This window comes from Mya arenaria, chromosome 16, assembly GCF_026914265.1.
Source record: "Mya arenaria isolate MELC-2E11 chromosome 16, ASM2691426v1".
NCBI classification, from domain to species: Eukaryota; Metazoa; Mollusca; class Bivalvia; order Myida; family Myidae; genus Mya; species Mya arenaria.
The window spans coordinates 50,557,657-50,846,014 of NC_069137.1; the positions used below are offsets into that span (position 1 = coordinate 50,557,657).

The following is a 288,358-nucleotide window of genomic DNA, read 5'->3' on the forward strand; positions in this document are numbered from 1 at the left end:
TCAAACCGCTGTCAATTTGATTGTCTACATCACCGGCTTTGCCAGTTACAAAATAAAATCACTGAATTAACTCAGGTGAGCGATATCAGTATAATTGTGATAGGTGATTGTCCGTAATCATTATGCAATTTTAGTGCATTATATATCTAAGGTTTATTTTATACTTTTCTAAATGTTTGAAGTCATATATAAAGCAATGTATTACTTAAAAGGTTATATGAGAAACAATTTTGCGTTAGAGGCAATTATTAACAAATGATATACAAGGGAAGTAATTAGAGTAATATCGGTGTTGGAGTATACCATTAATGAGAAAAAAGTTAACTTATTTAAAAGCTCAATTTGAGTATGTACAAAGTAATTAATACAGACGGATATTTTGTCCCTGGTCAATATCAGCTAATGTGGATGTGTTTGGCATACCTATACATGTTGCGGCGGGGTATCTTATTTCTTCTGGGCAAGAATATAGTGCGAAGCCTTTATGAATACATTGACATTGCTTGCGTCAAAGGGTCACACAGGGACAAAATTATTTGTGGTGACTTTCACGGACAGTAAGGTTTTTTGGAACAACTTAATGAAGAGAAGAACATATATCGACAGAAGTCTTTCAATATACCGTGCCATAGTAACTGACACTGATTTGATTTGAATTGAATTGTCGTGTACACTGCCTTCCAAATCCCATGGTTTATCAAGTGATTAAGTAGGATTTTACGAATAATAGAAATATATAATGTCTATTCCTGGTGACACTTTGAAATCTTTACACTAGTAGTTAGTCTTTTAAGACATCAAGACTATGCCATTATATGCAAGGTTTAAAATACTAGCTATTACATACCGACGGGTGAATGCGAAAAGGTTCTAAGTGACATTAAATAAAGAAGCAGATAGAACCTTTTCGCTTTCACCATTCGAAATTTATTATTATTACAGGGTGTGGAATTAATGTCAATAAAGTAAAGCTTACTGCTACAAGTTTAGCTTTAAATGAACAGTAACGTTCGTATAACTACAGCGTCGATTTGAGCTTTCAACATCGAAACGCATGGGTGTAATTGTTGACACCACTCGCCAATCGAATGTTGTATTCAAAGGTATTAACAGGCAATCTTCATATCAGTTTAAGGGACGGTCACAATGCAAACTTCGTTTGCAGGACCAAAATTTAAACTGTTTAAACAATTTTTATCTAGTTTTGAGGTTCAATATTAAGCAAGCAAAATTCATATATATCCATTGCAACATGTAAAGCTGTAATTAATTAGGAGTTGTGCATTTTTTACGAAAGAAGATTATATCAAGTTTCCAATCAAAAGCGTTAACGTTTTCCCGGAAATGTCTTAATTCAAAATGAATATGTTTTTGAGTCAAATTTATCCGAACTACCCAATCAACAATGACTTGAGGACTTGTGGTGATTGCAGCTATTACTTTTTTTTAAAGATCACGGTTTGCATTTTTTAAACCAGGAAATGAATTTCATCCCCTATTTTTCATTACTTTTTGAATGACTTTTTTATTTGAAAAAATATCATCAAAAACTCTCAAGACAATGTTGTTTAGGTAGTTTGGGCATTTTGACACAAAAACAAAATACTAATGTTGATAGACTTTTCCGAAAGAATGTGAATGTCTTTTATCCCAAATCTGATAAAATCTTCTTTAAAATTTGTTCAACTCCTTACTACCCCAAAACATGTCAACAAGAATGCATGTTTTACTCCCCCAAAAAATCTTTTCTCAAAACTAAATAAAACGTGAACTTAATTTTGAAACGTTTTAATTTTTTTACCTTCCCCACCCACTTTGGCACTGTGGAAGGCCCTTAAACTGTATTTTCTAGCCCAACAACGCAAACGTGGGTATTACCCCTGTATAACCTTAACAAAACTGTGAATATGCGCAATAATGGCACTTATAAATCTTTTTAATCAATTAGCTCTTTTATCATCTTTTTGAACCGATTGGTCAATTTGAACGTCAATCTCTCAGATCAAATAAGTATAAATACTTTTTTGGTAATCATTCCGTAACGAAACGTGTAGAGGGGGGGGGGGCATCATATTTACAAATTGAAACACTTCATGCTTAACCGGGTTTCACGCGCCCATTTCTAAAATGAATTCACTGAATACTTAACCGTTTCTACCATTAACAAATGAATTCAATGAATACTTAAAACCGGTTTTGCCATTTACACATGACTACACTGAACGGCTTTACGGGTTTTGCCATTTACAAATGAATAAACTGAATGGCTTTACCGATTTTGCCATTTACAGATGAATAAACTGAATGGCTTTGCCGGTTTTGCCATTTACAGATGAATACACTGAATGGCTTTGTCAGTTTTGCCATTTACAAATGAATACACTGAATGGCTTTGCCGGTTTTGACATTTAAAAATGAATACACTGATTGCTTTACCGATTTTGCCATTTACATATAAATACACTGAATGGCTTTGCCGGTTTTGCCATTTACAGATGAAAACACTGAATGGCTTTGCTGGTTTTGCCATTTACAGATGAATACACTGAATGGCTTTGTCGGTTTGCCATTGACAGATGAATACACTGAATGGCTTTGCCGGTTTGCCATTTACAGATGAAAACACTGAATGGCTTTGCCGGTTTTGCCATTTACAGATGAATGCACTGAATGGCTTTGCCGGTTTTGCCATTTACAGATGAATACACTGAATGGCTTTGCCGGTTTGCCTTTTACAGATGATTACACTGAATGGCTTTGCCAGTTTGCCATTTACAGATGAATACACTGAATGGCTTTGCCAGTTTGCCATTTACAGATGAATACACTGAATGGCTGTGCCAGTTTGCCATTTACAGATGAATAAACTGAATGACTTTGCCGGTTTTGCCATTTACAGATGAATACACTGAATGGCATTGCCACTTTGCCATTCACAGATGAATACACTGAATGGCTTTGCCAGTTTTGTCATTTAAAAATGAATACACTGAATGCTTTACCGATTTTGCCATTGACATATGAATACACTGAATGGCTTTACCGGTTTTGCCATTTACAAATGAATACACTGAATGCTTTAGCGATTTTGCCATTTACATATGAATACACTGAATGGCTTTGCCGGTTTTGCCATTTACAAATGAATACACAGAATGCGTTACCAGTTTTGCCATTTACATACGAATACACTGAATGCTTTAAATACCGGTTTTGCCATTTACATATGATTCCATTGAATGCTTAACCGGTTTTCCATTTACAAATAAATACACTGTATACTTAACCGGTTTTGCCATTTACTTTTACATTTCTTGTACACCTGGGCGATGTTGCTGTCCGTTAAACATATACTGTACGTTTTCAATATCAGACCCCTTGTCTTTAAGAATGTCTACATGTATTACCGGCTTTGCCAGTTACAAAATAAAATCACTGAATAAACTCAGATGAGCGATATCAGTTTAATTAGAATCGATGAATGTCCGTAATTGTTGTGTAATTTTAGTGCATTATACATCCTAATTTTATTTCAACTTTTTTAAATGTTTGAAATCAAATTTGAAAAAAGGTATTCGTTTAAAGTTTATATGAGGAATGAGTTTGCGTTAGAGGCAACTATTAACAAATGACATACAAGGGAAGTAATTGGAGTATATCGGTGTTGAAGTATATCATTACTGAGAAAAAAAGTTTACTTATTTAAAAGCTCAATTTGAGTTCGAGTAAATAATCTATATATCTTCCTATCTTTCATTAATGTCAAACCCCTACTGGGGACCTAGACATTTGCGTGTCAAGCTGCATGAATGTTAGTAAAAGTTGTGAAAGAAACAGTACTTTTTAAAAACAAAGTAAAAATAAGGAGGTACAGATAAGGTTTAAAAATTAAAAAGAGTTTTGCAAGTTCTATGGCGAGACATGCTCAATGTGGTAGACAGCCTGATTGAACTGCTCCAGGGTAGGGCAGGCCACTATGTTGGGTGACAGCTCTTGGGAAGAATGAGAATTTGTAGAAGTCCGTGGTGGCAGATATTAATCTGTAACATGAGCTGTGATAATGTCGAGATGGTCTTGTCAGTGGGATAAGGTAACCAGAGATAGGGATTGCTATTAGGTTATGTGTTAATTTGTACACAAGTGTTTTAGTGTATCAAGATCTTTTTGGAGAATTTTTGATTATGTTGCTGTTGAAAGAATTAAATAATTGGCAATATCACCAGCAAATAACCTGACTTTGGATTGAACAATTCTGAGGAGGTCATTAATGTAGACTAAGAAGAGAATTGGCCCCAGTACAGATCCCTGGGGGACTCCAGATGAGACAGGTATGGGTTCTGATGAGGACCCATTCACAACAACAGTCTGACGTCTGTTATCCATGAACCCCTAGCTTAATCCAGTTTAGAGCAGAGCCATAACCATGATGTTTTAGAGCAAGTATCTCGTGACTAACTTTGTCGAAAGACTTGCTGAAGTCAAGCAAAATTAGATCAGTTTGCTTTTTGTTATGGAGGGATTTGACAAGATCATCTACCAGCATAAGGAGCTTGGATTCGCAAGAGCGCTTTTCCCTGAAGCCATGTTGGAGTTCATAAAAGGCATTGAGCTTAGTAAGGTGTTTTTGAAAAAAGATTATGTAGACAGGAGCCAAATTTGCATCTTTCCAAATTCGGGGTATAATTCCTAAGTCAAAAGACTTTTGGAAGAGATGTTTCAGAATTGGTGACAATGAAGTCGAAAGGTTTTTTCAGGATGACAGGCTTAATCAAATCTGGGCCTGATGCTTTGTGGGCATTCAAGTTTGATATAAGTTTCTCTGAATCCCCTTTGCTGTGACTGTTATGTCTGGCATTGTTTTTTGAAGTTTGCCAGGGTAAGGGATGTCTTGGAGTTTCATGTTACAAAGGGACCTGAGACTATTGGGAGATTTTGGGCTAAAAACTGACTGGAATTGCTCATTTAGGATAGTTGCTTTTGCTGTGTCGTCCTGGTGGTCCGAATCTTGTTTTGAATGCTTGAAAAGCGTAAATAGCTTTTTCGTGTTAGGTTTGGAGGTTTAATCCTTGCATGCAATGTCGAGAATGTCTTCAAGATAACTTTGGTAGGATACTTTGATGGATTTTCTGAGTAGATGTTTTAAACCAAGGAATCAATTTATGCGGGCGGATATTTGGTCCCTGGTGAATATAAGCTAATGTGCATGTGTTTTGCGTAAAAGAAGTATATAACATACAGGTATAACGTCACCATTGCGTCATATGTATCTCGGCTGTGTGGAAAATTCTCAATAAAAAATAATGTTTTTATGACTGATACATGTTTTCACATTCTCAATACACTGTAAATAAAAAAATATATCATTATTCCTGAAACTTCTATACCTTGAGTATCTATTATTGCTCGATTTATCATTTATAATAGTGATTTAAGCATAAACTGCTGCCCTATAGTTGAAAGGTCATTTTGGAAGAACTGTCATGGCGGACTGTGCAATTTTTAGAGTTTATTTTTCAAGTGGAGAGATTTTTCTTAGGAATAACTTGACCCCCCGTTTTATGGGCTTAAACGGTAATTTAAAGCTTGTACTTTAAGAATATATATGTTTATCATAGTCTGCATTCGCTCGAAATGTCTTTAAATGTTGTCTAAAAATAATCATTTCACATTGAATTGTAGAGGAAATGACAATGGTGGTGTGTAACCTATACATGCAGTCTGCTTGCAACTTAATTTTCAAACTCCGCGCAGTGTTACTTCCCTTGCAGTACAGTAATCACTGCCACCACAAGATTTTCATCCAAAATTGGATGAAAACTTTTAATGGCATTTTTTTTAATCATATATATTTATTCTTATATCCTTTCTTAAATAATTACTTTACGCCAGTTGATAGGCATAATATGTTTTATAAAAAAATAACAATTAAAAAAAACATTCGGAAATGTTCGGTCTTTTTTCAAATTGAAAGTAGGATTTACAAATTACAATATCAACATGGATGTGTTGTTAGCTATTCAGACATGTATCGAACGTTTTGCATTTTTTCCTTTTATTGAATAAAATCGTTTATTTTCTAAACAAATGAAACATGTTGCTGGAATTTCTTTTAAAGGTGTTCCGTCCATTTTGTAAATTGCAATCACGTGCCGTTTCTATCATCACGTGATATTTGTGAAGGCAGTGATTACTGTACTGCAAGGGAAGTAACACTGCGCGGAGTTTGCTTAATTTTTCATACCCTAAATTAGTTCATCGTAACCAACATACGCCGTTTCCACGGATCAATAGTTTAATAGTCACCGATTGAAATATTAGCGCATGCGCAATGCGTCAAAAACACCCAAATTCTGTTAGAACTATTCTCAATTTTAGCTCATATTTTAGGCTTAATTTTGAACTGATTTGTCAGCCGAGCTTATCAATGTAAAGCCAAAATGCCAAATTTACTTCCAGTTTTGAAGAACTTACGTCATTTATAAAATGGATGCCTCAACCGACTTGGATGTGTCAGGTGACTTTTTTTCTTGTCAATTTTGTTGTTTTCTTTATTTATTTTCCTTCTTAATTATAAGCAAATAACTGTTCGCGTTTATATCACCGATTCCACTCTTTGAAATATCCATCTTGCCTGAAGTATGTGGGAATTAAAAATCATGGTGGACATGTGAGAAATATGACCTGTCTGTCTGGCAATTAATAAGATAAAAATAAACAAAATCGGAAATCTTAATAAAAAAAAGGTTGAGGATGGTGTGTTTTTTATGATGCTGTCTGTCTCAAAAGTAAGCCTATTATGAAATATATATATTTTTTTAATCTAATGTCAGTTTTTCAAGCACACTAGGTTTTGCTTTGTAGAAGCAGAATTTGTTTCCTTACATAACAGACTTCACCCCTCCGCTTACCCCCGAGAAGGCATGTTTTGTTAGAACAATTTTCTCACAAAAACAGAAGGCTGGCAAATTACGATGTTGACAAATGTTCGAATCTTACTACAAAATAAAAGTATGAAACCTTTTTATCGAATAATTCAGCGCTTGATAATAAGTTTAATTGATTAAGCACTTTTTAAAGACATCCTTCTCAGACCACTTTCAAACGTTACAAACATGTCTCAAAATAAGAAATTTATTATCAAAAATTGAAAAAAGATCAGAAACAAGCCAACATAAAATTATTCTTTCGCAGCCCAAAAAGTTACCGCTGACACTCCTATGACACAAATAGCTCCGAATATGTAAGTCTCTCTGAAGATATCATTGAAAATCAAATAGACTCTGTTGATGTTGATAAAACTGCAGACCAGTGTGCATGTTTGTTGGCTTCTGACAAAACTGCTGCTTCTTCAGAAACAGTATCAACCACTGATCAACCTTTGTTATCAGTGAGAGATGTGTGGAGATGTTAAATTTAGTAGTTTTTTACATAGACTGATAGTGATGTACTTATACCATATTAAATATATCAAGTGAATGTCCTCTTTTTGGAAACAATCACGCTCTTCCCCCCTAAATTGATAAACAATGTGTGGTTTTTACCCCTCCTAAAAGCCTAGGGCCACTTCCCCTACATGCAAAAAAAACATGAGTAGGGACGAAGCTGTTTGAATTTTGCATGAACTTGAAAAAAGGACAAAGTAGCTTATATATAAGCCTATATGTCTTATTTATATATATATATTAAAGGAAGCGACATTAAGATTTTATTGATTTTCTTTTATAGGCGATCTGTTTTATTTTTTGTTAACTAGACATGAAATGTTACTTTTTTGTTCTAAAACTTGCTTGATTGCCCAGTTTGGTAAGTTTTACCAGCCTTTATTTATTTGTGTCATTTTAAGGCCTGCTGGTCAGGTTCAAGTGGCAATTGGATTGAAGTTAGACAAGGAAGCAAAAACGTAGCTGATCAAAATATTTCATTTTCTTGCGTCTTTCATGTCAAATGTGAGTCAAAAACATGTTTTTGGAAAACATCCTGAAACTTTCCTTCTATTTTACTTTCAGCTCTGAGACAGATAAAAACTCAAATGTCTGAGGTAAGTCGATTTAATTATCAATAAATAACGAAGTTCAATCAGACACTGTAAATCTGATATAACTTCATTAGTGTGTTATGATATCTGAAACAATATACATTCAAGTAGTATGATTTAATTTGATTAAAATTCCTGTGGTATAATTTATTATGATTCTTAGAATCAAGCAAGTACACTATCGTAATATTTGTTGAAAATGTAATAATGCGTACTGTTGTATTTATGCAATAATGGACTACTATCAATTGGCCTAAAGATAACCTATGGACACCTTATCAGTTTTATACAATTGGCTGTTGAACAGTCAAACTATTTATATATTCACAGAACAGTCAATCCAATGCAGGCTGCTCTTAAATTATTTATTCTGTTCACAGAGCGGTCAATCCAATGCAGGCAGTAGCCATGATAAAGGTGTCCGAGGCTGCTCTTAAACTGTTTATTCTGTTCACAGAGCGGTCAATCCAATGCAGGCAGTAGCCATGATAAAGGTGTCCGAGGCTGCTCTTAAACTATTTATTCTGTTCACAGAGCGGTCAATCCAATGCATGCAGTAGCCATGATAAAGGTGTCCGAGGCTGCTCTTAAACTGTTTATTCTGTTTACAGAACAGCCAATACAATGCAGGCAGTAGCCATGGTAAAGGGTCCCATGCTGCTCTTAAACTATTTATTCTGTTCACTGAGCGGTCAATACAATGCAGGCAGTAGCCATGATAAAGGTGTCCGAGGCTGCTCTTAAACTATTTATTCTGTTCACAGAGCGGTCAATCCAATGCAGGCAGTAGCCATGATAAAGGTGTCCGAGGCTGCTCTTAAACTGTTTATTCTGTTCACAGAGCGGTCAATCCAATGCAGGCAGTAGCCATGATAAAGGTGTCCGAGGCTGCCCTTAAACTGTTTATTCTGTTCACAGAGCGGTCAATCCAATGCAGGCAGTAGCCATGATAAAGGTGTCCGAGGCTGGTCTTAAACTATTTATTCTGTTCACCGAGCGGTCAATCCAATGCAGGCAGTAGCCATGGTAAAGGTGTCCGAGGCTGCTCTAAAACTGTTTATTCTGTTCACAGAGCGGTCAATCCAATGCAGGCAGTAGCCATGATAAATGTGTCCGAGGCTGGTCTTAAACTATTTATTCTGTTCACAGAGCGGTCAATCCAATGCAGGCAGTAGCCATGATAAAGGTGTCTGAGGCTGGTCTTAAACTGTTTATTCTGTTCACAGAGCGGTCAATCCAATGCAGGCAGTAGCCATGATAAAGGTGTCCGAGGCTGGTCTTAAACTGTTTATTCTGTTCACAGAGCGGTCAATCCAATGCAGGCAGTAGCCATGGTAAAGGTTTCCGAGGCTGCTCTGAAATTGTTTATTCTGTTCACAGAACAGCCAATACAATGCAGGCAGTAGCCATGGTAAAGGTGTCTGAGGCTGGTCTTAAACTATTTATTCTGTTCACCGAGCGGTCAATACAATGCAGGCAGTAGCCATGATAAATGTGTCCGAGGCTGCCCTTAAACTATTTATTCTGTTCACAGAGCGGTCAATCCAATGCAGGCAGTAGCCATGATAAAGGTGTCCGAGGCTGCTTTTAAACTGTTTATTCTGTTCACAGAGCGGTCAATCCAATGCAGGCAGTAGCCATGATAAAAATGTCCGAGGCTGCTCTAAAACTGTTTATTCTGTTCATAGAGCGGTCAATCCAATGCAGGCAGTAGCCATGATAAAGGTGTCCGAGGCTGGTCTTAAACTATTTATTCTGTTCACCGAGCGGTCAATCCAATGCAGCCAGTAGCCATGATAAAGGTGTCTGAGGCTGGTCTTAAACTGTTTATTCTGTTCACAGAGCGGTCAATCCAATGCAGGCAGTAGCCATTGTAAAGGTTTCCGAGGCTGCTCTGAAACTGTTTATTCTGTTCACAGAACAGCCAATACAATGCAGGCAGTAGCCATGGTAAAGGTGTCTGAGGCTGGTCTTAAACTATTTATTCTGTTCACAGAGCGGTCAATACAATGCAGGCAGTAGCCATGATAAATGTGTCCGCGGCTGCTCTTAAACTATTTATTCTGTTCACAGAGCGGTCAATCCAATGCAGGCAGTAGCCATGATAAAGGTGTCCGAAGCTGCTCTTAAACTGTTTATTCTGTTCACAGAGCGGTCAATCCAATGCAGGCAGTAGCCATGATAAATGTGTCCGAGGCTGCTCTTAAACTATTTATTCTGTTCACAGAGCGGTCAATCCAATGCAGGCAGTAGCCATGATAAAGGTGTCCGAGGCTGGTAATAAATTGTTTATTCTGTTCACAGAGCGGTCAATCCAATGCAGGCAGTAGCCATGATAAAGGTGTCCGAGGCTGGTCTTAAACTATTTATTCTGTTCACAGAGCGGTCAATCCAATGCAGGCAGTAGCCATGGTAAAGGTGTCCGAGGCTGCTCTAAAACTGTTTATTCTGTTCACAGAGCGGTCAATCCAATGCAGGCAGTAGCCATGATAAATGTGTCCGAGGCTGGTCTTAAACTATTTATTCTGTTCACAGAGCGGTCAATCCAATGCAGGCAGTAGCCATGATAAAGGTGTCCGAGGCTGGTCTTAAACTGTTTATTCTGTTCACAGAGCGGTCAATCCAATGCAGGCAGTAGCCATGATAAAGGTGTCCGAGGCTGGTCTTAAACTGTTTATTCTGTTCACAGAGCGGTCAATCCAATGCAGGCAGTAGCCATGGTAAAGGTTTCCGAGGCTGCTCTGAAACTGTTTATTCTGTTCACAGAACAGCCAATACAATGCAGGCAGTAGCCATGGTAAAGGTGTCTGAGGCTGGTCTTAAACTGTTTATTCTGTTCACCGAGCGGTCAATACAATGCAGGCAGTAGCCATGATAAATGTGTCCGAGGCTGCCCTTAAACTATTTATTCTGTTCACAGAGCGGTCAATCCAATGCAGGCAGTAGCCATGATAAAGGTGTCCGAGGCTGCTTTTAAACTGTTTATTCTGTTCACAGAGCGGTCAATCCAATGCAGGCAGTAGCCATGATAAAAGTGTCCGAGGCTGCTCTAAAACTGTTTATTCTGTTCATAGAGCGGTCAATCCAATGCAGGCAGTAGCCATGATAAAGGTGTCCGAGGCTGGTCTTAAACTATTTATTCTGTTCACCGAGCGGTCAATCCAATGCAGGCAGTAGCCATGATAAAGGTGTCCGAGGCTGGTCTTAAACTATTTATTCTGTTCACCGAGCGGTCAATCCAATGCAGGCAGTAGCCATGATAATGGTGTCTGAGGCTGGTCTTAAACTGTTTATTCTGTTCACAGAGCGGTCAATCCAATGCAGGCAGTAGCCATGGTAAAGGTGTCCGAGGCTGCTCTGAAACTGTTTATTCTGTTCACAGAACAGCCAATACAATGCAGGCAGTAGCCATGGTAAAGGTGTCTGAGGCTGGTCTTAAACTATTTATTCTGTTCACAGAGCGGTCAATCCAATGCAGGCAGTAGCCATGATAAAGGTGTCCGAGGCTGCTCTTAAACTATTTATTCTGTTCACAGAGCGGTCAATCCAATGCAGGCAGTAGCCATGATAAAGGTGTCTGAGGCTGCTCTTAAACTGTTTATTCTGTTCACAGAGCAGTCAATCCAATGCAGGCAGTAGCCATGATAAATGTGTCCGAGGCTGCTCTTAAACTATTTATTCTGTTCACAGAGCGGTCAATCCAATGCAGGCAGTAGCCATGATAAAGGTGTCCGAGGCTGCTCTTAAACTATTTATTCTGTTCACAGAGCGGTCAATCCAATGCATGCAGTAGCCATGGTAAAGGTGTCCGAGGCTGCTCTAAAACTGTTTATTCTGTTCACAGAGCGGTCAGTCAGATGCCTATGGGTTATGGTAAAGGTTCAGGGGCTGCTCTTAAACTTTTTATTCTATTCACAGAGCGGTCAATCAGATGCAGGCAGTAGCCATGGTAAAGGGTCCGGGGCTGTTCCTAAGGACCGAGAACGCAAGATTGGACATCGCAGATACAATGAAAAGACAGGACTTGTTACATATAAAAAGGTACTGTGATCATGTCGGTTTATTGATTACCTTAAAACTTTTTATTGGGATTTTTGAGAATGTGTTCAGGACAAACAAGGTTTGTGTATATAACATTCTTTACTGGCTTTTTGGACCGAAATTGTATATTGTTTTAGTCATTTTCTATAACTGAAACCAGTTTGATCAAAAATGGTCAAAACCCACAGATTGTCATATCTTAGTAACCCAGCTGTGATGGCTGCAAGGTGAACATGTATGACGAGTTTTACCTGTACATTTCCAGCTGAGGGTCCTTTTACTCTTATTGTTGACAACATTTGGGGCTTGGTCCCGAACTTTTTTCCTTCTATTTTCATATAAAATATACCCACGCTGCATCAAAACCTAATTATGTCGAGCAGTCGAGCAATATCCTCGGTCCCAAGTACACAAATCGTGCACAAAACCTTATGGCTCCCTCGAGGACATAATTTCACACTTTTTCCCGGACGCGTGTTCCAAAATAAACAAACAATTGCTAGGTGTTAAAATTTTCGCAAGTAGTAAAAATTGCAATGACAGTTGAAAGGCAATTTGATAAGAGGTGATAAACCGTTTTTGCACTGTTAACGCATAATCGATATGAGTTGATATGGGCATTTGAGATGATAATTATGAGAAGTTAATGACGAGAAGATAACGCTTTAGATGTGGTCAAAAGGTCTTTTGAATTCACTGCCGATGCTGACCGTGATCTTCAGACGCTCTGTACGCTGTCACGTCACATTACGATTGAACAGTTTCGCGATTGAACAGTTTCGCGAAACCGACAAGATGCGCCAATCAACAATCTTTGATTTTGCGAAACTTTAATCTGACTAATGCCACAATATGTTCTGTCATTTAAATGTTGCTTGTTACGAAAATGTGCTTTTTTGTTAAAATAAACATTTCTATTTATTCATTTATTGTTTTTTCTTTTGCGTTTTACATTTAGTTTACGTCAACATATTAGCGATTTCCACAACGCAACACATAATCGGTGTATTTAAACAGTCTGTTTGACGACTTCAAACTTAAAATACACTGAAAGATATTTCATATCAAACTGGAAAATTGAAAATCGGGTCGTTCGAAACATCGGTTCCCTCGAGGTTTTGGCTCGGTCCCTGGCGACCTCGAGCGATCGCAGTTTTACTGTATGTTTATTTCAGAGTTTCAGAGACATACATTTTTCACCCGGTACGAGATCGCAAGCATTAAAAAATCACGGGGGCAAATATTAATTTCGTTGGAATCCCACATCGTATTCTAAAAATAGAAATAACAAATACTATCTAGCCCCAGTGACTTCATTACAATGTAAACAGGTTATAAGTTTTTGCGTCTGGCAAAATGAATGATAAGCAGCAAAACATTGTAACCAATCTACATGCGGGAATTCCATCTGCATTTGTGCCTTGTGAAAGGGGATTTTCATCGCAGAATAGACACATTAGCAATTCACAAGCAGGCGTCTGGTCAAAAATTTGAGAACAGGATGACAATTGACTATTACATGAAATAACATGGGACAGACGTGGATGAAGTCATCCAAAGGGCAGTTCAGAAATGTAACTTGTAGACAATAGAGTTTGATTGACAGGAATTTAAATAGTTGTTAAGGTGTAACTTCAATACAAAACCAACAATTTTTTATAATGTAACTTTTCAATAAAAATAAATAATATATTGATTTATTTCATAACCCCCAAAATTGCATTTTACCCCCAATTTTTGTTCCCAGGCGGTAAGTTTACCCTTGAAAAAAATAGTAAGTGGGAACTCTGTATTTATACCAGGTCTTGTAATATAATAAAATTGACTGTATAGGAAATGAGCATCAAGATTTTACTTTTGATGACTGAAAACAATTTCTTTGAACCGATGTTGTTTTTAAATAAGATGCAGTAAACACTTGATCAAGTCTAAATCTTGTATTCTATTTCTACAGAAACCTACGAGTGAGCTGCAGGCTGCCATACAGTTAGGGATTGGGCAGAGTGTGGGAGGTTTGTCTGCGAAAGCTGAGAGGGATTTGCTCATGCAGGATTTCGGAGTTGTTCAGAGTGTTTTCTTTCCTGGGTAAGTTAGAGCTATTTCTTAAAAACATACATTCCAACCCAAGCATAGAGCTATTTCTTAAAAACATACATTCCAACCCAAGCATAGAGCTATTTCTTAAAAACATACATTCCAACCCAAGCATGCGCTTTCAGATTGTACTGTCCCCCTTTAGAAGTTTATTTTAAAGAGAAGCAAAAAACAAAGTTAAACCCCCACCAGGGCTTCCATTAAGAATTTGAAACTGGTAGTATGAACTTCCTGTTCATCAATATCGGAAGTTTTTCACCAAAATTCGGAAGTTTAAGCCTACAATACAATATCTTAATTTTTTTTTCACTATTTTTTTTCAACTAAAATGTTAAAAATAAAATAATTTGCAACTATAACTTGACAAATTCACAGATTTATATTATTTTAATTAATTTTACTTGAAGACTGATTGAAATTGTGACCATAAAAGTAATATTGACACCAGGTTTTGATGTTTTGAACTTACAAGCTTTCAACTTTGAAAGTTTTCTTCAACATTGTGGAAGTTTTTGTACTTCCAGGAAATCCAGTTTTAACCCATTTCTAGGGAGAAATATACTTCCAAACTTCCTTAAACAGAAACCCTCTCCCACTATACAATTTTTATATTTTGCCGACTTTAAATCGCTTGTTTGTTTTTTCAGAGATAAAATTTTAGGTATTGTGAGGTATACACTTGGTGTCATTATCAGCCTGCTAAAACTGCAACTGTGGCCATTCTCTAAAATTGTTTTAAGATATATTCAAATGGAACTTGGTATAAATGTTGCCAGAGACAATATTGGATTCTCATTGTAACGCGAGGCCTATACGCCTGGCCCTAATAAGTTCTTCCCCTTATTCCACTCAGAAAAAAACCCACAACAGACAAGCGTAGCATTTGCTCTACAGAACTCTTGTTGGAAATTGAATTAGGGCTTCCATTAAGAATTTGAAACAGGAAGTATTAACTTTCTGTCAATCCATTTTGGAAGTTTTACACTGAAATGTGGAGGTTCTAATTCTCCGGAATACAATATCTTTTTTAGCTATTTTTCAACAAGTATATCAAAAATCAAATAACTTGCAAAATTCTTTAACTTGCCTAATTCACAGACTTATAATATTATAATAATTCATTTCACTTAAAAACAGTTAAACTGATTGAAATTGTGACCATAAAAGTAATATTGACAAAAAGTTTTGATATTTTGAACTTCCAAGCTTTCAACTCTGGATGTTTTCTTCAAAAATATGGAAGTTATTGTACTTCCAAAGAATCGATTTTCCAAGTTTTAAAGCTGCACTCTCACAGATATACCATTTTATAACTTATTTATTTTTTGTCTTGGAAAGGGCATTTTTTTGCGTGAAGATTTGCAAGCAAAATGTAAAAGATTGCTGACAAAAGAACAGATCGAAGATTTTCATATTTCCTCTTTCGAAAATTGATGTTTTATGGCTAACAGTTTAAGAAAAATGCAAGAAATATCAATTTTTTTATTATAGATATAAAAATCTGTGATATAATAATATTTTATCGGTGCTCAGTCTTATAACTGGTTTCTATGCATGGAATTTTGCAAAAATGGCTCGTTCCAAGACAAAAAATAAAAAGTTGTCAAAACATTCAATCTGTGAGAGTGCAGCTTTAATCCATTTCTAGGGAGTAATTTACTTCCAAACTTCCTTTAACGGAAGCCCTGTTGACTTAAGATTCTTATGTCAATTAGGCATATGTATAATTTCCTGGTATTCAATGACCCTTCAGTGAAGTGTTTTAAATATGCACCATGTTAGAGATTGTTTTCTTTGTTTACGTTCATACGTTATCTCCCATAACAGAGTAGTATCAAGAAGGCGGAGCTTATTCATTCTTCACTATTGTGTGGATAAAAGGCAATGCTATTCACTCACTTATTTTCACACTAGTTATTGAACATTGTACTTGTGGTTCAAAACAGTAACTCACACACTGCCCTTGTGATTGAACTTGTACACTGCAGGACCATTTTACCCTTCTTTGCCATAGCTAACACCCAGTCAGACTCTATTTTTTTCCTAAAATCTTCTGAAATTTCCCCTTTTTCAAAAATAAATCATAATTATATAGCGAGTATCTTATGATTCATTAAATGATGTTTTTGTGTGATATATATACTGCTTTTATTGATTTTACTCCATTTGGTCCCAAAATGTTTGAAAAGGTACTCAAATATTTTTTTCACAAAACTGAAAAAAACATGGGTTTTTTTCCCACAAAAAGGGCGAGAATGTCTTCCCTATTACTTTTAAAAAGGCTCTGCACTAAAGCATTTATGTGAAAACCTGGTTATTAGAATGACGAATGTCATTGTTCGGCTGGGTGGCGTCAAATTCACCTATAAAACTGAATAACTTTACTAAGGGTTGACATGTCTTGACCAAACTTGGTTTATAGAAAAGAGTTTATGGATACCTTTCATGGGATTGCGTTTGGGGTCCCTAGATTCAAGGTCAAGGTCACTGTTACTAAAAATAGAAAAAATGGTGTAGAATTAGCCTTTGGTAAACTTGTCCCGTAGGTGAGTTAAAAAGTGAGATTTCCTTTACAGCGAAGGCAGCAACATGACCCCTGCACATCATTACAGTGACTTTCGCTTCAAGACGTACGCTCCGATGGCCTTTCGATACTTTCGGGAGCTGTTCAATATAAGACCTGATGACTTTATGGTAAGATTTTTTTATGTGAACAAAAACTTTTTTAAATACAGAGTATGATATAATTAAATCCTAAATAAACAGTATCGTAAATGACTGGGTATTAGACACCCTTTTTTCCCTCAGATTTTGATGCAAAAATATGCCTGCGTTTAATACCCAGTAACAATTTTTTTGATTTTTTTTCTGAGGTCAATTTCAAGCCGAGAGTTTGTTTAGATTTATGTAGAAAGGGATGTTACTCGCGTCATATTGATCGAGTATATACGGGTTAAAACAGCAGTTAAAGATCGGGATACGGTATATCGTAAGAGGTTTATAATTTAAAAAAAAAATTTTTTTCGATTAAAGTTACCGTATCCTGCATAGCAATGTCCATGCTCTCCACGAGATCCTAGGTATAGATCCTGGGTATAACTGTAAGTTATGTGACGTCACACAGTGTGACTCTTTGATCTGAAGCCGATATAATGTGTTTATTCAGTTCAATGCATGTATGAAATGGTGTTTTAATTAACTTGATGAAGGATTTACACTTATAGGCGTAATAAATAAGTTTATGACCATTGATTACTACGGATGAAATAATAAGTGGTAAAAAGGAAACATGAAGAAAAAATGTAAAAATGATAGTTTTCTATGTATTCGGAGAGCGAAAAAAATAATTTATGGTGTCCGAACTCTTGTGAATTACGGTATTCAATATTATTTTGAATAATAAATTGAATTGAACAATAATCAAGCTTACATATAAAAAGCAAAGTTGGGCACTGTCAAAATATTTTTTGCATAACATAACTTTTCATTCTCGACAGTATGGTTGTATGGTTTTAAACATAACCATCGCCATTTTCACGAAAAAAATTTTTTTGTCACTGTCAACAAACATAGTGGACGATTTTGACATTTTTTCTATGCGTCTTTTAACCAAAAACATAGATTAAAAGTTTTTTTCTCGGACTTTTCACAGATTTTTCCCCTGCGTCTAATACCCCCGTATCGTCTTATACCCAGTCATTTACGGTATCTAAAATTTTCAGATTTTGTTGTAGAAAGCAGTCGTATGTATTTTCAAAACTGAAACCAATGAAATGGACGTTATTTTCCAAGGAATGTACAGTGTACAGTACATGCAAAAGTTTATACTTTCCTAAACTGTAACTGAAAAATAAAGGATTCCATTTGGAATGGTTAGTTTGCCTCAATCTCAAAAAATGTTGCAGCATATGATATACTATCCCGCTGTGCACTTTAAAGAACTTGTGTTACCCTGTAAACTGGATTTATATATTGAGGGCTCAATGCAATACTGTCATAGCTCCAATTTTTCAAAATTTTTAAGGAGAAGGAAAAAATTCTTAATTTATTTGTGTTTGATATATTTGAACATAACAATGCTGTTTGTTAGTTTGGACAATTTTTCATTTTAAGTACTTAAAAATCAATATTTTTCAAAAATATTTTTATGACAGATGGAAAACTGTTAAAGCATGTAAAAATTGCCAAAACACCATTTTATGAAAAAAATAATGGAGTTACAAAACTATTGCGTTGAGCCCTCGATATATGTTTACACAGTCACAAGTTAGCATTTCCATTCGGGATGATCCAATGTCCGAACTAATAATCCCAGATGCAAGCAACAGTATTTTCACATCTAGAGGGATGATAAGAATTCCTGTTTAAAGCTATAAAAGATGCCCAAATTCTCATTTCAAATCATGTTTCCCACATTCAAATTATGCTTCCCAATTTCAAAATCATGTTTCCCAATTTCAAATCATGTTTCCCACATTCAAATTATGTTTCCCAATTTCAAATCATGTTTTCCACATTCAAATTATGTTTCCAACTTTCAAATCATGTTTCCCAATTTCAAATCATGTTTCCCACATTCAAATTATGTTTCCCAATTTCAAATCATGTTTTCCACATTCAAATTATGTTTCCCACTTTCAAATCATGTATCACACATTCAAATTATGTTTCCCACATTCAAATTATGTTTCCCACTTTCAAATCATGTTTCCCACATTCAAACTATGTTTCCCACTTTCAAATCATGTTTCCCATTTCAAACTATGTTTCCCACTTTCAAATCATGTTTCAAATTTCAGTTGTCGCTATGTGATGATCCCATGACGGAGCTTACAAATCCTGGTGCCGGCGGAAGTATATTCTACATCTCCGCGGACGATGAGTTTATAATCAAAACTGCCCAGCATAAAGAGGCCAACTTCCTTCAAAAGTTGCTTCCTGGGTATTATATGGTGGGTTGATAAACATATAGCAATATTTCCCGGAATTTGTTTTGTTTTTCAAACATTGAAATTAGACTTTGGGTGAACAAGTCCGAATTCTGTGCTTGGCATCGACATTCTTAACAAGCCCTGCTGTATAAAAGCTTGCGGGCTTGTGTTTATTTAGCACTCTGGTTTTTAGTAAAATGTTTTTCTATAAGAAATGAAATATAGATGAATTTGTAGATAGTAATAGTATTTAGTTTTTCTACGAGATATCTGATGTATATGAATATAAAGATGGTATTTATATGAGCTACCCAATGGAGATGAATAAGTTGAAAGTGTTTTTTATAAGACATACACTATAATTGAAGATGTAGACTGTATTTCGTATTTCTATAAGATATCCGATGTACATGAATATGTATATAGTATTTAGTATTTCTATAAGATACCCACTGAAGATGAATAAATGTAGATAGTATTTCTATAAGATCCACTGTAGATGAATATGTAGACAGTCTTTAGTATTTCTATAAGATATTCACTATAAATATTAGATGTAGACACTGTTAAGAATTTCTAATACTTACTCATTTGCTCTATTTTAGAATCTTAACCAGAATCCAAGAACATTGCTACCAAAATTCTATGGTCTTTACTGTTACCAGGTAAGTTTCTTCAATTTTGAACTATGTACATCAAGTTTTGGCATATATGATTAATATAAAGTGAAGTTATATGCATAAAAATGTTGTGAAGTTTGCTTAAATGTCGGCCTTTCTCGTATACATGCGCTAAAGGGTTAACACAGTATTTAAAGCAGATATCGCGAAAGTTCAGAAAAAGTCTTGGTCATTCGGACCTATTTTTCCATTTGTCTTTAAAACAACGCTCATTGCGATTCTTTTCGTAATCTTGTCTTTTCTTTCTGCTTTCATCTGCTTCGTGAAAACTGTCAGTCAGACGAACCTTCCACATCACATATTTAGTTGGACCGAGTCAAAATTTACCAGATAGGACCGTCAGATCGACAGTTTTCTTGATGTCTGCTTAAAGAGGAAAATAACCATATTCATACCGTATTATATCATGTATAGGACGCTAGCATAGATAGGACGCAGGCAAAAAAATAGTTGAGAAAACGGGTAAAACCCCTTAATATATAAGATAGGACGCAGCGGAAAAATGTCAAAATCGGAGCCAAAAAATTGAGGTTGGTCAAGTATTTATAACATATATATTGAAGTAAAAAACAAACAAAAAATTGTATATAAGGCATATTTTGATAACTGTCTTGTGTATTTCGATAATTATCGTCGTATTTTGGTAATTTAGCGTACACAACAATGATATATGTCTTGACATTTTGAGAACATTTACGCATATTATAAGACTTATACAAATGCCCTAATAGTCCGGACTGACAGTCAACCGTTGCAATAGTCTCGACATGCTTTTTGCATGACAGTCAACCGTTGCAACCGTTGCAATCGCAACAAAACTGTGTATTGTCAAAACTGATGATTGTTTTGATAAGGCTTGTCGCTGTGCGGATTAAAGCATGTCGGCATAATTAAGTGTCGGTAATTAGCCTTGCCAGCGGAAGGCAACATCGGGTAAAGTGCGAACAAACAACCATAAGGTATTACCATCACAATAGTTTGTTCTATTGATGTTTTTCTAATGACAGACAGCGGGTGTTTTTCACACCTTCGCACATTTGAAAAGATTTGATAGTGACAATAATGCTACTTTGCGTTATGCACAGTCCTTTATCAATTTTTTAAAACAGTTACATACAAAATGTTTTGTAAAATATCGAAACATTAAAATCATAAACAACGATTAATTGATATTTACCTCCTTTCCCGATTTCCGTTACCGTTATAACTCAATCCAGTTAAAGTGCTGACTCACATCGAGTTTTTGTGAGTAGCGTCCCTTTTATAAAAAAGTAAACACTCGTGTTTTTTTCAATTTATTTCTCAATAAATCATTTTAAAGTAAACATTCAATATATTTCTGCATGTGTTAACTTGCGTGATTTTACCTATATCAGTTGTTCTTTTCGGTGACGCAGTACAGATACTTACTATTACCGCGTTCTTCCCCGGCCCGATATTTTCGACCTGAAATGGACTTGGAAAAAAACAGATGAAATTCTAATAGCATAGAAAGGACGCAGTCAATTTTTAAGACGAGAATTGGGGGTAAAAAAGTGCGTCCTATGCATGATATAATACGGTAATTTGTGATAAATATTGAAATTTGTACATATCATGTTGATGTAAAGTTGAATCATGAGTGTTATACTTATTCAGATGATATGTAAACATTTTTTTTCACAGTATGAGGGAATTTCTTCCACCTTAATACAAAGAACAAAGGCATTTGTTTATGATTTTGCAAAATTAAAAATTTATTTTTTGTTCAATTTTTCTTTATTAAGAGTGTTTCTTTCGAAAGTTATTTCTTTATGTAATGGTTGTAAGATTTTGTATTCCTAATTTGAAAGTTATGTCATTTTCAAGTAAGCATATCAATCTTATCTTTTCAGCCATCTTATGATGGTTACTTTTAATATTGTGAAAATACGGTCATAACTCCATATAAAGATAGAAGGAACTATATCTGTCGTGTGCGAAGGCGGTTAATTCACTGTTTATTGGCAAGAATATATAGATGGTGAATATACCCATAAAACTCTATAAAGATCAAAGGAATAATGCTTTGAGCCATTAAAGCTGCGCTTTCACAGATTGACCATTTTGTCAACTGTTATATTTTTTGACTTGGAATGAGCCAATTTTTGCGTTAATGATTGGAAATCAGTAATACAATACTGCTGACAAAAGATCAGATCACAATTTTTTATGAGACATCACATCATAACAAGTATTGTTGTGCGATGTTAAAATGATGTCATAAAACAAAATAGTGCGGCTTTAAAAGGACATTTATTATGAAATCATGTGGCTTTTAAGTGATATAACCAGTAATGTATATAATAAAAGGGTCATTAGTACTGTGCTTTGATCGACTCTCGTGGATTTTTGCTGATTTTGATTTCACCTGGCTTGCGTCTCTTGAAAAGGACTCTGCAAAAATCTACTCTTGTAGAATACAACCTCCTGGATCAAAACGCAGTACTAATAACCCTATTGTATTGCTCTGTGCCCTTAAAATTCCCTGTGTTATTGCAAGAATATCCGGATTGTGAAAATATGGACATAACTCTATATGAAGATTGGAGTCCCCGCTGTGTGCTTAGCCCTAAATCATTGGGTTCAGTTTGTCAACGTGGTTATCATTTGATCGCCTTTTAGAATACATATTTCCGAGTAGTTATTATTATTTTTTTTTAACTAAATCTGAAATGGACAGTTAATTCAAAATATATTTGTTTTTTGCATACTAAAATTTTCAAAATTTGATTTGTGACACTCAAAAATAATTTCACTGAATTTTCTGGTTCTCTTACAATATTTTTTTCGTACTCTTTCCTTAATTACATGATGCTAATAATTAGTGATGTTCCGATGATCGATTATAATCGAAAATTGATTGGTTGGGCCTGAAATCGGCGACAATCGATAGTATTTAGTTATAATCGATTATCGAAAAACATAAATATTAGTAAGTGTTCAGAATGATGTTATCTTTAACATAATTGTTGATGAAAGCCACAATAAGCAAGAAAATGAACTATTTTTTATACAACAACACTTAATAACTTCAATCATAGACATAAGGTATATGCATATAATGATTAAGAGTTTAATATTGTACATGAATAAAACTACAACTCAGGTACTATCTAGTATTTTAAAAACCGATTGTACTATCGATAATCGGTTACTTGAGTGGAACCGATCATCGATAGTAAAATTGCAACCGATTCCCAACACTACTAATAATTGATGTGTTTCTTTTTCCAGTGTGGTGGCAAGAATATCCGGTTTGTGGTTATGAACAATATGCTCCCTTCTGTAGTGAAAATGCATGAGAAATATGATTTGAAAGGAAGCACATACAAGAGAAAGGCTTCCAAAAGTGAACGGAACAAGAAATCTCCCACTTGGAAGGTAATTTGTAAATACCATCATAAGTTACAAGGCAAAGGAAACCATATCAGATGATATCTAAGCAATTCAGTGGTCGAAAATGGCATAAGCCTTCAAGCCCTACACTGGTAAAATGCTTTACGGGCTTGCTCAATTTCTGGATTTTATATAGTAGTGCTTGTTCAAAATTTTGATGTCAAGCAATAATATAAGAATTTGGGCTTGTTAAAAAAAACTGTAATTTCAAGGACTTCATTTTTTTAAGGAAATCTGTAGTTGGAAAAAATATTAACTGCTTTACTGTACCTCGGCCTTCCCTAGTTTTTGATGGGATTGGTGCAAAACTGTTGTAAAAACATGTTCAGAATTACAATTGAGTTGGACCAAGCCTTTGATAAAGTGCCAAATATGTCTCTTCCAGGATTTGGATTTCATGGAATTACATCCAGATGGCCTGATGTTGGAAAAAGACACCTACGATGCCCTCGTTAAAACCATACAGAGGGATTGTAGAGTAAGTGGATAGTGAATTTTATGATATATAGTATGCAGTTTTTCTCCCAAGAATAGGCCTAAAAGAAAAATTGGTTCAGTAACCCGACCCTACCAACAAAATACAGTTGAACACCATTAATCAGAAATCGTAGGGACCCAACAAATTACTTGGGAATAGCGGAGTTTCAGATTAACAATTTTCCTCAAATGACAGCATTCGCGAATTATAGATGACGTGAAAAACTAAGTCGTGAAAATTGCAATGTGGGTTACACATTACCAATACGATACACTCGCTTTGAGTTATCTTTCTTTCACTGAAATTACATATTGTTTACTCAGTATCGTTCGGTCTATTTTTTAAAGAATGATGTGATGTCTCGCTAAACTCTGTTGATTCCGTTGATGTGTTTCTTAGTCAGGTATCCGTCAAGTTTGTTAATGAAGTCATAGAATTCGCTGCTCCAAATATCATTTCATTCCGATGATGAAGGATGTCGCTTGGTGGTTGGATATGGGATCTTCGGATCAATTGTCACCTCAAGCCGATGCCCGAGTGCAATCGCAGTATGGTGTGAAAAACTATGACATGATCAGGTTCGAAATAAAAATTGATGAATAGGTGTGAAATACCAAATCGGGACCGTAATTTTTACTTCGGAATAGCGATTATTTTGGAATAGCGATTTCGGATAAAAGACCAAAAATTTAGTTAAACAAAGAAGTAGTAAAATCGGAACGGGAAATTTTCAAAATAGATAATTTCGGATGAACGGTGTGCGGAATAGCGTTGTTCAACTGTACTACAATCACTGTGTATATGATGCTATCATAGATGGGAAGCAGTTAAAAAAATCTGAGAAAAGTCTGAAAAAAAACCTTAATATCTCAGATATGAGGCAGAGAAAAATATGAAAATCGGGCGCCACCACATTTGTTTCGACAAATGTAAGTGAAGCATGACTGCTGATGCAAACCGTACTCGATGGGGCTATGAGTTTGAATATTTGTATAGCCTATGTCAATATCAGGACAATTTTAACCTGAAAACTAAAAGAAATTAACATAATAAGACCACTTGAATAACAATTTGAAACCATTTTATTTCTTGAAGTAGACTTTATTCACATATGACATTTATGCAGAAGGATGCACAAGCTGGTCTCTTTGAGTTCTGTCTCCATGGCCTAGTGGTTAAGGCGTCTGCCTACGGAGCGGGAGGTTGTGGGTTTGATCCCTGGCCGCGTCATACCGAAAGATGTTAAAAAAGTTGGTACAAGGCGCTCTGCATTTAAAGGGTAGTGCTTGGAAAAGTTGTGTACTCAGTACTGGTTCAACCCAGGAAAATTGTATCCGGTGTATCGGTGCTTTACACCGAGCATGTTAAAGAACGAAGAGGGCAGACCTTGATAAACTCAAATAAACAAACAAACCTATGAGTTCCGAAGGGTGCTACCAAAAAAGGACAGGGTGAAAAACCCTGCTACATCTCTTGAGTGAAAGCCCTAATCACATCACAGCTCACATGTCATTTATCGAATATTTTCAGGTGTTGGAGAGTTTTAAGATCATGGACTACAGTTTGCTGGTGGGAATTCACAACCTGGATATCGCCAAGAAAGAAGCAGTATGAAACACATATAATACTATGCCTAGTTTCTAACCAAAGTTACAAATAACGGAAACTAGCCTCCCCTGCATTTAACCATTAACATCATGATGCCATTTCAATCAAATGTTTTCTGATCTCAAAAAACGTTTGCTGAAACAAATTTAGCATAGCTTGATAAGTCTTTTCAACGGTTCAATTGTCCAGTGAAGGATTTCCCTTAATGCTTTTTAGTGACATATCATGTTATTTTCACATTTTTCAACTGTTGCATGATAAAAAGTAAAGTAGCATTCAATATACCAGGGTGATTTTTACCTGGGTTTTCACATTTTAGCGAAACCTGGTCATTAGAATGACGTACATCATTGTTTGGGGAGGCGGGCGATTTCAAACAACTAATACCATAGGACAAAATTTAGTTATGGTTAATATATTGCAGCCAAACTTGGAATTTAGAAAGATTTTAAGGAGAACTTTCATGGGATTGCGTAAGGGCTCCTAGGGTCATGGTCAAGGTCACTGTAAATAAAAATAGAAAAAAAGGTTGGTACTGAATAACTTAGTTAGGGTTGACTTATTGCAATGGAACTTTATATGTTGGAAAGGTTTTATGGAGACCTTTCATTGGGTCATTTTTGGGGGGGGGGTCACTTCTACTAAAAATAGTAGAACAGTTGGCAGACATCGCGAAAACTGTTGGTCTGACAGTCCTGACCGGTTAATTATGACTCAGTCCGACTACATTAGTAATAGGGTTGGTGTGTCTTACCTGTAAATAAGAAAAAAAATTGTTCTCTCTGATATATAATGGAGTTGTCAAATAACCATTTGTTTACGAACTGATGTTGTATTTTGTAGATGTGGGAATGTGTACTGCAATTAGACAAACACCATGCAGCATTTGCCTCCCTTAACAATATGTTACAAAATAATGTTTATAATTACTGTGTAATTATCACACAATGTTTTGAAAAAAAGAATTATCTTTTATCTTGAACAATTGAATGTTTTAAAGGATAATTCCAAATGTTCCAAACAAAAATCTTCTTTGGAACATGTTATTGGACCAATCAAAATTTTCATTAGAATAAAGTGCGAGTGTCAAGAAATGGCATTGTTTAAATTTTATTTTAGAGCAAAAACCTTGCAAAAATAATTCATATTTTATTACTTTTTTATTTTCTGTCAATGTAAAATTAGCAACAAGTTTTCAAACCAGCAAATATTCTTTTGGACCAATAAAATATTGGAGGCTTGGTCCAATTGAGCGATTCTTTTTCTGAACTTTAGCGATGCCTGAGTTGGTACTGAATAACTTGAGTAAGAGTTGACATATTGTGACCAAACTTTGTTTATAGGAAGGATTTATGGAGTCCTTTCATGGGGACCCTAAGGTCAAGGTAATAGTCATTGTTACTAAAAATACAAAAAATGTTGGTACTAACTAAAGTTGGCGTTAATAAATTGTGACCAAACTTGGTATGTCAGAAGTGTGTATGGAGACCTTTCATAGGATTGTGTTTGGGGCCCCTAGGATCAAGGTCAAGGTCACTGTAACTAAAAATAGAAAAATGATTGGTACTGAATCATTTGTTTGGTTTGACATATTGTGACCATACTTAATACCTAGGAATGGTTTATGGAAGCCTCTCATGGGATTTGGTTTCCGGCCCCTCAAGTTAAGGTCACTATTTTTGTAAATAGAAAAAATGTTTGAAACTGAATATCTTTAGTTTGAGTTGACATATTTTGACTAAACTTGATATAGGAAAAGTTTATGGAGACCTTTTATGGGTTTGGAGCCCCTAGGGTCAAGATAAAGGTCACTGTAACTTAAAATAGGAAAATGTTTGAAACTCAAAATCTTGTCAAGAAACTTTGTATGTAGGAAAGGAATGTCGAAATCTTTGATTGGTTTGAGTAAACAAACACACAAGATGCAACAAATCAGCTTACTTTAAGTTCTCACAACATAGGCTTTTAAGTTCTTCTGTCAATCATTGAAAACCTGATCTCATCACATTGTGATATTTATATTTCTGGTTATTTTCTAAATGACATCACAACATTTTTTGACACACTTTGCAATTGACCTAAGAACTAAATTTCATGTTTCCAAGTAATTGCTTTGTATTATTTGAATACTCTCTTATTACAGGCTGCATCTGCTCACAACAGAACTGACCTCAACACAACGGGATTTAACACCATGGGCGGTGGCCTGTCCTCATCACAGGGAACCAGCGCCAGTGAAGTGCATGATGCCGGTAAAAACAAAGGTGGAGGATGTATTTTTACTCACTTACTAACCAACACACCTAATGTACATTTTTTATACGGGAGAAAAATAGTTTTTAGATCTTTTTAGAAGTATAGGAAATAAAGGCCATATTCCATATCTATCTTACCCTTGGACACGCCTCAGTAAATCCATTCAGTCCATTGGTCATTTATTTATACTCTCCAATCAAAAGTGTTTAAGACATTGGGGAAGTGGAAATGGTGATTTTTTTTATAAAATTTATGTTTGAATTATTGGAATGATCAATCAAGCCAAAAAGGTAAATTTTGAGGCATTTGCAACCTTATCTGTCAGGCCATGATGTTGTTATTATTGTGTCATTAGCAGCATCATGCATTCAATGGGCATAAGATTAACTGTAAAATGTAAATATGATAATAGGGACTCCTCTTGCCAAACTATGGTAAAGTTATTTGTAAAGTTAAGCTTTTTGAATAACTGAGAAAAATGAAACAGCATGGTATCAGATTGGCTTGCTATTGTTGTGACTTCTTTTCCTAAAATAGACACACACTTTAGTTACTATTCCATTAAATTTAAGGTCATTTGTATTTCAAAGAAGAAAAGTATTGTCATAGCCTTGTTGTTTATGTCGTCATTCAATGTCTGAAAACATCAACCTTGGCCATAACTCAAACATCGACCAAGATATTCAAATGAAACTTTGTTACCAGATATAATACACACATGTTAAGCAAGGGCCATAACTCTGGCTGTATCTACTTGTTGAATAATATCACTTGTTTGGGCTTTAAAAAAAGAGATGACTGATGGTGTTCACTACCCACATATCTTGTTTTAGCATGTCAGGGTTGTCTTTATAGTTAGAGCTAGAGTCAGTTAACCATGAAAAAATATTATTTTCAAGAGATTTTTTTAAGGGTTACAAGAATTTAAAATACTTTTACGAGAATTAAACCGACTGAGATCACATGGTCACTGCCAAAATTCCACAAAAATTGGTTTATTTCGAACTCAGCAGTTAAAACAATTACAATTGGTATTTTATGGTGATATTTCTTCAGCTCTATGATTAATCTTCATTAAAATTTGGTTTTAGAAGCTGGTGTAATGTATTCATACATTTAATAATAAGAAATAATTTATATATATATATTTATATATATTAATACTTTTAACAATGATCAATACCTTTCCTCACTGTATTAGATAAAGGGTTCTTCTTTACAAAATAACACCCTATATGATGTTGTGTGTATCCAGATTAATACTCACTCAGTCTTCTTTTATAATCTAACCAAGAGCACTAGTCGAACAGTTCTGGGGGCCATTTTATGAAAAATCCTATGAGCAATTGGTACCTAGTTGAGATTTCAATCAGTACATTTAGACTGTCGAAAATCTATCATGGGTGTGAACTTGTTCCTAGAATTTCCTGATGAAATGTCACCTGAACAATTATACATGTCTGTGTTTGACTGTTTGATGGAAACAAATGACATGTACATGGTGTAGATTAAAAACAATTATATTCTGTGACTAACCCTGTGCTATTTGGTCAAATATTTATTCAATAATTATGCCCCCCTTCGAAGAAGAGGGGGAATATTGCTTTGCACATGTCGATCGGTCGGTAGGTAGGTCAGTCGGTCGTCCGTCGGTAGACCAAAGCTTGTCCGAGTGATAACTCAACAATTCCTGGACGTATGGTCATCAAACTTGACATGAAGATAGGGCCTGACCAGTAGATGACCCCTATTGATTTTTTAGGTCATCGGGTCAAAAGTCAAGGTCACAGTGACCTTAAATGGTAGAAGGATTTTAAAGCTTGTCAGAGTAATTAATCAACAATGCCTAGACCTATGGTCATCAAACTTGACATGGAGGCTGGGTCTGACCAGTAGATGACCCCTTTTGATTTTAGGGGTCATCGGGGCAAAGGTCAAGGTCACAGTGACCTTGAATGATAAAAGGTTGTTCGATTGATAATTTGACAATGCCTTCACCCATGGCCCTCACTATTGACTTGAAGGTTGGGTCTGATCAGTAGATGACCCCTTTTGATTTTTGGGGTCATCGGGCCAAAGGTCAAGGTCACATTGACCTTGAATGATAAAAACGTGTCCGAGTGATAATTCGACAATGTCTGCGCCCATGGACCTCAAATTTGACCGGTCTGCCTGACCAGTAGATGACCCATATTGATTTTGGGGGTCATCATGCCAAAGGTCAAGGTCACATTGACCTTGAATGAAAGAAGGTTGTCCGAGTGATAACTTGACAATGCCTGCACCCATGGCCCTCAAACTTGACTTGGAGGTTGGGCCTGACCAGTAGATGACCCTATAGATATGGGGGTCACCAGGTCAAAGGTCAAGGTCACAGTGACCTTGACGGCAAACTCAACAATTCCTGGACCTTAGTCATCAAACTTGACATCAAGGTCAGGCTTGACCAGTAGATGACCCCTGTTGACCAGTATATGACCCCTTTTGATTTTAGGAGTCATCGGGTCAAAGGTCAATGTCACAGTGACCTTGAATGCGAAATTGTTGTTTAAGTGATATCTCAATGCCTGCACCCATGGCCCTTAAACTTGACATGGAGGTTCATGCATATTTCATTCAATTGCCCAAATAATCCTGACAACATTGGCGCTCAGGTGGGGCATAATGTTTGACAAACATCTCTTGTAAAATTGTGTTGTGAATCTGAAGTGTACATAAAGTGACCAGTCTATTTTGTAACATGAATATAAAGGAGATATACAGTGTAGATTTCAGTTGTGGTATGGTAAATTTGAACTCTTTTAAATTTTTGTGAAGAAAAAAAGTTTTCTTTGGGACTGTTTCAAGTATAAAAGAATAATATCAAAATCCTTGAATGATAAATACGATAAGCTATGTTATATGTGGTACAGAAAATCAAAAGAAGTGTTAATTTTACGATATATAGCATTCATATTATTCTCCCCCCAAAAAAGATAGTGTGCATATTTGTCTCCACACAATATGATTATAACTATTGCCTGTTTATGATAAATAGTATTAATGGACTTAAAAAATTGTTTCTCTTTTGTTTTTTCGTTTGGTATTAAACATAGTATTAAGAGATTTTACCTGACCTTTTTTTACTATTTTTCAACTTTGTATCCTTTGGTATAATCTTCCGTATAATTCTGTAACAAATGAAACGTCTCTGCTCTATCTAGGATTAGCTAGAGGGAAGTCGATGCGTACCAAAGTGACCCAGTATTCCACACCAATGGAGTCTATACAAGCAGAAGTTCGCGATATTCTAGAGGAATTTGATGACGATGACATTCCGTAAGTAGATTATACAGACATTATTGCTTAACAGGTTTGAAAGCATACGGAGGTTAATATATTATTAGCTGGAAATGTCAATGGTCAAAATACACTGAAGCCTCCAAGCCTCCAAACATCTTTTTTTCCCCACCTTTCAATCCTCAACTGCCTGCCTTTTGCCCCCACACCCTGGCTTCCGCTGGTAATCACAGCGTCTGGTTGTGCTTCGGAAAGTCACAAACATCTTGAGTCTGAGTTTCAGACTTGGGTTCAGAAAAATGAATTCTGAATTGATTCAAAATATCCTGAGGACCTACTCTTAACCCTTTAGCACATAGACAAGTGGCCAGATTACACCTCCCAGTCAATAGCCATCTTACTGATAAGCAGTCCTTATCTGTATAGGTACTTTTCAGGATATTTGAAAATGAGCAAATGAATACAGCAGTATGACCTTAAAATCAATATTACTCCAAATAATTGTTTCCAAATCTTTTTTATGTGAATACATTTTTTATAGATAATTAAATTATCTAATAAATGGTGTCAATGATGAATATAAAATTATTTTATTTCATCTGTGAAGGTATTTCCAAGATGGAATTGTAACATTTCTTTGAAATGTCATAATTGCATGAAATCAAAGGGTAATAAAATGCTGGGATCGATCTAAATTTTATTACCCCTATCATAAAAAGACCCATCTGGATTAAAAAGCCGACAATTGATGTTCTTGTGTATAATACACAGAAATGTGGCAGGAATATACGGTGTCATCCAGCTGAGAGATCCAGTCCAGAGTGTCTGTTTAACTTTATTACCCCCTCATAAAATTCTTTACAAAAAGAAAGCTGATTAATGTTTTCCAAGTAATGAATAAAAAGAGCTAAATCATCAAACGCTTGCACAAATGTTGTTTACTTGACCTATTTTACGACCGGAACCATGCTGGCCATCGATTAGCTCAGCAGAAAATTTACTCATCATTTTCTCAGCTACTTATTGTTTCTATTGTTTGTAACACAAAATATTATCTACAAATAATTATAATCTTTATTGATTTTAATGGTAAATTAAACTGACATAATATATTCAATGATTTACGCATCAATGGTTTGGGGGAAATTCCATACTGTACAGTACTGCCATTCCTGGAGGTTTTATTATGTCACAGTGGGATCTCACACCTGTGATTGGCAGTATAAATAATAACCTTCAAGTTTTAGCAGACAACATTTTCGAGGGAAAATCAATACACAAAAGGTTAAGCTTCAGCTTTATAAACATCCGGGATATCGTTTACAAAAAGAAAGATGCAAAATTGAAGTATTGAAATGACCCTATTGAAATATGCGGGAGATGCGTTTACATCCAGTAGTGGATAGGGTCGGCCAGATGCATTTACATCTGCTAATGAGCTATGTCGGCCTATCTCGTATACATGCGCTAAAGGGTTAAACATGACTGTGCATGCAAAGGATGCATATTTTTTAGCTTGTCTGTTCTTTGTAGAAAAAAGGTTAAGTTATTGTCATGGTGTCATAGAGCAACATTTGTAAAGTTGACCATACCTTAAAAACCTTCATTGATTATTCCATTGAAACTTGGTACACATGAGATAAAACAGACATGCAATAGCAAGACCCATACCTCTGGCTTTAAAGGGACTAGATACCACAGAGTACCAAAATCGGCAAATTTAGTACTTCCTCAAAAAAGCCTTGAATTATCAATTAGAGCTAGTATGAGGCCGATGAAACATTATTTTACATGATAAAAATAATATTTTATCGCTGTCTCAGCTGAGTTTTTCCGTTTAAAAAATAGCGCACAATGGTTTCCCTTTTTATAGTGTGTATGTTTAGCAAGTGAAGGTACTGTGATTAGTACAGATACATATAGCTACACTATTTTTAACTGTACTGGGATTTTTGTGGTAGACAAACCCAGTAAATTTCGCATTGGATAAGGAATATTGTAAGCATGTGATAATCTGTAGTAAGTAAACACAATGCGTTGAACACAACCATTTTGTTTTTTCTTGCAAAGGTATCATCTGGTGTCCAGTCCCTTTACTAATTGTTGAATTTTGTCTCTTTTTTGACTTACCACAGATGAGTATTGGCATTTACATGGGGCTCATATTAAAGTAATCTGTGCACAAAACTATGCCTGACACTCTAAATCTTTTGCCAAGTACACATGGTTTTAAAATATCCAAAAGGCGCATTCAATCAGGTTAAAAATGAATTAGTGTCAGTCATTGGGACGATTGTTCAGGACTGTCTTTGTTTAATAAAACAGCATGATTTACGACATCTTTGATAACTTCTTGATCATGTTCTGATATATTTCAATAAAACAAGTTCTGCTGAAATGATTATTAGGAACACCGCAGATTACAAGAGTATTCATTAAAGTGACACTCTTATTCAAAATCAATACATACACATGAATAACAGGCATTGATTTTGAGGGACAAATCTTGAACAACTAAATAATACATTTATGGAAAATATTAATTACTGATAACAAGATTGTGACAGTGTATTTAATAGCTAAAAACCAATAAATATTAAATGATTGGTGAATGCTAAAAGATTTACAGTGATCTACTAAAGTCTCGTAAGGTAGAAATACCGTGTATTCTGCACATTTCAAACTTGGAATCCTTGATAAGAACCATTATTTTCGACATTTATTCATCCTTTCTGGTATATTTAAGCAATTGTATTAATTGTGGTACATCTTATTTGGGAGTAATAGTGCAACTTTAAACTTACAGCTTTGTGGTAAATCTTATTTGAGAGTAATAGTGCAACTTTAAACTTCCAGAGCTGTAAAGATGTGAAAATTGATGTTTACAACAATCAGCCCAATCTATAATAAAAAAATCTCATTCATAACATAATCTTCCTGATAACAGACCCGGTGGCATACCAGCCAAGAACTCCCGAGGCGAGAGGTTACTTCTATACCTGGGAATTATTGACATTCTGCAGTGTTATAGGTTCAGAAAGAAGGCTGAACACACATTTAAACGGATGATAACGGATGGGGTAAGTATAACTGTAAATTGTGATGTTCTTTTTTTGTTTTGGATTCATCAAGTCATGAATGCAAATGCCACCATTCTTTTTGTTAATAACCTCTGTGTATATTGAAGCAATTTACATCATCATGATGTCGTAAATACTTTTAAAACCTCATCAAAATGGTCCATTTGTGTAGGTGAAAAGCGAAGTAAGTCTAAAGACCTACCATGTCTCATGTCAATTTTTTATTTTCATTTTTCTCATTATTTAGCATATTTCCTCATTGTCAAATTAAACTGAATTGGTGAGAGTGGTTTAGTGTTAAAGCTGTCCGCCTGTCACCAAAGAGGTTGTGGGATGTATTCCCACTTGGGTGAGAGTGGTTTGAGGGTAAACCTGTCTGCCTCCCACCAAATAGGTTATGGGCTCTATCCCCAGCAGGGTGAGAGTGTTTTAGTAGTTAAAGAGGTTGTGGGCTCGACTTGAGAGTGATTCAAATCAGCTTTCAGCAGAATCCCCTGCACCCTAGCTTAACCTATATGATACCCTTGGCAAATTGGCTAGGGAAACTTCCTAAATCTTGAATATTCATAAGCAGTTTCAGATCAACGAAATAGCCGATAACAAAAAGGAAAGAATCTCTTTTGTGAAGAGCTATCGGCATTTTTAACAATATCCTGCCTAAAGCAATTTGTAAGCTGTGATCTCATTGGATTATTTCGAACCGAGATTGCATCCGTAACTTTTCGGCCATTTCTGCATGTGTCTCATGCGACCGATCAAGCGGCTGGATTTCACCTTATTAATTATTCATGAGTACAAGATTTTTACAGCTGATTTACCCAGGGTATCATATAGGTTATGATACACTGGGGTGCTGAGGATGAATCATGCTAAAATAAACTACTCGTTTTTCAGGATACAGTTTCTGTGACGCGGCCCAGTTTTTACTCCGAGAGGTTTCAAAAGTTTTTTACGAATACCGTGTTTAAAAAGGCTCCATCCCGTAAGTATATATGCTTATAATAACTTTAGTTTAACAGATTTAAGTGAAAGTGTTCTTAGTAACAATAACGATACAAGCTGATTAAGTGTTCTTGCTTTCACTCCTTCATTTGCATTCACAGTCAAATTGATAGTAAGAAATTGTACAGAACTTTGTCAAAGCTAACAACATTGTTAACGTCAATGCGAACTTTCAAATCTTTTTCACTCTGTGTTATGGAAACATTTGTGATTTTCAATCAATTCTAATAAAGGCTATTGCATTTAAACATATAACCCCCGGGGGAAGGCATATTTAATTTATGCCACCCACCTACAGAAGCAAATTAACCCTTGAGGACTCCAAATTACTGAAAAAAAGACACCCACCTATATACTATTTAAATAATCGCCTTTCTGCCGTGGGTTATATGTTTGACTGGAATAGCCCTAAGATATAAGTAATCACAGAGGACGGTTTCAACTGTCCATGTTTTTTTTAATGTTTGGGCACACTGCCACAGCATAATTTAATTCACCTGAAAGTTGACAATGATGCAATTAATGATGTTTTAAGCTTTTACAAATTTATGAGCAATCGGTCCATTGTTTATTGTACTCTTTAAGATGTTGTTACTATAATTTCTTACAGCCTATGATTGTTATTGTACATTTCCTTGAAAAAAACTTGTTTCTAAAACAAGTGAAAACCAATTTGATTTGATCCCCTGTTAAAAATGTAAATTTCATGCAACATCTAAAGACGTCAAAAATGCGTACCAATAAACTTAGGCTAGCTGTAACAGTATTTCATTTCAAATCGGTGATTGCTTTTATTAAAATGAAAAGTTCTACTCAGTTATCTGATATTATGTTAATACCGAGTTTTTATTGGTACAGATAATGTTTGTTTTCTTTATTAAGGTATTTATTGAATTTTACTGTAAATAATATCATAGGAAAGGTAATATACAGTGGAAAAATTATGATAAAGAATGGGATCTGTATTCATAAAGGTACTTTAGTGAAAACAAATCAACTTATGATTTTTTAACAATGAATATCTTTTCATCACATTTATTCTCATGCTTTTCTTATTTTGACATTTGTTGAAATATTTCTTACTCTTGGTGTAAAAGCGTTGTTCGTTTTTTTTTAATCCAAATTATAATTAAAAAAAAATTAAGTTGAAATTTTTCACTAAGATGCTTTATGAATACTGCCCCAGGTAATGACTCTTTATACTATGATATCAATACAGAAAAGAATCGGAACAAAAGGAATTGTTGCTGGTACGTCTTAAGTTGAATTCTTGCAACGTAAAATTATGGCAGAATCTACAAAATCTACCTCTACATGCTTTTAGAACATTGCTTTCTCTTTTAAAGCTGCACTCTCACAGATTTACTGTTTTTCCAACTTTTTTAACCAGGTTTTCACATAGTGAAACCTGGTTATTAGAATTATGAACGTCGTTGTTTGGGCGGGCAGCGGGCAGGCGGCCGGGCGGCGTCACACTCACCTATGAAACTGAATAACTTTAGTAAGGGTTGACATATCTTGACTAAACTTGGTGTTTAGGAAGAGTTTATGGAGACCTTTCATGGGATTGCGTTTGGGGTCCCTAGGGTCAAGGTTAAGGTCACTGTTACTAAAAATAGAAAAACGATTGAAACTGGATAACTTTAGTTAGGGATGACATATCTTGACTAAACTTGGTCTATAGGAAAAGTTTATGGAGACCTTTCATGGGATTGCGTTTGGGGTCCCTAGGGTCAAGGTTACTAAAAATAGAAAAACAGACACAGGCTGAAGTTCTTCTGTCAATCATTAAAAACCTGGTTTCGTCGCATTGCGGCGTTTCTTGTTTATTTTTTGTCATGGAATTAGCAAGTTTTTGTGTAAATATCTGCAAACCAGTGATGAAAGACTGCTGACAAAATCTGCGATCTGATCTTTTGTCGTCAGTCTTTTATCACTGGTTTTCAGATATTTACGCAAAAAACTGCTCGTTCCAAGACAAAAAAAGAGTTGTCAAAACGTTCAATCTGTGAGAGTGCAGCTTTAAAGCAAAGCAAAGCAAACATATATAATTTACCAGTATGTGCCATATACCATTGAAGAATGATTAAAAGTTCTTAAATGTACGTTAAGTTATGAATATTTCAGAACCTTCAACGGTAGATGGTAAAAACAACATTATATTTTCATACTTTTAACATTATCAAATACCGAGTGAAAAACTGTATTTAATAACTTAATATATAGAGTGAGTTAATACAGTTTCCCTTTCGATCATGAAATAACACAAGCCTGATTGGAAATAAAATGTTTTTAGCATCAAACAAATCTCTGGGGTGCTAGGATTTTTATTATGATTTTTAATGCCTTATGGGGAAAAAATATGCGCTGGAAACCAAGATCAAATATATTTTTGCTGGTGATGGAATTTTTTTCTGTCATAACGATTATTGCTTGTTTAACTGGAGTCACTAGCTTTCTAACATGGATTCATTTGGAAATTTAAAGAGCATATCATAAAGTGAACTGTTTATTCGTCAAAATAAATGAAAAAAAGTAAATTGAAGGCTTTGCACAAGATCGGTAACTCGTTCAATATTTAAATCGAGGTAAAATTGTCTCATGCAGTCTAATTAGGTAAATTTTGATAACACTTATAGTATGCTGAAACTTAGAAAATTATTTACTCAATTTTTTTTTTTACAAATTTAAATTTTGAGCTGACTGTCATTCATGTCCTGAGGATCAATTATAATACACTTGTTTCTAACATACATGTAGATTTGCCTACTATTACATTATATAACCTGCTTCAAATTTAATATATCTACCATACTTTTGAACATAGGCTTATTATTATTATTATTATTAACTTATTAATAGTAATCTACATGTACCCCTGGTACTTATGTATAACTTAGTTATCAGCTAGATTACCTTAGTTTCTTATTATGTACCATAGAGCGATATATCGTTAGGAACTTATATTCTATTGGTCATAAAATCAAGCTGATGATTCAAATTATAAGACCAGTCTTTCTTGTTAAAAATAAAGCTGCAGTAAGGAATACATATTTTTAGCTCTACTGGCCAAAGGCCAGAAGAGCTTATGCGATGGTAATGTGTACGTAGTATGTGGGTCCGTGCATCTGTAATCAATTCCTTGTTAACACGATACAGCCTTCAGTTGTGATTGTATCTCGATGAAACTTGTACAGTATCTACATATCCATTAGAGCTTGGTTCCTTTCGAAAACCAGCCTGATCCGCCCACGCATGCCTAGATTATGGGCCTTAATAGTATAAAAAATCAGTGCGCCTGTAAACAATTCCTTGTTAACATGATACAGCCTCCAGTTTTGATTGTATCTCGATGAAACTTGTACAGTATCTAGATATCCATTAGAGCTTGGTTCCTTTCGAAAACCAGCCAGATCCGCCTATGCATGCCTAGATTATGGGCCTTGATAGTATTAAAAAATGCTATTGTGTAAACAATTGCTTGTCAACACGATACAGTCTTCATTGTATCTGATACAGTCTTCATTGTATCTCGATGAAACTTGTACAGTATTTGGATATCCATTAGAGCTTGTTCCCTTTCGAAAACCAGCTAGATCTGCCCATGCATACCTAGATTATGGGCCTTGAAATGATTAGATTATGGGCCTTGATAGTATAAAAAAATGCTATTGTGTAAAAAATGCTTGCGAACATGATACAGTCTTCAGTTTTGATTTTATCTCGATGAACTTGTACAGTATTCAGATATCCATAAGAAGTTGGTTCTTTTCGAAAACAGTGATGTTAACCACACAAACCCAGCCAGTAGAGCATAGGCCCTTTTGGGCCTCTTGTTTTTGTTATCCTCTTAAGGAAAGTGATTCAATTCAATGATGGAGTCGTTTTTAACATTTTTCTAATAAAATCTTAAGACATAGCCCTTCATTAGTAACTAACAAAACTTACTCCCCTCAGGGTTTTTTACATGATGGGCTGTTATTTTGAATGTTGCAGGGGAAAAAAAGCTCAGACGAAAGGCTATGCCAAAAATGTTTATGAAAAAAAATGACTTTTTTGTTTTAAAACAACTTAAGTGTTTTGTTAAAAAAAAAATGAAAATGGGGCCAATTTCAGCCCCATTTACGATCAAAACAGGATACGCTTTTCACAAAAATTGGACTAAAAATTCCCATATTAAATTATTATTTCTTTTTTTAAATCTTAGCTTAGCTGCAGTAGTACATATATTTTTATATATATAAATGCATTCTTATTCTCTTTAAAAAATTAAATCCAGGTAAAAAGGGGTTTTGCTCTGTTTTTATATTAGAAATATACTATGGTAAATTCACAATTTTAACCTTTTTGTTATTTTCACTATTTCAAGGGTCCTGACCCCTTAATAAAAAGATAAACAATACAACACTGTACTTTATTCTAAAATATAATACGAAACCCTTTGTATAGAACTTACAATTGATAATTAATTTCAAGACCTATACCTTGGCAACATTGAATTAAGAATTGCTGAAAAAAATCAATTATGATTGTACAATTATCAATTAGAGTTTGTTTATATATCTTAAGCTGTTTGTTTAGATTTTCCAATGTTTTAGAGAAAAAATCAAATCATCTTAGTTTAACAAGTTCTCTTATTTTTCTTTAAATAATAACATACAATACAATCACATACAAACTTATCCAATCATTTAAACTTCTATTTTCTAAGTGGAACAGCCTACGTTCAAAGCAACCCAAAGGTTTCGGAAAATAGTTGGTTTAGGTAAAAGTTTCGTATAAAAACAAAAAATGGTAGCGAAAAGGTTCTAAATGACATTAAATAAAAAAGTAGTTAGAACATTTTCGCTTTCACTTACCAAGTCATTATATATCTCCAATGTTCAGTGTGTTTTTGTCTTGTCTTATATTAGATAATTTGATGGCTCATTGCAAGACAGTTGTCTATATATCTATCTTGCATTAAGCTTTCTATTTCGGAATTTCAAGGGATGTATTGTAGACAAAATTAGCGCAAGCCTGTAAGCCCTTCTCCGGTTAAATGCATTCTGGGCTTATTCAAATTAACAAAGTTATATGGCACAAAATTAATATAAGCATTATAAAGTATAATTTCGATGACAATAATTGTCGAAATGAATGCAATCCGAATTCCTGCAATGTTTGCTGGGCTTGTTAAAAATCTTAACATTTTGAATATACCGGGTATATACTATTTGTTTGACTGCCGTGTTTCTGTTGTTACCTCAGTTTTATGAGCCCAGCCCCCAAACACATTAAACACCTATACAATATGCATTGGATTTGAGCATTTTGAGAATGAAGTACTGAATTAATAATATTTATGAGAAACTCATTCATTTTAATACATGCTTTTCATTATTTAAGTTGAAATGCATTTATCACCCCAGTTTTTTTGTCATTTACCCTCTTCTTAAATGTGGAGTCAGTCAATGCAACTAGGTAAAAGTTAAAACATATTCGGTAAAATCCTAATGGTTATGCAGCAAGGAGCAAGCAGTCCTCAGTCATTACAGGCTTAATTTAAGCCTTCTATAAGTGACCCCCCCCAAAAAACAACAACAAAAAAAAAAACAACAACTGTATGGTACACAACCTCTGTTTATTGATCTTTATCTACTTGCCTTGACTTGAGTATCCTGCAGTTTTAGAAGTTTTATTTTAGAAATGGACCTTAAATGGCACTGAGCCAATAAAACAAATACATAGGAAATTGGCCCCTACTGTGACACCAGTGCAATTAGCAGAATATGCACAGTAGGGGATTATCATGCCAAACATTCCTTAAACTAGGTCTTTAAGACTTTACCCAGTTCTAAATAACTAGCCTGTAACCTGTTTTCAGCAGAAGAGGAATTTAATTATGATGTCATGTCTGTTAACTTGTAAAACTACAAATTTGAGGGTAAAACATGGTACTTATTGAAGGATGATATGTTATCTCATTGACTTGAAATGTAGGTTACACCTAAATCAATTTATCCAGTTGACAAAGCTACGACCCTGTTGTAATAAAAATTTATATTTGTTCTGTAACTTCTTTAGGGTTTGGATGGATGGGTATTGGAAGATTTTCACACCATGCAGGTATCTCAGAAACCCCCAAAATCATGATTTAAAATGTTACCAAGTCCCATACATCATTTCCCATTCAACCTTCAGCAATTCCAAACTTGCACACTGGTTATGCAATTGAATTAAAGTCCTTTATATATCTAATTAAAGTCTTTACTCCATATTTGCAACATCACCTAAATCAAGGATTTTAAATCTTTATACCTTGTTTTTAAGTTCCAAATATGTATTTGCAACATCACCTAAATCATTGATTTAAAGTCCCTTATTCCTGTTTTTCAAGTCTCCAATATATATATATATTCTCAGCAGCACCTATATTATTGATTAAAGTATTTTATGTATATTTTTCCCTTATATATATTTGCAGGTATCTCAGAAAACTCTGAATCATGATTTAAATTGTTACTAAGTCTCATACATCTATTCCCATCTGGCCTTCAGCAATTCCAAACATGCACACCAGTTATGTCATTATATATATTCTCAACAACACCTAAATCTTTAAGTTAGAGTCCTTTATATATTATATAATTATGAAATGACATTATGTCCATTGCAACAATAATCATCAAGCCTTATACCAATGCGACAAGCTTTATTTACCCTGTCATGATGATGATGATGATGATGATTCTGGATTTATGTCTCTGATGACATACCTTATCAAATGCAATTAAAACTTGTTAAACCTTATATAATGTAACAATCTTAGAATCCCTTCTGTGTATTTGCAATACAATGACAAATAATTGTTTAAGAAAAAAAAGAGAAGAAATGTAAAAGAAAACTACATGAATTATGGCTTTTTCGACTCGCTCAAAGAACTATGATAGTTTTTGATATTTGATTTTAATATTCAGAAATGGGTAAAAAAATATTGATTAAAACACCAACTATAGTAATTGATTAGCACTCTCTCATTAAAATGATAAGAACTCAACATTTCTCAAAGTAAACCATTGACAAGCATTTTCAAACCTTTGTCAAAAAATGGTTATGTTTAGTTTTTAAATATTGATTTCTTTATTTTTTTCAAGCTCAAATGTTTAGAAGATGTAAGTTTCTGCATATAATTACTCACTGTGCATAAATGTTTTTGTTGAATAGCCGTTATAACTAAATAATTCTGTGACTTGCATTTTGGCTGTATAAATTAAGAGCACGATATTTCCTCAAGTTTGTTATGAGCCTCAAGTATGTATTGAGTTTGTCTTATTTTTCCAAAAGTTAGTCGAGGTATTGTGATTGCCGTGGTGTCATTTTCCCTGTTGTCGCTGTCATGAACGGTCTTTCACCTTGACCATAATTCAAAAATGGTTCAAGTTATTGAATAAAATAATGTACTTATGTTACCAGTGATAATATTTCAATGAAATGCAAGGGCCATATTTATGGCTTAGATAATTGTTGCTTTTTGGCCCTTTTTCTACCGAAAAACAACAACACCAAACAAACAGATGAGTGTTGGCTGTGCAATGTTCTTGTTTTAGAAATGTGTATGACTCCAAATTTGGCTGTACCTTTTTCCGCTTTTGTAGAAATTTTTGAATGTTACTTTTCTATGATTTTTGTTTGGAATTTTTCAGTTAACTAATTTTTGACGCACTTCACTTGGTCAACACCCATTAAAAGACCCCAATGCCCTTTGTTTGGGCATGAATTTGAATTGAATATAATTATACAATTAAACAAGGCTTAGCACAAGACTGGTGTAATATGACTTCTTTTTCTATATTGACTTACAACCATCTTGCACTAAGCCTGCAAAATTTATTAATAATAATTAAAATTTATACTCCTGAAATCAAAATTCTTTTTGAGAAATTTAACAGTTACAGCTTGAATTAATCAAATTATTTTAGTGTTTGAAATTATATTTTATTTAATATGGTAGCAGTATTTTGACAAGAAGTTGTTATATAAATCGTGTAATGAATTCCCTGTTTATAGATAAATACAATCATTATATCTCAATCAGGCTCTGAAAGTATCATATCATATTTGAATGTTACAAATTGTTAAAAATTATTCAGTTTTATAAACATAAGAAAAACAGCATTTCTGCAAAACAGCATTTTACATACTTTACTTAGAAAATGATGCAGTAAATGTTCATAGGTGTCCTGATAAAAGTTTGTCTTGATGAAGTACAACTTAAAATCTATTTCATGATCTTATCCTCCCGTTAAATTAAGTCTGCTTACAAAATATGTCATACACATTTTTCACAATGATTTTTGATAACTTGTATTGGACGAAGGAGTCCAGTGCATTTCTTTATACTGTATAAAAGCACTGACTATGATTCTACTGTTTCTTAGCATGTTTCTATGTATATTAAACTAAGCTAAGTTCAAGCATTTTCTTACAATGTTTGTATATAAAACTAAGCTAAGTTGAAGCACATTCTTTGCATGTTTCTAAATAAAATTATGCTAAGTTCAAGCATTTTCTAAGCTAGATATATTTTTATATATTGAAATCATGGCCATAAGATATATATTCATGAGTTTATGTTTTTGCTTGATTGGTCACTGAAAAGTTACCCTTATCTCTGCTCTTATTTCGTTGGTCAAGAATTTTAAACTGCACATGACTTGACTTGTATGCAATTATGATAAAGTAACTTTTGTTGTATCAGAAAGTTCTTCAATATATATAGCCCGGAATTGCCATAACTGGGTTTTCCCATGCCGGTACAAATAAAAGGTGAATTTCGAGCTATTGAAATTCATGTAACGGTCCAATGACTCTATTGTTTCCGAAGTAACGTGTGTATATTACAATGGTTTAATTTTGTTTGTACCGGAGGATTAGGTTGGAAAAACCAGAATTTCTATAATTCCGGGCTTAAACTATTTACTTCACATTAACCTGTACTATCAATTATATCACACAGGCTTTAAATGGAGTAAGCTATGCTTAATATGTTGGTATTCAATCAATTTATTTGGGATTTTTGACAAACATTGAAATATTGTATTGCTAAATGTAGAGATAAATAAGTGTGGCTGAAGCTGAAAAAAGCTTGTTCATGGTTTGCATTCATGAAATCTATGATAATTTGGAGAACGCATATCAGATACAAGACGTTCTTAAAATGAACAATCTAAAAGGTCTATGAATTTTGCAATACAATATTTGATTGTTGAAACAGTTAGTGTTTCTTAATTACTGTTGGTTCATTGCAATTATAACAAAAATAAAGGTCAAACATATTTTATTAACAGAAAAGGTCTTCATAGACTTCTATTAATATTTATTAATTTAATCTGATTAAAGGCATTTCTGTGATTAGTTTGATATTAATATACATGCAGATGCTATACTCTCTTTCTCTCTCTGTGTCTCTCTGTCTGTCTCTCTCTTTCTCATGTAATTCAAATATACAAACTTAAAAACTGTCTAAAAATGCGTAAATTATCAATTATAACCCTTGAAATTCCAAAAACATAAGTTTCACGTCACAAAGTTTGGACTCTAATAAATCAGTTTTATTGGGACAATTTGAACTCATTCTTAGTAAAACTGTTTGTTTTCTGTGGCACAACCAATTTATCTTAAACTGCCTGGATTAAGGCAAAATAATATTTACTGTCCTTGGAAACCACTGAAAATGTTTTGGTTAGGTCACATCAAACATCATTTGTTTTAAGGGTTTTTAAGCACTTTTATTTTAATGAGTCTACTAAGCACCTTAATTTTAAAGGGTATTCTAAGCACCTTCATTTTAAAGGGTATTCTAAGCACCTTTATTTTAAAGGGTATTCTGAGCATCTTAATTTTAAACGGTATTCTAAACATCTTAATTGGAAAGGTTTTCTAAGCACCTTGATTTACATGGGTATTTTAAGCACATTCATTTTTATAGGGTATTCTAAGCACCTTAATTTTAAGGTTTATTCTGAGCATCTTAATTTTAAAGATTATTTTCACAACCATGATTTTAAAGGGTATTTTCAGCACCTTCATTTTATAGGGATATTTAGCACTTTAACTTTAAAGAATATTCAAAGCACCTTAATTTTGAAGCGTATTCTAGGCACCTTTATTTAAAAGGTATTTTAAGCACATTAATTTTAAGGGCTATTTTTGAGCACCTTATTTGTTAGAGGTATTCTGAGCACTTAAGTTGAAAGGGTATTTTAAGCACCTTAATTTTAATGGGTATTCTAATCATCTTAATTTTTATAAACGAGAGTCCTTATTTTGTGATATTAACTGTTGCATGATATTATTGTTCTTTTTGTACCTTTGCAAATTTAAAATGTTTTATGTATTTTGCTTAGGTCATTTGTTGAATTGCTCTACTTATATGATAATTTGGAAATACATAATTATTTGTATTTAGATAAAAAAGCATTAACTTGAATATTTTAAGATTGAACACAGTTTGTTGGATGCAAACACCATGCTTTTAACGCCCTGTAAATAAAAAAAAAATGGAATGGAATGTTCACATTCCAGTGGCTGCATCCATTTGTGAAGCTTGTTTGAGCATTTGTCAGACCGCTTACAACTTGACCCTTGTTCATTGCAAAAAGATGCTCAGTTTTATATATAAATAACCAAATTTATTTATACTATTTTTATTGGCTTAACAGGTCAAGGTTTGTATCCATCATCTTTTCTTGGTATTTAAGCCTGATCTAAATACAAAAATACTCAAAAAGACGTTGCATTTTGGTTGTCATGGTCACATGACCACTTTGTGTATTCCAGCTATTATGGTAACCCAATGTAACATTCTCTAATGTTGTTTTTATATTGGGCCCTCATTTATTATGAACACTTGATTCATAACTTATTAACAACCAAATTGATTCTGTTCCGGTGTTTGTTTTGTTTCAAGAAATAAAATTGCTTCAAGAATTTTAACATTTTTTTGTCAAACGTTTGAATTATTTTTTTTGTAAGTTTCTTTGCACAAGTCGCTGGGACTGTTATGCATGCAAATTGTTTTAAATAAAACACAATGAGCTACAGTGCTTTTCTGACTTTAAAGTATTAACTTGTATGCCATTGTAAATTGTTTCTTGTCTTGGCTGTTCGGCTTCTCCAGATAGTCAGCTAAGATGTTTTGTTCATATTTTGTTGGAATGGAACAATGATGTGTTTGTTTTGGACATGACATGAACGTTTTCCTTGAGCATGGCATTTTGTATTATATAGCTGCTGTTATTTCAAAATTATGATCCTTTTCAGTTTTGTATTATTCCTGCATATTCCATATTGTTCTTGTAAATACAAATTTTGTATAATGTCTGTCAATTATTGAATGTGTCATGTTCTTATTGTTAGTTAAATTTTGTGTTGATAAACTCTTAGGGTATTTTTAAACTTCTGGGCCCATATTCAATGTAGTTCTTATACTTATCCTTAGACAGGCCTCAGTGATTTCATGCATGTTTTTGGAATAAATTTTACAGTCCTAATTAAAAATCTCTTCCTGCTCTTAAAATAAGTTAATTTCAGTTTTGTATTGGATATATATGGCCCCAGAATCAAAATGAATGCTTTTCTTCGTCTAAAGAATGATCTTTCACCCTCTCTATTCATAACATTGAAATAATAAGTCTTAAAAGTAGTTGCCAATAAGTCCTTGAAGCTGCACTCTCACAGATTTTCCGTTTTTTTTTTTTGTCTTGGAATGAGCAACTGTTTGCGTAAATATCTGCAAACTAGTGATAAAAGACTGCTCACAAATGATCAGATCGCTGATTTTTATTTTTCCGTTCCAAAATTAATGTTTTATTGCTCAAACCGTTACTAACGGTTTATGAAAAATGCATAAAATATCAATTGAATTGAACGTAAATATAAAAATGTGCATCTAATACTTTGTAAGCAGTCTTTTATGACTGGTTTACATGCATTTTCGCATAAATTGGCTCGTTCTAAGACAAAAAATAAAAAAAGTCGCCAAAACATTCAATCTGTGAGAGTGTTTCAAAACACTTTGTATTATATTTAGTTATTGCAGGTGCCTATTTCAATTAAGATTTTAGTCATCAAGTGAAGTTATCATAGTGTCATATTTTCATTATTTGGCAATATTTCACCCTGAACTGAATAATAACCAATTATTAAGATGAAAATACATTAGAGGGAAACAAAAATTGATGTGGTAAATCTGTGGTGAAACAACAGATTTAAGATTTTTGAAGTTATGACTAAAATACTTTATTGATACGGGCCCCATAACATTTCTACATGAACAGAATTGGTAAATAAGATAAAGTTTCATCAGATATTTCTTTATCATACTTGCGCTTATTATGTGTTTTAAAGATTATGTGATAAAGCTTACTAGCATTTCACATACGAAGAAAATAAAAAGCTGCTAACTGGTTCTTTAGTCTATAGTTTCATTATTTAAGAGCCCTTTGAACTTCAATAATATAACATGGTCAGTATTGTAATCTTTCAGCATTGAAACATTCCCCATCCAAACGTAAACCTGGTGACAGAGGTCCAAGAACTCAAAGCATGAACGATGCTGACACTTCGAAGGATTCCCATGTCACAGGTTTGTTCTATTTATTTGTGTGTGTGTGTGTGTGTGTGTGTGCGTGTGTGCGTGTGTGCGTTTAATTTAAGAGTAAAGGTATTATCATAACCGTGGAGTTGGTTTGTACATGCTGAAATAGCACCCTGGTTATATCGTGAAATACTGTTAAAGATGTAAACTTCTACTTTATGTTTTGAAATATTCCCATAAATCTGGGTAAATGATTTTTTTATCACTTGCATGAGACTGAAAAAAATTAATATATGGCTTAAATTCAAGTTTGTGGGCAAGTTTTATTTGTTGGTGAAATATTGTTTGAGCATTAGCCAGACCAAATGTTTGTCTGTTAAATTTGAAAATTATTTTGCGCTCCAAAACAGTTTCTGCAATATTTTTTTTATCTATATCCTGAAATTTGCTTTTTTAGCCTTATCCAACCTTGAAGTCTTAAAATTTACGTAATTTTACCTATGAATCTTCATTTTATACAAAATTGTATGAAACTTGTAGCGAAAGTTCTATAATGCTCACCAACTTTTTTATATTTTTTGTATTATTTGGCAACTCGGGTAAGATTTTATATTTTTAAATCAATTTGTGCAGTCAATGTCATATTCCTTTTTATGGAAATTCTTAAGATATTGAAACTAAAACATTGTTGAAAGCGATGTTATCTTTACTTTTTTAACAATCAAATAAGCTTATATACTGGGTCAACATTATACTGTTCTCAAACTTGTGCTCTTTCTTTTACTATATTAGTCGAGGGATATCATGAAAGTGTGAATAATTTAATGTCTTTGCAGGAACCATGGGAGCTAGGCCAGACATACTTATGGGAAGTTCTACGCCTCCTCCTCCATTTTCAGAGGCTGTTGCAGGAGCAAGGCCTAGAACACACACCTCCCCGATTCGTGCGGACATTGAAATGTCAAGGTTGGTTTTCATTTTAGTTATAGGGTTTGTGTGTTAATAAAGGTCGTTAGGCTTAGAGCACATAACTATCCAGATGCCAACACTTTCAAATTGACATTTCAAGGTAAGCGTTAAGTTAGATTTTATTTTGATACATTTGATACATACTATTTTGCCTACTGTTAGTTCACTGAGACCTACTATAGTCCATGCCATTCAGCTGCCAACACATAGTTTAATATAAGATGTAAGAATAGGTTGCTTTACCTTTTGCCTGTCAACAGGAATTATTTTTATTTAAAGAGGGTTGTCCGTGTTGATTTCATTTATTAAAGCATTACATGTATGTACATATTTTTTCAGATTATTAATTTTGGTTGAGTTTGGTTTATTTTTAAGCCCTCAACTTTCTCATTGCTACATAAAGAGACACAGAGCAGATTTAAACTGTTTACATACCCTGAATATTTTGTACACCAACCAAAATTTTAGAATGTTAGTAAGGAAATCATACGTTAAAATCAACAATTTTAAGAGATTTCAGTAAAGAACATTGGACTTGAATTGGTCAACTTAACTTAATCATTTTGTGAATTTGTTATATATTTTTTCTTCAGGTCAGATAGAACAGACCAAAATGTGTTTCGAACAATTCCTCAACAGGAGACACATATACAGACAATGAGCAATATAAAAGTTCGGCATTCCCCCATCAGTGTATCAGACTCCACACCAACTTACACCGAATTTACTGAAGGGACACCCAGCTATACCCCATCTAGTCCAAGCTGTTCTAGCGATGTGCTTGGTAGGTGGTTTGATGCCTTGTATTCTAAATGAAGATAGATTTGGGTGAACATCTGCCCATTTTGGGAAAAAGACCCTAGACATTTTGGGAAATTTTGCGTCGTGAAAAATGCCAAAATTTGTAAAATTTACCGTTAAAAAAAACAACGTCTAGTCTCCTGCGATTAGGAAATGATTTCATATTAGTTTATTTTCCCTTTAAAAGACCCCAAAAATATCAATCCTTGGGGTGTAATATCTATCGCAATAAATCATGACAGTTAATAAATTAAGTTCATACTGATCTTTGAATGTGATGAAAATCAATGATTTCCAAGTTCAATTATCAAACAAACTGTACATCACATAATTTATTAGGATGTTGAAAATGAACCAGTACATGTAAAAAGACTCCCCCCAAAAAAAAATTATTGGGATTTTTTTTGAAGATTTGGAAAAATATATTTTGCTTTGGGAATGGGTCCGATAGTCGGACCCGTGGGTACTATAGAAAAAGCCCTGCATCCTGAGGTCCTTCTCCACATCTAAATACTATTTCCATTAGCAATCCTTTTTTGAAACCTTTATTGTTATTTTGGGAAATAAATACATTTGTTTCCATTTCACGACTTTACATTGCAAATTACTGATCAAATTCAAATCAATGACATGTATTATCCCACCTTTCAGACACCAATATCCCTAACCTCCCCATAGACTCTGCGACTCCCTCAGCCTCCCCTTCTGTAACCAGTTCCCCATCCAAAATGGCTGCAAGCAGTTGGACCGATGCTTCCTTCTATAGCACTGTGTCCAACTTTGACAGCGGTAAAATAAGTGTTGTTGTCATGTAATCTTTGGTGAAGAACCTGTGTAGAGTAGTCTTTGTAATCAAATCCTCATCGAAAATGGCTGCCAGGAGTGGGACCGAAGCCTCCTTATATAGCACTATGTCCATCTTTGACAGAAGGTATATAAGTTGTGTTTAACTTGTATAAAATAAATGCCTGCAAACATCGGGATGTTGTTGTCCTATAATGACATGTCCCATGGAAAATGGTAAAAAACATATTGTAATATCGGAAATAAGTGATAACTTAGTGCAAGTATAGCGTTCAACAACAACAAAAAACAACTGTTACAATATTGTGTTGATTAGGTATAGTGATGTTCCGATGATCGATTATAATCGAAAATCGATTTGTTGGGCCTGAAATCGGCGACAATCGATAGTATTTAGTTATAATCGATTATCGAAAAAAATTAAAAAAATTAGTAAGTGTTCAGATGTTATCTTTAACAAAATGGCTGATGAAAGCCACAATGAGCAAGAAAATGAACTATTTTTTATACAACACTTAATAACTTCAATCATAGACATAAGGTATATGCATATAATGATTAAGAGTTTAATACTGTACATGAATAAAACTACAACTCAGGTACTATCTAGTATTTTAAAAACTGATTGTACTATCGACAATCGGTTACTTAAGTGGAACCGATCATCGATAGTCAAATTGCAACCGATTCCCAACACTACAATATTGTGTTGATCAGGTATCAAACTGATAAACTACATGTACATAGTGATTAGGTATCAAACTGATAAACTACATGTACATAGTGATCAGGTATCAAACTGATAAACTACATGTACATAGTGATCAGGTATCAAACTGATAAACTACATGTACATAGTGATCAGGTATCAAACTGATAAACTACATGTACATAGTGATTAGGTATCAAACTGATAAACTAAATGTACATAGTGATTAGGTATCAAACTGATAAACTACATGTACATAGTGATTAGGTATCAAACTGATAAACTACATGTACATAGTGATCAGGTATCAAACTGATAAACTACATGTACATAGTTATGAGGTATCAAACTGATAAACTACATGTACATAGTGATCAGGTATCAAACTGATAAACTACATGTACATAGTGATCAGGTATCAAACTGATAAACTACATGTACATAGTTATGAGGTATCAAACTGATAAACTACATGTACATAGTGATCAGGTATCAAACTGATAAACTACATGTACATAGTGATTAGGTATCAAACTGATAAACTACATGTACATAGTGATCAGGTATCAAACTGATAAACTACATGTACATAGTGATCAGGTATCAAACTGATAAACTACATGTACATAGTGATCAGGTATCAAACTGATAAACTACATGTACATAGTGATTAGGTATCAAACTGATAAACTACATGTACATAGTGATCAGGTATCAAACTGATAAACTACATGTACATAGTGATTAGGTATCAAACTGATAAACTACATGTACATAGTGATCAGGTATCAAACTGATAAACTACATGTACATAGTTATGAGGTATCAAACTGATAAACTACATGTACATAGTTATTAGGTATCAAACTGATAAACTACATGTACATAGTGATCAGGTATCAAACTGATAAACTACATGTACATAGTGATAAGGTATCAAACTGATAAACTACATGTACATAGTGATTAGGTATCAAACTGATAAACTACATGTACATAGTGATTAGGTATCAAACTGATAAACTACATGTACATATTTGAACACTGAATTATTCAATTGCAGCTTGTGTACTGCGTGAAACTATTTGAGCAGTCAGTTATTTAAAAAAAAAGATATATATTTCTAAGGCATTTTTTATGTATATATATAAATTGTCATCCACTGCAGCATCTAACGAGTATCACAAGATGCCAGGTCGCATGATGACTGAGTAACCTAACTAAACTATAAATTAAATTTAAGATAAAATAAAATGTTCAATGATGTTCAAAATAACTGAGTAAATAATTTTGAATTTAACATTTTTTATCAAAGCTGACAGAGAAATGAATCAACTTTGAATATAGTCAGTGTATTTATTTGCAGCAAAATCAATTTAACTTGATTTTTGTCTAGGAATGAACCTAATTTGGCGTAAATTTCTGGAAAGCAGTTATACAAGACTGCTGACAAAAGATCAAATCACAGTTTTTCATATTCACTTTCGAACAGTTGTTATTTAATGGTTGAACGCGTTACTAATGCTTTACGAAAAATTTTCGGCAGTTTCCCAACAAATTAAGATATGTTCTCTAGTATTGTCAGCTATATTATATGATTACTTTAAAGGTATTTATACCCAAATCATTTGATTCTGTGACGATAAAAATATAAAAAAGATGTCAAAAATGTTAATCTGTGAGAGTCCAACCTAAAAATAATTTTAGAAAAAAATGACTCGAGTAAATTTTATTTTCTGTTATACTTTCAGGTCAGTCATCAAGGTCTGACGAGAGGGTAATTACTCCGTCTGATGTAACCACAACCATGGACAGCAGTAGTGACACCATTACTGTCGAAAATAGCGAACAAAAGATAAAAACCACTATAGAAGTAAAGCCACCCACACAATATCGTGGATCAAACATCGTCAGCAATAGTTTTGAACAAATTGAAACAGACTCAGAAGTGACGCATAGGTATTCGGACACTTCGTACGGGTCATCTTCTGTTGTTACCAGTGCTGATGGGGATTATTCAGCATCTGTTGAAGGGTCAGACTTGACTGAAAAAGGCGGGAAAAGTGAAGATCAGACTGACAGTGGGAAAAAAGTAAACAAACGTGAATTGCTAGCTGATGATGGGGAAAATGTAGGAAATGTTAATAAAGGTGATATTAGGAGAGGATCGAAGAAGACAGAAACAGGAAGTCAGAATTATGATGAAGCTGAAAACGAGGTTGACGAATCCGTGAGTATATTTTAATTTGTGATTCGGTGCTTTTGAAGTTTGATAGTAGCTGTTGACTTTCTTTCTAGTTTGTATGTTTTTCTAAGAAAAAATGTTTAATGTGTTGTCATAACATTGGCGTCCTTTTATTTATCGCGTCAATTTGCAAAACCTTGGCTTCATCTATTGACTGATTGAAACAACCTAGCGTTTGCTTTGCAGTGCCTTTGTTTCTGTTTTTTATACCTTCAAACATATTTCAATATTTGTTGCTTTTTCTTACTTTCTTTATGCAAAATTGTAGGTAACCGTATACACTTATGCTTAGTTCTTTGGCAGTGTAATCAGGAGAATATTTATCTACTACTTCTAATTTTATACATAAAATAAAATATGACAAATTATCAAAATCCATTGACAAAAATACTGCCAAATTGTTTAGAACTTTCGATTTCAAAAAATGGAAACTTACTTAAAACAGATTCATTCACAAATTGTTCTTTGTTGTAATGTTATACATGCTTTTATCAAGACTAAATATGACTTTTTATGGTAATGGGTAGAATTGGTTTTTATGTCAATAAAATGGGGGCAGTTGCAGGTTTATGGTTATAAAATGGTTAAGAGTTAGATAAGTGACTAGGGTTTTAGCCGGAGGCATTTAGAAGGGTGTTGCACCCTGCCCTTTTTGGAAGCACAGCTCTTTCATGTGATTATAGAAACATACAACTCTATATATGTGTGGCAGTTAAAACCAGAAACTTCTTCAATTAAACACAATTGTTTACAAACAAACTTATATAATGAAAAAATTTCACAGCCTGATACAACATGCCCTTTTCACCCAGAGCACCTTGTCCCTTTTTGCAGCACCCTGTCCATTTAAAGGTACTCGTTTTTGAAAATGCACTTTTTGTATGGCGAAAATAATGTGTAACTAATCACTAAGAGTGTTCATATTAAGATGCCAAATGCTGGAACCCTTAAGCCAATCTTGATTTTTGCTCAAATATTGTCTTTGAAGACCACAATTTTCGTTCGTGTTATACTGTTATTTTATTTCTTCTGCAATTTCGTTATCATAGAGTAAAAAAATGATAAATTAAGTGTTATCAGATGCGTTATGGGGAAAACTAATTTTAGGTCAAAACATGAGCGAGTACCTTTAAAAAGCCTGGGTTAAACGCTAAGTGAACTATGTTTATTATTGGTTTGATGTGGTTTTTTAATGGTTTTATTTAATGTTTGCAGTGCTTTACACTTAACCCTTTGCATGCTGGGTAAATTGTCGTCTGCTCAAAAATGTCGTCTGGTTTATTCTAAATTTCTTTCAATTTACTTAAAACTTTGGGCATATATTGACTGAGTGGCAAACAGCTTGGAACCTGACCAGGCGCCGAGTTACTCGGCGTCTGGTCTGGTTCCAAGCTGTTTGCAAAGCCTTTAAAATCGCCATCAGCAGCCTAAGGATTAAGTTAGTAGAACTTACTTGTAGCTAAATATTGGTTGCATACAGTTGCACTGTTTTGAGGAGATATGTGTTTAAATTAAAACAAAGGCTTTGACGCTCATTAGATTTCACCTTGTGATTTTTGAAAACCTAAAAGTAGGCATTATCTGTTATAATGTTTTTACAATTTATATCAAACATTCTCAACCAAAATGAGAATGCCTAGTTTCAATGAGTTCATTGTACTGGAAACACTCTTTATCAATCTAGAAGTGTGAAATGAATTACACTATTGCTAAATATTTAAGTTTAAGTGTAATTGTAAGGGTTTAAGGTCTGATCCTCTTGTTAAATTTAAGGCTGGTAAAATTTGGCCGCAATTTCTCGAAAGTTCTTACGAACAACAGGTTTACATATCTTATTTCAAAATTTCTTATGCCCAAATTCTTAATTGATGTTAATTTTATTCTTAATTGATGTTAATTTTAATAAATGAAAATAATTAATCGTGATCATTATTAAGATAATTTAAAAAAAAATCAGAAAATGTGAAAAATTCACATAACGAAAAATGTGAAAATTGCACATAAAGGACCCATCTTATAAACAATCGTATCATACAATTCATTTTTCTAATAAATATTTCTGAGTTGTTATTATATATTTTGAAATTACGAGCTTAAATGGTCAGTTAATGCAAATTTAATTGGATTTTGCAAGTAATTTTTTTAATTTGATTTAAGATAAGCAAATATTGAATTGAAATCTGGATCTTAGGTTATTTTGTCGAACGATTGTTAATACGATGACTCCAAATATGGAAACAAAAAAGTGAACTTCGTTTAATCATGTTCAAGATTATTTCTATGTTTAACAAATATTAATATACATGTACCATCATGACACAACTATATATAATATATTAAAGGAAGATATTAACATAAAAAATCAATAGGAAAAAGCCTGTCCACGAAGTTTACAAACAACCTTCCTAGTATATATCAATTCAAAGATATGTTTCTTAAATAACAATATGCATACGTCATTCTTGGGTGAAAACTTTAAAATATTCAACCATAACTTTTTGTTACTTTAAACTGAGACTTACTTGTATCTAGTTGTAGTTTTGTATATTGTGAATCGGAAATTAACTTATTTCGTCTATATTATCTGTTTTAGCCTACACTTACGTGTCCCTTTAGTTGATTAACTAAAATAGTCCACAAATCTAGCTAAGGCCTGAAATAGAAAAAAATATATCTGTTTTCTGTAACACGCTGAATAAAATATAGGTCAGTAGGTAGTTTTTTTCTTCCCTTTTTTTGGAACATTTCTGTTCACTTTATAAACACTCAATATCTTTTGTAAGGGCATTCCTGTTTTCTTTTCTTGTTTTCTTTATGATGTTTTTGCCAATCTTTGGTCATTTCAAAGTAACAGCTAATAAGAAAATATTTTGCCTTGTTTTCATATTCATTCCCGAAAAGAAACTGTTTGTTACTAAGCGACGAGTTTGGACAACCTCAAATATCGTTAGCAGGACAGGCTAGAGATAACTGAATCTGACATTTTATGTTTTGGCAATAATAACTTTTCTGACGGCTGTTAAAAATTAAAGTCAGTATAGTTGCAGAAAACAGATATATTGCTTTAGGTCTAATACCGATCAAACCCCGGTCAGATAGTGTGTATTGTTTCTATGTCCAATTATAATTTTAGATAAAAAACAATTTTAGAGTTGTAGACAAGTAAATATGTTAAGTTGTTTTTAGCTTGTCATTTGATGTATGAACATGCATCCTTAATTTGATTTTACAGAATTAATTGAAAAGAAATGTCCAGCTTGAATTCATGGTTTGTGTGTTTAACCTTTTTTCTGTTTATGTTTGTTATATAATCATTAGCTTTAGCAAACAGTGTCCTCCATATTGTGCTTATTAGTTAACAAACAAATTGGCCCATTCAATATAGTATCACATGCTTGATATGCTTGTGCAGATTTAATTCAGTTGTTGACAGCCAGGGCCATATTCACTGATGTCTTGAGTCTGAATTTGAGACTTGGGCACAGAAAATATAATTTTTAGATGTTTCTAAATGTCTTCAATATAATTAATTTAACAGAAGACGTATGCTTGACTAAAGATGTATGTCCATTTTTGCTTTTCAAGTCCAGTCAAAGTAAAAAAACTTATGGCATTATAGCAGCTTAACCACAGAATAGAATCTTGCTTTGCTGAGTCTAAGTCTCAATTCAGGTACATGATTTAATATAGGCCCTATGTCCACAATTAAGGGCAGTCTCCAGTCTAACTCTATACTCTAGTCTACAAAAAGCATGAAAATTCATCATGCTGAAATGGTGTTCTTTTGTCAAAATCTCTGAAAAGTATATGATAATTATATGAGTAATGTATATATTATTTTGCTGACCTCGAAAAGGAATATTGACTTTGCACATTCTTTTTCTTCATTTTTTGGTTGTTCATTAAAAAGCTCAATTCGACTCTGCAATAAATAAGACTTTTCTGATATGAAATTAAAAACTTTATTTATAAAATCCCTCGCTTTGTTGATCTTGACCGGTTTTGACCACGCCAGGCCGAAATATAGTATTATAGAAAATGGCTAAAAAATCTGTCCAGTTTTTCTTCATTTTTTCTAAACTTTCTATCCAAAAAGGCTGTTTTTGGCAAATGTTATACACAAATCTATCTTGTGTGTCTTCAAACATTCCCCAAAACAACAATAAAAGTAAACATGACGAATAGACCAATTCTAATACCATAAGATGATCAATCGTGTTAAAAGACAGAAGCCAAAGCAGAGACAATTGTGGGAGCTTTTTATATTGCCTTTTAAAGGATTTAAAAATGTTTAACTACCCTGTTTTCCTATGTTAATGTTGTTTCATATGGAGGACATAGCTTTTGGTATGTGGTTGTGTTTTTGTTCTTTGTAATCTATTAGCCATGTTCTTATTTGTTCCAAGCTAAGTCTCCCCTAAGTATCTAAAATCAGTTTCAATGTTAGAACCCTTCAGTTAAAGATATTCTTTTTATTTAATGCTTTCATGCAGTTTTAGCAATAGAGCGCAATTTCACAAATCCATGAAAGACATCAGATCAACAAGGATGCCAATTTTCCTCTTTTCAGGTGTTTTCCCACTTTTTTGGCCACACAACTTTAAAATTAAAAGTGTTGCCATCAATCTGATCTTATTTTGTATATAGTGTGATGGTGATCTACTTATTTCGTACTGGTTTCCTCTTTTTTTTTACAAATTTGTGTTGGCAGGCCTGATCAATTAAGTCCGTTAAGATATGACACGGCATTTTATCAGCTTGTCCGTTTTTCAATGGAAACATGTGGAGGTAATGTCATAGCCTTGGTGTCGTAAATGGCAGTGTTGTGCACAGACTTTAAACTTGGCCATCGATAAATAAAAAAAATACAATAAGTCTACGCTACTATGCAACTTGTTGTCAAATTCATGGTTTATTTGGATACCAGTTTGATTGGGCATTGATTTGAAAATCGTACTATAAGTAATATATAGAGAAACATGAACAACAACGAGGGGTCGTACAATGATGTATATCCTATGTTTACGTGGCGTAACAACCATTTTGCGCTTAGAAGCCTTCTATATAGATTAAATAATTTTGATCAAAGGTCTAAATTCTTTCAAACAGTGACTGTTTTCTAACTTTGAACCATCCCATAAATGTTCTTAATGTCCAATTTCTAACTCCTTGCATGCTATATGTTCTTTGTGAAAATCAGAGAAAGTTTATTAAAACGCATCATTCTTTACGCTTTTATAGTTTAAATCACTCGTAGTATACGAAAGCAAAGGTTATCCATTAAGAAATTGCTCTGTTATTTGTTTAAAAAGTTTGTTTCAAGAGCATCTTTAATGTTTTAAAGTTCAGATATTTTGCCATAGCAACTTTATTGTAACAGAAAAGCTATTTGCTTAAAAATCCCAAAATGAATATTGTTCATGTTTTACTGCTTTGAAAAAAATATTTGCAGTTAAGTTGTTCGCAAAAGAAGTAACTTGCTTACAGGATAATTATATGTCAAGTTATTTGTTTAATATGCTGTATTAGATTATGCACAATAACCCTTTATACATATGCAGCTAAAATATACACTAGTGTAGGGTAAGGCTTCTTGGAAAAGAATGTATACAGGAAACAACGGTGAATTTAGAGATACTTTGAAAAAAATGGACATGATTTTACGTAATTATTTTATGTTTGCTTGATTTCGGTTCCAACAAACATTTTCATTTTATAATTAACATGACCATATGTTGTTTAGCATTAATTTATAGAGACTAGTGTATGCCTCAAATAACATAATTTTCGAATTTGTAATCATCGTCTTTTCTATTTATTTCAGACATACTTATGAGGAGGTACTATACTCACTTTAAAGAATTCCATTGGCTGAGGGTGTATGCGAGAAGCATTTGGATTGGACAATGTGTATCTGAATTTTATTGGATGAGAGTTTAGAAGATATTTGCATTGCATAAGACATTACAGCCAACCATTGTGTAAACATGCATTTGAATTGATGAGGGCTTAGCGTTTATTGCCATTGGATAAAAAATAGCCAATCACCTCGTAACTGTATTTAATTGGGTGAGGATTTAGTGTACATTTCCATTGGATAAGACATTAACCAATCATTTGATGTATTAGAATATTACGAAACAATTGAAATCATGTAGTATGTCTTTAGTACAATCAGTTGACCTGATTCACTTGTGATTTTATATTTATTCAATTATTGTATTATGAAAAGATACCGGTAGTGTATATAAATGTCCCTAAATAATCACATTAATTGAACCATAATGGATGAAACTGAAAATGTTTTAATACATTGTTTATTTTAATTAAATGTATATTGCATGGAACTGTACACAAGGAAAATGTATTTAAAGGCCATAATTAAGGAAGCTGGGTTGTGTTTTTTTATAACCAATCAAAGTAGTGCCATCAAGATTTATTAATTAGTTTCAACATTTGAGAAATCAGATTCATAGGAAATGTGAATGCACACTGCCACTGTCATTGTGATTGTTTATTACAAAACTGAATGTTAAATGTCCACTTGTTGTATAAATTTTGTGAAATTCTAAAGTTCAGACAGAGAATATTTGTTTTATATCACTGGGTGATCATTTTCTTTCTTCATTATCTTGAACTTGAGAGTTTTATTTTTCGTACCAATAATACAGTTCTATGTTTTTATTAAGAAATTGCACCCTAGCAAAACAAATTCTCTAGCATTATGCAGTGTTCAAATACATTCATTTTCAATACTGCCCAACAATCTCATTTAAATGGACAACAGAAACGAGCTGACATCCATTCCATCTTGTAGTTAAATATCATCTTGGTGTTCATACTTTGCTCTTTGTTAGATATCAATATGTTCAACCAGCACGAGAAGGTTGTCAATGATATATACAAAAGGTTATCTATCCATAATAGACCCGAATTCTAATTGTGACATGTACATGTATCTGTTCTACTACAGGTCTTTAATGGTAATTCATCACCAATATGTGACAATACTTCTTTTGCTTTAGTATATTTTGTGTAATATTTGCATTCTTAGGAGTTTTGGGGCTTTAATTAAAGGATTTTTTTAATAATCACGATTGACTATTTTTTAAGGAGAAATCAATGTTAAGAAAGAAATTTAGCTAATGCTTGTTCGCTTCAGAGCCTACATGAAATTAGGGCCAGTATCAAAAAGAATAAGTTGTACTGATAATACAGTCGAAACCCGCTGGTTCGACGCCAGGAACCGGCCAAAATACTTAGAGCCTCGCGAATATCTAGCCAAGCGGGAATGCTTCCTTATAGTAAAAGAATCGAATCTCTTCATCAAATTCGAGCCAACGAGGAAATCTAGCCAAGCGATATCGAGCCAACGGGTTTCGACTGTAATAATATTGGTACTATCTTGTGCAAAAGTTTGTTAGCAGTCATTGCTTTGTGACAAGCTTAGGAAAGTGTGCCACGGTTTGAATGTTTGTCCTTTATAGAGCATAGATGTGTGTAAGTCGCTATCATATCGGAGGGTAAATACCAGACGGTATCAAACTGTATTCAAATATAAAAGGCTTATCTACCTGCATTTACCTGATGATATGTCGCCGTTGATTGGAATGAAATTGAAGATTAAACAATGTCTCTTTTACAATTGAAAATACCATTGGCTTTAATACCACTAGCCATTTCATTAAGACCTTAATAGGAGTTTTATTTATAATATAATATGTATGTATCGATTTGTACTCTGTTTGAAAAATACATGAGAATTAATCCTAAGCAGCGATTTGTTCAAGGAAGAATTGAAAACTGAGCACTCTGAGTCCTAATGTTGAAATTCTCCTACAGATGTTGAAAAGCTGTCCTATTTATGTAGAAATATCTCCTATTATTTTTGAAAATCATTTCTATAATTGTTCATAATATCTCCAACAATTGTTGTAATCTCTCCTACTATTGTTAAAAATCATTTCTACAACTGTTGAAATTCTCATAGAACTGTAGAAAATCTCTCCTACATGTGTTGAAAGTATCTCCTACAACTGTTGAAATCCCCATAACTGTTAAATATCTTCTAAATATCTTCTAAAACTGTTGAAAATATCTCCTACAAGTGTTGAAAATAAATCTCTCCTACAACTGTTGAAACTCTCTCTTACACGTGTTGAAAATCTCTGAAACAACTGTTGAAAATCACTCCTACAAGTGTTGAAAATATCTCACATTAGTATTAAAAATCTCTCCTACAACTGATGAAAATCTCTGAAACAACTGTTGAAATTCTTCTATGACAATTTCACCTTCTATTATTGAAAATCTCTCCTAGGTCGAAACTGCTTCTTCATGCGTCTTGATGAAATGGAACCGAGACTTATTTATAATTCTGATATTATACACATAATTCTCTAATGATGATATATTGATTGGACTGACCAGTCTTGGAAGTCCTAAATTTGAATAAAAATTGTATATTACTGCCATAAACTGTCAATTTTCTGTGAAGATTGGATTCATCTGTAATAAATTAGTTGAAATGCTTGAGCAGTTTTTGATATTTCTTTATACCGATTCATTGTTTCGAGAAGCCATCTGTCATGTGTTCCCGTTCCTGATAAAAAATCCGACCCGAGGGCACCTGCGTTTCTAGGTAACGAGGCCATATTTTTTTTCTAGCAAACCATAAATTACATCTTTTTTGTGAAGTAAATACATAAAAAGCACATTTTTGTACATTTCACAAAAAGCGGGTGCGATTTTGTTTACTGACGTCATGACGCGCTGTAATTTAATTTCACTGCTTACGTCAACAAGTTCCTTCGACATCACGTCTTTTAAGGGTTATTTTGTTTCGTTTTTAGGGTATATTTTTGAAAAATTAATGTTAATGGAACTCATCTATTGAAATCTCATAATGATGATTACATAAAGTGTATAATAACAGAAATTGAAGGTATTACGTCGCAGCGCGTGACTCATCTGGCATGGGGGTGCTAGATGATGTTTTCCAGCACAGCTGAATTCACCGCAAATGCCTAACCGGTGAACTAGAAAAGGATTTCAAGCATGGCCAATATTTGGATCTACTCATCTGGGGTGGGAGAAATTTATTTCGCCTATTTTGAGTGTGTTTGCATGTTTAATTCATCTTCATATGTTTGTTTTAGGTTTCAATCCAAAAATAGTGTGTGTGAGTCGGATTCTTTTCCTCATTTTTTAGCTCGACTATTCGAAGAATAAGGAGAGCTATACTACTCACCCAAGCGTCGGCGTCACCCCTTGGTTAAGGTTTTGCGTGCAAACACACATAGGTTAATATCTCAGCAACTACTTGAGGTATTGCATTGAGACTTTATACAATGGTATTCAACCACCCAACCTAATTGAATAACCAAGTTAGATAACTGTTTTTTTTTGCAAATAATGGCCCTTTATTATTACACTTAAAATTCTGGTTAAAATTTTGCATGTAACCACATTTATGTTAATATCTCCGCACATCATGTATTGCATTGAAATCTAATCTAACATGCATGTTTCGCCAAAACTTTTCAATCCTTACACTGAAAAGCGGCGGAATAGTCGAGCGCGCTGTCTCTGTGACAGCTCTTGTTTAATTGGCGTTTTATTCCTTGAGAGTTTTCTGTTTCCTAAAACCATAAAGTTAATGCTTAAACAACACCTATGCAATCTGTTTTAGCAGCAGAAGTATTATTAGCTGTAGTAGCAGTGGTAATAGTGGTAGTCATAATTATAGAGCTGGTTCGAGAAACGTTTGCACTCGTATGTTGAAGGGACATTATCAATACACGGCTTAACTGAGGTTAAAGTGCTATTTTAAACTAACATTTTTAGCTCTACTCGCCAAAGGCCAGAAGAGCTTATGTGATGGTAATGTGTACGTAGTATGTGCGTACGTGCATCCGTGCGTCTGTAAACAATTTCTTGTTAACGCGATACAGTCTTCAGTTTTGATTGTATCTCGATGAAACTTGTACAGTATTTAGATACCAATTAGGGCTTGGTTCCTATCGAAAACCAGCCATATCCGCCCATGAATGCCTAGAGTATGGGCCTTGAAAGTTTTAAAGAAATGCTTTCTATTTTAAGCCAGGTCTGCATGAGCGAATTCTATTTTTAGCCAAGTTTACATGTACATGTAAATTTATGTTTAGAATTAAGGGAGACAATTTGCAAGTCTAGGATTAAGAGAGACAATTTGCTTTTTGCTTCTGCAGTTGATTTTGTGAATTACTCTGCCTTGTTCTTGTTGAAAGCCCAAAGGCCATTTTAGCTTTAAGTTCTGTAGTTTTGCGCATTCATCTTAACAAAATTGGTTGTGAATGTTTGTTCAAGTTATGCACCTGGTGTCATTAGTGGCCACGCCCAGGGTTCACAGGGTTGGTAAACTTAAATCGGGAAAGGTCTGAACAGCACAATTGATTGTGAATGTTTGTTCAAATTGATCAATGTTGTCCTAGGATGCCCTTGACTTTGACCTTTTGACCAACTTTATTTAATTTTTAAAACTACAGGAATTTTTACTATGAGTACAGTTTTGAAAGCATTTTTTTTGTCAGATGACTTACTTGGCACATATTGAAATAGTTCATGCAACTAATCTGCTTACACTACTTTCTGGGCTCAGATGTTGAACGTGCAACGCTTTCAGGTAACCCAAACCCAAAACATAAACTATAGGTTTGTTGCCTTTTACCAATACATACATGCTCTGGATTGATATGACCACAAAAGCCATGCAAGTAGAGCATAGGCCCTTTTGGGCCTCTTGTTTTGATAATGCGTCGAACATGAACAAATTCAATTTGAAAGTTTAACCTTTACCCAGCTGAGTACAAGTTATTGAGAAGCTCCCCCCTGCCCCAACTCCAAAAAGTATTCCATACTTAGTATGTGCAATTTTGCAAACTGTGGTCATAAATCCTTAAATCAGATATGTCATAATATGAATCTCGCGGTCAATGACGCTATTTTCATTTACGTACATAATCTGCTCTTTTACAACATACTCACATTATTATGATTAATTAAAAACCACACATAAAAAATATACATAATCAGGGATGTGATTTGTCTGTGGACCCACGAAATTCCGCGGATCCAATGGCCCCAGCCCCCCCTTTAGCTAATTTACAAAGTCACTAGAGTGCTTTTGGTTGTTAGAGTTGATATCCCAGTTTGTTTCAAATTTAAAGTCAGAATAACCTTCAAAAGAGCTTCTAAAATGCCAGTTTTTCTTGGCCGAAATGGTTTCAGCCCTCCAGTTGCCAGGTCAATCACATCCCTGATAATACATCGTATGGCCGCTTGTTTCACACCACGTGGATAAGGATGGCCGTAACGTGTTCAATAATAAATAGAGAAATTTGTAAATATTTTATGTACATCTTTAAAAAAAGCAAATGTCTATATTTTATATTTGTACAAACAACATCATCTCTTCTTCACATCATACCAATATTATTATAATTTATTAAGAATCAAAAATAATATAAATACCGAGTTTTTCACATAACGTTGCAAAGATGACCGGATTTTACACACTCCCGCGTCCGAATTCATACGTCATTTCAGCATATAAGTTACCAGTATACATCATCGGAAAGTATTGATAGTGGTCAGGCACCACTCTATCATTCCTCATCCTTTTTTTATTTATGAGCACTTATTTTCAGCATTTGTTTAATGCGCGTGTTATGGCTGAATTTTCCACACCAGAATCAAAGAGATCGGCATTCGGAACTCCTCGGCCATTTTAGCGAAAACAACTTCGGAAGTCATTCGGAACTCCTCGGCCATTTCGTATTTATTGATCTAAGCTTAAATTGATTGCCAGTGAAGTGCATTATTGCAAACATAATTAGGATTCACCAGAGTTAAGTCATTAAGTTTATCTACTAAATTAAATTATGTGCGATCTACTTGCAGCGGACTCAAACATACCGATTTCTGAGGGTGTAAACCGTCCAATTACATCCGATATGTTGTTTCCGATAAAAATGGCCGAGGGGTTCCGAATGAGAGATCAGGCATTAGTTTGAAAAGTGTCGGTAAAAGACCACTAGTCTGCATATACTATGTCGCTACATACCACATATCAAAGCTATGGGACTTGCAAATGCAGACAATACTATTTTCATACACAAGGATAAATGAAAAGTTTGCCCCCAGGCTGAGGGGCGAGTCCAGATTTGACCCCTATGGCAACATTTATCAATCAATTATCAAGGGTCACTTTATGGTTCTAAACTTACCAAACATCAAGGACTGGACTCCAGAAAAGACGATATTTAAAAAAAAATATGAACAACGGAAAGACATATTGTACATGGTGATCCAAATATTTCACATTTTGTGCTCAGCTGAGCGGAACGCTATTAAGCACGTGCCATCTCCAATTATTGCGGAAGTATTGTGCGTACAACAGCACGTATATCTCCAACAACAACAAAAACTACAACAATCAATACTACATTTACCACAATCATGTAAACCCTTAATCAACAACAAATATATACACAGTAACAGATGTTCGAACCTCGGTCGATGAATATTCTCGTAGAGAATTTACAATGGACTCTCAGTACTGGTAAGTTTGAACCAGAAAGCGGACTCGAGAGCTAATAAAAGGCCTACTTTCTTCAGAAATAGCTAGTTCAAAAACTAATGGTTTAGCCTATAAATTTAACACAACAACGCCTCAAATAGCAATCAAACAAACAATAGCAATACGAATTTAATATTTATCACAAAAATCCTTTATGATCTTTCATTGTCATGTAATCAAAAAGCGCATACGCACAACTGACGCAAAAATAACACAATTTAAATAAAAAACCGACAATGAAAGCTTTGTTATTTCAATTAACTTACGTAAGTACACTGTTTTTTTATCAATTATTTGTGGCGTATACGCTAATTTATTTAAAGGGACACATTCTCTGCTTTAACCGATATATAAGTGCATAAGATTTAAAAGTTCTGTTTTAAGATGCATTCTTACTCCCACATAAGATTAACCTCAATTAAAACTTTTGTTTTATTATTCCAAAAAATGATGAATACATGTCGAAAACAATGGTTCTGAAGAAGGATACTTATTTTAATTTGAAAGAAATGTGCACAGTATTTCTACCTTTTTAGATTATAGAAGATCACAGTAAATTTTTAAGCACTCGCCAATCATTAAGTATTTTTGCGTTTTCAGCTATTTACTATACGGTTAAAATCTTGTTATCAGTAATTGATATTTTCCATAAATGCATTATTAAGTAAGTAGTTAAAGGTTTATCAGTCAAAATATTTGTTTGTTATACATGTGTATGCATTGATATTGAATATAAGAGTACGTGTCACTTTAAATACTCTGATAGCGAAATCCCCTATGTAAGGGTGAAAGGCCGAAAACTGTCGATTATGTCAGGGAGAACAGTCCGACGGGCGCATTGCCGAGGCTGTTTTCTTTTTCGCTGACATAATGGACAAATTGAGGCGTTTCATTTACTTAAACATACACATGTTATAAACAAGGTCCAAATTTTGAACTTCAATGCGCTAGTATCAACTTGTTTGACACTGTCACACCCATTGAAAAGATACTAATCATGTGAATCTCTTAGGCAAATCAAAATAATTTTGCGCTTTTATACATATGATTTGTAAATGTTTTGGTTATTATTTAAAATGATCGTCTTTGAAATTAAACTCTTACGGATATATTACAAATGCGAATCATTGTGATTTGCTTTATACGTTTTTTTTCTCTGTGTTTTTACTCTTTGAGGGACATACAGCACATACACATTTGACTTTTCCCTAATGACTGCGCAAACATTAGTAACATCTTCCTTTGGCATTGAGTTGTTAAAACCTAAAAATCTGAATATTATCAAAAAAAATACTTGTCTATGATTATATATTAAACCTATATAAGAAGGGTTTAAATGATATTTTTTCTTCAAATAAGTGCATAGTTTTACACAATTGTGATAACAAGAAAGTTTGTCAACACACGTCTTGATTCTACAGTTAAACACACCATATTAGTATTTCTACTGACTGTGTATTATTTGAACAATGACTGTCCATTATTAAAATATTGGACTGTCCATTCCTCGAAAATTGGACAGTTAGCATAAATAAAGTACAAACGCCAGTCCTATAACCCATATAGAAAACATAAAGAACATTGGATGACGTCACACACATGTCTAAATACGTGATAAAGACTTTCCCGATCATCTGATAGAGAATTCTCTTATACCCGATGGCGAGTTACCCTACACACTGGTAGCGAATCCCCCTTCCAACAGATAGCGAATTCCCGTTCAACATGATAGCGAATTCCCCTCCCACCTGATAGGGAATTTCTCTACAACATGATAGCGAATTTCCCTCCCATCTGATAGGGAATTTTTCTACAACATGACAGCGAATTCCTTTCTCCAACAGATTGCCAATCCCTCTCCCACCTGATAGAGGATTCCCTTTCCACCGGATAGCGAATTCCCCTCTCCAAACTGATAGGGAATTTCTATACAACATGATAGCAAATGCCCCTCCCACCTGATAGGGAATATCTCTACAACATGATAGCGAATGCCCCTCCCACCTGATATGGAATTTCTCTACAATATATGATAGCAAATACCCATTCCACCTGATAGGGAATATCTCAACAACATGATAGCGAATTCCCTTCTCACCTGATAGGGAATTTCGATTTTCTCTACAACATGATAGCGAATGCTCCTCCCACCTGATATGGAATTTCGATACAACATTATTGCGAATTCCTCTCCCATCTGATAGGGAATTTCTCTACAACATGATAGCGAATTCCTTTCCCACCTGATAGGGTATTTCTCTACAACATGATAGCGAATTCCCATCTCACCTGACAGGGATTTTCTCTACAACATGATAGCGAATTCCTCTCCCACCTGATAGGGAAAATCTCTACAACATGACAGCGAATTCCCCTCCCCCTGATAGGGAATTTCTGTACAACATGATAGCGAATTCCTCTCCCACCTGATAGGGAATTTCTGTACAACATAATAGCGAATTCCTCTCCCACCTGATATGGAATTTCTCTACAACATGATAGTGAATTCCCCTCACACTTGATAGGAAATCTTCCTACAACATGATAGCAAATTCCCCTCCCACCTGATAGGGAATTTCTCTACAACGTGATAGCGACTTCCTCTCCCACCTGATTGGGAATCTCACTACAACATGATAGCGAATTTCCCTCCCACCTGATAGGGAATCTCCCTACAACATGATAGTGAATTCCCCTCCCACCTGATATGGAATTTCTTTACAACATGATGGCGAATACCAATTCCACCTGATAGGGAATTTCTCTACATCATGATAGCGAATTTACCTCCCACCTGATAGGGAATTTCTCTACAACATGATAGCGAATTCCCCTCCCACCTGATAGGGAATTTCTCTACAACATGATAGCGAATTCCCCACCCACCTGATAGGGAATTTCTCTACAACATGATAGCGAATTCCCCTCCCACCTGATAGGGAATTTCTCTACAACATGATTGTGAATTCCCTTATCACCTGATTGCAAATGATCATTCTACCTGCTAGCGAATTTTCCTTTTACCTATAAGGCGTATTAAAATGAGTGTGGCTTTTACAGTTTCACCCTGCCGATCGTTTATGGGTTGTGGACCCTTTCCGTTCCGAGCTTTTTTCTTAAATAAAAAAGAGATACTAATACTCCTTGTTTCTTTTACTTCAATTTCAATTGTTTCAATGTTTGTGACATTTAAACATATGCCACATTTTAGATGTAAAAAACCCTTGCAGCTTCACGTCTACATCCATATATACACCGCCCGGCTATGGCCTGAATGTGTTCAAACACAAGCTGTATTTGGCGTCCGACTGGCTCATTGCATTAATGGCACAAAAATGTAGAACTGCTGCGACCCGCTTAATCGTCTACATCCCTATATACTGCCCGGCTATGACCTGAATGTGCTCAAACACAAGCTGTATTATATCCGACTGGCTCATTGAAGCAATGTCACAACAATGCAAATTGGTGCGACCTGTTTTATCGTTGATCCGTCAATGACATCCATAAATTGTATGCACATGTATTGTTATTAAAATTGGTATCAAGATTTACGGCACACGATCTGAAGTTTGTTTTTCTACTTTAATGTCATGTTTTTCAATAATCAACATTTGCAGTTATAATTGCACGTTATCTTGAGTTTGTGCAACTGAACGTTTATTGTTGCTATACAACAAGTTGTGGTTTAAATTTTTAATTACCTTCGCAGTCATTGTTTGTCCTGACGGAGTGACGATAGCAAGAACACCCGCGCACCGTCCAGCAGGAGTTTGACATCCACTGGTCGTCTATGTATTCACAAAAAATCTCAAGATTGGGGGTTGTGGCCGTCTCTCGAAGACGACTGAACGCTCTCTCAATGTGTTGCGGTGGCAGAAAGGGAGGGGCAAGTAGGCTTCTTACGAGCAAGTACATTTCGTCAATTTCCTGAACACAGTTTGTGTAGAAATGTGAATGATGCTGATGACGCTATTTATGACTACTGGTTGGTAGTTGAATACATTCGGAACTCCTCGGCAATTTTTTTCAAAATCATCCTCGGATGTATTTGGACGGTTTACATACTCAAAAAGTGGTACGTTTAAGTCAGCTGCATGAAGATCGCGTAGTAATTTTATTTAGCAGTTAAACTTTGTGACTTAACTCTTGGGTTACTTAATTATGTTTGCAATAATACAATTCAATGGCAATCAATTTAAACATAGATCAACAAATACAACTCTGAAACACTACATTTCATTAATGATATCATTCAAAATTTTACGAACTACTTCAACAGATGTACTGGCATACATCCGAGGTTGTTTTCGATTAAATGGCCGAGGAGCTCCGAATGAGTTGAATATTCGTGAAAAATCAACTGGAAATGTTTGAATATCCAAATGGCAAATGTAGAAAAAATACTCAAATAAAACAATGTTTCTCAGAAAGATACAACTGTGTACATGAATAAAATACATTTAGCTAAATATATATAAGCATGCATACATATGTGAGTTCTTCACTTGCGTATCTTTTCGCTTCAAACAAGACAAAATTTGAATCCGCGAATATCCAACTACTAACCAGTTGGTAGTTGGATATTCGCAAATAACCAAAATTGGTCGTGAAGCTTAATATCAACAACATCTAACTTATATGTAGTTAGTTATTCGAATCCACTACAGGCAACTAGCAGGTAGTTGAATATTCGAATAACCATCTATCAACTAGTAGGTTATTGATTATACGAAACCAACACTACCAACTTACTCCCAACTTTACCGTCTTGTATAGGAATGTTTTTTTAAAAATTAAATATTAATACAAGGAGTAAACTGATTCATTACGTATAGTGCCATTATTATATGAAGACAAAACGTGGTTGGTTAATGAAATGATCACATAAGCGATATACATATTGCGCGTGGGAAATTAAATGAAAATGCTTATTAAAGATGCACAATTACTCCCAAATAAGATTTAACATGTTTTATAGAAATGTTTTAATATACCAAAAAGGATGAACAAATGTCGACAAAAAATGGTGCATATAAAGTATACAGATTTTAATTTGAGAAAAATGTGCAGAAATCACGGTATTGCTACCTTATAAAACGATAGTAGTTCACAGTAAATCTTTTAGCATTCACCAATCATTTAATATTTTTGCGTTTTTAGCTATTATATACACGGTTATAATATTGTTATCAGTAATAATATTTTCCATAAATGCGTTATTTAGTAAGTATTTGAGGGTGTATCTCTCAAAATCTATGTTTGTTATACATGATTGTGTATGTATTGATTTTGAATAAGAGTGTCACTTTAAATACTAATATGACATCAATGCAGGAAAACATAGATACTGGGTTAGTTCATGTCAAGACAGTTTGCATTTATTAAAAGCTTCATATGTAAATATTTCGACGCTGGCTTTACGTTAAGCCTGGGGAAAGTAACGGTTTTGACGTTAACACGATAACGTTACAACTGTATAAAATACTGAACGCAGCGTCGCTGACATTCGTATATTCTTGAGATGTTGCTGGAAAGTTGTTAAGCTCGATTATTCAGTTTGAGTGAAAATAAGTGTGACTCGATAAATAAAAGTGATTATTGCGTTTGATATTTATACAGGTGTGAAAAGAAGATGACATTCATTAGCCAATAAACTTGTTAAGTGAAGATGACTATCATATATCAATACAAGGTCGCGAGCGCCTCGTTTTTGGGGTTCTTCCGGTTGCTTAAGGCATGGAGGGGGAGCGTTTACAAGCTCATCTACAAGGAGACAATAGTGTTCTGTGTCATGTACGCGATCATAAGCCTCGTATATAGACTCGCCCTGGATGCCACCCAACGAAGGTAGGTGCCCACCCCCACCCTTATAGTCCTTTAATGCACGTGGTAAACGGGTGCGTACATGGAACGCTACATACGAAAGGCAGGTGCCCGTAAACTTAAGGTGAACGCTAATGGCACGTGATGGAAATAAAGGTAAAGTGTACTTTATGCTCGTGCATGAATGTTTCATGTGTATAAAAACTCCATAATTATGATGTCGTTTCCACAAACTTTATGCGATTTACGTATACACACTTTCCACTTTGTTCAATTGTACGTGATCCTCATATACACAACATGCCAAACACGTGAACGTACACTATTATAATCTATGTGGTGCAGGTGTACGCATACTTTTACGATCTGCGCGGTGTACGATAACGCAAGTTGTAATACTCAATGTAGTGCAAGTGTACGCATACTGTGACACTTCACGTGGTGCACGTGAACGCACACGGTGACATTCCACGTGTACGAATACTGTGACAATGCACGTGGTGCACGTGTACGCATATGGTGGCTCTCAACGTGGTGCACGTGTAATCAAACTGTGATACTCAAAATAGTGCACGTGTATGCACACTGTATTACTCCACGTGTTGCACGTTTTCACATCCGGTTTCCAATCTTAACGTTATTGTTTTGTTTTTATTTTGCTTGTGTTGTTAGAATTGATTTTATGCTTGTTAAGGTATTTCGATTATAACTTATATCATTATTTGTATTACTTTAATACTACAGCTTATGTGCCTTTAAAATTAACATTCCCTTGAACATTAATTTACAATACATCACTCGTTCATATAAGTTGCTATTATCAAAGCCTTAAAACGCAATAAAGTACAAAAACACAAGCATGAAATGTGAGTTTTTAGAACTAATAAAAATAAAAAATGATTGTGAGATAAAGCTTTTAAGGCACGAAAATGAGACAAGACGAATCGTTAAATTATAACAAGTTACAAAAATGACAAAACCTGTTTATGACACGAAGGTAATCAAACAAGGCCTGAACAAGGTTACATCCACAAATAAAATAATGCAAATATATATGTCAGTTTTTGCTCAATAACAATGCATATGGAAAGGCATAGCCAGAAAACACTATGACAGGCGTAAGGCCACAGCTTTATTAACTAAATTTGTATGCTATATACAGTCACTTTAAACCCGATGTTAAGTTTATAACAGTCCCAATTGAAAAAAACAACTTGGAACCTGCAGATGTTAAAGTGACACACTTATTCAAAATCAATACAAACACATGTATAACAAACATAATTTTTGAGTGATAAACCTTTAACTTCTTACTAAATAATGCATTTATGGCAAATATTAATTACTGACATCAAGTTTGTATCCATGTATTGAATAGCGGAAAACGCAAAAAAATTTTTAATTGATTGATGATTGTTAAATATTTACTGTGATGTGATATCGTCTCATTAGGAAGCAATAGCGTATTTTCTGCAACTTTCTTTCAAATTAAACTCGAATCCTTCATTATAACCATTGTTTTCGATATTTTTTCATCCTTTTTGATATAATAATATTATTGCATTAATTGTGGTAAATCGTTTTTGGGAGGAAGAGTGTATTTTTAAACAATTCATAACACAAATTTTATTCACAAAAAGAACATGTTGACCATTTTCCGGCCTATCAAAAACGAGTAGTCCGAGAAATATCGATGGGGCTTAAAGATGCACTCTTATTCCCAAATTAGATTTACCACAATTAATTCAATTGTTTTAAATTACCAAAATGATGAATAAATGTCGAAAAGTAATGGTTCTTATGAAGAATACAATGGTTTATATGAATGAAAGGTGCAAAAACCATGGTTTTACTAACTTCATTGATAAGAGTAGATCATAGATAATCTTTCAGCTCTCACCAATCATTTAATATTTTTGCGTTTTCAGCTATTGAATTCACTGTTACAATCTTGTTATAAGTTATAAATATTTTCCATAAATGCATTATTTAGTAAGTAGACACAGCTTTATCACTCAAATTGTATGTTTGTTATACATGTATATGCACTAATTTTGAATAAGATTGTCAATTATTTGGTAACTGCTTCTTGGCCAGTTTTAACTCTAATAGTTTTAAAAAATAATTAATTGGAGTTGGTCGAAGAAAAGTGTGTTATTTAAGAAAAAATTAATCGGCGAAAATGTGGTTAACTATGTGCTTTATTCCATCAACTTTGAATCAACTGACCACTAGTACACCGATCGGATTGATAACTGCTAGTGCTCTTTAATTTATTTTGGTTGGTCATTGGTTGATATGGATGAACGTGATTTCTAAAGTAATCATCAGTTGCTAAGAAAGTCACAAGTTCCCTAGAACGTCACTGGTGGCTTTTGATGATGGTAGTTGTTACGGGGTTCATTGATTGTAAAAATATCCTTCGTTTCTAATGAAGTTAGGTGTTGCTAAGGAAGTAATAGGTTGCTAAGGCAGTCATTCTTTGGTTTGGATGTCTGCAATTACTAAGAAATACGTGGTTTATGAGTCATTGGTTGCTATGAATGAAGGTAGTTGGCCAGGAAGTCATGGTTGCAAAGGAAATCCTTGGTTGCTTAAAAATTAAGGGGTTGCTAAGGAATCCATTGATTGATAAAAATGTCATTGGTAGCTAAGGAAAGTCATTGAATAAATAAAGTTGCTAAGGTTGTCATTTGTATCAATGGAAGTCATTGGTTGCTAAGAAAGTCGAAGGTTGCTTAAGAAGTCCTTGGTTGTTTTGAATGTAGGTATAGCTGCTAAGGATGTAAGTGGTTACTATGGAAGTCACTAGTTGCTATGGAAGACATTGGTTGCTAAATAAGAAATAGGTCGCTACGTAAGTAAATGGTTGCCGAGGGGGGGGGGCAAAAATAAGTAGGTGTGAAGCGATTGCGGATGTAGTCACAGGCTGATAAAGAGGTCATTGGTTGCTTAGTTAGTGAGTGGTTGTTCAGGAATTGATTGGTGTTGATTACGTCATTGGTTGCTAAGGAGGTCGCTGGTTGCTAAAGAAGATAGTGATTGCTAAGGACATTATTGGTTTGCAAGGGAAATCAATGGATTTTTTAATAAGGGTCACTGGTTGCTAAAGAATTCATCATTATGAACAATATTTTGAGCATTTTTACTTTGAAGAAATTATTTTGACGATTTAGAACACAACCAGCCTCGGCTTAGACGACCAAACAACTAGTGAATGAAGTAATATATTTCTTGGTTTCAGTATTGATATGATTATATCATGCATATCGGTGAAAGAATGAAAAGAATTAGTGAATGATAACTTGATCATTTCACTCTAGCTCGAGTCAAATGATAACATTTGATCATTCAAAAGCTGAATGATAAAGGAGTCCCGCCTTATCAAATAATTTAGATCATCGACAATAAAAAACTTAAACAATTATAGCAGATTGAAAACCAACCAGGCCATGGTGATTTCCGACATCTTGTCGAGAAAACTTCCGAAGTGACATTATCTTTCTCGGGTTAACAGTATATGCTATCACCCTCCATGGGATATGATATTTATATAATATTGTATTGTCTTGTCTTGTCTTGTCTTGTCTTGTATTGTATTGTATTGTATTGTACCGCATTGTATTTTATTGTATTATTTACACTCTTGGATTCCAGGTTGTTTGAGCAGTTAGTTGGATACTGTAACGCCTACACGAACATGATACCCGTGTCGTTCGTGCTCGGTTTTTACGTGTCCTTGATTGTAGGTCGATGGTGGACCCAATTCACAAACGTCCCCTGGCCCGACAGGTAACTTTTTTTGTTATAACACGATATCTGTTTTAGTACTGTATCTGTTTGGCCCATCCGTCCGTTCGCCGTTTCTTAACCAACTGCAGGAGCATTCATGGTTTTGTGCAAGGTATGGAAATAAGGAGTACCAGACCTGTGCAGCTAAAATAAAGAAGCTCTTTAGATCACAGGTTGCTTAAAAGTTGATGCATGTTATTCCTCCGCGAACGATTTTTTTCAGAAAAGTAAGACAGATTATCTTATAAGGGTAAATTTAACGAGTAAAACGCGTATACACATTGCTTACGGACTTGATTGTTTTTGGTGTATTTCGGTTTTGCTTTGTTTCCTTCCTTGTGTTAATATCCGATTGTGCTAAAGTGCTGGCCAATGAGCTGCCGATATGATACAGAGGGATACTGCTGACCATTAGCTGACCATGTAGATAAAGAAAGAAATTCTTACAATTGGCATAAACGTAGTTTGAAGAGTTGTTTTATGTTTTATCGGTTTTGATAATATTTGAAAAAAATACCTAAGCACTTACCGCCTGTATTTTCATTCATCTACAATATCGCCTTTAGGATTCAATGATAAAGCTAAATAATGCAACTCACCTTTTTTTCTACAGAACATTGTACATCATGGGTAGTTATCTTGTTGGCCGGGATGAGAACCGCCGGATGTTGCGCAGAACGGTTGCGCGGTACATGCTAGCGAGTCTCGTCCTCATTCTGCGGTCTGTAAGCGTCTCGGTGATGAAACGTTATCCCACAATGGAACATATTGTTGATGCAGGTTTCTTGGCTTTGACACATTTTCGTTTACTTTGCAATATACAGTCGAAACTCGCTATGTGGAACTCTGTGATCTCGATGCTCTGGTTTAATTATACACTTGATATATTTCCGTTATGTGGAATGTTCTTTATCTCGAACTATTTTAGATATGGCGAGTTTTGACTGTAATTTTAATCTCTATGCGAATATTCTTGGTGCTTTATTGTGTTTTCCATAGAGATCAAATCAATTAATATAAAATAAGATTATGAATACCATATTACAACTTGCATTGTTCCGGTAAGATTGTAATTTGCTAACACTGCTCGATCTGCAGTTAAAAATCATTTTTTCAACGGAAACATACGATATCATTTCCATAAAAGAAAATTGTATACTAACATGAATACTTTTCATAAGAACTCTTTCTAACGTATTAAATAACCTTCCGCCCCATACCTTCGCATCGCAGGTTTCCTAACGCAAGTAGAAGTGGCTATGTTTGAGAATGTGAGGTGCAAATACAACAAATTTTGGGTGCCTCTTGTCTGGGCCAACACCGTACTCACAACAGCTCGCAGGGAGGGTAGAATAGAGTCGGAATACGGGTTCAAATTCGTTCTAGAGGTTTGTTTCATAGCTATGCTAGTATTTATTATACAAATATTGTGTAGTGATGTAAACATGTGTAAACATGGTGATGTCTTCTTTCACCTAGTAATTAGCACTGCATCATACTGAGTAATGTCATTGTCATATCATATGGCACATCATGCATGTATGTATACAAAATATGGTCGTATGTATAATACAATAGTTCTTCTGTTGTAAAAAAATAAATAATTATATAACATGTGTCAAGCGAGCATGTTGTGACGTTTCTATATAAAACTTAACAAGCTTTTTTTATTTGACCTCCTTGCGAAATTCAGAAATATACTTATTACGACTTTATAATTATTTCAGCAAATTGCTGACTTCCGAGACAAATGCTCCATTTGCTTCGTGTATGACTGGATCACTATTCCATTAGTCTATACTCAGGTATTGTATCCACTATTCTGTTTTAACGCTAAAGTTATACCGTTGTTTTTTCTGGTGTATGATAACTACGCTAAAAGGACTTGCTATTTTTTTCACCAAAAAGCATAAGTTTTCCTGGTAATGCATCTGAATACACTTATTTTTTAATTATTTTATTCTATAATATCGAAATTGCAGTAAAAAAATGATGAAAAATGTTTTTAGTTGGGTGTGAACCCACGCCAGTAAAGTAAAAAAGAAGGAAAACCGACGCTTTAACCACTAGGTCACAAGGAATTATACAACAGAGAGGGATATTTTTAGGTCTTGAAAATACATTGATAACATCACGTGATAATAAACCAATCACACAACAATTAATCGCTGAAACTCCTTAGTAACGCAATTGAAAATTGTGTTCTTCAATGACGATATTTCAGCAAATATCAACATTTGCTTTAGGGTTCCATTTGTCAGTATCTAGTTTATCTTACTCCTAATGATTTGCAACTTTTAATTCCGTATTTGAAAAAGTGCATTTTACAAATCATGTGCGGGTCTCATTAAGCTGTTGAGCAGATCAAGCGTCGTACTATCAATTTGTGATAATAGTCATGTCCAACCTTGACCGGTAAAGTATACTATTAAGTAATAGATACAGTCCGAGTTTTCGGAGCTTTGGACAAAATTGGTGTTCGTTCATCCTAGTGAAACGGTTTCTTGCGTCTGGGCGAGGACACTTTTGGAGAAAAAACGAGTAACTGTATCTGACTTATACGACGATAAGTGTATTGCATATATTAGTGAGCAAATAAATGCATTTATAAATACAGATTCATAAATAGATGAATAGAAATATTTCCCGAAATATAAACATTATATTAGTATTATTATGGCCTTCCTAAATACAATGTATCGGCTAGTGTGATAACTCGAACTTCTCGTGCACGGTCTGCTAACAACCGTAATACACTTTTTCAATAGCTCTGCTGGGGTATAGTTGTGCACGGTCTGCTAACAACCGTAATACACTTTTTCAATAGCTCTGCTGGGAGTATAGTTGTGCACGGTCTGCTAACAACCGTAATACACTTTTTCAATACCTCTGCTGGGGGTATAGTTGTGCACGGTCTGCTAACAACCGTAATACACTTTTTCAATACCTCTGCTGGGGGTATAGTTGTGCACGGTCTGCTAACAACCGTAATACACTTTTTCAATACCTCTGCTGGGGGTATAGTTGTGCACGGTCTGCTAACAACCGTAATACACTTTTTCAATACCTCTGCTGGGGGTATAGTTGTGCACGGTCTGCTAACAACCGTAATACACCTTTTCAATAGTTCTGCTGGGGGTATAGTTGTGCACGGTCTGCTAACAACCGTAATACACTTTTTCAATAGCTCTGCTGGGGGTATAGTTGTGCACGGTCTGCTAACAACCGTAATACACTTTTTCAATAGCTCTGCTGGGGGTATAGTTGTGCACGGTCTGCTAACAACTGTAATACACTTTTTCAATAGCTCTGCTGGGGGTATAGTTGTGCACGGTCTGCTAACAACCGTAATACACTTTTTCAATAGCTCTGCTGGGAGTATAGTTGTGCACGGTCTGCTAACAACCGTAATACACTTTTTCAATACCTCTGCTGGGGGTATAGTTGTGCACGGTCTGCTAACAACCGTAATACACTTTTTCAATACCTCTGCTGGGGGTATAGTTGTGCACGGTCTGCTAACAACCGTAATACACTTTTTCAATACCTCTGCTGGGGGTATAGTTGTGCACGGTCTGCTAACAACCGTAATACACTTTTTCAATACCTCTGCTGGGGGTATAGTTGTGCACGGTCTGCTAACAACCGTAATACACTTTTTCAATACCTCTGCTGGGGGTATAGTTGTGCACGGTCTGCTAACAACCGTAATACACCTTTTCAATAGTTCTGCTGGGGGTATAGTTGTGCACGGTCTGCTAACAACCGTAATACACTTTTTCAATAGCTCTGCTGGGGGTATAGTTGTGCACGGTCTGCTAACAACCGTAATACACTTTTTCAATAGCTCTGCTGGGGGTATAGTTGTGCACGGTCTGCTAACAACCGTAATACACTTTTTCAATAGCTCTGCTGGGGGTATAGTTGTGCACGGTCTGCTAACAACTGTAATACACTTTTTCAATAGCTCTCCTGGGGGTATAGTTGTATAACCTATCTTATGCTGAACAGGTATATTATTACCTTATTCATGAATGCCAACTGAGTAACCATCAAACCCATTGCAACTTAATCTTAAATACAGTGGTGTCCTGCAAATACAATTGTACCCAATAGCAATTAACCCAAAAGTGTCTGTAACAAGTGTTTAACAACTCCCGAATAGAAAGAGTATAACAAAATCATATTATAAAATGGATTGTGTTTTATTAGAAAAAATATATAAAAGTATATTGCATGAATTTGTAAATATTCTGAATCTATAAAAGGATGTTTATGTTTAAGAAATGATATCCATGTATATCCATACAATATACACATATATACCCATATACTTATGTACACACAGAATACACACATACATATTTTTTATATCGTTTTCGGGCGTTTTTCAGGTTGTGACATTAGCGGTTTACATGTTTTTCGGGGCGTGCCTTATTGGACGTCAATACGTCGAAAACGAGGATGACATGCCAGATCTCTACATTCCGTTTTTTACACTACTACAGTTTCTCTTTTATATGGGCTGGCTCAAGGTAAGGTTTCAAACATGTTAATGACAGGGTACGAGATACGGTTTACGGCCTACAATTTAGTTGACATTATCAGTCAGGTATGACCGAAGTATTCACCCTCCCTGTTACCGATACTGACACCCTTACATGTATTTTCCCACTCATAAAGGTCATTTTGTGGGTTCTAACAAAGGTCAACTGGCTCAAGATTCAAATCACGAGTAACTGAAAATGGCTTATTGTATATTTTTCTGTATTAGTATTGGCTTCAAACAAAAAACTAATATATTATTCAGATTAGAATTCATGCATATAGTCAATACCGTCACAAAAGCTATTATAACTTGATACCTGAGTTCTCGCCCCTGTTTAAAATGAATACCTGAGTTGTCTCCGCTATTTAAATTTGATAAATGACCTTTCTTTTCTGGTGAGTTGGATACAAGTTCCGTTACATCTCCTAATTAAACTTTGTACACGAGTTATTTCCCCTGTCTCAACTTTAAAACTGAGTTGTCTCCCCTATATAAATTTGATACCTGAGTTGTCTCCCCTATATAAATTTGATACCTGAGTTGACTCCCCTATTTAAACTTGATACCTTATGTGTCTCCCCTGTTGAAACTTAAAACCTTAGGTGTCTTCCCCATTTAAACTTGAAAACCAAGGGGTGTTCCAATTTAAATTTAGACTTGATTTGTCTCTCCTGCTTACACTGATATCCTTAGTTGTCCGTACTATTTAAACATGGACCAATAGTTTATCTCCCATATTCAAACATTTAAGCTGAGTTGTCTCCCCTGTGACAACTTGTTACCTAAGTTGTCTTCATTTCTTAACTTTATACATGAGTTGTCTCATCTGAGTTGTAGGTAGCTGAGCAGTTGATAAACCCATTTGGCGAGGACGACGACGATTTTGACATGAACTGGCTCCTCGATAGACATTTTACCGTAAGTTTGAACAATACATACGAGAAACTTGATAGCTATTTATGTTATTGTTTAGTTTTTTTCATCGACTAGAACTATGCCTGCTCTATTTCGCTGCGAGTTTTTAAAACTCCATGAATTTGGCTCTAGTCTTACCAAAGTTTAAACCATATTTAGAGCTCAAGGTGAAAAAACCCACACACAATGCAACGCCTAAAGTGACACTCTTATTCAAGAACAATACATAAACATGTATAACAAACATCAACTTTGACTGATAAACCTTTAAATAGTTACTAAATAATGCTATTATGGGAAATATCAATTACTGATAACAAGATTGTAACCGTGTATTTAATAGCAGAAAAGTGAAAAAATATTAAATGATTGGTGAATGCTAAAAGATTTACTGTGATCTACTATAGTCTCCGAAGGTTGAAATACCGTGTTTCATGCACATTTCTTTCAAATTAAATTCGGTATCCTTCATAAGAACCATTGTTTTCGACATTTATTCATGCTTTAAGGTTTATAAACATTTTTTATTAATTATGTTCAATCTAATTTGGGAGTAAGAGTGCATCTTTTATACCTATGTCAAATGAAAACGCTGAAAGCACGAAAGGCTATATGCGCGACAAGCGTGATTTTACTCATTTCAGTAATGTGCATAGGCAATACAAATTGAAACCAAACAATCTTTTGAGTGGCTCTAAACTGTAACCGATAAGTTCCTGTCATTACCTAAGAATATATTTTATTTTATTTGCTAAAGGCCATCGGCCACCCAAGACAACAAATGTGTATATTACAAATATCCAAAAGCAACCTTGGTAACATCGGTTGAACATGTACAATATCAGTGTGTGTGTATACCACGTGATGAACTACGTCATCAGTGTGTGTATACCACGTGATAAATTGCGTCATAAATGCTACGTCTGAAGGCAATATTTTGCTTCGAATGAAGTATTTTAACAAAGATAAATTCACTATTTCTTCACCATTTTAAATACAACATAGCGCAGTCTACGCCGCTTTCGGAGCACTGAATATGATACAAATACAATAACACCCCCCCCCCCCCAAAAAAAAAAAACAAAAAAAAACAAAAAACAACAACAACAAAAAAAAAAAACCACAAGAAACCCACATTTTTTAATAGATTTAGCCAATAAAATAAAATATTGAATACCTAAGAATAGGTAATGTGAACAATATATTAAAATAACCCATTGCCATTTTGATCTTCTGTCTGTGCGCAGGTGGCGATGAACCTGGTAGACTATTGTCATTCTGTGCACCCGCCGCTGGTGAAGGACGTCCATTTTGACGACGTGGCTAAGGAGGAGCTGCCTTACACCGAGGCGGCAATGGGCTCCCGCCGACCCAACTTCATGGGATCCACTTATAACCTCGCGTAGGTAGAACGGCGTTTTTGGAGGACTTGAGTTGACGGGGGGGGGGGGGGGCGGAAGCGTACTTGTTCTTCCTCCTTACCTTATCCCCCTCGAGTCGCTTACTATAATACGGTATACAGCCGAACCCCATTGACTCGAACTTGCTTGGCTCGAATTCCTAGTTGGCTTGAACTAGATGTAAAGGACCGATTGTTTTTATACCGAAGGTAAACAATTCCGCTTTGCTCGAATAATCCGAGGCTTGAGGTATTTTCGCCGGTCCCTGGGAGTTCGGGCCAACGAGGTTCGACTGTATAATACCGTGGAGGCTATTTTTCACTTTAAATCAAATAGTATTACAGTTTGTATGTAAATACATTACCGCCGAATTTCGTTATGTTAAATTTTGTTATCTCGATAGTCTGGTTATGTCGAACTCGTTTGGAATATATTGGGTTTAATTATACACTTGTTGTGTTTCGGTTATAACGAATCTTCGTTATCCCGAAGTTTTTACCGAAGTACCACGCGAACTTTGACTGTATTTAAATATTTTATGTTTCAAACCCTTTATTGTTAAGGAGTATTTAAGTATTGCGGGTTTAAACTGTCATTAATATGTCAATTACAATGAAATTTGTACACTCTTTTGTGAAGCTAAAAACAGTGACTTATTTCGTCCATCCTAGGCGGCCAAGTACTGTTTCCCAAAGGAATGTCCCTAATCCGGAGGCGTACGAGGCGGCGCGCATGAACAACGGGAGCTTTGCAGGCCTTCGAAAGCGCTCAAATGCCACTATGCGTGCTGGTGCCGTCGGCAGCGGATCAAGTTGGAGTTTGTTTGGGAATAGATCTAGTTCACCGTAAGAAAATATTTTATTTCTGAACAATCGACCCAATGTTGTCCATCTTATTTTCATTTCGTTAGAAGAATACTTACATCATTCGAAACACAAAGACATTTTTCATTTACATAAATTTAATAAAAAATATGCCATAAAATATTTATGTTTGTCACACTTTTTTTTAATTGAGAAACAGGAAGTTCGGTTCCCGAGGCAGGCTGAGCTATCTTGCTAACGGCAACCCGGCGTTAGGTCCGCTCAATTTCTTGGCACCGCCGAACGCCGAGTACCCCCAGATGGAAAACAGGGACAGCAGGAGCAGCCACGTCAGTGACGTCAGCTTTGTAAGGATTGGCTGCAAAACGAATTATTTAAGTAGATATTCGCCATAACGTGTGTGTAATGGTATTTTATGCGGATACCTTCTGTTGTCGCATTGTTCACTGCGAAGTTTCACCCGGATAATTCAGATCAGTGTGGGTATACCACGTGATAAATTTCCTGACAAATGCTATATTGAAAGGCAATATTTTGCTTTAAAAAAGAACTATAACAAAGATAACTATTCTTTTTCTCCACCGTTTTAAATGAAACAAATGACAGTCTACGCCGCCGCTGAAAGAGCCCCGCCTTCTTTTTATTACCAAAGTTTTATGAGGTGATAAAATTCTTTAAACACTTCGACAAATCTGTATCCAAAATAATGTATTGACAGTGCTCCATGAGGCGGCGGCTTTGTGAAAAGGTTTGTCGAAGTGTTTTAAAACACTTAACTCTCAATCAAACTCTGGTAAAAGACCAAAGGCTCTGTAAGCGGTGTAGACTGCGCTATGTTTCATTTAAAATGGTGAAGAAATAGTTAAATGATCTTTGTTTAAAGTCTACAGACGAAGCAAAATACTGCCTTCAGACGAAGCTTTTATAACACAATTCATCACGTGGTATGCACCTCCATTCATGTCTTCAATTCAAAACAAAGAAATCGCGGTTAAAACTTTCCGAAAATGGATAGATTTTGTAGCGATAATTAAAATCCGGCTCAAAACGGTATCCGCGAAAACGTCTATATTGATATTACGTGTGTTCTCGCTCTGCATGGATCTATGGATTTGAGTGTCAGAAGCTACAAGCAAGCAACATTTCAACTGATGTCAATAATAAAGAAATGCTTCTCTATTTTTAAAGCCGAACATTTAAATGAATGCATGATGTTTATGAAAGACCCATACGGGTGCTAAGCTTGTTCGTGCCATTCAAAGACACGTAACTATGTTTTCGCGAATAAGTTTGAAAATGTAAGGTATTTCTTTCCATTTCTCCTTTGAAACATTACATACATACATACATACATACATACATACATACATACATACATACATACATACATACATACCTACATACCTACATACCTACCTACATACATACATACATACATACCTACATACATACCTACATACATACATACATACCTACATACATACATACATACCTACATACCTACATACCTACCTACCTACATACCTACATACCTACATACCTACATACCTACATACATACCTACATACATACCTACATACCTACATACCTACATACCTACATACATACATACATACATACATACATACATACATACATACATACATACATACCTACATACCTACATACATACATACATACATACATACATACATACATACATACATACATACATACATACAGCCTAGATACCTTCCCTGATCAAATAGTTGATGTTCTAAGAGGACTATTATAGTGTCAGTTAATGTCAACTCTTTCTCTCAGGCGTTAAGCCAGGGGTCGCAGAACGACTTCGTCTACCTTCCTCCAGAGTACGTGCCGCTAAGGCGCGCGCGGACTTCTTCCGTCGTGGACAATCCTCCACTCAAGAGTCTGATTGAAAGTGAGCGGGACCGGAAGTGGAGTTTCCCGCTCAGTTTGCTCAAGCGTCACTCGAAGGCGTCAGTCGGAAGGGAGTTTCTGGGTGAAAGGGGCTCTATACGCTCAGGAAGCCCCTCGATAGATTCCAACATGGACACGGATGATAACTCGCCGGGAACACCAAAAAGTCAACAAAAGAGGTTACCCGCGATATTTCATACTATGACTACCATTAACTTGGTGTTCAATGCAAAATAATAAACTTCAAGTATAACCCCGGAGATGCACTCTATTAATTATGTTGTATATACTTATAAGGAATAGGCCTTAATATAACGAAAATACCTTTTTTGAATCTCAAATTCAATCTCAATGCATTTTATCACATAAAAACATACAAGCATGATTCTAATTTTTCTATGTGCTCACTCTTTATAAAAGCGCTTATACCACGAACCTATAAACCTTTAAACTTATGCAATGGTTTATAGGTCCTTTACAATACTAAAACATTCAGTCCTAAAATATCTGATACCACTCATACGTTTTTTTCCCCCCGGCAGCCGGTTCACGGTGGAGGTCGTGCCAGGCGACCACGAGGTGGACGCGAGCAAATCGGCCCGGAACAAACAGATAATCGATAAGCACATGTCAAACATGGCCGTCTACCGCCCAACAGTCTTGTCAGCAATTGAGGAGGGTAGCACTATTGGAAGCGTCAAGGTAAATACCAGCTGCATCTTGTCAAACTGATTTCAGGCCCCAATTTCTCGAAACTTCTTAAGTCCCTTATAACAGGATTAAGCTAAGCTCACTATTTTTGTTTTTCAATAATAAGTTTCAAGAAATTGGGGCCAGGACGCCGCATTTCAAATGCTATATATGTACTCAAACTGCTGTTTAATTATCTACAGGAAATTGTGCCCCTTCTGTGAGTGATCCTGAGACGCTCGAGTCCCATCCAACATTGCTGGAAGTGATGTTATGGAGCGAGAACTTCAAATTCCGGCAACAGACCTATATTATATTCCCTCCATGTTGAAATGGCAGTTTAAAGGCAACCCAGGCACTCTCAATGCCCTAAGCTTGGCACTAGAAATGACAGACGTAACCGCCCAGTATCTGTAGGTGCCATTTTCGGAGACACCCATAAATTATTGGCAACCATTCTTGTTGAAATAACAGTCTCAGTTCATTGCAGGAGATCAAGTCAATCTCAATGCCTCAAAGTTGGCACCAGCAACACTTTGTTATTGCATCCTCTCCTTGAAATGGCAGTCGCCGTCATTCCAGTACATCCAAGCATTATTTGCGCTGGATGTGACGGTCGAACCCACCAAGTAGCTTGGTTTGGATCTACCAGCAACACCCAGTATTACATCCACCTTTGTTAAACAGGTAATCTTCGTCCATTGCAGGATATCCTGACGCCAACCAGTCCCTCCATTTTGTCACTAGAAATGACGGACGAAACTGTCCAGCCAATTCCGGAAACCATCGAGGAGGAGGCGGACGACGTATTCCTTTCCGAGGACGAGGGGCAAGGTGACCCATCTGACCTCGAGAACACGAAATTAAGCGAGCGCCTGGAACTTCCAAAACGGTTAGTTAGGTACTTATTTTCAGGACACATTTGAAATCGATTGGTTAGTTATAATTATTGCATGAGCGTTAGCCAATCGAAGAAGAGTCTATTGGCCAGTTTTGTATAATCGGCCGCAAGTGTACATGACTGAAAATGTTTGAATTATCCGTGTATTTATTTACGTGTACATGTATGCATGTGGTTAAAGTACATGTCTGATTGTATTTATATCAATTTATGGCATACAAAATCGATTCATTGATATACTAGTATTTGTTAATTTGTGTGTTTGAAGTGTACATTGTATTCTTGTCTCTGTATCAGGACAGGGAGGCATCAGATATTGATTGAAAGCGACGATGACAAAGAGCCGCCAAGTATCGATGAGTGACGTTCTATACCCACAAGAAATAAAAAAACATATACTCGCGAGGAGTGACGTCATAGTCTCGCGAGAGGTGCACCATGGACTCGAAAGTGACGTCATAGACGCAGGACATGTGCAGAGCTCAATTTCTCTGAAACTGTTACGCATAACAAGTTTTAGTATCTCAATTCATTTAGCTAAATTTGCTACTAAAGGGCAAACTACACCAATTCGGAAGTGCCTACTTATTTTTTGTAACATGGCTTATTTCTTTTAAATAGCATATGACAGTGAATTAAAGCATGGTTATACAATCTCAGACCATTGACTACTTTCCATCGTTATAGATTTTGAAGCTGAGTGGTTCGTGATTTCATACAAAAGGCTGGATCTACTTGATGTACTTTTTGTTTACATTTTCACAGCATTGTTTGTACTCGTACACCGGATACGGTCTTTACCGAATACACAGTGGTAACGTTCAACTAATTTTATTTTCTGATAAAAAAACGTTTTTTTTTTCTAATGTTGTTCAGTACACAAGTGAAGCTTTATATGGTGTTGGTGGTCGTGAAGGGCTAGAAACTGTGTTCTCTTGTGTTCCAATTGGTCAATCGACTATTGAATATTATAGGAAATTTTATTGAGTGGTGTCTGGCCTTATGAGCAAGCAGTTATATTAAAAAAAAACGTACTCACGTGCATTCCTCTTTGCTATCAATTAGGTCACAATGTATGTCGGTCACACAAGTGCCTTGAAATATGAACCAGAAACACGAAGACTGCATAGGGACTGTTACAAACTGTTACAACACTTAATAAAAACTAATTAATCATTAAATGTAACTAACTCAATTGCTAAAATTCAGGTTATTTTGTTTTAAAATATTTTGAATAATACGGATTCTAAAAGAATGAAGACAACCTGCCCTAACATTATAACCTCCTTTCACTGGTGAAGATCAACGTGGGCAATGAAAGTCAGGGCTTCCACAGCATTTTTATTTAAAAAACTGTGCCTTTTTAGTCTTATACGAGGTTATAGCCAGAAGTTCGTGTAATTGCTGAATAAAATCAACACATTTTAACATTTTTCAACGAACGTCAGCTTGCTATAAAATCTATTTCAGCTGTAAATGACATATAAAATTTCAAACTGATGCATACAATATAAAGGAAACTACAGCTTTTTCATTAACATGAGGTCAGTATAGCCCCCGCAGTTCAAACGTCATAATCTGACGTCAACGTCATAACTTCTCAAAGTTAGAGCCGTTCGCCGCAATACAACGTCGATGTCTCGCTACCCACTGCCGGTAAATGTAACTGAACCACTCTGACTTGTAAGAATACATGTGTGTCTGAGCTTCACTCTGTAGTTCCTGAAAGTCATTGAAGCGTTTACCTTTCAGTTCACATTTAAGTTTCGGAAATAGGGTAAAATCGCATGGTGCTAGGTCCGCCAAATAAGGAGGGGGAAGGATCTCCGCTTCAAGCTGGATTGTCGCGGTAGTCTCGGCCTCCTCCGATCTATGCGCTGGTGCATTATCCTGGTGAAGAATCCACCCATCATGCAACGCCTGTGATCTCTTTAATGCCATCGCCCTGTACAAGTCACGCCCAAAACCTTAAATGGATAACATAACTGAGGCTTATAACATAATGCATTTGTCGCGTTTTGCGTACTTCATCAACTATCATAATTAAAACTGACACTTATTAAATTCCATATTTTTAATCATAAACTTTTTAAACATTGTTTTATACAGATTTAATCAAGAACTAAATATGGATAAAAATGAATTTTGTTATATATCACTTTACCTTAGAATAGTAAGCACCCGTCACAGATTAGCCCTGTGGAACTGCATGGAGTAGAATAACACCTTGCACATCACAGAAGACAATGAACATATGCTTTCCTATCGAGCGGGGTGATTGTGCCTTCTTCGGAGGCGGGCAACCGGTAGTCTTCCATTGACTGCTTTGCTGTTTTGTCTCAGGGTCGTAAAAAAACCGCCAGGTTTCATCGCAAGTGACTATCTTCTCAAAAAAACGGTTTCCTTCCTGTTCGTACCGAGTTAAGAATCGGCGTGATTCCCGTACTCTTTTGCTCATCTCATCTTCTGTCAGCAGCCGTGGAACCCAACGCGGACTCACTCGACTCATTTTCAAACTGTCTTTCATTATCCTCCGTACCGACCCATAACTCATGTCCAACATCTTGCATATTTCATGAAGAGTGACTCGACGATCAGCGTCAACGATGTTTTTCGCGGCCTCGACGTCACTCTCCGTAGTTTGTGAAACCGGTCGCCCAGACCTCACGTCGTCACAAATGCTGTCCCGCCCCTCACTGAACCGCTTGTGCCACTTGTACACGAGCATTCGCTTTACTGGAGTTTTACTCGATGCTTCATTCATCATTTTAAGGGTTTGCGATGGAGTTTTTCTTAGGTTCACACAGAACTGTATCACTGCCCGTTTTTTTCAATATGTCTTCTGGCGTCATTTTAAACACAATTAAACTATACCGTTCAGTCTAAAATGCTTCCTATGAAATAAACAAACAAACGCACTGACTTAAAACTCCACGTCATCACACGTTATTGACGTCACGTCAAATGTGCCAACTTTCGCGCCGTTTTATTGGTTTCAATGTGAGTGGTCAACAAAACAAGATATTGTCAACTGCGGAGGAATGCGCGACCACCTATTTCCATAGTGATAACAACGTTGTCGTTATAACATGCTATACGTTGAAACTCGCATTCCTAATTTCAAACTACCTGATTATTATTGTATGAAAGTTTTAAAGATATGCTGCATATTGTTTTCATTTTATCAAGCTTTTCCACGAACTTCTGGCTATGCCCTTGTATAATCAGGAAAACGCCTAAGGGTAACCTACCACTCAAATACCATGGTCAAAGATCAAACCGTTTGTGCGGACAAAGTGTTCATTAGATTATTGACCTTGACCTGCTGACCTAAAACATAAAGGGTTAAATGATGTTTAAGTGCAACCTACCGCTAAAATGTTGCGGTCATAGATCAAACAGTTCTCGAAGTCATGTGCGAACAAAGATTTCGAACGACTGTTGAATGTGACCTTCATCTTTGACCTACTGACCTTAAACAATAGGGGTACAGGCAACCTTCCACTGACGCTCCATGGTCATGGGTCAAGGTTAGGACTCCGTCCAGCTCGATATTGCAGCTCGACATTGCAGCTCGACATTGAAAATTGACTATGTAATATCGATATATGTTGATCTCGGATATTCTTCAGCTCGACATTGAAAATTAACTTATATTTTTTAATATCGACCTACGATTGTGTCTATCTTGACATACAAGCTCGACAATGAACATTTACTTTGTTATATCGAATGTTGTTCTGGGATATCGTCCAGCTCGACATTACAGCTCGTCTTTGAAATTTCACTATATATTTTTTGAATATCAACCTACGATTGTGTCCAACTCGACAGACAAAATCAACAATTAAAATTCACTTTGTAATATCACATGTCGAGCTAGGATTCCGTCCAGCTCGATATTCCAGCTCGACATTGAAAAAACACTTTATAATATCGCATTTCCAGCAAGGATTTCGTCAGCTTGACAATCTAAATCCAACTCAACATTGAAAAGTCAGGTTATTTTATAATGTCGACTGTCAAGCTAGGATTTCATCAAGTTCGACAATCCAAATCCAACTCGACATTGAAATTTCACTATATCATAATTATCGAATGACGAGCTAGCTTTCCGTTCATCTCGACATTCCAGCTAGACATTGAACATTCACAGAATAACATCGAGCTATTAGTCCATGTCAATAAATAATACCGCATGTCGAGCTATGATTCCGTCCAGCTCGACATTACAGCTCGACATCGTACTTTTACTTACTCATCGCTTACAGGGCGTGTGATCTACCGACTGAGCTACCGGACTCCAAAAACACCTCACAACCCGTATCGGTATTAGTACCGTGATATATACATGTATTCGAAATATATTTTACTGCAATGAGTAAATTAATATGAAACAAAATGACTATAAATAATGAAGAAACAATATTGAATAAATTCTTTTGATTGGCATTGCAAAACAATCGATTAAGCATGAAGTGGTTTTTTTTCAAAACTTTCTTTGTTCGCTATTAGCAAAGGGAGATTACTGCGCAAGAAAATGAGAAACATACAGGTAATTGTAATGATACCGTGAAATATCAAATTCATTAGGGAAAAGCTGGTATTTAAAATCAATAATTTAAAAAAATACAACAATATACAGGGTCGTTAAATTCAAGGTTTTAAGTCTTCATCATCAACTTAAGTATACAATGTTTTAAAATACTATCTATCACTTGTTATCGTACAACGAATAAAATATTAAAAGCATCGTACGTACATTGTTAAAAAAACAATATACAAGGCTGTTAAATTCAAGGCTCCAAGATTTCATTATCAATTAAAGTAAACAATGTTTTAAAACACGAGCTCTCACATGTTATCGTACAACAAATAAAATATAAACAGTATCATACGTCCGTGCCAGCATAACCCTTCTGCCATTCATGAACTCGTTCCTAGTTAAGTTATCTTTCCCACAATATCCAATAAAGTCGAAGCCCTCCTTGGGCGCCTACAGAAAAACTACATAATATTTCATAAAAGTTATAGCCAGCGATGCAAGACTTCAATCTATCGTTAGTGTAAGCAAGTAAATATTAGTTGTAGATAACCTTTTGTTATTGTTATTTGTTTGTTGGACGGTGTTCTTCTCCATACAACCACACGCACTGACGATTGGAAATATATACGGTCAGAAAGGAATGTCGTAAAATAGATGAACCGTACTTTCTACACGATTGCATAGTATTCAAGCTATATTAAAGGCTAAAAATGACACTTAAGAACAAAAAAGTACGTTGTAATTTGATTAACATGTATTTGGACTCAAAACATATATGAATGAATCACATCGCTTACGACACTAGCATGTTTCCCAGTTTTTACGCATTTGTCCAATTCGAAATTGTCTACAGTTGTATACTATGTACACCCCAGTAGGTTTAAAAATAGCGTTGATTGGTTGTGCTGCTGAAATACAAATCGTTAAATATTCGGACAGCATATCTAATTTTCCATGCATTTCCGTATACTCGAATAATTGTAAGAACCACTGTCAAATATATTCCTTAAACATAACTGTTATCCTTTTTTACATGTAACATTGTCCGAAATGGAGCAGACAACTGGCTGCAGTCAACAGATCCTAGGTTTACTTTACGGTAAACCTTCTGACTGCATAGAGTTCAATAGTCAGTGCGTGTGGTTGTATAGAGAATGATGACGACCTAACATCATACTTCAAGCTATGGCGGACAAGAAGTAATTTTAAGGTAATTTAGATCGTTTTCTTCAGTTACTGTTTGCAATTTCCTAAACCAAAGTAATGAAATATATTGTTAGATTAAATTACATTATTATATCTATAGATGGGTCATTAAATGTGACAGAAAGTACTGATAAATGAAACCTAAATTCTACTTCCGTTTTCAATAATGTATTCAGTAACAGTTAATTAATTAGGTGACAATTCTAGGAATTTACAATCTTAACTTATGTAGCCGAGTAAGCATAGCCATGTTACCTTATCACAAAAGGCGTTTTGTGAAGTTCAAAAGTGAATAATAACTGAAATGTTTTGTTATTCTAATTCTACTTTCGATTTCCCTACACGTACAACTGATACTATAGTATAGTATAGGGAAATCGAAAGTTGAATTAGAATAACAAAACATTGAAGTCATTATATATATACAACAAATATATAATTTTCGTAATCAATAACATGTACATGTACTTTAACGTCCTGAAATTGATCAGTATGAGTTAATTTATTACCACAATATATCAAAGCTGTTTTAGAAGGATTGTGAGTAATACAAGGAAGTCTACATCATTGTGAGACTAAACTATTTTTATTACGTAAGGCCAAACAAAGTTTTTTGTTTCCATTTAAAATAGGGTAAACAGGTAGGCAAAACTTTATTTTTTATTCTTGTTATGAACCTGAACTTCGTACCAAACCGACCTTTATGTATATCAGTATTGTAGAATTCAAATATAAAATGGTCAGATTTAAACATGTTCACTCAAAATTTGCACATACACATGTTTTAGGATTGTACAAAATCAATTATATCCACAGTATAGCATCAGTCTGGTTAGTAGTAAATAAAATTTGTATATTTTGTTTAAATTGAAACTGGTTGTTTATTATAAGGCCAAACAAAATGGTTTGGTTAGGGTTACATTCTTTTCAAAAACAGGTAGGGTAGGTAGGCTTTTTATTTTTTATTACACTTTATACAAGAACGTAACTGTCATCTTTTCGAATGGTGTTAAATTAATATTCTGCACAATGTGTTAAAGGTTTAAAAGTACATGTTAAACACAGTCTTAAATATATTTATTTTTTTATTTATTTTTTTCATCTGACTTTAAAAACGGTTGGGTCGGGTAACCCGAAACAAATATATTGTTTTTAGACCTTAGCTTCTTTTTGTATGATAGTACAGTTCAAAAGTATTTTTTCTTCGAAGTTATTCATTATTAAATAAGTTTTGATTCTGCTATTAGCTCTAGACATTAGTACAAAGCTATGCATTATAATTAATAGTACACAAGGCTTTTGAGGTCAATAAGCTTTCGATTACATTTGACTTGAGCACAACTTTGAATATTAAACTTAATTATATTAATCAGGTAGTAAGTGTTTTGTGTTTATGCTTCCGACTGTCTGAAGACTGTCTGTCTGTCACCATGGTTCCTTATCATTGACTAATAAATGCTTAGGTCCAGAGATCTTACACATGGTATACAGGTTAGATATGACCAGTAGATGTATTGCTTTATTGATATGTATGTCAAAGGTCAAGGCCTTGGTTACCTTTAGTTGAATATCTGTTAGAGACGTTGGGTCCAGAGATCTGAAACGTTGTTGACGGGTTGGATATGACCAGTAGATGTATTGCTTTAGAGATGTGTAGGTCAAAGGTCAAGGCCATGGTTACCTTTTGTTAAATATATGTCAGGGACGTTGGGTCCAGAGATCTAAAACGTTGTAGACAGGTTGGATATGACCAGTAGATGTATTGCTTTAGTGATGTGTAGGTCAATGGTCAAGGCCATGGTTACCTTTTGTTAAATATATGTCAGGGACGTTGGGTCCAGAGATCTAAAACGTTGAAGACAGGTTGGATATGACCAGCAGATGTATTGCTTTAGTGATGTGTAGGTCAAAGGTCAAGGCCATGGTTACCTTTTGTTAAATATATGTCAGAGACGTTGGGTCCAGAGATCTTAAACGTTGTAGACAGGTTGGATATGACCAGTAGATGTATTGCTTTAGTGATGTGTAGGTCAAAGGTCAAGGCCATGGTGACTTTAGTTGAATATCTGTTAGAGACGTTGGGTCCAGGGATCGTAAACATTGTAGACAGGTTGGACATCCTATTGATTTTTAGGTTAGAAGCATAGTTCAAAGTTCAAGATCGTGGTGACCTTGGGCTGGTAATCTTTTTCCGATCAACAACTAAAGAACGCTGACGCCAATGGACCTCAAAGTTGTTGGGCAGGTTAAAGCTGGGTGTAAACTTTAAGCTTGTTCCTGGTATGATTGTGAGAGTACAGCTTTAGGACCCTGGTGGTCAATAAATGTAAGTGAAGGCCCTGTCGAGAGGCAACAATGCTAAGGCCAAAAACACAACGTCACAACTTAATTACTGTTACATAATTCACATGCATCCAAATAAGGGATGGAATATTTGTTGAGAAAAAAATGCATATCAATATTCCCATCGCGAATCGTGATTCCATATTCAATTTAGTCTTGTGAATAGTTTATCAAATGCATCCTTATTGTAATCATTATTTCATTTTTAGACATCATCCTTTATGTTTGACAAACGATTGGAATTATATTTATTAGTCTCTGAATAACTTTTAGTTTTCCTTTTTAGCTCGACTGGCTCAAGGAATATGAAAGTTAAACTACGCACCATTGGCGTTGTCATCACACCTTGGATAAGGTTTCACATGTAAGAAGATTTAAGTTAATATCTCATTTTTGCAATGCAACTTATTTTTCAGCTTTAAGCTTAAAAAGTTCAGTTAAAAGTTTGCTTGTAAGCACACATATCTTAAGAATATCAGCAACAACTTGATGTATAACATTGAGACAATGGTTCTGAACCATCCATCTAACTTAATAAATCAAATAAAATAATCGTATTTTGCAAATAATGGCGACGTAGGAATTATGGTTTAAGTTTTGCATGTAACCACACATAAGTAAATTCCTCAGCAAACACTTCATGTATTGCAGTTAAATTTTGGATAAGAGTTCCCATTTATGCAACCTTCATACATTATCAAGATAAATAACTCTCTTAAACATATAATGCAAATCTTGGCCCGTAATTATGCGACGTTGAGGACTGTTCAAGTATTTGCATCTCGGCATACTTAATAATTATGCATTACAGCTTTAGTCAAGGGTTTTAATTCAAGTCAGATATATTTCTTCAACGAAACACACACTAGTTCGTTATGTTTGGTGTGATATTCAGGTAATTCCAACAATTCCTGCAACGTCAGACAGTGTGGAGTCGAGATTGACTTCACTGACGTTTCAGCGTGAGGCTCAGTACGCAAATGGCTTCGTATAAAGACATTCTAAAAGAAAAAGATAACCAGAACTGGCTTAAAGGATCCCTCGCCTTCAGGATCACAAAGGCTGGCCTACGAGGCCTAGTTGAGGGGGACTCCCGCCGCGTTCAGCAAAAGATCCACTCTTCAGTCCTCCAACCCAGGCACCACACTCCTGGGCAAACATGCAGCCTCTGTCAGACAGAAAATATCTTTCAGTGTCCAACAAAAGGACTGTGCTCACATCCGCGAAACTGCAAGTTCCACAACTCTCCATTGAAGATATACCGACCTTGCCCCTCACAGATTTGCGATGTCTTTCGGGATGAAATATGGACTGCCCACAGATATGGTGGACCGTCTTGGAAGAATACCAAAGCCGACCAATGGTGTACAAACCATTGGGAAGTTGCAAAATGCTTTATGCCACCGGATGGCTACTATGATGTCACTTCGTACGACGAGACAGACTTTAATGGTATCATTAGTGTTATGATCAACTGTACGGAGCTCCAACAGAATATGTCGTTCCCTATTAGCAACCAACCCAACACATTAACTGAGGTAATATATACACGCTCTGTTTTTGCAAGTGTATTAGAATAAACATTACCGTACGAATTTTGGTTTGAGCAGGTAGATGCACTAGTACAAGTAGGGAAATTATTTTGTGATGTTTGTGTTTGGTATAGACAGTGTTTGTTCGTAAACGTTTAAACAAGCTCTAATTTAGGTTTGGCACTATGACATAATGAACAAAGTGGTTTATTAAACACAAACTACATATACAGTATATGCATGCTTTTAGGTTTTTGATAAAGGCGTACATGGAGAAATGTTAACTGTTAAGTTCAAAGGCGATACGTTTATGTCAATGTCATCGGAAAATAATTTTACTCAAGTATCTTGCATATTTGTTAATAAGGTCTATATATATAATTACAAGTACTTGATAATATAGTCATAATTTCATAAAAAAAATAAAAGACATATAATTGATTTTAGGCTCGTGATATAGGCCGCAGTATTCGCCATTCCCCGGATCTCAAGGTGACAGACACAGACCTAGCTGGCTACTTCGCCACTTTGAACACGCTTCTGACAGACTCTACATTTCTGGCAAAGGACAAGGATGCCCAGCAAGCTGTCCTTGAACTGAAACAGGTTAATGTTTGTGTTTCTTTGATAGAAGGAGCTCAACGTGGACTTTCATAAAGTTAAACATGCTTTTAATCTTTATTAAAATGTTGTTGTTTTCTGTCAGGAAAAGCATATATAACAATTATGATATATTAAAGTAGATAAGTGTCTAAAATAAGTTATTATTTTCAATACTTAACATACTAGTACTATAATACAGCTTGCTACAGAAGCAATTATTGACGTATTGAAATAATTTAAAATTAGTTATTTAGCTGTGATGTTATTCCCAAGTCCATGCCAAACCGTCAGTAAATGTGTATTTTCAAATACGTAAAATTGATTTTGTAGACAAATAATCTGAACGTTTACAGCTTGAAACAGACGCACTTCCAATATCAACCGAAGACGTTCGTGAACTATTAGAAGAAGCTAGAGCGACGATAGAAGCTGGCAAACGTCAGATAGAAACCGGAAAGAAAGAGCTAGAATGCGTTGTGTCGCACGGTAAAACTGCCATTGAAACTGGAATCCGTAAATTAGATGAAACGGTGTCTCAGGGCAAAGCGGTCATGGAATCAGGTACTCGTCGACTGGAAGAAAAGTTTTCGGAGTGTCAGACTGTCTTCGAAACCAGAAAGCTTCAACTAGAAGATGCAATGACAACTGCTAGGATGGCTACAGAAAGAGGGAAACTCGAGATTGAAGATGCAGTTGCAAAGAGTAGAGACGCTGTTGAAGTCGGTAAAAGAGAGGTGGACGAAGCCTTGCAGAGGATAAAAGCCGTTTCTTCCATGTCAGAAGCAGAACAAAGAGAAGGTAATTGTCTAAATCTAGAAGCATAATAGAACAATATTGGGAAACATATGTGTACACTCATTCTGATATTAAGATGGAAATTAATTTCATTGTTATGTGTATCAGGTTATGGCACATCAGGTTATGGCACTTTAAGTTTAATGTAAATATTCCGTCCATGGAAAAAATACAAATATCCCGATAAGTGTTTTGAGGATATTAACATTTTATTTAGTATTTGTTTGTTTTAAATGGTTAATTGAACGGATGTAGGTCTTCGCAGTAAAACTGATTAAATAATTGAGTAATTAATATAAACGAAAACTTGTAAATAATTAAAGAAAATACACAATCAAAAATAGAAAATAATAAATTATGTTTTCTGTGTATCCAATGAAAAGCATAACACATCTTTGTGGTTTGTGGTTACAGACTTGTTAAAAATAAGTGTTCTTCAATGACACCAATTTTCAAGATGGGCCTCATGTTAAGGGACGTAAATGGTAAATGAAAACTAAGAAATTTAAATCATCAGTTGTAACATACACGTTTGCAATTTCCTATCAGTGTGAAAGCAGATGATGCTTAAATTGATTAAATAAAAACAGAAGCATACTTTAAACTCACTTGTGGCTAAGTAAATTGAAATCGTTGCATAAAACCCCCGACAAACATAGTTTGAAGGTGGATATATTGGAGTCACACTATGCTTGGTCGGTCTGTCGGTACTACACAAGATTCCTTTTCCAGGGCATGGAGCATTACTTGAAAAATGTTTGTGGTATTGATTTCAAACTTCAAATACAGATGGATGCCATATAGGAAGCAATGAATAAGGACAATATCTTTCGGTTCACTTTTTCGAGTTATTGCCCTTTGTAAATTTTCATTCACAGTTTTGTCCTTAGCATAACATGAAAAGTTTAAAAGGTATTAACTTCAAATTCTATATACAGATATATCCCGTTGTGGAGGAGTGCAGTTCTCAGGGGGACCATAACTCTGCCTGCATCATTGTTTGTGTTTTTTGTGTGCTTTGTACAGTTTCATTGGTATTTTTTGTCGAAAGAAATAGTTGGTTTTGTTCTTATTTCACATGGGGATAATGCAGGTTGTGACTGCTCTTGTTGATTAAAAGGTCTATGGGTCAAAGATCAAGGTCTTGGTGACCGCGAGCTAAACATTCGTTTCCGATCAATAGCTGAAGAACGCTTAGGCCATGAGACCTCAAATTTGGTAGGCTTGTTGATAAATGCAGACGAAACCTATTGATTTTAGGTCAGTAGTCAACGATAAGAATGATTATGACTTCGACCTAAAAACTGTTTAACTTCAGAACGCTTATGCCAAAAGACGATTTAATATTCACTCCATTTTGCAGTCACTTTACATTTCCATGTACAGTCTTTGCCTTGGAAATGTTACAGAATAATATTTCCAAACGTCTTGGAAAGATATGGTAGGTTTTCATGAAAATTGGTTACATACTCAGGCCCAAAAACTAATAACTATATGTCCAACGAGGACTTTCGGAGGCATAAGACACGTTATGATCACAGCTGTTGTTGATATTTGTCGTCAAACTTTTGTCTGGACTATCTTTGCTGGATGGGATTTGATACTTCATACAATAGTAGAGCACAACGAAGGAAGTGCAATATACAAGAACTATAATTCTATTTAAGCTGATTACAAGTTATTGCCCTTTGTAACATTTTTTGTCTTAAGCTTAACTTAAAAACTACTGGATGAAATGTTCATACATTGGTTAGCCACAAATAAATGAAGTACATTGTATCAGAACCATACCTCTGTCTTCACAAGTTAAAGAGTTATTGAAGTTGTAACGTTTTCTTTTCAGCAGCATTACTTCTAAACTCCTCAATTGATTTTAATTAAACATCATACTTTGGGCATTGCAGTGTATAAAAAAACTTTATCTTGACTCATTACGGACTTATTGCCCTTTGTTACATTTCATTATTAGTCACAGCAGATAACTTTTATGGAAGAACCATGCTGATGTTAACATGTAATTCAAACAAAGGAAGTTTTATTGCATTTCATGGTATTTCCACTGCTCTTTTGTTTATTTCGCTTAAATCAAAATGTCCTTCAGTATAACTTTTTGTTTCACATATATATATATAAAGAGTGCCATATAAACTTGTACACTGCAGCAGATTAACATACCATTATTTTCTAACTTTTAAAAAATACAATCCGTAAATGAAAATAACACTCAACATCATGGTCATTTCCCTGCCAATTTCTATGATGGTGGCGTTTTGGGGTATTAATCACGTTCAGTGATAGCTCTAATTTGGCCTGGTTGATTTATGTTCGTTTTAGAATATGTGGCTAAAGAAACATTTGTAGAAGTTTGTAACATTTATCGACATTAACATCCAGTGCAGCGTGAATATGTAGCGAGAATTCACATGCAGTATATTTGTATGACGTTAACTTATATTATTCACAGATCTACGTCAACGGCTAGTCAAGTTTTATCAGAAGCAACTCAACAGCGCACCCATATCGCCCCTGCTGTCGGACAAGGCCGAGAGGCTGGATAAGTTTTACGTCCCTCCGAAGATCGTGGCGAAAGACCATAGAAGAGTTGGAGACGATCGACAACACAACGGTTCTCCTATTTCCACTTACAAACAGATTTTCTATACAGATCAGGGATTGGCCAATACAGTTTTCCTTGTCGGCGAGGCAGGGATGGGGAAGTCATCATTTTCCGCTATGAGCACAATAAAGTGGGCTTCACAGTTTTCTGTATCGATTAGAGACTCTGCAGAAAAGGGTTTTGATCAAGATGAAGAAGAGAAGAACCCTTTTGAATGTCCGCTATTGAACGACAAGGGTTTAGATCAGGGAATAGGAGTGAGGAACGTCTCTGCTTGGAGGTCATTGGATGGCTCCGTACGTTTAAAATTTCATGTCCCAAAAGAATATCATGAACTATTACGTTCATTGTCTGATAATGATAAACCGTATGTACAGTCTTATAAGAAGGAATTTTGTGAATTATTGGCAAAGCCTATGTATGATCTTCTTCAAGACGAGGACACTCTTAAAGAAATCGAGTTTATGTTTCACCTTAAACTGAGAGATTGCTGTGAAACCTGTGAACTGTCAGACATGATTCGAGATCAGCTCATCAACAGTATATACCCTCCAGAAGAGAGGGTCGCTGGCTACTCAACACTAAATCGTGTGTTGTCAAACCGAAAGTGTGTCATCATAGCAGATGGGCTGGATGAATGGTCGCATCCTACTGAAACAAAGTGTGGATGTTCGCTAGAAGACAAAGCTATTCCTCATTTATCGCAAACGTTGGATGCAACTGTTTTGATAACATCGAGACCCTGGCGAATGTCCCAAACCCGTGTTAAAGACACAAAAATAGGAACATACTTAGAAATAAAGGGAGTGTTAAACACACAGCAATTGGTTCAGAAAACGCTAATTTGCATGAATGAACGAGTTGCAGAAAAGAGAAGATGTCTTGATTTTATCATATTTGTTGCCAGAAAGAAACTTATGCATCTTATTTCAGTGCCTATCATAATATTGTTGCTAGTTTGTCTGTTGATTGAGGGAGTACATGAATCATTGTCGCTGTGTGACATATACGCATACATGATGGACATGATGTTTGGGAGAAAATCGCTCCCTGTGCCTAGGGTTGCGCCCGAAAGCACTCCGTTGCTTCAATGTTTCAAGCAAACTGAACATGTAAAAAAGTACTACAATATCGTCTTGAAACTGGCACAACTTGCCTTCGAGAAATTGTTTTCGAGGGACAAAAAATCATCCCTGGTGTTTCAAAATGTAGACTGCTTGAAACCAGAGGAATTCCTGTTCGTTCTGAAGTCGGGTGTCATGCGAGAAACAAAGTCTCAATCTCTAATTAGAAGATCATCGAGTTTCTCATTTATCCACAAAACAATACAGGAATTCCTTGCTGCAGTTCACATTGCTTACCATACCGAAGATATTCAAAGAATAATTAAGCCAAATTATCATGAATCAATTCAGGAGTTCTTAGGTTCAAATCAATCATTGGAGAATGGTTCAATGAGAAAGTCTGATGTCTCGCAGGTTTTCATCTTCATGTGTGGTCTAAACAGAAAAGCTGCACAAGATATTTCTGATATGATGTCAATTGCTGTACTGGAGCACCGTGACTGGCAAGGTGCTTCATATATGCACTGCGGGTTGGGTATCGAAGTACAACACGCAATGTGTTCTGGTTATAGAGAATCAAAAGCCAACAATGTACAGAATATTCAACTGACACTAGTTAGCCTTTATATTCATCATCAGGCTAGAGATTTGCCAACCTTAAAAACCTTGATTTCGATGAACAAGTCTCAGATACAACATATATTTATCCAGGTTACACCGGAGAAGATCAGCGAAGAGGAGCTCCAGGATTGGTTCACCAGCTCAAAGGACACACTTACTCATGCGGAAATAAATTACCGTGTTGGACAATATGACCTTTCTGCTTGCTGCCGTCTACGTTATTTGTCAATTGAAAGCACCCTGACATCGAATATCAGGATAAATACGACAAGTTTAGTAGTGTTGAAGTTACAGGATGTTTCGGAAAAGGTTGAAAGTAGTATTTTACAGTCATTAGAACACAAATGTGAGCAATTGATGACATTCAACATTGGACGTATTAAGAACGTTAGGTCATTTTGTAAGACACTTCCCAAGCTGAATCATTTAAAAGAAATAAGGATCGATGATACAACCCTCGGCGATCACTCACTACTCCTCCCGCCCTGTGTCAACGTTGTTAACATGAACGTCGTGATAATGTCACCGCGATGCTGGAGGGATCTGGAGGAGAGGGTGGCGAACTGCTCTCACCCTGTGCATCTCTTTCGTTTCTGTTGCACTTCGAAACCGATCGCATAATTTGAAGACATCAAACGGTGTTGATGCTGTTGATGATGATGATGATGATGATGATGATGATGGATTTTTTGAGTTTATAAGATGATTAGATTCTTAAGTGAGAATGTGAACTTTTTATTGTATGCTTAAACCTTTATGTTGGTTGGTATTTAATGGCAATCGTGCACTGAAGTATTGATGACTTTAAGCCATTCCGGAAATAACGTCATTAACAAGTTTAGGGCGCGCTTCCGTCGGACTAGGCCAACAGGACGGTCAACAGCTTCAAATCAGTGAGTGTATCAACACCTGTGAGATATTTTTTGAATCTCGCTGATGACATTCTACAAACCAGCGAAAAGCATTAAATAAAAGGAATGCTTTGTATAATACGTTGTAATGCTTAATATGAATAAATATAATATTCAATATGCTATAAAATATTCATCCTGATAAGCAAAGTATTTGGAGAAGAACTTTTTTGAAATATATTTATCTTTCGTTCTAATCCTTTTCTAGATTGTACATGTGTTTTCTGTTTGTCTTTATCTTATGTGTGTCCACGCTGATGAATAAAATTTGTTTAAACTAAAGTAATATTTGTTTCACAAAATGTTGAACCAAAGGCCGTTTTATGGTTTCCTTCCTACATTTCCTCTATATCATATAATATTTTTCAAGGATTTAATGTATATTGGTTTGTTTACCCCGGGTTTTACTAGGTGAAAGTGGGTGGTATTGGAATCACGTGCGTCGTTATATGATATGCCGTGCACAAGACCCATTTTCCAACCTTCAAGATCAAAGTAACTTCTGAACTATGTTTTGCTATATAAGGCACACTCATAATATTTCGTGTCGGGTCAATATCTTTCACCATAACATGAGGATGTGTTGCGCTCAACGCCTATACCTTCAATCAAAGTCAAGGTAACAGCAACCTTTTGACCTTAGTATGATTTGCTACATAAACCTTGTGTCTTGGAACAATGCCAATATTTTCCAATCTTCCTCATGTGTCTACATAATAGACACTTCTGTGGCACATTGATATTCAGTGAAACACGTTCCACTTACTTTTTTTTCTTTTCAGGCGGTGCTATTAATTACATTATGTGATAGTCCTAAATTTTAATAGTACACCGATAGTTCATACTAGACTTGAAAACCACATGTTTATCTATTTTCGGTTATACCTTGCCTTTTCCTTGTCACAATAAGTATACTTATGAATAAATGTAACATGTAATTGTTGTTTAACGACAGCTGTCCTAAAAGTCTGAGACACATTCTATGTCTCAGCCCCCCAACGTACGTCATATTGCTATGAAACCTTTCCATAATATTTAATTAAATTGAGTTAACAAAACCTTGATTTATTCATTATAAACTAGTCAAGGATATTGGCACACTCCATACATCATCATTTTGTCCTAAGAAAGGTCAAAGTTCTTAGTCCTTTAATGTTTATTAATGATTTACATGAGGCCGGACTTTTCATCGAACTAGCGGGCGGACGGGCGTCATTTCCGTGTCGTATACAACTATTAAGCGTTTTATTTTCCATGTCATATTAGATAAACTCACTCATAAATACAACAGTTTGTGATCGATCTTCATTAAACTCGGTCGAAGTATTTATCAACATAGTATTCATGACCAGCATGAATATTGTTCATTTCGGGTCAAAAACTAGGTCAATCGGTCAAATCAAGGAAAAAATTGCATTCAAAAAGATGTTATCTTCAAAAAGCTCGGTATAAAAATATTGACAACATGATATTACGGACCATTGTGAATAAAGGTCATCTTTGGTTCAAATCGTGGACTCTAAGTCAAATCACGAAAAAGGTGCGTATTGCAAAAATGAACCCGGCTTTTATTTGGTGTCCGCATTAACTTTTAGTTTATGATATAATTTCACATTTGTATAATGATAAATCCCAAAACTGTTGTAAAGCCGTCAAAAATGTTACAATATAATGTTTTTGCATAGTTTAACTGTGAATGTCAGCGCGTAATGTACTTAACATTTAAATGAACTAACCAAACAAATACGTTACTTACATTAACGCGTCAAAGCAATAATATGGACACTTTCCGCAAAAATAAAAGTACTGAGTTGCAGTAGAAGCATAAATATCTGAATAAAGCAACAATGAAACTAGATAAAAAGTTCAATGTAATAGTTACATTACATAAAGTAAAACTGTAATGAATAAGAATAAGAATGGGCGGCGTAAGTGAAGGTCTAAGTCTATTTGCCTTAGAATACAACCCCATTTGCCGACACATTGTCAGCACACAATCTGACGCAGGGAGTGAGTATCGGGTGCCTGGCAGTAGGTGGACCTTTAAACAACCGCGAAAGTTGAAATTCTTATTGATTAAGCCTAGTACTTAATGATTGCCTAGCTGCAATTTTATTGGTTAAAAATGTAGGTCGTACTCTAATTGGCGCTTTTAAAATAAACTAATGCAAAGCAGAAATGGAACAGCGTGCGCACATCGAAACAATTGTAAGGGCCCATGTTTCGTCCGGTCGACATTCTATGTATTTGTTTTTACCGGTTGGTATATTATATCCAACTGAACACATGGCCCTCAGTCTACTTCCGATTATATTAACATGTCCGAGTACTTTGGTGACGTTTACAATAAGCGGACTACACTCGGATACCAGTAGGTTTCCATGATTATAATTGAACTAGTTCCCTTTTGGGAAAAGGCCGTAAGAAATAGTTAGCTGACATGAAGTAAATTCTTAATGCTTATGAATGGGCGGAGTGAGCGTAGCGAATGAGTCCTTCTTAATTATTAAGAATTCACTTCATGCTATCTAACTGACTAAGGATTCAACCTCATTGTCTGATACATTGTCGACGCACAATCTGACGCAGTGCGTAATGTATCGGGTGAGTGGCAGTAGGTGGATTTTTTAACACGCGCGAAAGTGATTAAGTCTACTAGTTAATGGTTACCTATCTGCAATCTCATTGGCTGAAAATGTAGGCTGTATTCTAACTGATGTTAGAAAAACTCGTGGTATAATCCCTTTTCATGTCTTTTATTGATTGCACTGTTTCTCTTTCGCTTCTTTATGATGTATCGTGCAAATATATATTCATGCAATAACTATGATTGCATTAAAACGTTTATTTTTAATAGTTTCCCCAGAAATGCTTGTGTATTACAATGTACAGTATGCATTAGAATTGAATTTTGCATTTGTTAAATAACAACTTATACAACATACAATCAATGCACAATCCAACAGATACAAAAATATGTTGTTTTAAACAGTACTTCAGAAACCTTTTATTTCACATCTGTTCTTTTATTTATTATATACATAACCCTGTTAACACATATTTGGTCCACAAGAATTTTCCTCCTGAAATGCAGTAATAAAAGATGCAGAAACCTTAAAAAAATGTTTAGTCACTGTAAATATATACTCCATTGGAACACTTGCCACTATTTTACAGAAAATGCTTAACTTGGAAACAATACTCGACAGCTTTCTTCTGCAATAACATTACATCCAGTACCACAAAATAGAGGTATAATATGTTTGACAACTTAAACAGTTATAAAGTTTTAATATTTCTAGCCACGTATATACTCCCGCGTACGCTTAAGAGAGAGAATAAATTAATATTAGTAATCGTGTTTCATTATTAATGGAGAGTAAGGGACGGGTATGGTATCGCCCGCTGCTGTTTTTAATCGAAATTTAAAAAAAATCCTTTGTTTATTTTTGTCGCCCACTCGCTCCAGTTATGTTCGGCTAAAATCTGACGAGTTTTCATATTACTCCACGCAATGACAATACGTATAAGCAGTGGTAGTTTGTCTCCTACCATAAAATGATGCCTCTTGCAGGCACAAAGGTTCTAATAATTTCAGTTGTTTCTTTGTCATTGATGGTGACAACATCAATGAGATTGAAATTTCTCATGTAATTGATGACTGAACAAGAAGTTCTGTTTTTGCATTCTCACCAACATTGCAGTATGCTCACGGCCGTCTTGTAGACGTGTGGTGTGTGTGTCTCAATCTTAACATTGAATTGCAACTGGAGATGCAACTCGATTATTCCGTAAACATGATGACAAACAACACTATCGTTACACGTAAAACATGGACTTATATATTTAAATCCAAGATAATGGAACATAACAGAACAGAACATTTATTTACCAGAAGATCATAGCCGAATACCAAAAAAAATGGCGACGATTTCAAAACATGTACTGTCTGGAATACTATACAGATGAAGGAAACATAAAGCATTGTGTGGTATCCATGATTATACGTTGGATTTTGGTCGTTATCGCGACATTGCTCCTACGTCGTAAGTCCGACGATGTCTTGTCCGACGTTTAGACAACGTCGGAGTTTGACGTCTTATTTTCAAGCAATATAAAACGTCAATCCAACGTCAATTGCTTTCGGGGAATGTACACATGCGACACATACTAAAAGCATTTGATTATTCGTATTTTCAGCTGCTCAATGATCTTTCATATAACCTTTATAGATCCATCATGTAATTTTTGCCTGAATTCATTGGCAAAAACAAAATAGCTCGTATAGTAGTTGCATCAATGTAACTGACAATTGCATTGGAAAATATTAGCACATTATGCGATAAACTATTTAAAGAAATGCGAAACATACCAATTAAAATATAGAATGAACTATACATAAATTAGAAGATTAGAATTTAAATCGCAAAACTATATCAATAAATCAACCCTTCAAGTACCAAATATATTCAAATAAAATATTTATACAGATATTTCTTAGAAAATTGGATGAGAACTCGTAGGGAGAAAGAGACACTTTATGTCCTTTGAAAAGCGCGTAGAATTCGGTTTAGTTTTCTCACTTTGAAAATGGAAAGCATGCTTTCGGTAACCATCAAAGAAGTTCAGCAGTCATAAACGTCGGCTAGAAATAACCGCATGGTAACAAAGCAGATGAAAAATTATGGTCATTTGAGGCAGTAATTTATTTTTTATTTTAAGCTCATTTACATTAATCAACCCTAAATTCATCTGTTTTTCTGTGTTTTTATCGTGAAAAAATACATGTGCAAAGAGTCAGAAAATGATTAATAACGTTTGCTTGTTTTCAAAGTTGTACATGGCGTCATTGCTTTAAAAAAATGAATAAATATTGCAGTCAATTTATGAAATTTTGGTAACACTTGGCGAGGATGTTGATTTGTACAGCCGGTTAGCACAGTGGTTAGCGCACTCGCTTCTCACCAAGGCGACCAGGCCTGGGTGCATGTGAGTTTGTTCAGTGGTCACCAAGCCGCACAAGTGGGTTTACTTCGGGTACTCCGGTTCCCCTCACAACAGAAGACAACACTATCGCGCAACATCGTGCCAACGAGAGTGACTTAGTAAAAGTTATCATAACTTTCTTCACAATCGTTGTAAAATATACAATAAACTAATTAGCTAAGCTTTAAATCTATATTCATAAGTTTGTGTTATGAAATGAAAGTGGTATACACAAATAAACGCATTCAAATAAACATGATTTAACATAAAAATCAAACTCTTGCAGCACATGTACGGCATTCTTAGACATTTTAACTCAACATCTTTTCGATTGGCTGAAGTTATAGAAACTAATTTAGAAATAGATTCGATTAATGGTGAAACGAATTTAAGCCTGATAGGTGAACTATTTCAATTTGTTCAAAATGTCAAAACATACAGTCAAATTGTTTAAAATCGAACAGAATAGGATATAACATTTTTAATGTATTATCATGATTGACACATTTGGCTTTATAATTTAGGTAAAGATATCAAACTATTACCTTTAGATATGGATGTTTTATTATTAGCTAAGTGGCTACACAGTTCCACAGTTAAGAAAGCGCCATTATATCTTCCGATATTTTTTTTATCAATCAAATTAATTCAACTCATTCATTTATAGACGAAATTATATGAGATTTGAGATGATCCATCAAATGTTGAAATATGTTGTAATGTTTCCTTTAATTGATTAAAATTATAAAAACAAATGAATTATGTAAATAAGCTAGTTAAGAAGGTGTTGACTGAACATTGATTTGGATACACTTTTATACATATATTTGAGATGCTGAATGTGATGATTTCGGAAGAGCATCAACAGCACCGCATTATGTCCGTCCGCAATGGTACAATGTGTGATTCCCGTGCTGCTTGGATTGTACATGAGAATCGTTCAAGTACCTTCCATCAACCTCCTTATTGCAAAGTTCAAATACACTGTCGCTTTTGTCTATGAAAAAATAGACTTCCATCGGTGTTATCTGGGGTTAAGTTCAACGAGTTTACTGATCAAGAACGTCCTGTCCCACACTATTATGTATCCCTTATACTTGTTAGTGTTTCTGCTTTCAAACTATTGACCCATTCACAGACACTGATTCATTCTGCTACAAATTGTGTCACATTACAAGAAAGGGAAACAAAAATCTTCACAATTGGGAAAATAAGCGTGCAAAAAATGTATATGGCTCTTCCAACGATTCCAAAGACTTGAAAATCAAGACGGTATTTGAATTTGATTTCGAAATGATATTACTTCGCTTAAATATTCTGATGAAGGACTAAAAAAGAATTGCAGTACAACCACGAACACGGAGAAACCGACAAGTATTAGTCTTGGACTTACAGCAGCAAATCAGTACAGCCACATTCCATGTTATTACGAGAGATTTTGGTCCAGAACTACAAAAGAAAATCAATCGAAACACCACTACTGTGACATCGTGGAAGTTTATAATCGAAAAATAATTCGGTCTATTTTTAAAACAAAATTAAGATTAATACTTATATGCTTTCTGGTGATGTTTAAATAATTTTCTGTAAAATTACAATGATATTTTCACTGTTTTAAAATTTAAACCCTTTCTCAATTTTTTATCAATAGTCAGCACACACGGGGCTTGGACACACATTCAAAATACACTAACCGAGATACAACACACGATCATAATGTTTACATGTCTGGTATTGTTCTGTTTCCGTTCGCCTCTACGACAAGTAGTTAAAGAACCATTCAATTCTAGCGGAGTCATTCCCCCTTTATACAAGTCTACTCAAGGTCCACTGAGATGTTGAGACTATTATTTGTGAATTTCTTCAAAACAAAGATGCCGCAGATGGGCGTTTACCTGTTTTAACTAATTGATGTTTTAACACACATGTTGGATCACTGTCCGCCATGTTGTTTTTCTAAGTGAGCTTGTTTCCGAATGAAAGGAACCGACGAAGCCACCTCAAAGTGGGTGTCTATAGTTTAAAACAAACAGTTTCGGTTTTCATAAAACAAACGATACAACTAGTTTTGATTTTATTTGAAGCTGTCACAACAAATACGCAGTTCGTGAAACCAATAAATATTCCAAAAACAGTTCATTACCAACAAAAACGCGAGGCTTTATTGCGAATATTTAAAAAAAAACCATACAGCAAAGCTTGTTCTATTTTTTGTTGTATTCGAATCTTCGTAAAGTCTACCAAGTGTGTTTTTAGGCGAATATTATTTAGTTAAAATTTAGGATTTAAAAGGAAGAGAAAAAGATCACTGAGTATATTATAAATATGAAACCCAATTGGGAAATGTTCAAGATGCATTAAGGACAACATTCGAAAGCGTGCGTGAGTGTGTGTGTTTGCGTGCGCGCGTATGTGCGTGTGTGTCCGTGTGTGCGCCTGTGTGTGTGTGTGTGTATGTGCGTGTTCGTCCGTGTATTTTTTTTGTGAATTTATAAATTGAAATCACGAAATCCTGAGTTCAGGAAGTTGACATTCTTTTAACGTGAACTCGGGAATTCGTAAAATCATGAAAGTCTCAGTCGTAACGTAATTGAAATCGTGAAATTACAATATTCTTTAAATCTGGAAATCATGAGGTTGGAACGTCGCTACCGAAAATAACAAAACTTCGAACGTGAGATTAAAAGAGAAACCGAGGCGAATGCAATATGAATCAACGACCAAACCAAACTTGACCTTTCTAGAAAACTTAAATTCATAATACTTAATAATTGATAGTAATTTCTAGCTGTTTGCGAGATAATACCTTAATGACATTCTCTTACTTCCATATATCTATCATAAATACAATCTTATGTATTAGATTACTGTTGTAATATTTATGAACATTTAATGGACTTCTTTTATCTACATATATTGTCTCGTACGTCGGCTCTTTGTACATGTGCAACAGCGTCTTACGAAAATGACAGGCCTAAGACAAATATTTTTACTAAAATGTTTTTTTAGTGTAGAATAAATCAGTAAAGGTTTTGATGTAGACCGCTGTCATCGTCTTTCACATTTGTGAGTGTCACAAAATACACATATCGAGTAACAACACACGATCACAATGTTCACATTTCTGGTGTTTTGTTTCCGTAAGCCTTTAGGCTAATAGTTAACGAACCATTCAATTCTTGCAAAATCATTCCGAATCCCCCTACTTTCAAATTTACCAAAGGTCCACTGAGATGTTGAGACCTTCCCAAAGGTGTCTACAAGCGTTATTTTCCTGTAGAGTTGAGGATCAATTTCCACCAAATCTTCATCGTTTCCAGACAAACGTGTTCCCACAGATTGCACGTGCATGGCAGCGACATCTGTTCCATGGTCGTCAATGACAAGATTATCAGCTTCGTGATAGGTGACGTTCGTGACGTTGGACGAGTCAGCAAACTGTAAGCTATAACGAAATTTTGCTCCCCTGTTCACAGCATTCATAACCTTTTCTCGTGATCCATGCAATATTGTGCCTTTGGCGTCAACTTCCAACACCTTCTTCCAGCGCATTGTATCGACAAACCATTTCAAATTCTGCGTTTTTGATTCTCTTGTGCTAATGGACCCTCTCCCAAAGGGAATTGTTATTGTATTGTCCACGCCATCTGTAGAAATTACTTTCCATACCCATGATGGAACGACAGCAAATTCTTTGATATTTTTGTTACTTCTCTGAGCAATATTCAAAAAGATACCGTACCATTTCCCATTTGAAATAACTATTTCATCTGGCTCAGTCATGAAAGCATCGTCGATAAGTATCTTGACACGATGGCCAGCCTTAACGGCGTCAATAAGATCTTGGTGTAAACCGTTGGAATCTCCCTCGGTGTCACGACTAAATATCTCTCTCCAGTTGTCATCTGTAAACCTAAAGTACATATCAATCTTTTTTTGTATTTTTGTTAAACTATTTTTTTCAAAATTTGGATTTATTCAGCAATATGTACGCATTTTACATAACATAGTTTGACATTATATAATACCAATTTACAAGCATGATATAAGAATGCAGTTAAGTTATTTACGAATAATATTTGAGATACTATGAATGTTTAAAGCAATCTAAACCTAAAATACATATCAATGCATTAATTTGGGGAATGAAATTATTCTTTAATATATACGTTATACAAATGGCAAACAAAATCCTTGAAAATTAGAAAAGTTTGAATAGTCATAGCTCGAAATGTCATTACATTGTCGGTATGTCTTGTCAAACGCAAACATAATTTACATAATGAAAGCATTTCAATACAGCGACCCTTTGTTAGCATTCAATTCACAACCATGAAGATAGCATTTTAATTTTGATCAAAACTGTCCATTGGCAGTAAATTTACATAATATAATAATTTTAATACCGCGACCCTTTGTTAGCATACAATTCATAAACATGAAGATAGCAGTTTAATTTTGATCGAAACTGTCCATTGGCAGTAAATTTACATAATATAAGAATTTTAATACAGCGACCCTTTGTTAGCATACAATTCACAAACATAAAGATAGCAGTTTAAGCTTGATCGAAACCGTTCATTGGCAGTAAATTTACATAATATAAGAATTTTAATATAGCGACCCTTTGTTAGCATACAATACACACACATAAAAATTACAGTTAAAGCTTGATCGAAACTGTCCATTGGCAGTAAAGATGAATTTCACGAAATTCTATTTTCAAAAAATACAAAATCAAACTATTTAATCCATGGGAACAGACAATAAAACATACCATTGGGATTACGCAGATCGAAGACGGGCAGCATAATAACCCATTCACCCCAATACCCCCTTCGGCTTTTATATGAAATCTTTCTTTTTTTGGTATGACAAAATCTTCGACCTGTCAAAATTCAATTACGCAACTGCGTATTTGCGTACAGCCAGCTATGCGCCTGAATTTTGAAACCAATTCTTACCAAGCCATTTGCATTGACAATGAGTGTTCAGCTATTTTCTGGTACGTTCCGATGGTTCTCGTCATTTCAGAGACCGTTCCGTCACTAGCCCAGTTCGTTAGTTTCCACACTAAGTCATTCCTTAATGAGCTTTGGTCTTTTCCGATTCGCCATAGAGATTGCCCAATTGCAATATTTAGAGTTTCGTACACCTGAATTGGAAAAAAGCAACGATTGGAATATATGGTGTGGAACTTACTTACATTTAAACACTTAAGCAGTCTTATCGACGATTGAACGAGAATGTTTCATGAGAGTAACAAATGAAATTAAAGGTTAAACTTGCAAATTCAAATAAAACAATTATTCTAAATGAATGATTACGTTGTATTCAATGATTCCAAATGAAGGACAAAGTTATTTCAAATTATCGCGAAAATTTGACTAAACATATCCAATAGTATCAAATAAATGACTTCGCGAATGTATGACTACATTGGATCCTATGATCACAACGTAATGACTGCGTTAAATCTTATGATCGCAAATGAATGACTATATTGTATCCAATGATCCATATTTAATGATCACATTATATCAGCGTGTGTATACCACGTGATAAATTGCGTCATATTCATGCTACGTCGGAAGGCAACAAGACATAAATCAAAGATAACTTTTCTTTTACAACATCATTTTAAATAAAACAAAGGGCAGTCTATGCCGCTTAAAGAGTACCGCATTTGTTTTATTACCGAAGTTTGATAAGGTGATAAGTTTCATCAAACACTTCGACAAACCTGTTTCCATGAAATTGTTTTGACAGTGTTTCCTCGGACGGCGAAAAGGATTGTCGAAGTGTATTAAAAAAATAAACTCTCAATCAAACTCTGGTAAAATACCGAAGGCAGGGCTCCGTAAGCGGCGAAGACTGCGCTATGTTTAAACCTATGTTTAAATGGTGAAGAAAAAGTGAAGTTATCTTTGTTTAAAGTCTTTTTTTAAATCAAAATATTGCCTTTCGACGTAGCATTTATGACGCATTTATCACGTGGTATACACACACTGTATATCAAATGATTGCGAATGTTTGATCACAGTAAATTTTACGATTTAAAATAAATAACTACTTTCTATCGAATGATTGCGAATACATGTAAGTAACTACACTAAACCAAAGATCCAGAATGAATAACTGCGCTATATATAATGAGCGCAAATGAACGAGACCGTTATACAGTCGAACCTCGTTGGCTCGAACTCCAAGATACCTCGAGCCACGAAAAAATCGAACCAAGCGGGAATACTTGCCTTCAGTTTAAAGAAATCGGTCCTTTTCCTCCAGTTCGAAGTAATGAGGAATTCGACCCACGCGAGTTCGAGCCAACGGGATTCGACTGTATATAATGACCACAAATTAATGACTACGTCATATCGAACGAGCTCGAATGATCAGTCAAAACATACCGTGTAGACAAACTCACCTCGACATTGTCGAACGTAAATGCATACATGCTGTGGTCAGACACCATTCGAACGTCCGCACCCTTCTTAACAGCATGAATGACCTCACTCGCGTTGCCACTGACTGTTTTACCAGATGACGTGCGCAATCGTTCATCCGAAAATGGCCTGGATATAATAAAGCCAAAATATGTCCTTGTGTTAAATAAAAAAAATATATGAACGAAAGGTTGGTGATTTAGATCTGAAATGAAACGACAGGTAATATTCGGTGACATTAAGAACAACTAGCTATTTATAGAAAAGTCGCAAACGTTTCTTTTAGTAGATGTTCTTAAAGGTAAAACACAATGCCTATATTTATGAATATTCATCTGTCAAGGAATAACTTCACGAAGATCCTTGTGTTAATATGCTTTTGAGCTGTATGCGTAGTATTTCGATATCGGGTCAAACGGCCCAGTTAACAGAAAACCTATTTTTGAATTAGTAAAAGATACAGATCATTATTTTTTTATGATTTCAATGAACCACCGAAAGTTATGATTGTCGCCTTACATTAAACAAAATATAACATAATAAAATAATTATATCAGGAACAGAGTTCAACTGTTTACTTGCTGACATTTCCTATCGGCTGGGATTTTGTGTACAAATTGAATAGTGACGTCACTGCTGTATGTGTATAAGGGAGGCAATCACGTCATGATTTAGCACATTCGGAGTTCCTCGGCCATTTTTATCGAAAACAACCTCGGATGTATGCAGGTACATCGGTAGAAGTAGTTGTAATTTTTTGAATTATATCATTTATTAAATGTAGTGTTTTAGAGTTGTATTTATTGATCTAAGTTTGAATTGATTGCCAGTGTTATTGCAAGCATAATTAAGATTCCCAAGAGCTGAGTCATAAAGTTCAACTGCTTAATAAAATTACTACGCGATCTACTTGCAGCGGACTTTTGAGTTTGTAAACCGTTCAAATACATCCAAGGTTGTTTTCGATAAAAATGGCCGAGAAGTTCCGAATGGATTTAGCAAAAATATTGCAGCAGTTATTTACAATAACATACCTGACAAACCACTGAAGTTTGTAAAAATCCATTGTGGATCCTGAATATTCAGAATTCCCAATGTAGTACCGGTCAATTTCATGCGATCCCGAGCTACAAAAGGTTATAAACCACCAGTAGGCCATATCTATGAACACGTTGTAGTGCAGCCTTCCGACGTGAAGCAACGCTTGACCGCACACCTCCGTCATGCCAACTACCCGTAAGTTTTGCACACTTGTGAGAATCGCAAAATTAGGGTTGACCACGTGTGTTAGCTTTACTCTGACGTCATATCCGCTCAGAATGTTTTCGATTAGGTCGAGTTTGCTTCCGGAAAGTTCAATACCATGTTCGTTGGTCTCGAGAATCATTGTCCATTTTGGAACTGGAACTGTAAGAATACCCATGATTACTTATTTATAACAATAGTCTTAAAGCTGCACTCTCACAGATAAAAAAGGCAACTTTTTTATTTTATGTCTTGCAACGAGCAAATTTTTTTTTAAGTCCATAGAAACCAGTTATATAAGACTGCTGACAAAAATAAACATCGCAGATTTTTATATTTAATTTCAAAAATTGATGTTTTATGCATTTTTCTTAAACCGTTAGTACCGGTTTAAGCCATAAAACATTATTTTTCGAACGGAAATATGAAAATCGGCGACCTGATTTTTTGTCAGCAATGATTTGCAGATATTTATGCAAAAACTTGCTCTTACCAAGACAAAAAATAAAAATGTTGTAAAAATGGTATGTCTGTGAGAGTGCAGCCTTAAACTGACACATTAATTCAAATCAATACATGCACATGTATAACAAACATCAACTTTGACTGATAAACCTCTTCTACTTACTAAATAATGCAGTTATGGAAAATATTAATAAATGAAAACAAGATTGTAACTGTGTATTTAATAGCTGAATGCACAAAAATGATAAATGATTGGTGAATGCTAAAAGATGAACTGTGGTCTACTTAAGTCTCATAGGGTAGAACTACCGTGTTTTATGCACATTTCTTTCAAATTAAACCTGGTATCCTTTATAAGAACCATTGTTTTGAACACTTATTCATCCCTAAAGGAATATTGAAACAATATCATTAATTGTGTTAAATCTTATTTGGGAGTGAGAGTGCATCTTTAAATGAATGTACAATCGAACATCGTTGGCTCGAAGTCCGAGGGACAACGAAAATACCTCGAGCCTTTGAAAATTCGAACCAAGCGTGAATGTTTACAGAAAAGCATTCTTTTTACAAGAAATCGGTCATTTACATCCAATTCGAGCCAACGAGGAATTCGAACGCAGCAAGTTCGAGGCAAGCAAGTTCGAGCCAATGGGACTCGAATGTAGAAAACAAAAACACGGTTTAGCCTTGAAACTTTACCCTAAAATTTAGTTAATTGACAAAAAACTAAAAACAACAACTGGTATACAGTTCAACAATGTTCGTACAAAACATAATAAGAAGTTAGTGTTAGAAAGTATATTTTATATATGTTTGTTAAAGCTTCATTTTTTCAACTTTTTTCATTTTTTTTTTGGTCTGGGAATGAGTAATTCTTTGCATAAATATTTACAAACTAGTAATAAAAGACTGCTGAAAAAAGATCAGATCGATGATTTGCATATTTCCGTTCCAAAATGAATGTTTTATGGCTTAAACCGTTACTAACCGTTTATGAAAACAACAACATAAAAACATCATTTTTTTAAACTTTAATATAAAAATCTGCGATCTATATTTTGTCAGCAGTCTTAAATGACTGGTTGACATGCATTTTCCAACAAGGTCGTTCCACGACAAAAAATAAAACAGTTGTCAAAACGTTCAATCTGTGAGAGTGCAGCTTTAACAGCCATTCTAAAACATGTTTAATTTCATGAATACATATAAGTACTTAACAATACTTAAGTTCATCATTTATGGATCACATTTCCGTAAATTTATTCGAAGGAAATAAAATGTTCACTCACCGGTTGGTGCTTTTTTTGGTATAATATGCTTGTCACGATTAACGATTACACTAATGCCGATTATTCCACCGATGGTAAAAATAACAGAAATAATCAGCAAAGACGATTTAAACTGGCCAAAACCCTTGAATGGTTCCTGTGTGGTTTCGTCTGATATTTCTTTGCCGGTGTTAACATTGTTCTTGTAAGACAAAACCGAAATTTCTTCTTCCGCCATGTTAAACGGCGGAAAATCTTGTGATACTGGGAAACGTTGAAGACGTTCAGTTTAGACAATTCTTATGAATAAGTAACAGATCAGATAACGTTTATCTTAATGAGTTAAAATATTTTACTGTTTTTTTTTCTTTTCCAAATTGACATCTAATTGATTCAGTCAGATATGATGATTATAGACAGCAAACATCATTTATTCATACACCTTTTATTTGCGATTGTCGCTTTATCGCTTTTTAATGGAACAAGCAGGTTTTCTAGGTTTGTATTGGTTACGTCTTGATTCAGATACGCGAAAAATAGAAAGATTATATGTTTAGAATTTCTATTGTATTACTAATTTTGTCAAAATATTTTGACTGACTGTAGTGTAACGGACTATACAAATTGCTATGAGCACCAGGCGGACACTTTGACGCGTCGCTATAAAAGCTAGGTCAATAGCGAGACCGTACAAGTGCCGCTTATACACATCGTATACCCGGTTACAGTAAAACAGATTATATGTACCACATAAATCATTTTTACCATCTTTGCTAAAATCTATAAAAGCATTTAAACGACAATATTAAAATTCTGAGTCTGAGTCTTAAACGAAGATAGCTAAGCATCCTTACACGTGCGGAAGTTGGGACCAATTATGCTGTGTAGGGTTTGCTCATACCTACGTGGTGCAATTTTCGGTGTGCCTGGGACGTTATTCGGTCACCGGTTTCTTAGGCCGCAGAGTGCTCCCAAAACCGTAGTTTTTCAGCGGTTTTGCCATACCTGTTAATGTAAAGTTAATGCCGACGATATCTCCGGAACCAAAAATGCGGGACGGTCTGGACCGGTATTGGTGTTTAGGTATCTCCATTCTCTATGTGTCGAGACCGTCGGAGCATCTCTGACGTGCCGGCGTCAACGTTTCCTTACGCTTGCAACTTTTTCGCTTAAGATCTAAATGACACGAAAATGCCGTAAAATGGGGACCTCGTTTCGAAGATAGCCAAACATCCCTGCAAGTGCAGAAGCTGGCACCAGGATTTGCTTATACATACGTGGCGCAATTTTCGGTGTGCCCGGGACGTTATTTGCTCATCGGTTTCAGATGCGCAAGGTGATGTGTTACCGTTTTAATAATGAAAACTTTCTCACGATTTTAACGTTGTTAAGGACAATTCCGTGCAATATTTCTCTCAGTAAAAATTGTTGTGATTTAAATATTGTATTATATAATTTGGGATTCCCAATATCCGACCCCTGTATACACACACATACATTTCATGTAATGATCTTTACCAACGCCGTATATCTTTGTCTTTTTGAACTGTTTTCATCGGTTCATCAAACCAGTGCACCCGAGCAATAAGCGAATTTTTAACTGAAGTGTTGATAGTTGAATGTTATTTTGTATTAAAAGCATTGATGCTTTTAAATTGTTTCGGTATAATAAAATAAAAAGCAAACTACTGATGGGGTGATAGTTCAACAGTCTCCTTATGGAAGTACTGTCATCCAGGGCTTAGCCTCCGTTGACAGTATTTCCTCAATTTGATGGTATGACTCCATCCCATCAGCCATCTTATATTGATATACTGATATCGAAATTATAGCAAAAACACTAAGCTTACATTCACATTTTAGCAATTGTCTTCAAAATATGTTTTCCAATAATTTTAGACGATTCTGGGTGAGTATCTAAATCGAAACACTTTCTGGAGCTACTTTTGAAATATTTTATTTAGACTTGCACCACAACTACAGAATTTTCCATTAGAATACTAGGATTCAAGATCAATTGGTTAATTTAAATGGTATTTTTCAAGATACTACCAATCTGCGTGAAAAGTACTTTGTTTTGAAAAACGATCGGCTTTCTTCTGTTTCTTCAAAACGTCAAGTCCCTAAAGGCATAACTTAGCTTAAGGGAAAAAGTGCCATGATGGTGGTGGACTATTCGACAAAGAATTTAGTCGTCTAACTCAAGAAATGATAAGTACAGCTTTAACTACGATACAATGAACATGTCATATTTAGTCACAATAAAAATATGCATACAAAATTGTAGTAGTCTTATCACTTTATCTCAGACATGTGTCATATCTGTTACAAAGTACACTGCTTTATATCAATTCCAATCATATTTAAGTGGCGTGCATGAAATCTGCTCCAAAACACGCGAGCAGCTGACACCATTTGGAACTCATCGGCCATTTTTATCGAAAACAACCTCGGATGTTTTATAGTGTTTATTCAGAAATACATGTAGACATGTTGTCCATGTGTATACATTTGAGTAAATATATGTATATATATATATATAAGTTGTCAAGTGATCAATGCAATATTTATAATATACAGAACATTTATGACATCGCATTGAATATAAACCGTATACAGTTACTATTGTATACATGTAGAAATTAAAACCAATACATGACAATATATAACAGCGAGAGATCAGTGTGAAATAACGTTTGTATAGGCTATCACTAACTATTTATAATAATATTGATACATGTTTCTTAAATTAAATGCATAATTAACATACATGGCTTAATTTCTATTCTCTTGAACATATTCGGATTGCATTAATTCAACAAATTTTGGTACGTTTGGATGGATGTATATGGACGGTTTACATAATCAAAAAGTGGTACGTTTAAGTCCGCTGCTAGTAGATCGCGTAGTAATTTTATTCAGCAGTTAAACTTTATGACTTAACTCTTGGGGATCTTATTGATGTTTGCAATAATTCACCTCACTGGCAATCACTTTAAACTTAGATCAATAAATACAACTCTAAAACACTACATTTAATTAATGATATAATTAAAAAAAAAACTTGAAATGATGTACCGGCATACATCCGAGGTGGTTTTCGATAAAAATGGCCGAGGAGTTCCGAATGCAGCTGACATATCAACATCAGTTAGTTTCATGCTCTTTGAAACTTCATGTTTCCAAATATTATTTGTTTCGAATTTTATTTAACAAAAATCAACCAAATAAACGGATTTTAAACCTTTCAGACAGAACCAGTACCACCAATTGTTTCAATTTCAAACCTTTACATGGGATAGTTATTGGCATAGTATCACATTTCAACGGTCATTTGAAAAAAGCACTGAATGTCAGCGACAGTATTCAATTAATAAATCGCGTATTTCTGAATTCATTCGACAATACAATATTACACATATCCGTCATATAAAGCAATAAGACAATGAATAACAGATATGCTCTTACTCTTAGTACAATAGCGCATTTTCTGATGCTTCAAAACACAGGGGAAGTCTCAGTGAGTGTTTTATAAACAGGCAACATGCGTTATTTCCCTTAGTTTTGGAATAATAGTTTAGTACAGTAACTGCTAGCTTATACACTGCTGTTTATAAATGTGAGCATTTGCCGTCGAGCAGGAATTAAGTTAAAATTGTACATAATGACAATGTATTAATGATTAGAGTAGCTTAATCTGCATCCAACCAGATTTTAAAAGGTCTTTCCTCGTCCTTTGAATTACTGCCCTTTAAAAATCTAATTAAAATATGTTTCTTTTATTGAAATAATAACACGTTAAAATATTGAAAATATAAGAAACCTTAAAATAATTTTATAAAATTAAGTATATTTTATGTATATAAATTAAAGAATATATAACCTGAAGTATGGATAATTAGGAGCGGTTTTGCAAAATTAAAACCGGATGCTGTTAAAAAAAACCTAATTTTGGCGTTCGTTTTACGCGAACACACTTACAGTACGATCCCAGCCATGCACTGATACAATAGCCACATATCGATGATGTTTTACACAACCATTCGTCATCATCTAATTTCAAACTTGTTTATTTCCTTGAGAATATAATTTTTATTACCTTATCGGATGACGATATAAAAGGAAATCAAATTTCCTTATTTGTAACCATCAACACATTAATAACGTGTTCAAATTTTTATCTTTATATATATATATATATATTCTACAGTTATCAACTTTTTATCTAGAAATAAATTATGTTGTCATATTTGCCTAAAGGTCTTCATTGAAAAATAATAGCCGAGGTAAATAGTGTTTCTGCGTTCAATATAAACTGCACATTTCACATATATAATAAGTAAATATCTGTTTTGTTTCATGATAAAGCATGATATATTATGACGTCATATGATAACTGTTTCTTATCTATAAATAGACAGGTAAAAATGACCTTTTGCAGTGATTTTCCAGCGTTATTATGACGTCATAAGATTACTTTTTCCGGTCTTCAAATAAATATGGCCTTTTATTCTTTTTCTTAATATTGTAACCTTCGTTTGACCTGCGATGTAATTAGGTCACCGATTTGCAGATAACACATCTCTGTTACTTGATGGGTAAGATTTATCATTGAATGCTACCTTAAATTTATAACATGATTTTTCTTAATACTCTGGCTTGAAAATTGACTTTGATAAGACTTATTTAAGATGGATTTGTTCCCTAAAATATAGCTTAAGGTCAATTAAAACAAAATGAAAAATTAATCTTGGGAGCTACCCAGTTTAAATTATTATGGTTGATATTTGATGTAGATCTTAGAAAATCTTACAAGCAAACTTGAAAAAGAGAAGAAATGTATCAGTTATTGAAAAGGAAGGAAGTTAACTCCAATTAAAAGTATCACTATTGTTACTTCCTATTTTTTAAACATATTTTTATGTCATTGCCAAACCCTAGTACACATGTGTTCAATAAAATCACAAAATGTTTAATTTTTTTATTATTATTATTATTATTTTTTATTATTATTTGTTTTTGTTTTTTTTTTTTGGGGGGGGGGAGGATGGACCCCATAAGATAAACAAAACTCTGTTTAAGTAAAAGAGTTCAGTATTGGAGGTCTAAAATGATAGATGTTGTAGCAACTTGTAATAACTTACATTATCTTGGCTTTGAAAATTTGTGAATAAGGAAGGAAGATGTAATGTATTTGTAAACTCATTGTTTGATATGTTAAATACTTTATACAGGGAAGTTTTTGGTACACGTATTATAAAGAAATTAAAACAATAATAAACTTGATAAACATACCTAGTTTTTTCTATAGTGTATATGCACTGTGTTTTTGTGGGGTTTTATGCTGTTGTTCCATGTTTCTGGTTTGTGATTGTTTGTTTTAGTGTTCTATGGCGTGTACCAGGGGTTTATGTTTAAACTTTTGGATTAACTGACCTTGTTTCTGTAATTTTTCATATCAATATTAAAAAAAAGTTGTCCATCTGCAGCAATAATGATATACATTTATGAGTTATTTCACAGTAATGATTTGACAATTAACGTTATCTTAATATAAATTAAAGAAAATGAGTTGTTTACGAATGGCTGGGGGGGGGGGATGAACTATGGTAGCCGTAGAGATGCGTTGACTGAAAACTGGTTTTCATTGAATGTTCATTATGTTAAAGTAGAATAATGGTGAACCGAATACTGAATTGGTTGAGGGAATTATATTACATAATTCGGTTCATAAAATATGGAATTTGTAATGCCCTTACATGTACGGAAAGATCTTAATGGAGTTTCGATGATTTCATTTAAGAATTAGTCTAAACCTGATCACTGATGTGTATTTTATCTAAAATAAATTTTGGAAAGCAAACATGAAACTACTCGTATTATCCTTTCCTAAGTTTATACCAGATAAAAGAATATGCATATCAGTGCATTGGGAACATTGTCATCGGTGGTTTGTTTACATTTACGTTTACATTTTCATGATGAAGGACTGCATAAGAAAGGTTTAAGCCAAAAACTGAGGCCTAAATTCTGAACACAAAAATAAGTCTACAATGTGCGCTAAGCGTAACATGCTGGTATAAATATCATAATTTTATATGTGTTTATGGGAATTAGAGAGTAGTAAAATTGAAAGTTGCTTTTATTGAGAGTTTCAACTTGAAATTTTTAGCAAAAACCTTAAAACTTAACTAGCAATTTCAAGTTTTTACTCAATTTTGAGAGTTTGCGAATGCTTAATTCGAGCCCTGCCTTCTTTCTTATTTTTGAAGCTACAGCTTTGAAATTTGGACCATGTGTACAGTTTTAAGAACAAAAATCAAGCTGAACCCATTTCATTCTAAGGCCCAGTTAGATATCATATCTTTAATATCTGGGCATTTTTAGCTCGACTGTTCAAAGCATAAGGAGGGATATACTACTCGCCCCTGCGTCGGTGTCGGCGTCGGCGTCCGGTTAAAGTTTAAGGGCAAGTTGGGATTTTCACTTATAAGTCCAATACCCTTCATTCAATTGACTAAATACTTCACAAAGTTGTTCAGGGCCATCACATAATGAGGTTAGATAACTCCATATTATCTTTCATACAAATCATGGCCCCTGATTAATTATTGAACTTAGGTTACAGTTTAAGGGCAGGTTGGGATATTTATTGATAACTTCTATACCCTTCATTCGATTGAATTATTACTTCACACAATTGTTCAGGACCATCACACAAAGAGGTTACATAACTCCATATTATCCTTAATACAAGTTATGGCCCCTGATTGACTAAGGTTAAAGTTTTAGGGCAGGTCAAAGTTTTAGGGCAAGTTGGGATTTTAATAAAACAAGAGCCGTCGTAAGACAGCGCGTTCGACTACGCCACTTTGACTTAGAGGTGAATACAATACCGATGTAATATTACCAAGTTTGGTCTCTTTATGTCAAACCTAACTAAAATTATTCGATACACTTTGATGCTGCCTTCCTACACAGCCCTCATTACCATATACAAATATGCCTTTCAAAAGAAATTAAAAAAAAATCAAGGGCCATAATTTGTATTCAAGGTTAAAATGGAGTTATGCTTTTCGTTGTAAGATGGTCGTAAATAATAATTTTGAATTTTATTAAGTGCATTGAATGAACAGTATAGAATATTTTCTTTATTAAAATCCCAACTTGCCCTTAACTTTTACTTGCCTAAAACTTTAACATAAATCAATCAGGGGCCATACGTTGTATTAAGGATATGGAGTTATGCAACCTTGTTGGATGGTTGTCCTGAAAAATTGTGTGAAGTGTTAAGTCAATTGAATGAAGGGTATAGAAGTTATTAATAAATATCCCAACCTGCCCTAAAACTTTAACCTTAGATCCATAGACAATCAGGGACCATAATTTGTATGAAAGATAATATGGAGTTATCTAACCTAATTATGTGATGGCTCTGAACAACTGTGTGAAGTATTAAGTAAATTGAATAAATGGTATTGGATTTTTTAGTGAAAATCCCAACTTGCTCTAAAACTTTAACCTGCCCTAAAACTTTAACCTGCCCTAAAACTTTAACCTTAGTCAATCAGGGGCCATAACTTGTATTAAGGATAACATGGAGTTATGTAACCTGATTGTGTGATGGTCCTGAACAACTGTTTGAAGTATTAAGTCAATTGAGCAAAGGGTATAGAAGTTAATAATAAATATCCCAACCTGCCCTAAAGTTTTAACCTAAGTTTCATAGTCAATCAGGGGCCATAATCTGTGTAAAAAATAATATGGAGTTATCTAACCTCATCACGTGATAGCCATGGACAATTGTGTGAAGTATTAAGTCAATTGAAAGAAGGGTATTGGACTTATAAGTGAAAATCCCAACCTGCCCTAAAACTTTAACCGGACGCCGACGCCGACACCGACGCCGGGGCTAGTAGTATAGCCCATCTATTCTTCGAATAGTCGAGCTAAAAACTTCTATACCCCTCATTCAATGCACTTTATATTACGCATAATTATTGACGACCATCTTACAACAAGGAACATACATAACAATTATGGCCCTTTAATGCTTTTTTTATATTAATTTCTTTTGAAAGGCACATTTTTATATTCTTAACGGCATTTTCATAAAGGGAAAACAAGTTATTTGAATAACTTGCATCATTCTTCGGGCAAGCTGGTGGGAGGGGAGCGTCAAAGTCACCTCATGTATCGAATAATTTTAGCTAGATTTGACATAAAGAGACCAAACTTGGTATATACGAAGAGTTTATGGAGACCTTTTATCGAAATGCGGTTGAGACCCCTATGATCAAGGTCAAGGTTACCATTAAAAGAAAAAGGGTTGGTATTGAATATCTTAAGTAAGGGTCTACAAATTGTGACCAAACGTTGTATATAGGAAGAGTTTATAGAGACCTTTCCTGAGATTGTGTTTTGGGCCTCAAGAGTTATGGTCTAGGTCAAGGTCACTGTTTCTAAAAATAGAAATATGGTTACTACTGAATAACTCAAGTAAGGGTTGACAAAGTTTGACCAAACTTGGTATAAAGGACAAGTTTATGCAGAGCTTTCATGGATTTTCTTTTGGTCCCCCTACGGTCAAGGTCACTGTTTCTAAAAATGGATCATTGTTTCAGTTATGGTTGACATACTGTGACAAAACTTGATATGTAAGAAGAGTTTACGGAGGACTTCCATGGGATTGTGTTTGGAGCCCCTAGGATCAAGGTTACTCTTACGAAAAGAAAGCAACTGAAACTGAATCTCTTCTGCCAATCAGAGATTATGCGAAGGACAGGGAGATGATAGTTCAAGTTGGCAAGCCCACAATGATGGCTCTTCTCAGATATTAACCTAAACGCATCCAACTAAAAGGAATTGATGCAAAATGCTCTGTGACTTGTTTGACCCGATTTACCCAATTGTTTTAACACCAGTGTATGTTCCAAACCAACAGTCCCAAGACCCTTAAATAAGTGAAAAACAAACACTTGATGTTAATATGCTGATATGTACTCTATATAAACTTAATCTAAGGTTTGAGAATGATCCTGCCACTGAGCTGATGAAACCAGTATCACTGTTTTTATTGGCAATTATTTATGTTCATATTGATTTCAAGTGATAAACTTCAGTTTTAGCAATGAGTGATAGAAGGGTGCTACACCCTGTCTTTCGTTAATAGCACTCCTCTGCAATAATGGTGACCAGTAAATGATTATGAACACATACTTCCTTAATAAATCAGGCAGTTGAAGCCTAAAACTATTTGAATTGAACACATTTATAATGTTGTTTTTCAAAATGATGATATTTATGTTCTTCACAGCATGATACAATGTACATTTTGATAGCAACATTTCCATTTTTCTATAATATCTTCCTTTTTCTAAACTTGGCTAAACCTTACAAATAATTTTAGGTTGAACTTTTGCCTATGAATAAGCATCAATTTAATTTGTCAGGTCCTATGTCGACAATTGAATACTTCTTGAAAATTCATGACTTGTACATGCTAAGTAGTAAGTCTGTTTTAAACTGTTTTTATAAATGAGCCTATTAATTAGCTCGTCTATTCGAAGAATAAGGAGAGCTATACTACTCACCCTGGCATCAGTGTCGGCGTCACATCTATGTTGAGGTTTAGCATGCAAGCAACTTTAAAGCTGCACTCAGATTTACCATTTTTACAACTTTTTTATTTTTGTCTTGGAATGAGCAAGTTATTGCGTAATTATCTGAAAACCATTGATATAAGATTGCTGACAAAAAATCAGATCGTAGATTTTCATATTTCCTTTCAAAAATTAATGTTTTATGGCCTAAACCGTTACGTTTAAGAAAAATGCATAAAAGATCAATTCTTGAACTAAAATATAAAAATCTGTGTTCTAATTTTTTGTCAGCTGTCTTATTTAAATGTTTTCCATGGATTTTCGCAAAAATTGGCTCGTTCCAAGACAAAAAATAAAAAAAAGTTGTCAAAATGTTCAATCTGTGAGAGTGCAGCTTTAAGTAATTATCTCAGTAAATACATCATTTATGCATTGAGACTTTGGATATATATTCCCAACTATCTAACCTACTAAATTAATGAAGTTACATGTAGATAACACTTATATTTGAATATAATGCAAATAATAGGCCTTTATTTGACTTAGAAATTCTGGTTAATGTTTTGCATGTAAGCACACATAGGTTAATATCTCAGCAACTACTTGATGTATTGCATAAAGACTTTATAAAATGGTACTCAATCATCAAACCTACTTAATTAACCAAGTTAGATAACTCTAATTTTTATTTAATGCAAATTATGCCTTTATTATTAGACTTAGAAATTCTGGTTAAGGTTTTGCATGTAAGCACACATAGGTAAATATATCAGCAACTACTTGATGTATTGCATTGAGACTTTATACAATGGTACTCAACCATCCAATCTACGTAAATAACCAAGTAAGATAACTCTAGTTTGCAATAAATTCAAATAATGACCCTTTTTCATTCAACATAGAAATTCTGGTTAAGGTTATGCATGTAACCACTTTTAAGTCAAAACCTCAGCGAATACATCATGTATTGCATTGAAACTTTAAACACAGGATCCCAATCAACCTTCTTAATTAATCAAGTAAAATAACTTTATCTTACATATTATATAATTTTTGCCCCTTTATTATGCGACTTGGAAATTCTGGTTAAGGTTTTGCTTGTTAGCACACATATGTTAATATCTCAGCAACTACTTGATGTATTGCATTGAGACTTTATACATTGGTACTCAACCACTCAACCTACTTGAATAACCAACTTAGATAACTGATTTTGCAAATTATGGCCCTTTATTTTTGAAGTTAGAAATTCTGGTTAGAATTTTGCATGTAACCACATTTATGTTAATATCTCAGCAAATACAACATGCATTGCATTGAAACTTTATACAAGGGCTCCCAGCCATTCAACCTTCTTAATTAATCAAGTTAGATAACTCTATCCTGCATATAATATAAATTTTGCCCCTTTATTATTCGACTTAGAAATTTTGGTCAAGGTTTTGCATGTAAGCACATATAAGTTAATATCTCACCAACTACTTGATTTATTGATTTGAGATTTATTACAACGGTACTCAACGATCAAGCGTACCATCAAGTCTGTATTTCATTAAAAACTAAATGTTTTGAATTTTACACAAATCTTCGCAGGCATCATTCTAATCTAAATTCACAGTGATCCATGCATGTTTCGCCGAAACTTTTCAATCCTTACACTGAAAAGCTGTCTCTGTGACAGCTCTTGTTAACTGATCTAATTATACAAAAGTGTAAATGATGCAGTTTGTATTTTCAATTTAAAGCATATTTACCTCCATTGCCATGCTTTATGAGCAATTAACTATTATATAAACATCGCATTTTTTCTCTTAATAATAATTTAGAATGGATTTGAAAATAGGTTGATGTTGTTGTTGTTGTTATAATGTTATATTTGAGTGATGCATATTTACTGTATCTTTGAATACATATGTTTTAATAAATGGTTTTCTACCTTGACCTCCTTTGACCCGATTATCACTAAAATCAATAGGGGTCATGAACTAGTCAGGCCCAACCTCCAAGTCAAGTTTGAGGGCCATGGGTGCAGGCATTGGCGAGTTATCACTTGGACAAACTTTTAGCATTCAAAGTCACTGTTACCTTGACCATAGACCCAATGACCCCTCTAATCAATAAGGGTCATCGACTGGTCAGGTCAAGCCTCCATGTCAAGTTTGATGACCATAGGACAAGGCATTATTTAGTTATCAGTCGGAGAAGTTTTGTTAACCTTTTTGCGTTAAAGTTCACTGTGTCATTGACCTTAGGCCCAAAGACCCCTAAAATCAATAAGTCATTAGATGACCCCTGTTGTTTTCAGGAGTCATAAGTTCAATCATCAAGGCCATAATGTTTGACAAACATATCTTGTTCATGATTATATCAATTATTTATAAATTGAAAAAAAATGATATTTCAGTTTTTCTTAAAGTACACAATGTACGTAATTTCATTTGCGACAATGATACCAGTTAACATTTCATGCACATTAAAGATTCTCCTATTTTTTATGTAAACTATCTGCAAGAATAACAAAGACTGTGCGAATCCCAAGATATCATCCAAACATAAATTATTTGTTCAAATTATGCCCCTCAGGGGTCAAAACTGGCACTGCACCTGTGGTCACAAGTTGCCTACAGACTTATTTAAGAAATATTTTCAAAATCTTCTTGTTTCAAACCACAAGGCTCATACCTTTGATATTTGTTGGGGAGTATGAAACAAACAACGCTTTTCCGGACCAGAAGCTTCGTATTAAGAAACAACCGCATCCGTGATACCAAGCCGGAAGTTCGGTTCAGGGATCGTACAGAGATAAATAAATCAGACCGAAGCTCCATATTCAGATGCATCACCGTCCGTGATTCCAAGCCGGAAGTCCCGTACTTGGATCAAGCAGAACTTATGATATCAGACCGGAAGTTTAATATTGAGATGCAGCACTTTCCGTGATTCCCAGCCGGAAGTCCCGTATTTGGATCAAGCAGAACTTATGATATCAGACCGGAAGTTTAATATTGAGATACAGCACTTTCCGTGATTCCAAGCCGGAAGTCCCGTACTTGGATCAAGCAGAACTCATGATATCAGACCGGAAGCTCAATATTTAAATGCAGCAGCACCCGTGATACCAAACCGGAAGTTCTGTACAGGGATCAAGTACAACTCTTCATATCAGACAGAAATCTCCATATTGAGATACAGCAGCATCCGTGATACGAAGCCGGAATTTCGACACGGGGATCAAGCTGAAATCATGACATCAGACTCCATATGGAAATTCAACATCAGCCGAACCGGAAGTTCTGTAAACGGGCAAAGCCAAAGTCGATTGCTTATTTTTTCCATAGCCTAATTAAAAGAAAGGTATAAGAGTTTTTAAAAAAATAAATAATGAAAGTATGCGTTTTGATTAAAATGATTATGATAATGCTACAATTTATGAGCTTCGAAATGGCAAACAACTAGTTCTCTAGATAGGTTGGAAGTGCTCTCTTCTTCGTGCTTATCCTTATGTTTCTGAAGAACCACGTTCCTGAATATTTACATGTTACTGGAGCGTGACTAAAGTTAGGTACTTTTATGTATACAAAAGTTGATCCGTTTACCAGGGCGTTTTGTCACGCTATTTTAAGCAAGGCGGAAGTAGTTCCGAGACTACACACGGTACTCGCATGATACGGAGTCAGAAAACGACAGTATGTCGATACAGATTTTTCAATACGGCGTGCTGTATTTACACTTTTGGATATGGAAAAGGAAATTGATAATTGATAATAAAAACGTATTAATATCCAGACTGCATCTGGCCTGGTTTTCTTGAGCCAGTATAAGTCCATTATAACAAGATTTAGCAAAGCCTACCATGCTTTGAGATAAATCGTGTAGTGTGTACATTTTTCAATTTTTGTTTAATGTACTATCTTTATGACAATCACGATACACTAATTTTAGCTCAGTGAAGACTAAGACCAGCATTTGGCTAAATACAAAAAGCTTTTTAAGCTTGTAACACTTACGAATATTTGAAGAAGCCTGTAAAATGGAGTACAAAGGTGGTAAGGTACAAAAATGACATCGTGGGCGGGGCTTTTTAAGCGGCGTGAACTGCGCTTTTTCATTTAAAATGATTAAGAAATGGTTATGTTATTTTTCTTTCTTCATTCGAAGCAAAAAATTGCCTTCCGATGTAGCATTTATGACGCAATTTATCACGTGGTATATACACACTGAAAGCGGTAACCTTGTTATCGAAAAATACTTTTTTTTATGAGTGTATAGTCTGTCTGCTTTGTATTGTGACTGTGTGTGTATCTTGGTTGATGTCTGTCACAGTGTATGTATACCACGTGATAAACTGTGTCATGAATGCTACGGCGGAAGACAATCTTTTGATTTGAGACTTTAAACAAAGTTATCATCACTATTTCTTTACTATTTTAATTGAAACATAGCAATGTCTACGCCGCTTACGGAGCCCTGCCTTCGGTCTTTTACCAGATTTTAATTGAGAGTTCAGTTTCTTTAAACACTTTGACAAACTTTTTCGCAATACGGCCGTCTGACAGAGCACTGTCAAAACATTATTTTGGAAACAGGTTTGTCGAAGTGTCTGATAAAACTAATGGCCTTATCAAATTTTGGTGATAAAACAAATGCGGGGCTCTTTAAGCGGCATAGACCGCCCTTTGTTTCATTTAACATGGTGTTATAAAAGAAAAGTTATCTTTGATTTAAGACTTCATTTTAAGCAAAATGTTGCCTTCCGATGTAGCATATATGACGCTATTCATCACGTGGTTTACACACATTGTGTCAGACCTTCAGGGTATTCGTTATATCACTAGCCACTGAGCTTCTCCTTGTAGTTTTCGTTGTTTTATCATAAACATACTTGTTGTGAAGATATAGTTGTCTGTAGCCCTACTACCTTCTAAAACCGGTTTAATATTTTTGGTTACATTGTAGGTATCAATCGATTCGAAGCAAAATCGAGTTAAGAAATAAACAAAAAATGTACATCATGAGTAGAAGCTCTTTATCCTCATACAAATAGAATAAAACATACATTGTAAAACAATAGCGATTGAATGGCATTGCGTATTTTATGAATCTATGTCATCTAGTGCCTTTAACTATTAAATATATATAGCAATACAACCATGTTTGTGAGCTATAAATGATAGAGTTCTTTTAACTATACTAGTTAAACATGCTTGAGAATTCTATGATAGAGAGAGTGCATTTAAATCTGTTATCATAACTGTATGTATATATGTAATGCAAGGACAAAAATCATTGAAGATAAGGATGATCTTCGTATAACTTCAACTACTTACTAACATTGGTTAAAGTGAGGATATGTTTGCCGTTGAAACGAAAGGTAAATCATTTACTTTTATCAATAATAATTGTTTAATACAATATGGTTAGTATTACTGCATTTGATCCGGAAAGTAAATATTGACTCGAGGTGATATTTTGCAGGTCCGGTTTGTTTTGCGTGTCTTCTTATAATGAGAATGTAACAAACTGTAATATATAATTTTTTTTACTAATATATGAGATGTTATATTTTGAATTGGTTAACTTTCCCGTTATCATACTACACCCGTTACCCGTAGGCGGAGCAATAAGTATCGCGAATAAATATAACTAAACAATTACGCAAGTTGTTTATTGAACGTTGTTCTTGACAACATGGTATAAGCCAGTTACTGCACCTATTATGCTCGTGATTGACAGATCCCAGCGTTAAGTACATGTATATATTGAGCGGAAAGATAACGGGCACCTGCTAGATAGGTTCAAAATGGCGATTCCTTGTTGACAAAAGTCGATCAGAATTAATGTTTCATGAAATATTTAAGTGTTATAAGAGGAAGGTATCTGATAAAAATAATTTATATGTGACGTTAGTGGTTTTATTAAAGTGACACTCTTATTCAAAATCAGTACGTACACATGTATAAAAAACGTTAATCTTGATAGATAAACCTTTAACTACTTACTAAATAATGCATTTCTGGAAACTATCAATTACTGACTACAAGATCGTAACCGTGTATTTAATAGCAGAAGGAGCAAAACATATTAAATGATTGGTGAATGCTAAAAGATTTACTGTGATCTACATTAGTCTCCAAGGTATAGATACCGTGTTTAATGCTCATTTCTTTCAAATTTAACTTGGTATCCTTGTAAAGAAGCATTGTTGTCGACATTTATTCATCCTTTTTTGGAATATTAAATCAATATCACTAAATGTGGTAAATCTTATTTGAGAGTAAGAGTGCATCTTTAACAATGCAGTGTTCAATATTTTGGGGTTACTGTTGAATAATATATTTCAAATTGGTATGAATCAGTCGACTTGTGGCGTTTAGGGAACAAAATGAATATCCAAATGTTAAATAAAGCTCCCTAAACATGCATTATTGTGGCTAAGTTCGACTGTAATTGAGGATGACGGTCACAACATGTCAACATTTGTCAATATTATACATGATATCCGGAAATAAAATGCTACTTTTTCAGCCATCGTATTACTATGGGTGGTTTGCCTGCACGTGGATGCGGTATCCGGGTCATGCGTAGACCTGGACGTAAACGGCTGTCAGACCAACCCGCATATTTGTGACGATGACCTCTTGGCACGGGTAACTTGTCCTGTGACGTGTAAAAGATGCCGTAAGTATACCCATTGAACGTTTGTTTCTCTAATCGTTCCAAGTTGGTGACCCGAACATAGTATTGGTCAAGATATGTGGACCCTTTCAACCCAAATATCTTTTACCCTAAGACTTTTCAACCCTAAAACTTTTCAACCCCTTTCTTAAAACGGATACATTTAAACCCTAAGACATTTCAACCCCTATTTTAGTATTAGGACTTGGGGCAGGACCTTTCAACCCCAAGTTTTTTTTTACCCTAAGACTTTTTAACCCCAAGACTTTTCAACCTCTTTCTCAAAACGGATAATCTAAACCCTAAGACTTTTCAACCCCTATCTTAGTATTAGGACTGGGGGCAGGACCTTTCACCCCCAAGACTTTTTAACCCCAAGACCTTTCAACCCCAGGGTTTTAACCCCTTTCTCAAAACGGAGACATTTTAACCCTTAGACTTTTCAACCCCTATCTTAGTATTAAGATTGGGAGCAGGACCTTTCAACCCCAAGACGTTTTAACCCCAAAGACCGTTCAACCCCAATGTTTTTCAACCCCTTTCTCAAAACGGAGACATTTTAACCCTTAGACTTTTCAACCCCTATCTTAGTATTAAGATTGGGAGCAGGACCTTTCAACCCCAATACGTTTTAACCCCAAAGACCGTTCAACCCCAAGGGTTTTCAACCCCTTTCTCAAAACGGAGACGTTTTAAGCCTTAGACTTTTCAACCCCTATCTTAGTATTAGGAATGGGGGCAGGACCTTTCAACCCCAAGACGTTTTAACCCCAAGACCTTTCAACCCCAAGGGTTTTCAACCCCTTTCTCAAAACGGAGACGTTTTAAGCCTTAGACCTTTCAACCTCTATCTTAGTTTTAAGACTGGGAGCAGGACCTTTCACCCCCAAGACGTTTTAACCCCAAATATCTTTCACCCCCAAGACTTTTTAACCCCAAGACCTTTTAACCCCAAGGTTTTTCAACCCCTTTCTCAAAACGGAGACATTTTAACCCTTAAACTTTTCAACCCCTATCTTAGTATTAAGACTGAGAGCAGGACTTTTCAACCCCAAGACGTTTTAACCCCAAGACCTTTCAACCCCAAGACTTTTCAACTGCAATTCTTTTTAACCCCTTTCTCAAAACGGAGACATTTCAACTATTAAACATTTCAAACCCCATCTGATTCAACCCCTTATTTTGAAGACTTTTCAACCCCTACCTGAAATATTTTGATTAACATATTGAAGACTTTTCAACCCCTATATTTAAGACATTTCGATCCCTTATTGTTTGTCAGATGTTATTTTTTATTGTTTTATCGCATAGCGCATGGGCAAATATGCCATGTTTCTTTTACTACACCATTTTATTTAAAACCAAGGGCAGTCTAAAACGCTTAAAAAGCCCCGCATTTGTTTCATTACCGGAGTTTGATGAGGCGATTAGTTTCATCAAACACTTCGACAAACCTGTTTCCAAAATAATGTTTTGACAGTGTTCCGTCAGACGGCCGTATCGTGAAAAGGTTTGTCGAAGTGTTTTGAGAAACTAAACTCTCAATTAAAATCTGGTAAAAGACCAAAGGCAGGGCTCCGTAAACGGCGTAGACTGCGCCATGTTTCATGGTGAAGAAATAGTATAGTTATCTTTGTTTTAAGTTGTTTTTTCAAATCAAAATATTGCCTTCTGACGTAGCATTCATGACGCAATTTATCACGTGGTATTCACACATTGAAGAATGTGCTAGAAAAGGTATTGAGTACTGGGACTGCCATTGCAGTATTATGAGAGGTAAATGTGTAACCAACGCATTCAATTCATATTGTGTCGTTATAGCCAGATGGTACCAATCGACATTAACCTTTAGAAGGTTTTGATACTTTCTGACTTTTAATACCCTACGAATTTAATAATAGTTAGAAATTGTTGAAATTGAGATTTAATTTTCATTCATATGAAAGCAACCAATTTGAAAAATAACTAATAAATTTTCGAATTTTTTTTTATTACAAATCGTTTCTTTTTTTCAGCAAATGATCAGCAAACGACGCGAGCTACCAGGGCAGGTATTGTTTTCACTTACTTACAAAAAAGCAAAATGATTATACCCTTACGCGATACTGCCAGAGCTCAGACTTACATATTTTCAGATTTACGGCCCATTGTAAACGTTCAAAAGTCATGACTCTAAAACTTCAAGCATCAATATATAATATCCATTGAAACATAGAACAAGCACATTAACAACGCCACTCATTTATTACTATTTGATTCTCTTGGTTAGACAACTGCTAAAGCACTATAGTCGAACCCCGTTGGCTCGAACACGCTTGGCTCGAAATCATCGTTTGCTCGAACTGGATGTGAAAGACCGATTTCAATAATCTGAAGCTAAGCATTTCCCTCTTGGTTCGAAGTTTCAAGACTTGATGTATTTTCGCGAGTCTCTGGGAGTTCGAGCCAACGGGGTTCGACTGTATAATTATGTATACCACAAAAAATGAAATGATTAATAAATGACAATATATTTTGACTAATATATTTCTAAAACCATAACTCATCTTATCATAAACTACTCGAATCACTATGAAATTTAAACACGATGACATTAAACTTAATATTATAATAAATATTTGTATCCATTTCACTACACCATTCGCGTTTTGATATGACAAAGCAATTTATCATCGCGAAATTTTACGGTAAACATACAACAGTCGAATCTCGTTGCCTCGAGGTTGGTCGAGCCAATGAAGAATTCGGGCCAACCAGGAATTCGAGCCTAGAGAGTTCGAGCCAATCGAATTCGAGCCATTGGGGCTCGACTGTTAAGTTAACTGTATAGAGGTTGTTTATGATACACGAGAGCCATGGAGCGAACGCAAGGGGCGTAACTAGGAAATTAGGAAACCCGGAGTTATACATCTGGCTAAACATGTGCGAATTGTTACTGGCAATATGTAAAACAACATCATGTGTATTTTGAATTATAGCTAAAATTAACTTGTCTAAATGATGTCACCGCAATAATACCAGTATCGCCTGCATTTTTTCTTCGAACAAACACACTAGCTCAAAATAAATTTTATAGCTTTATTATAACATGTTGACCAGCAACAGTGTAAAAGCAGAATAATAAGGAAACGATTTGTGAAAACGATGAGCATACATTTTTCAGAAACGACTACACATGAACACCGTATTTTTTTTGCGATTGTGAATGCTTAAAGTGTAAAATAATATGTTCCAATGGTAGAATACAAAAGGCACACACTGATAAGTAAAACTTGATATTTAACTATGTCGTATTCGATATTGAAATTTACATTGAAAAAAATATTAATATGTTGTTTTCAGTTCATTTAAACCCCCCAAATATTTTGACTTCTGAAGTTAAAAGAGCATTCCAAGTGTTAAGATAGAAATTATTGGAGGAAAATGATAAAAAAATATTGAAATTAATGTGAAAATGAGTTAAAGGTTTCGAAAGCAAGTTTTAAAAACGGCAACAAAAAACAATAGGGTATCAGTTCATTTTAATGCAAAGCAAATCAGCCAGAATCTTTTTGATTAATGCGGAAATGAGTTAAAGATTTCGGAAGCAAGTTTTTAAAACAACAAAAAACAGTAGGCTATCAGTTCATTTAATTGCAATGCAAATCAACCAGAAAACATTTTGGAGAGTGGAAAAAATCTCAGTCGGAATATGCTGATTCATTGATTTCTTGTTGATCCTGTTCATCTGGTATATCAGGCATATCGGGTGCATCGGGTGTTTCCGTAACTTCAGCCACTGCGATTTGATTGGTTGATTGTGTTTGTCGCCCCGATGTTGCATGACTTATATCGGGTGCATCGGGTGTTTCCGTAACTTCAGTTACTGCGATTTGATTGGTTGATGGTGTGTGTCGTCCTGATGTTGCATGAATTTTGTCTCCAGTAGCGGTTTTCATTTCTCCTGAACTCGCATACGCAACCAAGTTTGACTTTTTGTTGGCAACTGTTGATTTCTTTGGTGATTTCGTTGACGATTTTGATATACCGTTTGCAGATCTTACAGATGAAAGGGAAGACGTCCGTGTCCAAATAGGGCTTAATGTTGATGAAAGTGGCGTTTGTAATGTTAGTGATATTAATGATACTGGTTTTGTTGATGTGAATTTTGATGGTAAGGATGACAATTTTAATGGTGAATGTGTCCCTTCTAATGTAGATTGTACTGATGCTGCTTTTAGTGAATGTCTAGCTCCTAATGTAGATGGTACCGATGCTGCTTTTGATGATGGAAAATTTGCTGTTGCTGCTGGAGTTGAAGCTGATAATGATAATGATGATGATGATTGGGATGATCCGATTGGCAACGAGTCTTTCAAGGTCCGAGTTGAAGCTATGTTCGTGTTCATTGCGCTTTTTGTTGCTGGTTTCAAATATGATTCTGCTTTTACACTGTTACTGTTAACAAGACTATCGCTGACGACGTGTCCGAGGTTTGACACTGCGTCAGGCACAGCATACACATTCTTCAATTGATTTATTGTTGATGGACTTTCTACGCTGGCAATTGGTTTGATCGTAGATGGAACTAAGGCATTGATATCAGATCCAGCTGATTTGAATGAATTATGAATTAAGTCGGGTTTTACAAACACAGCTGATGATTTTTCATCCTTCATAGTAAATCCTTTCAGAACGTCAAGGATTGGAGAGTTTCGTGTACCTGTGTTGGTTCTTGTAATTGTTATGTCTGTTTTTTGTCCATTCCTTTTAATGTTGATGTTTCCATTTTTCATAGAATGTTTCAAATTGATCTTATCAAATCGAGAACCTCGAACAGTCAATCTATGCTGACGGGCCTTTGCGTCTATAACAAGGTTCAAATTCAACTTTCTCCTTGGCCGTTTAAAAGCATTTGCTTTAACCAACATGTTGGAATGAATTTGGTTCGAATTGTGTCCGCGACTTTTAAATTGTTGGATTCCAATTTGAGCACTTATAAATTTGTCATTGATGGTATTTCCAAACGAAGATTGTTGTCTAGTATTATAACGGCTAACGGCTGGAACGATCATGTCTGAATTATGTCGGGATAGTGAGATATGTCTTTGGTGTTGATCAGGAATGTGTCGTTGATGTTGGAAGAATGGGCGTCTGATCTGAGTGGTTCTTCGCTGGTTCCAGTCATACTGAAAAATAAAGATTTTTTTTTATTGTATTATAAAGGATTAATTGCTTTTGTCTGTGTGTTCATGATATTATAAACGCATGAGTGCCAGCAGGCAGAGCGCGCTATAATTTTCATTCATGCAAACATATTAGTTAAATTTCGATTTTCTTTTAATTATAATTGTAAGGTTATTTACAATACAAAAGAAACAGCTGATTTCATGGGATAAAAACCTTTTTTCTTTGTATTTAGCCTATGTTAATGTTATGCATAATTACTAGAAGAACGCGAATCTGTTATACCGTCTGTCGGGAGCATTGTTGAACAACATTTGGGAATACAATCTTATGGAAAATGTTTCATATAAGTTTTATTTGCTGTTGATGACAGCTTTGACATTTGTTTTAATTAACTGATTTTGACATCAATGCCTTCATTAAATTCAGTCATATAAGAGACCTAAAAAAAAATCTGAATTGAAAACTGCCGAAAAACTCTTAAAGGGTTATTATGCTTTTAGCCATACAATTTTAATTTTCGAATGTTAATATGAAAAACAGTGATCTGATATCTTGTCAGTAGTCTTATATCACTGGCATCTGACAATGATGCAACTTTTTGCTCATTCCCAGACATTTTTTTTTTAGATCACGTGGTTATTTTAATTTAGCAGTTTACCCCGATGACTTGACTCTTAAAAATCTTAATTCTATAACCAATAATACACTTCACTGGCAATTAAATTAAACCCAATTATACAAAATACACGTTAAAAGTCTACAATGAATTATTATTATTATTATTATTACTACTATCATTATTATTATTATTATCATTATTATTATTATTATTATTATTATTATTATTATTATTATTATTATTATTATTATTATTATTATTATTATTTCGGCATTCAACTGATGTTGATGTCGATTGAAAATGATCGAGGTGTTCCGAATGGTTATGTAGGGGACAATTAAGTTGAGTAAATAACAACAGTTCGTTAACATTCGGGTGAAAATATAACATTGCTTTATTTTAACAAGAATACTAAGAATTAAATCAAATATTTTCATGTTCATGTTTATATATTTATCAAAAAAATATATTGTCAGTTAAATATTAAACTCATGAGCTAGTAAGTAAAAACAAACGGTTATTCCAAAATGGTTTAATAACTAATACAGTCTAAACCCGTTGACTCGAACTCGCTTGGCTCGAATTCCTCATTGTGCCGAACAGAATGTATAGGACCGATTTCTTCATACTGAAGGTACGCATTCCCGCTTGGCTCGAACTTTTCGAGGCTCGAGGTATTTTCGTCGATCTCTGTGAGTTCGAGTCATCGAGGTTCGACTGTACTACATAATTATTAATTCTATTTATCATTTTGCCTTATTTCAATAAGCTAATCAAATCAAACAGTAATACATACCAAGTTCCGTCCATTAACCCCGCTTGCTATTGTGAAGACTATTACAACTACATTTACAAAACGTCCAGCTTGTAAATATTCCATGTTTTTTTTATCGTTTCGAATCTTTTAATTTCTAAAAAAACAGTAACAAGTTGCAAATGTTTTTATTTCGATAATGGTTAACTTTTTTGCAAGGATATAAAGTATTTCTCTTATTTTCTTCAGCGAAAATAATTGAACGAAAATGTATATTATGCGAAATTATCCTTACGAAAATTCTTCTCGAAATGAATAAATTTGTTTATTTTTATCATTTAATATAGAAAATGTCGCGTTGACGTTAAACACTGAAAAACGTCATAGTTGACGTTTGCGGTAGTTAAATTGATAATGACCGTATACTGCTTTGATTGTTTTATTATTTTTGACCAGTACAAATTGATTTTTAACATTTCACATTGACATTCCTTTAATCAGTTGTTCTAATTATTTGCCTAATTATGATAATGACAGTTAACCAATTAGCTTTGATTATATTATTGGATATGTATTTATTTTTACGGTTTTGTACCTGAATATCCAAAATTTGAACCTATACCGGTTTATTAATATGTCTGTTTAAAATAATTGTGACGTCAGAGTAAATAATATTTTAAGCAACGCTTCATATTAAAGAAACAAAAGCAATAAAATACTTTTAAAATATATATGCGTACAGAGAAGTGGCAAAAGAAAGTTAGGTTATCTATTGAAATTGAATAAAAAAGGTGATTAAAACAACAATTTAATCAGAAACAAACGCACATATAAAATTATTTTATATATTATCTTTTATTTAGAAGCGTTTTTGACTTCATACCCATGTTAAACGTTACCCGAACGAATATCATAGTGTCTCCTTTTAATGTAATACAGTCGAACCCCGTTGGCTCGAACTCCCAGGGACCGGTGAAAACACCTCGAGCCTCGGAATATTCGGGCCTAGCGGCACTGTTCACCATCAATATTATGAAATCGGTCCTTTCCATCTAGTTCGAGCCAATGAGGAATTCGAGCCAAGCGAGTTCGAACCAACGGGGTTCGACTGTATAACCAAAGAAATCGTTCGATTGTGCTAAAATTTGTAATATTTAATTTAAAAATGTTTTATTGCAGTTTATATTGTTTAAACCCAACCGACCTGTTTAACTTTGTAAAATAATGAAAACATATTTACACACTACTTTCAAAGGTTCGAAAATAGCATAAACGGCAGGTCATTAATATTTTTATATATTATTATTTTTATATTGTGACGGAAAATAGTCGAGAGGTAACTAGCCGTACTGCTAGATTTACAACGAAATCTTATTAGAGTCATCTCCGCCCTTCCTCTCGCTTTCTGAAAATAGCCAATAAAAAAAGCGAAAATAGTTTGCTAAAATGCCGCATATCTTCTTTATACCGCCATACATTTAGGTGTTAAATAAAAGAAACGCCATTCAAACCTTGAATATCGCGTGTTTTTTTTTCTCTAGACAGACTTATCATAAAAAGTTTATTTTGTGGATTTCAAGTAAAAAGACAATAGATTTTATGCAAAGTTCTACAAAATTGAAAGAAAAAAATGCGCAATTGTAAAAAACAAATGCCGCGTTTTTTCATGGACATTTTCAAAAGGCGAGGGGCAGGATAACGATTGCCGTTATAGCACTCCGTCATTCACAGTGGCACTATGCACTTAGCCCTCTTGCGCACAGTGGTCAGAAATTGGCTCATGGTGAGCATTCTTTGATAAGCATATAGAGAGCTGAATTTTCTACCTTCTGTACCCTGTGTGTAGGAGTGTTAGAGTGAAACCGAAATAACACAATTTTGAAACGCCTGAGTTGCAGTACTCACATTCACTTTCATTCAATGTTGGACAATGATCATCGCTCTGGTGTACGAGAATGTACTTCTCATTGTTAAAGTCCCAGTATGTTTAAGATGCATTAACTTATTGAAGTGTATTTAATGTATCCAGGTGACTTCTTTAAACATTTTGGACTCAAGGATGATATTGTTTTTAGAATCATGCAAGGAAACCGACAGTAATTTCTAAATTTAGCGCGCACAACTTCACTATGGATTTTTTTTATTTCACCCTGGTATTGCTTTATATAATATTGATTTTAAAATTTAAACATAGAAGTTATGAGTAAACAAAACATATCATACTTACTCTGTTATTTTAGTAAGATATTTTTATTGACATTTAAATTGTATTAGATCGAGGCAAAAATAAAGGCAATAGATTTTGGCTGATTGAATAGGCGATTTATCACTAAAAAAAACATTGCTACTTTTTCAATCCAAAATGCTTGTATCGCATTTAATTAAGCATTCGGAGCATAATTTTCTTTATGTGAAATTTCATTTAATAATATTCAGTTTTTCTCCAGTTATTGTGAAAAGGGAATGCGGCTCTTTTAAAGGACAAAACAGGCAACTGCTATGTATTGTTTACAAATCCCTATGCCCCTCCCACGCATCTACCTCTTTATCATATGCGAGTGAGTAGTCGTTTGTATACCGAGGTATAGCCAATGCATTTGTTTTTAATAAAGCAGCGTATTACCCTCGGGGTTTCATTAATATATTGGTATATGGTTTACAACCATGGGTTGCCAATTATCAACCGAAAGCCGCAATGGTCAACAATGTCTTATTCTTTAATTTACATTTTATTTAATCATTTTGTCATTCATCAATGATTTGAACCGGTTTAAAAATGATGTTGTGGAACAATATAAGAGTCGATTAGCAGGTAGAAAGATAAACCATGAGGATCCACACGTTTGTTTTGATGGCATCAGCTATTAAAAATAACGACGCGTAGTTTGAAATTAAAAAAGCAAACTTTGTCTCACGTGTATTTGGAATAAGACGGCAATATTTCCATTCTTAAAACATTTCTTGTTTTACATCGGCTGATTTTGACGTTTATTTTTATATGCGAGCACAGTTAGGGTCGATCAAGCCTAGGAGCAGTATCATAAGAATCTAGGCATGGATGACTGTAGCCATATTGCTGAAATACATTTTTACAACATTTCTTAGCAGAGTAAATTAAAGCAATATTTTTTACTTTAAAATCTTACGTCAGCGCGTACAAAGCAGGGACATTATTTCAACGACCTCGATTCCGAAATGACGCTACGTTTGCAGATAATTTGGCGAATTTTCTGGATAAATACAATCAAATATCATTTTATATCCTCTTAATGCTTTTACTAAAAAGGGACATTGTTCGTTTCGGTGTAAGATTGCAAAATATCTTACCATGTGAATATCTTATGTAAATATTTAATTCGTGGCTACACCACTCGTGAAATAAAGCTTTTGGTGTGCACTCAATAAAATACATTACGATCTTACACTAAAATATATTACGATCTTACACTAAAATATATTACGATCTTACACTAAAATATATTACGATCTTACACTAAAGTATATTACGATCTTACACTAAAATATATTACGATCTTACACTAAAATATATTACGATCTTACACTAAAGTATATTACGATCTTACACTAAAATATATTACGATCTTACACTAAAATATATTACGATCTTACACTGAAATATATTACGATCTTACACTAAAGTATATTACGATCTTACACTAAAATATATTACGATCTTACACTAAAGTATATTACGATCTTACACTAAAATATATTACGATATTACACTAAAATATATTACGATCATACACTAAAATATATTACGATCTTACATAAAATATATTACTATCTTACATAAATTATATTACATAAAATATATTACGATCTTACATAAAATATATTACGATCTTACATAAAATACATTACTATCTTACATAAATTACATTACATAAAATATATTACGATCTTACATAATATATATTACGATCTTACATAAATATATTACGATCTTGCACTAAAAAAATCCATATTCCTCTAAGTTTTTTAATTGTGATACTTGTCACGTGATATACGTGTTTGCAGTTATTACTACACGGCAAAGAAAAGAAACAGATGACTGTTTGGACTTTGTTGAACTTAAGCTAGTTACCTCTTGTCCACTTGTATTTTATATGTCAGGCACGACGGTAAGCCCTACGGTGAGCGGTCTGGGACCCTTATGCTACCAGTGTAGCCAGCACGACAAGCATGACGGCGAGTGCCTTCATCTCCAACAATGTAATCAGGGAGAGGTAAAGACAAGCTTGCCCCATCCTTTCTCCCCTACTCTCTCTATCAGCATACTTAATTATTCACTACATATGCCCACATCGGTACTTTTCCATGGCCACTTAACGCCAGCTCTACCACTTAACAGTGGCGCAAAGAAAATGAGCCGTCGAAAATTCCATGGTGCAGCTGTGCCTTGTGTTTATTTCTACACACTTGAATGTGATTTAAATTTTATTTGATAACTTTTCTAAACGGATATTTCTTTGAAAGTCGGAGAATGTGATACCGTGTATGAACAATTACAGTGAAGGCTGTCTACGATTTCGTTTCAATTCTGTGCGAACTGTAGAGCCAGGAGCTTTTCTCCCGAACGGGTCTTGTGCATATTTTGAAATCTGCTAGCATTTTAAGTACACTGTTGCTTAGGAATAAGCCGTACGAACATTCTGGCGCATGCAAATATGACTGTAATGTTAATTAGTACTAAAATTACACCGGAACACCACACACCTAATAAGCACTTCTTACACACAGGTAATACGCACATACTAATAAAGTGTTGGAGCTGTTGCTTTAGTGGTTTTCTTTGGACCACCGTCAAGTGGTGAAGCTTGCGTTTAATGGTCGTGTATTCATACCATAGAGCGTTGATACAGAAATCGTTTGGAATAGTTCAATAAAACTGGTGTACAGATTCCTACCAATCTGATAAGAATCATATCCTCAATTATTCATATTCTTAACACGCGTTGCGCTAGGATATGAAGTCTAGACCTTTCCGTCGGACAATCAAAGACCGTCTTTTCCGCTCTGCTGAACATGAGTGATAAGTAAATTTTATCAGATATTCAACTTGGATTAAAGCGGTTCAGCTTTAAAGATTCAAGCAGACTTTTGAATGTAAGGCTGCACACCAGAAAATCGTTGGTTCGAGTTGTATCCAAACCACAAACCTTTGTCAATAATGTTGTGGGTTTGTTTCAAAATCATTAAACGAAACGTTTGTCGCCAATAATTCTACAGTATCTGTATTGCTTAGGTTGTGACTATATATTTTAAAGGTGAACAAAAACAGCAATATAACACTAACTTAATAATATCATACTGAATTTCGGCAGATCCTTACATATAAGGTCATGTTCAATTGAACGGTTATGTTTAGTTTGAATCAAAATTGTAACAGAAAAAAGGAGAGAAGATATATGCACAAAACTACGATCAACTAAACTAGCGGTTAACACTTTGTGGAAATAAATATGGTCCATGGTGGTACATAGCCATTTCATTGAAATTTGGATAAGACAAGGATAATCATACAATGTGTGAATATAAATTTAAACGAATTTTCTTCATATATGTATTTAAACATATATTTTGTTTCAATGATTCACTGTACTATTTTCGTGTATTTTAGGTGTGTGCTGTATTTAAAGATACCATTGGATTCTTCCACAAATGCATGGGAACAATGGTAAGTTAAAGAAGTGAAAAAGTACTTCCACATAAGAAAAACAGTTAGTTACCACACTATAGCTTTAAATGTAATTGTTATGGGAACTACTTTTATGCGCAGGGTATTTAGGTGTTGAAAAAAATGTTGCAATAGTTCTGTAGTATGCTTGCTAGATATTGAACATAAAGAACTAAATTAAAAATGTTGTTTTCTTTTAATTTTTTGTTTAGTCCTTCAAGCATGTGATGATAAATGTTAATTTCATTTCATTTGATATCGGAATTGTCTTCACCTCTTTAAACAGGGAATACAAGCGCATGTTATATCTACGTTGATATACCAGTATATATAAAGGATATGCTCAAAGGAGTTTAAGTCCTTAATAAAACATTAAGCAATACATTACTCTATTGCGTTAAACTCAAGTTTGCCGTGTATACTTTATGTGTGGTGTGTTTGCTTCAGGATTGTGTTTACACTGAGCTGACGGCTTCCAACGAGTGTTTTTACTGTTGCCGTGGTGACGGGTGTAACCAAGTGTGTCCCCAGTCTAGCTACATACCAACGACCACGCCCACTCCCGCAACCACCACAGGTACGACTTGTTACTTGTATAATCGTATGAGAAATAGATAAGCCGCAAGTTTGTTTATAGCGTTCTTGTTAACGATAAAATGTAGAAGTTGATGTAGCATTTTGATATCCTGGATTTGAATGAACTTTCGGACCATGTATAATACAATATATTCCTAAGATATGTCTAACACTCAGTTTTCATATGTTAATGGGGAAAATTGTTTTTTTAATGATGCAAAGATTGTTATACATTTGTATGTATTGATTTTAAATAAGATTGTTACTTTAATGTATTTCACTGAGTGAGTACAAAACACTTAAACATGTATCGTCACGAGGTGAATATTTTGCGATCTTACACTGAAACCAACATTTTATTTACATTGTTTTACTTTAAATACATTGGCAGAACAGTAAAATTCTTAAATTGTAATTTTACATTTTGAAACAGTGAGAAATCAATACTATTTCACTGACACATCACCGAAAGGCATATAATTCAATAAATTATGGCATTACTCTTATGAAACTTTTTTTACACGTACAGCACCATGCGTTGACACTGAGCCTAACTGCTTGTTCCTAAACGATTCATTCAACTTCTGCGCTGACATTCAGAAAGCCCGACAACACTGCCAGAGGTTCTGTAGCCTATGCTTGGCAGGTAATATGCCCTTTAATTTCCTCAGTTACTGGTGACGCTAATTGATGCATGCTTGCGGTGTTCGTGTCTGTGTATGTGCTGTTTATACGTTTGTATCTCTAGTTTTTAAATATTCCGGATAAGTGTCATTATTTAGTTGATTATAATTGAAAACACAATAATAAACCAATGCTATCTCATAAAATGGCATGGTTATTTAAAATATCAAGTTAAAAATGAATTATTATGTTTTTCGAAACACAATTTGATAATTGAAAAAAAAAACCCACAAAAAACGCTTTACGTATCTTAAAAAGGAAAACAAAAAAATCGTACGGGATTATCAATATCTTGATTATCAATTCGTGTTTTTGACAAAGGGAGTGGTTGATACTGTATATTAATTGAGAAGTCAGAACCTGTAGACTTTGATAACCAAAATACAGTTGAGTCCGATTAGCATTTCCTAATTTATGGTTATTGTTGTTATGATCAAACGCTTACATTTGTTTATACATGTATGGCAGTTTCGGTAGAAATACAAATTAACTAAAACAAACATAAACATTCCTTATGTGTCCGAAATATGAAACTTATTATTATAATTTTAGAATAATTGCAATAACATTTTGAATATTTCAGGTGTCCACGACAGAGCTTATTTAAGGAATGAATTGCGGGGTTGATGTCATTATCGGGGTATGAACGCAATTGGGCTGGTTTAAGTGTGTGGAGTCCGAAGGACTCCACGCGTACTTTGACCAGCCTAATTGTGTTCATATCCCCGATAATGACACCAACCCCGCAATTCATTACTTTTATTTACACCAATAGTTCATTATTTTATTCAAGAAACGTTAAAAAAATACGTTTCATTTCGGAATACCGTTTAGTAATACTTTCTTACCCATTCTGTAAATAGGACGACTCGACTGTTACCGGAATAAAAAAAATTCAAATGACGTCACAATAACGCGGGAAAAGATCAACCACTTGAATTCACTTTTAAACGAAAAATTGAAAAACTTTTGACAACAAAACGTTTAAAATATAATAACTTAGCACTTTGTAAAATGTTGATTTATATTTTACGGGACCTGCTGACACAATACAAACAATAACAAGATCAACATATTTCATGCATATTGTTATGCGATGAATTGCGATTCGAACATGTCCGAATATGTTGCGTTCATCGATTGATGAACGCAATCGCCGAAAGGCAGTTCATTTAAGGAATGGAAGATTAGGTGTAATTATAGTGCTTTGAAAATGATGATAGAACATTTAAAACTATAGCTGATATTTGGCAATGGATTATTGTTTGTTTATATACATGGAAAGGTGTCCTGGATATCTCTATATTACTGAAATGCTATTTCTTTTTTCATTTTAGCGACAGGAGACACCACGTCGCAAATTCCAGCAACAACAGGTATATTAATGTTAACTGTTCTGGTGTTGTTAATTGATTTCTTTAATATATAACGAGCTAGTAACAAACCCTTAAAGTATTTATGACTTTCTTAAATTTCACATCATATGTGTCGCTTTTCAATTAATGGTGTCATATATTTTACCTATTATCTGATTAAAAAATAATAAGATTCATCATACCAGCAATGAAAAGAAGTAGTCTCTATACACATGTGCCGTAGAAGGACTTCAAAACTCGTAATATAGGCTGAAAGGTGACTCATTGGCTAGGAATGTTGGCTATAAGCCGGCTGGATGAACACTGGCCCTGAAATGTCCTTGGTTGATAGGCTTTCCCGTTCAGTTTCGAAATTATTATTCATGCTGTTAAAACTTTTGCTTATATTATTTAAATTTGTATTTATGATAATTGATGCACTATATAACCTTTTAGTAAACTCGTGTTTCAAGTTCCAATGCATTAACCCCAATACTTATTTATAAGGACACACTGGTGCATTTGTTATCTGCCTGTATTGTCTGTACGTTGGGCGTCCCTCGTTTAATGTATGTTGTGCTTTAGTCTTAAAGGGGTCTTTGTTGAATTGTTGGGTACTGGTTTCTCCAATGACGTTGCTATTGAATTGTTAGTATGTTTACCATTGTTTTATGTGTATATATGAAGCATTGACCCTCTGATACATGCATTCGACTGATGGCCTAGCGCTATCTTTGATGATTATTTTATATTCAAGATGGCGTCAGTTTTTTACCGAATCGACAATATACTTTAAATTTCGTGTTAATATCTAGAAACTGTCTTTAAACTTGTTTCATGGATGTTATAAGGTCGATTTAGATATGTAATTGTTTGTATTATTTTTATACTTAAACTTACCGGTTTCAGTTAGATGTCATTTAAAATAGTGTTTTTGCAAGCAGGTCGCGCCTTCAGTCGTAAGCCTAAAAATTTACATGTAGCCTACACAGTGTGTGTATACCATGTGATCAATTGCGTCATAAAAGCTAGATCGGAAGGCAATATTTTGCTTCGAATGAAGACTAAAGATAAAGATAACTTCACTATTTCTTCAGCATATTAGATGAAACATAGCGCAGTCTACGCCTCTTACGGAGCCTTGCCTTCGGTCTTTTACCAGAGTTTGATTGAGAGTTTAGTTTCTTCAAACACTTCGAAAAACCTTTTCACTATACGGCCGTCTGACGGAGCACTGTCAAAACATTATTATGGAAACAGATTTGTTGAAGTGTTTGAGGAAACTAATCACCTAATAAAACGAAGGCGGAGCTTTTTAAGTGGCATAGACTGCCCTTTGTTTTATTTAAAATTGTGTAGTTAAAGAAAAGTTATCTTTGATTTAAGTCTTCATTTTAAGCAAAATGTTGCCTTCGCGCGAAGCATATGACGTAATTTATCACGTGGTATACACACACTGCTACAGTTCATTTTCTATTGTTTCAGCAACAAGCCTGCCTCTTTTGCAAACTGTTGGAGCCCTGGATTGCCTGAATTGTAGTGGTGTTCTTTCCCCGGAGGATTGCAACAGACGGGTGACATGTACAGCCGATGAGGTAAATTATGTGCCTTATTTTGTGTATTATAATGATTTAAAGATCATATGCCAATGTTTTAATCAAAAAATCAAATACAATAACTAACATACATAATCACCCATTCCTTTTAAGTGCACAAAATGAATAAAAATAACAGATAAAAATTATGAGCCTTACAGTGGTAGTTTTTAATAGTTATGTGGCGACATATTTTTTAATTAAAGTGCAAAATATATTTTTTTAACAAAACACAAATCATAATCTTTTTGTTTGTTTAAGGTTTGATCAATAAAGGCAAATGAGTTAAACATGAAAATCGTTTGAATTACTTAATCTTGCATCAGCATATATTATGCACCTATAAAGCTGCAATCTCACAAATTGAACGTTTGACACCGTTTTTATATTTTTGTCTTGGAACGAGCCAATTTTTGCAAAAATCCATGGGAACAAGTTATATAAGATTGCTGACAACAAAAAGATCGCAGAATTTTTAAATTTCAGTTCAAAAATTGATGTTTTATGCATTTTTCTTAATTTAACATTATTTTCGAACGGAAATATGAAAATCTTATATCTGAGAGATATGCCGTTAACTAATGAGGCAAATCGCTCTCTCTCTCTCTCTATATATATATACATTTTTTGCACTTTTTCTGTTAAATTTCTGTCGCGCCCCATTATATATGATATTTGTATTTATCTCAGGTAAGGAACACTATACATATCAATTACTTTTTATCAATTGATTTTATTGCGTTGTTTTTACTTCACAGATATGCAACATTGAACAGTATGTCACATCAGGTGGATACATACGTTACAATGTCGGCTGTCGGTCTAAACAGGTAATGCTTTAAAAGGGACTGTACACCAGATTGACACCAAAAAGTTTTTTTTTTTCTCTAACGAATCTCAAGACAATTATCTAATATAGTGTGTTACGCTTTGTTATCATAATTGTAAAAAAGTAAAGTACCAATTGTAAAAAAAAATGTGTAGGAGAATTTCGCTATTTTATCATACGGAGTACAGCCCCTTTAATCCGTACCAATAACAATACTGTAATTTACACTACTCCCATGACCCAATAACACTTGGATGTTCAAATTACTCTCAATATATTCTTTCGTCTTATGTATGTTCAGGGACAGAAAATATAATGACATTTACTCATACACATATGACCATCCATTAATGAGTTATAAAAAATGAAATGAACATACAACACATCATGTCTAACAATTCAACTTGTTCCATAGAAACTCCTAATTCATTTCAGGATTGATCGCATTTTTTCTCGCGTTTATGCTGTATGAACGCAGTAGGGCACGCGAGCGTATTCCCAATAATAATAATAATAATAATAATAATAATAATAATAATAATATAATAATAATAATAATAATAATAATAATAATAATTATAATAATTATAATAATAACTATAATAATAATAATAATAATAATAATAATAATAATAATAATAATAAATAATAACATTTATATCAATTTGGCGAACTTATAAATGCGCTAAATTTCGCTGATATTGTTTTTTACCTACACACAACTCATATGATTTTTTACTATGATCATTAAAGTCGGAATAGATAATATTTTATTGCATCAACCTAATGTTTGTCCTTTTAAATATTTTACATACGTGTAATTTAATGGAAGGTAATACTCGTGTTCCTAGTTTTTAATGATATTTTTGATTGTCGTTTGTCATCATGTTCATGCGATCGGGTGTAAAATGTGTTGATTTCTTCTCTAAAATAGCAATGAGGATTTTAAGGGAATAATAATAAATCAAAATATGGACCTCCCCTTGAAATCTTTACTGCATTGTAACTTTATTTTTTGATGAAATTTGGTTGCGTGCTCTTCAGCATTTATAAAGCACAAACACAAGTAAACATGCTATCAGCCCTTAAATGTTATTGTTAAATAAGCGTTACTTTTTAGTTATGTGGGTCAGTAGGAAAACGCAGCACCCAAAAATCGATCGCCCAGCGATTTATCGCAACGATCTCCTCATCGCTGCGTTTCTTTACAAGGAACGAAGATGACGACACATATGACGCAGTAGCTGACGTCACTGCTAATGACCAATCAGATTCTCAGGATATAATTGTATGTTCTGAATGCTGCGCTGACCAAAGCTACTGTAATAGAAATGGATGCGGTAACGTTGCAAGTAGGTTAGATTCTATATATTATTTGGCTAATAATGTTTATAATCATGAATTCATCAAAAGTATTAATGTAGCATTTATAATTGAATTCGCTTACATTTTACTCTCTAGGATTTTTTTTCACATAAAATATATAGTTTTATTACAGGACAAAAATATAAAACTTTATTTCTTTTTTGTATATAAAAGTACATGTATTACATTACTTTTTAAAACGACAATATGACTGCATAACGCTTTGGTAATGACTATTACTGTGAATACAATGTATTACTTAAAGTATGAAACTTTTTTTAATTCACTGAAGTGGCAATATTCATACAATTTCACTATTTTGAATTTTTATGGTACCTATACAATATACCCTACGGTTCGTTGACCGCTAAAGCGCCTTCGATTCTTCACATTCTTATGTGCCTATCACCAATTTTAATGCGACTATTTTCAAGCACTTTCAGTACTTTATTTTGGGGCGCCCATACTAAAACCCTTTCAGTACTTTTATTTTGAGGTGTACATACTAAAACATTTTTAGTACTTTTATTTTGGGGCGCCCATACTAAAACACTTTCAGTACTTTATTTTGGGGCGTCCATACTAAAACTCTTTCAGTACTTTTATTTTGGGGCGTTCATACTAAAACACTTTCGGTACTTTTATTTTGGGGCGTTTATACTAAAACACTTTCAGTACTTTTATTTTGGGGCGTCCATACTTAAACTCTTTCAGTACGTTTATTTTGGGGTGTCCATACTAAAACACTTTCAATACTTTAATTTTGCGGCGTACATACTAATACACTTTCAGTACTTTTATTTTGCGGCGTACATACTAAAACACTTTCAGTACTTATATTTTGCGGCGTACGTACTAAAACACTTTCAGTACGTTTATTTTGCGGCGTACATATTAAAACCCTTTCAGTACTTTTATTTTGGGGCGTCCATACTTACACTCTTTCAGTACTTTTATTTTCGGGTGTCCATACTAAACACTTTCAGTACTTATATTTTGCGGCGTACATACTAAAACACTTTCAGTACTTTTATTTTGCGGCGTACATACTAAAACCCTTTCAGTACTTTTATTTTGCGGCGTTCATACTAAAACACTTTCATTAGTTTTATTTTGAGGTGTCCATACTAATACTCTTTCAGTACTTTTATTTTGCGGCGTGGTGTCCATACTTTAGCACTTTCTTCACTTTTATTTTCAAGCGTGCATACTTAAGCACTTTCTTCACTTTATTTTCAAGCGTCCATATTTCAGCACTTTCTTCACTTTTTTTTCGAGCGTCCATACTTCAGCACTTTCTTCACTTTTGTTTTCAAGCGTCCATACTTCAGCACTTTCTTCACCTTTATTTTCAAGCGTCCATACTTAAGCGCTTTCTTCACTTTTGTTTTCAAGCGTGCATGCTTCAGCACTTTCTTCACTTTTATTTTCAAGCATCCATACTTAAGCACTTTCTTCACTTTTGTTTTCAAGCGTCCATACTTAAGCACTTTCTTCACTTTTATTTTCAAGCGTGCATACTTAAGCACTTTCTTCACTTTTGTTTTCAAGCGTGCATACTTAAGCACTTTCTTCACTTTTGTTTTCAAGCGTCCATACTTCAGCACTTTCTTCACTTTTGTTTTCAAGCGTCCATACTTCAGCACTTTCTTCACTTTTGTTTTCAAGCGTCCATTCTTAAGCACTTTCTTCACTTTTGTTTTCAAGCGTCCATACTTAAGCACTTTCTTCACTTTTATTTTCAAGAGTCCATACTTAAGCACTTTCTTCACTTTTATTTTCAAGTGTGCATACTTAAGCACTTTCTTCACTTTTATTTTCAAGCGTGCATACTTAAGCACTTTCTTCACTTTTGTTTTCAAGCGTCCATACTTCAGCACTTTTTTCACCTTTGTTTTCAAGCGTCCATACTTCAGCACTTTCTCCACTTTTGTTTTCAAGCGTCCATTCTTCAGCACTTTCTTCACTTTTGTTTTTAAGCTTGCATACTTAAGCACTTTCTTCACCTTTATTTTCAAGCGTCCATACTTAAGCACTTTCTTCACTTTATTTTCAAGCGTCCATACTTCAGCACTTTCTTCACTTTTATTTTCAAGCGTCCATACTTCAGCACTTTCTTCACCTTTATTTTCAAGCGTCCATACTTAAGCACTTTCTTCACTTTTATTTTCAAGCGTCCATACTTAAGCACTTTCTTCACTTTTATTTTCAAGCGTCCATACTTAAGCACTTTCTTCACTTTTGTTTTCAAGCGTGCATACTTCAGCACTTTCTTCACTTTTATTTTAAGGAAACCACCCAGACCAGCAATACTGTGCACTGTGTGATAACGCTCTGTCCGCCGACCAGTGTGAAACAATAACACTTTGTAACAGACATGAGGTACGTTAAAACCAGATGTGATTACTTCTGATGTATCTAAAAACGAAATATGACGTACGCATATACAAGATATAATGTATGTAAGAACCAAATATTATGTATTTAAATAAAGACAAGATAGTATATATGTAAATACGATATATGATGTATGTAAAAACGAGATATAATGTATGTAAATACGAAATATTACGAATGTCAATACGATATATGATGTGTGTAAATACGAGATATTATGTATGTAAAAACGAGATATGATGTATTCAATACCAGATATTGTAAAAGTTAGTTCCAGATATGTGGTATGTAAATAATTATATGAGGTATGTAAAACGAGATTTGAAGTATGTAAATATCAGATGTGGTATATGTAAAAACCAGATATAATTTAAGTAAATATCAGATATTGTGTATGAAAATATCAGATATGTTATATGTAAAAAACATATAATATTATACTGCATGTAAATACCATATATGGTGTATACAATAGTATAATGCATGTAAATACCAGATATGATGTATGTAAATATCAGATATGGTGTATGAAAATATCAGATATGTTATATGTAAAAAAACATATAATGCTATAATGCATGTAAATACCAGATATGATGTCTGTAAATATCAGATATGGTGTATGAAAATATAAGATATGTTATATGTAAAAACATACAATATTATAATGCATTAGATACCAAATATGATGTATGTAAATATCAGAGGTGGTGTATGTAAATACCAGATATAATGTATGTAAATATCAGATATGGTGTATGTAAATATCGGATATGGTGTATTTTCATATCAGATATGGTGTATGTAAATATCAGATATGATGTATGTACATATCAGATGTAATGTATGTCAATATCAGATATGATGTATGTAATTATCAGATATGGTGTATGTTCATATCAGATATGGTGTATGTAATTATCAGATATACCAGATATGATGATTTCTTTTCTAAGACATGCTCTTTTCTGAGTTTTCCAAGGATTACGTTTAATCTCGAATTGTTCTTAGTTTCACTGACGTTTGTGTTTTCAGCTTTGCTATGTTGAGACCATCAATTTGAATGGCGACCCAAGGTACAGACTAGGCTGTATTCCCCAAGATGTAAGTAGTTTAATAAGGATGAGCAAAATAATATGCATCAATTAGTTTCCTTCTAAAAGTATTAACAGGTGAACAGTGACAAATATACTGATGTTAATCACCTAATGTATCAACAGAGCAAAGTTTGCTAGGAAGTTTTTCTAGACTATGATACATAGAGATTACATGAATTAAAATCTTAATGATTAAGAAAGGGCGGATGGAGCGAAGCAAACGGCCCTTCTTCGTCATTAAGATTTTAAATCAGGTATTCTAAATAACTTATAATACAACCTCATTGGCTTACACATTGTCTAGCAAAATCTAACGCAGGGATTGTGTATCGGATGAGTGGCGGTAGGCAGACCTTTAAACACCTGCGAAAATTGAAAATCTTAATGATTAAGCCTAGTACTTAATGATTGCCTATCTGCAATTTTATTGGCTGTAAATGTAGGTTGTATTCTAAATAATGATAAATGAACATATTGCAAACAAGCTAAAACATAAGATCCAAAGACCGGCTTGAAAACTCGGTTCATTCGATACATTTATACATTTTGTTTGTTTTTATAATTTGCTTTTCGTAACAATGTTAACTCATCATAACTCATAAGGTTTAAGAAAGTTCCATGCATATCTTCCCATAGAAATGCAGCCATGCAAACAGCACCTCTTCCTCTGCCTCGACCCCCGGGGTACCCTCCCTTGTTGGTAAACGCCAGTTACTGCCATACTGTGCTAAATGCTGCTCCAACACCGAGGGTGTTTGCAATAGCCATCTATGTAGCTCATCTCAGACGGTGCCTGCGGGTATGTGCATTATTTTATTTTTGTTTTGAATTGTTCGAAGCGAAAACATCAATAAATAGCACATACAAACACATTAACGTAGTAATACAATAGGGAACACGGTGTGGGTTCGATCTCATCCAGGGTGAGCGGAATATATTGGTAAAGGCGTAGCACTAGCACGGATGAAGCTGAAGCTTCTACCTACACCAGTTTTTGAGTGGTCTATTGTTATTGTGTCCACCTCTCACCCAATACATTGTGGGTTTGGTCCAAATAGGGGTGAGAGTGATCAAGTGGTATATGTGTTCACATCTAACCAAAGTGGTTGTAATACCGTTCCACTCTATGGCAAAGGTTGTCTAGCAATGTAAGTGTCCGCTTTTAACCGAAGTGGTTGATGATTCGATCCCCAACGGGGTGTCAGTTTTGGTGTTGTACAAGTGTCCACCTTTCACCCTGTATGTACTGGGTTGGATCCAAACCAGTGGTTTAGTTGTATAGGTGTCAACGTCTTACCCAAAGGTTATTGTACGACCCCAACCAGACCAGAGTTTTCTAGTAGTAAAATGTCCGCCTCTGACAAGAGAGGTCGTGGTTCCGAGCCCAAACAGGAAAGAAGAGGTCTAGTGGTATGCGTGTAATTTTGTCAGTTAAAGGTTTTGAGCTAGAGCCCCACTCGGGTGAGAGTGGTCTAGTGGTACAGGTGTGGTCGAACCCCACCAGGGTGAAAGTGGTCTAGTGGTACAGTTGTGCTTAATCCCTACCAAACCAAGACAGTTCTGGCTTCTGATTTGGACACGGAAAAGAGAGTAATTCATATCAGCATGGAGCTGTCTTCTCAATACAAATCAAATAAATTAGTATTAGGTCGAACCCACTTGGCTTAATTTCATCGTCAGCTCGAACTGGATGTAAAATGCCGATTTATTTTAACTTCAGGTAAGCATCCCCGCTGGACTCGAACACGTCCATTACGCATAAAAATGATTTTACCAATAACTTTTGTCTTCGATTTCAAACAGGAACGATTCTTAAGGAGCTCGTTGACCCTCCACAGAGGAACGATTCCTGCACGGATTTTCTGGAAAGTGCTTGCCCTCCTCTGATCCTGAACGATTACAAACTGTGCCTGGAGCCTATGTACAAAAACTTCGCCTGTCGGAAGACGTGTGGTAGCTGTCGTAAGTGATACGCTTATTTATTACTTTTCTCGTTTAAATAACTCAAAATTATATTTGCAAATGAAAGTAGCGTTTCACGGTTTTGAAGAATTGAATGATCGATAACCTTAATGCATCAAATAAACCGACTATATTCAACAAAGATTTAGCGTATACGTCCATTATCAGGTGGAACTAACTACTGAGCAGGCGGGGTCATTTTACCGCAAAAAGCATCCATATATTTCCAGTTTCATTCGGAAATCCTCGGCCATTTTTTTTAAAGAACCTACAGTTTGCGTTGGCTTCACTTGAACCGACCGAACGTAAAACCTTAAAACGTCGATACAAATAACGTTGGAACAATGGTGCAGTTATACACGAAAGCCTTGAAGTGTTCACACGAACTGATCGAAGCTGCTGTTAGGGTGGTACTTCTTGACGACCAATTCTACTGAAGTCGAATCTTGAATTGATAACGTATCTTAAGTTAACATGTTTACTTCCATTTAGTTTCTTCGGTATCATCTTTGCCTGCAGCAGGTTAGTGTAGAATAATACTCACATATAAAAAGTACCTCGAGAAAACCCTCCTATCCAAGTGATTTGATGACCACAAATTAATCTCACCAACGCCAGGTCCCCAGATCAGGAATCAAACACCTAGGCAAAAAACGGCGTGGTAAAAAACAAGTGCGCTAACTATTGCGCTAAACAGACTAGTATGTAATTGATTCCCTTGATTTTGTACGTTCGTTCTCGTTTCAGATACTACAGCAACGACGACTCAGACGCCCGCAACAATAACAGGTATAAAACTCAAGATAATTTTGAAACGTTAATTGATTAATCGCCACACGCAGATATAATTAAAACACAAACTCAAGTAATAACTTTTTTTATCTATTTAAGAAGATGTCAAATCGATTCATGATAGTATGCATATCAATGTACTATTCTCTCATTTGTAAAACAAAACTGAAAGAATGCTGAATGTTTAGAAGTGAAGCATTTATCATCCACTAAGCATTAATATTCCGTTATTGTTTTAAAATATCAGCTTTTACCATCCTGCCAAACACATTTACATAAATTAATTGAATATTTTTGAGCTGAGCTTCGAAACATTACCAAGCATTGGTTCCGCCATTTTATTTGTAATAACAGCAGACTATGACGTCATATATCCTGTTTAGCTCATTGTCACTTGCAACGCAGAGTTGGTCTTATTTTGTCAACACATGGAATATATAATATTCATAAGAACGGATCGCAAAGTGATTTGTATGTAACTTGATCCTTAAAACCTTGTCCTTCAATGCCCTCATAATACTGTTTAAAAATAAACTTAAGATTTTAAGCTTTTTGAACATTGAATGATCGTGGCCGTTGCCCCTCCCAATTCATCCAGTGAATTCCGAATCGAGTGAAACATGTATAGCCTTTCAATCGACTCCACTCAACCAGAAAGCCGACTGCAACCCGCTTGTGCCATTTCTGTTACGTATCAACGTGAAACTTACTACTAAGGCGGATCTAAAATCGTCCAAGTTTACTTTCATTTCAATATAGGAGAAAAAAAAAGAAATATAATTCATCCCAAATGCATCATTTCGGGCTAGAAATTGGTATACTTTTCTTTTGGAGTATTCCCAGACCCCCTGCCAACCCTTTAAACTAAATAAATTTTGGCTCTGAGGGAAGGGCACACAAATCAAAAAGTTTCGCCCCATAGTTACGCCCCCTCTCATGGAACCGCCTCTGTAAAGTGTGTGCTAATACAACCCCAAATTATCCATACATGTATCGTTTACATTCGTTTAAGTAAAGTAACGCTATTTGAAGTGCAAACAAAACGTGTAAGATACTGTTTGAAATCGCTTGACGGTAGAAATGGGTTGTCTCTTCCTTTTACAAACGCATTAGGGTCGTGGTTCTGTTAGCCGATATATGTATTTCCCGATTACATAAAACGTGTAATAAAACTGGTTTTTTTACTAATTGAAGTATATATTAGTATAAAAAAGTCATGAAAAGTTGTCCATTTGTCGTTTTTGTCAGGATATTAATAGCCGATATATGTAAACGCGTTAGGGTCGTGGTTCTGTTAGCCGATATATGTAAACGCGTTAGGGTCGTGGTTCTGTTAGCCGATATTTGTAAACGCGTTAGGGTCGTGGTTCTGTTAGTCGATATATGTAAACGCGTTAGGGTCGTGGTTCGGTTAGCCGATATATGTAAACGCGTTAGGGTCGTGGTTCTGTTAGCCGATATATGTAAACGCGTTAGGGTCGTGGTTCGGTTAGCCGATATATGTAAACGCGTTAGGGTCGTGGTTCTGTTATCCGATATATGTAAACGCGTTAGGGTCATGGTTCTGTTAGCCGATATATGTAAACGCGTTAGGGTCGTGGTTGTGTTAGCCGATATATGTAAACGCGTTAGGGTCATGGTTCTGTTAGCCGATATATGTAAACGCATTAGGGTCGTGGTTCTGTTAGCCGATATAGGTAAACGCATTAGAGTCGTGGTTCTGTTAGCCGATATATGTAAACGCATTAGGGTCGTGATTCTGTTAGCCGATATATGTAAACGCATTAGGGTCGTGGTTCTGTTAGCCGATATATGTACACGCATTAGGGTCGTGTAGGGTCATGGTTCTGTTAGCCGACATATGTATTTCCGATTACATAAGACTTTCAATAAAACTATTTTTTTATTTTAGTATATATTAGTATAAAAAAGTCATGAACAGTTTTTGTCAGGATAATAATATGTAAACTATATATACACAGTCGAATACCGTCGGCTTTAACTCCCGTTGACCTTCAAAAATACCTCGAGCTTCCGTATTTTTTAGCCAAGTAGGAGTGCTTACCTTTAGGTTAAAGAAATCAGTCTTTTAAATCCAATTCGAGCCAGCGAGGAATTCGAACCAAGCGAGTGTTCAGTTGTGTGTACCTGGATGATTCATAATTGTCGTAGATATTCGCGTCTTGAACTTCAACACGTGTCAGTTTAATTAGTTCAATGTGTGTTATTTATAATATTCATGTCTGATTATATGTCTTCCATATATACGTAAATATGTTAATATCTTTTATAAGTATAGGCCTTTAGTTAAGACTTGGATTGATGACCTATCTTAAGTTTACATGTTTAACTTTTGTTTTAGTGCCTTCGCCGTCATCTTTGCCTGCATCAGGTATGTTAGGAATACTCACATATAAATAGTTTAAGGTATATACTAACTAAACAGATAAATACAGAATATGTGAGACAAGGAGTAATGTTATCAACATTGTACTCTCTCGCTTTTACAAACAAACTCCTGTACTAGCTGGAAATCAGCAGTTTTGGATGCCATGTGTTTTCTACCAAGAACGGTAATGCATCATTCGCCGATAAAACAAAAAAGTCCCTTGTCGCATTAGTTCCCTTAAACCTATAACGTATGCTGGACTGTACTGAGTGGAAGATCAATCTTTATGTCAAGAAATATGTTGTTTTGATGCTGACAATAAAGCGCAACGTACTATCAAATGCCTTGTTAAATAAAGATATATAACATATATGAATATGTATTTTTATCTCATCTTCCACTTCGTTTGAGTTTTTCCTTCTGTTTCTCTTTGATATATCATAATCATCAGTAATTGGTGAAACTAAAGGTAATTTGATTGAATTGAATCACCTTGTCTTTTACAGATTGTTATTATCGAAGTGAAGCGTACATGGGTCGCTATGACACCACAGTGACTCAGCAGCCCTGTGTTAGGTGGGACGCGGTTTCCGTACTCCAAGGACAAAACCTTAGCTTTCCTGACGGTGGCATTGATAGTGCAGACAGCTTTTGCAGGGATCCGAATAAAAGTGAGCTGTTTAATAATTTTAAGCCAAACAAAAGTGAGTTACTTCATTACTACATTGGGACGGTAGCACATGGTTTTAGCTATAATGCTTCAAATTCTTGAATAGGTTTTATTTTGCTGTTTCGAACCATGATATCTTTATTTGAACCAAGGAATATAAAGTTAACGTGTCTACCCACAAGTAAGATAAAACGCCCAGATGTATGGAACTCCTTTTGCTTATCGTTGGTGCACATTCTTTTTGATACTTATGTTTTGATTTTGCCGTACTTCTAATTGTTCCTTCATAATGAACTTTCACCCCTAAAATGGAATACAAATGATATACATGTGTACATATTAGAACATGTATATTTCAGTATTAGGACATCCATGGTGCTTTGTATCATCGACAACATTCGAATGGCAGTACTGTCCAGTCCCTTTATGCCAAGGTAATAGAACTTGTTCTTTTATATATATATATATATATATATATATATATATATATATATATATATATATATATATATATATATATATATATATGACGTTTACCCTGTGTACTTAAGCAGGGTTTATCTTTCCTCAAGTTAATACGTAGATACGATTGACCTTTTACGTTTTTACTTTATTCGAGATTGTTGGGATAAGAGTGAGGTTGTGCACACAAACTGGTTAAAATCCCAGTAAATTTACATTTTACTGACCGTTCCAAGGCGGTACCTAACAATCTTGGACAAATATACTTAGTTTTTTATATAGAATATATGCACTGTGTTGTTTGTGGAGTTTTGTGCTGTTCTTCCATGTTTCTTGTTTGTAATTGTTTGTTTTTGTGTTCTATGTATTTGGCGTTTACCTAATACAAGTACCATTAAACCGGGTCTATGTTAAAACTTTTGTTTAAAAAGGGCACATTGTGTAGGTTTGACTTGATTTATTTTAATGCATTACTATATTTAACTCAAATCAAAACAAAACAAGCTAATGGTACACATATCAACACATTAATTTTCGAAATATGAACGTCTGCGATCTGATCTTTCATCACCAGTCTTATATCACTGGTTTGCTGATATTAACGCCAAAAATGGCTCATTCGAAGAAAAAAACGTAAAAAACCCGGTAAATCTATGAAAGTGCAGCTTTAAGACAAACGTTGGTCATTGCTCCGCGGCGTATTTAGAGTTCCTTATCAACACAATTCTATTACTCTAGCACATCAGTTCTTTTTATTCAAAGGTCATTCAAAATCTTATTAACGTGTTTTTTTCAGAATGCTATCACTCTAACAGAAGCTATGCATTTGACGGATTCACCGATACAACGGCCGACGGGAATCAATGCATGTTATGGACCGATGCGGCAAAAATAGCTCCTCCAACATTACCCGTTGGGGCAGTCTTTTTCCCTTCAAAAAGTGTAACCGCGGCAGGCAATAAATGTCGGGATCCTTACCGGAGTGGTCAACAGCAGTGCTATGCCAGTGATGTGTTGAAAAATTGCTCAGTACCCGCATGTGTTGGTAAGACCTTTTATTACGTTGAAACAAAGTAGTGAACGCCCAGTGTAGTAAAACATCACCAAGCGGCCCTTATACTACTCATATATATAATGTACGTTCATGTAAATGTCGGCTAAAATGTTCTTTGTTCTTAACATTTGTAAAGAAAAAGGTCGGTAGGTAAGCATAACTTTTTATTATATATATTTTTCTTTTTTTTAAGAAACGAGATTCTGTACCAAATCGACCTATATCAGGCTAAATCACTATTATAGAAAAATACAACTATTAAATGGTCAAATTTTAAATAAATTAGCTAAAAAAATGCATATTTTATAGAAAATTACGTAATCAAAGTCACATTTCGACAAACGGCAAAAAACGTGTACGGAGGTCAAAGATAGCGCCGAACAGGTTAATGGAAACAAATATTTTATTTTAAGCCTGATCACATTTTCAATAGGCTCACTTGATTTTTTTCGCGTCTTTACACACGTTGACATGGCTTATTCAATTACTTTCAACAAGTATTATTTAAATGTCTGCTCTGTTCAAAATATTGTCGATTGCAAACACACAACAATAAGATATATATTAATAATAAGTTTTGCTCTATGCTGTTTTAAACCATTGCGACATGTGTACTTTAGTCGGGTGTACGGACAAAGGAACGCTTAACTGTGCAGGTCTCAAGGCGTTTGTGTGCCAGTCCGAATATCTCAGCATTACACAGTGTGCCAAGACGTGTGGGAAATGCAGTAAGTATGAGCCAATACATCAACAACAAAACATGTCTTCAATTTATTGATACAAATCCATTTGGGCTTGTGCACTTAAATTGGTTTAAACCCCCAGTAAATTTACATTTCCCTGACCGCTCCAATGCGGTACCTAACAATCCTTGATAAACATACCTAGTTTTTTTTATATAGTATGTATGTACTGTGCTGCCTGCTTGTGGAGTTTTGTGCTGTTCTTCCATGTTTCTTGTTTGAGATTTTATTGTATATTTCTTTGGCGTTTACCCAGTGCCATTAAACCGGGTTTATGTTTAAACTGTTTTGCTTCTGAGCTTGTTTCTGTAGCTTTTTGCATAAATATTGTTTCAGTCCAGTTTTCCACATCGGTATTCTATCTGTGTGTATGTTGTTATGGGAACTTAGTACGATAATACATTTACCAATTTATACATTAGAACCTGAGCATATAGAACAGGTTCTAATAGTACCAAAATACTATCAATCAGTAAGGCATTTTCATTTTAATCTTAGCTCTGAAACACCATAACGGAAGAGTATAAAGATGCGCTATTACTCCCAATTTTAATTTAAAAGTTTATAGAATTCAACATGTTTCAATGATCAAGTTGACAAATTATTATAGAGTTTGCATTTGAATTAGTAGGTGGACACATTATTACATTGCAACGTACTTGAGCAATAGCTAAGCACATTAAGTTATCCTCAATTGTTCTATGCATAGCTAATGACCATATTTAAAACGTACACACCAAATTCATTATGATAGATTTGATAATCATTTACGGTATCTGACCCACATATGATTGATTTCTAATTTCCCAATATTATGAAATGTTTTAGCGGTCAATTTTCTTAACATGGTGTAAATCATCACCTCATAGAACACAATTTATTTCATCATCATCAGTTCACTACATCATCAAGCGAATAAAGCACAAACAAAACGACCAAAAACGCCAAACAGTCGTTTGTGATCTCTGAAATGTACCATGTTTTGTTATTATGTGAAGTGACATACGTATAAAGAAGAAATACCAAGCATGTCTGCATACAGCATGGCAGCTTCCATTGTTTGAACATTTTAAGGACATGCAGTAATATCGTTGCAGGTTTCGGTGTATTGCCATCAAAGCTGGTAGACTTTGGAATAGGTAATGTGTTTGAAATTTAACATATATCTATACTTAACCTTATTCAGTTTTATTCTAAAATAGGTTGTTTTTAAAAACAAAAATATATTCGAACCACGTTTTAAAATATAGAAATATTGTTTATAGTCGAGTACTTTTGTTTATGCATCTTTCGGCAGATCGGCTGTTTTTGAAACTATAATTGTGACGTCCAGTATATCCCTGCTAGTAAGAAACGGAATGGAATTTAATTTATATTAAGTACAGGTTGAAGGGAATAGAAAGTGATCTCTTGTCAGCAACCTTTACTGATAGTTTCACTGCGACTTTCTAATCGCTCATATTCTCAGAGCCTTATCAAAGAGACGCACCACAGGTCTTCCCTTTTGCTTATATCAGTATGTATCAACATTGATTCAAATCGAGATCATTTTCTAATAATACAGGATGAGTCGAAACTCACTGTGACTGTGTCAGTTATGATTTATATTTTCTTCGCAAGAGTTATATCCAAATTTGTTAAAAAATACAGGATTCTGTAGACGAAGGACAAGGTTCTACGAGCACTGTTTTAATCCAAATAAAATACAATTATTATTCCACATGCTTCGATATTTAAGTATTCTATGAAGGCTTAAAGGTACCCATGCTTGTTTAATTGCAAGGTATGCAGCAAACGAGCTTTGACTGTTAACATTTTTTATGTATTTTAGGATGTGTCGACGCTGACCCGAACTGTGATATCCTCAGTAATTTCATATGTAAGGACTTGGAGTCGGCAACGCGGATATGTCCGAAAACATGCCATGTCTGTGGTAGGTGTTTTATCTGCAATTTTGAATTCATTTAATATTGTAATGCTTGTTCATCTAAGCACTTTTCAAAACGTTTCATTTGTATGGTTTTTTTCATGCAGTGTCTCCCCCGTAATATGTTTAAGAGATGTCGGACTGAACGGGGTGTGCTCTCCCAATGATTTCATGCATTTAGTCTTTTTTGATAATATATCATTGCTCATGTTTTCAAGTTTTCTCAAATGCATGATACACATTTTAAATCATACTACTGTATTCAATCTGTGTTTGAAAGCTCATACATAGGCAGAAAAAAGAGAGCTGAAAATCAAGACAAAGTGTAAAAAAAACAAAATCCGGGTGGTCTTCCCTAGCGCTTTTCGATATAAACCTTGTCTTTGGACCCGGTACAAAGTAGAAACACAAGGACGTTTCAATTTTCCTGATTTAAAAGATTACTTGATACTCGGAATTGGCCAGATATGTCAGGCAACATGCGATGGGAAAATTGCTACTTGCATACAAGGCCGAAAGTTGTTTTTTAACATCCACTTTGTTAAAAAAGTATAATAACATTATTGTAGTTGTTTGCATGGTTAATAATATTCACAAAAAAATCAAACGTGTTAGGTTAAACTGGCTTTGACCATCGAGAAACCTTTAAGCGAACAAAAGTTGAGCCACGGAAAAATACTTTTATCATTTCCTGATTGTTCTAGATAAGCTTCTGCCGCTGGGTGGTGGCATAACAACACCAAAACAGGTTGTAGCCACAACCACTACTTCAACACAATCACCAACAACAATTAAACCCCATTGGCTTGGATGGAGCGAACTCAGCTGTAGCTACAGTCATGGAATTTGCTTTTTCACACGAAACAGAACTTGCACAAGCGAATACATCAACGATTGTGCTGGAAGCAGCTATGACCTTAGGCCCGGTTGTACCAACTGTACAGGTATTTATGCTTTCTAAGTCACCCGTAATGACATTGTCCAATTATAACTTTTAAATGTAAATATCGGAGAACGAAGATGACTAGTATTACCGGTAACAATGATTACATGTGGAGCACGCCTTTCTCCTATTAAAGACAAAGTAATTGACTGGTCTTTAGTAGGGGACGGCAATTTGGCGTTCCGAAATTAAACCCCACTTACGCAAAAACTTGGATCCGTCCCTGGTTGTCAGGCAGAAAAGTTATGATGTCGTCTTTGAACTGTACATGTACCTCTGTGGATAAAAATGAATTTTTTCGTCTAGCTTTAAAGGCAGGCAATCATTGCTGTTTTGAAATACAGTCGAAACCCGTTGGCTCGAAACCCCAGGGAACGGTGAAAATACCTCGAGCCTCGAAGATATCGAGCTAAGCGATAATTCTTACCTATCAGTTTAAAGAAATGGGTCCTAAGCATCCCGTTCGAGCCAAAGAGGAATTCGAGCCAAACGAGTTCGAACCAACGGGGTTCGACTGTACATGTGTTATTATCTTTGATTCAGTTCTGCATATTAAATCCGATCACACGCAAAATCTCGTTTCTTTCATAATTACATCAATACATCCACAGGGCTAATCCATTGACGACCTACTTTTTAATTGTGTTTCTGAAGCTGATTCTGGTTATTTTAGGCTTAAAAACGATGCTTTTTTATCAATTAATGAATGTTGAATTATACAATGATAATTGAGTCATACAATGAGTCATTTTAAGTATGAATTCACATGTTTATACTAAGTAATGGTTTTGTTCCAATGTGCGTTTGTTAATCTACTATCCACTTAACAAAGTTTCTATTCAGATTCTACAAATACAAAAAAAAAACTTCAATACTACAGTAAAAACTATAGGAGCAAGCACAGTTATCAAAATTTCAAAAATAATCACTGTTAAAGGCCTAGTTTAAGGAATATTTGGCATGATAATCCCCTGCTGTGCATCTCTTGCTAATTGCATTGGTGTCACAGTAGGGTCCGATTTCCTGTGTATTCGTTTATTGGCTCAGGGCCATTTAGGGTTCATTTCTATAATAACACTTCTAAAACTGCATAGCAGGATACTCAGATCGGATATCTGATAAGAGGGATGAAGGCAAGTAGATTAAAATCAATAAACAGAGGTTGTGTATTATACACAGTTTTTTTTAGGGGGGGGGGGTCACTTATAGAAGGCTTAAACTAGGCCTTTAAGCAGCATAAGACAAAAGCCCTAACCAAAATAAGCTAGACACAAACATATTAACATCATATACAAAAATATAGACACCACCAATCACATATGTTACCTGTATTGTAATTACGGGATTAATGGGTAATGTTTTTCTGACTTGGAAACTTAATTAATAAAGAGTTTTAGCTCAATTAGCTGATTTGTAATCAGTAAGAAATATCCTTCACAATGATCACAAAATTAAATGGTTGCTACCAACATTCGAATAAGGGTCAATGGAACCAAACGAAGCGTGTAACTGTACATCGGATACCTGAAGGAATTTCAAACAGTTTAAGACTTTTTAGAGGAAAAAATAGCCGGTATCACTAAACATGTAAAGCTTAAAGGCCTAGTTTAAGGAATGTTTGGCATGATAATGCTAATTGCACTGATGTCACAGTAGGGGCCAATTTCCTATTTAGTTATTTATTGGCAATTTATTTATTGGCAATTTAGGGTCCATTTCTATAATAAAACCTCCAAACTGCACAATAGCATACTCAGATTAGAGATCTGATAAGATGGCACAAGGCAATTAGATTAAGATCAATACACAGAGGTTGTGCACAATACACGGTTGTTGTTTGTTTTACACTTATAGAAGGATTAAAGGCCTTTAAAGGTCAAGTTAATCAACAGTGTTTTTTTGTAAAACACTCTAAGTATTTATATTTCATAAAACTATAGAAACTGAAATAGTTAATACATGATACTTTTAAATAGTTGAGTTCTTTACAATGAATACAATATTTATTTGACAAACTATAGAAACAAGTGCAGTAGTCGAAAGTTTCAAGTTGAACAGAAACCACGCTCTAGGGCACAGGGTCAGCGCCAAAGATATGGAAAACAAATTATCACAAATCAGAATGCCATCATATAAGGGAAGAAAACTGTGTGCTGAATTATGCGATCTTAACACTTTTCAACACCAGATATATAACAACTATGTTAATTAATCACATGTGTTCTTTTAGTAAGTTTGCCCATTCAGATACCTTGATTTGTTAAAAGTTATTTGAATAATCATTGCTTGCTGAAAAACCATTATGTTAAATAAATGAATTGACATATGTTTTCTTTGTCAATCGACGCGGGAGAGAAGCCTCCTGAAAGGGGCACATCAATGTGTGTTATGCGCTACATATGGCGCCTTACACACATAACTTACATTGCACAATGACCTCAATGCCATTGCAAATAATCTCAAAAAACAAGGACGAATTAAAAAGTAGTGGGGTGGGGGCGGTCTTTTAGTTTAATAAACTATATTTTATAAACAAGGATTAAAAAGAAAGTCATGTTAATTAATGCTGAGTTAGTCCAATTGACACGACATTGCTAGAGGGTGTGGTTTATTTCTGTGAACTCTTATGAATCCCACTTGTCGGGATTCGGGACTAGAAACCAAACTGACATACATCCAACCCAATGTCAGCTTGAATCGAACTCAGGACGCCCTGGTGAGAAGTGCGCACGTTTACCACTGCGCTAACAGGAACTTGTTTTCGCGTGACTAGAATTCAACACGATGATAATACACGTTCGTTTTCGTTTCAGGAATAAGAGACACGACGACGCAGATGCCATCGACGACAGTTACAGGTACATTAAAGATGCACTCTTACTCCCAGATAAGATTAACCACAATTAATAATATTGTTTTAATATTCAAAGAAGGATGAATAAATGTCAAAAACAATGGTTCTTACGAAGGATACCGAGTTTTATTTGAAAGTAATGAGCATTCAATATTGCATTTCTACCTTATGAGACCATAGTAGACCACAGAAAATCTTTTAGCATTAACCAATCATTTAATATTTTTGCGCCTTCTGCTATTAAATACACGGTTAAAATCTTGTTATCAGTAAATAATATTTTCCATAAATGCATTATTTAGTAAGTAGTTAAAGGCTTATCAGTCAAAACTGATGTTTGTTAAACATGTGTATGTATTGATTTTCACTTTAATATTAATAACTTTGAAATGTTTGTTGATTTATCACTACAAGCAGAAATCGGCCTGCATGATTTATTTTACTTGTATAGTATAGGGATGAATTCAGGATTTGACGTTAGAGGGTGCGTAGCTTAGGGGCGTAAACTTTTGAGTTGCACCCTTCCCTAAGAACCTAAAGAGATTTCGTTGGCTGTGTTGGCACGGTGGTATGGGGTACTCCCTCACAAAAAATAACAATATCTAGTCCAAAATAGTGCATTTAAGCGTATTTTGTTACTGTTTTTTTCTCCTATATTAAAACAAAAAGTAAAATTGGGACCGCGAGTGTACTTAAACAAAGAAAAATACTGGTTCAAGCATATTAGTTGAAATCTCAAAAGATAAGCCCTGTTTAGAGGCACTAGGCAAACGACAATGAACAAGAGCCACAAACATACAGCGCCACAAACATACAGCGCATTTACAAATACAAGCCTTATCTTACTAATGTTACTTGATCAGCTCAAACGGCAATGAACAAGAACCACAAACATACACCGCCACAAACATACAGCGCATTTACAAATACAAGCCTTATCTTACTAACGTTACTTGACCAGCTGTCTTTATCTAGCCCGTGTCTTTGCAATTCTTTCTTTTTGGTTTGGAAGACGCCATTAGAAAGATACCATTTGCAAGATTATCTCTAGTACATGTATGTTTAAAGGGACACACAATAGATTTCGCTTCATTGATGCAATAAAATGCATATGTTCTATTTTAATGCATTATTATGTTTTCTCATCTGACATAACTACCACAACTAAATGAAACATATGATATGTATACAATCAAACAAAAAATAAGGCTTTATCAATTTCGTTTTCACTGAATAAGCCTGAAAAAGCGCCACACTATCGTTATTATTTTCCATCTGCACACAAATCATATGTTTTTGGTTTTTATCATTAATGTCAATGAGCTACACATGATAATTCATAAAAATTAAAAACATGTTTTTGTTGTTTCTATCAGTTGTAAACATTGTTGTTTCCCTGTCAAAAGCTCCGTCTACACATATTTTGAGCTTGACGACGTCAATAGGCAAAGAACCTCATGTGTTTAATTTCTGTTTTTTATGAAGTGAAATCAACAGTAAATAGAGCATTTGCCTTATTAAAGTAAAATTCTTGGGTTTCAATGTATTATTTCTTAATGCACCAGTCAATTGTAATCACGCCCCCTCCAGGTCCGGGGAATAACGGGGACTTTGACTTTAATTCCAGCAAAGCCCGGGTAAAACCCCCGCCCGGTGGAGACGAACTGATAGTAAAATCCCCGCCAAATGCCCCCGCCCCCAATGGACCCTAAGTATGGCACATTCCCCGCTATATTTGGCGCGAACACAAAACCACCGCATTCGCCCGGAACTGCGGGGCCACCGGGAAAGTATAAACACGGCCCATTTCCCCGGCTATCCCCGGTTTACCCGGGGGTGGGGCGTGGTTACAATTGACTTGTGCATAACAGCTATAGTTCTTTTTTCAGAAAGTGCTTGCCACGATGATCCCAATTCAAACTGTACTATAAAAGAATCCTTAAACCTCATTTGTGGGCTAGAGGCACTCGCTGCTAAGGTCTGCCCGAAAAGCTGTGGCTTATGTGGTAAGATGATTTAGTCCTAGAAAGCAAGTAACTGATTTAGATATAATTATTAACATATTGAAGACAATTAACCTCAATTAGATGTCAATTTAGTTTGTCCAACAGAAAGGCAGTATTTCACAAGTGTTACTATATATAGAATCCGACGTATATGTTTAAGGTAGAATACTCGCCGAATGGACAAGGCCCGAGTGCGAGTATAATTAAGCTTTCCCAACATAGAGTAGATAATCAAATGACCGTAAACAGAACGAAGGGCTTTTTCTTTCTTATAAATGCCGAAATTTGGAAAATTTTACAGTTAAAAATAAAAGCTGTCTAGTCTCCTGCATATTAGGAAATGATTTTATATTAGTGTATTTCCCTTTAAAATACCCAAAATGGCTGAAATATCAATCCTTGGGTGTAAATATCTATTGCAATAAATCGATCATGACAGATAATATTTCATACAGATATCTGAATGTGATAAACAATCAATGATTTCCGAGTTTAATTATCAAAAAAACTTTACATCACATAATTTATTAGGATGTTGAAAATGAACCAGTACATGAAAAAAGACTTTCTAAAAAATATATATATATATATATATATATATATATATTTTTATTGGGATTTTTTTCTGAAGATTGGGAAAATATCTTATATTTTGCTTTGGGAATGGGTCCGTGGGTACTATAGAAAAATCCCTGGAATAGTAGCGCCCATACTGTGAAGTAATTTTAAGAAATGTTTACTGGTCATGCTATTACTATATAGACATGAAAAGTATTTGATTTGACGGGAGACTGACAATACAAACATAAAAAAATATATACACTTAGGCACTGCATCTACGGGCTTGAAATATTTATATGCCGAAAATGTTAGAGTAAAAATTTACTAAATGGCTGAGTGAAACTTACCAGGAGTGGAAACGAAACCTTTGTCATATACACGTGTGATTAGTCACTCTTCCGTTATGGGACACTATGCTGAGTATGAACCGGCCGAATCAAATAAACGGCGAATATACGACGCAAGTTGCAGAGTGGCATCTAAAATTTACAATTGTTACCATATATAGAAACATACGTATATAAAGTAGAAGAATCAAGTGACCGTATACAGAGTGGAAGCGCCCATTATGTGAAATGCTTTTCGTTCATGGTTACTTTTTATGTGATTACAATTACAAGGGATATAATAATTACGGTCAATGAAACGATAAGGTAATCAGCAGCACATGTGTAGGAGATTTCTTGATAATATTGTTGGTTGACAATGTGTTAATCTTCTGAAGGTACATGCTATGATCTACTGGACTGCAGTAGTACAGCGGCCCGACATTTCTTCTGTAGCAACGACAAGGACGCCGTAAGATACTGCAGGAAAACGTGTGGAAAATGCGGTAGGCTTTATCATACATAGGTAACATCATTAGGGTGTGTATACCACGTGATGAATTACGTCATAAGTGTGTATATACCACGTGATAATTACGTCATCAGTGTGTGTATACCACGTGATATATACGTCATATATGCTACGTCGGAAGGCAAAAATTTGCTTAAAATGAAGACTTAAATCAAAGATAACTTTTCATTTACAACACCATTTTAAATGAAACAAATTGCAGTCTATGCCGCTTACAGAGCCCCACATTTCTTTTATTACCGAAATTTGATGAGGTCATTCGTTTCATCAAACACCTCGACAAATCTGTTTCCAAAATTATGTTTTGACAGTGCTCCTTCAGACGGCCGTATTGTGAAAAGGTTTGTTGAAGTGTTTTAAGAAACAAAACTCTCAATCAAATTTAGGTATAATACCGAAGGTGGGGCTCCGTAAGAGGCGCAGACTGTGCTATGTTTCATTTAAAATAGGGAAGAAATAGTGAAGTTATCTTTGTTTAAAGTATTTTTCAAATCATAATATTGCCTTCCGACGTAGCATTTATGACGCAATTTATCATGTGGTTTACACACACTGGTTATGATTGGTATTTTACGATATGTGTAACACGCGACATTGCACAATATACAGATATGGAGGGTAATTGTTAGCTTCAGTGTAGGATCGAAAAATAAATCGCCGAGTGAATACCAAAAGATGTATTTCACGAGTGGTAAAAAATAATGCGATCTTTCACTGAAACAAACGTTTTTGCTTATAATATGCTTAAAAAGGATGTAAATTGAAATGTAATTGCTATGTGGTTTTGAAACCCACATTGTAAAGAAGGAACTTGTGTAACTAAATGTCTTATCTTTATAAAATAAAGTCATTATTATTATTATTATTATATATTGTTCCGAAATTCGTGCCAGACTGTAAGCAAACGTAACGTCATTTCGATTTTGTTTTTGTTTAGAAGTAAGAGCGGACTTTATTCTCAAAACAATAAAAACTAACCGAATGTTATTTCACGTTAAACTTATGCAATGGTGCAATATCGTTTTAAACATTTTAAAATAGATAAAAGGGGCCATATTCAGTAAGCAACATAGATTCAACTAAAATTTAAGATTAGAAACTAAGAGTTTTGATTGGCCTGTATATTTAGCTGTCCAATAGGCTGAATGGAATCACTGAAGTATGACTAATAATAATAATAATAATAATAAGATCAATATTGAATACTGGCCCAGGAGTGTTATAAGTATTGTGATGTCATACGTATTAAGAACGTCATGTTCAATATATCATGACGGTACTGTTGTTTTATATTCTAATAAGATACATTTATTTTGAAAACAACATAAATCAGTAATAAATATAATAAAGTGATGCCTTAATAATCTTCTTAGATTTCTCAATTATTTATTTAAGTGTATATTAAATAATGAGTATGTTGTAACTGATCTTATCTCGTTTAATTTTATTATATCTTACAACTCATTTCAATCTGTGTGTGTCCAACAGCGAGGCATCTGAAAATTCGTTTCAATTTTGATTTTCTTTCCTACTCATTACCACATACATTATTTAACTTCAAGCTATGGAATAAGAAAAAAACATTATGTAATTGAAATATCACATTTATAAAATTTGTTGAATCTTTGGTAAATATAACCTTTTAAATCTTATTTTATTATATCATTTCTATTATTATAAATTTCATACCAGGCGAGCCCCAGGTCGCACCCAACCTGAACATGTGCGGCGATCCTGTCAACGCCATCAGCAATTGCGAGACCTTGGAATGGGAACTGTGTATTTGTAAAGACGACAGTATTAAATCGCTTTGCCACGGCTACTGTAGTGATACTTGTACCGGGTATAGTCGAAACAAGACGATAAATCAAAACTGTCACGTGATACCTGATGCTAATGTAAGTATTTTATTCTCATTTAAGAGATAATTTAAGAGACGCTTATTGTTAATGTTGACTAATTTTTGAGCAGTACATTATCCAGACTAGTGCTCACTGTAAACATGTATTGCCTCAAACTTAGTTGACTTCTTAAGGGCAGAAGTAAGGTTAGTGTGCAACGTGATACGAGTTCGAGTCGTTTAGTATATACCTGGTATTTTATCTTAATGTACACAAAGGTTATGGATTATTGAATCACACTCGTGTCCATTTTCTGAGAAAAGACAAGGTTTATCACATGTGGCCCCAATTCCTCGAAACTTCTTTAGGCCCCTAAAACAGGATTAAGCTAATCTCACTATTTGTGTTGTTTTATAAAATGTGTTATTTTGACTTCTTCAAGAATTTTTAGAAATTATGTAGGAATTATCTGTATGATTATCAGAATAAACCATTTTTCATTTATCAAAATCCATTTTCAGTATGTATTTTGGCTAATTGAAATAAGCGATTTAAGCCTATTAAGCTTAAGAAGTTTCGAGAAATTGTGACCTGATCCACTATTTGTACACGAAAGGTTACGATTGGTTAATCCTGTCATGTGAAGCCTTTGGTTAGTATACTCTGGTGATTGGAGGGGTAATGTAAGCTTCTTCTTCTCTGTTTTTTCATAAGGTTTTATGTAAATATATCGAAGTTATCATGGGGTGTATGGCATTAAAGTAACCTTGAGAATTAATATTTAAAGGTTTTTAAACTACATCTAAAAATACACATTAAAACGGACTATAAAAACGATAGGGTCTGAGCCTATTTGGTAGGTAGGGTCTAAGCCTATTTGGTAGGTAGGGTCTGCGCCTATTTGGTAGGTAGGGTCGGCGCCTATTTTGTAGGTAGGGTCTGTGCCTATTTGGTAGGTAGGGTCTGAGCCTATTTGGTAGGTAGGGTCTGTGCCTATTTGGTAGGTAGGGTCTGTGCCTATTTGGTAGGTAGGGTCTGAGCCTATTTGGTAGGTAGGGTCTGCGCCTATTTGGTAGGTAGGGTCGGCGCCTATTTGGTAGGTAGTGTCTGTGCCTATTTGGTAGGTAGGGTCTGTGCCTATTTGGTAGGTAGGGTCTGAGCCTATTTGGTAGGTAGGGTTTGCGCCTATTTGGTAGGTAGGGTCTGCGCCTATTTGGTAGGTAGTGTCTGTGCCTATTTGGTAGGTAGGGTCTGTGCCTATTTGGTAGGTAGGGTCTGAGCCTATTGGGTAGGTAGGGTCTGCGCCTATTTGGTAGGTAGGGTCGGCGCCTATTTGGTAGGTAGTGTCTGTGCCTATTTGGTAGGTAGGGTCTGAGCCTATTTGGTAGGTAGGGTCTGCGCCTATTTGGTAGATAGTGTCTGTGCCTATTTGGTAGGTAGGGTCTGCGCCTATTTGGTAGATAGTGTCTGTGCCTATTTGGTAGGTAGGGTCTGAGCCTATTTGGTAGATAGTGTCTGTGCCTATTTGGTAGGTAGGGTCTGCGCCTATTTGGTAGATAGTGTCTGTGCCTATTTGGTAGGTAGGGTCTGTGCCTATTTGGTAGGTAGTGTCTGTGCCTATTTGGTAGGTAGGGTCTGAGCCTATTTGGTAGGTAGGGTCTGAGCCTATTTGGTAGGTAGTGTCTGCATCTATTTGGTAGGTAGGGTCTGCGCCTATTTGGTAGGTAGGGTCTGCGCCTATTTGGTAGGTAGGGTGTGCGCCTATTTGGTAGGTAGGGTCTGCGCCTATTTGGTAGGTAGTGTCTGCATCTATTTGGTAGGTAGGGTCTGCGCCTATTTGGTAGGTAGGGTCTGCGCCTATTGGGTAGGTAGTGTCTGTGCCTATTTGGTAGGTAGGGTCTGTGCCTATTTGGTAGGTAGGTTTGCGCCTATTTGGTAGGTAGTGTCTGTGCCTATTTGGTAGGTAGGGTCTGCGCCTATTTGGTAGATAGGGTCTGTGCCTATTTGGTAGGTAGTGTCTGCGCCTATTTGGTAGGTAGGGTCTGCGCCTATTTGGTAGGTAGGTTCTGTGCCTATTTGGTAGGTAGTGTCTGTGCCTATTTGGTAGGTAGTGTCTGTGCCTATTTGGTAAGTAGGGTCGGTGCCTATTTGGTAGGTAGGGTCTGAGCCTATTTGGTAGGTAGGGTCTGCGCCTATTTGGTAGGTAGTGTCTGCGCCTATTTGGTAGGTAGGGTCTGTGCCTATTTGGTAGGTAGGGTCTGCGCCTATTTGGTAAGTAGGGTCGGTGCCTATTTGGTAGGTAGGGTCAGAGCCTATTTGGTAGGTAGGGTCGGTGCCTATTTGGTAGGTAGGTTTGCGCCTATTTGGTAGGTAGGGTCTGCGCCTATTTGGTAAGTAGGGTCGGTGCCTATTTGGTAGGTAGGGTCTGAGCCTATTTGGTAGGTAGGGTCTGAGCCTATTTGGTAGGTAGGTTTGCGCCTATTTGGTAGGTAGGGTCTGCGCCTATTTGGTAAGTAGGGTCGGTGCCTATTTGGTAGGTAGGGTCTGCGCCTATTTGGTAGGTAGGGTCTGCGCCTATTTGGTAGGTAGGGTCTGCGCCGATTTGGTAGGTAGGGTCTGCGCCTATTTGGTAGGTAGGGTCTGCGCCTATTTGGTAGGTAGGGTCGGTGCCTATTTGGTAGGTAGTGTCTGTGCCTATTTGGTAGGTAGGGGCGGCGCCTATTTGGTAGGTAGGGTCTGAGCCTATTTGGTAGGTAGGGTCTGAGCCTATTTGGTAGGTAGGGTCTGCGCCTATTTGGTAGGTAGTGTCTGCGCCTATTTGGTAGGTAGGGTCTGTGCCTATTTGGTAGGTAGGGTCTGCGCCTATTTGGTAAGTAGGGTCGGTGCCTATTTGGTAGGTAGGGTCAGAGCCTATTTGGTAGGTAGGGTCGGTGCCTATTTGGTAGGTAGGTTTGCGCCTATTTGGTAGGTAGGGTCTGCGCCTATTTGGTAAGTAGGGTCGGTGCCTATTTGGTAGGTAGGGTCTGAGCCTATTTGGTAGGTAGGGTCTGAGCCTATTTGGTAGGTAGGTTTGCGCCTATTTGGTAGGTAGGGTCTGCGCCTATTTGGTAAGTAGGGTCGGTGCCTATTTGGTAGGTAGGGTCTGCGCCTATTTGGTAGGTAGGGTCTGCGCCTATTTGGTAGGTAGGGTCTGCGCCGATTTGGTAGGTAGGGTCTGCGCCTATTTGGTAGGTAGGGTCTGCGCCTATTTGGTAGGTAGGGTCGGTGCCTATTTGGTAGGTAGTGTCTGTGCCTATTTGGTAGGTAGGGTCTGCGCCTATTTGGTAGGTAGGGTCTGAGCCTATTTGGTAGGTAGGGTCTGAGCCTATTTGGTAGGTAGGGTCTGCGCCTATTTGGTAGGTAGGGTCTGAGCCTATTTGGTAGGTAGGGGCGGCGCCTATTTGGTAGGTAGGGTCTGTGCCTATTTGGTAGGTAGTGTCTGTGCCTATTTGGTAGGTAGTGTCTGAGCCTATTTGGTAGGTAGGGTCTGCGCCTATTTGGTAGGTAGGGTCTGCGCCTATTTGGTAGGTAGGGTCTGTGCCTATTTGGTAGGTAGGGTCTGTGCCTATTTGGTAGGTAGGGTCTGTGCCTATTTGGTAGGTAGGGTCTGTGCCTATTTGGTAGGTAGGTTCGGCGCCTATTTGGTAGGTAGGTTTGCGCCTATTTGGTAGGTAGGGTCTGTGCCTATTTGGTAGGTAGGGTCTGCGCCTATTTGGTAGGTAGTGTCTGAGCCTATTTGGTAGGTAGTGTCTGTGCCTATTTGGTAGGTAGGGTCTGCGCCTATTTGGTAGGTAGTGTCTGAGCCTATTTGGTAGGTAGGGTCTGCGCCTATTTGGTAGGTAGGGTCTGTGCCTATTTGGTAGGTAGGGTCTGCGCCTATTTGGTAGGTAGGGTCTGCGCCTATTTGGTAGGTAGGGTCTGAGCCTATTTGGTAGGTAGGGTCTGTGCCTATTTGGTAGGTAGTGTCTGTGCCTATTTGGTAGGTAGGGTCTGAGCCTATTTGGTAGGTAGGGGCGGCGCCTATTTGGTAGGTAGTGTCTGTGCCTATTTGGTAGGTAGGGGCGGCGCCTATTTGGTAGGTAGGGTCTGTGCCTATTTGGTAGGTAGGGTCTGCGCCTATTTGGTTGGTAGGGTCTGTGCCTATTTGGTAGGTAGGGTCTGTGCCTATTTGGTAGGTAGTGTCTGTGCCTATTTGGTAGGTAGGGTCGGTGCCTATTTGGTAGGTAGTGTCTGTGCCTATTTGGTAGGTAGGGGCGGCGCCTATTTGGTAGGTAGGGTCTGAGCCTATTTGGTAGGTAGGGTCTGAGCCTATTTGGTAGGTAGGGTCTGCGCCTATTTGGTAGGTAGGGTCTGAGCCTATTTGGTAGGTAGGGGCGGCGCCTATTTGGTAGGTAGGGTCTGTGCCTATTTGGTAGGTAGTGTCTGTGCCTATTTGGTAGGTAGTGTCTGAGCCTATTTGGTAGGTAGGGTCTGCGCCTATTTGGTAGGTAGGGTCTGCGCCTATTTGGTAGGTAGGGTCTGTGCCTATTTGGTAGGTAGGGTCTGTGCCTATTTGGTAGGTAGGGTCTGTGCCTATTTGGTAGGTAGGGTCTGTGCCTATTTGGTAGGTAGGTTCGGCGCCTATTTGGTAGGTAGGTTTGCGCCTATTTGGTAGGTAGGGTCTGTGCCTATTTGGTAGGTAGGGTCTGCGCCTATTTGGTAGGTAGTGTCTGAGCCTATTTGGTAGGTAGTGTCTGTGCCTATTTGGTAGGTAGGGTCTGCGCCTATTTGGTAGGTAGTGTCTGAGCCTATTTGGTAGGTAGGGTCTGCGCCTATTTGGTAGGTAGGGTCTGTGCCTATTTGGTAGGTAGGGTCTGCGCCTATTTGGTAGGTAGGGTCTGCGCCTATTTGGTAGGTAGGGTCTGAGCCTATTTGGTAGGTAGGGTCTGTGCCTATTTGGTAGGTAGTGTCTGTGCCTATTTGGTAGGTAGGGTCTGAGCCTATTTGGTAGGTAGGGGCGGCGCCTATTTGGTAGGTAGTGTCTGTGCCTATTTGGTAGGTAGGGGCGGCGCCTATTTGGTAGGTAGGGTCTGTGCCTATTTGGTAGGTAGGGTCTGCGCCTATTTGGTAGGTAGGGTCTGTGCCTATTTGGTAGGTAGGGTCTGTGCCTATTTGGTAGGTAGTGTCTGTGCCTATTTGGTAGGTAGGGGCGGCGCCTATTTGGTAGGTAGGGTCTGTGCCTATTTGGTAGGTAGGGTCTGAGCCTATTTGGTAGGTAGGGTCTGAGCCTATTTGGTAGGTAGGGTCTGCGCCTATTTGGTAGGTAGTGTCTGTGCCTATTTGGTAGGTAGGGGCGGCGCCTATTTGGTAGGTAGGGTCTGAGCCTATTTGGTAGGTAGGGTCTGAGCCTATTTGGTAGGTAGGGTCTGAGCCTATTTGGTAGGTAGGGTCTGTGCCTATTTGGTAGGTAGTGTCTGTGCCTATTTGGTAGGTAGGGTCGGCGCCTATTTGGTAGGTAGGGTCTGTGCCTATTTGGTAGGTAGGGTCTGAGCCTATTTGGTAGGTAGGGTCTGTGCCTATTTGGTAGGTAGGGTCTGTGCCTATTTGGTAGGTAGTGTCTGTGCCTATTTGGTAGGTAGGGGCGGCACCTATTTGGTAGGTAGGGTCTGTGCCTATTTGGTAGGTAGTGTCTGTGCCTATTTGGTAGGTAGGGTCTGAGCCTATTTGGTAGGTAGGGGCGGCGCCTATTTGGTAGGTAGTGTCTGTGCCTATTTGGTAGGTAGGGTCTGCACCTATTTGGTAGGTAGGGTCTGTGCCTATTGGGTAGGTAGGTTTGCGCCTATTGGGTAGGTAGGGTCTGCGCCTATTTGGTAGGTAGGGTCTGCGCCTATTTGGTAGGTAGGATCTGTGCCTATTTGGTAGGTAGGATCTGTGCCTATTTGGTAGGAAGGGTCTGTGCCTATTTTGTAGGTAGGATCTGTGCCTATTTGGTAGGTAGGGTCTGAGCCTATTTGGTAGGTAGGGTCGGCGCCTATTTGGTAGGTAGGGTCTGCGCCTATTTGGTAGGTAGGGTCGGCGCCTATTTGGTAGGTAGGGTCTGCGCCTATTTGGTAGGTAGGGTCTGCGCCTATTTGGTAGGTAGGGTCTGCGCCTATTTGGTAGGTAGGGTCTGCGCCTATTTGGTAGGTAGGGTCGGCGCCTATTTGGTAGGTAGGGTCTGCGCCTATTTGGTAGGTAGGGTCTGCGCCTATTTGGTAGGTAGGGTCTGCGCCTATTTGGTAGGTAGGGTCTGCGCCTATTTGGTAGGTAGGGTCGGCGCCTATTTGGTAGGTAGGGTCTGCGCCTATTTGGTAGGTAGGGTCTGCGCCTATTTGGTAGGTAGGGTCGGCGCCTATTTGGTAGGTAGGGTCTGTGCCTATTTGGTAGGTAGTGTCTGAGCCTATTTGGTAGGTAGGGTCTGTGCCTATTTGGTAGGTAGTGTCTGTGCCTATTTGGTAGGTAGGGTCTGAGCCTATTTGGTAGGTAGGGGCGGCGCCTATTTGGTAGGTAGTGTCTGTGCCTATTTGGTAGGTAGGGTCTGCGCCTATTTGGTAGGTAGGGTCTGTGCCTATTGGGTAGGTAGGTTTGCGCCTATTGGGTAGGTAGGGTCTGCGCCTATTTGGTAGGTAGGGTCTGCGCCTATTTGGTAGGTAGGGTCAGCGCCTATTTGGTAGGTAGGATCTGTGCCTATTTGGTAGGAAGGGTCGGTGCCTATTTGGTAGGTAGGGTCGGTGCCTATTTGGTAGGTAGGGTCTGAGCCTATTTGGTAGGTAGGGTCGGCGCCTATTTGGTAGGTAGGGTCTGCGCCTATTTGGTAGGTAGGGTCGGCGCCTATTTGGTAGGTAGGGTCTGCGCCTATTTGGTAGGTAGGGTCTGCGCCTATTTGGTAGGTAGGGTCTGCGCCTATTTGGTAGGTAGGGTCTGCGCCTATTTGGTAGGTAGGGTCTGCGCCTATTTGGTAGGTAGGGTCGGCGCCTATTTGGTAGGTAGGGTCTGCGCCTATTTGGTAGGTAGGGTCTGCGCCTATTTGGTAGGTAGGGTCTGCGCCTATTTGGTAGGTAGGGTCTGCGCCTATTTGGTAGGTAGGGTCTGCGCCTATTTGGTAGGTAGGGTCTGCGCCTATTTGGTAGGTAGGGTCTGCGCCTATTTGGTAGGTAGGGTCGGCGCCTATTTGGTAGGTAGGGTCTGTGCCTATTTGGTAGGTAGTGTCTGTGCCTATTTGGTAGGTAGGGTCTGTGCCTATTTGGTAGGTAGGGTCGGCGCCTATTTGGTAGGTAGGGTCTGCACCTATTTGGTAGGTAGGGTCGGCGCCTATTTGGTAGGTAGGGTCTGCACCTATTTGGTAGGTAGGTTCGGCGCCTATTTGGTAGGTAGGTTCGGCGCCTATTTGGTAGGTAGGGTCTGCACCTATTTGGTAGGTAGGTTCGGCGCCTATTTGGTAGGTAGGGTCTGCGCCTATTTGGTAGGTAGGTTCTGTGCCTATTTGGTAGGTAGGGTCTGCGCCTATTTGGTAGGTAGGGTCGGCGCCTATTTGGTAGGTAGGGTCTGCGCCTATTTTGTAGGTAGGGTCTGCGCCTATTTGGTAGGTAGGGTCGGTGCCTATTTGGTAGGTAGTGTCTGTGCCTATTTTGTAGGTAGGATCTGCGTCTATTTGGTAGGTAGTGTCTGTGCCTATTTGGTAGGTAGTGTCTGTGCCTATTTGGTAGGTAGTGTCTGTGCCTATTTGGTAGGTAGTGTCGGCGCCTATTTGGTAGGTAGTGTCGGCGCCTATTTGGTAGGTAGTGTCGGTGCCTATTTGGTAGGTAGTGTCTGCGCCTATTTGGTAGGTAGGGTCTGTGCCTATTTGGTAGGTAGTGTCTGTGCCTATTTGGTAGGTAGTGTCTGTGCCTATTTGGTAGGTAGTGTCGGCGCCTATTTGGTAGGTAGTGTCTGTGCCTATTTGGTAGGTAGGGTCGGCGCCTATTTGGTAGGTAGGGTCGGCGCCTATTTGGTAGGTAGGGTCTGCGCCTATTTGGTAGGTAGGGTCGGCGCCTATTTGGTAGGTAGGGTCGGCGCCTATTTGGTAGGTAGGGTCTGCGCCTATTTGGTAGGTAGGGTCGGCGCCTATTTGGTAGGTAGGGTCTGCGCCTATTTGGTAGGTAGGGTCTGCACCTATTTGGTAGGTAGGGTCTGTGCCTATTTGGTAGGTAGGGTCTGCGCCTATTTGGTAGGTAGGGTCTGTGCCTATTTGGTAGGTAGTGTCTGTGCCTATTTTGAAGGTAGGATCTGCGTCTATTTGGTAGGTAGGGTCTGTGCCTATTTGGTAGGTAGGGTCTGCACCTATTTGGTAGGTAGTGTCTGTGCCTATTTGGTAGGTAGTGTCTGTGCCTATTTTGTAGGTAGGGTCTGAGCCTATTTGGTAGGTAGTGTCTGTGCCTATTTGGTAGGTAGTGTCTGTGCCTATTTGGTAGGTAGTGTCTGTGCCTATTTGGTAGGTAGTGTCTGTGCCTATTTGGTAGGTAGTGTCTGTGCCTATTTGGTAGGTAGTGTCTGTGCCTATTTGGTAGGTAGGGTCTGTGCCTATTTGGTAGGTAGGGTCTGTGCCTATTTGGTAGGTAGGGTCTGTGCCTATTTGGTAGGTAGGGTCTGTGCCTATTTGGTAGGTAGGGTCTGAGCCTATTTGGTAGGTAGTGTCTGTGCCTATTTGGTAGGTAGTGTCTGTGCCTATTTGGTAGGTAGGGTCTGCGCCTATTTGGTAGGTAGTGTCTGTGCCTATTTGGTAGATAGGGTCAGCGCCTATTTGGTAGGTAGTGTCTGTGCCTATTTGGTAGGTAGTGTCTGTGCCTATTTGGTAGGTAGTGTCTGTGCCTATTTGGTAGGTAGGGTCTGCGCCTATTTGGTAGGTAGGGTCGGTGCCTATTTGGTAGGTAGGGTCTGCGCCTATTTGGTAGGTAGTGTCTGTGCCTATTTGGTAGGTAGTGTCTGTGCCTATTTGGTAGGTAGGGTCTGTGCCTATTTGGTAGGTAGGGTCTGCGCCTATTTGGTAGGTAGGGTCTGTGCCTATTTGGTAGGTAGTGTCTGTGCCTATTTTGTAGGTAGGATCTGCGTCTATTTGGTAGGTAGTGTCTGTGCCTATTTGGTAGGTAGGGTCTGCACCTATTTGGTAGGTAGTGTCTGTGCCTATTTGGTAGGTAGTGTCTGTGCCTATTTTGTAGGTAGGGTCTGAGCCTATTTGGTAGGTAGTGTCTGTGCCTATTTGGTAGGTAGGGTCTGTGCCTATTTGGTAGGTAGTGTCTGTGCCTATTTGGTAGGTAGTGTCTGTGCCTATTTGGTAGGTAGGGTCTGCGCCTATTTGGTAGGTAGTGTCTGTGCCTATTTGGTAGGTAGGGTCGGCGCCTATTTGGTAGGTAGGGTCGGCGCCTATTTGGTAGGTAGGGTCTGCGCCTATTTGGTAGGTAGGGTCGGCGCCTATTTGGTAGGTAGGGTCTGCGCCTATTTGGTAGGTAGGGTCTGCGCCTATTTGGTAGGTAGAGTCGGCGCCTATTTGGTAGGTAGGGTCTGCGCCTATTTGGTAGGTAGGGTCTGCGCCTATTTGGTAGGTAGGGTCTGTGCCTATTTGGTAGGTAGGGTCTGCGCCTATTTGGTAGGTAGGGTCTGTGCCTATTTGGTAGGTAGTGTCTGTGCCTATTTTGAAGGTAGGATCTGCGTCTATTTGGTAGGTAGTGTCTGTGCCTATTTGGTAGGTAGGGTCTGCACCTATTTGGTAGGTAGTGTCTGTGCCTATTTGGTAGGTAGTGTCTGTGCCTATTTTGTAGGTAGGGTCTGAGCCTATTTGGTAGGTAGTGTCTGTGCCTATTTGGTAGGTAGTGTCTGTGCCTATTTGGTAGGTAGTGTCTGTGCCTATTTGGTAGGTAGTGTCTGTGCCTATTTGGTAGGTAGGGTCGGTGCCTATTTGGTAGGTAGTGTCTGTGCCTATTTGGTAGGTAGGGTCTGTGCCTATTTGGTAGGTAGGGTCTGTGCCTATTTGGTAGGTAGTGTCTGTGCCTATTTGGTAGGTAGGGTCTGTGCCTATTTGGTAGGTAGGGTCTGTGCCTATTTGGTAGGTAGGGTCTGAGCCTATTTGGTAGGTAGTGTCTGTGCCTATTTGGTAGGTAGTGTCTGTGCCTATTTGGTAGGTAGGGTCTGCGCCTATTTGGTAGGTAGGGTCTGTGCCTATTTGGTAGATAGGGTCAGCGCCTATTTGGTAGGTAGTGTCTGTGCCTATTTGGTAGGTAGTGTCTGTGCCTATTTGGTAGGTAATGTCTGTGCCTATTTGGTAGGTAGGGTCTGCGCCTATTTGGTAGGTAGGGTCGGTGCCTATTTGGTAGGTAGGGTCTGCGCCTATTTGGTAGGTAGTGTCTGTGCCTATTTGGTAGGTAGTGTCTGTGCCTATTTGGTAGGTAGGGTCTGTGCCTATTTGGTAGGTAGGGTCTGAGCCTATTTGGTAGGTAGTGTCTGTGCCTATTTGGTAGGTAGTGTCTGTGCCTATTTGGTAGGTAGGGTCTGCGCCTATTTGGTAGGTAGTGTCTGTGCCTATTTGGTAGATAGGGTCAGCGCCTATTTGGTAGGTAGTGTCTGTGCCTATTTGGTAGGTAGTGTCTGTGCCTATTTGGTAGGTAATGTCTGTGCCTATTTGGTAGGTAGGGTCTGCGCCTATTTGGTAGGTAGGGTCGGTGCCTATTTGGTAGGTAGGGTCTGCGCCTATTTGGTAGGTAGTGTCTGTGCCTATTTGGTAGGTAGTGTCTGTGCCTATTTGGTAGGTAGGGTCTGTGCCTATTTGGTAGGTAGGGTCTGCGCCTATTTGGTAGGTAGTGTCTGTGCCTATTTGGTAGGTAGTGTCTGTGCCTATTTGGTAGGTAGGGTCTGTGCCTATTTGGTAGGTAGGGTCTGCGCCTATTTGGTAGGTAGGGGCGGCGCCTATTTGATAGATAGGGTCTGTGCCTATTTGGTAGGTAGGGTCTGCGCCTATTTGGTAGGTAGGGTCGGCGCCTATTTGGTAGGTAGGGTCTGCGCCTATTTGGTAGGTAGGGTCTGCGCCTATTTGGTAGGTAGGGTCGGCGCCTATTTGGTAGGTAGGGTCTGTGCCTATTTGGTAGGTAGTGTCTGTGCCTATTTGGTAGGTAGGGTCTGTGCCTATTTGGTAGGTAGGGTCGGCGCCTATTTGGTAGGTAGGGTCTGCACCTATTTGGTAGGTAGGGTCGGCGCCTATTTGGTAGGTAGGGTCTGCACCTATTTGGTAGGTAGGTTCGGCGCCTATTTGGTAGGTAGGTTCGGCGCCTATTTGGTAGGTAGGGTCTGCACCTATTTGGTAGGTAGGTTCGGCGCCTATTTGGTAGGTAGGGTCGGTGCCTATTTGGTAGGTAGTGTCTGTGCCTATTTGGTAGGTAGTGTCTGCGCCTATTTGGTAGGTAGGGTCTGTGCCTATTTGGTAGGTAGTGTCTGTGCCTATTTGGTAGGTAGTGTCTGTGCCTATTTGGTAGGTAGTGTCGGCGCCTATTTGGTAGGTAGTGTCTGTGCCTATTTGGTAGGTAGGGTCGGCGCCTATTTGGTAGGTAGGGTCGGCGCCTATTTGGTAGGTAGGGTCTGCGCCTATTTGGTAGGTAGGGTCGGCGCCTATTTGGTAGGTAGGGTCGGCGCCTATTTGGTAGGTAGGGTCTGCGCCTATTTGGTAGGTAGAGTCGGCGCCTATTTGGTAGGTAGGGTCTGCGCCTATTTGGTAGGTAGGGTCTGCACCTATTTGGTAGGTAGGGTCTGTGCCTATTTGGTAGGTAGGGTCTGTGCCTATTTGGTAGGTAGGGTCTGTGCCTATTTGGTAGGTAGTGTCTGTGCCTATTTTGAAGGTAGGATCTGCGTCTATTTGGTAGGTAGTGTCTGTGCCTATTTGGTAGGTAGGGTCTGCACCTATTTGGTAGGTAGTGTCTGTGCCTATTTGGTAGGTAGTGTCTGTGCCTATTTTGTAGGTAGGGTCTGAGCCTATTTGGTAGGTAGTGTCTGTGCCTATTTGGTAGGTAGTGTCTGTGCCTATTTGGTAGGTAGTGTCTGTGCCTATTTGGTAGGTAGTGTCGGTGCCTATTTGGTAGGTAGGGTCTGTGCCTATTTGGTAGGTAGTGTCTGTGCCTATTTGGTAGGTAGGGTCTGTGCCTATTTGGTAGGTAGGGTCTGTGCCTATTTGGTAGGTAGGGTCTGTGCCTATTTGGTAGGTAGGGTCTGTGCCTATTTGGTAGGTAGGGTCTGAGCCTATTTGGTAGGAAGGGTCTGTGCCTATTTGGTAGGTAGTGTCTGTGCCTATTTGGTAGGTAGGGTCTGCGCCTATTTGGTAGGTAGTGTCTGTGCCTATTTGGTAGATAGGGTCAGCGCCTATTTGGTAGGTAGTGTCTGTGCCTATTTGGTAGGTAGTGTCTGTGCCTATTTGGTAGGTAATGTCTGTGCCTATTTGGTAGGTAGGGTCTGCGCCTATTTGGTAGGTAGGGTCGGTGCCTATTTGGTAGGTAGGGTCTGCGCCTATTTGGTAGGTAGGGTCTGTGCCTATTTGGTAGGTAGTGTCTGTGCCTATTTGGTAGGTAGGGTCTGTGCCTATTTGGTAGGTAGGGTCTGCGCCTATTTGGTAGGTAGGGTCTGTGCCTATTTGGTAGGTAGGGTCTGTGCCTATTTTGTAGGTAGGATCTGCGTCTATTTGGTAGGTAGTGTCTGTGCCTATTTGGTAGGTAGGGTCTGCACCTATTTGGTAGGTAGTGTCTGTGCCTATTTGGTAGGTAGTGTCTATGCCTATTTTGTAGGTAGGGTCTGAGCCTATTTGGTAGGTAGTGTCTGTGCCTATTTGGTAGGTAGTGTCTGTGCCTATTTGGTAGGTAGTGTCTGTGCCTATTTGGTAGGTAGTGTCTGTGCCTATTTGGTAGGTAGTGTCGGCGCCTATTTGGTAGGTAGTGTCTGTGCCTATTTGGTAGGTAGGGTCGGCGCCTATTTGGTAGGTAGGGTCGGCGCCTATTTGGTAGGTAGGGTCTGCGCCTATTTGGTAGGTAGGGTCGGCGCCTATTTGGTAGGTAGGGTCGGCGCCTATTTGGTAGGTAGGGTCTGTGCCTATTTGGTAGGTAGGGTCGGCGCCTATTTGGTAGGTAGGGTCTGCGCCTATTTGGTAGGTAGGGTCTGCACCTATTTGGTAGGTAGGGTCTGTGCCTATTTGGTAGGTAGGGTCTGCGCCTATTTGGTAGGTAGGGTCTGTGCCTATTTGGTAGGTAGTGTCTGTGCCTATTTTGAAGGTAGGATCTGCGTCTATTTGGTAGGTAGTGTCTGTGCCTATTTGGTAGGTAGGGTCTGCACCTATTTGGTAGGTAGTGTCTGTGCCTATTTGGTAGGTAGTGTCTGTGCCTATTTTGTAGGTAGGGTCTGAGCCTATTTGGTAGGTAGTGTCTGTGCCTATTTGGTAGGTAGTGTCTGTGCCTATTTGGTAGGTAGTGTCTGCGCCTATTTGGTAGGTAGGGTCTGTGCCTATTTGGTAGGTAGGGTCGGTGCCTATTTGGTAGGTAGTGTCTGTGCCTATTTGGTAGGTAGGGTCTGTGCCTATTTGGTAGGTAGGGTCTGTGCCTATTTGGTAGGTAGTGTCTGTGCCTATTTGGTAGGTAGGGTCTGTGCCTATTTGGTAGGTAGGGTCTGTGCCTATTTGGTAGGTAGGGTCTGAGCCTATTTGGTAGGTAGTGTCTGTGCCTATTTGGTAGGTAGTGTCTGTGCCTATTTGGTAGGTAGGGTCTGCGCCTATTTGGTAGGTAGTGTCTGTGCCTATTTGGTAGATAGGGTCAGCGCCTATTTGGTAGGTAGTGTCTGTGCCTATTTGGTAGGTAGTGTCTGTGCCTATTTGGTAGGTAATGTCTGTGCCTATTTGGTAGGTAGGGTCTGCGCCTATTTGGTAGGTAGGGTCGGTGCCTATTTGGTAGGTAGGGTCTGCGCCTATTTGGTAGGTAGTGTCTGTGCCTATTTGGTAGGTAGGGTCTGTGCCTATTTGGTAGGTAGGGTCTGTGCCTATTTGGTAGGTAGGGTCTGCGCCTATTTGGTAGGTAGTGTCTGTGCCTATTTGGTAGGTAGTGTCTGTGCCTATTTGGTAGGTAGTGTCTGTGCCTATTTGGTAGGTAGGGTCTGCGCCTATTTGGTAGGTAGGGGCGGCGCCTATTTGATAGATAGGGTCTGTGCCTATTTGGTAGGTAGGGTCTGCGCCTATTTGGTAGGTAGGGTCGGCGCCTATTTGGTAGGTAGGGTCTGCGCCTATTTGGTAGGTAGGGTCTGCGCCTATTTGGTAGGTAGGGTCGGCGCCTATTTGGTAGGTAGGGTCTGTGCCTATTTGGTAGGTAGTGTCTGTGCCTATTTGGTAGGTAGGGTCTGTGCCTATTTGGTAGGTAGGGTCGGCGCCTATTTGGTAGGTAGGGTCTGCACCTATTTGGTAGGTAGGGTCTGCGCCTATTTGGTAGGTAGGGTCTGCACCTATTTGGTAGGTAGGTTCGGCGCCTATTTGGTAGGTAGGTTCGGCGCCTATTTGGTAGGTAGGGTCTGCACCTATTTGGTAGGTAGGTTCGGCGCCTATTTGGTAGGTAGGGTCGGTGCCTATTTGGTAGGTAGTGTCTGTGCCTATTTTGTAGGTAGGATCTGCGTCTATTTGGTAGGTAGTGTCTGTGCCTATTTGGTAGGTAGTGTCTGTGCCTATTTGGTAGGTAGTGTCTGTGCCTATTTGGTAGGTAGTATCGGCGCCTATTTGGTAGGTAGTGTCGGCGCCTATTTGGTAGGTAGTGTCGGTGCCTATTTGGTAGGTAGTGTCTGCGCCTATTTGGTAGGTAGGGTCTGTGCCTATTTGGTAGGTAGTGTCTGTGCCTATTTGGTAGGTAGTGTCTGTGCCTATTTGGTAGGTAGTGTCGGCGCCTATTTGGTAGGTAGTGTCTGTGCCTATTTGGTAGGTAGGGTCGGCGCCTATTTGGTAGGTAGGGTCGGCGCCTATTTGGTAGGTAGGGTCTGCGCCTATTTGGTAGGTAGGGTCGGCGCCTATTTGGTAGGTAGGGTCGGCGCCTATTTGGTAGGTAGGGTCTGCGCCTATTTGGTAGGTAGGGTCGGCGCCTATTTGGTAGGTAGGGTCTGCGCCTATTTGGTAGGTAGGGTCTGCACCTATTTGGTAGGTAGGGTCTGTGCCTATTTGGTAGGTAGGGTCTGCGCCTATTTGGTAGGTAGGGTCTGTGCCTATTTGGTAGGTAGTGTCTGTGCCTATTTTGAAGGTAGGATCTGCGTCTATTTGGTAGGTAGTGTCTGTGCCTATTTGGTAGGTAGGGTCTGCACCTATTTGGTAGGTAGTGTCTGTGCCTATTTGGTAGGTAGTGTCTGTGCCTATTTTGTAGGTAGGGTCTGAGCCTATTTGGTAGGTAGTGTCTGTGCCTATTTGGTAGGTAGTGTCTGTGCCTATTTGGTAGGTAGTGTCTGTGCCTATTTGGTAGGTAGTGTCTGTGCCTATTTGGTAGGTAGTGTCTGTGCCTATTTGGTAGGTAGGGTCTGCGCCTATTTGGTAGGTAGGGTCTGAGCCTATTTGGTAGGTAGGGTCTATGCCTATTTGGTAGGTAATGTCTGTGCCTATTTGGTAGGTAGTGTCTGTGCCTATTTGGTAGGTAATGTCTGCGCCTATTTGGTAGGTAGTGTCTGTGCCTATTTGGTAGGTAGGGTCTGAGCCTATTTGGTAGGTAATGTCTGAGCCTATTTGGTAGGTAGGGTCTGTGCCTATTTGGTAGGTAATGTCTGCGCCTATTTGGTAGGTAGTGTCTGTGCCTATTTGGTAGATAGGGTCAGCGCCTATTTGGTAGGTAGTGTCTGTGCCTATTTGGTAGGTAGTGTCTGTGCCTATTTGGTAGGTAATGTCTGTGCCTATTTGGTAGGTAGTGTCTGCGCCTATTTGGTAGGTAGGGTCGGTGCCTATTTGGTAGGTAGGGTCTGCGCCTATTTGGTAGGTAGTGTCTGTGCCTATTTGGTAGGTAGTGTCTGTGCCTATTTGGTAGGTAGGGTCTGTGCCTATTTGGTAGGTAGGGTCTGCGCCTATTTGGTAGGTAGGGGCGGCGCCTATTTGATAGATAGGGTCTGTGCCTATTTGGTAGGTAGGGTCTGTGCCTATTTGGTAGGTAGGGTCTGTGCCTATTTGGTAGGTAGGGTCTGCGCCTATTTGGTAGGTAGGTTTGCGCCTATTTGGTAGGTAGGGTCTGCACCTATTTGGTAGGTAGGGTCTGCACCTATTTGGTAGGTAGGGTCTGCGCCTATTTGGTAGGTAGGGTCTGCGCCTATTTGGTAGGTAGGTTTGCGCCTATTCGGTAGGTAGGGTCTGCGCCTATTTGGTAGGTAGTGTCTGTGCCTATTTGGTAGGTAGGGTCTGTGCCTATTTGGTAGGTAGGGTCTGCGCCTATTTGGTAGGTAGGGTCGGTGCCTATTTGGTAGGTAGTGTCTGTGCCTATTTGGTAGGTAGTGTCTGTGCCTATTTTGTAGGTAGGGTCTGTGCCTATTTGGTAGGTAGGGTCTGCGCCTATTTGGTAGGTAGGATCTGTGCCTATTTGGTAGGTAGGGTCTGTGCCTATTTGGTAGGTAGGGTCGGCGCCTATTTGGTAGGTAGGGTCGGCGCCTATTTGGTAGGTAGGGTCTGCGCCTATTTGGTAGGTAGGGTCTGTGCCTATTTGGTAGGTAGTGTCTGTGCCTATTTTGTAGGTAGGGTCTGTGCCTATTTGGTAGGTAGGGTCGGCGCCTATTTGGTAGGTAGTGTCTGTGCCTATTTGGTAGGTAGTGTCTGTGCCTATTTGGTAGGTAGTGTCTGTGCCTATTTGGTAGGTAGGGTCTGCGCCTATTTGGTAGGTAGGGTCGGCGCCTATTTGGTAGGTAGGGTCTGCGCCTATTTGGTAGGTAGTGTCTGTGCCTATTTGGTAGGTAGTGTCTGTGCCTATTTGGTAGGTAGTGTCTGTGCCTATTTGGTAGGTAGGGTCTGCGCCTATTTGGTAGGTAGTGTCTGTGCCTATTTGGTAGGTAGGGTCTGCGCCTATTTGGTAGGTAGTGTCTGTGCCTATTTGGTAGATAGGGTCAGCGCCTATTTGGTAGGTAGTGTCTGTGCCTATTTGGTAGGTAGTGTCTGTGCCTATTTGGTAGGTAATGTCTGTGCCTATTTGGTAGGTAGGGTCTGCGCCTATTTGGTAGGTAGGGTCGGTGCCTATTTGGTAGGTAGGGTCTGCGCCTATTTGGTAGGTAGTGTCTGTGCCTATTTGGTAGGTAGTGTCTGTGCCTATTTGGTAGGTAGGGTCTGTGCCTATTTGGTAGGTAGGGTCTGCGCCTATTTGGTAGGTAGGGGCGGCGCCTATTTGATAGATAGGGTCTGTGCCTATTTGGTAGGTAGGGTCTGTGCCTATTTGGTAGGTAGTGTCTGTGCCTATTTGGTAGGTAGGGTCTGCGCCTATTTGGTAGGTAGGTTTGCGCCTATTTGGTAGGTAGGGTCTGCACCTATTTGGTAGGTAGGGTCTGCACCTATTTGGTAGGTAGGGTCTGCGCCTATTTGGTAGGTAGTGTCTGTGCCTATTTGGTAGGTAGTGTCTGTGCCTATTTGGTAGGTAGGGTCTGCGCCTATTTGGTAGGTAGGTTTGCGCCTATTCGGTAGGTAGGGTCTGCGCCTATTTGGTAGGTAGGGTCGGTGCCTATTTGGTAGGTAGTGTCTGCGCCTATTTGGTAGGTAGGGTCGGTGCCTATTTGGTAGGTAGTGTCTGCGCCTTTTTGGTAGGTAGGGTCGGTGCCTATTTGGTAGGTAGGGTCTGTGCCTATTTGGTAGGTAGGGGCGGTGCCTATTTGGTAGGTAGTGTCTGTGCCTATTTGGTAGGTAGGGTCTGTGCCTATTTGGTAGGTAGGGTCTGCGCCTATTTGGTAGGTAGGGTCGGTGCCTATTTGGTAGGTAGTGTCTGTGCCTATTTGGTAGGTAGTGTCTGTGCCTATTTTGTAGGTAGGGTCTGTGCCTATTTGGTAGGTAGGGTCGGCGCCTATTTAGTAGGTAGGGTCTGCGCCTATTTGGTAGGTAGTGTCTGTGCCTATTTGGTAGGTAGTGTCTGTGCCTATTTGGTAGGTAGGGTCGGCGCCTATTTGGTAGGTAGTGTCTGTGCCTATTTGGTAGGTAGGGTCTGCGCCTATTTGGTAGGTAGGGTCGGCGCCTATTTGGTAGGTAGGGTCTGCGCCTATTTGGTAGGTAGTGTCTGTGCCTATTTGGTAGGTAGTGTCTGTGCCTATTTTGTAGGTAGGGTCTGTGCCTATTTGGTAGGTAGGGTCGGCGCCTATTTGGTAGGTAGTGTCTGTGCCTATTTGGTAGGTAGTGTCTGTGCCTATTTGGTAGGTAGTGTCTGTGCCTATTTGGTAGGTAGGGTCTGCGCCTATTTGGTAGGTAGGGTCGGCGCCTATTTGGTAGGTAGGGTCTGCGCCTATTTGGTAGGTAGTGTCTGTGCCTATTTGGTAGGTAGTGTCTGTGCCTATTTGGTAGGTAGGGTCGGCGCCTATTTGGTAGGTAGTGTCTGTGCCTATTTGGTAGGTAGTGTCTGTGCCTATTTGGTAGGTAGGGTCTGTGCCTATTTGGTAGGTAGGGTCTGCGCCTATTTGGTAGGTAGGCCTGCGCCTATTTGGTAGGTAGTGTCTGTGCCTATTTGGTAGGTAGGGTCTGTGCCTATTTGGTAGGTAGTGTCTGTGCCTATTTGGTAGGTAGGGTCTGCGCCTATTTGGTAGGTAGTGTCTGTGCCTATTTGGTAGGTAGTGTCGGTGCCTATTTGGTAGGTAGTGTCTGTGCCTATTTGGTAGGTAGGGTCGGTGCCTATTTGGTAGGTAGGGTCTGCGCCTATTTGGGTAGGTAGTGTCTGTGCCTATTTGGTAGGTAGTGTCTGTGCCTATTTGGTAGGTAGGGTCTGCGCCTATTTGGTAGATAGGGTCTGCGCCTATTTGGTAGGTAGGGTCTGTGCCTATTTGGTAGGTAGTGTCTGCGCCTATTTGGTAGGTAGTGTCTGCGTCTATTTGGTAGGTAGGTCTGCGCCTATTTGGTAGGTAGGGTCTGCGCCTATTTGGTAGGTAGGGTCTTCGCCTATTTGGTAGGTAGGGTCTGCGCCTATTGGGTAGGTAGGGTCTGCGACTATTGGGTAGGTAGTGTCTGCGCCTATTTGGTAGGTAGGGCCTGCGCCTATTTGGTAGGTAGGGTCTGCGCCTATTTGGTAGGTAGGGTCTGTGCCTATTGGGTAGGTAGGGTCGGTGCCTATTGGGTAGGTAGGGTCTGCGCCTATTTGGTAGGTAGGGTCGGTGCCTATTTGGTAGGTAGGGCCTGCGCCTATTTGGTAGGTAGTGTCTGCGCCTATTTGGTAGGTAGGGTCTGCGCCTATTGGGTAGGTAGGGTCGGTGCCTATTTGGTAGGTAGGGTCTGCGCCTATTTGGTAGGTAGGTCTGCGCCTATTTGGTAGGTAGTGTCTGCGCCTATTTGGTAGGTAGGTCTGCGCCTATTTGGTAGGTAGGGTCTGCGCCTATTTGGTAGGTAGGGTCTTCGCCTATTTGGTAGGTAGGGTCTGCGCCTATTGGGTAGGTAGGGTCTGCGCCTATTTGGTAGGTAGGGCCTGCGCCTATTTGGTAGGTAGGGCCTGCGCCTATTTGGTAGGTAGGGTCTGCGCCTATTCGGTAGGTAGGGTCTGCGCCTATTGGGTAGGTAGGGTCTGCGACTATTGGGTAGGTAGGGTCTACGCCTATTTGGTAGGTAGGGTCTGCGCCTATTTGGTAGGTAGGGTCTGCGCCTATTTGGTAGGTAGGGTCTGCGTCTATTTGGTAGGAAGGGTCTGCGCCTATTTGGTAGGTAGTGTCTGCGCCTATTTGGTAGGTAGGTTTGCGCCTATTTGGTAGGTAGGGTCTGCGCCTATTTGGTAGGTAGGGTCTGCGCCTATTTGGTAGGTAGGTTTGCGCCTATTTGGTAGGTAGGGTCTGCGCCTATTTGGTAGGTAGGTTTGCGCCTATTGGGTAGGTAGGGTCTGCGCCTATTTGGTAGGTAGGGTTTGCGCCTATTTGGTAGGTAGGGTCTGCGCCTATTTGGTAGGTAGGGTCTGCGGCTATTTGGTAGGTAGGTTTGCGCCTATTGGGTAGGTAGGGTCTGCGCCTATTTGGTAGGTAGCTTTGCGCCTATTTGGTAGGTAGGGTCTGCGCCTATTTGGTAGGTAGGTTTGCGCCTATTGGGTAGGTAGGGTCTGCGCCTATTTGGTAGGTAGGGTCTGCGCCTATTTGGTAGGTAGGGCCTGCGCCTATTGGGTAGGTAGGTTTGCGCCTATTTGGTAGGTAGGGCCTGCGCCTATTTGGTAGGTAGGGTTTGCGCCTATTGGGTAGGTAGGGTCTGCGGCTATTTGGTAGGTAGGGTCTGCGCCTATTTGGTAGGTAGGGCCTGCGCCTATTGGGTAGGAAGGGTCTGTGCCTATTTGGTAGGTAGGGTCTGCGCCTATTTGGTAGGTAGGGCCTGCGCCTATTTGGTAGGTAGGTTTGCGCCTATTTGGTAGGTAGGGTCTGCGCCTATTTGGTAGGTAGGGCCTGCGCCTATTTGGTAGGTAGGTTTGCGCCTATTTGGTAGGTAGGGTCTGCGCCTATTGGGTAGGTAGGGTTTGCGCCTATTTGGTAGGTAGGGTCTGCGCCTATTTGGAAGGTAGGGTCTGCGCCTATTTGGTAGGTAGGGTCTGCGCCTATTTGGTAGGTAGGGTCTGCGTCTATTTGGTAGGTAGGGTCTGCGCCTATTTGGTAGGTAGGGTCTGCGCCTATTGGGTAGGTAGGGCCTGCGCCTATTTGGTAGGTAGGGTTTGCGCCTATTGGGTAGGTAGGGTCTGCGGCTATTGGGTAGGTAGGGTCTGCGCCTATTTGGTAGGTAGGGTCTGCGCCTATTTGGTAGGTAGGGTCTGCGCCTATTTGGTAGGTATGGTCTGCGCCTATTTGGTAGGTAGGGTTTGCGCCTATTTGGTAGCTATGTTCAGCGCCTATTTGGTAGGTAGGGTCGGCGCCTATTTGGTAGGTTAGGTTTGCGCCTATTGGGTAGGTAGGGCCTGCGCCTATTTGGTAGGTAGGGTCTGCGCCTATTTGGTAGGTAGGGTCTGCGCCTATTGGGTAGGTAGGGTCTGCGCCTATTTGGTAGGTAGGGCCTGCGCCTATTTGGTAGGTAGGGTCTGTGCCTATTTGGTAGGTAGGGTCTGCGCCTATTTGGTAGGTAGGGTCTGCGCCTATTGGGTAGGTAGGGCCTGCGCCTATTTGGTAGGTAGGGTCTGCGCCTATTTGGTAGGTAGGGTCTGCGCCTATTTGGTAGGTAGGGTCTGCGCCTATTTGGTAGGTAGTGTCTGTGCCTATTTGGTAGGTAGTGTCGGTGCCTATTTGGTAGGTAGTGTCTGTGCCTATTTGGTAGGTAGGGTCGGTGCCTATTTGGTAGGTAGGGTCTGCGCCTATTTGGGTAGGTAGTGTCTGTGCCTATTTGGTAGGTAGTGTCTGTGCCTATTTGGTAGGTAGGGTCTGCGCCTATTTGGTAGGTAGGGTCTGCGCCTATTTGGTAGGTAGGGTCTGTGCCTATTTGGTAGGTAGTGTCTGCGCCTATTTGGTAGGTAGTGTCTGCGTCTATTTGGTAGGTAGGTCTGCGCCTATTTGGTAGGTAGGGTCTGCGCCTATTTGGTAGGTAGGGTCTTCGCCTATTTGGTAGGTAGGGTCTGCGCCTATTGGGTAGGTAGGGTCTGCGACTATTGGGTAGGTAGTGTCTGCGCCTATTTGGTAGGTAGGGCCTGCGCCTATTTGGTAGGTAGGGTCTGCGCCTATTTGGTAGGTAGGGTCTGCGCCTATTTGGTAGGTAGGGTCTGCGCCTATTTGGTAGGTAGGTTTGCGCCTATTTGGTAGGTAGGTTTGCGCCTATTTGGTAGGTAGGGTCTGCACCTATTTGGTAGGTAGGGTCTGCGCCTATTTGGTAGGTAGGGTCTGCGCCTATTTGGTAGGTAGGTTTGCGCCTATTTGGTAGGTAGGGTCTGCACCTATTTGGTAGGTAGGGTTGGCGCCTATTTGGTAGGTAGGTTTGCGCCTATTTGGTAGGTAGGGTCTGCGCCTATTTGGTAGGTAGGGTCGGCGCCTATTTGGTAGGTAGGGTCGGCGCCTATTTGGTAGGTAGGGTTGGCGCCTATTTGGTAGGTAGGTCTGCGCCTATTTGGTAGGTAGGGTCTGCGCCTATTTGGTAGGTAGGGTCGGCGCCTATTTGGTAGGTAGGGTCTGCGCCTATTTGGTAGGTAGGGTCGGCGCCTATTTGGTAGGTAGGGTCTGCGCCTATTTGGTAGGTAGGGTTGGCGCCTATTTGGTAGGTAGGTTTGCGCCTATTTGGTAGGTAGGGTCTGCGCCTATTTGGTAGGTAGGGTCTGCGCATATTTGGTAGGTAGGGCCTGCGCCTATTTGGTAGGTAGGGTAGGCGCCTATTTGGTAGGTAGGTTTGCGCCTATTTGGTAGGTAGGGTCTGCGCCTATTGGGTAGGTAGGGTCTGCGCCTATTTGGTAGGTAGGGTCGGCGCCTATTTGGTAGGTAGGGTTGGCGCCTATTTGGTAGGTAGGTTTGCGCCTATTTGGTAGGTAGGGCCTGCGCCTATTTGGTAGGTAGGGTCGGCGCATATTTGGTAGGTAGGGCCTGCGCCTATTTGGTAGGTAGGGTAGGCGCCTATTTGGTAGGTAGGTTTGCGCCTATTTGGTAGGTAGGGTCTGCGCCTATTGGGTAGGTAGGGTCTGCGCCTATTTGGTAGGTAGGGTCGGCGCCTATTTGGTAGGTAGGGTCTGCGCCTATTTGGTAGGTAGTGTCTGCACCTATTTGGTAGGTAGGTTTGCGCCTATTGGGTAGGTAGGGTCTGCGCCTATTTGGTAGGTAGGGTCTGCGCCTATTTGGTAGGTAGGGTCTGCGCCTATTTGGTAGGTAGGGTCTGCGCCTATTTGGTAGGTAGGGTCTGCGCCTATTTGGTAGGTAGGGTCTGCGCCTATTTGGTAGGTAGGGTCTGCGCCTATTTGGTAGGTAGGGTTGGCGCCTATTTGGTAGGTAGGTTTGCGCCTATTTGGTAGGTAGGGTCTGCGCCTATTGGGTAGGTAGTGTCTGCACCTATTTGGTAGGTAGGTTTGCGCCTATTGGGTAGGTAGTGTCTGCGCCTATTTGGTAGGTAGGTTTGCGCCTATTGGGTAGGTAGGGTCTGCGCCTATTCGATAGGTAGTGTCTGCGTCTATTTGGTAGGTAGGTTTGCGCCTATTGGGTAGGTAGGGTCTGCGCCTATTTGGTAGGTAGGGTCTGCGCCTATTGGGTAGGTAGTGTCTGCACCTATTTGGTAGGTAGGTTTGCGCCTATTGGGTAGGTAGGGTCTGCGCCTATTCGGTAGGTAGGTTTGCACCTATTTGGTAGGTAGGGTCTGCGCCTATTTGGTAGGTAGGTTTGCACCTATTTGGTAGGTAGGGTCTGCGCCTATTTGGTAGGTAGGGTCTGCGCCTATTTGGTAGGTAGGGTTGGCGCCTATTTGGTAGGTAGGTTTGCGCCTATTGGGTAGGTAGGGTCTGCGCCTATTTGGTAGGTAGGGTCGGCGCCTATTTGGTAGGTAGGGTCTGCGCCTATTTGGTAGGTAGGGTCTGCGCCTATTTGGTAGGTAGGGTTGGCGCCTATTTGGTAGGTAGGTTTGCGCCTATTGGGTAGGTAGGGTCTGCGCCTATTCGGTAGGTAGGTTTGCACCTATTTGGTAGGTAGGGTCTGCGCCTATTTGGTAGGTAGGGTCTGCGCCTATTTGGTAGGTAGGGTTGGCGCCTATTTGGTAGGTAGGTTTGCGCCTATTGGGTAGGTAGGGTCTGCGCCTATTTGGTAGGTAGTGTCTGCACCTATTTGGTAGGTAGGTTTGCGCCTATTGGGTAGGTAGGGTCTGCGCCTATTTGGTAGGTAGGGTCGGCGCCTATTTGTTAGGTAGGGTCGGCGCCTATTTGGTAGGTAGGGTTGGCGCCTATTTGGTAGGTAGGTCTGCGCCTATTTGGTAGGTAGGGTCTGCGCCTATTTGGTAGGTAGGGTCTGCGCCTATTTGGTAGGTAGGGTCTGCGCCTATTTGGTAGGTAGGGTCGGCGCCTATTTGGTAGGTAGGGTCTGCGCCTATTTGGTAGGTAGGGTTGGCGCCTATTTGGTAGGTAGGTTTGCGCCTATTTGGTAGGTAGGGCCTGCGCCTATTTGGTAGGTAGGGTCGGCGCATATTTGGTAGGTAGGGCCTGCGCCTATTTGGTAGGTAGGGTAGGCGCCTATTTGGTAGGTAGGTTTGCGCCTATTTGGTAGGTAGGGTCTGCGCCTATTTGGTAGGTAGGTTTGCGCCTATTGGGTAGGTAGGGTCTGCGCCTATTTGGTAGGTAGGGTCGGCGCCTATTTGGTAGGTAGGGTCTGCGCCTATTTGGTAGGTAGTGTCTGCACCTATTTGGTAGGTAGGTTTGCGCCTATTGGGTAGGTAGGGTCTGCGCCTATTTGGTAGGTAGGATCTGCGCCTATTTGGTAGGTAGGGTCTGCGCCTATTTGGTAGGAAGGGGTCTGCGCCTATTTGGTAGGTAGGGTCTGCGCCTATTTGGTAGGTAGGATCTGCGCCTATTTGGTAGGTAGGGTCTGCGCCTATTTGGTAGGTAGGGTCTGCGCCTATTTGGTAGGTAGGGTCTGCGCCTATTTGGTAGGTAGGGTCTGCGCCTATTTGGTAGGTAGGGTCTGCGCCTATTTGGTAGGTAGGGTTGGCGCCTATTTGGTAGGTAGGTTTGCGCCTATTTGGTAGGTAGGGTCTGCGCCTATTTGGTAGGTAGGGTCTGCGCCTATTTGGTAGGTAGGGTCTGCGCCTATTTGGTAGGTAGGGTTGGCGCCTATTTGGTAGGTAGGTTTGCGCCTATTTGGTAGGTAGGGTCGGCGCCTATTTGGTAGGTAGGGCCTGCGCCTATTTGGTAGGTAGGGTAGGCGCCTATTTGGTAGGTAGGTTTGCGCCTATTTGGTAGGTAGGGTCTGCGCCTATTGGGAAGGTAGGGTCTGCGCCTATTTGGTAGGTAGGGTCGGCGCCTATTTGGTAGGTAGGGTCTGCGCCTATTTGGTAGGTAGTGTCTGCACCTATTTGGTAGGTAGGTTTGCGCCTATTGGGTAGGTAGGGTCTGCGCCTATTTGGTAGGTAGGATCTGCGCCTATTTGGTAGGTAGGGTCTGCGCCTATTTGGTAGGTAGGGTCTGCGCCTATTTGGTAGGTAGGGTCTGCGCCTATTTGGTAGGTAGGGTCTGCGCCTATTTGGTAGGTAGGGTCTGCGCCTATTTGGTAGGTAGGGTTGGCGCCTATTTGGTAGGTAGGTTTGCGCCTATTTGGTAGGTAGGGTTGGCGCCTATTGGGTAGGTAGTGTCTGCACCTATTTGGTAGGTAGGTTTGCGCCTATTGGGTAGGTAGTGTCTGCGCCTATTTGGTAGGTAGGTTTGCGCCTATTGGGTAGGTAGGGTCTGCGCCTATTCGATAGGTAGTGTCTGCGTCTATTTGGTAGGTAGGTTTGCGCCTATTGGGTAGGTAGGGTCTGCGCCTATTTGGTAGGTAGGGTCTGCGCCTATTGGGTAGGTAGTGTCTGCACCTATTTGGTAGGTAGGTTTGCGCCTATTGGGTAGGTAGGGTCTGCGCCTATTCGGTAGGTAGGTTTGCACCTATTTGGTAGGTAGGGTCTGCGCCTATTTGGTAGGTAGGTTTGCACCTATTTGGTAGGTAGGGTCTGCGCCTATTTGGTAGGTAGGGTCTGCGCCTATTTGGTAGGTAGGGTTGGCGCCTATTTGGTAGGTAGGTTTGTGCCTATTGGGTAGGTAGGGTCTGCGCCTATTTGGTAGGTAGGGTTGGCGCCTATTTGGTAGGTAGGTTTGCGCCTATTGGGTAGGTAGGGTCTGCGCCTATTTGGTAGGTAGGGTCGGCGCCTATTTGGTAGGTAGGGCCTGCGCCTATTTGGTAGGTAGGGTCTGCGCCTATTTGGTAGGTAGGGTTGGCGCCTATTTGGTAGGTAGGTTTGCGCCTATTTGGTAGGTAGGGTCTGCGCCTATTTGGTAGGTAGGTTTGCACCTATTTGGTAGGTAGGGTCTGCGCCTATTTGGTAGGTAGGGTCTGCGCCTATTTGGTAGGTAGGGTTGGCGCCTATTTGGTAGGTAGGTTTGCGCCTATTGGGTAGGTAGGGTCTGCGCCTATTTGGTAGGTAGGGTTGGCGCCTATTTGGTAGGTAGGTTTGCGCCTATTTGGTAGGTAGGGTCTGCGCCTATTTGGTAGGTAGGGTCGGCGCCTATTTGTTAGGTAGGGTCGGCGCCTATTTGGTAGGTAGGGTTGGCGCCTATTTGGTAGGTAGGTCTGCGCCTATTTGGTAGGTAGTGTCTGCGCCTATTTGGTAGGTAGGGTCTGCGCCTATTTGGTAGGTAGGGTCTGCGCCTATTTGGTAGGTAGGGTCGGCGCCTATTTGGTAGGTAGGGTCTGCGCCTATTTGGTAGGTAGGGTTGGCGCCTATTTGGTAGGTAGGTTTGCGCCTATTTGGTAGGTAGGGCCTGCGCCTATTTGGTAGGTAGGGTCGGCGCATATTTGGTAGGTAGGGCCTGCGCCTATTTGGTAGGTAGGGTAGGCGCCTATTTGGTAGGTAGGTTTGCGCCTATTTGGTAGGTAGGGTCTGCGCCTATTTGGTAGGTAGGTTTGCGCCTATTGGGTATGTATGGTCTGCGCCTATTTGGTAGGTAGGGTCGGCGCCTATTTGGTAGGTAGGGTCTGCGCCTATTTGGTAGGTAGTGTCTGCACCTATTTGGTAGGTAGGTTTGCGCCTATTGGGTAGGTAGGGTCTGCGCCTATTTGGTAGGTAGGATCTGCGCCTATTTGGTAGGTAGGGTCTGCGCCTATTTGGTAGGTAGGGTCTGTGCCTATTTGGTAGGTAGGGTCTGCGCCTATTTGGTAGGTAGGATCTGCGCCTATTTGGTAGGTAGGGTCTGCGCCTATTTGGTAGGTAGGGTCTGTGCCTATTTGGTAGGTAGGGTCTGCGCCTATTTGGTAGGTAGGGTCTGCGCCTATTTGGTAGGTAGGGTCTGCGCCTATTTGGTAGGTAGGGTTGGCGCCTATTTGGTAGGTAGGTTTGCGCCTATTTGGTAGGTAGGGTCTGCGCCTATTTGGTAGGTAGGGTCTGCGCCTATTTGGTAGGTAGGGTCTGCGCCTATTTGGTAGGTAGGGTTGGCGCCTATTTGGTAGGTAGGTTTGCGCCTATTTGGTAGGTAGGGTCGGCGCCTATTTGGTAGGTAGGGTCGGCGCCTATTTGGTAGGTAGGGCCTGCGCCTATTTGGTAGGTAGGGTAGGCGCCTATTTGGTAGGTAGGTTTGCGCCTATTTGGTAGGTAGGGTCTGCGCCTATTTGGTAGGTAGGTTTGCGCCTATTGGGTAGGTAGGGTCTGCGCCTATTTGGTAGGTAGGGTCGGCGCCTATTTGGTAGGTAGGTTTGCGCCTATTTGGTAGGTAGTGTCTGCGCCTATTTGTTAGGTAGGTTTGCACCTATTGGGTAGGTAGTGTCTGCGCCTATTTGTTAGGTAGGTTTGCACCTATTTGGTAGGTAGTGTCTGTGCCTATTTGGTAGGAAGGGTCTGCGCCTATTTGGTAGGTAGGTCTGCGCCTATTTGGTAGGTAGGGTCTGCGCCTATTTGGTAGGTAGGATCTGCGCCTATTTGGTAGGTAGGGTCTGCGCCTATTTGGTAGGTAGGGTCTGCGCCTATTTGGTAGGTAGGGTCTGCGCCTATTTGGTAGGTAGGGTCTGCGCCTATTTGGTAGGTAGGTTTGCGCCTATTTGGTAGGTAGGGTCTGCGCCTATTTGGTAGGTAGGGTCGGCGCCTATTTGGTAGGTAGGGTCGGCGCCTATTTGGTAGGTAGGGTCTGCGCCTATTTGGTAGGTAGGGTCTGCGCCTATTTGGTAGGTAGGTTTGCGCCTATTTGGTAGGTAGGGTCTGCGCCTATTTGGTAGGTAGGGTCTGCGCCTATTTGGTAGGTAGGGTCGGCGCCTATTTGGTAGGTAGGGTCTGCGCCTATTTGGTAGGTAGGGTCTGCGCCTATTTGGTAGGTAGGTTTGCGCCTATTTGGTAGGTAGGGTCTGCGCCTATTTGGTAGGTAGGGTCTGCGCCTATTTGGTAGGTAGGGTCTTCCCCTATTTGGTAGGTAGGGTCTGCGCCTATTTGGTAGGTAGGGTCGGCGCCTATTTGGTAGGTAGGGTTTGCGCCTATTGGGTAGGTAGGGTCTGTGCCTATTTCGTAGGTAGGGTCTTCCCCTATTTGGTAGGTAGGGTCTGCGCCTATTTGGTAGGTAGCGTCTTCCCCTATTTGGTAGGTAGGGTCTGCGCCTATTTGGTAGGTAGGGTTTGCGCCTATTGGGTAGGTAGGGTCTGCGCCTATTTGGTAGGTAGGGTCTTCCCCTATTTGGTAGGTAGGGTCTGCGCCTATTTGGTAGGTAGGGTCGGCGCCTATTTGGTAGGTAGGGTCGGCGCCTATTTGGTAGGTAGGGTTGGCGCCTATTGGGTAGGTAGGGTTGGCGCCTATTTGGTAGGTAGGGTCTGCGCCTATTTGGTAGGTAGTGTCTGCGCCTATTTGGTAGGTAGTGTCTGCGCCTATTTGGTAGGTAGGGTCTGCGCCTATTTGGTAGGTAGGGTCTGCGCCTATTTGGTAGGTAGGGTCTTCCCCTATTTGGTAGGTAGGGTCTGCGCCTATTTGGTAGGTAGGGTCGGCGCCTATTTGGTAGGTAAGGTTTGCGCCTATTTGGTAGGTAGGGCCTGCGCCTATTTGGTAGGTAGGGTCGGCGCATATTTGGTAGGTAGGGCCTGCGCCTATTTGGTAGGTAGGGTAGGCGCCTATTTGGTAGGTAGGTTTGCGCCTATTTGGTAGGTAGGGTCTGCGCCTATTTGGTAGGTAGGTTTGCGCCTATTGGGTAGGTAGGGTCTGCGCCTATTTGGTAGGTAGGGTCTTCCCTTATTTGGTAGGTAGGGTCTGCGCCTATTTGGTAGGTAGGGTCGGCGCCTATTTGGTAGGTAAGGTTTGCGCCTATTGGGTAGGTAGGGTCTGCGCCTATTTGGTAGGTAGGGTCTGCGCCTATTTGGTAGGTAGGGTCTGCGCCTATTTGGTAGGTAGGTTTGCGCCTATTGGGTAGGTAGGGTCTGCGCCTATTTGGTAGGTAGGTTTGCGCCTATTTGGTAGGTAGGTTTGCGCCTATTTGGTAGGAAGGGTCTGTGCCTATTTGGTAGGTAGGGTCTGCGTCTATTTGGTAGGAAGGGTCTGTGCCTATTTTGTAGGTAGGTCTGCGCCTATTTGGTAGGTAGGGTCTGCACCTTTTTGGTAGGTAGTGTCTGTGCCTATTTGGTAGGTAGGGTCTGCGCCTATTTGGTAGGTAGGGTCTGCGCCTATTTGGTAGGTAGGGTCTGCGCCTATTTGGTAGGTAGGGTCTGCGCCTATTTGGTAGGTAGGTTTGCATCTATTGGGTAGGTAGGGTCTGCGCCTATTTGGTAGGTAGGGTCTGCGCCTATTTGGTAGGTAGGGTCTGCGCCTATTTGGTAGGTAGGGTCTGCGCCTATTTGGTAGGTAGGGTCTGCGCCTATTTGGTAGGTAGGGTCTGCGCCTATTTGGTAGGTAGGTTTGCGCCTATTGGGTAGGTAGGGTCTGCGGCTATTTGGTAGGTAGGGTCTGCGCCTATTTGGTAGGTAGGGTTTGCGCCTATTTGGTAGGTAGGTTCTGCGGCTATTTGGTAGGTAGGTTTGCGCCTATTGGGTAGGTAGGGTCTGCGGCTTTTGGGTAGGTAGTGTCTGCGCCTATTGGGTAGGTAGGGTCTGCGGCTATTTGGTAGGTAGGTCTGCGCCTATTGGGTAGGTAGGGTCTGCGGCTATTGGGTAGGTAGTGTCTGCGCCTATTGGGTAGGTAGGGTCTGCGGCTATTGGGTAGGTAGTGTCTGCGCCTATTGGGTAGGTAGGGTCTGCGGCTATTGGGTAGGTAGGGTCTGCGCCTATTGGGTAGGTAGGGTCTGCGCCTATTTGGGAGGTAGGTCTGCGCCTATTTGGTAGGTAGGTCTGCGCCTATTTGGTAGGTAGGGTCTGCGCCTATTGGGTAGGTAGGGTCTGCGGCTATTTGGTAGGTAGGTCTGCGCCTATTGGGTAGGTAGGGTCTGCGGCTATTTGGTAGGTAGGGTCTGCGCCTGTTTGGTAGGTAGGGTCTGCGGCTATTTGGTAGGTAGTGTCTGCGCCTATTGGGTAGGTAGGGTCTGCGGCTCTTTGGTAGGTAGGTCTGCGCCTATTTGGTAGGTAGGGTCTGCGGCTATTTGGTAGGTAGGTTTGCGCCTATTTGGTAGGTAGGGTCTGCGGCTATTTGGTAGGTAGGTTTGCGCCTATTGGGTAGGTAGGGTCTGCGCCTATTGGGTAGGTAGGGTTTGCGCCTATTGGGTAGGTAGGGTCTGCGCCTATTGGGTAGGTAGGGTCGGTGCCTATTTGGTAGGTAGGGTCTGCGCCTATTTGGTAGGTAGGGTCTGTGCCTATTTGGTAGGTAGGGTCTGCGCCTATTTGGTAGGTAGGGTCTGCGGCTATTTGGTAGGTAGGTCTGCGCCTATTTGGTAGGTAGGTCTGCGCCTATTGGGTAGGTAGGGTCTGCGCCTATTTGGTAGGTAGGGTCTGTGCCTATTTGGTAGGTAGGTTTGCGCCTATTTGGTAGGTAGGTTTGCGCCTATTTGGTAGGAAGGGTCTGTGCCTATTTGGTAGGTAGGGTCTGCGTCTATTTGGTAGGAAGGGTCTGTGCCTATTTTGTAGGTAGGATCTGCGCCTATTTGGTAGGTAGGGTCTGCGCCTATTTGGTAGGTAGGGTCTGCACCTATTTGGTAGGTAGTGTCTGTGCCTATTTGGTAGGTAGGGTCTGCGCCTATTTGGTAGGTAGGGTCTGCGCCTATTTGGTAGGTAGGGTCTGCGCCTATTTGGTAGGTAGGGTCTGCGCCTATTTGGTAGGTAGTGTCTGCGCCTATTTGGTAGGTAGTGTCTGCGCCTATTTGGTAGGTAGGTTTGCGCCTATTGGGTAGGAAGGGTCTGTGCCTATTTTGTAGGTAGGTCTGCGCCTATTTGGTAGGTAGGGTCTGCACCTTTTTGGTAGGTAGTGTCTGTGCCTATTTGGTAGGTAGGGTCTGCGCCTATTTGGTAGGTAGGGTCTGCGCCTATTTGGTAGGTAGGGTCTGCGCCTATTTGGTAGGTAGGGTCTGCGCCTATTTGGTAGGTAGGTTTGCATCTATTGGGTAGGTAGGGTCTGCGCCTATTTGGTAGGTAGGGTCTGCGCCTATTTGGTAGGTAGTGTCTGCGCCTATTTGGTAGGTAGGGTCTGCGCCTATTTGGTAGGTAGGGTCTGCGCCTATTTGGTAGGTAGGGTCTGCGCCTATTTGGTAGGTAGGTTTGCGCCTATTGGGTAGGTAGGGTCTGCGGCTATTTGGTAGGTAGGGTCTGCGCCTATTTGGTAGGTAGGGTTTGCGCCTATTTGGTAGGTAGGTTCTGCGGCTATTTGGTAGGTAGGTTTGCGCCTATTGGGTAGGTAGGGTCTGCGGCTTTTGGGTAGGTAGGGTCTGCGCCTATTGGGTAGGTAGGGTCTGCGGCTATTTGGTAGGTAGGTCTGCGCCTATTGGGTAGGTAGGGTCTGCGGCTATTGGGTAGGTAGTGTCTGCGCCTATTGGGTAGGTAGGGTCTGCGGCTATTGGGTAGGTAGTGTCTGCGCCTATTGGGAAGGTAGAGTCTGCGGCTATTGGGTAGGTAGGGTCTGCGCCTATTGGGTAGGTAGGGTCTGCGCCTATTTGGTAGGTAGGTCTGCGCCTATTTGGTAGGTAGGTCTGCGCCTATTTGGTAGGTAGGGTCTGCGCCTATTGGGTAGGTAGGGTCTGCGGCTATTTGGTAGGTAGGTCTGCGCCTATTGGGTAGGTAGGGTCTGCGGCTATTTGGTAGGTAGGTCTGCGCCTGTTTGGTAGGTAGGGTCTGCGGCTATTTGGTAGGTAGTGTCTGCGCCTATTGGGTAGGTAGGGTCTGCGGCTCTTTGGTAGGTAGGTCTGCGCCTATTTGGTAGGTAGGGTCTGCGGCTATTTGGTAGGTAGGTTTGCGCCTCTTTGGTAGGTAGGGTCTGCGGGTATTTGGTAGGTAGGTTTGCGCCTATTGGGTAGGTAGGGTCTGCGCCTATTGGGTAGGTAGGGTTTGCGCCTATTGGGTAGGTAGGGTCTGCGCCTATTGGGTAGGTGGGGTCGGTGCCTATTTGGTAGGTAGGGTCTGCGCCTATTGGGTAGGTAGGGTCTGCGCCTATTTGGTAGGTAGGGTCGGCGCCTATTGGGTAGGTAGGGTCTGCGCCTATTTGGTAGGTAGTGTCTGCGCCTATTTGGTAGGTAGTGTCTGCGCCTATTTGGTAGGTAGGTTTGCGCCTATTGGGTAGGTAGGGTCTGCGCCTATTTGTTTGGTAGGGTCGGCGCCTATTCGGTAGGTTAGGTTTGCGCCTATTGGGTAGGTACGGTCGGTGCCTATTTGGTAGGTAGGGTCGGCGCCTATTGGGTAGGTAGGGTCGGCGCCTATTGGGTAGGTAGGGTCTGCGCCTATTTGGTAGGTAGGTTTGCGCCTATTTGGTAGGTAGGGTCTGCGCCTATTTGGTAGGTAGGTCTGCGCCCATTTGGTAGGTAGGGTCTGCGCCTATTTGGTAGGTAGGTCTGCGCCTATTTGGTAGGTAGGGTCTGCGCCTATTTGGTAGGTAGGTTTGCGCCTATTTGGTAGGTAGGGTCTGCGCCTATTTGGTAGGTAGGTCTGCGCCTATTTGGTAGGTAGGGTCTGCGCCTATTTGGTAGGTAGGTCTGCGCCTATTTGGTAGGTAGGGTCTGCGCCTATTTGGTAGGTAGGTCTGCGCCTATTTGGTAGGTAGGTCTGCGCCTATTTGGTAGGTAGGGTCTGCGCCTATTTGGTAGGTAGGTTTGCGCCTATTTGGTAGGTAGGGTCTGCGCCTATTTGGTAGGTAGGTTTGCGCCTATTTGGTAGGTAGGGTCTGCGCCTATTTGGTAGGTAGTGTCTGCGCCTATTTGGTAGGTAGGGTCTGCGCCTATTTGGTAGGTAGGTCTGCGCCTATTTGGTAGGTAGTGTCTGCGCCTATTTGGTAGGTAGGGTCTGCGCCTATTTGGTAGGTAGGGTCTGTGCCTATTTGGTAGGTAGGGCCTGCGCCTATTTGGTAGGTAGGGTAGGCGCCTATTTGGTAGGTAGGGTCTGCACCTATTTGGTAGGTAGGGTCTGCGCCTATTTGGTAGGTAGTGTCTGCGCCTATTCGGTAGGTTAGGTTTGCGCCTATTGGTTGGTAGGGTCGGTGCCTATTTGGTAGGTAGGGTCGGCGCCTATTGGGTAGGTAGGGTCGGCGCCTATTGGGTAGGTAGGGTCTGCGCCTATTTGGTAGGTAGGTTTGCGCCTATTTGGTAGGTAGGGTCTGCGCCTATTGGGTAGGTAGGGTTTGCGCCTATTGGGTAGGTAGGGTCTGCGCCTATTGGGTAGGTGGGGTCGGTGCCTATTTGGTAGGTAGGGTCTGCGCCTATTGGGTAGGTAGGGTCTGCGCCTATTTGGTAGGTAGGGTCGGCGCCTATTGGGTAGGTAGGGTCTGCGCCTATTTGGTAGGTAGGGTCTGCGCCTATTTGGTAGGTAGTGTCTGCGCCTATTTGGTAGGTAGTGTCTGCGCCTATTTGGTAGGTAGGTTTGCGCCTATTGGGTAGGTAGGGTCTGCGCCTATTTGTTTGGTAGGGTCGGCGCCTATTCGGTAGGTTAGGTTTGCGCCTATTGGGTAGGTACGGTCGGTGCCTATTTGGTAGGTAGGGTCGGCGCCTATTGGGTAGGTAGGGTCGGCGCCTATTGGGTAGGTAGGGTCTGCGCCTATTTGGTAGGTAGGTTTGCGCCTATTTGGTAGGTAGGGTCTGCGCCTATTTGGTAGGTAGGTCTGCGCCCATTTGGTAGGTAGGGTCTGCGCCTATTTGGTAGGTAGGTCTGCGCCTATTTGGTAGGTAGGGTCTGCGCCTATTTGGTAGGTAGGTTTGCGCCTATTTGGTAGGTAGGGTCTGCGCCTATTTGGTAGGTAGGTCTGCGCCTATTTGGTAGGTAGGGTCTGCGCCTATTTGGTAGGTAGGTCTGCGCCTATTTGGTAGGTAGGGTCTGCGCCTATTTGGTAGGTAGGTCTGCGCCTATTTGGTAGGTAGGTCTGCGCCTATTTGGTAGGTAGGGTCTGCGCCTATTTGGTAGGTAGGTTTGCGCCTATTTGGTAGGTAGGGTCTGCGCCTATTTGGTAGGTAGGTTTGCGCCTATTTGGTAGGTAGGGTCTGCGCCTATTTGGTAGGTAGGTCTGCGCCTATTTGGTAGGTAGGGTCTGCGCCTATTTGGTAGGTAGGTCTGCGCCTATTTGGTAGGTAGTGTCTGCGCCTATTTGGTAGGTAGGGTCTGCGCCTTTTTGGTAGGTAGGGTCTGTGCCTATTTGGTAGGTAGGGCCTGCGCCTATTTGGTAGGTAGGGTAGGCGCCTATTTGGTAGGTAGGGTCTGCACCTATTTGGTAGGTAGGGTCTGCGCCTATTTGGTAGGTAGTGTCTGCGCCTATTCGGTAGGTTAGGTTTGCGCCTATTGGGTAGGTAGGGTCGGTGCCTATTTGGTAGGTAGGGTCGGCGCCTATTGGGTAGGTAGGGTCGGCGCCTATTGGGTAGGTAGGGTCTGCGCCTATTTGGTAGGTAGGTTTGCGCCTATTTGGTAGGTAGGGTCTGCGCCTATTTGGTAGGTAGGGTCTGCGCCTATTGGGTAGGTAGGGTCTGCGCCTATTGGGTAGGTAGGGTCGGCGCCTATTTGGTAGGTAGGGTTGGCGCCTATTTGGTAGGTAGGGTCTGCGCCTATTTGGTAGGTAGGGTCTGCGCCTATTTGGTAGGTAGGGTCTGTGCCTATTTGGTAGGTAGGGTCTGCGCCTATTTGGTAGGTAGGGTCTGCGCCTATTTGGTAGGTAGGGTCTGTGCCTATTTGGTAGGTAGGGTTGGCGCCTATTTGGTAGGTAGGGTTGGCGCCTATTTGGTAGGTAGGGTCTGCGCCTATTTGGTAGGTAGGGTCTGCGCCTATTTGGTAGGTAGGGTCTGCGCCTATTTGGTAGGTAGGGTCTGTGCCTATTTGGTAGGTAGGGTCGGCGCCTATTTGGTAGGTAGGGTCTGCGCCTATTTGGTAGGTAGGGTCGGCGCCTATTTGGTAGGTAGGGTCGGCGCCTATTTGGTAGGTAGGGTTGGCGCCTATTTGGTAGGTAGGGTCGGCGCCTATTTGGTAGGTAGGTTTGCGCCTATTTGGTAGGTAGGGTCGGCGCCTATTTGGTAGGTAGGTTTGCGCCTATTTGGTAGGTAGGTTTGCGCCTATTTGGTAGGTAGGGTCTGCGCCTATTTGGTAGGTAGGGTCTGCGCCTATTTGGTAGGTAGGTTTGCGCCTATTTGGTAGGTAGGGTCTGCGCCTATTTGGTAGGTAGGGTCTGCGCCTATTTGGTAGGTAGGGTCTGCGCCTATTTGGTAGGTAGGGTCTGTGCCTATTTGGTAGGTAGGGTCGGCGCCTATTTGGTAGGTAGGGTCTGCGCCTATTTGGTAGGTAGGGTCGGCGCCTATTTGGTAGGTAGGGTTGGCGCCTATTTGGTAGGTAGGGTCGGCGCCTATTTGGTAGGTAGGTTTGCGCCTATTTGGTAGGTAGGGTCTGCGGCTATTTGGTAGGTAGGTTTGCGCCTATTTGGTAGGTAGGTTTGCGCCTATTTGGTAGGTAGGTCTGCGCCTATTTGGTAGGTAGGGTCTGCGCCTATTGGGTAGGAAGGGTCTGCGCCTATTTGGTAGGTAGGGTCTGCGCCTATTTGGTAGGTAGGGTCTGCGCCTATTTGGTAGGTAGGTTTGCGCCTATTTGGTAGGTAGGTTTGCGCCTATTTGGTAGGTAGGGTCTGCGCCTATTTGGTAGGTAGGGTCTGCGCCTATTTGGTAGGTAGGTTTGCGCCTATTTGGTAGGTAGGTTTGCGCCTATTTGGTAGGTAGGTCTGCGCCTATTTGGTAGGTAGGTTTGCGCCTATTTGGTAGGTAGGGTCTGCGCCTATTTGGTAGGTAGGGTCTGCGCCTATTTGGTAGGTAGGGTCTGCGCCTATTTGGTAGGTAGGTTTGCGCCTATTTGGTAGGTAGGTTTGCGCCTATTTGGTAGGTAGGGTCTGCGCCTATTTGGTAGGTAGGGTCTGCGCCTATTTGGTAGGTAGGTTTGCGCCTATTTGGTAGGTAGGGTTTGCGCCTATTTGGTAGGTAGGGTCGGCGCCTATTTGGTAGGTAGGGTCTGCGCCTATTTGGTAGGTAGGTTTGCGCCTATTTGGTAGGTAGGGTCGGCGCCTATTTGGTAGGTAGGGTCTGCGCCTATTTGGTAGGTAGGGTCTGCGCCTATTTGGTAGGTAGGGTCGGCGCCTATTTGGTAGGTAGGGTTGGCGCCTATTTTGTAGGTAGGGTCTGCGCCTATTTGGTAGGTAGGGCCTGCGCCTATTTGGTAGGTAGGTTTGCGCCTATTTGGTAGGTAGTGTCTGCGCCTATTTGGTAGGTAGGTTTGCGCCTATTTGGTAGGTAGGGTCTGCGCCTATTTGGTAGGTAGTGTCTGCGCCTATTTGGTAGGTAGGTTTGCGCCTATTGGGTAGGTAGGGTCTGCGCCTATTTGGTTGGTAGGGTCGGCGCCTATTCGGTAGGTAGGTTTGAGAACCGGAACTATAAGTTTGTTTTTAGGCCGGATAAAAAGGGGCTTTTTGACGTACGCAAGAAATACATATAATAATTAGAAGTGGTAGAATATGTGTAAATGATATTTAGAAATAGAACCGGTTTTATATGTGTTTGCTAATGATACAAAAAAACCGGTAAAATATATGTCACTGATATTTAGAAAATACAACTGGTAGACTTTGTGTAAACCATTATGGAGGCTATTCGTTGCCAAAAGTCCAGACGTGTATGTGTGTATTTTAGGTTTGTTACATTGATGATTTACCAATTTATATTTTACAACCGCCAACTCATCGGTTGTATGTTTACATTTTACACTGCACATTTTCATTTTTCATTGTACCAATTGGAGTTCTATTCTCGTTGCATCTATTCAACAGACGATTCAGTCGTGTTTATAAAGTTGTGTATGTTAAACACACGTCATTCTGTGAAAGTCAAATGCCTAGTTTTACATTGCGGTGTGTAGAAGACAGATTTCAGTTCGTAGTTCTACAAAGTACATTGTATGGTGGTGACTTTTCATTCGCAGTTGAACATGTTTACGAGATGAATTTAATTTTATTTATAGACTAGCTCCATGTCTTAACTCCTCCTTACGTCTTTCGGAAATTTCCGCTATCACTCGGCTCTATTTAAACCAATTATTGATACTTTGGACCATGGACATTGCGAACGTTATTATGGACATTACAAATCATCTATATTATGACACTATGGACTATGATTTGGAAACAGGATGGATTATAAATCATTTCATGTCGAATTAAATAATATATGATATTACAACATGTTTTTGTCTATATAATAGTAATTAATACGCACATATGACATGAAATGAATGTATGCAAAATGATACTTGACTCAAACACAACAATATGTAAGTCATTAGCATTAAAATATACTTCAAGAATGAAAAGTCCCATTGTCTTATTTTTCTTTTAAAGCTGCACCCTCACAGATTGACCGTGTTGACAACTATTTTTTATTTTTTGTGTTGGAATTAGCCAATTTTTGCGTAAATGTCTGGATACCAGTGGTATAAGACTGCTGACAAAAGATCAGATACAGTTTTTCAGTTTTACGTTCGCAAATTAATGTTTTATGGCTAAAAGTGATACTACAGTAATGTTTTAAGAAAAATAAAAAAAATGTCGGCAGTTTTCCAAACAATTTAGATCTGTTTTAGTGTGAGTAATCTTATTATTTGTATAGAAAGCGTTGCTGCCAAAATCAGCCGAGTCTGGGACCAAAAAAAGGTTGTCAAAACTGTCAATCTGTGAGAGTGCAGCTTTAAATTACTATAAACACTATTTTAAATTCTACCATTAGAGGACACTTTATTGCCTTTTTGCAATGTTTAAGATTGCAAGTTATATTAGATAATTTAAAATTTACGAAGAAAAAAATCTAAATTTTCATTAAGTTGAAATTATTCACTAAGATGCCCCAGAGGTTTCTTACCTGGTAGCTGGAACTGTATGGATAAAACACACTTAGATTACAACTTCATATAACTCGTACATTATACTGTAACGAATATTATTTTATAGGTAATTAATAAAGTATTTTAATGATGAAGTCAATTTATTGCTAATAAACAATTATTACTTGCTGCTACCTTTTATACCCCACCCACACTCAACAGTCAGGGCTTTTTTTCACATTTAGGTGAAGCGGACCTAGCTCTTTTGGAGGGGAAAAATCGCGCGTTTGTTTTTCTAATCTAAGACTCACGATATCTTTTTTTCATGTTCTTGAAATCCCCCACTTGATTGTTATGGTTCACAGTGGCAGATCCCGTAATTCATAACTGGGGGACACAAGTGGGTTGGAGGGATGTTCTTCCATCCACATGGATATTTTGTTTCAATGATGTATTGAAATAACACGTTTACACCATACATGCTTATTAAGATAGTAATTGTATAACATCAGACAAAACTAGGTGGATATCATTATGATGTCCATCAAAAGTTTCGTGGGTTTGCTGGAGCAGGTTTTGAACAGGGACTTGCGTTAGAGGGGCGTTACTTAGGGGCACAACTTTTTGGACATGATCCCTCGAGTGGGCATGACATTAATATGTTTAAAATATGGGAAGTGGGGTTAGGGGTACTCCCCCTAGAATATTTTAAATATTTTTAGTCTGAATTGGTGCATTATGGCGTAATTAGGTATTTTTTTCTGAGAAATATTGACAAAAAATTAACCTTTAAGTTTACTTGCGGGCCAACTAGGGAGACACAGGCCCTACAGATTCCCCCCCCCACTGAACGACCCGCCCATGGTCCACTAGTAAATAAAATAAATGAACAATTTTTGCTTGCTTGGGTATATAAGTAAAAAAAACAACTGACAGTGGCAGTATAAATCTGGGTCCGTGAGCCCAGCTCTGATACACCCAACTGCAATTGACTAAATAATATGGTGATTTATAACCCATTTAGGAACATTGATCGTCAAAATAAAATAAAAGATGAAGTTAATTTTAGTTTTTATTGTGAAATAAAGAGAGAGTACTCGGACTTACAGCCGGGAATTTACAGGAGGTAGGCGAATATGTTATCTCCCTTGCTTGATTCGACGGAAATAAACGAAAGAAAATCTGATTCGTTAGCTCCGCCCATTCACCTTCGTTTCTTTCGGTGACATTTACCATATAAGGTAAAGGCGAAATCGTTTATCCTTGTAATTCTGAACTTGTCAATTCACTTTTGTAAACCTGGACTTGTTGGACTGCAAATGTTCATTTTACGAATGCGAGTGTCGACTGTACGATTGCAGTTTTACATATGCATGATTCGGCTTTCTCAATTGCATCATCATATTGTTAAAGGCAAGTTATACGATCTATCTTTTAGTGAGTTTATACAGGGTTGATCTGACAAATATACATTTTGACTACTATAATGACAAATGACCAATTAATACGGAAAAACTGACGAATAGAAACAACAAAAAGCACGTCTACATTGACAATTGTAAGAGATATTTAGTACGATTAAGAAGCACCTTGTGGGAATTACACGTATGGACTTTTGGTAACGAATAGCCTCCATAAAACATTGCTAAAAAAAAGAATACAGCTTGGATCGCGGCCACATGGTAATTATTGCAGTGTTAAACTTCCCACTGCAGTAAATTAAAAATTAAATTGGTTTTCAAATTAAAGAGAGACTGCTTTTTCTTTCATTTTATTTGATGAAATATTGAGTTTAAGCAGTGAAACAACAACTGTTAAATGTCAAATTGATTAAGTTGTTTATATCAAAATATACGTATTCAACACTTTTTAAATTCAATATCAAACTTTATATTGCAGTTTATAAGAAAAATGAACAGCCCGTTTTTCAAACGTTTTCTTTTACTTTGAAGCTGGATATTCGACCATTTGCTTTCATACAAAACAAATAACAGACGAAAACAGATGTTCGAACATACATAGGGTCATCGTTCAAGTATATTTTTGAACTGTGTGTCGTTGTAATACGTAATAAAAACTTCTCCGAAAAATCCAAACAACAATTAACAGATTAAATGATTTTTTTAACCCAACCACACTAAAAAATTTGTCAATGACCTAGCGTAGTCTTATTCTTTAGCTAGAACACGGCTTGTCTTCAAGCGAATAAGACTAGTTGCTGACAATGAATGATGACTAAATACCCATGTATTATGAAACAAACTCTAAACTTAAAACCTTTTTTATTCAATGATAATCCGCACTTGTTTTGCTAACATGTTAGATCTTTCAACTATTTTTAAAAAAATGGCGGCGTAGTTATTGGTCTCGTATTCATTTCTTGTTAAAATTTAAAAGTACTTTGGTTAGTTTTTTGGAACATTGATGCATTAATAAAAGTAAAAAAAAAATAGCGGGAGAACTTTATCCACAAACCGGAACTAGAAAATTGACCGCTACATCATCAGCTATTTTTTCAAGGGCTAGCGTCATATAAAACACTTCCTTCGAAAAAGGGGGTATTTGGAAAATCAATTTCAAATATAAATAAAACTCAAAAATAAGCTTAAAAGAAACAGCAAATTTATAGAAAACACTCTCCTCTCGTGAAAATATGTTTTTCTATCGTTAAATAAAATATGATCTTACACTGCAATCATCAAATATCATCTATTCCATACGTTTAATGAGTATTTCGTCTTAAAAGTTTCCAGAAGTTGTTTTTATGCGAGATCGAAATGAATGTTCACAATTCAAATTTATGTGTTTTTATTGGTTTTCAGGGAAAGCGAAAGAGAGCTGTATACGAGAAACTGATATACTAAAGGCCTTATCAGACTACATTCACTATATATCTTACAGTGAATAAATACATCTTTTCTACTCTCGTTGCGTTTTCTCGGTTAAGTTTGATATTTAATTATAAAGGTAAGTACTTATATAGACATATTGACTGATTCTGCCTCTTTAAGACATTTTTAATTCTTTCAATGCCGAGTTTTAACCGCTTAAGACGCTTTTCCCAAATACTGGATTTCATATACAAAACAGCGTCAATTGAAACCTCTCAACATTAATTTTGTATTCTTACAGTGTGGACATACCACGTGACATATCGCTCAGTAACCGAGTATAGTGTACATTTTTCCGCCTCTGATATGTTTTATAAAAATTGATATAAAAATAACAAACTTACAGCGATAATTCTTTCCGAATCGAGCTGTCTTTTGCTTCATGTTATAACCAAATCACGTGGTATGTCAACACTGATAGAGGCGAATCGAATGATTGTTTTTATCTCGTGGCCACGACTTACTAACAAGTTCTAACGACTTACTATCTCCTGGCCATCCCAAGTTCAAACCGATTAAGATGCTGGCCCAAATTTATACATACTAGACAGTGTCAATAAAAACCTCTCCATATTTAACTTGGCATTGTCACAGCGGCATGGAGGTTAAATGTGTTACTTTGTTTTATCTCGTGGCAACGACTCAGTTACTCGTTCCCAAGACTTACTCGTGACCATCCTCTAACCGATTAAGACCTTGTTTAAGTTAAAGATTATACATACTAGGGAGTTTCAATGGAAACCTCTCAGTATTTAATTTGGCATTCGCAAAGCGGCATAGAGTTGAAATGTGTAATTTGATTTCATCTCTTAGCCACGACTTACTCGTTCCCACGACTAACTATCTCGTGGCCATCCCGAGTTCTTCCCGGTTACGACGTTGGTTAATATTAAATAGTATGAATACTACGTAATTGTTAGATGCCATGAAGTAAGAATTTCACGCTCAAGAAAGGACGGAGTGAGCGAAGCGAACGAACCTTTTTTTAATAACTTAATTGTAACTTTAGGTTATCTTACTGTCTAAGAATACTATCTCATTGGCTGACACATTGTCAACACAAGATCTAACGCAGGGAGTGTTTTTTATAGTAAAATCCTATATCACAAAATGCGTCGCAAATACATAATCGGATGGAAAAGATGAAACCATCCTAACATAAATATCTGGCAAATGTAAACCATTCATCCGTATATCAATTCAACGATATCGAGAAATGTAGATCTGGTATTGATGTTGATGCTTGCGAAGCCATTCAAGAACCCAACATTCATTGTATGTGGTGCAATAGATCAGGGTCTTGAATAAAACCATAATAAACCAACAATGATGACGACGACGATGCTACTTCTGCTGCTGCCGCTGCTGCTGCTGATGATGATGATGATGATGATGAGGAGGAGGAGGTGGAGGAGGAGGAGGAGGAGGAGGCGGAGGAGGACGGTGACAGTGACGGTTATGATGATGATGATGATGATGATGATGGTGGTGTTGATGCTACTGCTGTTGCTTCTGCTACTGATGATGACAATTATTATTATTATTATTATTATTATTATTGTTATTATTATTATTATTATCATTATTATTATTATTATTATTATTATTATTATTATTATTATTATTATTGTTATTGTTATTATTATTATTATTATTATTATTATTATTATTATTATTATTATTATTGTTATTATTATTATTATTATCATTATTATTATTATTATTATTATTATTATTATTATTATTATTATTGTTATTATTATTATTATTATCATTATTATTATTATTATTATTGTTATTGTTATTGTTATTATTATTATTATTATTATTATTATTATTATTATTATTATTATTGTTATTGTTATTATTATTATTATTATTATTATTATTATTATTATTATTATTATTATTATTATTATTGTTATTATGATGATTATAATAATAATGATGATAATGATAATGATGATGCTGCTGCTGCTGATGATGATGATGATGTCTGAATGAATGAAAAAAGAAGCATATTAAATCAACACTGAAACACATCGTTGTTGTTTTGCAGTGCAAATAAACTTAATCACGAGGGGTCAATGTTCTAGTTTAAATCATAAAAGTCTAAGAGTGACCTAAATACAATGTTCTGAAATTCTTACAGGCCCAGTATGCTAGGTATATGATAATACTGAAATTGTTCTGGCATGCATTTATATACGTTTTGTTTTGTTTTTAGGAAAGCCTTTTTTAAAGAAAGAAGTTATCACAGCATGCTTTAAAGGGACTTGACACCAGATATTGCAATTGCAAGAAAAAAAATGAAAACTTACAAAATATTGATATCATTGTGTACAACGCATTGAATCTTACTTACTGATGTATCACATCGCTTACGACACAAGTATCATTCGCAGTATTTTTCCAATTCGAAATTTACTTGGTTTGTCTGCTATGGAGGTGCTAGTTGAATTGTAAAATAGCCTCGATATATGTATCAGCCAATTCACGTGACTGTCATTGGCTAACTATACTCACTATAAACTGGGTAACCAGTATGCGCTTTTTAAACGGGAAAACTCTGAGACAAAAACATCAATCATGTAAATGATTTATTGTCGGCCGCATGTATATTAGCTCGTATTGACAATTCTATGCTTGTTTATGGAAATAATGTATTTGATTCGGCCATCTGATGTCTTACCCCTTTCAAGTAATATAAACACTGGATATGTTTACTATAAGAAAGTGATGGGTTTACAATTCAAGGTTTATGTCATTTTATCACATATTCAGCTGTCGTCAAACTCTAATTGAACATTAAGGACAAAACCAAATACAATTTCAAACTAACACAATAACTTTATATACAGTCGAATCCCGTTGGCTCGAACTCACTTAGCTATATTTCCCCGTTGGCTCCAACTCGCTTGACTATATTTCCTCATTGGCTCGAACTCGAGGTATGGGACCGATTTCTTAATACTAAAGGTAAGCATTCCCAGTTGGCTCGAATTTCCCGAGGCTCGATGTATATTCGTCAGTTCCTAAGAGTTCGAGCCAACGAGTATCATTTATGAAAACAAAGTCATTAGGCATCATTGGGTTCACCCCCCCCCCCAGCTCTCTTTTACTTCATTTGAAATATAACTCCATCAGTCAAAAGCCATCAGTTGGTGAGAATGGTCTTGTTGTAAAGGTGTCTGCCGCTCAACCAAGAGGTGTTGGATCCGATCCCCCCAAGAAGCACTTTCCAATGACCTCTCAAAATGGACTCCAATACGTGTTTCATTCGAGGAAACGATATCGAACGTGACTTATTAGCTATCAACTGTATTGCCCATTGAGATGTAGTAGTTAACAGAAACTAAGCAAAATAAATAAACATTGATACAATCGTGTGATATGCTTACTAAAGAAGTGAATAGAACGTTTTTTCTGATGTGTGTAAATATAAAAATATAATAGGATCATAAATACATATATTCCATATGCAGTCGAATCTCACTCTGTTATCTCGATGTTCTGATTATGTCGAACTATTTTCGGATATGTTAGGTTAAATAAGAAATATTTTGTATTTCGGTTATATCAAATGTTTGTTATCTCGAAGTAAGTCCCGAGTTACCACGGACTTCGACATTATTTTGACGGACGAGTTTTGGATCGACTTCGTATTCTTATAGTATTTTATGACGAATGAATAACTTGAGAATATTCATTGCACCTTTAACAAATAGTGAATAACAATGGCTATATATACCACATGTAACTGATAAGGTCAACTCTTCTTGTTGAAGATACAAGATGTTGTCAATGCAATGGAGACATATATTACTAGCTGTACTCTATCTTAGTATCCTTGGTAAGTGTAAATTATATTTGCATACTATCAAACACCTTGTTAGGGGTCAACATTTTTTGTCGAATCAGAAGGAAATACTTCAAAATAACAATTCATTTATTTCAGTCTGTATAAATATTTAGAATATGTCAGTAAGTATTTGGTGTTTGTTCACCATAAGTTATAAACTATCTCAATTACAGTTTGTTAAAAGTCTTTATTCGAAGCAAAATGTTGCCTTCCGATGTAGCATTTATGACGCAATTTATCACGTGTTATACACACACTGTATATTGCTAAAGGATGAGTGTGGTCGAGTGGTAGAGGCGTCCGCCACTCGACCAAAAGGCAATGTGTTCGCTCCCCACCAGGGGTACGTTGATGTACTTTGAGCTGTTTTGACAATCTAGCGTGAATAAATTACAAATTTTATCTGTCATTATTATATATAAATAATGCTTATGCCCACCTTAAAGGGGCAAATGATTAGTTACGACTGATTGATGCAAAAAAATGCTTTTATTGTAATGCATTATTATGTTAATATATTATACATTCAAATGTTATAATCACAACCAAAAAAGCATATGATTTGTGAACTTACATAATAATATATTTTGGCGCTTTTTTAAAAGGGAGTTTTTGGCCACGTAGCTATTTATTGAAAACATCATTTTTAACAGCTAATATTTTTTATCTGTACGCAAAATATAATATTATGCATTTTATATCTTTTTCAGTCAAGTCAAATGAGTTTTACATTTTTTTTTCTATACTGGGCAGTTGCCTAATTCCGGATTTGCATAAATATTCGGAAATCGTTTATAAAGCGTTTCGGCGACCGTGATCAATATAGAATGATCACAGTCTACGCAACTGACCTCCATAGCAACAGAAACCACACAAAAGTGCAGCTATTCTAGTATTACCCCAAAATAAATACCTCTAAACTTTCGTTTTCCTAAATGTCAATATTTAGTCACGTTGGGATGACGTCACACAGCGCGAGCTTTTATATTGAGGTTCGACAGGATTATCTTTAAACACTAGACCTACTGTACGATGTTTATGACTTATCTTCAATCACGAAATACAATGACAATTACATATAAAGTAAATAAATTGACGATGTCATTGTTTTGTGTTGTGCAGGATTTGATATGAAAACGAAGCAAAAATGAAGCAGATTCGTACTTTCAAAAATTATAAAATTTATATACAGGTTAAACATTTAATACATGATGTTCATTTAAGCAGCATTTAAATATTTGTATATTGACTTGATAATGTTTACTTTGCTCTTTGAAAAAATCCGAATATTTAGGTACTGAATGCAGGTTTTTTGTCGTCGTTTATGCCCTTATTTCGTACTGAATATTATATTATAATTAATTGTTTTTTTCTCTTTTATTCTTTTTCCAGTTTGGTTGATATAAGACCCAAAAAAATTCTATTAAAATTTTATGCACTTATGTTCAGTAATTATGACAATATTTTAAGAAACTTCAAAATTGATCCGGAATTAGGCAACTGTCCAGTATGTTGATCCTTTAAAACTGCATTTGAAAGTCATCACTGGGACACAAAACATTTCCTTGTTAATCCGAGCGGTGATGCAATAACGAGAGGTTTAGGACTGTCTTTTTAAAGGGCTTCTTGAATATCGCTATGACGTTTGAGTTTCAATGTATTTTTTACTGGTAATTAAGCACCACACATATACGGCAGTCATTTAACTGCAATACGAATATCACTTAAAAAGAGAAAAAAACATGGTGATGTTTATTTAACTAAGAATTTGAATGAAAATTCTAAATAATGACAATCTATACCAATTGATTTTTCATATCAAGACAACGTACACATAAAAACTGGGTGCCAGCTACCGACTGCCCAAGCATTTTGTTTATAAAGCCTTACTGGCATCATGGTAATGAAATGTCTTTAACCAATTTCTATAAAATTACGTTTACAGGAACAACGTTTGCAACGACATGCTCTACATCCCTGGATTGCCCGCATTTGGGCTGCACAGGCACTTCACCCGCCTGTATTAATGGACAATGCCAATGTGGTACGTATCCAGAATATAATTTATTTAGGGTTAAGGTTGGGGTTAGACAAGGTATGCACCTAACCCTGACCATCATGCAATGGGAATTCTACTGTATTTATAGCATTATTTCACCCACCAGTATAGATGGACAATATCAGTGTGGTACGAATCAAGAATACAGATGGCACTTCTTATATTTAGTGAATTCCACAGTATTTAGAGAGTTATTGCGTACGCACACATTGACTGAGAATGTCAGTGTAGTACATTTCTAGATTATAGTTAATACCCCTCCTTTAAAAGGAATTCCACTGTATTTACTGAATTGTTGTAGCCACCTGTATTGATGGGCAATTTCAGTGTGGAACTTGCCCAGGATACAGTTGATGCTTATCTTGTATTGGAATTTGACTGTATTTACTGTAATGTTGTAGCCGTCTGTATGAGTGGTAAAGGACAGTGTGGTACTCATCCAGAATACTGTTGACGCCCCTAATGTAAAAAGAAAGTCCACTGTATTTACTGTATGATAGTACCCGTCTGTATGTATTAACAATGTCAGGTGTGGTACGAATGAAAAAATGTCCCACCTGTATTGGGAATTTCACTGCCAGTATGGTACTTGTCCAGAATAAAGTTGACGCCCCTCGTGTACTTGGAATTACACTGTATTTACTGCACTGTTATAGCCACCAAGATTGAGAATACCCTTGCGAAACTTATCCAGTTGACGCCCTCCCGTATAAGGAATTCCACTGTATTTACTGTAATGTTGTGGCCGCCTGTATAGATGGACAATGCCAGTGTGGTACTTATCTAGAATGCAGTTCATACCCCTCCTGTAATTAGGAATTCCACTGTCTTTACTGTATTATGGTAGCTTTTGTATTGATGAACAATGGCTTCCTTCCTTGCAGAAGTGCTGAATGCGTATCTTTGCTGATTATTACGAGTTTTTAAAGGCATTGACCATTTGTTTCAGTTGTAAGCTTGCACGTGGTATTTTCTAAATCCTTTAACGCATTGTATACTGTCATACCCACTCAACAATTCCAATACGGCATGTATTGGAACATGCAATAGTTAAAGGAAATAGAAAGCAATAGAAATTTAAAGTTTTGTTTGTATATTTTCAGGAACCGGAGTCGACCCGACGTGTACAAGAGACGATCAGTGTACGGGTCTAGTTTGTCACCAGTCAAAACATGCCTGCATCAACAACAAGTGTGTTTGCAGTAAGCGATTTCGTTTTGATTTACAAATCGATAACACAAAATTAAGATAAATTCATCCGAATGCTTTCGGCAACTATAAATTAAGTGCATTCTACCAGTAGCCGAACTTTAATAAAAAACACTCTATATGGAGGCATCATGAAAACACCAAACGACATTGAACTCTAGACACAAACGTACAAACACCACCTACACAAAACACCGCAAAGAGATCATACACTTTGCCTTTTAACCAAGTTCATACCACTAGTACTATTATTCTCGTTTCATTATCATTTTTAATTGTAAGTGTATCATTGGAATGTGACTATTTCCTCCAATTTGAATCATTTGAATGGTGACTTCTGCCACCCAACCCGTGAAACAAAGATACCTGCCAGCTCTACCGCACTTAGTACTCTTAATCTCTTTCATTACCATTTTTAGTTGTAAGTGTATCATTGGAATACAATGTGACTATTTCCTCCAATTTGAATCACAGGTGACTTCTGCCACCCAATCTGTGCAACAAAGGTACCTGCCTGCTCTACCACATTTATTACTCTTAATATTATTGTATTATGTTTTACAATAGTATAAATTAATAGTAATTAACAAATAGTCATTTTATCATTTGAATCATAGGTGACTTCTGACACCCAACTCATGCAACAAAGGCACCTGCCTGGTCTACCACTTGTTCACTTCATATCCTTGTATTATCATTTACAGTAACAAATAGTCATTTTATCATTTGAATCATAGGTGACTTCTGACACCCAACTCATGCAACAAAGGTACCTGCCTGGTCTACCACTTGTTCACTTAATATCCTTGTATTATCGTTTACAATAACAAATAGTCATTTTATCATTTGAATCATAGGTGACTTCTGACACCCAACTCATGCAACAAAGGTACCTGCCTGGTCTATCACTTGTTCACTTAATATCCTTGTATTATCATTTACAATAACAAATAGTAATTTTATCATTTGAATCACAGGTGACTTCTGACACCCAACTCATGCAACAAAGGTACCTGCCTGGTCTACCACTTGTTCACTTAATATCCTTGCATTATCATTTACAATAACAAATAGTAATTTTATCATTATGCCCCCACAAAGTGGCGGCATATAGGGTTGCCCTTGTCCGTACGTACGTCTGTCTGTCTGTACGTACGTACGTCCCGAAGATTGTTTCCGATCTAATTCTTAAAAACCGTTTGTCCAATCCTCACCAAACTTTAAACACATGTTTGTGACCATAATATCTTGATCAAGTTCCTTAGCCATGGAAATCGCTTTTGTCATTTAGGAGTTACGGCCCTTTATTTGCAAAAAAAGACTTGAAAAATACGTCCCGAAGATTGTTTCCGATCTAATTCTTGAAAACTGTTTGTCCAATCCTCACCAAACTTTAAACACATGTTTGTGACCATAATATCTTGATCAAGTTCGATAGTCATGGAAATCGCGGTAGTCATTTATTTGAATCACAGGTGACTACTGCCACCCTAACCCATGCAACAAAGGTACCTGCCGCTTGTATCACACTTCCCACTGGACATCCTTCAAGTGCACGTGTCCGCCTGGTATCAACGGAACCACGTGTGATGGTATGTTGAAACCAGTTACAAATTTGTACTGAATAATTCCATTTGTGCTTATTGCTACTGAATATCAATATAAAATACTATCAATTATACAAAGAAATAGTTTTGAATTTTCACTAAAGTCTAACGGAGCACTGTAAAAAACCGTTTTGGAAACAGGTTTGTCTAAGTAACTAATCGTCTATCAAAACTCCGGTAATAAACAAAGACGGGGTTCGTTAAGCGTCATAGACCGCTCTTTTTTATTTAAAATGGTGAAGAAAAATAAAAATTTACACTGACAAAGAACAGAATAAGTAAATGATAAACATTAGCAGGGTATTCACCCCTCGTAATATATGATAGCACACAAATAGCAAGGTGTATTAAAAAAACGTTTAAAGAATAATACATACTTTATAAGAGGATCCATGCCACCATATCCATGTAATTCGCCAATAATTTCATGTGAAAACACCTGGACAGCACTGTGTATCATACAAACAAGAACATATCAGCATGTTACATATATTTCAAAGAACCCTTGCCTCAGGGATCCATGCAACACTTGAGAACAATAAAAACAGCAACTCATTTAATTATAATCACTTAGTAGCTTACAGTTCTTTTAAAAGACCATTGCCATCATGTATGTGTAACTTACCGAGGTGAAAACGTGCATAAACATAATATTAACAGCCCAATTCCTCCAAAAACATAATTCTTTCTAACTATTGCACATCCAGTGAGAGGAACCGTGCCACGGCTAGATCATTGAAGCTTACTGAATATAACCTGAACAGTACCGTATATATTCAAACTTATGGTTCTAAGATTTCATTAAAGAAGACTCACTTAGTAGAATACAAGTATTTGAGAGGACCCCTGCATTCTAGATCCTTGTAAATGACCGAGGATAACGCGAACAGTAAAGCATGTTATAAAAGAAAACTATCTTGCATTCATTTAACAAGACGAACTATCCGATTGGAACACAGATACAACACAATGTTTCATTATATAAGACTCACTCGGTGGTTTACATATGTTTTCAACGTTTGCCTTCCATATATGTGTGACTTACCAATATGAACACTTGAAACACATACTATAAACAGCCCCCCTTTCATGAAATAATACTTAAGTATTTCAGATCCAGTGAGAGGCGCCCAGCCAGCCTTACCTTAAAAATAGTACACAGTAGCTTATATAACCAGACAAATATATCTATAAGTATTTTATATCTAAATATTCATAAGAGGACCCTTGCCACCCGGACCCATGTAGTTCTCCTATTGGAACTTGTGAGAACACGCAAACTGCACCGTATTTCAACTGTCGCTGTAGATATGGCTTCACAGGCGACAAATGTGAAGGTAAGGACTTGTTTTGCAAAGTTTTATGATGATGGGAGGAACATTCATGTACTTAACATTTGATAGTATTCCTTACGGTTTTTTTTTTTGTTCTACTCTACTTTCAAAACGTTTGTGCTCTGGAATTTTATTCGATACAGTTACACTTCAATGTTCTGTGTTTCTTACAATATTTGAGACAACTGTTTCAACTGAATTTGTTGTTATTTATAATGGGCCTCTGGAATGTACATGTACAAACTTATGATCTGCAGTGTTACCAAAAAATGAACGAAACCCGTTTCAGCCGTACACGTTTTATTCTGGTGCATGAGCACACACTTAGTAGTTTTGTTCATTTTGGTAAAGCGCTCGGCCCAATTTTTGATTGTTTTGTTTGACTTGACAGTTTCATGTAAATAATTAAAAAAAATGTTTCATGTAATTACCAATTTAAATCATTTGTGTGTCAACTGAATAATGTTCCCATACTCTTTTGAAATAAAATAAAAACTAAAAAAACAACGATTTTATGTCATATTTTAACAGAAAACCACCATTGTGAGAAGTCACCATGTATGCATAACGGTAGCTGCATAACACGCCACTCGTATCCCTTCTACTATTGCCAATGCCATCAACCGTACTACGGAGGTCGTTGTGAGCGTAAGAACTCTTTTTACGATTGTCTATTTTATATTATACTATTGCCCTTGCATTAAACAGTATTGCGGATACCGTTGTCGGAGTAAGAATACGCTTTACATGTGTATTTTTTTATATACTATAACTATAAACTTCATTAATAACTTACAACTTCATTTTCATCCGGCACGTCCAAACCAGTTTAGCATTTTAACAGCCCCAATGTTATGTAGGTGTTGTTTATACGTTTGTATCTCTAGTTTTTAGGCGTTTGGTCCCTTGCATTGTGCCCCTAAACAACGTTGCTGTTTTCGACTACAATGCTTGTCCCTGTAGTTTTGTCATGCTATATTTACTATTTAAGGATTGAAATTCGACCTTTTTCATTTTGGGGGGTATGGTATGCAATGGGGCTGTTCAAAATGGGTGGAGTCCGAACCCCATGAAATGCAAAAGGACGAATTTCAATACTTATATTAACATTTATTTAAATGTACCTTTCTGCTAAAATAAATAGATTATTCAAGAGCATTTTCTCTTTTTTCTTTCTCTCGTTGTCCTCAACGGTGGGTAAATTCGAACAGCTACGGTAACCTAAATCTATAAAACAATGAATGCGCAGAATAAATAGTTCCTTATGCATGGTTTCATTTCTATATTTTCAAGGAAAAGTATATTTTAACAACGTATTATAACTGTATTACAGCTAGAAAAATACAACTTGAGTTATGAAAAATTAACAATAACAAGAAAACAACAAAAATATCGCCACCTACAAAGTTCTCATTATATCTCGCGATAATACGCGATACAAGCGTTTGTTGGTCACGAGTTTTCAAATTGGAAAGAAATTCCAGTCAATTTACTTGTTGGGCGTTATGTTTAAGGATAAGTTTGTGTATGAACCATGTTGGAATACGGTGTTGGACAAATCAGCAAGTGCATTGTCATTTCTTTGGAAGTAAATATCGGATGAAACGACAGTGGCGGTGGGTGGGGTAACGTGTTAAGCAATGGGAACTTTCGCAGAAGGAAAGCCAGAGGTTGAACTGAGCTCTTTATTCTGGACGTTGCTGGGTGCAATATAATATGTTATTGTTTCATTTCCTCGATTTCATGTTTTGTCAGATGCTTTATTTTTACCAAATGTCAAATCCAAATTCCGAAATGAGTCGTCATCATTGTCATTTACTATACTTCAACTGTTCCATCCATCATGAAATAAAAATCTATATTAAAATCAATCAAATTATCGTTGCTCATTTTGTTTTAACTGTTTTACTGCAGATTTTAGTTACGCAGGTCGCCAATAAATTTACTACGATTTCATTGAACAAAATAGTTCCGTAGTAAATATGCCCCGCCCATTAGTATTATTGAGCCCAATTACAGGACAGAAGTATCGAACAAACGCACGCTATTTCTATGGGAATTTATCATATACATTTTTGTTGCAGGTGAAAACTTTTGCCACTCCAACCCCTGCCACCACTACGGAGCAACATGCACCAATGGTTACCATAACTACACTTGTGTGTGTCACACTGAAGCCTGTAGGACGGCCATGGCGTTGGACGGCATGTATATTTATAGTTAACCTCTGTCTCATTTGTGTATAATGTGAAAGATGTTTATATTTGCACACAAAACACAATGCACATACAATATTTAAAATAGTGTTACCGGGGGTGTTGTTGTTTTCGTTGTTTTCGTTGTTGGTGGTTGTGGCAATGGTGGCTGGGGTGTTGTTCATTTCGTTGTTGTTGTCGGTGGTGGGGGTGGTGGTGTTTATTTTGTTAGCTACCGGGCTTGTTCCTGTATTTCTAATATTTTGTCACGGTATCATTACCTATGCAGGTGTTTAGAAAGTATGCAAGCGGCCCGGTAATGCACTCGCTTCGTTAGAGAGGGCCCAGGATTCGAAACCCGGACTGCCTGCACATTTTTCTCACCCTGTGACAAATTGTGCCCAACGAGGGTCTTGACGGAAATGTACTCAATAATCTTACCCATGGTTTCGTTAAAATCATGTTTACCTTGTTTTCTTTCCTGCCAATTATGGCAATGAAGTATGTCCGGTACCGTTACCAAATCAGCTGATGAGAATGAGAGTACGAGGCATTGTACCTTAGTCGGTACAACAATCGCCCTATATGAGGTTTTTGAGGTTCCGGGCTCGAGCCCCGGTCTGGCTGCACCGTCACCTTCTGACCATATAACTCTAGCAATTAATACATAGTTGTGCAACACCAAAATGTCACCAATCTATTAATGACAATATATGGGATTTTTCACAAATCCTTTAATACTCATAAAAGTAACGAGTTTATTGATATTATAAATAAACGAGTAAACGAGTTTGATGCATTTTTTTCCTAATGTTTGCTAGAAAAAGGGTATGAATATTTTCGCATAAAACGTATGTATTTGTTATATAACATTTTCACTCACAGACTGTACAGCCCACATCACGTGCGAAAATGGCGGTACGTGTGTGGCTTCGACAACCCATCCGACTACCTATACGTGTCAATGCGAGCATGGCTACACTGGGGATCATTGTGAACGTACGCAAGCCAAAAGTTTATATGTATTTAAAGATAATACTTTTTTCAATATAATGTACTCTATGGTTATACACCATGGTTGTACCGTATGATTGTACAATTGGGTTATACACCATAGTTGTACCCTATGATTGTACAATTGGGTTATACACCATGGTTGTACCCTATGATTGTACAATTGGGTTATACACCATGGTTGTACCCTATGATTGTACAATTGGGTTATACACCATGGTTGTACCCTATGATTGTACAATTGGGTAATACACCATAGTTGTACCCTATGATTGTACAATTGGGTAATACACCATAGTTGTACCCTATGATTGTACAATTGGGTTATACACCATGGTTGTACCCTATGATTGTACAATTGGGTTATACACCATAGTTGTACCCTATGATTGTACAATTGGGTTATACACCATGGTTGTACCCTATGATTGTACAATTGGGTTATACACCATGGTTGTACCCTATGATTGTACAATTGGGTTATACACCATGGTTGTACCCTATGATTGTACAATTGGGTTATACACCATGGTTGTACCCTATGATTGTACAATTGGGTTATACACCATGGTTGTACCCTATGATTGTACAATTGGGTTATACACCATGGTTGTACCCTATGATTGTACAATTGGGTTATACCCCATAGTTGTACCCTATGATTGTACAATTGGGTTATACCCCATAGTTGTACCCTATGATTGTACAATTGGGTTATACCCCATGGTTGTACCCTATGATTGTACAATTGGGTTATACACCATGGTTGTACCCTATGATTGTACAATTGGGTTATACACCATGGTTGTACCCTATGATTGTACAATTGGGTTATACACCATGGTTGTACCCTATGATTGTACAATTGGGTTATACACCATGGTTGTACCCTATGATTGTACAATTGGGTTATACACCATGGTTGTACCCTATGATTGTACAATTGGGTTATACACCATAGTTGTACCCTATGATTGTACAATTGGGTTATACACCATAGTTGTACCCTATGATTGTACAATTGGGTTATACACCACAGTTGTACCCTATGATTGTACAATTGGGTTATACCCCATGGTTGTACCCTATGATTGTACAATTGGGTTATACCCCATGGTTGTACCCTATGATTGTACAATTGGGTTATACACCATGGTTGTACCCTATGATTGTACAATTGGGTTATACACCATGGTTGTACCCTATGATTGTACAATTGGGTTATACACCATGGTTGTACCCTATGATTGTACAATTGGGTTATACACCATGGTTGTACCCTATGATTGTACAATTGGGTTATACACCATGGTTGTACCCTATGATTGTACAATTGGGTTATACACCATGGTTGTACCCTATGATTGTACAATTGGGTTATACACCATAGTTGTACCCTATGATTGTACAATTGGGTTATACACCATGGTTGTACCCTATGATTGTACAATTGGGTTATACACCATAGTTGTACCCTATGATTGTACAATTGGGTTATACACCATGGTTGTACCCTATGATTGTACAATTGGGTTATACACCATGGTTGTACCCTATGATTGTACAATTGGGTTATACACCATGGTTGTACCCTATGATTGTACAATTGGGTTATACACCATGGTTGTACCCTATGATTGTACAATTGGGTTATACACCATGGTTGTACCCTATGATTGTACAATTGGGTTATACACCATGGTTGTACCCTATGATTGTACAATTGGGTTATACCCCATAGTTGTACCCTATGATTGTACAATCGGGTTATACACCATGGTTGTACCCTATGATTGTACAATTGGGTTATACCCCATAGTTGTACCCTATGATTGTACAATCGGGTTATACACCATGGTTGTACCCTATGATTGTACAATCGGGTTATACACCATAGTTGTACCCTATGATTGTACAATTGGGTTATACACCATGGTTGTACCCTATGATTGTACAATTGGGTTATACGCCATAGTTGTACCCTATGATTGTACAATTGGGTTATACGCCATAGTTGTACCCTATGATTGTACAATTGGGTTATACGCCATAGTTGTACCCTATGATTGTACAATTGGGTTATACGCCATAGTTGTACCCTATGATTGTACAATTGGGTTATACACCATGGTTGTACCCTATGATTGTACAATTGGGTTATAATTGGGTTATACGCCATGGGTAATACGCCATGGTTGTACCCTATGATTGTACAATTGGGTTATACGCCATGGTTGTACCCTATGATTGTACAATTGGGTTATACACCATGGTTGTACCCTATGATTGTACAATTGGGTTATACACCATGGTTGTACCCTATGATTGTACAATTGGGTTATACCCCATAGTTGTACCCTATGATTGTACAATTGGGTTATACCCCATGGTTGTACCCTATGATTGTACAATTGGGCTATACACCATGGTTGTACCCTATGATTGTACAATTGGGCTATACACCATGGTTGTACCCTATGATTGTACAATTGGGTTATACACCATGGTTGTACCCTATGATTGTACAATTGGGTTATACACCATGGTTGTACCCTATGATTGTACAATTGGGTTATACACCATGGTTGTACCCTATGATTGTACAATTGGGCTATACACCATGGTTGTACCCTATGATTGTACAATTGGGTTATACACCATGGTTGTACCCTATGATTGTACAATTGGGTTATACACCATGGTTGTACCCTATGATTGTACAATTGGGTTATACACCATGGTTGTACCCTATGATTGTACAATTGGGCTATACACCATGGTTGTACCCTATGATTGTACAATTGGGCTATACACCATGGTTGTACCCTATGATTGTACAATTGGGTTATACACCATGGTTGTACCCTATGATTTTACAATTGGGTTATACACCATGGTTGTACCCTATGATTGTACAATTGGGCTATACACCATGGTTGTACCCTATGATTGTACAATTGGGCTATACACCATGGTTGTACCCTATGATTGTACAATTGGGTTATACACCATGGTTGTACCCTATGATTGTACAATTGGGTTATACACCATGGTTGTACCCTATGATTGTACAATTGGGTTTTACCCCATGGTTGTACCCTATGATTGTACAATTGGGCTATACCCCATGGTTGTACCCTATGATTGTACAATTGGGCTATACCCCATGGTTGTACCCTATGATTGTACAATTGGGCTATACACCATGGTTGTACCCTATGATTGTACAATTGGGCTATACACCATGGTTGTACCCTATGATTGTACAATTGGGCTATACACCATGGTTGTACCCTATGATTGTACAATTGGGCTATACACCATGGTTGTACCCTATGATTGTACAATTGGGCTATACACCATGGTTGTACCCTATGATTGTACAATTGGGTTTTACCCCATGGTTGTACCCTATGATTGTACAATTGGGCTATACACCATGGTTGTACCCTATGATTGTACAATTGGGCTATACACCATGGTTGTACCCTATGATTGTACAATTGGGCTATACACCATGGTTGTACCCTATGATTGTACAATTGGGCTATACACCATGGTTGTACCCTATGATTGTACAATTGGGTTATACACCATAGTTGTACCCTATGATTGTACAATTGGGTTATTCACCATAGCTGTACCCTATGATTGTACAATTGGGTTATACCCCATAGCTGTACCCTATGATTGTACAATTGGGTTATACCCCATAGTTGTACCCTATGATTGTACAATTGGGTTATACCCCATAGTTGTACCCTATGATTGTACAATTGGGTTATACCCCATAGTTGTACCCTATGATTGTACAATTGGGTTATACACCATAGTTGTACCCTATGATTGTACAATTGGGTTATACACCATGTTGTACCCTATGATTGTACAATTGGGTTATACACCATGGTTGTACCCTATGATTGTACAATTGGGTTATACACCATGGTTGTACCCTATGATTGTACAATTGGGTTATACACCATGGTTGTACCCTATGATTGTACAATTGGGTTATACACCATGGTTGTACCCTATGATTGTACAATTGGGTTATACACCATAGTTGTACCCTATGATTGTACAATTGGGTTATACACCATAGTTGTACCCTATGATTGTACAATTGGGTTATACACCACAGTTGTACCCTATGATTGTACAATTGGGTTATACCCCATGGTTGTACCCTATGATTGTACAATTGGGTTATACCCCATGGTTGTACCCTATGATTGTACAATTGGGTTATACCCCATGGTTGTACCCTATGATTGTACAATTGGGTTATACACCATGGTTGTACCCTATGATTGTACAATTGGGTTATACACCATGGTTGTACCCTATGATTGTACAATTGGGTTATACACCATGGTTGTACCCTATGATTGTACAATTGGGTTATACACCATGGTTGTACCCTATGATTGTACAATTGGGTTATACACCATGGTTGTACCCTATGATTGTACAATTGGGTTATACACCATAGTTGTACCCTATGATTGTACAATTGGGTTATACACCATGGTTGTACCCTATGATTGTACAATTGGGTTATACACCATAGTTGTACCCTATGATTGTACAATTGGGTTATACACCATGGTTGTACCCTATGATTGTACAATTGGGTTATACACCATGGTTGTACCCTATGATTGTACAATTGGGTTATACACCATGGTTGTACCCTATGATTGTACAATTGGGTTATACACCATGGTTGTACCCTATGATTGTACAATTGGGTTATACACCATGGTTGTACCCTATGATTGTACAATTGGGTTATACACCATGGTTGTACCCTATGATTGTACAATTGGGTTATACCCCATAGTTGTACCCTATGATTGTACAATCGGGTTATACACCATGGTTGTACCCTATGATTGTACAATTGGGTTATACCCCATAGTTGTACCCTATGATTGTACAATCGGGTTATACACCATGGTTGTACCCTATGATTGTACAATCGGGTTATACACCATAGTTGTACCCTATGATTGTACAATTGGGTTATACACCATGGTTGTACCCTATGATTGTACAATTGGGTTATACACCATAGTTGTACCCTATGATTGTACAATTGGGTTATACGCCATAGTTGTACCCTATGATTGTACAATTGGGTTATACGCCATAGTTGTACCCTATGATTGTACAATTGGGTTATACGCCATAGTTGTACCCTATGATTGTACAATTGGGTTATACACCATGGTTGTACCCTATGATTGTACAATTGGGTTATACCCCATAGTTGTACCCTATGATTGTACAATCGGGTTATACACCATGGTTGTACCCTATGATTGTACAATTGGGTTATACCCCATAGTTGTACCCTATGATTGTACAATCGGGTTATACACCATGGTTGTACCCTATGATTGTACAATTGGGTTATACACCATGGTTGTACCCTATGATTGTACAATTGGGTTATACACCATGGTTGTACCCTATGATTGTACAATTGGGTTATACCCCATAGTTGTACCCTATGATTGTACAATTGGGTTATACCCCATGGTTGTACCCTATGATTGTACAATTGGGCTATACACCATGGTTGTACCCTATGATTGTACAATTGGGCTATACACCATGGTTGTACCCTATGATTGTACAATTGGGTTATACACCATGGTTGTACCCTATGATTGTACAATTGGGTTATACACCATGGTTGTACCCTATGATTGTACAATTGGGTTATACACCATGGTTGTACCCTATGATTGTACAATTGGGCTATACACCATGGTTGTACCCTATGATTGTACAATTGGGTTATACACCATGGTTGTACCCTATGATTGTACAATTGGGTTATACACCATGGTTGTACCCTATGATTGTACAATTGGGCTATACACCATGGTTGTACCCTATGATTGTACAATTGGGCTATACACCATGGTTGTACCCTATGATTGTACAATTGGGCTATACACCATGGTTGTACCCTATGATTGTACAATTGGGTTATACACCATGGTTGTACCCTATGATTTTACAATTGGGTTATACACCATGGTTGTACCCTATGATTGTACAATTGGGCTATACACCATGGTTGTACCCTATGATTGTACAATTGGGCTATACACCATGGTTGTACCCTATGATTGTACAATTGGGTTATACACCATGGTTGTACCCTATGATTGTACAATTGGGTTATACACCATGGTTGTACCCTATGATTGTACAATTGGGTTTTACCCCATGGTTGTACCCTATGATTGTACAATTGGGCTATACCCCATGGTTGTACCCTATGATTGTACAATTGGGCTATACCCCATGGTTGTACCCTATGATTGTACAATTGGGCTATACACCATGGTTGTACCCTATGATTGTACAATTGGGCTATACACCATGGTTGTACCCTATGATTGTACAATTGGGCTATACACCATGGTTGTACCCTATGATTGTACAATTGGGCTATACACCATGGTTGTACCCTATGATTGTACAATTGGGCTATACACCATGGTTGTACCCTATGATTGTACAATTGGGTTTTACCCCATGGTTGTACCCTATGATTGTACAATTGGGCTATACACCATGGTTGTACCCTATGATTGTACAATTGGGCTATACACCATGGTTGTACCCTATGATTGTACAATTGGGCTATACACCATGGTTGTACCCTATGATTGTACAATTGGGCTATACACCATGGTTGTACCCTATGATTGTACAATTGGGTTATACACCATAGTTGTACCCTATGATTGTACAATTGGGTTATTCACCATAGCTGTACCCTATGATTGTACAATTGGGTTATACCCCATAGCTGTACCCTATGATTGTACAATTGGGTTATACCCCATAGTTGTACCCTATGATTGTACAATTGGGTTATACCCCATAGTTGTACCCTATGATTGTACAATTGGGTTATACACCATAGTTGTACCCTATGATTGTACAATTGGGTTATACACCATAGTTGTACCCTATGATTGTACAATTGGGTTATACACCATGTTGTACCCTATGATTGTACAATTGGGTTATACACCATAGTTGTACCCTATGATTGTACAATTGGGTTATACACCATGGTTGTACCCTATGATTGTACAATTGGGTTATACACCATAGTTGTACCCTATGATTGTACAATTGGGTTATACACCATGGTTGTACCCTATGATTGTACAATTGGGTTATACACCATGGTTGTACACTATGATTGTACAATTGGGTTATACACCATGGTTGTACCCTATGATTGTACAATTGGGTTATACCCCATGGTTGTACCCTATGATTGTACAATTGGGTTATACCCCATGGTTGTACCCTATGATTGTACAATTGGGTTATACCCCATGGTTGTACCCTATGATTGTACAATTGGGTTATACACCATAGTTGTACCCTATGATTGTACAATTGGGTTATACACCATAGTTGTACCCTATGATTGTACAATTGGGTTATACACCATGGTTGTACCCTATGATTGTACAATTGGGTTATACACCATGGTTGTACCCTATGATTGTACAATTGGGTTATACACCATGGTTGTACCCTATGATTGTACAATTGGGTCCTACACAATAGTTGTACCCTATGATTGTACAATTGGGTTATACACCATAGTTGTACCCTATGATTGTACAATTGGGTTATACACCATGGTTGTACCCTATGATTGTACAATTGGGTTATACACCATGGTTGTACCCTATGATTGTACAATTGGGTTATACACCATGGTTGTACCCTATGATTGTACAATTGGGTTATACGCCATGGTTGTACCCTATGATTGTACAATTGGGTTATACGCCATAGTTGTACCCTATGATTGTACAATTGGGTTATACCCCATAGTTGTACCCTATGATTGTACAATTGGGTTATACACCATGGTTGTACCCTATGATTGTACAATTGGGATATACACCATGGTTGTACCCTTTGATTGTACAATTGGGTTATACACCATAGCTGTACCCTATGATTGCGGGTTATACACCATGGTTGTACCCTATGATTGTACAATTGGGTAATACACCATAGTTGTACCCTATGATTGTACAATTGGGTAATACACCATGGTTGTACCCTATGATTGTACAATTGGGTTATACACCATAGTTGTACCCTATGATTGTACAATTGGGTTATACACCATAGTTGTACCCTATGATTGTACAATTGGGTTATACACCATAGTTGTACCCTATGATTGTACAATTGGGTTATACACCATGGTTGTACCCTATGATTGTACAATTGGGTTATACACCATGGTTGTACCCTATGATTGTACAATTGGGTTATACACCATGGTTGTACCCTATGATTGTACAATTGGGTTATACACCATAGTTGTACCCTATGATTGTACAATTGGGTTATACCCCATGGTTGTACCCTATGATTGTACAATTGGGTTATACCCCATGGTTGTACCCTATGATTGTACAATTGGGTTATACCCCATGGTTGTACCCTATGATTGTACAATTGGGTCGTTCGCTTTGTTCATAAACGATGGTTACACTTTATGGTTATACACTGTATTTGTACACTATGGTTTGACACTATTTTTATACACTATGGTTGTACTATACACTATAGTTGTACATCATACATTGTATGTTATAGCTAAACACTAGTTTTGGACCATGGTCACACCACTTTTAACTCATTGATAGGTTCTACCCAGTTGTTGTACACTATTGTTTTACCATATTGTTGTACACTTTTGTTGTTTACTATCGTTATGCTACATTGTTGTACAAATTCAGCATACTCGATTCACCTTACTACTTACTTCGTGTGTTACCTCTACAACTTTTCCTACCACTACAGGGGCGAAAAAGCCCCGTGTTCAGTTAAGGTTAACAGTAGGGGAAATTAGCCATCTGTTTTGTGTCCCTTTCATATCGAAGTTATATACTGCAAGTGTAATACAAGGTAGAATACATTCTACATTTTCAGCCAATGAGATTGCAGACAGGCAACCATTAAGTAGTAGACTTAATCAACAGGAATTTCAACGTTCGCGCGTGTTTAAAGGCCCGCCTACTGCCAATCATCCTATACACACTCCCTGCGTCAGATTTTGCGACGACAATTTTTCAACCAGTAAGGTTGTAGTCTAAGTCAGTTGGATGACATGAAGTAAATTCTTAATGATAAAGAAGGACTCGTTCGCTACGCTCGCTCCGCCCATTCTTTATTATTAAGAATTCACTTCATGTCATCTAACTATAACAAAGTTTCAACAGTCTTTAACAGGGACCCTACTTAAACCAATCATCCTTAAATTGTTTCAGATCACGTCTGTGACTCAAATCCCTGCGGGACTCATGGTCATTGCCAACACCACTTTTCTCATCCATATTACCGATGCCAGTGCGAACCAGGGTGGCATGGACACCATAATTTCTACAGCTGCAATCGTGAGGGAGTGTTTGTCTTAAGTATAGGAATAATAATTTCCTGTCGAGATTGGCTGTTAAATATATTATCCATAATGTTATTTTATTGGTATCTACTAACTTTGATTTTTATAAATTGTTCATTTTAACCTGGAAACTTTAGGCCGACTTTCTTCCGTTGGTATTTCAAATACGTTACATGTGTTTGATCCTTGGTAAGTAGTGTTGCTTTCTGTTTATATTGCAGAATATGCGTGTTCGTCCCATGCATGTTCGGACCACGGTCAGTGCGTACCTACGACACATTATCCGAAGTATCACTACTGTGTTAACTGTTCGAATGGATTCGCGGGGTCTGAATGCAGACAAAACGGTAACACACGTTTAGCAATATACTCATGATTGACACGTTACATTCTGTATAAATATAAATATTAATTATTAATCGTTATATTTGTTTGTAATAATTTAAAGCTGCACTCTCACAGATTAAACATTTTAAGCTTGTTTAAACGTTTTGTCTTGGAAAGTGTCAATTAATGCGTAAATGCATGAAAACCAGTGATATAAGACAGCTTACAAAATATCAAATCGCAGATTTTCATATTTAAGTTCAAAAAAATATTTTTTGAGCATTTTTCTTAAACCGTTAGCAACACTTTTAGTCATAAACATTTATTTTCGAACGGAACTATGAAAATCTGCGATCGGATCTTTTTTCAGTAGTTTAATATCACTGGTTTGAAGATATTTACGCAGAAATAGTATCATTTAAAGACAAAATATAAAAAAAAGTTGTCAAAACGGTAACTCTGTAAGAGTGCTGCTTTAAATCTTTTTCACTCATGCTGATTAAAGAATGTACTTTCGCCTCATTTCTCAATTATTATTTCACATACAAAAGCCTTGAACATATTTAGAATGAACGTTTTTATTAAATAATCGTTCAATAAGTATGTAATCACTCAATTCTAGTTCACTCGTGCTGAATGAAGACTGGATGTCTTGCCCTATTTCTCGATTATTTTATCTTAACATAATGTAATGAACGTCCTACTAATAATTAGTATATGTTTAATTATGCATACTTCAAAAGTGTTAATATATATTTCAAATATATAAAAAAACACTCATATATCCTTGCACATAAACGCAAAAAACTGGCATTGCATATTCGATACAAATACATGACAGTGTTGTCCCCGAGTGTTGTAACAGTGTTTGAATACCGAAAAGGAGACAAGTTGAAAGGAAACATAGCATTAGCTTCAGATACAGCAACGTAGACTTTCTTAAATCCTGTGATAATTTGCTTTATTGAGTCTCAAATACGTTTGTGAACATACCTATGGAAATTTGCAATGTTTTCATCCTGTTAGAGTTTGAAAGTACCAATAATATTTGTAAGATTGAAGTTGCATTTATGCTTTCTTGAAGAAACAACCTTTGGCGCATGCGCAAGCAATCCATGTCAAAATGGCGGATACTGCCATCCCACACAAACGAACCCGCGCTACGAATGTCGTTGTCAGCTCGAGAACGCCGGGCCTAACTGCGAATGTAAGTGTTTCATTGTAACCCCATTATCGTTATCATCATTATCAATCGTCATCATTAAAAGGTATTTTAATAATTCAATTGCATGCTTCTTACACATAAAATGGTTCGTCAATTATAAGCCTTTAAATTTATGTCAAAAGGTCAATTTATGTCAACAGTACAAAAAATTATGGTGTGTAATCCATGTCTTTAACATTCATGCCTTAGTTTTGCTTAGCCGACGACAAATATTGAATAAAAGATGCTATCAATTTGTCAACAATTCCTCAAATGATGGTATGCGGTTTATGTCTTCCATATTCAATCTCCCAGATGCTAGATACTGCGATAACAGATGCTACTATGGCGGAACGTGTACACTCGATGTACATCATCATGTTCACTGCGCATGTGCAACAGGTCGTACCGGAAACAGGTGCCAGTGTAAGTGATAGTTATTAAGCTGCACTATCACAGATTTACCATTTTAACAACTTTTAACATTTTTTTTTGTTTTGGAAAGAGCAAATTGTTACGTAAATATCTGCAAACCAATGATATAAGATTGCTGACAAAAAATCAGATCGAAGATTTTCATATTTCCGTTCGAAAACAAATGTTTTATGGCTTAACCCGTTTGGATGCACAAGACAAGGACCCAAACGACAATGAACTGCCACCACAAACGTGTAAACAACACATACACAATCATCACAAAGATATCAAAACAGACCATGCACGCATCAATACAGCTTTACCGCTAAATGGAACACGAGTCTAATTGGGGTTTAAACTTGTTAGCATGTTCATGAAGGACCAATCTCTTCTTCAATTGTGTATAATTGCAGACACTACTTGCAATCCGAACCCATGTAGACACGGTGGCCATTGTCAAGTTACTTCGCATGCACCGCATTATTACAAATGTACTTGCCCCAGTGGATATGGTGGTGAGCAATGTGAGAGTAAGTACTGAATTGAATTTAGACAACCAGATTATAGGTTTACACTTGATTGGTATATTTTATTAATTCTTGTTTATGCATTATTATGTTAAATCCAGTTGACTTTAATAATTTTATGGTTTTATTAATTTTATGAACAAAGACAATACATGAGTTTTGTATAGATTAACAAATAGTAGCCTTTATAAATGGGATTTTTTTCAATTTGATTCAGAAATAAAAAAGAGGCAAATTATCGGCACTATTTCTATCATTCCCACTGTTTATATAATACATTTATTGTTAATTTTTTATTGTTTTCCAATCTGTATTTAATCTGCACAAGGGAACGCTGGGAATTGTTGTTTATACGAGGTGTTGAAGGCTAACAGTTGTTTTTAATCTTTGTCCGCTTCCTTGGTCAATTTCACCACTGCTAAGTGTGCATTTCCTTTGGCAACAGTAAAATAGAAAATCTTGCAGAAGTTTATTTTTTAGTTTCACTACTTACGGTAATGTGAAATTAGAAAGCACTCTTTTAGACGACCTCTGTGGCAACGATATTTGTCAGAACAACGCAACCTGCACTGTGACGTCAAACACCCATGTGACGTGTACATGTACACCAGGATTTAGGGGACAGCATTGTGAAAGTAAGAAAACAAATTTAAATGAGTGAATCATACATGAACAAAAAACATCAACAAACATATCAAACAGTGATGTCAGGGCTGAACGATTGATTTGAAATTAGGACCTCAAAGTATTATTTGATCCGCACGCTACTTTCTGCACGAGATATTTGGTACTAAAATCGCGGATGCAATAACCAGATAATCTCATATTGAACCGAACTCAATTCGAAGGGAATGAAACTTTTCTTTTTTTATAGCACATTCAAATTGTGACTACTCTTTGTTTCATCTAAATTAGTTTACCGTATCCCTTTTTTTAGCTTTCTTACACATTAAACATTTTACAAATTTAACATTTAGCTTCACTTTGTGCGAGTTCTCCATGTAATGGCGGCACATGCACAATGACGTCACAAGCGCCTTTCTACACATGCGCATGCGCAGCTTCGAGGACAGGCACTCACTGTGAATGTAAGATCAATCATGTAGTTTGGGACTATGATTATAGCACCAACAGGGCAAAATATGTTCTTTGGTAATAAAAGGGGCGCCGACATTACTGTACATGTAGGTATTTAAACAATGCATATTGCCTCAACAACTATAAATTTTCAAAAGTAAATCCTTCTAGCTTCAGTATGAATACGGTATCTATTTAACAGCGGCTGGGGTGAATGATAGGCATTGTCACATAGCGTACGTTCTAGAACTCGACACATGCAATTCAAAAGACAAAATATATAAATCATGAAAAGTCAATATGTCATTTTTAATTTAGGCGATTTTCGTGCAAAATAGTAACCCTATAAAAAATCATAAAAAATGAGCATAGCTTATATGTATTAAATTGACCGTGTGTGCAGTCAAACGCCTTAATTTGTGCAACAATGAGCGCTGAAAGTTAAACTCGTGTTAACATTATTGTGGCTTATGTGAGACTGATAATTTTCGATCGGAAAGATTCGTTCAATGTCTTCAATGTAGCATTTAAAATCCACCCTTAAGTCCCTTCTACGGAAGTAATTGTATCCTTTTTCCAATTAATTGACCCTGACCGCGAATCTGTAAATAAGGCAACTAAAAGCGTATTTATCTCAATAAGAAAAACAGAAAATCAATCAGTTAAGGCTCCAGAATTGAATCAAATAGCATTATATCAAATATTAAGTAGCATAAACGAGGCACCGGTGGCTGAGAATCTCAACCTAGTTTATTAGGGCTCTTGAAAGAAATGTGCAATCATTTGCGATATTTATTTCAGATGACCATTGTCATAGTAGTCCATGCTTACATCAAAGTCAATGTTTCCCTATGCAAAAGTTCCCTTACTTTGCCTGTGCGTGTCATCCGTGGTTTTATGGACAACGATGTGAAAGTACGTATATTTTGGCAAACCGCATATAACTTGTTACCTACCATTGCATTTTGTTTCGTGTTGATAATAAATGAGTTTTGAGATTTGTAATAAGATTTGTAATAAGATATAATAAATGATTTGAATATGTTATACAAAGAACAGCCAATATTCAACAACAGCATACATGATAAGATTGATAACAGCATATGAAGCTTAATACAAACACCTATTAGTATTCTTTGGTATTTTTCTTATAATGCTTTATGTATGCTAAAGTTCACATAGCGGTTACTTCCCTTTGTCAAACGCTTATAAAATCACAATCAAGTTACGTCATTCTAAAAGTGTTTTTATAGGATTTAATTATCACATTTATTTATTGAAACGTTAAAAAATTATGCTCGTCATGGGAGATAACTGCATATCAATCGAATGATTTTATTTTGTCTGTTACTTGTTCTATTTGTTTGCATACATTATAATTAAACCAGCTTAACATCTGGACTGATAGCTCATTTCAACGGTTCGACACTTTTCACGCACCATATAATACTGTATGTCAAAATGTATTTTTTTTTCTGTCCCTTATCTTCAGAATTGTGGTCATTTTGTTACTAAAAATGGTTCAATTGCTTTTTTGGCTTCAATATTATTATCTTTAAAAAATGTTTTCAAACCATTCAATATTTCAATTATTTATTATTGTTCACGTGTATGAATAAACTGGCTGTAGCTCCTTAAACCCCAAAGGACTTTGCTGTCAAACATGAACAGTGTCTTACATACAATATAATTTCATAATTATGTGACTAATTACAACTGTTAAGGTGATGTAATAATTTGATTTTACCGCCTTTTCCTTATAGAGCTGCCACAATAACTTGAAAAACGCTTCCAGAATTTTTTTTTATTATATAAGGTTGAAACAAGATAATTGTACATACCAATTTATAGCTTCATCGAAATTAAATGTCGATGTTTCTTGACTTCCTACCTGAACCTTGTTTACGTCAGTTTCTGAAGCTGTGTAATTGTTTTGTCACATTTTAGACACCCACTGCCAGAAAGGAGTATGCAAAAATAACGGCACATGTGGCGTTATAACAACATCTCCGTACTACAAGTGTACCTGTCCTGCCCAGTTTGCCGGGGACAGATGTCAATGTAACGTATACAAAAATGTTTACGTCAAAGCCGTGTTTGACTTGTTTGGCTTCTTGCACCTCACCGTGTAATAAGGGCATTTCGTCTTGTTTTGCCTCTCACTGTATATGCACAGAAAAATATAAAAATAATCTTGCCTATCAATCTGTATGCTCTAAGTATTAACAGGGATTATTTTCTCGCCTTGTCCCTAACTATCTAATGCTCAGAGCATAAACAAGGCTCATTTACTGGTACTGTTCCTCACTATCTATGCTCAGGGTATAACAGGGATTCGTTACTGGTATTGTCCCCCATTGTCTTCGTTCAGAGTATCACTAGGTTATATTTTGTGTTCATTGCCCCCATTAAGCAAAGACAGGGTTTCTTAACTTATCTAGCCTCTCGTAATATTAACATGATTTCTTAACTCACTATCTCTGCTCGAAGTAAAAACAGGGCTTACTTTCTTCACCTGCCCCTCACTATCTGTTTATATTGTATTTACATGACTTCTTTACTCGCCTTGCCCTCACCATCTATGCTCGGAGTGCAAGCAGGGTTTCTGAACTTGTCTGTCCTCTTTTTACGCGTATAGTGGAATTAAGGCTTCTTCGCTCGTCTTGCCCCTCACTGACTATGCTCATAATATCAACAGGGCTTCTTTTCTCATCTTAACCGTAGCTGTCTATCCCCAGATTTTAAACATGGTTTCTTAACTCGTCCTGTCCTCACTCTCTATGATCAGAGTATAAACAGTTGTTTTACTCGTTTTATCCGTAGCTATCTATGTTTAGATTATTTTCATGGTTTCTTCACTTGACGTCCTGCCCTCACTATCTTTGCTGGGAGTTTAAACAGTGTTTCTATGATTAGATTGAAAATCGGGTTTATTTTATTTGCTTGCCTTCTTTTTTCTGAGTATAAACAAGGAGGGTTTCAGTACTCCTTTTCTCACCTCACGTCGTATAAACAGTGCCCTTGATTTGTCCTGTCAGTTTTCATATTTTAAAGAACAATATCCTCTAAAAAGATTCTGATCGTTTCTGTTTCGATCATTCAGATATATTTATAATTATTTTGATTTTCAACAGTATGAAAGCTGTTAAGACGGTTCTGTTGACGTTCTTAGTGGTATACCTTTTCATTATCTTTTAAATCAATTTCATTCAAGCCGATACGTTCGATACCATACTTTTGACGAATTTGACAAATTTGTATTTCATTTAACAGATAACCACTGTCATAGCAACCCTTGCCAACAAGGAGGCACATGTACCGTGACTACACAGGCGCCCTATTACTCGTGCGCATGCGCACCGGGGTATACTGGACAGAATTGCGCTGGTATTTTATGTGCTTTAAGAATTGCTATTTGGTCCATTTGGAGCTTTATTACAATAAGTTATTCAATATGAGTTTTTGGCTTTATTATTGAATATAATTGAAACCTTTATTATATTATGGACTTTGTGTACTAATAGCATCAATATTTCATGAACACAGAACTATATGATTACTAATTACGTGTTTTGCCTTTGTTTGTTTTTAAAATCAGTGATTAGTTTCTGTAATAGTTTTCAAGTTTTATTCTAGTTTAGATTCTATCGACTGTATTATGTTTTACAAACCGTATATTGATCACGTTCAAAACCTGAATAAAAATCAACCAATAAAATCAAATACATACACATTGTATTTCAGTGGATCAATGTCTACACCAGTCATGTCAAAACAATGGAACGTGTCGAAGTATCGCCCAAAGCCCGTTTTACGCATGTGATTGCAGAGTGGGATACTACGGACATACATGTCAACGTAATATGCCATTATTTCAGAGGTTTTGGTATAGTATTATCATTTCTCCCACCTCAGATAAGTAAATCCAATAATTTAACCATGCTAGATAATCTTATCGTCACCACATTGTAATTACCTCCCTTGTTGAAGACTGTCCTTAGTAGCATCAAGGGAATCTTGTCTTATGGTAATATTTAGAACGCTAATTAATTATTTCTCGCTTCAGATGTTACCATAAAACAGTTTTCACACACCATACAAGAAACAATGCTTAATTCATTCTCCTTAGAACTATTTAAAAAGACCGATTTGACTATTAACACTAACTGGATCAATGCACGCATATCCATGACAACCACGTGCTATCGCATATCCATACGCAATTATTTTCACTAAGCACAAAAGAGTTCCAGCAAAAATTACATTTTTACTAAATTTTGTTTAACTGAGTTGGGAGAAAAAGCATCTACCATAGCCGCTCGTGTAAGATAGGTTCATCCCGACTCGGTAAACCTCGTTCCCGCAAAACACCTACGCTCGGGTCGGAATGAACCTATCTCAAACTCTCGGCAATGGAAGATACTTATAATCTATACATATATGTCCGTGTATTGGCACGTTTTACAAGACGCATACGTTAGCGTTAGAGAGTAGACATCAGATGGTCTCAAAATCGGCAAATGCAGTATTTCCTAAAAACAAGTCTAGACTGATACGAACAACTATAAGGCCGATAATATATCATTTTACACAATTTAAATAAAATGACATCGCTGTTTCAGCAAAGGTTTCCCGTTTAGAATGATAAAGTTTTCTTAGTTTGTAGTGTGTATATTAAGCTTGCTGAAGTCAAATTCTGATTTTGAAAATCACAAAATTGTTCCCATTTTCGAATTAAATGCTATGTAATGCTGCATCAATGCATTACTATATCATGGTCAGTTTTGGAATAATTTTGGAAGTAAAGATATATTTACTATTGTATTATATAAGTATTGACTGCCTTGAGGGTGACAGTGCATATTGTCAACCTGAGGTAAATACTGTCGACCGAACAAAAACTGTAGTATTTTAAAGACTAAATATACCATTTTCACTGACAGCTGCGAATCTTGCTGCCATTTTGGCAAGAATTGTCGGCTGGTAAACAAAGCGCTCAGGTGATACAGACTTTAAGTAAAATACTATCACTATCAGTAAATCCCGTATTCTTACCGTATTGCCAATTTCATATGTTCTATAGAAGCGAGGTCTTATAGTTAGTGCATTTTTGTAATGCCAGTTTTATATTAATCATATTTTTTCACATACAAATCCAACATGGCGGCGTATTTGTAGCGTATTTTCAATTTCATGACGTCAGAAGGTGACAGTGCGGCAGAGGGTGATAGTGCGGGTGATAGTCGAAAATATTGCCCTGGCGTTTTTACTATATGTTCTATAGAAGTGAGGTATAATAATCAAGTTTGTTCACCTCATTCAATATAATATTCTTTGTATAGACAGCCACTGTGACAAGTCCCCTTGTCAACACGGCGCATGCGCAGTGACAACCTCTGCACCGTTTTATTCATGTTCATGTACGCTGGGCTATTCAGGATATAACTGCTCAGGTAATTATAGTTGTGTATTCTGTAAGGTAAACAAATATGACATGAATTTCAAGACATAACACATTGGCTTTGAATGGCATTAGCATTTGAAATAACGGGTAATTGGAAAACAAAATAGCATACGTTTTCGCATGTGTTTTCGCATATAGACGGCAACATTTCGATTCTGCAATTTTTGTTTGTTTGTTATTACATCGATTGAGTTTGAGGGATTTTGCGATATATATATGAGCACAGCTAAGGTCGATCGAGCAGTTTCACTCCCTAAATGTTTTTTGATTGAACTTCACAAGATGTTAACATTTGATACGCTTCTCAGTTGTACTTGTTCTTGAAAAACGAAGCATGTCATTAACAACGAAACTAGTTTTTTGTTTGTTTCCGTTGTACCAATAGTTCGATTTAAATCACTTACAAGGATTTACTTATGTGAGTTGTTGTCTACTCGTCGGCAATATTTATATCGTGAATATGACGCCATGGTGCATTTTCCCGTCTTCATCGGGCGACTATGCCATTATCGCCTTTATTCAGTGTAATCATGTGTCGTGATAATCTCATGGGTTATTATCTTTGCAGGAACAATTTTATCTGGTAAAAAAATATTTATATTTTAGCATGTTCATTATCAAAGATTTATTGCTTGGGTATTAAAAAGCTCATTAATTTGTTATATGGTCATGAAACTCACCGGTGTTTAATGAATTGCCATGAGCTAGCTCAATGGTGCGTTGCTTAGCCATGAACATGATGAATAGTTGTTAAATGACCATGACAAATCTCAAGGGCGTCTTGCATATCGATCAAAAACATGCACCACACATCAACATATCAAATTGACAACAGTTAACATACAATTGGGTTGCACATAAATACACAATAACGTTATTGCATATGTGTCAGATATATGGTACAATTACGTTTTATCTAAATGTATTGTTCAGAAAATAATTGACACATGTGTACCTTAGATGATCTGTGTTCAATGTTACCTAGCTTTTGTGATTTAAATGAACTATCATTAAAGAATACATTCAAAACGACAATTAATCCTTAAAAATGTTGTGTTTTGAATACAGTATCATATCTGTTTAAACAAAAAGCCACTGTGACAGTCGCACATGCCTAAATGGCGGACAGTGCTATTCCAATACACTTTCCATTAAATAACCGTTGAAACACAATATTACAGCAAACCTAGTCACATATAGACTAATATATCTCCAGTAGAATGTATCTTTTATCTTTTATACATGTTTTTTTTCAGTGGATCCATGTCAGACTCACAGCTGTCAAAATGGCGGCCAGTGTAGTGTGACGTCACAGTCGCCATTCTATGAGTGCGCATGCTCAACGGAGTACTACGGCATTAACTGCGAACGTGAGTAAATTTACTTAATTATGCTAGCATTACGGCTAACTAATACTTTCATTATATATAATAGATAGGGTACAATATTGAAAGAAACATTATTTTAGAGATGAATACGAAATATAAGAGTTGTTTTACTTTTGCTTACATGCTTACATAGCAACTAACTAACTTACATAGCAACCAACTAACTTACATAGCAACTAACTAACTTACATAACAACTAACTAACTTACATAGCAACTAACTGACATACATAGCAACTAACTAACTTACATAGCAACTAACTAACTTACATACTAAAATAAATGCTGCATTGGGAATCGATCAGCATATTCCAGCTGACTCTTTATTTTAGAAAATTATTCATTTGTTTCTACAGCATAGCATAGTAACTATGCTAAATACTGAACGTTGTTCAAATTGATGCATTGCCTACCCTGAGTTTGGGGCAGGACGGTAAGAAATGCGTCAATAGGTGATCTAAAGCTAATATTAATGAAAGAGATGAAAGTTTCAGAATTAAGTAGGCCCGACGCGCGTATATGAACTTCTTTTACAATTATTTCCTAAGGCAATAACATCAAATCAGAAACATATTATTGAGTGGCCCCAAATTGTTACTGATCAGTGTCTGTCATGATCCAAGATTAAGCATGGTAATTGTTTAATATAAATGTAAGTAGCTAGTCTCATATAATAGCTGATAAACCCATATGTACTAGAATAGATGAATATTGCTTTCATTTCACTACTTTATTGCTAGAGAAAAGTTAATAAGATAAAATTCGATAAAGGCTGACTACGTTCAATCTATATGAAGAAGATTAGGTTAACCAGGATCTTTGAGTCAATACATTTCCATTTCTGTGTAATTATCGATAATTGTTTTCCTTGGATCCTCACCTTTATTTATTTAAAATACTTTGGAATGCAAATAAATTCACATTTACATTCAAATTGTATGGACGTTTTTAAATAAAGTGGTCTTTTGCTAACACAACATGTATTTTAAACTGCATTCATACGTCCAATTGTGTAACCCATGTAAATCAATTTTTTTAACATGTGATATAAAGTAGAAGATTTAAAGATAACTGCGTTCTTAGCTTTAAACTATTTGAATAGCATTTTTTTACTACAGTGTAACAATCCCATCATTGCATTGTAGATGATCACTGCGGAACAAACCCGTGCCAACATTATGGCACATGCGCAGTTAGCTCCATTAATCCATTCTACACCTGCAGCTGTACGCCGGGGCACTTCGGACACAACTGTGATGGTATAATATTCTAGGGATGATAAAGCTCTCTGTTAACATCAACTAAGAATTCCTGCACTTAGTTTAACCATTTTTTCTTTCAAAACGATTGCAAAAAAATCTATGACATTCTCGTTGGCACGCTGTTGCTTGAGAGTGTGGTCTTTTGTGTTGTGGGAGAGTGAATGAAGAAAATTCACTTGTCCACATTGGTTACAAACAACCACTTTTTCATTAGCTAAAGCCGGGACGTAATTTTACGAAAACTCTGAAAAACAACAATCTTAGATATCTCATTTCAGTTTGCTTAATTATTAAGTTAATTTGAGCTTTTCATATAAAACGCGTTTAAAAAAAATAATCTGAAATATATCTTCATGTATAAGTATATGGAAACTAAAAAATGCACCTACAGCACAATGTATACCAAAACTAAAGTAGATAATTGAGATTGATCATGTTTTAGGACCTGCAGCTTGTTCGAGAAATTTGGGCCGAGAATCGAACTCAGGAGGCTTTACAGGAAGCGACAGAGCTAGCCACGGCGCTAACCGTTCAATCTTCACTTACTGTGCCTACGCACATTATCGTAATTATATTGTCATTCGCACAGTAAAGAGGTATAACCATAGTATGAAATGAAAATGAATTTCTCTTTCAGCAACCAATTGTGATAACTCTCCGTGCCATCATGGTATTTGTACCGTGACAACAGCCGCCCCGTTTTACCATTGCGCCTGCAGACCGGGATACTCGGGCCAGAACTGTACAGGTAAAACTCTATGAGGTATCAGCTTTGATCTTGATATATATTTTTAAAAAAGGGATTTATTTGCCTTAATTATGTGAAAAAGATAAATATCATTTCATTATTAATTATATCGATGGAATGCGCTATATATTTTGTCAATTTGAACATTGAACTTAAATGTGATTTATTCAAGATATGTTTTGCCTCTTTAAATGGAGAAAATTGTTTGTTTTTATTAAGATTAAAATATCGAGCACAAGCGTCTGCACTTGATTTTGAAGTTGAGCTTAAAAGGCGTTTTCGAAATATGCTCAACGATACTCACAGCAATTATTTTATACGCAGTATATACATGTATACTGTTTTCTAAATAGAGAACATATTTCGACAGGTGATAACATTCCTTGGACGACGTAGTATAAAAACTGCTTAAAAAGGAAAAACAAACTTCCCCAGGACACTCACAAACTGTTTATAAACGAAAAAAACACACAAAACATTTTGCGAAGAAATCACTTTCCTTGGATGATATAGTACAAAACAGTTTATAAATGGAAAATAAACTTCCTCAATTTCTGGTTCAATTTCTAAGCGGGGGTTACAACTACCAAACATGAGAAGTATGGCGAGAAGCCCGTCATTTTCTTGGGTTGTATAGTTGAAAGCATGTACAACCGCAGGCTTTGAATGTTGTTGAGTTATACTTAGTCAATTAGTAATTTTGAAGCACCTGCGTCGACTAAACGCGGAGCAATGCCAAATATGGCCCGTGTTTATCAAGGACACATATCCAGTTGTGAAAATAGTTATGTCTAATCAAAGAACAACGTAAGCATGAACAAAACTTGAAATTTATACGTACCGTAATATTTAACTGTGTAATATACTTGCACGAACACGGTACTGCCATGGAGCCTTTCTTATGTTTACCATTCTATTTATAGAAAGCGCGTGTAAGAGTTACCCATGTCACCATGGAGGCACGTGCAGAGTGCAAGGACACACACCAATGTACACGTGTTCCTGTAGGCCGGGTTACACCGGAACTAACTGTCAAGGTAATGTTTATTCAACAGTAATCTAAATAGCTTCTTTTTATGTAAAAAGAATGACTCGCACACTGTCTTTGATAAGCACACATATATTTTATATTGTATATATGCACTGTGTTTTTTGTGGAGTTGTGTGCTGTTGTTTCATGTTCCTTGCTTGTGATTGTTTTGTTCTTGTTTGTTGTGTCTTTGGTGTTTATCTTGTGTCATTAAACGGGGTTTATGTTTAAAAGTTTGGCTACTGAGCTTGTTTCTGTAGTTTTTCATATGAATTGCATTCATTTTCTCGGGAAAGGATTTGTCCTTAATTCATAACTCAAGTTGAATTATATTCAATATTCGTTGCATTATTTCAGATACACATTGCCGCAGCTCGCCCTGTCAGAATAACGGAAAATGTCACATGACTGCCTCGTCACCGTATTACTCATGCGCATGCCCAGTAGGATATAATGGCGCTTCTTGTGAGAGTATGTATTATACGTTTGGACTAATTTTACTAAATATATATAACAAAAAAATAAACCGTGTAAATTCAGTTTTATGCATTTTAAAATATAAGTCGTTGCTTGCTGTTTAATACTTACTAAATTGTAGATTTTAATTCACAAATATATGTCCTTTAACGCGATTTAACCATTTCTATTAATGAATTTGAAAGATAAAACTTATCGCTGGTATTATAAATACTTGAACTTTGATAGATATATAAAAGCTGCACTCTCACAAATTGAACGATTGGACAAGTTTTTATTTTATTTTTTTGTCTTGGAACGAGCCATTTTTTGTTAAAGTCAATGGAAACCAGTGATTTAAGACTGCTGACAGGAAATCAGATCGCAGATTTTTATCTTTAAGTTAAAAAAAAAGAAGATTTTTATGGTGTTTTTTTTTAAACCGTTAGTAACGGTTTAAGCCATAAAACATTAATTTTCGAATGGAAATATAAAAATCTACGATCTGATTATTTGTCAGCAATCTTATATCATATGTTTGCAGATATTTACGTTAAAATTTGGCTTTTCCAAGAGAAAAAAGGTCAATCTGTGAGAGTGCAGCTTTAAATAGCGTTCTATTCAAATTGTATTTTATGTTTCAGCACGAGTACCTGTTACAGTAAACATCAATGATACTGGTACATTTATCCTTGTCAGAGCATTATGGTTTAGATCTGAACATTACCTAATACACATTGATATTTATTAACCGATGTTATATATAAATGTTATTCATTATCTTCGACTGTTTTATCAAATAGTTATCAACATTACAATGTGTTGAACTGTTGATCGGTAAACATTATAAACTGTTACCCGCGCATGAGGCTACGTACATTGATCGGCCTCGGGACAACAGTTTCGACTGTTACACAAATGTTCATACAACAACTGTTTATGCAAAAGTAACCATCGCTTCTGCTACTATAATAACCATTTTCCGTCTTCAATGTGTAATGCATGTGCTTCGGTTTTGGGCAACATTAAATATATAAATCAATAATACTACTTACAATTATAGTAAAAGTAGTTACTGTTTCATAAAAGTGAGGACAATTTAATTCAAACGCAACCTCCCTTATTACGTATATAAAAATCCTTCAGCAGTGTGTATCTCGTGTTTTCTCGGAACCTGGTGCCTTAAACAAGATATTGTTCATTTGTTTGGCTTATGGGTTCGTCCCATCTCAAATCGTCATGTTCCATTGATCTATTAATTTTAATTTATCTTTAAGCATATTATATTTCTTTCTTTCTAGGGGACAGCCTGTGTCTTGCGTGTGATAACGTTGTTTCTCCACATTCATGTGACAGGCTATCCCTATGTGGATCACATGAGGTAAATGTATTCAAAATCGGATAGCTAAGGGAATCACCATCAAGTCCTTTTCCGGTTAAATACTGGTGTCCGTTTTAACAGGATCAGAAAACGTATCTTTAGCGACAATTGACCAATGGCCATACTGGCACAGCTATGAATTTCAATGTTCTGTTTTCATATTTAGACGAAAAATCTATGATAGATAGGCAGATAGCTGATAGATCACTACATACTCGATATTCTGCCTTCTTTGTGAAACCCATGGCTTGTGTCACATTATAAGAGCCCATACGAAAATATCCGAGTTGAACTATGAATATATTAGGTTAGATGCTTGTACCTTCATCTATAATTTTCGACCATGCTCACCCTTTAAAATGTTACCGTTAATCACCTGACTCAAATTACAAATAGTTTATTGCATGCTGATAATGTTTAAATGACTCTTTTTGCATTACGTCACTACTTCCCAAGAACATTGGGCAATATTCAGAGTATATGGCATGAACATTTTTTTCTAGAGTTGCTTCATCGATACCTTTGTGAACTCACTTGGTAGCATTCGTTATAACCTAGGTTGCCGGGATTCAATCGTGAGTATTTATAAACGGTTTGATCATATAGAACCTTTTGTTTCTCTTGTACGTTAAACTACCCGTACATTGCGAGGAAATCATCTTTTGAAACTAATGACAACAATTTGATTTGTTTCTCGGCATTTTTATGATAATATCAGTTTTCATTTTAAGACATGACTGTGCAAGATCTACAGTATTTTGCTTTTTAACGGAGCTTTAAACATTCTTCATTTTTTTTGAAATGCCGCTTCATCTTTACAACAGTAGATAGTCTGTTCCGCTCGAAAAAAATGTATGTAGGCATCGGTTAAGGATGGTAAAACAGTGTTATTATTTTAATACATGAAACATATGCATAGGATCCGAACGTGTCCCCATCTATGTTAAACCTGTGTGTACATGGACATATGGACATGCATTTTAGCAATGCGCAACGGCTGGAAAACGTTCAGATGCAACACTTGAGGGGCGTACACTCAGCGCAAGATCAGCTGTTGTCTGCTCCCAGTGCTGTCGAGGAAAGCTCTGCAACAGTGGGGGCTGTGGACTCGAAAGTAAGTTTTTCGTTGCGAAGGTTGATGATAAATAAGTTCCCAGTACTATCATTTTATATTAAACCGTTGAAATGCAGTAAACTGATTTTTGTATGAGTTCACGTAGCAAAGCATAGGTAGAGGGTAATTTATTTTCTGGAATCCAGTGTTTTTTAAAGTATGATATATTTTAAGTGAAGCCGTTTATTTGCGTACTATTCGCCGGTGTCAATCGTGTTCTAAGTATGGCTGTATTTGGTCAAGAATATTTCAAGTGGCATAATGCGAACCGGTGTCAATTGTGTTTCATGTATGACTGTATGTTGCATAGCAAAGTTAGCGGCGAAATACGAGCAACTATTCAATATGCTTGGTTAATATCTCTTTTATATCAACAAATTTCCTATTGGCATTCTATCGAAGAAATATAATTTTAATAACCTTAGTACTTTTTTTGGTCTCTACATTGACGGTTGTACAAGATGCTTCAACATTTGAACACATTCTGATGCGCTTTTTACTGATCGGGCTTAACATGTTATGTTTTTGTTTTAGAATTATGTTAAGGGCATGTATGGACAGAAGGTCAATTTTCTTTATTCATACTCATCCTTGCAACATACGAAAGTACCAGAAGCTAACAAAGGTTCATATAATTCTTCAATTCATTTTGTCTCTTTAAGCGTACTTCGAAGGACCATATGTTGATAGGGGACCAATTTGCTTCAAATGCTCTCAGCAAAACGGAGTTGATGATTGTGATTCTGTCGAAATTTGTAGCCGGGATCAGGTAAATGGCTAACGCTTTCAATGTATGTGTAACAGTTATTTCGTTATATCTTATCCAAATACCAATAATTTTGTTTTAACTTACCTACAAATGTGTAAGATAAAATGACTGTAGTTTTAAAACACCTGTTCTGACTAGTTTAGAATTCTCCACTTCCGGGCCTCTCCCTGTATTTTCCATTGTAATATTAAAACAATGCACTATTTCTCTCGCCACAGATTTGCCAGTTGAAGATTTCCGGAATGGTAGATACCCAAACAATTTGGGAGAGTACCTGTATCGATCATCAGGTATTAATGAATTTATTTACTATTTGAGAACTCAATTAACAGTCGAACTCAGTCGGATCGAACTCGCTTGGCTCGAACTATATGTAAAAGCCCTTTTCTTCAAAATTTTAAAGGTACACATTTCCGCTTGGCTGGAATTTTCCGAGGCTCGATGTTTTCCTCCGTGTTTTCAAAATACTGGTAGTAACGCCAAGACATATTAATAATGTGATGTTGATGTATTCATAATATATTTTTGTTGTTTTGAATGCTATTATCACCTGTTTAGTGCCAGTTTTGGCCTTTTAACAGGATTGTATTGCTCACCCAAAGCAACTGGTAAAAACAAATAAACGATTTTTTTCTCCCACCGCAAATAAATTGATCCAAATATTTGGCCATGTCGGAAGTCTTTATTTGCAAACGGCCAAAGATGAAAAAGTATCCGTATGGAACTACTTTACTTAAAAAGAAAATACGCACAAAGGAGTTCTAGTAAAGACATTTCATTTTTACAATATTCTATTTAATTGAGGTGGGAGAAAATCATCTTCCTTGGTCGCTCGTGTAACCTGATTTCGAAAATCCCTACACTTAGGTTGGGATGCACCTATCTTATACGACCGGCCATGGAATACATGTATTGTCTTGGGGGGCTCTTGTTAAATATTAATGTTCAATATTTCATATGCTTAATAATGCAGTCCTGCTTCAACGGATTGAACGAAGTTCTTGGCAACTCAAACACACCAATAGACGTCGACCCACCTGTCATTGGAAAACGTGACGTCATCAACGCAACTACTTCCGGTAAATTATAACTTAGCTAACCTCGTCAAAACGTAGACGCGAAGGTTCATCATTACATTATGTCACTTTGAAGTTCAATACTAAATTAATAACTTTGATCAACAGCATTTCGTTCGAGTCACTCGGGAGTTACCACCTTTCCAATTGTATACATTCAATCATGTTCTTTTCCCTTTAAGGTCACCCCTGCAAGATGATGTGCTGTGACACCGACCTTTGTAATAGATACTGTCCGGATGTCTAATATAAAACATCTTATGTATATGTTACTCAGGGAATATACTCAAAATAGATATATGAATAAAGCAAATCGATTGTTGTTATTAGATAATAATCTAGATTCTTATGTGCCATATTTAGAATCTCAATTTTCAATTTTTCCGAAATACGTGACGCCCTGTTTTTACTGCTCTTTTCATTTTTATTCCACGTTATCAGTTTCAATTTTGAGTGTAACGCCATGTTTTACGGCCATTTTAATTGTTGCCAAACGTTATTAATTGCACGTTATTTACGGATATCTAGATTGTGACGTCAAAACTTGTTCGGTCATCTTTAGTGTTATGCCAAGCCAATTTAGACCCTCAAGAGTGTTAAGCCACATTTCCAACGGTTGCCCTGAGTTTAAAGTCAAATTATCAACGGCAATCTTCAGTGTGACGCGTAATTTAAAGCCATCTTTAGTGTATCACACGGTATTCACGACAATCTTGAGTTTGGCACATTATTTCTTAAAGTGACGTCATGTAATTTAAGACATCTTATTAAAGCCACGTTATTAACGGTCACATTGAGCATCACACCAAGTTATTAAAGGCCATCTTCAGTGTAACGCTACGATTTATGGTAATCTTGTTTGTGACGCCACTTTATTAACGGTCATCTTGAGTTTAACGCCGTTAGTCAGTAACTGATATGCTGAAAATTACTCTTATTAACAAGTCTATTACGCTGACTTTTAGATGTAATATCCTTTTAAACGACATGGTTGGTGCTATTGTCGTTTATTCGTATATTTAGCAGCAACAAAACAGATGTATCTCGAAATGTAATCATAATGTTATCAAAAATAGACATATGAATTACTATAATATTTTCAATGACATATTAAATTGTATTTTGCATTATAAAGGCCATCTTACATAACAATACTTGGTCGATAAACTGGTTTCGTGACATCTCTGGTATTTGATTTCATGCACCTGCTTGGTGGACAATCTTCTCATAATGATTTTTTCTGCCTAGGAAAAACAGTGAATTAGTGATCACGGGGTTCAAACACTGTAACACGAGGAATGGTTCATACCGCTATAAGTCGTTTTATTGGTGAAACCTTAAAGAAATTGACGTGGATAACTATAATAAGTAAAGTAAATAAAACTGCTGACGAAACACGTGTAAGCATAAAGTAATGTACGAAAGCAAGATAAGAAAATATTGATAGATTGTATTTCCTGACAAATATGAAAACTGATATCTGATATTACAAAAAACAAACAGGAAAAAGTGTTCTAAGATTTCACAAATCAGACGGTAAATTGTCCAATTATATATTTCCACACGGAATGTTCGCGGATATTTTTACATTTCATGACGGTGGAGCTTTGAAGTATGAGACAAACATACATTCCTGAGAACCACTTGTGATTGGACGGTGTTTATGTGTCGTATTATTTGTCATATATCAATACTACTCAAGGTCATAATTTGTATCAGATAAAAGGTCTCTAAAAACAATTGTGAAAGTAGTTGAATCGAAACACCATTAACACATTTATATATCTATTTAGAATTCGTGTTATATTGGAAATGCCAACAATATATTAACTGAACTAATATCTTTAGAAGAATACATAGAAAAAACAAAAATGATTGACGAAATTGAAATAGAAGGAAGAATATCAATATCCGTGATAAATGTGTTCATTGTGTTAATGGCGATCCTTGCTTTAATCCTGATAAATCGCACCAAACGGACACCAAAACTTGCCAGGTAAAACAATTTTACAACTATGTTATATTTTAAAGTAACCTGAGTTTAAATGCAAGCAAATCCAGAAAATAAGAGAATTATTAAGTTTGTCTGCTTAATCGTTTAAATTTGCTAAACGGTCTACGGTTATATTTTTGTTTTATAAACCAGAAATGTGAAATCGATATATGTATATATAAAATAACCAAGAACTAAAATAAGGACACAATTCTGCTTAACTGCAAATAATGCAATATATTTGATCTAACAATGAGTTGCTGAAGTCTTAGGGAAATTAATGATTGATCATTTTGTATTGACTGACAACGAGTATATGATTTATGTATTCATAATGTTTTGTCAAATATTAAGGTCAAACGCTAAAATAAAAAGGCAAAATGAGTTAAAGGCAAGTTATATTTATCTTGAGCACTATGTCTTGCTTGTATACAAATCAAAAACGGGATGCTCATGTGGTGGAACAATTCAGAATTTAGAATTTACAGTTATTAGGAAAACAGGATTATACAAAAAGAGCTTGACCAATATTTATTTGGTCACATTGATATAATTTGGAATAACGGTTTGTATCAAATGGTATACATACATATGTCATTTATAATTGTTTGTATGAATGAACATTTGGGCAATAAAAACAGACACCACAAAAAGTAAATAAAAAACCGAATTACAACGGCTAATTTATTGTTGTGATTGATTGAATACTTTAATAAATACCAAGTGCAACTACTCATTCATACTTTGTTGTTGTCTTTTCCATATCTGAGGTTCCTGTCTACCGGTCTTCTGTCGTTTGATGTTGCAACATTGATATGCTTTTCCATCCGAAAATTCATACCCGATGCTGATTCTGTTAAGATGGTTCAAGTCGTCGGAATCGGATTTCTGTCGCTGTCCTTCGCTACCGTCGGAATTATGTCCTTTGAAAGACTTATTGTGTTTTATTCCCCTAATTACTATTTGCGAGTTTTTCAGAAATCCCATTTCAACACAGTTGTAATAGTCATATGGATATCTTTCATTGTTGTTTATTTTCTAGCGCGATTTGTGCCTTGCTTTTTCGTATATTCAAATCCGGACTTGGCGACCATCGTCGGGGTGTGTAGTCGATTTGTGAGACCTGTATATAGTACATTTATTGCTTTAATTGCAATTTTGTCAATAATGTGCTATTCAAAAATCTATTTAATCATTCGGTCTGAAAAAATGTTCAACTCTGCAAAGACAGTGACGTCACGGATGAAACAGTTTAAAGCTACGTCACTAGTTTTTGTGTTCGTTATTACAATACTGATGGTGTCATCATTTTATGTGGTCATATTATTCTCTCCTTTACAAACCTACCAGAAGCGTTTCTTTATTGACGTTGTGAACATGGTCAACTGTGTTGCGGACTCAGTGCTCTATGTGTTGTGGTATAAGGAGTGCAGAATGGAATTACTTAAACTCTTAGTTACATTTTCTCCAAAATTAAAGGACAAGTGTGAACAAATGAAAATTGAAATATTCCATATACCAATATATGAACAGACAGATCGACGCAACCTTAATTGTACAAAGGTTTGACAACGTGTTGTAAAGTTACATTTTCTCCAAAATTAAAGATAAATGTCTGAACAAACGATAATTTAAATATTTCATATATATCTACCAATATATGAAAAGATAGATCCATGAAACTGTAATCGTACATAAGTTTGAAAAAATGTCGTAAAGTTTCAAAGAAATGTGAAGAAATTATAGACTTGTATAATCCTTGATAAACACACCTAGTTGGTTTATATAGTATTTATGTACTTTTTTATGACATAAGCTTGAAACTCTGAAAAACCTGTGGATTAATTAACGAAAAAAAATGTTTATGTTCTAACTATGAAGGCATTTTTACTTGGAAAGTTAAACCCTATTATCATGGAATTAATGTTTTTACTTTCAAGATCCATTTTCGACCGGGAAGTTTCGATTGATTCTAGTTTTGTTTTTGCTATCCTTTTCCCTACGAAGAAAACGTGAGCTATTGCCCGAGGCCAATAGTTCACTTGGTCAAGCTACGACAAGGCATAATAGTTGTGACTATTCAGTGGCGGATCCGTGGTCTAGTGGTCAATGCTTCATTGGCAGTTCCGTGGTCTAGTGGCCAATAATTTACTTTGTCGAGCTACGACAATGGTCAAAAGTTGTGCCTATTGGTAGCGGATCCGTGGTCTGGTGGCCAATAGTTCACTTGGCCCAGCTACGACAAGGGCCAATAGTTGTGACTATTAAGTGGCGGATACGTGGTCTAGTTGCCAAAATTCACTTGGTCCATCTATCTACGACAAGACCAATAGTTGTGACTATTGAGTGGCGGTTCCGTGGTCTAGTGGCCAATAGTTCACTTGGTCCAGCTACGACAAGGGCTAATAGTTGTGACTTTTGAGTGGTGGGTCCGTGGTCTAGTGGTAACACACTTGACTATCAATCCAGGGGTCGCAGGTTCGATTCATAGGCGCATAACTAAAATATACTAATCTTCCGGGAGGGACGTTAAATGGGGGTTCCGTGTGACAGGGCTATATATTGGTGCACGTTAAAGAACCAGGGTAACTCTAACCAGGGATACATTCTGTCTGTGCACTATGCTCCAAAAACCTTAAAATGACTAACAAGCTTAACGGAGCACTCGCTGAATGGACAAGGCCGAGTGCGAGTATAAATAAGCTTACAAACACACACTGTGACTTTTGACCGACAGATATTTTTAATGAGTTATTTTATCACCTGAAATCTAAATTGATTGTAAAACGAGAACATAGGTCTAGAATAAGCGTATCTTGTTATCCTGCACAAATGTCATCAATTGTGATAAAACGAGTTCCTAAAGTAATATAATCTAGAAGTCAATTTATATTAAACATCTATGATATAATTACGTACACGTGTGATATTTGTTGTATTGATGTGACGTGTACACTTTATTGGGAAAATACTGACATTGCACAATTACAACTACTAGCTAAGAATGGTGCCAAGATGCGGTTAAGTTTTGTTACGTATGCCGTGGTGTGACGCGGTGGCATTTATTTTGCAACAATCTGATTCACTCTGAAATGTTTTATTACTTATCATCAAATAATATATAAGTTGTCAATAAGATTTGTATAATAATCATATATATATATATTAATGTTACTTCCAAGTGATTAATTCGATAAACTTTGGATAGAAAACATTACCCGAAACAAACAAAAAATCATGGCTATTGACCAGCAACCGAACTAACAGACTTCGTATAGATTTTCTTTTTATATAAATAGATATGCAAAATCGGTTGATGATGACGAACTCTTGCTTCTGTTCATAAATTAAATTACTAACGATTTTAGGGATTTTCATTTATGTTTTTCCATTTACATATCAAATATTTGTAATGTTTTTTTCCTGTTTTTGTAAATAAAGTGATGATCATCTTAAGAATGTTTTTCATAAACTGCAAAGGTAATATAAAGTTTTCCTCTTGATTTAAATGGATATGAACTAAAAAATGAAAAGGTAAACATATGACTATCTGAAATGATTACAATGAAGTAATTTTTTTTTAAATAAAGTAAATTTCTTTGCAAACAAGCGTCGCTGTTATATTTAAAGTGTTAATACAGAAAAATGATTTCTCCAAAAATGTTGAACAAGGTATAACATGTGCGTATTGAACATACTTTGAACAGACACTACTATTCAAACATTCGTTCCGCACGTATGCTCCCTTTAGGAATTTGTGATTTATGATATATATCATACCCAACAACTAAATGGTCGTGCTTTTGATGTATGGATATCTACTGCTAATGATGGTTTCTGGTATAGTCAGACATTTAGCGATATTAAGCAGTAAATGGTTCACACACATGGACAAATGTACTAATTTTAAAAAATTGTGCGTTAAAACTTTTGATGAGTGCTGATGTATGCACTACTTTGGGTACATATGTCAGGTTCCAGACCGCCCCGATAGCTCAGTGGTAGAGCGGTCGGTTCGGGTGTGGAAGGTCAGGGGTTAAAACCCCGGTGGCGTAAAACCGAACAAAGACCTTTTCCTGGCGCTCGGCATTCAAAAGGGAAGTACTTGGAAACTTGTGTACACACTACTGTTTTAATCCAAGAAAGTTATTTCTCCCACCTCAGATAAAAAGATCCAAAAGTTTGGCCAAGACAAAGATAAAAATAAGTACCCGTATGGAAATCCCTTTTTATTGTAATCACACAATTACCTCCCTTGTTGAAGACCGTCGTCTGTAGCATCATGTCAACCTTGTCTAGTGGCAAAATCTAAAATCTTTATAAATTAGTTTCCCTTCAGATGGCACAGTACAAGCGATTGCACGTTCCATTAAAGAGATAATGCTGCACTCTTCTCAGAAGTATTTAAATGACGATTTGACTATTTATTAGATCTGAATCATTGCGCGCATATCAGTAACCACCACGAATTATGACATATCTGTACGCACATTACTTTCACGTTTTATTTTGTATAAGGTTGCAATCATTATCATCTGTTCGTGTAAGTAAAGCATGATTCAACATTTAACGTTTTGCATGGGCCAGACAACTAGAGGAGCTTTAAAACTAAATCATTATATGTTTGATTAAGCATTAAAATATCAATTATTCACGCACACTCAAAAACAAATACATGGGAGGGTTAAATTTCAAACGATACTTCGTGCAGAACTATTGTGTTACAGTCTAAATGCCGAAATATAACAGGGGGTTATACATATTGACATCAAACTTTTTAAACAAAGTCCCAACAAAGATTAATTACAAGATTGTTAAAATAAAGTCTCAAAGAGTTGTTTCCACCCACTTCTTTACATATTGTAGTCTTTAACGCACTCATTATGTTTAAAAACTGCACTATTATTTAAGTATAGTGCATTTCTTTGTTGGAGAATATTTTGTGAATCAATCAAACTTAGCTTAACATCAAGTATCAATCATATAATCCTAAATGGTTACGTGACATTAAGTATTTTTCTGAAGAGCAGATGGTAAACAATGATAAACTGTCTATTAAATTGTTCCAAAGATATATCAATAGCCCTTTATGATACCATGTTTTTAATAAATTGAATTAAACTGCTGTATAGTTTTAAACATCTGAAAATTGTTTAGTTTAAAAGTATCAAACAGAATACTTATCTTTTTATTTTTCTGTTTGACGCAAAAATTGAACTGTTCGGTCCTTGAAGTCCGCGTGTACACGCAATATTCAAGTGCAACCGGGTATTTAATATGTGTATTAGGTCGAGTGTTCACCTGCAGAACTAGAGGTGTTTGGTACGGTATGCACATAGCAAATGAATTGAAATTATGCTGTCAGTTACATTTGGTGATCGACGTAAATAACTTGCACGATGTTTATTTTTTATTCTTTTATTTACATGGACAATTACAAAACAAAATATGAATATGTTACGCAATCAACCATTATATTCACACTGACTTCATCTGATATAAATTCTAGTTCTAGAGATGTGTTAAGTACAATTCGGATATTTGCAATGTAGTTCCAGGTCCGTTTCATGGAAGATCTTTGTTTAGTCAAGTCAAGTCAAAGTTTTTAGCATAATTATTTAACATGACCACTGCCAAACCACAAAAAACAAATATAGATTGCACATAATGACAACATTAATTCAGTAATAAATAAATACAAAACAAACGTATATTGAATAGATTTCGAAGTAATTGGTCAAAAGGTGAAAAGTATGAATCAAAAGTCATGAAGCATTTCTTTAAGGAATAAATTGCATAGGAGATGCAATTATCGGGGTATGAACGCAGTTGTGCTGGTTAAAGTGTGCGGTGTCCGAAATTCTTTATTGAAGCCTAAACATCATTTTTATATATATACTATGTAATATAGATAGATATATATCTATAGATAGATAGATAGATAGATAGATAGATGGATAGATGGATAGATGGATAGATAGATAGATAGTGAGCTAAGCTTGATCCTGTTATTGGTTACTAAAGAAATTTTAAGAAATCGGGGCTTGAATTGTGCTTAAAACTAACATATCATGAGTGTCTAACATTTGTGGACTATTGTTGTAAGAAACAGTCTGTAACTTCAGTAACAACACCTTCTCATCTGTAAATTCGTTATTTTGCACAGTTGAATGACTAAGCAAATTTAAGGTTATTAAACAACTGTTCCCTGCCTACGTTTTTTACCAAGATCTTGAGTAAAAATTCAATTTGCATATCTTATATTATGCCTATAATATAACAGACATGATTGAAAATGAAAATTACAAAAATCCATCTTATACACTGAACTTATGCTGCGATCAACAAGATAAGATATCAGTCTTATACATACCGATATGCGTTACTTGTTTTTTTTTTAAAAATTAAGCATTTTGTTACTATTTCAGCTTTTTACATCAACTAAATGATATGGGAACAGAGATGTACAAATATGTACAAATTAAAACTGTTCTTGAAGGGATATACATCGCCAACAAAACTGTCCAAAACATTACAGTACTAACGTTATCAGAAAAATAAATTTAATATCTAACAAGTGAATCGTAACGACATCTGTAGTTCACAATTTTCGTATAACAAGGTGGGGATAGACATGATCAGATACCAATTGACATTAATCATTTCAATCTATTGTTGGCATAAGCCTTTTAAAGTCATTCATATTAATACAATAATACAATACTATACAATAATACAAAATTGATAATAATGTAATAATACTAGGGCTTGAAAAGCGGACCAAAGTCATAATCGATCATCGAAAATAATCAGACGAGCCATTTCGATCAATCATCGATTATATAATCGAAACGGAATAAGTGAATATATTATATATATATATATCCAAAACTATATTGGTTTGTACATACATGTCTTTTAATGAATAAACATATTACAATCAGTTATGTTTTATATGCTGTGTTGTGATACATTCCAGATTACAATTGATAATTTAGTAAAATGTTTTTAGGTGATAACTTAATTCTAAAATAATTGAGAATAAAAACATTTTTTTCACACTACAAGTATATACCAGACAGCACCGTTTCTCGTTTTAAAGAAAATCAGTACATAAACAACACGGTTACTACCATTTGCCGTACATTAGCGATAATCGATTATGGAATAATGAAATCGTTTAACGCCGACCTCGGACACAAATAATCGACTTTCGACAATACTCGATCATCGTTTTATTCCTAAATAATACAATACAATAATACTGACTTTTGGAGTATTCTTCCATAGTACACATACCATTTCGTCCCTTAAACTTCTTTCTGATGAGTGGAACTTCTAATGATGTTTGTTCTTTTCACTACTTTCCGTTACAAGTCTTTCCACCAAACAGCAAAACTGTACACAACAGGTGTTAAATAATCATGATTAAAAAGCACTTTAGGAATATCCGAATAATGGGCTTTTTAAAACAAAATTGGAAAAACGGTACTGAAGATCGTTTCTTGCAATGCTTATATAGTACGAGTTCCCAGTAGGTCAATTGTCAAATATCCATGTCTAGACGATCAATTTCAAACAATAACGGTGTTGCTGTAGCATTACTCAATTATATCAGTCGTTCGATAATTTCTTTGCTGATTCGTAGTGCATCTCCTTTTAAATCGTCCAGAATCTTACATAAAATTGATTTCATATCGTCAAGGCACAATTTCACAGCAAGTGCGGACCCAAGAACCGGCAGAGCTAGTTTACCTACAGTCCCAAGTGCATTGGCATATACAGCCATAGGCATGCCGTCTTCTGTAAATTGTATTTCCCGACAGGTCAGTTTCAATTCATCAATATTGATTGAGAAGTTTTCATGTACACCTTTAAGTGAATCTTCATCAAGAAATAGTTTGTTCCTGTAATGGCTTACTTTGAATGTTATAGCCGCTGCATCAACGCCAATGCTTACACCTGGCAGAGGTATTGCTCCACCAAGAGCCGAGACTATTGCCGTCGTACCTACTTTCGATTTGCACCGTTCGATTTTCTCAGTAACAACACTTTCCAACAGACTTTGCAAAAAGACAATCAATGCGTGTCTTTTTAATTCCATTGCTGATCCAATCACAGCTTCCTGTAATCTTGGAAAATCATATGCATTTTCCAGCCTGGTCGTGATCAGATATACATGAGCAACAATTGTGGCTTCTTTAAGACATTTTTGGGCATCCTGTCGCATTTGCTCAATCGTAGCAGTTGCATTGAAATCGTCACCTCTGTCGTACCTCTCATTATTTATTTCAGTGTCAATTTGTGTTCTGACGTAGAAACACTTCTTTTTTCCCTCTTTAACCACGTTGCCAAGCCAAGCATCATTCTCTGTAAACCGGCTTTTTGTCATAATGATAAAAAAATCGAATTTCTCAAACCCTATCTGTTCGAGATATGTGGCTTTCGGAAACTTTGTTGATCCAACACCTGGAATATCGAACAAGACAAACTTGTCATTTCCATGGAAAGGGTAAGATTTAATTTAAGTGGTGGTTTCTATCACACCAACTTTTGCGGCACCTTTGTCCTTTGCAGAAAGTCCACAAAACGAATTAATAAAGCTAGATTTTCCTACACCAGAATTACCCGTCACAGCAATTTTCAGTGGCATTGATTTCCACTTGCACCTGTTCTGTAAGATGACGTCTTTCAATCCTTTTGTACCTTCTTCTTTGTACGCGGTCTTTAACTCTTACGGTCCGCCTCAGAAATAGCATCATATATATCAGTCATGTTCCCTAAAAATTTAGAAGAAATAATCATATCATAAGATGCCATACATATCATAATCTAGGAAGACGCAATATATACATACATTTGCAAAAGAGGACAAGAGCACTACCGTTGTGGTTCATGCCGTACTTTCTACTTTCAACTGATGTTCTTAAATCTAATACTGACCTTGAATAAGTATATGCAACTAATTGTTTATTATCCTTTCCCTTACAATATATTTACCAAAAGTTTATAATCCAATGCTTCAGATAACACGCATAAAATTGCAGAAATATAATGCGAATAAATCTAGGCAGATTTCATAGTTATGAACTGATATGATTTGTTTACATATTTGCTTATATCTATTATATAACACATTGATATAACTAAGCCTTGCTGGCCATGTTAGTCGTATCTTTTTAAAATCCACAAACCTTCGACATAAAGGCACAAAACGCTTTTGCCTGAAGTGAAGTAAACTATAACCAATATCTTGTCGATCATTATGTTTAACCTTTTTGCATGCGGTGCTATTGTGCTTTCTGAAGTTCAATGGTCCTTTGTAAATGCGTTAAATTGAAGGTATTGACTGCCATTATGGGCAAATAAAGGATATGAATCGATAAAAAAATAAAGTATCAAATTTTAAAAGTATTTCAAGTTAAATAATCAAATTTTAAATGAATTTTAAAGGTCAATTTAGAAATGCATAAGGACAACGCTTTATCCTGAATATCTTAACATTGACGTCCAGAGGTTCCGTTAACAAAATTAAGCCTTATCTTATGCCAAACTAGGCCATTAAAGGGTCCAGGGTGATCTTATGGTAAAGGTGTCGGCCTCTCACATAAAAGCGTATGGATAGGATGAGTGGTTTAACCCAGGAAACGAACTCGTGATTCTATAAGCCGTTAGTTCACGTGGAGGTAAAATACACTTGTATAATAAACTAAAAAAGCCATCAAAAAAGTTTCGCATGTAGAAAATAAAGAAAGGAAAGCGTTTTAGACACGTTGACTTTTCAGTTTTGTACGAACCATTCATTTGTGTAGCGAAACCTATAAAACATCATCATGTTATAAAGAAGCTATTACATCATCAGGCAATGAACATAACTACATGTACACATATACCCATTTTCCCAATAAATCTGACTTCACGAATTTCATAGATCACGATTGTGATGTGTTTGTCCTTATTTGAGCGTATTTTTGTGCGGCTTTAAACATTAGTATCACTGATCCATTAACCTTTTTATTTACCCTACCACCACACATTTATTGTTTGACTGAACATCTAAAATATGTAATGCTATTTAAAAACATTTCTAAGTGTAATACAAACATGTTTGGTTTTGAATACACACAATTAAGCGTTTTTCTCCTGAACAATACTCGTATGTTTGACTTGAGATGACATCACTTATTTGTCGTACAATAAACGTTAACTTGAATTTGATCTCATGAAACATTATATGTGGAAAAACTGTCAAAACACTTAATTGAAAACGAATCCAAAACCTTCCGATTTGGGAAATTTAGCACACGTATTACAACGACAAGACCACAAACACAAAAAACTGGAGAGTAAAACATTGAAAATCAACCTCTAAAATCAGAAAACTTAAACTATATTAAATGACAATGAAAAGAGTGATAATAAGAAGCAACTTTTGAAAGATTTTTTTATCATATTATATTGACAAAAACACCAAATATCTAATGTAATACGGGAACCTGATATGACATAAAAAGTAAAACGAAATACCGACGTCAGTAACACATTATGCTGGAAGATTCAACATGGTCATGAGTTTACTTTAGTGGCTAAGATATACACTCACACAAAGCATTCTTTAGGTTAATTTCGTTTTATTTTTAAAATATTTTGAAATAGCGTTTGTCTTGTATACAAGTAATTAATTCGGTGTGGCCTAATTAGAAAACGATCGTTTGAAAATTGAACGGTTAGAATAATGGAAATGCTTTTGTTTAATTTGATATCCTTATAAGTGTACGAGCAATTATACGCACGAATTAATGTCATTTAAACCAACTATCAGATAAACAAACGAAGGCGTAAATAAGCAAATGCTTTTAAAGTCATTTTAGATTTCTCTTTGAAAACTTCATATTCACCTTCAAATAAAAGTGCCGTTCAAGTGCATATACTTTTTTAGCATTCAAAGATGGTCTAGAGGTGTTCGCGGAGCAGTAGTCACATACAAAGGAATATTGCTGTTTTATCAAGTTCAGTGCAATAAACATTGGAGATAATTGGTGCATTTAGTCAAAAGCTACATGAACTATTCGATTATCTGATCAACGGTACTCATTGGTAATTCGTGGATCTAAATACCACTTTTTACTTTTTATCACTTTGTACGCAATTAATATCAAAATATGAAAACTCGTCAATTTAATTAAAACATTATTAAAGACACATCCAATATGTCAAGCTGTAATATTAACGCGCTCAATAAATTATCGAACTAATTGACGTAGTTTAACTAAGAGAAGTAGCGACACATTTTAAGCCGCTTTTGAAAAATATCTGCGGATTCGAATAATTTGCATTATTGTTCGGGGTAATTAAGGTATAAATTTGTATTTTATAAAAATGTATGATCTTAGTGAAACCATATTAAGGCAAATACTCACATATTTCTTATGACCTGAAAATCGCTTACATAGCTTACAGTTCTACATTATCGTTCGTCCGACGGCAGTATTTCTTAATTTTTCCTTAACATTTGTTTCTGTAAATCAGCAGTCACCCGTTATTGATTTAAATCAGGTGAAGCGGTAGATAAACAAACAGTGATAGGTCCAGGTAAAGGATAGTTTTACGACAAGAGGATGTAGACCACTTAAACACTCGAATACTGCTAGTATGTACTTACTTACACAAGTTAAATAGTTATGCTACTGTGTCGCATACAACATTTTTATTTACGCACTTGACTTTATTTTTACTGTGTGCTTTTCACATTTGTCGGTCTTGAAAGTCCTCATGATATCAAACAGATTAGATCGTTTCACGGAGTAGTGAGCAATTTATTTGAACCTATTGATCGGTTCACGGATTTGTGAGCATTCAATTCAAGCCCATTGACTGTTTTATTAAATAATGAAGATGGTTTTCAAGCCCATTGATCGTTTCATTTGTTATTGTCAAATTTTGCGACTTCATAAAAAGTTAGCTCAGTTGTAAAAATGACTTGCTTTACAATGCCAACAATTAAAAATACAATCTTACGCTAAAATTGATAATTGTTTTTTTTTTATTTCATTCATTTTTTGCGCTTTCTTATTTTTGTAACCACTTGAGTCATGCTTGATAAATATCATACCCTTTTGGAGGCTTCCTCAAAGGGAAGTATCCGTTTCATGGAAGACACACGAGAAGTACGTCATTCAAACCTTCGTCAACAAGGTACAAGACGCGGCTTTATGAAAGTTCTTTATTATAACAACAAATTTGTGAATGTATTGCATGTGTTGGTATTGAATCTTGAATTCAATGGTCCTCTGTGTATGTGTCAAAGGAAGTCTGTCACTATCTATATAAACCTGCTTTTATGCAGTGCATGATCTTTCAATTGTTAAATTAGGTTATGTTCATATTTACCTTTATCTATGCTTCATCTATACCTTACTGTCAATCAATAACAACCTTATTTGTTCTATTGCATATCATCACACATTGATGCATTAACCTTTTTAGCCATGCTAGGTTTATTAAATAGAACAAACATCTAGTTCAATTGAATTACCCCTAAAATGACCCAATGACTGACGACATATCCTTGGACTAACCACTCTTTTTTAGTGACGTTTCCTTTTGGGAAAAGTATATTCCGACATGTATGACAGTTTAGTATCATTTAATCATTAAACAGGATACTCCTCCCCGTTTCTCTTCACCCTCTTACCCCTCCTCATCCTCATTCCCCTCACCCTCCTCAACATCATCATCATCTAATAACGTGTATAGAAACACTTCAGCTGTGTGTCCCTTGTTTAACGTTGTTTCGGGACACGGTGCCTTAAAACAAGGCCTTGATTATTTGTTTGGCTTATCGGCTTATCTCAGTTCCATTGATATATTCATTCAAGCACATTCTTTATTTCTATTTAGGGGACAGCCTGTGTCTTGCGTGTGATAATGATGTTTCTTCACATTCACGTGACAGGGTATCCCTTTGTTGATCACATGAGGTAAATATATACAAAAGCGGATAACTTAGGCTCTTAAAGCTTACTTTGAAGGACCATATGTTGATAGGGGACCAATTTGCTTCAAATGCTCTCAGCAAAACGGAGTTGATGATTGTGATACTGTCGAAATTTGTAGCCGAGATCAGGTAAATGGCTAACCATTCCAATGTGTTTGATAACAGTTATTAATCGTTGTAATTTATCCATATGCCAATAATTTTGTTTTAACTTACCTACAAATTCGTAAGCTAAAATGTATGTAGTTTCGAGATACCTGTTTTTGATTATTTTTGAATGCTCGACTACTGGGCTTCTCCCTGTACTTTCTATTGTATTATTGAAACAATGCATTCTTTCTCTCGCCACATCTTCTGTTTTTTCTCGCCACAGATTTGCCAGTTGAAGATTTCCGGTATGGTAGATACCCAAACAATTTGGGAGAGTACATGTATCGATCATCAGGTATTATTGAATTTATTTACTATTTTGGAGTCGAACCCCGTTGTCTCGAACTCACTTGGCTCGAATCCTCGTTGGCTCGAACAATATGTAAAGGACCGATTTATTTATACTTAATGTAAACATCCCCGCTTGGCTCGAATTTTCCGATGTATTTCTTAGGTCCCTTGTAGTTCGAGCCAACCGGTTCGACGGTATTTACTTTTCGAACGTGTGAGGTGAGGAACACATAACTAGTTTAAACCCATCGTTTTCAAGATATTGGCGGCAACACCAAGACATATTAAAAACGTTATGGTGATGCATACATAGTCTATTTATGTTGTTTGCAATGCTATTATCACCTGTTTAATGCCAGTTTGTGCCTTTTTTCCAGGGTCGTTCTAATCACCCAAAACAACTGATTAAAATCAAACAAACGGGCGTTTTCTCAAAGCCAAGATAAGTAGATCATAAGTGGCCATGCCGGAAGTCCGTATCATTTGCACATGGACAAAGTTACAAAAGATCTCATATGGAACTACTTTTTAAAGAAAATACGCACAAAGGCACCTCAGAAAAGTAGATCCAAAAATTGAACCATGCTAGAAATTCTTATCTTGCCCACGGGCAAAGATCAAACGCCCGTATGGAACTCCTTTTTAATGGTCATCACATTGTAATTCTTCCCTTGTTGAAGACTGTCGTCTGTAACATCATAGAAACCTTGTTTTGGTGCAATAGTTGGAAAGCTTTTTAATTATTTCTCGCTTCAAATGTTACCATAAAAAGGTTTCCACGCACTTTCAAGAAATAATACTTCACTCTTTACAGAACTATTTAAAGACCGATTTCACTATCAATATAACCTGAATCACTGCGCGCATATCCATGACAACCACGAATTATCACATATCAATACGCATTTATTTTCACTACACACAAAAGAGTTCCAGCAAAAACAATACATTTTTACTTAATTTTGTTTAACTGAGGTAGGAGAAAAAGCATCTTCCATAGCCGCTCGTGAAAGATATGATACTTCCGGTACATTATAACTAAGTTAACCTCGTCAAAACGTAAACAAATCATGTCACATTGAAGTTCAATAATAAATTTATAACTTTGATCAAAAGCATTTCGTTCGAGTTACTCGGGTGTAATCACCTCTCCAATTATAAAAATTACTTAAATTGAATAATGTTTTTTTCTCTTTAAGGTCACCCCTGCAAGATGGCGTGCTGTGACACCGACCTTTGTAATAGATACTGCCCGGATGTCTAATATGAAACATCTTCTGTATATTTTACTAAAGGAATATACTCAAAATAGATCTATGAATAAAGAAAATTAATTGTTATTATCTGATAATTATCTGGATTCTTATGTGCCATATTTCGCATGTCAATTTTTCACATTCCGAAATACATTAAATAGCGTGTGACGCCATGTTTTTTTTACTGCAATCTTGATTGTGATTCCACGTTAACACTTACAATTTTGAATGTGACACCATTTTTTACGGTCATCTTGATTGTTGCTCCACGTTATTATTATCTAGATTGCTTTTTGTTCAATGACGCCAAAATTTTACGGTCATCTTTAGTGTGATGCCAAGCCAGTTCAGACCATCAAGAGTATTACGCCACATTTCCTTCGGTCACCCTGAGTGTGACGTCATATTATCAACGGCAATCTTCAGTGTGACGTCCTGCGTTATTTAAAGTCATCTTGTGTATATCACACGTTATTCACGGCGATCTTGAGTTTTGCACCTTATTTCTCAACGGTACTGTTTATTGTGACGCCATGTTACTTAGGACATCTGGTGTGCAACGCCACGTTATTAATGGTCACATTGAGTATCACACAAGGTTATTAAAGGCCATCTTCAGTGTAACACTACGTTTTACGGTCATCTTTTTTGTGACGCCACTTTATTTACGGTCATCTTGAGTTTGAGGCCATTAGTCAGGCATTAGCAGTAACTGATATATACTGAAAATAACTCTTACTAACAAGTCTATTGCGCTGCCTTTTAGATGTAAAATTCGTATTTACAATATGATCGGTTCATCACACATATTTAGCGCAGCAAAACAGATGTTTCTCGCACAAGTCAGCATAATGTTATCAAAAATAGACATATGAATTACTATAATATTTCCAAGGACATATTCAATCGTATTTTGCATTATAAAAGCTATCTTACAAAACAATACTTGCTTATTAAACTGGTTTTGCGACATCTCAGGTATTTAATTGCATGCACCTACTTGGTGGACAATCTTTTGATAATGTTTTTTTTCTAGGAAAAACAGTGAATTAGTGATCACGGGGTTCGAACTCTGTAACAAGAGGAATGGTTCATACCGCTATCAGTCGTTTCATTGGGAAAACCTTATAGAAATTGACGTGGATAATTATAATAAGTAAATAAAACTGCTGACAAAACACATGTAAGCAAAACGTAATGTACGAAAACAAGATAAGAACATATTGATGGATGGAATTTGTATTTCCTGACAAATATGAAAACAAACTTTGATATCTGATATTACAAAAAAACAGGAAATATGTTCTTAGATTTCACAAACCAGACGGTAAATTGTCCAATTATATATTTCCACACGGAATGTTTGAGGACTTTTTTACATTTCATGACGGTGGAGCTTTGAAGTATGATACATACATACATTCCTGAGAACCACTTGTGATTGGACGGTGTTTATGCGTCGCCTTATTTGCCGTATATTAATACTACTCAAGATCATAACTGATGATAAGATGAATGGTCGCTAAAAACAATGGTGAAAGTAGTTGAATCGAAACAACGTTCAAACATATATCTATTTAGAATTCGTGTTATATTAGAAATGCCTACCATATATAAACGGAACTAATATCAACATTTGTTTGACAAAAAAAATAAGAAAAACAAAAATGGTTGACGAAATTGAAATTGAAGGAAGAATCTCAATTTCCGTGATAAATGTGTTCATTGTGTTAATGGCGATCCTTGCTTTAATCCTGATAAATCGCACCAAACGGACACCAAAACTTGCAAGGTAAAACAGTTTTACGACTATGTTACATTTCTAATATGAGTTTAAATACAAGCAAATTTTAAAAATAAGATAAATATTATTTTTTGTCTGCTAAATCGTTAACGTTTGCTAAAGGTTCTACGGTTATATTTTTGCTTTAAAATGGAGATATATATACATATGTATATGTATTTTTCAAAAGTTAAAAAATAAGAACAGCAATTCTGCTATATTGCAAATGATGCAAGATATTTTATCTAACAATGAGTTGCTACAAAGTTAGGAAAATTTATGATTGTTTCGTATTGAATGACAACTAGTTTATGATTTATTTATTCCTAATATTTTGTTAATGGGTTTAACGCTGAATTAAAAGGGCGGAATAAGTTCAAGGCAAGTTATATTTATCCTGTGCAATATCCCATGCGTGTATACGAATCAAAAACGGGAAGCTCACGTGATGGAAAAAAATCAAAACCCCATTACAACGGCTAACTCATTGTAATGACTGGTGGAATTCTTAACCAAGTGCAACTAACTCATTATAATTTGTTGTTATCTTTTCCATATGTGAAGGTTCCTGTCTACCGGCCTTCTGTCGTTTGATGTTGCGGCATTGATGTGCTTTTCCGTCCGAAAATTCATACCCGATGCTGATTCGGCAAAGATGGTTCAAGTCGTCGGAATCGGATTTCTCTCACTGTCCTTCGCCACCGTCGGAATTATGTCCTTTGAAAGACTTATTGTGTTTTATTCCCCTAATTACTATATGCGAGTATTTCAGAAATCCCGTGTCAAAACAGTTGTAATAGTCATATGGATATTTATCATTGTTGTTTATTTTCTAGCGCGGTTTGTGCCTTGCTTTTTCGTATATTTAAATCCGGACTCCGGCGACCATCGTCGGAGTGTGTAGTCGATTTGTGAGACCAGTAAAAAGTACATTTATTGCTTTAATTGCAATTTTGTCACTAATGTGCTACTCAAAAATATATTTAATCATCCGGTCTGAAAATATGTTTAACTCTGCAAAGACAGTGACGTCACGGATGAAACAGTTTAAAGCCACGTCACTAGTTTTTGTGTTCGTTATAACAATACTGATGGTGTCATCATTTTATGTGGTCATATCATTCCCTCCTTTACAAACCTACCAGAAGCGTGTTTTTACTGACGTTGTGTACATGGTCAATGGTGTTGCGGACTCAGTGCTCTATGTTTTGTGGTATAAGGAGTGCAGAATGGAATTACTTAAACTCTTTGTTACATTTTCTCCAAAATTAAAGGAAAAGTGTGAACAAATGAAAATTGAAATATTCCATATACCAATATATGAACAGACAGATCGACGAAACTGTAATTGTACAAAGGTTTGAAAACGTGTCGTAAAGGTACATTTTCAACAAATTGAAGGGGAAGTGTGAAGATGTGAGAATTGAAATATTTATATACCAAAATATGCCGAGACATATCCACGAAACTTTAATCGGATATAGGTTTAAAATGTGTAGAACAGTTTTGAAGAGAAAGGACTGAGTTATAAAGCTGTTCTAAAGTATGATTAATTATTCCTAATTAAAATTCAAAACCAAATGTTCAAAATTGTGACTCAGAGGTCCAATACCGACTTGATGTTTATAATGGTGTACTACTAGTGTTGTACAATCCGTTTATTCAGACCTAGACTGCTGTCTCCTAAGAACAAAATATATTATGTTCCGAAATGACTGATATTTAAAAAGGCCTATATTTATCGATATACTTTAAATACATTATAACAACTTTTGAGATCTTTGATTTTGTTGGGGATGAGGTAGTGAGGCTGCTCCCCCAAAACAATGCCGGTTCTAGATCTAGTTCGGCTCACTTGACTCGAAAGTAGCATTTCGGGCGATATTGAACAATACACACAATACACGCACATAAAAACATACCATATAAAGAGTTACCTTCCATGTGTGTAGTTTCAGACCACCCTATAATGAATGTTAATAACGTTTTCAGTGGATTATTTTAATAGAAAGTAGAGGGTTTTTCTTAACCATGAAAGCATTTTTAGTTGGAAGGTTAGAACCTATGTTTATAGAATCAATGAATTTCCTTTCGAGATCAATTTCCGAACAAGAAGTTTTATATTTGCTAACTTCTTCCACATGAAGGTCAACATTTGCGCGAGGCCAGTAGCTTATTTGGCCATTCCCGGTTCTTCATCTTCCTCGGCTAACTTGAGTCACCGGACTACAGATTAGCATGAAGGGCCGGATATTGAAAGATACACACAAAACACACAGACATAAAACATATCATATACAGAGTTATATACCATATTAGGAGTTGCATACCACCGTATAAAGTAGACTGAGTGTTAATAACGTGTTTTATGGATTGTTGATGTACAATAGTCTTTATGTCTTAACTATGAAGGCATCGTTTGATTTGAAGTTATAACCCGTATTTACATAATCAATGTATTTACTTTCGACATCCATTTGCTAGTTTAGAATTTGCTTACCTCTTCTACCCCAACCCATGAATGACAAGTTCTGACTATTGACCGACAGAGCTTTACAAAACTAAAAAAACATTAGTTTTATGATTTGTGCAAAGTTTATCGGGTTAATCTGCGCAAATGTCATCACTTTGATGAAATGAATTTCGTACTGAATCATATTAAGTTTTATCATTATTATCTAAAGTAATATATTTTGGTATTTAATTTATATTACACTTCTATGATATAATTTATTATGATTCTAAGAAGAATGTGTGATATTTAATGTATTGAGTTTAACCCCGGTCGCGTAAAACGGAACGAAATCCATTGCTTGGCTCCCGGCATTTAAATGGTAGTACTAGGAAACTTGTGTACACAGTACTGGTTCAACCCAGGAAAGTTATTTCTCCGACCTCTTATAAGTACAGTGTAGATCCGAAATTTTGGCGAAGACAAACATAAAGCAATTACCCGTATGGAAATCTTTTTATTGAAATCACACAATTACATTCCTTGTCGATGATCGTCGTCTGAGGATGGAAACCTTGTCTTGTGGCACTATCTAAACTCAAATTTTATAATATATCGCTTCGAATGGCACCATTAAACAATTATCACGTTCCATCCAATAAATAATGCTGCACTCTCCTCCGATTGTTTTAAAGACCGATTTGACTATTTACATAATCGGAATCACTGCGCGCATATCAATTGCAACCACGATTTATCACATATTTATACGCAAACCTCTTTCAGTACACACAAAAGAGTTCCAGCGAAAAACAAATACATTCTAACTTTATTTGTTAAAAAAAGTTGGGAGAAAACGCATATACCGTAGCCGCTCGTGTATGATAGATTTATCTCAACCAACACGCATAGTGTTCTGCGGAAAATTGGTAAACCTCGTTTCAGCAAAACATTCTACGCTCGGGTTGGAATGAACCACCTCAGATAAGTAGTTCCAAATTTAGCCATGCTGGAAGTTCTTATCTTGTTCACGGCCAAAGATAAACAAGAACCCGTATGGAACACCTTTTTTATTTCTTGTATTCACACATTTATCCCCCCCCCCATGTTGAAGACCGTCGTCTGTATCATCATAGAATCCTTCGGTATAACAATATTTAAAATCAAAATGTATTATTTATCGCTTCAAATGGCACCATGAACATGTTTTGCATGCTCTATTCAAAAAATAATGTTGCACTCTGCTCAGAACTATTAAATGAACGATTAGACTATTTATATAATCGGAATCACTGCGCGGATATCCATGACAACCACAAATATCAAATATTTGTACGCACATGTTTTTTACTACGAACAAAAGAGATCCAGTGAAAAAATACATTTTAACTTCATTTTGTTTAACTGAGGTGGGAGAAATAGCATCTACCATAGCCGCTCAAGTAAGATAGGTTCATCCAAATCTTAAAGTCGTGATGACGTCGCAGCGGGGTCAAGCTGTATTGCCGTCAATTGGAGTGAGCAGATCTTGGAAACTCAACTAAACAAAAACAAACATCCTGTATTCCAATTTTGTACCGATGTTGAGGCGTTATGGTCAAAAGATTCGATTTATTTATTAACAAATGGGTAATATCTGCTGATTTAAATGTTATAATGATCTTGTTACTTCCCAGTGACATATTGGCTACTTTTTCAATTCACGACAACAAATCGGTGTCAGTGTTGAATAAAAAACTTGCAAGTTCGAACATTGTTCATTGTTGAAATCTCTCAATACGAAGGATAATTGTTTTGTTTACGACGGTCATTTATTTCAATGAGCAACAATAGCTTTATTTCAAGAGTTTGCCATACCACAAGTGAAATATATTCATACATATGTTTAAAGATCTGTATGACAATACAATTAAAACAAGTATTAGATTGAATGCCTTAAAGGACAGTTAAAAGATTGTTTCAATCAAATAGATACATTGTCAACTGCACATCAATGAAACACACCGGAGAAACGGTCTTCAATTCCTCTGAGGTACGATACAAGCTTAAATTGACATCTATCTGACACTGTCTATTCAATCCGATATAGAATTTGATTTTGGCGGTTTGAACTTCCGGTGTGCGTGTCTTTCCATGGATCCACGTAACTTTGACCTGAACATGGTTTGGGGGTCCTATCACTAGTAAATGTGGGTATTTATTGTATAAATGTGTACAATCTGATGTACTGTAAGAATATTGGTACCGGGTGGCTTATCCAACAAGCGCCCGGTATAAAGTTCGTGATTAAGTATTTATTCATCGCATCAATTCACATAGACTTTCTCCAGCATTTGCAGTTAGTTAAACGATATATTATGTAAATGTGATATTATTGAGCATGAACAAAAACAGATAAACATCAAGATGTGAGACTAAGTAATAACACTGATGAGTAGTAAGTGGTACATTGACGGTTGGCAAATGGTAGGCTAACGAAATGCAAATGGTGCATATCAATATTGTCGCGTTTTTAAACACTTTCACGTTGACGTAGAAGGCTGGGACCGGGCGCGTTCGTCTTAGACGGCGGCTGGCATGGTGACTACGTTCTTACTTCAGACCAATATGACTTTTTAAATAGTAAATAGAAATAAGTAAATAGAAACACGGTTTTAAAAGCGGGATCGCTCTAGTACTAAAATTAAACATGTTAATTTACATGTTTTGGAGATTGTCGACTTCATGCTTTAAACTTATATTCACACCCAAAAGAAGTCCACATGCACACTCACTGTACTCAATACGTGTATTACGGTACTTGTACTGTATAGCGACGCGGTAGAGTGTTCTCCTGCATAACTAGAGGTAGTTTCGATATCCTGCATATGCACATAGCAATAATCTGTTACATTTTGGTGATCAAAGTAGATAACCTGCAGGATGTTTTTTTACGTTTCTATTTTTGTTTTTATACAATAGTTTTGGTCATAAACGTAATTTCAATGAATTCTTAGAATAACAAAATATTGCTATGCCATTTGCAGAATTTTTCAATACTGAATGATATTTAAAATCTCATATTATATGCTTATATGAACAATAACAATATAAGCTATGAACATGTTACGTAATTACCAATAATAAACACGTTGACTACATACCCTCTACATTCTAGAGATGTATTTTGTAATAGTTGGCATGGTATGGACAATGGCGGCTCCAGGCCCCTTTCATTGAAGAATTTTGTTAAGTCAAGTGAAAGCAAAGTTTTATTAGCATATTTAATTATATCACTGCCAATACAAAAATAACAAAAATAGATGGCACTCAATGACAACACAAATTCAGTAATATAGATATACGAAAAAATATTAAATAACTATCAAAGCATTTGGTCAAACGATGAAAAGTATGAATCCAATGTATATGTTGCATTTACGTATGGAAAAGATTACGTTGCTGATGTAATTATCAGGCTATGAACGCAGTCCAAAGGACTCTACACGTATTTAAACCACCCAAAATGCGTACATATCCCCGATAATGACACTAATAACGCATTACTTACTTGCTTATTTCTTATAACCAATCGTCATTATTTCATTCCAGATTTGTAAAGAATGAATTTCATTTAAGAAAACCTTACAGCAATAATTTCTCACCCATCCTGTCAATTGAACGGCTCGAACGTTACCGGAAACAGTTCATCATATGAAGTCACAATAACACGTGCAACAATATAATCACATCAACATTAACATGAAACACTGATGACAGCAATATATTAAACAAATCATAAACACTCTTCAACATGTTGGTTAAAGTTGTTCGGCGCCTGGACAGGAATTTGTAATATTTGTGTACCATTGTTGTAAGAAACTGTCATCTACTCCTGTAACAACAGCTTCATATTTGTAAATTCGCTACATTTTCACACGTAAATAGATCAGCAAATTAAAGCTCATTTAATAATAACTGTTTCTTACCTGTTAACTGTACGAGTTGTACCACGATAATGATTAAATAAGGTAATTTCAATTTGCAAATCTAAATTCATGCCTTCCAATTTAACTTTTATTTAAGCACCAAGCTTATTTGTAATTTCGATGTCATTTAGAACAACGATTATTTGCACTTTTATCACTGGCAGCAAATGCCATTTCATATATAAGACAAAATAGAACATAAAACAAAAGTATCATCTAAGTAACATTCTCAACTGATATATTGAGGTATTACAATAAGATGAGATACCAGTCTTATACATATATATTTTTGTTGCTTGCAATTTTCACAAACTGAGCATTATTGTTATTATTTCAAACGTCTTGCATGTCAACTTTGAAACATCAGGGAGTTCCGAACAGAGGTGATCAGAACTTGTAAGAAACACGGACACACGATCGATTTGAAACAAAAACGGTGTTGCTGTATCGTTACTCTATTATATCATTCGTTCGATAATTTCTTTGTAGATTCGAAGTGCATCTCCCTTTAAATCGACCAGAATCTCACACAAAGTTGTTTCCATTAGTGAGTGGCAAATTTTCCCAGCAACAACGGACCCAACAATAGGCAGAATTAGTTTACCTACAGTCCCGAATACATTCATAGCCACAGCTTCAGGCATTCCATAATCTGGAAATGTTATTTTCCGACAGGCCAGCTTCAATTCATCAATATCGATTGAGTAGGTATCATGTACACCTTTAAGCGAATCTTCGTCAAGAAATAGTTGTTCCCTGTAATGGCTTGCTCTGCTGAGAATAACAGCTGCATCAACGCCAATGCTAACACCTGGCAAGGGTATTGCTCCACCAATGGCCGAAGCCATTGCCATCTTACCGACACTCTTTTGAAGCAGTTCGATTTTCTTATTAATAACGTTTTCCGCAAGATTTTGTAAACGGACAAGCAGTGCATTTCTTTTCAATTCAGTTGCTGATTCCACTACGGCATATTTTAAGCTCGAAAAATCGAACGTTTTTCCTTTTTTCAGCCTAGTCGAGATCAGATATACTGGAACATCAACATTGGCTTCGTTGAGACATTTTCGGACGTATCTTCGTATTTCCTCAATAGTTTCAGCTTCATTGAAATCGTCATTTTTATCGCACGACTCGTTCTCGATATCTGTGTCAATTTTTGTTCTAACGAAGAAACATTGCTTTCTGTGCTCCTGAACTGTTATGCCAAGCCATTCATCGTCCTCTGTAAACCGGGACGATGATATTATGATAAAAAAGTGAAACTTTTCAAACTCTATGTCTTTAAGATAGGACTTTTTTGGAAATTTTGTTGATCCAACTCCTGGAAGATCGAACAAGACAAACTTGTTATCCCAAGTACAAGTGTACGATCTTATTTCATGGGTTGTTTCTGTCACACCAACCTTTGCCCCGCTGCAATTTGCAGAAAGTCCACAAAATGCATTGATAAAACTGGATTATCCACTGCCAGAGTTACCTGTCACAGCAATTTTCAATGGTTGTGATTTCCATTTGTCCTTGTTCTGCATGATGACGTCTTTCAAGCCGGTTGCACCCTTTTCTTTGTACACGGACTTAATAAGGGATTGGTCCTTCTCAGATATAGCATCATATACATCAGTCGTATTTCCTAAAATATAAGATATTTGTACTATACGAAATGATACCATACATAAAATAGGGGTATACCTAAAAAGTAAAAATAGTTAACATTGAACATATCAGATAAGACGCATGAAATTGTTTCTTTAAACAATTTTCATACATCATCATCATCATCATCATCATCATCATCATCATCATCATCATCAACAGCATCAGCAGCACCAGCAGCACCAGCAGTAGCACCAGCAGTGACAAACATTATTGTTATATTATCAACGTTTTTCATCAGCAGGCCAACCCCTCGTAGCTTCCTGACTTTTTGGAACCTATCCAAAACAATTTATTGACAAATTACGAAGAAAACTTAAGCATCGGCGGTGAAAATTTAGGGTCGTTCCTGAACCACACATATAATTTTATTTTGTTTGGCCTTGGTACAAGTTTTGAATATAATCATTCTTTTTAATATTTAGTAATTTTACTATTCTGTTTATTTTAAATTATAACACTCTTTTTAAACATTTCTCACCGGTAACGTTTTCTGTCAAATGTTGTAGAAGGGCACGCAGGGCTTTTCTCTTTAGTTCCATCGCTGATCTATTCACATCATCTACTAAGCTTGCAAAATCAAAGGTATGTCTCGTGGTAGGCCTAGTTGTGATCAGATATATTGGAGCATCGATATTGGCTACATTGAGACATTTTCGGGCTTCCCGTCGTACTTTCTCAATGATTGCAGCTGCATTGAAATGGTCACCTTCATCTTCCATATTCATTGAGATATCTAAATCAATTTTTGTTCTGACGTAGAAACACTTCTTCTTGTGCTCTTTAGCCATTTCGCCAAGCCATGCATCGTCCTCTGTAAACCTGGACGATGATATTATGATAAAGAAGTCGAGTTCGTTAAAGCCTATGTCTTCAAGATAGGTCGCTTTCGGAAACTTTGGTGACCCAACGTTTGGAATATCGAACAAGATAAACTGGTCATTACCAGTACAAGTGTACGATCTAATTTTATTGATTGTTTCTGTCACACCGACCTGTGCTGCCCCTTTGTCATTTGCAGAAAGTCCTCGAAATGCATTGATAAAACTGGATTTTCCGCTGCCAGGGTAACCCGTCACAGCAATTTTCAATTTCCATTTGTCTTTGTTCTGCATGAAGCCGATTGCACCTTCTTCTTTGTACACGGACTTAATTAGGGATTGGTCCCTCTCAGATATAGCATCATTAACATCGGTCATGTTTACTAAAATGAAAGATAATCGTATCGTAAAAATTGATACCACACATAAATAAGTGTTTGATTCATATCAAAATATATTTATTGTATAAAATTAGACGCATGAAATTGCGGAAACTTATTGTGAACAGTTTAAACAGTATTCATATTGATGAATAGTAGTTATGGGCTATCGGCTTGGATTTTCATAATCGATTAATCCGAGACCCAAATCGATCGAGTATCCGATTAATCGGCAGTAATCGGACAGTATCACAAAAGCATCATTTTTCGATGTACATATCAATAAGGTTCTTAGTTTGCATGTATATTTCATTTCTAATGCTTCAGTCGGAAAACGGGTATTATTTCTGGCTCATCGAATAATTCTTATGATAATAAAAAAAATATTCGAAGGTTTATGAGGTAGGGGAACATTTCATGGTGATGTTTACTTAAGTTGGCTGTTATTTATAAAATAACACATGGCTGACCTTGTCTTTTGGTTGATAATTACCCCAGTGCGAAGAATAATTGCCCGAGGGTAATTATTTTTTACTGGGGCGATTATCAACCAAAAGCGATGGGCAATGATTTCTTATCATGTATAATAGTTATACGTATGTTTTGTCATTTGTCAATGACTTGAACCGGTTTTGAAAATTAAACTGAAAAGAACTGAGACATAACAAATTGGTTTTGGATGGCAACAGCTAATAAAAATAACGAGTAATTGGAAATTAAAATAGCCAACCTTTTCGCACGTATTTTCGTAGTAAGAGGGCAAATATTTCCATTCTCCAAATAGTTCACTGACTTTAATTTCAATATGTGAGCACATCTGGGGTCGATCAAGCCTAGTTTCATAAGAATCTGGGCTTGAATGACCCTAACCATTTCGCTGAAATAATTTGCACTTTTCCAGCACATGAACGACCGATTATCAGGGTAATCAAATATTTTGAGATCGATGTCGCTGTCTGCCATCATGAAGCAATTTGAACGCAAAGCAAAATAAAAGTAAAGTACTGATAAAACTCAAAGTAGCAGTTACGTCCCTTAGTTACTGCGCTATATAAATTTGAAAATTTAGTAGATTCAAGCAAACTTTTGTTTTCGATTAACCGATTATGGAACGATGAGGTTGTCAATCACCGAATTACGAATGTTTGTCGATATAATCGATTTTTGGCGATCATCGGCCAATCACTATTGAACAGGGCCCAATTTCTCGTAAAAGTTTATGCATAACAAAATGATGTCTTACTTCCATTAAAAACGTATTATGGTAGCTCGGATATTTCCATTTGGGATGAGTATATCATCATCATCATCATCATCATCATCATCATCATTATCATCATGATCATGATCATTTCGTAAAATATCATTTTTTAATATAAAGAAAACGGCCAACTCATAGCAGCACTTTTTGTAGCGGATCACCGAGGATTGGACTGACAGTAGCACACAGCGGTTCGGATATATACATCGGTCTTTGAGTGAATTGAATAATGTTCCCTATTTCATGTAGACACATAATCATAGGGAATAAACTCGTTTAATATCCTTATCACCACACATCTAATAAGTTATGGCTTAGGCCTCACCAAATTGATAACTTGTTCATCGATTTTTTTCCAAAAAATAATGGTGCGAGCGAGCAAAATAATAATAAAAATATTTGTTTTGCATTTAGCAAAAAGGAGGAGCGAGCGAAGAGCGAACAAATATATATAGTCATTAAACTCACTTTTGCTCACATTTTATTCACTTATTAACTAAAGAATGATATTGTAAACAGTACAAGTATAACATCCAGTGAAAGAATGATAACACTAAATTATAATTCTATACAAATATTAGTTTTGAGATCCAACAAATGCTATTTGAGATCAAGCAAATGTATTTCTTTCAACTATTTAATAAATTAATTAATAGAAAAAACCCTATGCATGGCTAAGTTAAAGCCTGGACACAAGCGCCAATGGTCACAGCAACCTGCCTGCTAAATGGCATATCCAAATCTATTAACTAGGTTTTCCACTTTTCCTTAGGAAAACTTGGTTAAAAATAATTCTCTATTAAAATACATTGTCATATCTCATGCCATGGAAATGACTAGACAAGGTGACTCACAAAATGAATATCGGCATTTGCAATCAAAAATAAATTACAGCTATCACTCTTGCAATGACACGATTGGCCTTGGTAGCCATCTAAGTTCTGGAAGAGAATTTACAAAAAACCTATATGTCACAGAAAATTCCAGCCAGCGCCAGATTGATTTTGGGCTTTCTCAGAATTTAATGCCTATCTTTTTTAAACTTGCAGATGTTCCTTAATTTCCTTTAGATAGCTTGTTCAAATTTAGACAAGTAATAGAAATACAAAAGACACTTTTACTTCTTTTGTACTGCAAATACAGATTGTGTTAATTTTCATATATAGTAAAAATATATTTCAAGAAAATACAAGAATATGCAATATTTTTTAAAGACAAAAACAAATCAGCATAAATATTTAACACTTGAATGATTTCCATATATAGTTTAAATATACACATAAACATCTAAACAATCTACAAACATTTATTCGCAACACAAAGTGTGATTAATACCTTTATCCAATCACACAGTCTGACACCATTTTTTTTCCTTTTTGAATAATATTTACAAAATATACACAATCCGACTTGTTTGATGTTTTTGTGTGAATGGTAAAACTCATTTGATTGCATGAAACACAAAGGAACATCAGTCAGGTAAATGTTTAGCGTCATCCTACTGTCCACGAACATTGACTTATCGGCAACCAAGGCCTCCACCATGAGCACGCCCTCGTTGCCTCATGGGGCCATGAATTTCATGATCCGCTGCGTCGGAGAAATCTGAAATTTTAATAAGCAATATCTTACATAAATGTTCATTGTAGTATTATGGGGTATGCATCACTGAAACAGTTTGATGATAACACAAGAAAAGTGGTGCTCGTTTCTTGGTCAAATTTAATTTTTCTATTACTGTACACCTATTGCATATGAATAAAATAAACACTATACTCTGATCTGTAGCAAAATAAAAACAAACATGCATAAATCATTAAATGTATATTTTTGAAGGAAACAAATAATACAAAAAATACATCATATTTTCTACATTAACAGCAAAACAACAAAGAAGTTAAAATACACACCTGAAGTTTTTACCTGGACATGTGTAGTAGGTATAGATGATCGATTTTTACTGTTACGGTCATCCGAATTCCCGTCAAACATGTCCGAACCAAATTCAAACTTTGGATAATCACTGTCATTCACGATGAAATTCAGCACTTCTTGCCCCAAATATTTACGTTTACTTTAAGCGGAAGCCAAATTAAAACAAACACATTTGTCCATATTTAATCACACTTAAAATGGTGGTAGAATTGCCATTTGTTCATGTAATTTTCAAGAATCAGGAAGTGAAATAAATGTTTTCATGTTGCCAATTTAGTCTCGATCATTCATACGCTTGTATCCGGGTCTATATCGTTCTACTAAACAAATTAGCGCTTGTAAAAAAAACCTATTTCTGAAGAAATAGGTGCGGGAAATCCGATGAACAAGTTATTAATTGGTGAGGCCTTAGCATATAAAAAAAGATTTTACAGTATTTATGCGAAAAACTACAGAAACGAGCTCAGTAGCAAAAACAATTAAACATATACCCGGTTTAATGGCACTGGGCAAACGCCAAAGACATAGAATATAACAAAACAAGAAACATGGAAGAAGAGCACAAAGCTCCATAAAAAGCACAGTGCATACATATTATATATATAAAAAAACTAGGCATGCTTATCAAGGATTGTTAGGGACCGCCTTGGAACGGTCAGTAA

General features: G+C 37.0%; 9 protein-coding genes across 15 annotated transcripts in view; 6 read left to right on the forward strand and 3 right to left on the reverse strand.

Annotated features, from left to right (window-relative positions):
• Positions 1 to 6,286: 6,286 nt before the first annotated feature.
• Positions 6,287 to 61,544, forward strand: LOC128221242 (phosphatidylinositol 4-phosphate 5-kinase type-1 alpha-like). 7 transcript variants are annotated; one of them, XM_052929774.1, is made up of 22 exons: positions 6,287 to 6,514; positions 8,007 to 8,038; positions 11,954 to 12,076; positions 14,031 to 14,161; positions 16,747 to 16,864; positions 18,970 to 19,122; positions 19,707 to 19,766; positions 23,037 to 23,183; positions 23,584 to 23,676; positions 25,207 to 25,284; positions 27,428 to 27,548; positions 30,744 to 30,858; positions 33,767 to 33,899; positions 34,794 to 34,881; positions 40,968 to 41,009; positions 47,431 to 47,529; positions 48,318 to 48,447; positions 49,044 to 49,234; positions 49,903 to 50,040; positions 52,516 to 52,994; positions 56,242 to 56,277; positions 58,834 to 61,544. In XM_052929774.1, exons 1-21 carry the CDS (start codon positions 6,484 to 6,486, stop codon positions 56,245 to 56,247), a joined length of 2,508 nt encoding a protein of 835 aa, XP_052785734.1. In that variant the 5' UTR covers positions 6,287 to 6,483; the 3' UTR covers positions 56,248 to 56,277; positions 58,834 to 61,544. The 7 variants fall into 7 exon arrangements, with proteins under 7 accessions (XP_052785734.1, XP_052785736.1, XP_052785733.1 ...); XM_052929776.1 differs by lacking the exons at positions 40,968 to 41,009; positions 56,242 to 56,277 and adding an exon at positions 37,029 to 37,046; XM_052929773.1 differs by lacking the exon at positions 56,242 to 56,277.
• A 9,505-nt stretch (positions 61,545 to 71,049) lies between these two features.
• On the forward strand, positions 71,050 to 87,270 carry LOC128222195 (bestrophin-4-like). The gene is made up of 14 exons (XM_052931101.1): positions 71,050 to 71,478; positions 75,112 to 75,246; positions 75,860 to 76,026; positions 76,480 to 76,634; positions 76,974 to 77,051; positions 79,641 to 79,781; positions 80,633 to 80,713; positions 81,958 to 82,112; positions 82,782 to 82,955; positions 83,134 to 83,281; positions 84,738 to 85,033; positions 85,397 to 85,556; positions 86,252 to 86,436; positions 86,743 to 87,270. Exons 1-14 carry the CDS (start codon positions 71,300 to 71,302, stop codon positions 86,807 to 86,809), a joined length of 2,121 nt encoding a protein of 706 aa, XP_052787061.1. The 5' UTR covers positions 71,050 to 71,299; the 3' UTR covers positions 86,810 to 87,270.
• A 765-nt stretch (positions 87,271 to 88,035) lies between these two features.
• Positions 88,036 to 89,209, reverse strand: LOC128221769 (histone-lysine N-methyltransferase SETMAR-like). The gene is made up of 2 exons (XM_052930371.1): positions 88,672 to 89,209; positions 88,036 to 88,412 (listed from the first exon to the last, which is right to left on the reverse strand). The coding sequence occupies exons 1-2, from the start codon at positions 89,207 to 89,209 to the stop codon at positions 88,036 to 88,038; spliced, it is 915 nt and encodes a 304-aa protein (XP_052786331.1).
• A 2,903-nt stretch (positions 89,210 to 92,112) lies between these two features.
• LOC128222565 (uncharacterized) lies at positions 92,113 to 103,297 on the forward strand. The gene is made up of 6 exons (XM_052931643.1): positions 92,113 to 92,201; positions 94,827 to 94,904; positions 95,436 to 96,078; positions 96,520 to 96,678; positions 97,029 to 97,473; positions 99,935 to 103,297. The coding sequence occupies exons 3-6, from the start codon at positions 95,521 to 95,523 to the stop codon at positions 102,391 to 102,393; spliced, it is 3,621 nt and encodes a 1,206-aa protein (XP_052787603.1). The 5' UTR covers positions 92,113 to 92,201; positions 94,827 to 94,904; positions 95,436 to 95,520; the 3' UTR covers positions 102,394 to 103,297.
• Positions 103,298 to 132,000: 28,703 nt separating this feature from the next.
• LOC128221770 (uncharacterized) lies at positions 132,001 to 229,025 on the forward strand. The gene is made up of 35 exons (XM_052930372.1): positions 132,001 to 132,066; positions 133,221 to 133,373; positions 135,386 to 135,421; positions 144,050 to 144,162; positions 145,557 to 145,613; positions 146,061 to 146,190; positions 146,719 to 146,835; positions 148,211 to 148,249; positions 149,714 to 149,823; positions 150,582 to 150,653; positions 151,773 to 152,004; positions 154,308 to 154,399; positions 155,450 to 155,518; positions 156,148 to 156,310; positions 157,315 to 157,473; positions 158,221 to 158,262; positions 160,628 to 160,657; positions 161,161 to 161,358; positions 161,684 to 161,758; positions 162,583 to 162,831; positions 163,461 to 163,568; positions 164,681 to 164,722; positions 165,415 to 165,516; positions 166,215 to 166,454; positions 171,197 to 171,313; positions 172,599 to 172,706; positions 174,425 to 174,630; positions 221,570 to 221,668; positions 221,985 to 222,114; positions 222,787 to 222,885; positions 224,368 to 224,484; positions 225,720 to 225,836; positions 226,365 to 226,481; positions 227,918 to 228,041; positions 228,914 to 229,025. Exons 1-35 carry the CDS (start codon positions 132,045 to 132,047, stop codon positions 229,023 to 229,025), a joined length of 3,996 nt encoding a protein of 1,331 aa, XP_052786332.1. The 5' UTR covers positions 132,001 to 132,044.
• A 10,925-nt stretch (positions 229,026 to 239,950) lies between these two features.
• Positions 239,951 to 241,212, forward strand: LOC128221771 (uncharacterized). Its single transcript, XM_052930373.1, has 4 exons — positions 239,951 to 240,048; positions 240,361 to 240,471; positions 240,876 to 240,992; positions 241,207 to 241,212. Exons 1-4 carry the CDS (start codon positions 239,965 to 239,967, stop codon positions 241,210 to 241,212), a joined length of 318 nt encoding a protein of 105 aa, XP_052786333.1. The 5' UTR covers positions 239,951 to 239,964.
• A 322-nt stretch (positions 241,213 to 241,534) lies between these two features.
• LOC128221772 (fibropellin-1-like) lies at positions 241,535 to 273,488 on the forward strand. The gene is made up of 17 exons (XM_052930374.1): positions 241,535 to 241,624; positions 241,967 to 242,077; positions 245,811 to 245,924; positions 247,409 to 247,519; positions 248,787 to 248,900; positions 250,063 to 250,176; positions 250,817 to 250,927; positions 251,851 to 251,964; positions 252,315 to 252,428; positions 253,058 to 253,093; positions 253,715 to 253,794; positions 254,298 to 254,369; positions 254,779 to 254,908; positions 255,571 to 255,677; positions 255,896 to 255,967; positions 256,651 to 256,756; positions 273,384 to 273,488. The coding sequence occupies exons 2-17, from the start codon at positions 242,011 to 242,013 to the stop codon at positions 273,446 to 273,448; spliced, it is 1,527 nt and encodes a 508-aa protein (XP_052786334.1). The 5' UTR covers positions 241,535 to 241,624; positions 241,967 to 242,010; the 3' UTR covers positions 273,449 to 273,488.
• Positions 265,967 to 267,959, reverse strand: LOC128221359 (T-cell-specific guanine nucleotide triphosphate-binding protein 2-like). Its single transcript, XM_052929958.1, has 2 exons — positions 267,941 to 267,959; positions 265,967 to 267,526 (listed from the first exon to the last, which is right to left on the reverse strand). The coding sequence occupies exon 2, from the start codon at positions 267,136 to 267,138 to the stop codon at positions 266,356 to 266,358; it is 783 nt and encodes a 260-aa protein (XP_052785918.1). The 5' UTR covers positions 267,139 to 267,526; positions 267,941 to 267,959; the 3' UTR covers positions 265,967 to 266,355.
• A 9,535-nt stretch (positions 273,489 to 283,023) lies between the features above and the next one.
• LOC128221356 (interferon-inducible GTPase 1-like) overlaps positions 283,024 to 288,358 on the reverse strand; it is a 26,922-nt gene continuing 21,587 nt past the window's right edge. The window contains exons 2-3 of the mRNA XM_052929956.1: positions 283,781 to 284,503; positions 283,024 to 283,276 (exon numbers count right to left, since the gene is read on the reverse strand). Coding sequence (XP_052785916.1) covers positions 283,104 to 283,276; positions 283,781 to 284,503 — 896 coding nt within the window. The 3' untranslated portion in view covers positions 283,024 to 283,103. The remainder of the gene's footprint in view (positions 283,277 to 283,780; positions 284,504 to 288,358) is intronic.

Coding starts and splice junctions, on each gene's coding strand:
- LOC128221772 (XM_052930374.1), top strand. CDS start 242,011: ATGACGTCACAAGCGCCTTTCTACACATGCGCATGCGCAGCTTCGAGG. Junction 245,925..247,408: donor CTACGGACATACATGTCAAC/GTAATATGCCAT, acceptor TTCTTTGTATAG/ACAGCCACTGTGACAAGTCC. Junction 253,795..254,297: donor CCCTATGTGGATCACATGAG/GTAAATGTATTC, acceptor ATTTTTTTCTAG/AGTTGCTTCATCGATACCTT.
- LOC128221771 (XM_052930373.1), top strand. CDS start 239,965: ATGGCGGATACTGCCATCCCACACAAACGAACCCGCGCTACGAATGTC. Junction 240,049..240,360: donor CGCCGGGCCTAACTGCGAAT/GTAAGTGTTTCA, acceptor TCAATCTCCCAG/ATGCTAGATACTGCGATAAC. Junction 240,472..240,875: donor TACCGGAAACAGGTGCCAGT/GTAAGTGATAGT, acceptor GTATAATTGCAG/ACACTACTTGCAATCCGAAC.
- LOC128222195 (XM_052931101.1), top strand. CDS start 71,300: ATGACTATCATATATCAATACAAGGTCGCGAGCGCCTCGTTTTTGGGG. Junction 71,479..75,111: donor CTGGATGCCACCCAACGAAG/GTAGGTGCCCAC, acceptor CTTGGATTCCAG/GTTGTTTGAGCAGTTAGTTG. Junction 80,714..81,957: donor TCCTCGATAGACATTTTACC/GTAAGTTTGAAC, acceptor GTCTGTGCGCAG/GTGGCGATGAACCTGGTAGA.
- LOC128221242 (XM_052929773.1), top strand. CDS start 6,484: ATGGATGCCTCAACCGACTTGGATGTGTCAG. Junction 33,900..34,793: donor AACGGATGATAACGGATGGG/GTAAGTATAACT, acceptor CTCGTTTTTCAG/GATACAGTTTCTGTGACGCG. Junction 47,530..48,317: donor GAAGGATTCCCATGTCACAG/GTTTGTTCTATT, acceptor ATGTCTTTGCAG/GAACCATGGGAGCTAGGCCA.
- LOC128221359 (XM_052929958.1), bottom strand. CDS start 267,138: ATGACAAAAAGCCGGTTTACAGAGAATGATGCTTGGCTTGGCAACGTG.
- LOC128221770 (XM_052930372.1), top strand. CDS start 132,045: ATGTTTGCCGTTGAAACGAAAG. Junction 174,631..221,569: donor ACGTGATACCTGATGCTAAT/GTAAGTATTTTA, acceptor TTACGTTTACAG/GAACAACGTTTGCAACGACA. Junction 225,837..226,364: donor CACAGGCGACAAATGTGAAG/GTAAGGACTTGT, acceptor ATATTTTAACAG/AAAACCACCATTGTGAGAAG.
- LOC128222565 (XM_052931643.1), top strand. CDS start 95,521: ATGGCTTCGTATAAAGACATTCTAAAAGAAAAAGATAACCAGAACTGG. Junction 96,679..97,028: donor CTGTCCTTGAACTGAAACAG/GTTAATGTTTGT, acceptor GAACGTTTACAG/CTTGAAACAGACGCACTTCC. Junction 97,474..99,934: donor AGAAGCAGAACAAAGAGAAG/GTAATTGTCTAA, acceptor TATTATTCACAG/ATCTACGTCAACGGCTAGTC.
- LOC128221769 (XM_052930371.1), bottom strand. CDS start 89,209: ATGAATGAAGCATCGAGTAAAACTCCAGTAAAGCGAATGCTCGTGTAC. Junction 88,413..88,671: donor TGTCTTCTGTGATGTGCAAG/GTGTTATTCTAC, acceptor TATCCATTTAAG/GTTTTGGGCGTGACTTGTAC.